The sequence below is a fragment of the Antedon mediterranea genome, chromosome 6, assembly GCF_964355755.1.
Source record: "Antedon mediterranea chromosome 6, ecAntMedi1.1, whole genome shotgun sequence".
Taxonomy (NCBI): domain Eukaryota; kingdom Metazoa; phylum Echinodermata; class Crinoidea; order Comatulida; family Antedonidae; genus Antedon; species Antedon mediterranea.
The window spans coordinates 29880085-30168442 of NC_092675.1; the positions used below are offsets into that span (position 1 = coordinate 29880085).

Here is a 288358-nt window from a genome sequence, read left to right on the forward strand (position 1 = left end):
AATAAAATATTTAAATTAGATTGATTGATTATAGACAGAAAAGTCGTACATTTGCTGTAATGTTGATGTGATAATCATGAATTCTGTGTAATATCTTTTTCTTATCTTTAAAAGTCTGACCAGTTAAAATATTGAATATAAATGAATAATTTCAGTATTCTGGATAAACAATTCTGTAGTAAACACAAAATGTAAATATATGGCGCCACTGCAATCAATAACTCGACTCTTTAAATCTCTTTTAGGAGACATAAACATAAGAAAACGTGTTTATCCCTAAGTAATTACATATTATGTATATTTAATTTACAGACTGTATATTTATATGTAATTAAGATAAATTAAACAAACAATATTTATTTTCCTATATTGGATTACCTTACCTTACAATGTCTTTTGATGACTGACAAAAAACAATTATTTTAAAACGTGCAACAATATCTTACATTGCTTTCAAGTCAAAAATCTTAATGGTATCACAATTTTCAAGATTGAACAGTAAATCATACAGTTTGGTTTTCATAAACTTGACCAACAAGTAATGGATTAATTCCCAGCCACCCCCCCACCCCCCCCCCCCTGATAAGAAAGTGCTTATTTTCAACAAGATCATGTGACACAAATAAAATTCCAACAAATATGAAACATAAGGGAAACTATAGACTGATAATTATTGGAATGTATGATAGACATTTTTTCCCGCACATGGCGTTTGTCTTTCTTTCCATTCAGATGGACCGTGTAGTCATACGTCACAGCTGAACAACTCTGATAACGACATTATTTGAGGAAGCTTGTATCTTGCGATAATAAATAAATTCACAAAACGTTATATCTATCAAAATTGCTGAAAGTATATGTAGGCCTATTGAAGAATGAAACGCGCTTTAATTTTACCATTTTTACTTATTTTTTAAAACTTTATTTCAACCATTTATCTAGAAACACTAAACAGAAATTACATGATTCCCCACGATAATTTTAATGCAAACAGCAAGAGCAAGCTTTCAGCCAACCATGCCTGCACCATGGTTGCTTTTGAAGCGTTACTACCGTAGTTATAGCCCTTTGCAAAACATACCAAAATTCCCATGTATGAAATTCCAAAAAACACCCCTAAGAAAAATAATGGTATCGCCTAAATTCGATTGGTACAAAAAGATTTCACAAAAACAATTCACAAATTCTTTTTCGTTTTTAAGGGCAAAAATCACACACCTGTTACCATGGCAACCGTTTGTTTTCAAAAATATTTTGGTTTTGTTATATATAAGTGTGATTAATTAGTATGAAGAAAATTAATTTTTTTGGCATTTGGCCACTTTTTAATGAAATAGTTCGATGTTTTTGTGGGTCAACCGCTCTTAAATATTCTAGGCTAATATATTATTATTAGTGATTGATTTAGAAATCACAATCATAGAGGATTATTGCCTAAGAAAACTGGCTCTATGTCATGAAAAAGCATATTAAGCCTCAGAAAGTATTACAAATATTTTATATTTAAAAAATCTAAATTTTGAAAGTACAACTTGATTAGTAGAATGTTTGTTATCGAAATCACTAATTTAGTTGAGCACATACTGAGCACATACTAAACTGACTTTTTTGGAGTTTGTTTATGGACATATGGAGATACATACAGTTAAAATAATGTATGATCCACCTGTAATACGACAAGATAACATACAATATAATATGTAATGATTGTTGCATATGGCATGTGTTGTAAGGAGTTTTATTAAATATTATAATTATAGTAGTACTTCAATGTGTGTTTGTGTTTCTGTACATCCATTACCAGTCAACAGACAACTCACAGATTAAAGAGAGCATGCAAAGTAATAACACTAATACAGGCAATTAAGAAAACAATTTCATATTATAGCTTCCATGTTTTACACACAAAATTAGCTTATTAAAAAAAGAAATTGATAATGATTTGTATATGACGTTTTTGATTGGTTCATAGTTGAGTGGGCGTGACTATTTATACGTTACGGTTGAATGATCACCGTAGTCAGCTGATAACTTTGTTTTGTTGTGTGTAGAGTGTGCATATGAGAGTGTGTCACATGTTTTATTTACACCCTGAACAAAAATTGCAATGGCGAATTGGTTTATGAAGACGATTTACTCTGTAATTTTAGCAATAAATTCTATTTTATATCCCGCATCTGTGTTTTCAACAGATACAGAGTATGGTATTGGTATCGGTATAGCCGACATTACGGGCCCTGCGGCTGAAGTTAATATGGTATGTCGAATTTAGTTGTTTAGACTTAGTATAGGCTCTAGCTAGCCTCTAGTAGGCCTAGCTCACACTCACAGTCACTCACTCTGGAGCAAGAGAGACCCAGCCAGGACTAGAGAGTACAGTGAGTGTATATAGTATAGATTAGTAGGCCTTCTTCTTAGATCTAGGTCTTTAGCCTAGTCTGATCTGAATTACACTACTGTAGCTAGGGTACAATTTTTGTTTTCAAAAATAATAAATCATTTTGGACGGAAAATCGAGTCATTCAACAAAGAGCTACCAAATCATTGTCAGAAATAAAACATTTGGCATATCCGTATAGATTGAAGTTTTTGGGTTTACCTACACTGGAGTACAGACGATTAAGAGCGGATATGATCCAAATCTTCAGAATTATAAATGGTCTTGACGTTATAGAATGCAGAAAGTTTTTTACATCTGTTGATTGTCATGGAACTAGAGGTCATGAATACAAGTTATATAAAAACAAGTTTAGGCTTAATTCCAGGAAGTTTTCCTTCAGTTGTAGAGTTGTGGACTCGTGGAATAGCTTACCATCTAATGTTGTAAAAGCTCCAAATTTAAATCTATTCAAGTCACTCCTCAATGATCATTGGAAGTCCCTTGACTGCAAGTTTACTTTTTCACATTTATAAACACTTTGGAACATTATGTGTACACCCGGAGCCCTATGTACCTATATTTTGGTCAAAAGAAGACAGGAAGGGTCATATAAGCTATATTAGCTTTCTAACCGACCCAAAACATCAAGCAAGTATTATATCTGAAGAAAGAACAATGATTAAAAAAGTCCAGTGGTGTTTTTTGAAATAAGGATTTTCAAGAATCAAATACATTTATTTATTTACTTATAAGTTGTTTAATTTGTATATAGATGGGTTATGCAATGCCTGAACAGAAGTCGAGTGGAATCCATCTACGCCAGTTCAGCCGTGCTTTTATCATTGAAGATAAGAACAGTTCAAATCGAACCGTGTTTGTGTCAATTGACGCATGTATGGGAGCTCAGAGTGTCACCTTAGAAGTGAGATCATTACCTTTAAAATACAATTTTGCTTCATACTTTAATAGTTTTCATTACTTATTTGGCCAAAATAATAAGTTTTATGTTCCTATGTCGCTCTCTGTATTTGTTTTAAAATTATAAATTTTTTTGTAGGTTGTAAAGAAGCTGAATGTTAAATTTGGCAACTTATACACAGAACAGAACTTGGTAATCAGTGGAATTCACACACATTCTGCTCCTGCTGGATTCCTTCAGTTTGTTCTTTTTCAAGTTACTTCTCTTGGCTTTGTCAATCAAACCTACACTGCACTTGTGGACGGTATAGTAGAGGTGTGTGCTATCTTAAGCTCTGTCTATACTATTAAACTAGTTTGACAAAACAAAACAAGTGTGATGTGCCCAAATATGGAGTGATATTCCCAAATATGGTAGTAATAATAACATCATTATGTCCATATAAGGATGGGCACATCACATTTTTATGTATTATGGTGTAAACCAAGCTTTACACCAGTTTTCTTCATTCACACTTATTCCGTTTCACGGTGCGAAGGATAGCACTGTTTTGTTAAACAATGGAAAATAGTATATAAAATTGAATGGCGCCATATTCCATTCTGTGAAACGGAACAGATATAAATGTAGCTTAATTCAGGCTCAGTTATTAATAAATAATAGTTTGTCTTATTACTTGCAATACAGATTTTTGCCAGAAGAATTTATTAATTTAAAATGACTAATTTATTATATTAACAAATATATTTACAAATGTTTTTGATGTTCAGAGTATAACAAGGGCCCATGAGAACATTGTTGACGGGAATGTTTACATGAATTCTGGTGAATTGCTTGAGAGTAACATAAACAGAAGTCCAAGTGCTTACGAAAATAACCCAGCTAAAGAACAAGCCAAGTAAGTTGTGCATTAATATGTACCTAAGGCTCGCCAATAACTATTTGTAATTTGTATTTTAAATATATAATGTATAAATAAAACGGAGCCTATTGCGTTTTTGCAATCTGAATTTTTAATAGTTTTTTAACAGTATTTTAACATATAAATAGTATTTTAACATATAAGTAGTATTTTAACATATAAATAGTATTTTAACATATAAATAGTATTTTAACATATAAATAGTATTTTAACATATAAATAGTATTTTAACATATAAATAGTAATTTAACATATAAATAGTATTTTAACATATAAATAGTAATTTAACATATAAATAGTATTTTAACATATAAATAGTATTTTAACATATAAATAGTGTTTTAACATATAAATAGTAATTTAACATATAAATAGTATTTTAACATATAAATAGTAATTTAACATATAAATAGTATTTTAACATATAAATAGTAATTTAACATATAAATAGTATTTTAACATATAAATAGTATTTTAACATATAAATAGTATTTTAACATTGCAATTCATGTATGTATTTTTCTTCTTCTTTATTGTCTTAATTATGCTAAGCAAAATGAATTTTCATTTTAAAGGAGACCAATAAAATTTCTTGAATCATTCGTTACTTTGTATTATATGCTATGTAAGAATTGCATGCAAGTGGCTTCATTAATTCATATATTCAATGTTCTGTTCCTCTATAGGTATAAATACAATGTTGATAAAACTATGGTAGTCTTGAAACTTGTGGACGCTGATGGTACAGACATTGGAATGATAAAGTAAGTTTGAATACATACCCCTGAGCCAGCAGGGCTATAGCCAGCATCCCAATTCCCCAGCACACAGCACTTTGCCTTGTCTGTTTTTAACTCTTGCTACAGCATTGGTCAGGCTTATAGTGCATTATGCAAAACAACTCAATGCGCTTAACAATAAAAATAAGATGCCAGAAAGAAAAGTACAAGTTAAAAAGGTATGATCAATAAAAATTTCAAATTTTGAATGTAAGACTAAATGATAAGAAGTTAATCATTTTTTCTTAAATTAATTTCATTTGGTATTTATTTAACTATTCATTCACATTATATTCATTTATTTTTTATTCTGTAATCGAATTTACATAGACACCATTACAGATACAAAGCGCTTAAACTAATATACATAATTGCATTATAAAACAATACAATAATAATAATACAAAAGTCAATGGACCACAAACTGGTAATATGTGTACATTATATTGGTATTACATTTTTATACTATTATTAATAACATTTTACTAAATAAGTGATAAATGTGGCAATGTTTTAGTTGGTTTGCAGTTCACTGTACAAGTATGAACAACACCAATGGACTAATAAGTGGAGATAACAAGGGATATGCGTCATTCTTAGCTGAACAACATTTTAACAAAGGAGTCGCTCCAGGCAAGGTAAACATTCACAAACTCTAAAATATTCATTACTGACCCTTTGAGCCTCAATAAATCGTATTGTAAGTATATTACCAATTTTTTATTTTGTTTTTTTTCTTTAAATTTGAAAGGGAAAATTTGTTGCAGCGTTTGCTCAGAGTAACCTTGGCGATGTGTCTCCCAATACTGATGGTGCCAAGTGTATAGATACTGGCAAACCATGTGAACGTAATAGTAGCACCTGTGATGGAAAGGTAATTAGCATAAAATAACAAGTGTTTGATTTCAATTCACAAACAAAATTAATAACTTTGCAGGAAATATGTAAATTAATTTGTAAATAAATAGGAGGAAATTTATGAATTGAATATTTATTTTATGTTTTATTCTTATTTTAGAATGATAATGAAAGGTGAATGAATAATGATATTAATTGTGTGTTTTTTTTACTTTTTAAAGGTGGAAAAGTGTATAGCAAGTGGGCCAGGTGTTGACATGTTTGATAGCACTAAAATTATAGGAACAAGTCAGTACAAAAAAGCAATGGTAAATCATTTAAATATCCTTTTTTTATCATTAATTTTATATTATCCGATTTTTATTTCCAAGACAATGTTTGTCATGTGAAGCATGTCCACCATTAAAATTAAAGCACTTTATTACTTGGGGGCCTGTTTGCTGGGTCATGTCCTGACCTGTGTGTCACCTTCCATTCAATTGGTTGTTACCCTTTAAGTGTATAAATTCAGGAACATTGCGGCGCGACCTGATAATTGTAAATGGGGTTAAAGTTTTCCCAAAGTGAATTACGATGTAAAGATATAAACAAAAGTATTAATGCTAATATTTTATTTATCATAACATTATTGTTTTATTTATCATAACTCTATCATTTTATGTAATGTAATATTCATTTGCAGGAATTATACACAAGTGCAACTATTAAATTGTCTGGACCTGTTCAATTCATTCATCAATTTTTGGATATGACAAATATGACTGTGAAATACAATGATACATACAAGGTAATTATCACTCAACTTTCTTTCTTTATTTCCATTCACAAAATCATAAACATACATAAATATCATTACAAAACAAAACAATGAAAAGAGGATAATCTCTGAAGCATAGCTTATTATACAATAAATAATCAAAAGAAGTCCTAAATGTAATCCATTCCTAGAAACACCTAGTTAATAAAAGGGTCATTAGAATTCTGTTTTAGAATTCCTAAATGCAATCCATTCCTTGATAATGTTAACAGATTGAGATGCGATAAAGAATAGCATAGCAAATTAAAGGTTCATTAGAATTCTGTTTTTAAAATCAAAATGAAATATGTCATTCTGAATAAGGTATTATATATTTCTTTTTTGTCCTTAAACAAAGAATCAATCTAGACTATTAATAAAATGTTGTTTTGATATGATTTTAGGGTAAAACGTGCAAGCCAGCTATGGGCTTCAGCTTTGCCGCAGGTACAACTGATGGTCCTGGTGCTTTTGATTTCACACAAGGTAAAGCCTTATCCACACTATCAAACTTTATGTGACAAAAAAATGTGATTTGCCCAAATATGGAAGTGATATGATATCATCCGTAATTTTACACAGAGGCACCTCATTTGAGAAACAATCTCTTATTTGCTAATTCATATTTAGTTTCTATGTTATATTTTATTTTAATGATTGTATAAATTGTAAATTATTCAGGTGACACAGAAGGCAATGCATTCTGGAATGCTATCCGAGATTTGATCAAGGAACCCTCAGATGAACTTGTGGAATGTCACAAACCAAAACCAATCCTACTTCCAACTGGAGAGGTAAGTTAAATAGGAGGCAAAACTAATTTCCTCTTAATAATTTGATAATAATTTAAAATTTTCAAGTTTTTTATATTTTAAATAATAATAATAATATTAAAATCTAGATTGATTTTCCGTATGCCTGGCAACCAACCATCGTGGATACTCAGCTTACTCGTCTCGGACAATTGTTTATTATCGCGGTACCAGGAGAATTTACGTAAGTTTGCCAATTATACGATTCAAAAACTGAATTACAGAATTTGCCTTGTTACTGGACATACAATGCTATATGTGGAGAACAGAGAATTTGGTAGGCATCAAATGATAAATTGTTTCATCTTTATTCGGCACTTCTCATACTGTAGACCTTCTTTTGTTATAACTTTACAAGTGTTTCTATATATCCGTTTGCAGGACAATGTGCGGTCGAAGATTGCGAGACAATGTGCTTCAGGTATGTACAATTTCGCACTATTTGGAAATGTATAATGCGTTTTTCTTCTCATGGTACTTACTAGTTTCTTGTGGTCATTGCAGGTTCTTGTAGCCAATGGACTAAAAGCAGATTCTACTAAGGTGCTTATTGCTGGACTTTCAAACACCTATAGTGATTATATAACCACTTTAGAAGAATACCAGGTGGGTACCTCATTAACATCTTATTTGCATATTTGTACTGTATTTAGTCAACTTAAATAATGTTTTTAATCCTCTGTTATTACAAAATGATTTCGGCTAATCATATTTTGTACGAATATCATTAGTATTTCATTCTTTTTAAAAATTAGAGTGTTATTGTTACAGGTACAGCGTTATGAAGGGGCATCAACCATCTTTGGACCCCACACATGCCAGGCATATATTAATCAGTTTAAAGCATTAGCTGAGGCTATGATTAAGGTACGTTTTTATAAGATACAATTTGCACCTTTTCATAATGTAATTAAGTTTATTTAAAAGAGAAATCATGAATCACTATATTTTTTAATAGTCTTCATTCTTCCTTTTTTTGCTTAGAATACCAAATTGCCAGCAGGACCAAAGCCTAAACTGTTACTTGATGATCAATTATCATTTGTAACTCCAGTCATTTATGATGGTAAGCCAATCGGCAAGGAGTTTGGAGATGTTTTAACGGATGTTGTTGCTGATTACAAGAGGGTAAGATTGGTTGATTTATTTTTATTTCAACAATATTTTACGAGGGTGGTCCATCCAGCCAAAGCTGATCTTTAAGGACACTCACAAAAATACAATATGACAAAGAGGAGGTGCATCCAGCCGAAGCTGATCATTAAGGACACTCACAAAAATACAATATGACAAGATAAACATGCAAAAATTCAAATTAGATTAAAATAAATTGAATTTATAAAGATAAAAAAAAAAAAATGCACATAATAAATAGAATCGAAAGGGAAATCAATTAAAACAATGAATGCAAATAAAATGCCCATCTCATAGAGAAAAGACAAAAATTGACAGAAATTGAAAACAGAAATTTACTTTTAAATGTTGTTTGTTGTATAACCAGGGAACATGTTTGTTTTACAACCACCTACAACTGGTTCATATACCTATCAAAACCAAGGAAGACTTGTAATAAGACTTTGTTTATGTAGAGCATCTTGTGTATATGTTTGTTTGAGGGTCCCTAATGATCAGCAATTGCTGGATGGATCACCCTCTTTAAATATGGTAAAAAAAAAAAAAAAAGATACTAAAAATGACAGCCATGTGGCCATAATTTTATAAGAACATGAAGAGTAAACCAAAATTAAGCATGTTTGTTATTATTTCTCTACCAACTTGTTTTCTTATATTGTTTTGTATCATCATTAAGTTCAGATATTGTTTCTATAGAATACGACAGTGTCTGCTACCTTCCAAGCTGGTAATCCAAGAAATAATCTGAAAGTAAGTTTTTTTTAATAGATTGGTTTTAGAAAATTTAGTATGTCCTGTTTAGTAGGTCCTGTAGAACAGTATAGTGTGTTTTATTCTCTTAATTCTCTTTAATTTGATAATACTAGTCTCACTTTCAGGAAATTTCATTTCTAAATTGCACAAACTGCCCTCTGACCAACAACATGACTTGGAAAATAATGTCAAATTGTTGTAGGTAAAATATTATATATTATCAACTGCCACTAAAATGTTGATAATACATTGTTTATATTACAGACTGGGGCTACGTTCTTATCAGTTGATTACCAAGATAATAGCGGGAAATGGATTCCAAGATATACAGATGCTGATTGGTCTACAAAGTATGAAATAATTACTAATTTATTCATTTTTTCATTCAACTTTGTTTTTACAAGAGTAGCTGTAACAGCTGAATATTTTTATTTAGTAGCACAAAGAATTTGCATGGCTTTAGTCATGTTACCAAGTGAAGTTAAGCTCTGTCTACACTATCAAACTAGTTTGACAAAAAAGTGTGATGTGCCCAAATATGGTAGTGATATGCTTAAATATGGTAGTGATGGTGACATCATCATATATATGGGCACATCACATTTTTTTGTCACATGAAGTTTGATAGTGTAGACAGAGAAGAGTTGTCAAAACAATATAGATTACCTGATAACTTAACCAATGTAAAAGTCCTACAAAGTAGGAAGCCTTTTGCCACTTTCCCCCTGACTGTCTATATTTTTATACTACTTTACAATCACTTTGATTTGTATTGCATAGAAATAAAGTTCATCAAAACAGACATGTAAATATTCAGAGAAAGTGTATGTTATTATTAATACATTAATGTTCATATTTAATGATAAACATTATTCAATTTGACAGGTTCATTTGGAAGCGGACATCAACGATTCTTGGTCAGAGTGAGGTGACCATTGAATGGACTATTCCAAGTGATGCTCCAATCGGAACGTATCGTTTGAAATACTATGGAGACCACAAACAAGCTGTCACAGAAACAGTACACTCATTTGAAGGCGTCTCCTCTTCTTTCAAAGTTCACTAATAATATCAATTTAGGGTAGTTTACTTGATTTATAAAATCAGTGACGTTTTGTTCCAATTAGCAAAGGAACCCATAAAATTGATATTTGATTTCAAGAGCTGTTACCTTGTAATTAAGTAAAGTAACAAAAAATAAGTATAAATGTTGTTAAAACTATAACCAAATATGAAACTTTATTATCCATTAATAAATAGAAGTTAAAAGTTTAAAAGTTAAATAATAAATGTAAAAAAGAATTTAAAAGAGATTATTTAATTCAGCTTTTTGTAATAACAGTACTAATTTAGATTGCTTTGTCACCAGTTAAAAACATTTATTTTGTTAAAATATCATATTTGATATGATTGATGTATTTGTATATGATAAAAGTATACACTGAGATAGTAAATATCTAGTAACAATAAAATACCATTTTGATGGAACAATTAAAGTGCTTAAAGAAATAATTATGTTCTATATGATTTTATTTGTGCTTTTATTTATTTTGCTCTCATGAGATACAAATATTTATTTATCGACATAAATAATTATTGACTTGGGCGTGTCTAGAAATATAAATAAATGCATTCATTTAGCACACTATTATTTTTCTTTTGTAAATACACATAATTCTGTTTACTTTATGTAACAAAAAAATCTGATGCCCATGTCATATCAGTACCATATTTTGGCATTTGACTACCCTATTTGGGAACATCACACTTTTTGTCAAACTAGTTTGATAGTGTACAGAGTTTTATTTCAAAACATATCAGATATTGTATAATAAGTAGTGGTTGCAAAAAATAGTACTAATATTTATAATATATGGAGAGGGCGCTTTTCAAGAAAGAAATTTGACCTTGTTCCCATCTTCATTTTCGAGTAGATCGCGAGTAGCGTGACGAAGAAGGAAATCCGATCCCTGTGTTTAGCAGCTAAGCAGCAAGCCTGCTTCGAGGAGGAGAGTTTCTGGAAGAAAGTGTACACGTTGACACTTTAGGCACGTAGGCCAGAGCTTAGCCACTGACAATTTGCTTGGTTTTAGCAGTCATAACGCTTTCTGCAAAGGTAAGTGTATGCTCTTCTAGGCTTAACTTAGGCGTAAGTACAGGTATTTAACATTACCGTTTATTAATATTATCGTTATTATGAATATGAGTGAGGTTCCGTATCGTAAAGACAGCATAACAAATATTATTTATTTGTGAAAGCTAGGTTATCAGTTATCGGTGTTTTGCTTAACTGACTTTTCATTGTCTGGCTGGTGTGTTAATCAAAACAAACCAGGACCAAGAACTTATATTACACATGTAGTAGACTGCAGTAGGCCTAAGTTTTAATATTTTTTAGCATTGATACACCTTTACTTTATCAGTAGACTTATTTAATTACAATTGTTAATGTTAGTGTCTACAGCCTACAGGATTTGGTATAATAGGCCCTAGCCCACGTTTTTGTTTGTAAGAGCAGATTTTGCTTGTAAACTAAAAAGGTCTAGTGCTATTATAATACATTGTCATTGTGAGTAATTATTGTAAGTTTTAACTTTGTTTGTAACGATCAGCTTTCAAGATTAAAATTTGTGCTTTCTATTTCAGAAGGACATTGTGAATTGATTGCATAATATCTACTGTACAGTATAAAGTAACTTTTAATTGTTAACTCACGACGTCTACCGGAAGCAATCAAGGGTTAATAAACAAACTAAATTTGAGGGTTGGTAAACAGTTTTTGAAATACTGTATGCTAAAAGGAAAAAAAATACTGTAAAAAAAATACAGTAGTACTCGTACAGTAGTTCATATTTCTCAGTAAAAATTAAACTTTTAAAAAGTTTATTTTTTCTAATCTGTATTCGTTTAATAACTACTGGTAAAGTAAATTACTTTTTATGAAAAAACTAAAAATGATACACATGGAAGGAATATATAGGAATGAATGAAATAGTATAATTGGCTCTTGTACTATTGGTATAATTGATTAAAGTACAAGATTTTGTACTTTACTCCATGGTTGAAGTAAATTGTTTCAATGTACCACTGATGCATTAACATGTCACATTCCCTGAAGACCCCAACAGACACTGTAACCTTTGAAAACCCAGTCAATTCCTGCATATTTAATAATTCTGGTTTTATCTGTATCCTTGATTGTCTGGTGGTTATTTTGTATAGACATCATTGACAAAAATATTGTAGAATTTAAACACTATGTTATACAGTAACTGATTAGCATACATGTGTAATTAATATTAAAACAAGTCAGTATGTATGTCTATATACGGATGTGATGAGGACGGATTATATACAATATTTGGAGTTAATATCTTGTAAGGAAATTGAGTCTGACAACTCTTATAACTGAAAAGTAAGCCAAAATCACACATCTTGAAAAATAAGGTAAAAGAAATAAATTAAAACCTCATGGTCCAATATGGTTAATATATACAGTACTTGCAAAACATTTTGAGAAGATCTGTATTTTTTCTGTTACCAAATGCACTACTGTATCTTATAAAATATGTACATTGGTATATGTGATGTGATATTAAATAGTTGTGAAGTTTTAGCAGTAACCTGCAAGTACAGATAATATCATTATATCTTTTGAACTATAATGATTTGGTGTCATAATGTCATATTTGCAATTGAGTGAATAGTTCCAACAGGTGTGCTCTAATAGTACTCTCAGTAGATCTTACAAATCTCCAAGGCTTTCCTTTGATGATGTATACTATACAGAGGGTCTCTCAACTTATAAAAAGAAAGCTTTATCAGATAAATGTTTTATTGAATTGCAAATTTCAATACATATTGTCAGGAAAAATTTCATTCAAACCTACATTATGCTTGTCTCTCTTTCCTTTTCTGCTAGTGGCCAGGCATTACAGTTTACTAGTATGACAGTAATAACTCAGGGATTCTTGCAATCCTCTATTTCAGGGCAGTATAGTAAGCAAAGAATACGGTATAAAGCCCAATATACTGTACACCGTTAAACTGGTTATTATCGGGATGATTTTTGTGATTTTTGTCCTGAAACGAAAGATCACTATTATGGAAAACTAAACATAGATATTTCTTATCTTCACAGAGTCACAATGAAGTGGATGTCCTTGTTGCTATGCATGGTGGCCGTTGCTACGGCGGATAAATTCACAGCACTTGTTGAGCTTGAAAATTCTATTTATATTGAAAATAATATGGTAAATCAATTAAATAGCTACATTCAGGCAGAAGAAAAGAAAATGGAGCATCTTAAAGAGTAAGTAAAATATTTATATCGTTACAAGAATGATATTAATGACCTACACTACAGTATTGTTTCCACCAAGAGCAACATGATTACGTAGCTATTGAGTGCAACTGTCATTCTGCACATTCTCATATGTTTCTGAGCATGTGCAAAATGACTTTGTTACTTAATGATAGGCTCATACCTTAGTGGCGCATCATGAAAACGAATGTACTTATATTGTTACATGACTGTACAACAATCATCTCAACTTTATTTAGGTCATCTTCGTAAATGATATAAAAAAGCTGTATCTCCCTGATAAAACAGCCAATCAACCATATCTTTCAATACAGTGTGCGATGTGGATTTAAATATATTATACAATTTTAGTTTAAAAGGATTTAAACTGGTTATTTCCTCGTAGGATAGACAGGCTTTTAGAATAAACACCTTGTTAGAGCAGTTAGTAAGTTTATTTTGCTTGTAGTAATGTAAAATAAATGTTTTGTTGAGTATCATTGGTGAGGTCATATAGCCATGAGGTTAGCCTCATGTAGTAAAGATCATATCCATGAGGCCTCTCTAGGGTTAGCCTCATGTAGTAATTGTTAAGAAAATAATTCATTTAAATGATGAATGATTGATAATCTGGAAAATACATACTACTTTACATGATATTCAATGAAATCAGAAATGGTTGGTTAAACAGGAGTGTTGAACGCCCTGCTGTGAAACATACTATGACTGTTGTATTCAATGCAACCTTGTCATACCTGACTCAGAAAACAAGTAGTTTGTGTTGAAACGCAATAACATTTACCAAAATACTGTATACTATACTGTACATTATATAAACAAATTGTATTATTTATTATTACAGTTTTTATTTATAATTCATAGATACTATTTTAATGTACAGTGATAATCTTAACCCTTTAAATAATCTCTTCCACTCAACAAAAATCATGCGGCTGATTTACTACAGTATAAGATATTAATAATATTAATATACGATTTATAAAAGGTTTTCCCTCCCATTTTGTAGCATCTGTACATTATGGCTAGCCAATTTTCATCAATCTTTCAAAATTTGGTTGTAGATTCAAAATTATGATTAAAAAAAATATCCTATCCCTGTTCCACTGCCAGGAATCATGGCATCCTATCTTGTCCCACTGAATCAAATTATTTCTACTGTAGCATTGGTTTTACATTTCCTTTATGAATCATGGCAAGGAAATACCTAAGGGCCTGTTTCTATAGAGCAGAGAATACGGTTTTGAATACCGTTCTTTTCAAGAACCGTTTTTTCTTGCCAGCAGAAATGGGTCCCCACAAAAAACCACAAAAAAGAACCGATCTTAAAAACGGTTTCAAAAACCCCAATTTATTGCGGTCTCGATCGCAAAGAACCGTTCTGAAACCGGTTTCCGCGGAGCAATTTTTAGCTGCAACATAATCGCGGTCTCAATTTGACCCCAAAAACTGAACTCTGCAGTCTGCTGCACTGGGATGATTGCGGTCAACTCGCAGTCAAACTCGCGCGATAGGACCTAGGCCTAAGTCATTTTTATTTCTCTAGATAGTGAGTATTTTATTTAACTAAAAAATGTTGACCGATGCTATTATGAGGTTCGTAAAAAATATGTGAAGGAAAGAAGATGAGGGGACTTGTCGGGAGTCGGAAGAAAGACTCGCGTATAATAGGCCTACATGTTTTTAAGAATATTGTAAAGCGTGTGAAAAATAGACAAGTTCAACTTGACAATATCAGAGGGTGCGACGTAGGCCTACCTATACTTTAACCAAGGACCACAATAACGTTTCAGGTAATAATTCCCCCTTCTATGATGAAATGGATGCTATTTCTTGGGGATCGCGCTATGCGAAAAAAAGTAAACATGACCTCGATCAAATCGCACTTCCGCCTAACGAACTGCATTGTGGTGTATATAATGACGTCATTCATAACGAACGCACATGGACGGAACCGGTTTTATTGGAGTAAAAATTGAGCTGCAACGCGATCTTTATTTATAAACAACAGCCGAAACCGGTTTCCAAAAAACCGTTCTTTTTTTATTTTTCAATAGAAACAGGCCCTAAATATACGGTAATTTAACATTTTGTTTGTGCCAAATTCCGGAGTATGAATCAATATTTTACATAATTAATTATCAAACGTCTTACTGACAAGCATATTGATCTGTGGAATTTCATAATTATAGAAAGTGTCAGAAAGTATAGACGTCCTTCCTTTTAAATTTATCAATGGTCCTACAGGAAATGCCAGTATGTTTCCTAGAAAGAATATTAAATCATAGTCTATGTATTGTTAAAGAAATATTTTATTTTTTATTTATTTTATTTCAACACACAGCGAGAAGCCAATTACAGCATGCCTTACATAAAACAACAAAGCAGAAATATAAAAATATAAAATATCATACAGTACAGAAAGTTAAAAAAGCGTACCAACAGAGTATGCAACAGAGCATGAACTTAATATCATTCGATAAGAATTTGTATTGGTATTAATTATTCAGTAGTAAATTTACACACAAAATGTGTAAAATTGTAGGAAACCAGTAGCCATTCAGTAACTTTTCCAACAGGAAATGGTCAGTTTAATTGACTAGACTACAAGGACGTATGAGTTGCTTTCCCATCTGGGTTGTCTGTAAAACCCTACAGTGCAATTTGGTGTACTGTACTCTAATTGATGGCCTATGCTTTAGGATAGTAGTTACCAAAATAATACAGGAACAAGGCTAACCAGGTCACGCCCTCAATCATCCTAGTTACTAAAATAATATGAATTGCTTTCCAGGTTGGCAAGTAAGTTAACCCGGGTGAGCCAAGAGGCAGTAGAAGACCCTGACCGATACCTCCATCATCCGGTCAACAGCTTCCTTCTCATCAAACGGTTTCACTATGATTGGCAGGAGGTGGAGAATTTCATTAGACTTGATGAGCCACGCACAGGTAAGGCTTGTTTACATATTGTATCAATTGATTTACATCTAAAAGCTATACACATGCACTACTATCATTACCTATGTTTTATGTACACTTATGCTGATCTAAATCATAAGTAAATCAGCGGTAATTGCTAGTATCACCTCCATGTCGTTAACCCTCTATGTTCAGCCAATAAAACAGAAATTAATTTGGATAAACCACAGTTTCACTCTGATAAACTGTAATGTAACTAAAAAATTTATGTAAGAATGTATACATAGTATACAGTACAGTAGCTTCATTTATTCATTTAAAATCTACAAAATTATTTCAACCTTTGTACAGACTAGGTGTACAATGTGTGTAATTGAATTATAATCTAGGTCATAGTTTAAACAGAGAAGAGTTGAATTAACTCTTCCCTGGTTTAAATAACAATTCCATGTGGTAGGGCTACAATCCCGGCTACAATACTTTGATTAATAAGTTTCTATTTTGATAGTCCATTTCACAGTAGCCTCCACTTTTGTTTTAGGTCAATTCGAGCCTACTTATCTTTGTTTTGTGTTTTTTTATAGATTACATAGCAAACATCTCATCATACAAAGATATTATACCATCAGCCGAAGATGTTGAGGGCGCTGCTGTGGCATTGCTGAGGTTGCAGGATACGTACAAATTGACGACATCTGCAATATCAAATGGAAGCATACAAGGCACATGGGACACAGAACCTCTTTCTGGTATGTGATCATTTGATATTATTAATGTTGGTTTGACTGATTTGATGAATAATGATTGACAGGTGATTCTGACTGACGGATGAAATGTTGAGCAATTGACTTAAGCTCTGTCTACACTATCATATGATAAAAAAAGAGTGATGTGCCTAAATATGGTAGTGATATGCTTAAATATGGTAGTGATATGACATCATCATGTCCATATATAGGCACATCATATTTTTTTTTCACAAAAATGTTGATAGTGTAGACAGAGCTTTACTTCTTGAGGTTTATTGATTAGCAATGATACTTAACATGTAGAGAAGAGACAAGAAACAGGAAAAGGACAATTTGAATGGAAGCTATCAGATTGCTTGTAAAAAGCCAAAATAACTAAACTTCTCATAAAACTCCTCTGAAAACTAAAACCTTCCCAAACGTCCTATTTCACTCTTACTATTTAAATTGCATGTAAATTAAATTAAATCCGACATTTTGGACCTGGCCAAGAGTCTCGCGTTTTCTTCTTTTTTTCATTGTTTTTGTAAAAAAGAAATTACAAAATTATTTGTTAAGCCAGCTTAACATTTTACCTCATTCATTATAGCTGCCGAGTGTTTTGAGATAGGCCGGGCTGCATACAACAAGGATGATCATTACCACAGTGTACTTTGGATGCAAGAGGCATATAAAAAGATGTTAAAAGAAGAGAGCACAGATACTAAGAAAATTGTTGTCTTGGACTATTTGGCTTATTCAACATATATGGTACTTTATCCTTTTATTTTGTATTTAAATATGCATAATGTTTGTTTAGTGAAAAATTAATTGGTAATGATTTTAATGTTTTTAAGACTTTTTTACAAATTATAATTATATCAAATTCCTAACAAGTATATTTTTACTTAAATTATAGCAAGGGAATAAAAATGCAGCTATGATGGTGACAGAAGAACTCCTTAAATTAGGTAAGAATCAGTTAATTTATTAACTTAGATATTCAAGTTATGTTGTAATGAGGATAAGCTACACTCATTAATATAGTGTATTAGAGTTGAGCTACATCACTCAAATTACAGGGTTATATCATATTATGATTTATTATAATATTTCTCGGAAACAAGAAGAAAATCTTGTAAGAAATAATTGTTAACTTTGATTTTATCTGAAAGAAATAAATGTTTATTTGATTTGATATAAATTGTCAAAAGTTTTTCTTGTGAAAATAAATTGCAATTGAAATACAACCAATGTTTAAACTTGGCCATTTTAAAAACCATATCTGTAACCTTTGACCTTGCAGATGACCAGCATGAACGTGCAAAAAGTAATAAAGAATATTTTGAGCATGAAATAGCAAAAGAGAAGAAAGAGAAAGAAGAGAAAAAAGAAGGAGATAACGAAGATAAAGAAGAAGAAACTGTGGAGGATGAGGACAATGACCTAATGAACATTGCTCCTGGTGATAGACCGTGGAGCGCCCTCAATGAACGTGATCGTTATGAAGCTTTGTGTCGTGGAGATGAAAGTGTAGTTAAGGTTTGTATTAAAGTGAAATTTTGTCTTTTAAAAAAAATGTTTACATTTTAAGTTAAAAATACATATTCATATGATGTGAATTTAATATTATGAAATGGTAATGCAGCTTGATTGTTACCTTGCTTTCCAAGTTCTTAGGTCCAAATCCATGCTGTGACACAATACCAAGTCTCATAATGTGACAGTTTAGCATGTGTTTAGTTTCTCATTCTTTAAGTGGCAAGTTTGTTTTTTATGTGTGCTGTAATATTTACATTGTTCAAATACACCAGACAAATACCAAACACGTTTATGTATATTTGTTATTAGGCTATCATCAATTTGTCTTTGTACACATGTAGTTTGTGAACTGAAACATATGGACACAAACCACCAATTTAATTACTTAATCAAATTATCTTTCATTATCTATTTGAATACATACTTACATGGTGTAGCCATTATTGCTGACTACAGACCTAAGTGGAAGAATAACTGTGACTTTTAGCTTGAATTGCACACAGGTGTGGACGACAATCTAAGGGTCACTTTGTGTTCTATAGCTGCCACTAAACGGCACCCATGTCACCCTCAGCTAAACCCAAGTTTCAATGGAAAGATTTCAAAACATGACCATTTTTTTTTCAAATGTTAGGTTAAAGGGAAACCATGGCAACTAAGATGTTTCTACAAGCATAACAACGCACCAAGATTATTACTTAGTCCAATCAAAACAGAAGTTGTTTTCAAAAATCCAACTCTATTGTATTACCATGATATAATGGATGACAGAGAAATTAAAGTTATCAAGTCATTAGCATTACCAAAGGTAAATAACTTAAATGAAATAACTTAACTGAAATAAATTAAATGAAATAACTTGCTATGTATTTTGTTTATTTAAACTCAATTCTATTTGAATATTAAATAAGTATCTTATGAATACAATTTCATGAATACAAAATACACAATTTGTTATAGTTGAACAGAGCCACAATTCAAAATCCTAAAACCGGTGTATTAGAATATGCTGAATACCGTATAAGTAAAAGTGCCTGGTTGAAAAGCCATGAACATGCTGTTGTGCAAAGTGTGAATAATCGTATACAAGATATTACAGGTTTAACAATGGAAACAGCTGAAGAATTACAGGTAGGAAGAACTTTAATATACATCATTATTATATTATACATCTGTGTAAGTTAAATGTGTTTAATTTTATTTCGATAATATACATAAAGAAAACACAGATAAGAATAAGTAAACTGCAATCCAGGGCCGTAGCCAGCAGTACGGTTGGTAAGGTTTCAACATGACCACTTATTCACAGAGGCCTTTGACAACCCAGTGGATTGAACAGAGATTTCACCATTTTCTTGCAAAAACTGGACCACTTTATTCCTTGTGGCTGATAGTATGTCCCATATATGACACCATGCTTCAGCAGTTCCACAGCAAATCTCAATAGATATACAGTAGTCCCATAAATTGGTCATGTGATAAAATCTATTTTATTGCGACGTCTTGCTATTAGGGCAAGCATCATAAGCCACAGAGACTTCATGGTTGAACAATTTGAAAAACATTGTATGAATAAATTATCTTTCCACTTTTCAATTACAGAACTATTTAAAAAAGTATTTCAGCTAAAAGATAACAAAACAAATACTATAATAAAATTATATTTATTCATTTCAATAAAAAATGTTATCAAGAGCTCATTTCATAGAGTGCTTATTTTTTTAGGTTGTCAATTACGGAATAGGAGGACAGTATGAACCTCATTTTGATTTTGCAAGGGTAAGTAGTAGGTAAATGCGGTTAAAATGGAACAGAATTTCATTAATTGGTACAATCATTTCAAGAAGTTGTATATGAATATATGTATTACTACATTGAAATAAGATAAAATTGTTTTTACCTTCAAGATGTTAAATTTTACATTTTTTTTACCAAAATGTGTGTAAAAAAGTAAAATTAGAACTTCTTCTTATTTAAAACGTTCAAAAGTTATTAATATTTATAGTAATAATTTCTGAATTTCTGTTTAATTTAAATTATAGCATACATCAGTACTGTATATTGTTTGAAATGTTTTTGTATGCAATTAATAATAACATACAGTAGTAGCTACATTTTAATATTAATAATATTGTATTGCATACAATTTATAATTGTTTATATATATAAACAGAGAATGTATCCTTTTTCAGGTCAAAGGTTAAGCTTGCTGCTTACATGACCCAAATTCAGTTCTATTCTTTTTATAATCCCCTCATTGTAAGCATGGAGAAATTAGTATTTCAATTAATATTAAAGTGTGCCTTCACATTTGTTGTTACTATAGGTAACTTATCTATGTTAACTGTAGCATGATTTGTGTTGTATCAGGGGAGAGTGAGCACTCTTCTCTTCGTTTTGTTGTCTTTTATTTTAGCCACAGCATGGTTTTATTTCGAGCATGATTGATAACACTGGTTTAATGATTGTTAGATTTAATTAAAAAGAATATTAATATAGTAATAAATAAAATCAGGGTTTTGCAGGTATATTTCTGTCTTCAACCTAATATTAGATAATTAATGCGATGTTAGGTATTTTTTTTACTGTATGCTTAATTAGTTTTGTGTAAAATTAAGGAAAAGGATGATCCACTAGAAACTATATGGTTAATTAGTTTTATGTCAATTGTTGAGGATCGTCAACTGGCACTAACAGGGAAAGTTTATATAATGGATGTAGGATGGTTGATTATATGCAATAGAATTCTTAAACTCAGGAAACCAGGCTTTCAAAGTTAATGAACTATATAAATATATTTTAGTATTATCAAGGAAGAGTAATATTTACTTTTCTCCAGGACTGTATTATAAAGAAATAAGAACATGTAATGTTTGATGTAATATTTGAGCTGATTTTTTTTACTAGAAAAATAGCAGATACTGTAATAGGGGAACCATTCCATTTAGAATTTATAACCCTGAATTAATTATTTAATTTTTCAACTCATAGTTTAATAGTGCGAGTACAGTAGTACTAGAGTACTACTGTAATATTATTAAACTTTAAAGTATGCACTATATGAATTTTAGGAGTAATTGCCATTATGGATTTATTTCATTTATTTTTTTTTTCTAAAAGAATGGTTTCATTAGAATTTAAAGCAAGTAGGTTTTGTGCAGGATTTTATAAACTCTTATTTATACTTTATTCATATCGTACGATATACTTAGACTTATTAACCACTTATAAGCATGTGCACTTATTTGGCTGAAGGAGATTAGATGTTACAGATGTTTTATTGTCTTGCAGAGACCAAATGTTTATAGCGATGGCAATAGATTAGCAACAATGCTATTTTATGTAAGTAACAAGGTGCGCCATTAGCTGGTAGGATTATTCAGTTATCATTGGTAGTCGGCACGACCCTTGTTACGCCCCTTGTCACGCCCATAATACTTGTATTTAGTACAGAAGCAATCGAATGTGTAGTGCTTCTGTTTTGTGTTTACCATTTTACAATTATTTTGTGTGCGTTTCCATGCCATACTACTTTTCTGTGCTTTTCCGTGCCATACCACTGCTAACTGAATTTTCCTCCAGCAACTTATTTCTTCATTTTATATAATTATAATTTTTTGTGTTCGTAGAAAGAAGAAGTGAACGCATTCAAAGAACTTGGTACTGGTAATAGAATTGCCACACTTCTTTTTTATGTGAGTATGGCAACAGAGAACAGTCGCAAGAACAAAAGCCACTGAGAAAAAAAGCCATTAGACGTTAAATTATTACAGAGAGAACTAGATAGTTTTGGACATTTGTTTATTACTTTTTTTATAATTTAATTATATTATTTAATTAAAGTTCTAGACATGAAAATTCAAAATATTGAAAATTGATGAATTATCATTTGATTGCTTTTGATTCCTGGTGGCTTTTAGTCTCGCGGCCTTTTGATTTCTACCTCACACTTTGCTGATCAACCAAGAAAGTCTTTCTTGTGTACACAAAAGTCACGCAGCTTTAACCATAATTATTTACTACTTTCTTGCAATGAATGGACCTTGAGCATGGTTCCCACTAGAATGCAACACAGCGATGTATCAACACAAAGTGCTGTATTGCATAATGACAAATGGGTACCAACAACAAAACAGTGTTGCAAGTATCACAGGTTTGATTTCAAGCAGGCGGGTGAAAATAAAGATGTTGGAAAGGCATTTTCTTACATTGCGTAGGTTGCGTTGTGTCGCTAGTGGCAACCAAGCTTCAAAGGCAACCAGGTTTAAACAAGTTTGCAGTCTTTTAAGAGGAAAAGCTAAAATGATTCAAGTGATTTTAAATATTAAAAACATGCAATGTATTGTATTCAAATTATACCAAGCACCATGTTTATTTATATACTTGCTACTTATAATGTTTCCTAATCATTTTAAATTCCTGGAATAGCATAGGCCAGCACATTGGGTAATTGTTTGATCTGACCACTGATGCAAGACCTTCTGTATTGTCTGTTCATGTTCATAATAGCTTGTACTCTAAGGGCCAGGATTTGTTTAACAGGGAATGCTATCATATTAATATTCTGGCAAAAATAAAGTAGTTCATAATTTTATTTTAGTTAGGGGAATACGCACATCTATCACTCTCCACCTAGCATTACCCACATGGATCCACTCCTGACTTGAATATTTTTTTTTCGTATTCAATATAACTTGAACTATTTTGTTTTAATTGCTACAACATGCCAGTGAATGCCAGATTATTTGTCACCAAGCAAAGTGTGTTGGTAAACATAAACAATTTTTAAAAAGTACAATTATGGTTGGTGTGATCAATAATTACATATTGCTACTGTTAAATACAGGGTCTCTAATATTAACAATGACATGCACATACTAAGTGTCCAGCTTGTTTAGGAGAGATGTCCAGTGTCACATCTCTACACACTAAAGCACACAAGTTCTTTTTATTAGCCTCATTCTAGTAATGGAACTTTATTTCTTTTGCTACCATTGGTGTTTTCTTACATTACTTATCAATTTAAACATTGAAACAAGTTAAATGTTATATTTACTCTACTCATGCACAATTTGTTTTTGCACTCCAGAAGTTATTTTATATTTTATAACACCATGATGTTGTTCATTATTTGCTCACAATTAGGTGGTTGTACATTGCATGTTTCAGGTTTTTGTAAAATGTTTCTGAATTTGTTTGAATAAGGTGATGTTGTGGTGCTTCACGTTTTAAGCTGTAAGCTCTGTCTCTACTATCAAACTAGTTTGACAAAAAAAGTGTGATGTCACTAAATATGGTAGTGATATGCTCAAATATGATAGTGATATGACATCATCATGTCCTTGGACACATCACATAAAGTTTGATAGTGTAGACAGAGCTTAACTCTGCAGCGTTTACTGATATCCTTTGACGTTCACAGGATAAAACAAATAATGAATGTTTATGAGTAGAATGGAGTCCCCTGGTTAAATAGACCAGTCCGTCTCATGAAAATAGTTTATCCATTCCACTCATAAAAATTCCTTGTAGATTAATGAATTGGTTCAAATTTAGGTAAATAATTTACATTGAAAGAAGATATTTTAATTACCTCTAACACAATTTCAACTAATGATTGATTGGTTTTATTTTTGTCTAAAGATTTTAATTATCTTATCTTCAATTTGAATTGCCCTTTGTTTTTTTAGATGAGTGATGTTGAAGCAGGAGGAGCAACAGTCTTTACTGAAGTTGGTGCCAGAATGATGCCAATTAAGGTATGAATAATTCCAAATAAGGTATGAATGATGCCAAATAAGGTATGAATGATGCCAAATAAGGTATGAATAATACCAAAAATATATGAATAATGCCAAATAAGGTATGAATGATGCCAAATAAGATATGAATAATGCCAAATAAGGTATGAATAATTCCAAATAAGATATGAATGATTCCAAATAAGGTATGAATGATGCCAAATAAGGTATGAATGATGCCAAATAAGGTATGAATGATGCCAAATAAGGTATGAATGATGCCAAATAAGGTATGAATGATGCCAAATAAGGTATGAATGATGCCAAATAAGGTATGAATGATGCCAAATAAGGTATGAATGATGCCAAATAAGGTATGAATGATGCCAAATAAGGTAGGAATGATGCCAATTAAGGTAAGAATGATGCCAAATAAGGTATGAATGATGCCAAATAAGGTATGAATGATGCCAAATAAGGTATGAATGATGCCAAATAAGGTATGAATGATGCCAAATAAGGTATGAATGATTCCAAATAAGGTATGAATGATGCCAAATAAGGTATGAATGATGCCAAATAAGGTATGAATGATGCCAAATAAGGTATGAATGATGCCAAATAAGGTATGAATGATGCCAAATAAGGTATGAATGATGCCAAATAAGGTAGGAATGATGCCAAATAAGGTAAGAATGATGCCAAATAAGGTATGAATGATGCCAAATAAGGTATGAATGATGCCAAATAAGGTATGAATGATGCCAAATAAGGTAGGAATGATGCCAAATAAGGTATGAATGATGCCAAATAAGGTATGAATGATGCCAAATAAGGTATGAATGATGCCAAATAAGGTAGGAATGATTCCAAATAAGGTAGGAATGATTCCAAATAAGGTATGAATGATGCCAAATAATGTATGAATGATGCCAAATAATGTATGAATAATGCCAAATAAGGTATGAACGATTCCAAATAAGGTATGAACGATTCCAAATAAGGTATGAACGATGCCAAATAAGGTAAGAACGATGCCAAATAATGTAAGAACGATGCCAAATAATGTAAGAACGATGCCAAATAAGGTATGAATAATGCCAAATAAGGTATGAATGATTCCAAATAAGATATGAATGATTCCAAATAAGGTATGAATGATTCCAAATAAGATATGAATGATTCCAAATAAGATATGAATGATTCCAAATAAGGTATGAATGATTCCAAATAAGGTATGAATGATGCCAAATAAGGTATGAATGATGCCAAATAAGGTATGAATGATTCCAAATAAGGTATGAATGATGCCAAAAAAGGTATGAATGATGCCAAATAAGGTATGAATGATGCCAAATAAGGTAAGAATGATGCCAAATAAGGTAAGAATGATGCCAAATAAGGTATGAATGATGCCAAATAAGGTATGAATGATGCCAAATAAGGTATGAATGATGCCAAATAAGGTAAGAATGATGCCAAATAAGGTATGAATGATGCCAAATGAGGTATGAATGATGCCAAATGAGGTATGAATGATGCCAAATGAGGTATGAATGATGCCAAATGAGGTATGAATGATGCCAAATGAGGTATGAATGATGCCAAATGAGGTATGAATGATGCCAAATGAGGTATGAATGATGCCAAATGAGGTATGAATGATGCCAAATGAGGTATGAATGATGCCAAATGAGGTATGAATGATGCCAAATGAGGTATGAATGATGCCAAATGAGGTATGAATGATGCCAAATGAGGTATGAATGATGCCAAATGAGGTATGAATGATGCCAAGTGAGGTATGAATGATGCCAAGTGAGGTATGAATGATGCCAAGTGAGGTATGAATGATGCCAAGTGAGGTATGAATGATGCCAAGTGAGGTATGAATGATGCCAAGTAAGGTATGAATGATGCCAAATAAGGTATGAATGATGCCAAATAAGGTATGAATGATGCCAAATAAGGTATGAATGATGCCAAATAAGGTATGAATGATGCCAAATAAGGTATGAATGATGCCAAATAAGGTATGAATGATGCCAAATAAGGTATGAATGATGCCAAATAAGGTATGAATGATGCCAAATAAGGTATGAATGATGCCAAATAAGGTATGAATGATGCCAAATAAGGTATGAATGATGCCAAATAAGGTATGAATGATGCCAAATAAGGTATGAATGATGCCAAATAAGGTATGAATGATGCCAAATAAGGTATGAATGATGCCAAATAAGGTATGAATGATGCCAAATAAGGTATGAATGATGCCAAATAAGGTATGAATGATGCCAAATAAGGTATGAATGATGCCAAATAAGGTATGAATGATGCCAAATAAGGTATGAATGATGCCAAATAAGGTATGAATGATGCCAAATAAGGTATGAATGATGCCAAATAAGGTATGAATGATGCCAATTGAGGTATGAATGATGCCAATTGAGGTATGAATGATGCCAATTGAGGTATGAATGATGCCAATTGAGGTATGAATGATGCCAATTGAGGTATGAATGATGCCAATTGAGGTATGAATGATGCCAATTGAGGTATGAATGATGCCAATTGAGGTATGAATGATGCCAAGTGAGGTATGAATGATGCCAAGTGAGGTATGAATGATGCCAAATGAGGTATGAATGATGCCAAATGAGGTATGAATGATGCCAAATGAGGTATGAATGATGCCAAATGAGGTATGAATGATGCCAAATGAGGTATGAATGATGCCAAATGAGGTATGAATGATGCCAAGTGAGGTATGAATGATGCCAAGTGAGGTATGAATGATGCCAAGTGAGGTATGAATGATGCCAAGTGAGGTATGAATGATGCCAAGTGAGGTATGAATGATGCCAAGTGAGGTATGAATGATGCCAAGTGAGGTATGAATGATGCCAAGTGAGGTATGAATGATGCCAAGTGAGGTATGAATGATGCCAAGTGAGGTATGAATGATGCCAAGTGAGGTATGAATGATGCCAAGTGAGGTATGAATGATGCCAAGTGAGGTATGAATGATGCCAATTGAGGTATGAATGATGCCAAGTGAGGTATGAATGATGCCAAGTGAGGTATGAATGATGCCAAATGAGGTATGAATGATGCCAAATGAGGTATGAATGATGCCAAATGAGGTATGAATGATGCCAAATGAGGTATGAATGATGCCAAATGAGGTATGAATGATGCCAAATGAGGTATGAATGATGCCAAATGAGGTATGAATGATGCCAAATGAGGTATGAATGATGCCAAATGAGGTATGAATGATGCCAAATGAGGTATGAATGATGCCAAATGAGGTATGAATGATGCCAAATGAGGTATGAATGATGCCAAATGAGGTATGAATGATGCCAAATGAGGTATGAATGATGCCAAATGAGGTATGAATGATGCCAAATAAGGTATGAATGATGCCAAATAAGGTATGAATGATGCCAAATAAGGTATGAATGATGCCAAATAAGGTATGAATGATGCCAAATAAGGTATGAATGATGCCAAATGAGGTATGAATGATGCCAAATGAGGTATGAATGATGCCAAATGAGGTATGAATGATGCCAAATGAGGTATGAATGATGCCAAATGAGGTATGAATGATGCCAAGTGAGGTATGAATGATGCCAAATAAGGTATGAATGATGCCAAATGATGTATGAATGATGCCAAATGAGGTATGAATGATGCCAAATGAGGTATGAATGATGCCAAGTGAGGTATGAATGATGCCAAGTGAGGTATGAATGATGCCAAGTGAGGTATGAATGATGCCAAGTGAGGTATGAATGATGCCAAGTGAGGTATGAATGATGCCAAATGAGGTATGAATGATGCCAAATGAGGTATGAATGATGCCAAATAAGGTATGAATGATGCCAAATAAGGTATGAATGATTCCAAATGAGGTATGAATGATTCCAAATGAGGTATGAATGATGCCAAGTGAGGTATGAATGATGCCAAGTGAGGTATGAATGATGCCAATTAAGGTAGGAATGATGCCAAATAAGGTAGGAATGATGCCAATTAAGGTAGGAATGATTCCAAATAAGGTATGAATGATTCCAAATAAGGTATGAATGATTCCAAATAAGGTATGAATGATTCCAAATAAGGTATGAATGATTCCAAATAAGGTATGAATGATTCCAAATAAGGTATGAATGATTCCAAATAAGGTATGAATGATTCCAAATAAGGTATGAATGATGCCAAATAAGGTATGAATGATGCCAAATAAGGTATGAATGATGCCAAATAAGGTATGAATGATGCCAAATAAGGTATGAATGATGCCAATTAAGGTATGAATGATGCCAATTAAGGTATGAATGATGCCAATTAAGGTGCATGAATGATGCCAATTAAGGTGCATGAATGATGCCAAATAAGGTGCATGAATGATGCCAAATAAGGTGCATGAATGATGCCAAATAAGGTGCATGAATGATGCCAAATAAGATATGAATGATGCCAAATAAGGTATGAATGATGCCAAATAAGGTATGAATGATGCCAAATAAGGTATGAATGATGCCAAATAAGGTATGAATGATGCCAAATAAGGTATGAATGATGCCAATTGAGGTATGAATGATGCCAAATGAGGTATGAATGATGCCAAGTGAGGTATGAATGATGCCAAATGAGGTATGAATGATGCCAAATGAGGTATGAATGATGCCAAATGAGGTATGAATGATGCCAAATGAGGTAAGAATGATGCCAAATGAGGTATGAATGATGCCAAATGAGGTATGAATGATGCCAAATGAGGTATGAATGATGCCAAATGAGGTATGAATGATGCCAAATGAGGTATGAATGATGCCAAATGAGGTATGAATGATGCCAAATGAGGTATGAATGATGCCAAATGAGGTATGAATGATTCCAAATGAGGTATGAATGATGCCAAATGAGGTATGAATGATGCCAAATGAGGTATGAATGATGCCAAATGAGGTATGAATGATGCCAAATGAGGTATGAATGATGCCAAATGAGGTATGAATGATGCCAAATGAGGTATGAATGATGCCAAATGAGGTAAGAATGATGCCAAATGAGGTAAGAATGATGCCAAATGAGGTATGAATGATGCCAAATGAGGTATGAATGATGCCAAATGAGGTATGAATGATGCCAAATGAGGTATGAATGATGCCAAATGAGGTATGAATGATGCCAAATGAGGTATGAATGATGCCAAATGAGGTATGAATGATGCCAAATGAGGTATGAATGATGCCAAATGAGGTATGAATGATGCCAAATGAGGTAAGAATGATGCCAAATGAGGTAAGAATGATGCCAAATGAGGTAAGAATGATGCCAAATGAGGTATGAATGATGCCAAATGAGGTATGAATGATGCCAAATGAGGTATGAATGATGCCAAATGAGGTATGAATGATGCCAAATGAGGTATGAATGATGCCAAATGAGGTATGAATGATGCCAAATGAGGTATGAATGATGCCAAATGAGGTATGAATGATGCCAAATGAGGTATGAATGATGCCAAATGAGGTATGAATGATGCCAAATGAGGTATGAATGATGCCAAATGAGGTATGAATGATGCCAAATGAGGTATGAATGATGCCAAGTAATGTATGAATGATGCCAAGTAATGTATGAATGATTCCAAATAATGTATGAATGATTCCAAATAATGTATGAATGATTCCAAATAAGGTATGAATGATGCCAAATAAGGTATGAATGATGCCAAATAAGGTATGAATGATGCCAAATAAGGTATGAATGATGCCAAATAAGGTATGAATGATGCCAAATAAGGTAGGAATGATGCCAAATAAGGTAGGAATGATGCCAATTAAGGTATGAGTAGTTTACATGCTCCTACGAAAACCTCCTAATATAATTATCCCTAAAAAGTGTGCAAATTGGGTGAGAATAAATTATAAATACAAGAAGCTTTAAATCTAAAAACTCAAGGTAATTTACTCAACTGTTTTAAAATGATGATATTGTTTGCTATCTTTCAGAAATCCGCAGCATTTTGGTACAATTTGTATAAGTCTGGAGAAGGTGATTTGTTAACAAGACATGCTGGATGTCCTGTACTGGCTGGCACTAAATGGGGTATGGTGTTATTGATTATATTATTACTTTTAATAATGGAGAATAATAATAATTACAGTATTAATATGACATTTTTAGTGTCATGTTATTGAAAACAAACCCTCATACTGTAATATGTTTACAAGCAGCATGTCTGGGAGACTGCCCTGAATAGCTTGTTTACTGCGTACTTCTTCCTAAAAAAGACATCTAGACATATTCTAATACTAATCGAGTTGTTAATTTTCTCTCGCAGAGAGTTCAAACTTAATTAAAACACTTCTCAACTTTGATCACTATGTATTTATTACAAGTCATACAGATGTATAACATTAGATAAAAATTAGTACTATATAATTTTTTTGCGATGCTTAATAAAATAAGTTTTGTTTTTGTTTTACAGTGAGCAACAAATGGATTCATGAATATGGACAAGAATTTTTACGACCGTGCAGTCTTTATCCCGATGAATAGGTCAAGCCAGTGGCAGTCATGTATTTATGTTAAAATTCTAAATTTATACAACGGTACTTTTGGACAAATTTATGCTAATTGTACAAAAGCTTAAAATATCTATTTCCTCTGCATTTCACAACCATATTTAATGTGTAGATAAATTTGGAATAGTTTAGATACAGTAGGTGAGAATCAGGTATATGTCCTTAGTGTGTAGCTAGCATCAGCCAGGCAATTTAACAACAGGGTGCTGAGCTCTGGAGATCAAAGGGTTTATCTGTGGTTGCAACATGATCAGGCCCACGTCCCTTAACAGTCACTGCGCGCCACGGAAAACATGTACGTAATACAGTACTGTTGGTATTTGTCGCAGCCAGACATAAGATCAAAGGACTGTTACAAGTTCCTATCTTGGCAAGGCGAGCTCAGTGTCCTGTTGTTAGATTGCCTTGGTATCAGTCACTTCAGTCAAACTATTGTCACAGTCATTGATTAGCAGGTTGTGATTGTTTTGATTTTGTGACATGCAATAATGGCTTTATGGTATATATAAATACAATTGTTCATCTTTTGTGAACAATCTTATGGGTTTAAAGCAAAATATAATGAGTTGTGCCATAATTGCCAATCAACAGTAATAAGTAGATTAGTTAAGAATTTTAAATATTATCCCCTTGCCCAGAAGCATATGTTGTCATAAATTGCCCTATCTATTTTTGTAGGTACTGTAGTTAAGGTTTTTATCGGTGCTATTCAGTTTTATCAATAAATAATGAACACAATATTCTGTTTCTAGTGTTTTATTTCTACTTTGCAAAGTACTCCAATACAAATGTATTGTCATTATATACAAACTGTAAACAAACAAAATTGTACAATATTTCTACAAATCTAGTAACAATTGTAGAAAATATATAATATTCACTGAATGTGTACAGTAGTCAGATAGCAAAGAAATAATAGTATCACTGTAGTAAAAGTTTGCAGTATGTATGTAGATATATATATGTTATTAATGAAAGAAAAGATATTCTCAAATTTGCCTTCTTACCACCACAAACCTTTTTTTTCCTAACATTTAGTTAATTTGCAGAATTAGAAATTAATAATTTAAGATTACATTTACACTTGTAGTACTACAGGTATTAAATATTTAAACAGTCATATCTCCCAGTGATGGAAAGGCAGAGGGCGCCATACTCCATAGCTGTTTAATTGGCATGTTCTATAAAAAAACATAATGTATGTATTATGTAGCGGTAGACGGTACCGGTCCATCATCACCTACAAATTGGTTTCGTAACCGCTTTTATCCTGCTGCCATTCGGGCACTGAATGCTGGTCAGTATACCGTACGAGAGTGATGTGACACTTTGTAATTGTTTTTGTTAGTTTTTCATTTATCTGTTTTTGTATATCTCAGAGCAAACATAATTTCTATGTTTATATGCAAATGACAATAAATGGAAGTAATTTTCCACTGATAAATGAATAAATGTGCCCAACATAGTCTTCTCAGATAAGGTCTATAAACCACACTAATTTGGGCTGATGTCCAGCTTTGGTCAAACAGACTTTGCCCTACTACCGATTCCGAGACGATTCGGCCCTGAGACGATTCGGCCCAAAACAAATGCTACAGATACAAGCATGGCAAACATATTTATTTTATACTCATAGAATTATATTACAACACAATCACAGCTAGTATCATAAAGAAGGACCATCAATTACAACTGCATCACATTGGTGTATTCTATAAACAATCCTCATATATAGACATTTGGCAAAGACTAGAACAATACGATGATAATCTGCAAACAAATACTGTACCAAAAAAACAAAAAATAATAGCTGGACTGACTGACACTTGCAATGCATTGTCAACAAACAAGTTACTGTTGCAAAACAATTTAATTTGAGCATTATAAATTGTCTATTACTAAAACTGACAAATAAAGCGTGGTTCCCACTAGCGATGCAATGCAGCAACGTATTGAGGCAAAGTGTATTGCGTAATCACAAGTGGGAACCGACGACGCAACAGTGCTGCAAACATCGCAGGTTTGATTTCACGCAGGCGGGGGCAAACACATTTTTTTGTAAGGGCATTTTCTTACGTTGCGTCGCTAGTCGGAACCAAGCTTTAGAAAGTGAATAACTGAAACCTAACTGTCAACATTTTCAGTTAACTTAATTATCATTTTCATCACTTTAACAGGATCTTTACTTAATTTTCTATGGTCAGGTAAAGATAAGTAATTGAGGTGCATGTTGCTACATTATACCAGATACCGTCAACGATCCCAATACCGGACACCACATTCAGAATGTGTTTTTAATGGTAAAAATGAATTTGGGACCTTTTGGACTTCGAGAAAAGTCTGGTTTTAGGAGAGTTTCCGGTTTTAAGAGAGTCCGGTACTGTGAGAGTTTACTGTACTACATCACTACTACTTATACTATTCATTTACATTTTTACATTTTGTTAGAATTGTTCATGAGTCGATTTTAATAAATACTTTGTTCCGTGAGAATATTTTAATTGCCTCTTCCACTTCTGCAATTTTGGTTTCAATTTCAGTTTTCATCGTCCTTGCTCGCAGCGTTTCTGCGTTCAACGGTACTTTGTGCAGCTGAAGTTGCAGCTCTTTTTCCTCTGTAAAGAAATGATTTACAACACTTGTTTTTAGCTTATTTGATTAGATAAAGGTCTTGTCTGTGAGAGTTAATAGGTAAGATATTCATGCTTAAACGTGTATTGTCCCCAAAAAACATGAAAATTTAATACTGTAAACTTTGAATATATATGTCATAAATATCAATAAGATCTTGAATAAGTTAAAACCTACTATCTTTGAGGATGTTAAGTGTCTTGATTCTCTCGTCCCTTGGCATCATCCTATGTCCTGGAGGCATCTCAGGATCTGGAATGCTACGCAGTCTTTCCATCTCATCTTCTTCCCACTGCCTTTGTCTTTCCCTCAAGCTTTAGCAATAAATAATATATGGAAATTCAATTGCAAAGATAGGAACAGTAAGTATTGTCATATTATGAGTTATTAGTAAACAATTTTTAAGGACATTAAGTACTATTATAGTAATCTTGTTGGGACAGTGATAACGGTAGTTTTCAATGGTCACAATAATTTCAGTCACTAGATATTTTAATTGAATACACTTTGTAACTATTATAATTTTTAAAACTTACTATTTTGGCACTTCTCCTTTACTGTATTTTTCCATGTCGTTGACCCTCTTTTCATTCAGTGCTGTCTGAGCGAGGGCAGAAGGCGGTCTCTGAGGTTGATGCTTACGGGCTAGTCTTGCATTGTGGGCTATGAAGTCAATATCTGATGACGACTATTGAGATTAAAAAAATGATCTTGAGGTAATAAAAAGGATTATAAATATTGTTATTAGATAGTAAACATATTTTACTTGGAAAAATTCCTCACTATTAGAATAATTAAATTGAATATACCAACAGAAATTCACATAGCATATATTTATTAGTGGTCCACCTAAGAATATGTAGATATACAAATACAAGGTGTAGGGCCATGAACCTAATAGTTAATAGTAATATAAATAAAAAAGAGCTGAGGTTCACATACACTTGATGTTCTAGGTCTTGGTCCTGGGCTAGGTGAGCGCCCTCTTTGTCTTGCTTCTCCTGTTCTTCGTTGTTGCGGACCTTGGCTAGTAGATCGACCTCTTGTATCTACCCCTTGTGATCTACGTCTCTGTGGATCTTGACTTGTTGATCGCCCCCTACCATCTGCAGTCTGTGGTCTTTGGTTCTGCGAAACCTTAATGGATGTTCGACCCCTGGCATCTGCGGTTTGTGGTCTTTGGTTCTGCAAAACATGAATGGATGATCGACCCCTACCATCTGCAGTTTGTGGCCTTTGATTTTGTGTAACATTCATAGATGATCGACCCCTGGCATTGGCTGCCTGTGGTCTTGGATTTTGTGCAACTTTCATAGACGAACGATCTCTGGTATCTCCTGCTTGTGGCCTTTGATTGTGCGTAACTTTCATATATGATCGACCTTTGACCTCTGTTTCTTGTTGCCTATTTTGATGATAATCGTTACTATGTGTATAGCCTCTATGGTCTTCATGTTCCTGTTTATACCGCGGTGCAGCATTTTGTGAACCATCTTGTTTATATCCTTTCACCTCTAAACGAACATTCTTACCCTGTACTGACACTTGTATTTCTGAACGCTGTGGCTCTGGATGTTGCATTCTAGGTGGCGCCGATCCTGCGCGGCTATACGAGCGTAAATAGTTTGCAGATGATGGTCTTGGTACTGGTGGTTCTTGCTAAAATAAAAATTAGAAAATGAAAGAAATTAACAACCTCAGAAATGTTACTTAGTTGCAAGCTGGAATTAATTTAGTAAAAAAAATCCCTCAATGGTGAATAAAGTTGGCCTAACCTTTGTTGTATTCAATAAAGATGATGATGAATAAACTATAAAGTATAAATATAATAATAATAGATAGATTTATATAGCGCAAATAAACAATGTCTCTATGCGCTCGACAACAAAGAGAAAGAGTGGAAAACAAAAGGAAGAGCACAAAAAGACAAAAACACCCAGCTAGCACCCAAACCGGAGTATGGGGATCAGTGTGTAAGTACCCCAGTTAGCATCGTTTAAGTCTAGATCTTTTCAGGGATCCGGTGCCTCTTAGTCTAGTCAGAAAACAGGCAAGAAAGGTGAACAAAAGCAAAAATTATAAATTTAATAATGAATTTATCAAAGTGGTTGATAGTACATTATAAGGCAATGTTATGCTGTTTCAAAGTGTCTTTTAAAAGAATATTGTAGGCAGTGTTGGGTAGCACTGTTTATTACAGAATGTTAAATTAAATTTGACTATCATACCTGTATATGTACAGCAACCTTTGATTGGATTTCTTTGTACTTCTCAGACTGTGGTAAAACCTTAACTGGTTGGTTTTTATTGATTATCTCCGCTGCCTTCTTTTTTCGGCTCATAGCCTGGATTTTTCTCATTCTTCTCACATTCTCCTGTGAAAAATTCTTTGGTTCTGGATCTAAATTAAATGATAAATAGTAAGATCAATGTATTGCAATTCTTTTATTCTGTCAAACAATCTGGCTCGAAAAATGTATACTTATTATGTATATAAAACATGAAAAATATGATAAATGAATAAAATAAAAACAATATTAATTAATCCAAAGTAATTTGATGCAAGATGATAAATACAATCAACTCTGTCAATACCAGAATCTGAAAAACCAGACAACTCTCCCAAAACCAGACTTTTCTTGATGTACAAAAGGTACAGAATTCTTACCATTATAAATACATTTGGAATACCAGACTTTCTAGAAAACCTGACATACAGTATTAGGCCAGCTCAAGGGTGTCCAGTATTAGGAGAGTAGACTGTACTACAATCACTAATCTGAAGTATGGTTGAGATAAAAATTGTGCTTCTTTTTTACAGTATACATTGGTTCTAGCAAAAAAACCTCATAACAATTAACATAACATAAATGGGTGTAGACATTACTGTAAACAGCAGATTGTCTTTTACCCAGCTAGCACTACTTACTTCTGACAACTGGTGCTCTGTACACAGGTTGTCCTTGAAGTTGTAGCAGCAATCCAACAGAGCCTTGAGCCCTTGTTGCAATGTCCTCAGCTTCAGGCCGTACACGTGGTACAGGTCGTGTGTCTATCATACTGCTGCTATTTTGACCACGGCTATTCTTCCCATGATAACCAGGGTCAACTGGTATGGGACTGGAAATCATGTTCTTTTAAACCTGCTTAATAAATTTAAACAATATAAATAAATGTTAAAATTATAAAATAGATTACTGAACTCGAAAATCATTAGAATTTCTTATTTCAAATTCAAGCAAGGCCAATTTCAAGGAGGAGCGGCATTTCAGTTCAGTAAGTCCAATGGATTACAAAAACACAGATAGACCTAGTCTAGGACAGACAGAGCTCCTACTACTAGACTAGCCTAGAGGCTAGCCTAGCTACCTAGCTTTTAGGCCTAGGCTAGCTAGTAGGCTAGGGGCCTAGCTAGGCCTAGCCCTACAACTACTTGCAATTAATCAAGACAAGTGCTACTTTCATAAATATATCATACATATCACATAACTCACCGAGGACTTATTAAGATAAAATCAGTGAATAGAGTACAAATCAGAGATGTCATAATACCAAATTAACATTTCTAAATTATACAACTCGTGAACGTTTTTCGGAATTTCAAAAGCAAAAAATGATGTTGTGTTTAAGGCAGGTATAGTATGTAGTTGTTTTTTGATAACAGAGAGCTATCACTTATGCCATCCTCGTATATAATTAATTTCGTACGGAAAATACATTTAATTGATAATATCAATAGGTAGAGTATCCTTCTTACAATTAATTATCAGTAATATATATAAATTTTTAAATGTTAGGGATATATTTTAAAATAACTATAAATAGATATATAATTAAACAAACTCAAGATGTTCTTTTCTGCCTGAAACCTAGGCCCTATAGGCCAAAGATCGTATAGCGCCACGTAGTGGCGCTATAGTATCTTTGCTATAGGCCTCCTCCTCCTCTGTGCTCTCACTTCGTTCGTTTTGCTACCTGATCCGTGCAGGCCTAGGCTAGACTGGATATTATGATTGCAAGCCAAAAAGGTAGATTAGAAGCATATTTTATTGATTACCCATCATCAGTGTCACCCTTAACAGATAGTTAAGCTATATTTGTAGGTCATAGCTTATTTCAGACAATATTTTAGCCTCCAAAAAGGGCAGATTAGGCCTAGGCCTAGGCTAGGCCTAGGCTAGCCTTTTATTTTAGGCTAGGGCCAGGCCTAGCCTATTATAGCCTATAGGCCTCGCTAGAAAGAGGCTAGGGCCTAGGCCTAGTTAGGCTAGCATCTCGCTACTCTAGCTAGTAGTTTAGGCCTAGGTAGGCCTACTAGTACTACTAGCTAGGCTAGGCCTATATAGCCTAGCTAGCTAGGCCTACTAGGGCTAGCCTAGTCTTGCTAGGCCTAGAAAGAAGTAGTAGGCTACTACTACTAGCTAGGCTAGGCTACTAGGCCCACCTGGTTAGGCCCTACTAGGGAACTGGTAGGCTAGCTAGCTAGGCCTACTTACTAGCTAATAAATAAGTCTAGGCCTAGGCTACCTAACTAGCTAGCTAGCTCTATGTATTCTAGTTAGGGCCTAGACTAGTTTATTAGGCCTTAGTTTAGGCTGATTAGGCCTGCCTAGTCCTAGTTAAATAAATAGGCATATAACCAGGCTCAGTCTAAACACTCTAGGCCTATCTATATGAGACCTGTGCTATTAATTATAGGACTAGACCTAGGGCCTTGCTAGCTAGCCAGCAGAATGGTCTAGAGAGGCATAGGCCTAGCTAGGGATAGGCTGGGGGGTCATAGACAGCCTATCTATATAAAATATTAGATAGGTAGGAGTATTAAGATTCATCAGTGTGTAAGTTGATTTCATTGCTAATGCCAAGGTACAGTATTATTTAGGCCTGTTTATTTTCAGGTTGAAAGCAATGGATAAAGAGAGATTCAATTCTACAACAAAAGAGACAAAAGTCAAACTCAAACTGATAATTAACAATGTTTCCAGTTAATTAATGTTAATTATTTTAATAGATTGTAGTGACCCTAACTACCTTACTGTTTGTGTATGGCTGTAATATTATATTAAATGTCATCACAATTAGTAAGGTTGTGAGGCTTCACAATTTCAAACAACTCTTCTTGTGTCTCTTCTTCATGTGGATGTATTAAAAAATACTGTGAGTATTGTACACTCTTTATATGAATATATCATCAATCACAATATCAAATATGATCAGTGTAGTCAAAATTTGATAACTTAGCATGAATCTTTTAATATCTACATCATCAATAATTAATATTAATATAAATCTACATCACAATGTTGGATATGATCTTTGTAGTCAAAATTTGATAACTGAGCACGCATCTTTTAATAACTACCTTATCAATAACTATTGATGACTTGTTTAAATTACATAGACTTTCATTAGGATTTAAGGTGTTGAAAGGTTACTGTCCCCATTCTTTCAATGAGTATATTAAAACTAGTGAAAGATGTCCGGGTAGGCTTTTACGTTGGAATTCGAAAGGCAATACTTTTCATAATTCTGTATTTGTTTCCTTTCCTAGACTATGGGAGCAAATACCAAATGACATAAAAGATTCACAAACAATTTCAATATTTAAGGCTGCTCTAACAAAACACTATATTTCATGTTATGTATAATTTATTTGTATTTTTCTTGTATATGGTTTTATCTTAACTGTTTGTATTGTATGGAGTGAGTGCAGAATCTGTTTGGGCTTTAGCCTATTCTCATTCCTGGTTATTTTTACATTGATGACCGAATAAATATTATTATTATTATTATTAATAATGTCCTATATCACAATGTAGGATATGATCAGTGTTAGTCATAATTTGATAACTGAGCACGCATCTTTTAATATCTACCTCATCAATAATTAATATTAATATCATATATCACATTGTTCGATATGATCAGTGAAGTCAGAATTTGATAACTGAGCACGCATCTTTTAATATATACCTTATCAATGACTATTAATAATATCCTATATCACAATGTTGGATATGATTAGTGTAGTCATAATTTGATAACTGAGCACGCATCTTTCAATATCTATTTCATCAATAATTATTATTAATAATTTATATCACATTGTTCGATGTGATCAGTGTAGTCATAATTTGATAACTGAGCACGCATCTTTTAATATCTACCTCATCAATAATTAATATTAATAATCTATATCACATTGTTCGATATGATCAGTGTAGTCATAATTTGATAACTGAGCATGCATCTTTTAATATCTACCTCATCAATAATTAATATTAATACTCTATATCGCATTGTTCAATATGATCAGTGTAGTCATAATATGATAACTGAGCATGCATCTTTTAATATCTACCTTATCAATGACTATTAATAATATCCTATATCACAATGTTGGATATGATTAGTGTAGTCATAATTTGATAACTGAGCACGCATCTTTCAATATCTATTTCATCAATAATTATTATTAATAATTTATATCACATTGCTGGATATGATCAGTGTAGTCATAATTTGATAACTGAGCACGCATCTTTCAATATCTATTTCATCAATAATTATTATTAATAATTTATATCACATTGTTGGATATGATCAGTGTAGTCATAATTTGATAACTGAGCATACATCTTTAAAAATCTACCTCATTAATAATTAATATTAATAATCTATCACACTGTTGGATATGATCTGTTTAGTTTTTTAATATCTACCTTTTCCAAAATAATATTCTATATCACAATGTTGGATATGATCAGTGTAATCATAGTTTGAACTACCTCAACAATAATTAATATTAATTGTCTATATACCAATATCAAATATCAGTGTAGGCCTAGTCATTTGATAACTGAGCATGCATCATTTTATATCTGCTTCAAATATTAATATTGTCCTAATATAATAAGTGGTTTGAAGGATTTTTGCAGATGGCCTTTTTTGCATTGTAAAGTTTACACTTTAAAATCTGTCAATTTATCCAAAAAAGTCAAACTTTGACCTATTTCAATAAAATCATTTCATAAGTTGTCTTCTTTTATAGTTTTAGTGATAATCAATATTAAGTGGTTTTTTACCCCAAAAAAGTCAAACCTAGAGCTATTTTAATAAAATGATTTCATAAATTGTCTTCTTTTATAGTTCTAGTAGTGATATAATCAATATTAAGTGGTTTGGATGATGTTTGTGGGGTGTTTTTTAAAAGTTTGCACAGTTTACATGGCAAAATGTGTCAATTTATTCCTAGAGCTATTTAAATAAAATGATTTCATAATCACCCCAAAAATGTCAAACCTACAACTATTTTAATAAAATGATTTCATAAATTGTCTTCTTTTATAGTTCTAGTAGTGGTATAATCAGTATTCAATTGTTTGAATGATGTTTGTGGGGTATTTTTTAAAGTTTGCATTAAGTTTACGCAGTTTACAGTACATGGTAAAATCTATCAATTATCCAAAATTGACATTTTTCACCCTAAAAAATCAAACCTAGAGCTATTTCAATAAAATGATTTCATAAATTGTCCTCTTTTATAGTTCTAATAATGATATAATCAATATTAAGTGGTTTGAATGATGTTTGTGGGTGTTTTTTTAAAGTTTGCATTAAGTTTACGCAGTTGAAATGGTGAAATCTATAAATTTATCCAAAATTGACATTTTTCACCCTAAAAAATCAAACTTAGAGCTATTTCTATTAAATTATTTCATAAATTGTCCTCTTTTATAGTTCTTGTAGTGCTATACTCAGTATTAAGTGGTTTGAATAATGTTTGTGGGGTGTTTTTTTTAAGTTTGCATTAAGTTTACGCAGTTTACATGGTAAAATCTGTAAATTTATCCAAAATTGACATTTTTGACCCAAAAAATTCAAACCTAGAGCTATTTCAATAAAATTATTTCATAAATTGTCCTCTTTTATAGTTCTTGTAGTGGTATAATCAATATTAAGTGGTTTAGATGATGTTTGTGGGGTGTTTTTTTTTAAGTTTGCACAGTTCACATGGTAAAATCTGTCAATTTATCCAAAATTGACGTTTTCACTCCAAAAAAGTCAAACCTAGAGCTATTTCAATAACATTATTTCATAAATTGTCTTCTTTTATAGTTCTAGTAGTGCTATAATCAGTATTCAATTGTTTGAATGATGTTTGTGGGGTATTTTTTAAAGTTTGCATCAAGTTTACGCAGTTTAAATGGTAAAATCTGTCAATTTATCCAAAAATTGATATTTTTCACCCTAAAAAATCAAACCTAGAGCTATTTCAATAAAATGATTTCATAAATTTTCCTCTTTTATAGTTCTTGTAGTGGTATAATCAATATTAAGTTGTTTGGATGATGTTTGTGGGTGTTTTTTTAAAGTTTGCATTACGTTTACACAGTTTAAATGGTAAAATCTGTAAATTTATCCAAAATTGACATTTTAAAACACGAACTAGGTTGTAAAAAGTGAAGGAAGTCATTATATTTTATTATTGTTTGGTCTACCCATAGTTATAGCAGGGAAGAGTTAAATTTAACTCTTCCCTGGTTATAGGTAATAAAGGATGCCTATCATAGTCAAATGGCAATAACTGATTAGCCGAGACCAATGACATTTAAAACAACTCCTACTTAAAATTCCCTACTTATACAGTACAGCAGCTTTTTGATTGGCTGCAAGTTTAGTTTTCTGTTCGTTCATCAGAAATGGTATACATAATTATTATTCAATAAGATTACTGGATTTCTTTAGTATTTCTGACACATTTCCAATCTTAATTGAATTATTAATGTAATGGAAATTTGTCATAGGCCTATTATAGCAACATATCATTTCTGGAAGAGTATTACGGTCTGTATAGATCGATGTTAAAACACACGTCCTCATTTATCAAATAATTCATTCACTGCACATTTATTCTGTTAAGAAGAACTGGGACCCTCAATAGAAGCCAAAGCATGTCTCATGATGGCCTCTACAATACATATCAAACATAAAAAGATATGGAATATTTTTATTTTTACAACGGCACACGTTCATCATAAACGATGCGTTCTTAAAAGTATAAATTTAAACAGCAAACGGATACAAATCAATAGGGTAATTAGGAACAAAAGAATAACACATTTTCAAAACCCATCGACTCGATCTCTTGTATACAGTAAATCTAACAAAATCACACTGATCATATCCAAAATTAAGTATTAATAATTATTATTGATTTGGTAGATAATAAAAGATGCGTTATATCAATTTATGAATACACAGATCATATCCAACAATGTGATATAGATTATTAATAATAATTTTTGATGAGGTAGATATTTAAAGATGCGTGCTCAGTTATCAAATTATGACTACATTGATCATATCCAACAATGTTATATATGATATTAATATAAATTATTAATGAGGTAGATATTAAAAAATACGTGCTCAGTTATCAAATTATGACTACACTGATCATATCCAACAATGTGATATATGATATTAATATTAATTAATGATGAGGTAGATATTGAAAGATACGTGATCAGTTATCAAATGACGACTACACTGATCATATCCAACAATGTGATATATGATATTAATATAAATTATTGATGACGTAGATATTAAAAGATGCGTGCTCAGTTATCAAATTCTGACTACACTGATCATATCCAACAATGTGATATATGATATTAATATAAATTATTAATGAGGTAGATATTAAAAGATGCGTGCTCAGTTATCAAATTCTGACTACACTGATCATATCCAACAATGTGATATATGATATTAATATAAATTATTAATGAGGTAGATATTGAAAGATGCGTGCTCAGTTATCAAATTCTGACTACACTGATCATATCCAACAATGTGATATATGATATTAATATAAATTATTATTGAGGTAGATATTAAAAGATACGTGCTCAGTTATCAAATTCTGACTACACTGATCATATCCAACAATGTGATATATGATATTAATATAAATTATTAATGAGGTAGATATTTAAAGATGCGTGCTCAGTTATCAAATTACGACTACACTGATCATATCCAACAATGTGTATGTAGATTATTAATGATGTGGTAGATATTAAAAGATACGTGCTCAGTTATCAAATTCTGACTACACTGATCATATCCAACAATGTGATATATGATATTAATATTAATTAATGATGTGGTAGATATTTAAAGATGCGTGCTCAGTTATCAAATTATGACTACACTGATCATATCCAACAATGTTATATATGATATTAATATAAATTATTATTGAGGTAGATATTGAAAGATGCGTGCTCAGTTATCAAATTCTGACTACACTGATCATATCCAACAATGTTATATATGATATTAATATAAATTATTATTGAGGTAGATATTGAAAGATGCGTGCTCAGTTATCAAATTCTGACTACACTGATCATATCCAACAATGTGATATATGATATTAATATAAATTATTATTGAGGTAGATATTGAAAGATGCGTGCTCAGTTATCAAATTATGACTACACTGATCATATCCAACAATGTGATATATGATATTAATATAAATTATTAATGAGGTAGATATTGAAAGATGCGTGCTCAGTTATCAAATTCTGACTACACTGATCATATCCAACAATGTGATATATGATATTAATATAAATTATTAATGAGGTAGATATTAAAAGATGCGTGCTCAGTTATCAAATTCTGACTACACTGATCATATCCAACAATGTGATATATGATATTAATATAAATTATTAATGAGGTAGATATTGAAAGATGCGTGCTCAGTTATCAAATTCTGACTACACTGATCATATCCAACAATGTGATATATGATATTAATATAAATTATTATTGAGGTAGATATTAAAAGATACGTGCTCAGTTATCAAATTCTGACTACACTGATCATATCCAACAATGTGATATATGATATTAATATAAATTATTAATGAGGTAGATATTGAAAGATGCGTGCTCAATTATCAAATTCTGACTACACTGATCATATCCAACAATGTGATATATGATATTAATATAAATTATTAATGAGGTAGATATTAAAAGATGCGTGCTCAGTTATCAAATTCTGACTACACTGATCATATCCAACAATGTGATATATGATATTAATATAAATTATTAATGAGGTAGATATTGAAAGATGCGTGCTCAGTTATCAAATTCTGACTACACTGATCATATCCAACAATGTGATATATGATATTAATATTAATTAATGATGTGGTAGATATTTAAAGATGCGTGCTCAGTTATCAAATTATGACTACACTGATCATATCCAACAATGTTATATATGATATTAATATAAATTATTATTGAGGTAGATATTGAAAGATGCGTGCTCAGTTATCAAATTCTGACTACACTGATCATATCCAACAATGTTATATATGATATTAATATAAATTATTATTGAGGTAGATATTGAAAGATGCGTGCTCAGTTATCAAATTCTGACTACACTGATCATATCCAACAATGTGATATATGATATTAATATAAATTATTATTGAGGTAGATATTGAAAGATGCGTGCTCAGTTATCAAATTATGACTACACTGATCATATCCAACAATGTGATATATGATATTAATATAAATTATTAATGAGGTAGATATTGAAAGATGCGTGCTCAGTTATCAAATGACGACTACACGGATCATATCCAACAATGTGATATATGATATTAATATAAATTATTAATGAGGTAGATATTGAAAGATGCGTGCTCAGTTATCAAATTCTGACTACACTGATCATATCCAACAATGTGATATATGATATTAATATAAATTATTAATGAGGTAGATATTAAAAGATGCGTGCTCAGTTATCAAATTCTGACTACACTGATCATATCCAACAATGTGATATATGATATTAATATAAATTATTAATGAGGTAGATATTGAAAGATGCGTGCTCAGTTATCAAATTCTGACTACACTGATCATATCCAACAATGTGATATATGATATTAATATAAATTATTAATGAGGTAGATATTGAAAGATGCGTGCTCAGTTATCAAATTCTGACTACACTGATCATATCCAACAATGTGATATATGATATTAATATTAATTAATGATGTGGTAGATATTTAAAGATGCGTGCTCAGTTATCAAATTATGACTACACTGATCATATCCAACAATGTTATATATGATATTAATATAAATTATTATTGAGGTAGATATTGAAAGATGCGTGCTCAGTTATCAAATTCTGATTACACTGATCATATCCAACAATGTTATATATGATATTAATATAAATTATTATTGAGGTAGATATTGAAAGATGCGTGCTCAGTTATCAAATTCTGACTACACTGATCATATCCAACAATGTGATATATGATATTAATATAAATTATTATTGAGGTAGATATTGAAAGATGCGTGCTCAGTTATCAAATTATGACTACACTGATCATATCCAACAATGTGATATATGATATTAATATAAATTATTAATGAGGTAGATATTGAAAGATGCGTGCTCAGTTATCAAATGACGACTACACGGATCATATCCAACAATGTGATATATGATATTAATATAAATTATTAATGAGGTAGATATTGAAAGATGCGTGCTCAGTTATCAAATTCTGACTACACTGATCATATCCAACAATGTGATATATGATATTAATATAAATTATTAATGAGGTAGATATTAAAAGATGCGTGCTCAGTTATCAAATTCTGACTACACTGATCATATCCAACAATGTGATATATGATATTAATATAAATTATTAATGAGGTAGATATTGAAAGATGCGTGCTCAGTTATCAAATTCTGACTACACTGATCATATCCAACAATGTGATATATGATATTAATATAAATTATTATTGAGGTAGATATTAAAAGATACGTGCTCAGTTATCAAATTCTGACTACACTGATCATATCCAACAATGTGATATATGATATTAATATAAATTATTAATGAGGTAGATATTGAAAGATGCGTGCTCAATTATCAAATTCTGACTACACTGATCATATCCAACAATGTGATATATGATATTAATATAAATTATTAATGAGGTAGATATTAAAAGATGCGTGCTCAGTTATCAAATTCTGACTACACTGATCATATCCAACAATGTGATATATGATATTAATATAAATTATTAATGAGGTAGATATTGAAAGATGCGTGCTCAGTTATCAAATTCTGACTACACTGATCATATCCAACAATGTGATATATGATATTAATATAAATTATTATTGAGGTAGATATTAAAAGATACGTGCTCAGTTATCAAATTCTGACTACACTGATCATATCCAACAATGTGATATATGATATTAATATAAATTATTAATGAGGTAGATATTTAAAGATGCGTGCTCAGTTATCAAATTACGACTACACTGATCATATCCAACAATGTGATATATGATATTAATATAAATTATTATTGAGGTAGATATTAAAAGATACGTGCTCAGTTATCAAATTCTGACTACACTGATCATATCCAACAATGTGATATATGATATTAATATAAATTATTAATGAGGTAGATATTTAAAGATGCGTGCTCAGTTATCAAATTACGACTACACTGATCATATCCAACAATGTGATATAGATTATTTATATTAATTTTGATGCGGTAGATATTTAAAGATGCGTGCTCAGTTATCAAATGACGACTACACTGATCATATCCAACAATGTGATATAGATTATTAATAATAATTATTGATGATGTAGATATTAAAAGATACGTGCTCAGTTATCAAATTATGACTACACTGATCATATCCAACAATGTGATATATGATATTAATATTAAAATTGATGACGTAGATTCTAAAAGATGCGTGCTCAGTTATCAAATTATGACTACACTCATCATATTCAACAACGTGATATAGATTATTAATAATAATTATTGATGAGGTAGATGTGAGATGCGTGCTCAGTTATCAAATTGTAACTACACTGATCATAATACTGTACACATAGTCCTTATGCAATTAGACATTGATTTAGTAGTACTACATATCATTTGTTAAATTAAGAATGTTGTTTCTGTGTTATTAAAAAACTTATTGAAATTTTTTAAAGTAAAAATATCAGTATTGATACCTATAAATTTGTATATCATAATAACATGCTTGATATTATAATAATGTGTTCTTTATTACAACTAAGAAACAATTATGTACGAGGATTATACACACTGATAGCTCTCAGTTATCAAAAAACGACTACACAATATAGCTCTTTAAGGTCAACAATATGACCCTATTATTATAGCTAGCAACCAATCAGATTCAAGAAGTTACTTTTCGTGATCATGCGCTGTGACATCGTTCTTAGCAACAGCAAAGATACGTCTAAACAAGACGAAAGTGATAAAATATCATTACAATGTACCAAAGTTAAAAAACTAAAATATGTAACACTTTTTAAATAATAGGTTTGTATGATTTATAATATTCGATTTTGTATTATAATGTGAAGATAATAATAAATAGTAAGTCTTTGAAAGGTCTAGTTTAGTAGGCTAGGCCATTCACAGTGCAGACACGGTGGTAGCAGAAGGGGTAGAAGAGCCACCAAGTGAGCAGGGAGGGAGTTTGCGGATTGAGTGTTGAGAGAGTGTAGTTATGCGGATGCTTGAAACAAACTAGGCCTACTACTAAAAGAATACTAGGCCTAGTAATCGTGTTAAATATAAGCCTAAAAGTAAGGCGTAGTAGGACTAGGCTAGACTAGGCCTAGGCCTAATAAATAGTAAATAAAAATGTTAAAAAACACAAAAATGAATTACTTAGTTAGGCCTAGCTTACTGAGAGTGAACATTGAAAAAAAGCTTTTTTTGGTTTTCAGATCTAAACATGTCACGTTCAACAATGTCAAAGTCCCGTTCGGACAAGAGTAAAGAAAAAGAAAAGGACCGTGGTGGTAGCACTTCAGTACCGGTACCAGCAGTCAACACTGACGTCATTCCAGGTCGCTTTACGGAAAATGATTGGTGTGTTTGTCTATTACTATATATTTGTTTTTAAATGCAACTATATATTCTCTACAATTCATTCACTTTATTTAAGGCATTCACATTATTTTAGGCATATATAGTTACTACATCATGTGCCAAATACAAAGGCATACATATTATTAGACACATAGAGACATAACTCGTCGTAAAAGAATACAAAAATTATCTTGGAAACATAATCTATTATTATAGATACATTTAAATACCTTAAAATAAATACTTTTGAAAACATACAATATATTGCAACATTTATTGCTTTCCCCATCATACATATCAATTCACATTATTGAAATATTTTATTGATATACTGATTGATAAAATTGTACTATTAATATAACAGTAGGAAATTCTTTATAATACAGTTTTTAAAAAAACACCACTTGATGCAGAAAAAGTATTTTTAATTATTACCATCAGACTTAAATATGTATTGTTTACTAAGCACTACTAAAAAATACTTACACATTATCTCTGAATTTTTGCTCGTTATTTTTTAGGCATGGGCTGGTTGATAATGAAAACAGTGAGGACTTTGTAGTGGATATTGTTGGTGATATTGTGGATTCTGCATTAAATGTTATATATGATAATTACATACAAAAACAACTGTTTCCTTATACAGTGTCACAGGCAAAGGAGGCCATTTTACAGGTCATTGAGGTCAGCTCAAACAATATTCATTATATTTTATATTATATGTGAATCATACTTCAGTATTATTTTAATGTTGTCATTAGTATTAATTTTATTCTATAGTAAAAGAACATACTGTAATGAATGGAGTTATACTGAAGAATAAGCCTTGTCTACACTATCAAACTTTATGTGGAAAAAATGAAAATGTGATGTGACCATATATGGACATGATGATGTCATATCACTACCATATTTGGGAATATCACTACCAGATTTGGGCACATCACACTTCTGTTGTTAAACTAGTTGAATAGTGTAGACAGAGCTTAATACTGGCAATCTCTTGTTACTGGTGACACACAGAGTATCCGATTCAGTATGCAGCTTTAGCTTTTCTTTCTTTATTCTGGATTGACAATCCTCTCTACTGACTGCTGTCTGGATCTCCTACTCCATCAAAAAATCTGTTTACTGTTTGTTAATGAATATATTCTCTTTTTTTTTACAGTGGCAATTTTTAGCAAGAGATGAAGGAGAAGATGATCCAGAGACAGATCCAACATGGTTGGAAGAAGATGGTAAGTGTTGCCCTAACATTTTATTTATTAAGGCTTGTTCTACTGCCAGAACCATGGAGTGATGTTATGGCTATAAGTACAGTTCTACTGTCTTAACCACTCAGCCACTCTACTTGCTTGAAAGGCACAGTAATCTATTACTCATTATATATTGGGATTTATCCAAACCTAAGCTATAAAATGTATTCTACAGTATCTCTAATCCCGTATTTTCTACAAGCAACTGATTCCTGTATTGTGATAATTTTGTTCTAGTTTAACAAATATTCAACTATATTTAAATTTAGAATAATTGACAATTGATTTGACAGATGATTTCGGCATATTGTTTATAGAATTTTATGCAATTCTATGTAATCATTATAATCTCTTGCTAATGAATTTTTTGTTTCAGAACCATTGCCATGCGCTCACGATGCATGGGCTCAGGGATCGGTACCAAGGCATCAACACCTCCCTCTTTCTCCAACAATATCCGAAGCAGATACAGAGTTAACGGTAGTCACACCATTATCACAACATGAGATTATGGACGATGATTTGGCTACTTTTAATGACACTGCTACACTTGACGAACAAGAAGAAATGGAGGGAAGCACTGAAATGGAGGGAAGCACTGAAAATAAAAAAGAGGAAAAGAAGAACAATAATATATCAACATCAGTATGTATTTCTTAATTCTATTTTTTCCTTCCCCTAGTAGAACATGGGAACCGATACCAAGTGACCAACAATTTTAATATTTAGAGGTATTCTATTCTAAGCAGTTTCATCATGTATTGAATTGAATTGAAATTTATATTTATACTGGGTAACCTCTTCAGTCAAAGACTGGTCTCCCAGAGGGCCCAGTTGGTGATCAGTGGCTGTGATGTACTAATACACCGGGGTAACCCCCTACTCGTCTCAAAAGATGTACTAGGTTCTTTAAAGTGCACACGTGTAGTGATATATGAGTACAGAATCTGTTTAAGCTTTAGCCATTCTCACTCATTCAAATTGTTATTAGCACCTGACCAAATTATTCAGTGGATATGAGCACTCACTTGCTAAACCCAGGAGCTTGAGGGGCCCAGATCATGAACAGCCCACTGCAACTACCCAGCGTTGGAGGGCCCCCTTAGGAGTGCTAAACCATGGGCCTCTGCCTTCTGCGTTACGCCACTGATACCATTATATAATGTTTGGTTTGTTCATTGTAATAGAACTTATATGTTGCTTATTTTTAATGTGTATTTTAGAAAGAGAAATTACCAATGAAAACAAAACCTAAATTTAAACCATACAAAGGGCGTTTAAAATCAGCTCCTCTAAAGAATGTGGAATCATTAGAAGATACAGAGAAAGCACTTGAGTTGGAAGAGAACCCCTCACCTCCACAACCTGACCAGAAGGATGTGATGCAGCACATGCCATCCTCTTGTCATTCCATTCTTAAGGTACTGCCATTATTCAATTCTTTGATTTTTTTCATCACACTGTTTTATAAATTTACACAGCGTATTTATCTCAGTAATTAATTATTTAGATTTTCTTAAAATAAAAATAAATAAAAAACTAAAGTTTATATTTGATTTAGGTTGAAATACTTTAAAGAAACCTTTGGAACCCAAAAAAGTCTGTTTCCCTTTAATAGGAGTGTCCCCTGAATAGAGGTTGGCTATATTGTTAAAACATGTACTGTGGTTTCACAGGAAAATGTCCGCCAAATAGGGATGTCCGAAACGACTTGTTCTACTATATTTAATTTCATTTAGTCAACTTAAAAATATTTACAAAATTGTGCTTTTCTAGTGCTTCACATAGTATCTACTGATATCATACAGTAGTTACACATTAGCCTAGGTAACATTTGAACGGAAATAATTAGTCAGCTGTTTCTTTTAATAAATGAGATGATTTGACACATCCTTCACCCACCTCCAACAAGGTCACTTGTATGTAATCTGTATAAATGATAATATTTAGTATTAATTACGTTTTTTGTTGCCATTAGGTGCAAGCTGGTCGACCTCCAGGCAGTAAAGATGTGACATATGATGACAAGGGCAATGTCATAGCAGTTATCAAGTTAGATCCAGAAAGGCTACCCACACACAGGTAAGTTGTTTATTTGATTTTATACCAAATGCTTTGCTCAGTATGTTTTCTGTTTCAGTATGGTGATAGTTATCTGTGCTGTATACAGTAAAACCTCTGTTAAGGAAACACATTTTGGCCAATCAAAGCTGTAGCTTGGTGGTTAATGTGCTTGCCTTCCAATTCCAAGGTCCAGGGTTCAATCCTGAACCTAGTACCAGGGTTGTGTAACTCACGACTCTTTCAAATCCACTCCCTTAGCCTCAAATGAGACGTAGCTTTAAAGCATGATAAATTATAAACAAAATTGTTTATCCATCCTGTAATTAGCTGTTGGATGCGTATGGAAAAAAAACCCCATAAAAACCATAATTTCCACTCATTTATTTTAAAATGTCCTCTTGTGGGATGTCTAAAAGAAGGGGTTTCTACGACAAGCTTTAGTTTGCTACATATTCTTATAGGTCTAATACTTTCTAATATTTTTTATTTCATTTGTTTTTATTCAGAGTGAAAACAAAGTACAAGATAATTGACCCGTCAGTTGAAGCAGCACATGCTAGACTTGTAGCAATGAGAACAGGAAGATTCCAAAGCACTAAACAGAAAGCCTCAACAAGTAACAAACAACTACCTGGACACTTTGAAAAAACAGTCACAGCTCATCACAACGGCATCAATTCAGGTATACTTCTATATCTATTCTTACCAAAAACCCGTTTTTTTGCAACCCAAGATTGGTGAATACGGTCACTTGTATACAGTTGAACCTTCATTTTACGTACGGTACGAGACCGAAAGGCGTACGTAAAACACAGGATTCGTAAAATCAAGGTTGACTTTAAATTGACCCCAAACACGTAGAGATCGTAGCTACTGTATAAAGGCTACCGTGTTTGCCTACTTTACTGTACAGCATGTAGGTGGTCACTAGCTAGGCCTGGCCAGGCTAGCAGGTCTAGCAAGATGTGAGGCCTAAGCCTAACTAAAAAAGTACAGTATATACAGGCTGTGCGATGTTTAAATAAAGTGTAAATTAAAATATCAATTTTCTTGTATTTTCCATCAATAAAAACAGTCACTGCTGTGGGGGAATGCACGTGTGTAGCTTGTCTCACACAGCAGAATTCCTCACACAGCCATTTTTATTATGCTTTGTTGTTGTTAAATTGCGCCCTCAATGTAAGAAAATGATGACGTCATTGGTAATTTTAAGCGTACGTAAAATCCAGGGAACGTAAAATCAGGGTACGTAAAACGAAGGTTCTACTGTAATATCCAGTGCTCAATGCTCACATTGCCGCCCATATTCAAATGAGCACCATCCATGTTTAGTTTGAAGTGCAAGCATGGCCAGGGAAGGCAAACAAGGCAAAAAAGGCAAACAAGGAGTTACAACATACTACATAATTATATTAAATAATAGAAAAAATCCCCTGAATCACGATTCGATTCGAACCCGGAATCTCCTACCTTACATGTAGACCACTGGAGCTATGATTCAAATTTAATGTATATTTATATACTTTGTTTATTTAATAGATGGTGGTAGAGTTGGTAAGGTAGCAGCAAGCAGTATGACAATTGCAAGTAATAACACTATAACAAGTCAATTAAAAGCAGCCTATGGAATCGCTACAAACCAATCACCGGTTACACCATTACCTCCTCCACTGGTAAATATCATAGTTTATTATTTTAACAAATATACAATAGAATAGAATGTTGATTTACTTTTACAAATATTAAATAAGATTATATTAAATTATCTTGTATTTACAGATTGAGTCAATGGAACTGTCACCAGGTGTCATTGTAAAAGAAGGCAACAGAATCAAGCGAGGTCCTAAACCTCAGATGCGCCATACCGACTTTGTGACCTCTGCCAAACTACGCTCTCTACGACCTCTAGCGAGTCATACTATTGACCCACAGCTAGCAGTGAATGATATACTAAATTCACAGTCACCTGTATTACGCCCTTTACATTCTACTGACCCTATTCCACCAATCACATCGCGCACAGCAGTACATTCAAATTAGCTGTCTTCCTAATTAGCATATCATTCAGCACACAGGTGCTTATTGTTCCCACACGTCACCTGTATAATTTTATGTTATGAATAAATTAGTCATTCTATTGTAAATTATTAGGATTTATCTGAGTTTAAATTCAGAAAACAAAAGGTTATTACCCCAAATATATAGAATAATTGGAATATAATTTATAAATTGTAATTTTATCAACACCGAATCATATAATTGTTATATATCTACTTTTCTACAGAATTCTTTATTTAAACTAGCAACACTGAATTTGCCACTCACTGTTTGTAGAAGATTGTGTTACAGTAGGCTGTCCATCTGAGGATCACGATACAGTAACGCATGTGATCCTCATATGGACTGGTTAGGGTAAGAGCCCATGTTACAGACATCACATGTGTTTAACATCTGATTCTGTATCACAGTATTTACCTATGATATTGAAACAGAAACAGTACCAAGAATCAGCTAATAAAACTTGGATAATTCTACTTTACTATAAAAAGATTCAATGTTAGTGTGTGGATATTACACCAAAGATCAGTTTGTATGACAGAAACGTTATAATTGACTGTGTGTGATACTTAGTTAACCATCAATTTTTTATAATTCAAAGTGTGTACCATCGTGGTGCACCGAGTAAAATAATCACAGTTTGTAAGATTCACAATGTAAAGCCCTGTCTACACTGTCAAACTATGAACAAACAAATGTGATGTGCCCATATACGGACATGATGATGTCATATCACTACCATATTTGAGTACATCACACTTTTTTGTCAAACTAGTTTGATAGTGTAGACAGAGATTTACAAACATAAAAGAGCAATGTGTTGGCAATTTGTTCCTCTGGAAAAAGTAGTTAATTTGTATAAACATGAGATGAACAAGCAGCATGCATGCTTCGGTATTTCATTGCACTTCTGTACAGCGTTAAATATATTGATTGTAAATAAAGTGTTCTTTTAGAATGGAATGACCTTACAATGATACCCAATTTCTTATTGGCTTATTTATATAATGAATATGAATGAAAAGAAAATCTAATCCTCAAGTTTAACCAATCGACGAATGTTGTTTTAAGGAAGTCAACTTGGCATTGTGGGATATACTGTACAGCTGTGTTTACAATCAAACTAGTTTGAAAAAAAAAGTGTGATGTGCCCAAATATGGTAGTGATATGACATCATCATGCCCATATATGGGCAAATCATATTTTGTCACATAAAGTTTGATAGTGTAGACAGAGCTTAACACATGTATTTATCACCTGTAAACAGACCAAGAGCAAATCATTGATAGAAATAGGATTTTCATCCTATGGGATACAGTACAAAGTTTTCAATGAAGAAGAATTGCAATTTGATGAATTATTATTGCTATATGTTCCTTGTACCACTGTGACCATCCTCACTATACAACAGAAACATCAGATTGCCAACTATGCCTTATTGCCGAAAAAAAAAAATGGAATTTTCAAAATATAAATGAATGCTTATGTGACGTAGTACATGAGTTATGTCAACAAACAAGACGGTGAAATTGCTAATGTGTACATACACCTTAAGATGATAATAATGCATTATTATATTAGATGAGTGAATGTGTATATAAGACAGCATTGATAATGTTGACATAGAATTTAGTTTTATTGAAATACCATTATATTAATTTCAGTGAATGACAGGTCTATAGGATGTATTACCAGGATCAATGAAAATAAATAGGTCCAGTGTACACATTTAAAGAACCTAGTACATCCTTCAAGACGAGTAGGGGGTTTACATCACAGCCAATGATCATAACTCGGCCCTCTGCGAGACCAGTCTTTGACTTAAGAGGTTACCCAGTACAAATAAATAACAACAAAAAAACCTCATTTGTTATTGAATGTGTTGATTTTATTGTTTCTAAAACTGTCATGCAATGAAAGACTGCCCTCAAACAACCTGACATTGTCTTCAGAAATTACAAATTAAATAATGTCAGAATACGACAATAGAATCTCGTTTGTTGGTACAATTTAAGTAAATAATTTACTACAGTATATACAATGTGTAATTAATTTATTAAGATGGTAATTGCTGTCAACTATTAAGCGCACGCATTTGTCGAGAAACGCTTACACGCAATTTAGCGTTCACAAGTTAGCACTTACATAATAAGTAAGCATACATTTAAGTCCTATTTACAATATCTATTAAACATTAAATATATAAGGAAACCAGGGGGGAGGGGGGGGGGGGACTACCGTCATTGTGAGGGTAACAATATTATTATTATTATCTATATAAATTTGGTACAATCCTAGCATGGAAAAATGTTCCACTCTGATTTTAGATTACAACATACATTAAAAATTATGTACACAGTATTTCAACAAATTGGTTGGTTCAAATATTAGTGTAAATTCATCTTAAAACATAATTAATATAAATAAATGAAGTACACTGAAGGATTACTGTACTGATGTAAAACAAGCAACTAAAAGATTCAAGTTGCATGTTCCCCTGCCAAACCTGTCTTGTTTAAAAGTAGGTGGGTTTATACCGGTCATACCAAATACATGATAGTAAAGTATACGTTCATTGTGCGCTGGAATGGTTCTGTTCATAAACTAACAGAGTGGAACATTTTTCCATGTCATCACTATTACAAAATAATAAAATGAATTAACCTAAAATCCTAAAGATTTAACTAAGAGATGCTAGAAATCAATTACATTAAATAATTTATTTATGGAATACCATGAATTGATGAGAAAATAAAATTTGAATTTTCAATTCTTAGACCTATTCATATCAAAAACATAAATTTAATCTTTCATGCTATATTTCATAATAGCATAAGTTTTATAAATGTCTTTCTAAATCTTTGTTTCTTGAAAAAGTAACCACATAATGACTGTTCATTTTTAGGATGCAACACACAACTAACTGTTGAGTCCAACAGTCATTCTGTGCATGCTCGTGGTGAATTTACACAGAGTGAATTTTCAACTCGACAGTTTGCATAGTCTAGTGGTACATCATGAAAATAACAGTTTGTTGTATGGTTATTTTGTCAAGACTCGTTTTATTGTTAATTCTAAAACAAATATTTACCATATCTGAATGATTTTGTTATCTCGTCACCCAATTTACCCATAGAAGGACCACTGAAAATAGTAGGCCTAAAGTCTGCGACACACTAGGACGATAACGATCAACAATAAATTGGATGAACATACATTTTTCTTACATAAAACTAAAGAAAAGAAAAGTTTTCATTCTAGAACTATGGATAGCATTTATGCTGTTTTTGATAAAATAAAATCGTTGTATTGTCACGATATTATTGTACTTAATACTAATCATGACGTCAATTGATTGGACTTGGCAGCATAGAAATATTAACCTAAAAAAAATGCACATTTATCGTCAATCATTATCGTCCTAGTGTAAATGGGGTTTAAGTTTGTATACAGTATTAAACTTTGTTTATTTTGTGTACAATTTCAAATAGATTCTACTTTTATAGTTCAGAATAGACTTCCTAAATTAGGCTTTTTAAAAATCCCCTCCCAATAATAAATAACTATCTTAATGACCATCATTCCAAACACTGCTCATTTTAATTTATAATCTCAAGATATTTTAGTAAAACATTGAAAAATATATATAGTTTATAGATCAATAAATATGAGTTCATAAAATTGGTCATTGATAGCATATTCATATATTAAATTTAGTAATTATATAATCTATCCAATAATCTATCCAATAATCTAATTCAATATCACACTTAAAACAAATAATTAAAACAGAAAAAAGAACTGGACTATTAAAACAGGGATCTATTATCACCGAAAAATAAAATTCAAAAACTTTGTTCATTAGATAATACGAACATAAACTGTAAATTATTACCTAATTTGGAACTGGAAATTCATAGCACATTTGTGTTAAGCTTTGTTCAACTATCTTAAATCCATTCTGTGTCTGCGGTCTTTATGTCTAGAAATCTTGATCATCTCATCCTGAGAGATCCATTGTAATGTGTCTGTGTCTGTGTCTGCGGTCTTTGTGTTAGAAAATCATGATCTCATCCTGAGAGATCCATTGTAATGTGTCTGTGTCTGCTGTCGTTGTGTTATAAGTCACGATCATCTCATCCTGAGAGATCCATTGTAGTGTGTCTGTGTCTGTTGTCTTTGTATTATAAAATCATGATCTCATCCTGAGAGATCCGTTGTAGTGTGTCTGGTGGCTAATATCTATGCCTAGAAATCACGATCCCATCCTGAGAGATCATCTGGTGGCAGTGGGTCTGTGTCTGGTGGGTAGTCATCAAAATTGGAAGAGTCATCTGGTGACGATATCTACACATTTATAGAAAATATACATATACTTGTTCAATATGAACCGCAATGATCTACTTTCAATAATTAAATACACATACACCATAGCTGTCTACACTATCAAACTATTTCAACAAAAAAGTGTGATGTACCAAATATGGTGGTGATATCCCCAAATGTGTTAGTGATATGACATCATCATGTCCTTATATGTGGGCACATCATATTTTTTTGTCACATAAATTTTGATAATGTAGACAGAGCTTTAAGTAGCAACAATAACAGTCAACTCTCCCAATACCAGACACCATTGGGCTAGCCTAATATTTCTGGTATTTCAAATGTGGCCTAATGGTAACAAAATTGGGACCTTTGGATCTCACGAAATGTATATGTATGTCAACTTTGACACTATAGGCCTATGTACTAGTAAATTTTAATACTAATTTCTGATTTATAACTGATTTGGTAAATAATGATATATAGTATTATAAAGTGTACTAAGAAACAGTAAAATTACCATTGGGATAATTGGAGGTGTTAGTGTTCTGTTTCTAAGTCCTGTCCAATTAAAACCATCAAACCACCTGAAAGAATAAAGAGTGTGAAAGATATGTAATATAAGTAGTCATGCTAATTATTTGAGAAGGAAATAATGATACAAAACACAAATATTTCATTTCTAAAACCAAAAAAAAAACAAAATGTCATTATAACATATTGTACTTCTCAAATTTTTACAACTGTTTGAACAAACTAAAAATAAGTGTTTTTATTAATATATTATCAAAAATTTAAAAATTGCTATTGTAAAATACTGTATTCTACCTAAAAATGCTATTGATATTAAAATTATGCTATTCTACTAAAAAATATTCAATTGCTACTGGTACTACTGTCTATTCTACCTACAAATTAAGCATTGCTATTGGTACTCTGGCTATTCTAGCTAAAAATTAGGCATTGCTATTGGTACTCTGTCTATTCTACCTAAAAATTAAGCATTGCTATTGGTACTCTGTCTATTCTACCTACAGATATTAATTAGGCATAATTGCTATTGGTACTCTGTCTATTCTACCTAAAAATTAAGTATTGCTATTGGTACTACACAACACACTTAGTTAGTCATGGTTGTGTTGCAGTGCATATAAAAACAATGATGAATTGCTATTAGTAACCCCTGGTCATGTTTCATAATAAACTATCAAAGTTTGTAGTTGATGAATGAGGACAAGTATAATCAACTGACAACAGTTGATATAAATGACATTAATAAAACAACACAATCCATAAATCATACAAACTAGTTACAATAATCTATCTTCTTGCTTTATATAAATCTACACAACTTGTGTATTTATATCTGCCACAAAAAGACCAGATGCAATGTGTATGGTGTTGTCTAGCCTTTAAGTAAGAACTTAAGGAAACCAGTTTTTTTTAGTAGGTATGAAGTTGCCAATAAAATTAGAGTCATGTATTTACTAATATAAACTACAGTAGTTAAATGTAAGCCAACTATCAAATGAACGAGTTGAAAAGGTTTTATAAAGCGGAAAAATGTATCTATCAGAATTTTAAAGACAATATTTTATAAATACAAAATGGATACAATTAGAAACATTTATAAATCAAATATGAAATTGTTAGAAATTAGAATAATTTTTATGAACCGTAATTTATAAGGAGATGGATATCTATGTTGTTTTTGTTTGCTTTTAATTGTATTATGTTTTCCTTTGTAATGTCTAATATTATATTTATTTATTATTATCATATTATCTTATATTTTTAGTGGTTTTTTTTTGTGTATCTTTATTGAGATCCAGCCACTGATACCCACAGCATTGTCATTTTTAGTGCTTATTTTATTTTTATCTCCATTGAGATCTATCCACTGATACCCACAGCATTGTCATTTTTAGTGCTTATTTTATTTTTATCTCCATTGAGATCCATCCACTGATACCCACAGCATTGTCATTTTTTCCCCCTTTGGATTTATTATAAATAGGGATTTATTTACACTAATGAGTAATATGCCACAAGTTCATAGAAGAAACTTGAAGAATGCATTAGGTAAAAAACATAAACTATGTTCAGTATCATTTACAGAACATAATCAAGAAACATTATGGAAATTATAAACAAACCAGTAACCATGACAACTATGATTCATATTCTTAACTTTTGTTTAATCTGGCCAACTTAAATTTCATGTGACCAAAACTTATGTTTCTTTTGACCAGCTTATTTTCTTTTGACACACTTCAACGCTATCTGACTTACTTGTGTTTCATAATATCTTTGAGACCATTTTTCTGATATCCAAGACGTTCGGATGGGTTATCTTTACAAAGCTTCTTAATGAGGTACGCAGCGTTTCGTGTAATCTTTCTAGGAAACTCGATCATGTCCATTCCTTTTAGTATAATGTTGTACGTTTTCATCGGATCTGCTCCAGTAAATGGTGGACTAGAAATAGATAGAAACATTGAAAATCAGCCATGCTAAGAAAATGTAATTGACATATCTGTAATGTTATGTCTTTGATAGTAAAATGATAAAGATGAGTTTCTATTATGGAAAATGAATGTCCCGGATAACTAGACCTCGGAATAATCTGCTTCGTATTTACACACCATCTTTATCATATATATTTCAGCTTATCCGTGAGCGGTCCTCACAATCTTCTGCTTTGATTAGTAATTTAATAATTGCATTGGTAATGTAATCACTCAACTTCAAAAGCTTAATTTGATAAACGACCATATCAGCATTCTTGAAAAGCCGCTCAATTTATTTATTTCTGATATTTCTTATAATAAAGTTGTCAACAAAACTATTCTTAAACATTATTAGGCAAATTAAAACATTGCTTTAATACAAATACTTTTAGTTCTATCAGCAGCTTCAACTTTTAACTAGTGAATGTTGTATCATCCTGCTTCTAATGAATACAAATTACTCTGAAACAATATTATGCATTAAATCAATCATGATAAGATGTCAATTTGGCCATAACACGATTAGCGAGTGTCAACACTGATATACTTCAATTGCACACAATTAACAACGTGTAATTAGTTACTTCACTAAATATGTCAACAGAAATAGCAAATATTATGCCTTGGTAAATGTATGGGTAGTTGAACTATAGCTTCCATTCTGGTCTAACGCAACATTCTACACGACTCATTAAGCATCTTTCATGTTTCTATTTATAACAAACACAAATTTGAGTGTGTTGTGATTGTCATGTAAAAGTTTATATTGATCTAATTTACTTCATTAATTTTTATCTTAAAATAATAAATGGCTTAAATTTCAATTTCATTCTTACAAATACCAAATATCTTACCTTCCTGTTAATAATTCAAACATAAGAATTCCCAGCGACCAATAGTCTGCGGAAAGGTCATGACCTTTGTTCAATATGATCTCTGGTGCTACGTACTCTGGTGTGCCGCAAAACGTCCATGTTTTGCGTCCTGTTCCAATCTTCTTAGCAAAACCAAAGTCTACCTAAAAAAGCAAAAAAAAAAAAAGCACAAAAATAAATTAATTAATACACAGAAAAAACAGAATTAAAAATTCCAATAGATGTTTGCTATACATTGTGTATGTATGTATGTATGCTTTAAAACTATGAAAATATTTACTTAATATTGTCAGTCATTTCAAATTTAAAAGCAGTAACACCTATCATACTTTATTCATCACCAATATTTTAGTTTTAAATTAAGTAAATTTATTTCCGTAAAAAAAAAAATGCTGTCATGTGTTCTGTATGTAAATAAACTATATTCAATTCAAATTTATTCACCTCTGTCTACACTATCAAACTTTATATGACAAAAAAAAAATGTGATGTGCCCATATATGGACATGATGATGTCTTATGGACACATCACTACCATATTTGGGCATATCACTACCATATTTGGGCATATATCACTACTATATTTGGGCATATCACTACCATATTTGGGCATATCATTACCATATTTGGGGACATCTTCGTCATTTTTTGTCAAATTAGTTTGATAGTGTGGACAGAGCTTAAGGAGAAACATATCAAAACTGTACAGTAAAATAAAAGATTATAGATTCACACGAAAAGAAAATCAAAATGGTTTTAACAAATTAAATAAAGGGTAAAATTCATTGTGAAAACAAAGCAACTTACTAATTTTCCATATCCCCTACTATCAAGAAGAATATTTTCAGGTTTGAGGTCACGATAAACGATGGCCTTTGAGTGGAGGTAGTTTAAGGCTTCAACGACACAAGCCGTGTAAAAACGAGTTGTAGCGTCATCAAAAGCAGTTCTAATTCAAATTGAAACATTAATTATGATCAATATATCAACATTAAATGGCAAACAAAGCTAACATACATAATACTCTCACGGATAAGCCTGTATTAAAGAAGACATTTCATAATGCTTCTACATAAACTTGTTTAAAAAGCTCAGAAAGAGACATGTTGTTTGACCATTGAATGACTTGTCTCTAAGTATGGTCCATAATTCACTTACTTATCTCTAAGTATGGTCCATAATTTACTTACTTGTCTCTAAGTATGGTCCATAATTCACCACCAAGACAAACTTCAAGTAACATATATAGATACTTCTTATCTTTAAAGGTACGATACAATCTGAAATAAAAACAATAATTTAAATCTGTATAAATTTGTCAATAACAAATGTTGAGAACATTTTTATACAAAACTGGAGTCAAACTTAAATGACCATTGACTTCAAAAAAACAAAATCTGGATAAATGATAATATTCTTAAACAAAAACTTGTGTAACATTTCAACATGAATTATTTATTTAATCTTGTACAGGTATGTAAATAAGTATGCATATATTATAAAAGTCGGATTTTTGCAATAAAGCTTCATTTGTTTCTGCAATAAAGCAGTAATTGTTACTAATACCTGACAGAATCACAGTCTGTCTATGCGATAATGTTGCCTCTAGTAATAAAAGGCGACATCAGTCAAACTTGCTAGTGAATAATAAAAGTGGTAGCGAACGTACATGACGTGATTGGACAGAATGTTGTGACAAAGAAGAATTTTAAACATTAACATTTATTTGAAAAGGGTAAACATGATGAACATTTGGGCCTGGTTTTAAACAATGACCTCTTCGTTGAGGATGAAAATAATAAATGAAGCTTGTCAAAAGGGTAACATTCTGATAAATGAGAAAGAAGATTAAACAATACACTCGCAAACTTGTAAGTCAAACAATATTACCGAGCAAATGTTGAGAACTCAAGAGAGATTTCATTGTAAGGAGGTCATTGAAATTGATGCTTTTCATCTTTATCTTTAATAAAGTATTGATATGTTCATTCATGTTTTATTAATCATTAATGATTTAAAGTTTTTTTACCATGTGAAGAATTTTTGTTTGTTTTATTTGGTACTCCAACAACCGGATAACATAAAGCTGAAATAGCTTATTTTTTTTATAAAAGCTACAAAAACATAGCATGAGAGGTCTGTTTGATGGCTCGTCTGCCAATACCCAGGTAACCAATAACATCCTCTTCTCATGGTAACTGTATCATTGTTGCTCATGTCCATTCAGCTTATTCTAAAGCTCTGTCTATACTATCAAACTTTATGTGACAAAAAAAATGTGATGTGCCCATAATATGGACATGATGATGTCTTATCACTACCATATTTGGGAATATCACTACCATATTTGGACACATCACACTTTTTTTGTCAAACTAGTTTAATATTGTAGACAGAGCTTGGTTCTCACAGGTCTCAACTATTGGACTACAATTTGGACAACAAATTAAAATGTCCTATAAGTGAATTACCGTACCTTACAATAAAGTCACATCTTGATTCTAACATTATCTTCTTCTCAGACATAATATGTTCTTGTTGCCTTGTTTCTACAATGTGTTTCTTCTTAAGTTGTTTGAGGGCGTATGTTTTATCGTGCCCTTTTATTGACACCTAGAACATGACAATAAAAAAATCATATAATATGCTTCAGCAATAGTAATGTGATTTTTATACATAGTTTTTTATTTTATTTGATTTGACTTTATTAGCTATCAGAGTTAAGCTCTGTCTACACTATCAAACTTTATGTGACAAAAAAATATAATGTGCCCATACATGGACCATATTTGAGCACATCACTACCATATTTGGGCACATCACACTTTTTTTTTTTTACTAGTTTGACAGTGTAGACAGATCTTTTACAAATGATATAAATAAATATATAAAAGATTTAAAATGTACCAAGAATCTAATTTACTGTACTGTAATTCAATTTTTTTTTAAATAAAAGTAAGAATTGATAATTTAATTTAGAAAATATAAAAACAAAACACGTAAAATGTAAATGTAATAAATTTTTGGTGAAAATGTCTTGATCTTACAAAATAGTAATTTAAATCTGGCAAGTCAAGTTTTTTTGCAGTTAAAACCAACAATTAAGCCGATTTTCCACTAGGTGAATTTGTTTGGGCGAATTGAAAGTGTCAGCTTATACGCATGCATAGAGAAGGATTTGAAAGGTGGAAACATGAATACACAGCCGACACTTTTAATTCGCCGCGAACAAATTCACCTTTTATAACTTAAGAAAGAAAAAGTCTAACATAATATTAGAATCTAAGCTGAATAATAAGATTTCTTTTGCCATTATTATTAATATTTTTATAAAATAATATTACTGTACTACAGAATTTAATTATAATATATGCCTGGAATTGCTATATAGAAGATTCAAGATAACTTTATTGTCAAAATATCATAATTAAAAATTTGTCTTCTTCAAGGCAACAATAGCAGTAAAAATAGCATTTAAAAATCAAGTAAAAAAGTAAAAATATACAATATGTTATGTTTAAATTCATTATACAGTATAGCACAGATAAACAGGGACATTATTCATGGACACTGCAGACAGTTATTGGTCACATCACATGTTGAACTTGCATAGAACACATGTCTTAAAGCTTGAACATTTGATAATCGTTAATAAACTTACCAATTCAACTCGTCCAAATCCGCCAACGCCAAGTGTGGTTAAGACGCTCAGCTCCTCTAGATGAAGACCTGCATATTCAGAATCAATGCTAAAAAAACAAACAAATAAGCAATAATAATATTGATTGTTTGATTGAATTTATTTGATGCTCAACATTAAAATAACAAACAGACAAAAGACAAAATAACGAGCATTAGGAACACCCATTAGGCCGGAAAAACCAGCCCATTTCCAATGGAGTCCAAATTGCACATAACAAACAAGAGAAAATACAACATTTATAAAAACTATATAATATATATACATTAAAATAAAGCCCAGTAAAACAGAAAAATTAAAAGAGAAAGCAAACAAGTAATGAGAAAAATTGCACGTTATCAAGACCATTATAGTTATCAAAATTATTCTAAATATAAAATATTGCGTTCAAAATGTTTTTTAATATGAGATTTGAAGGTAGTTAAGTTGGAAATTAATTTTAAGTTTGATGGAAGAGCGTAATTAGGTAAAAAACTTCTCCAAGAAAACCGCACAGCAACTGCGGTGGATTCCAGTCGTCAATAAAACATCAATAAACATAAATATTTTAAAAAAAATAAATTTATTGCTGTCTTTAACTCTCAATATCAAAATTGAACCAAATTTGTTTTACTATTTTTATATAATATCTACTTTTTGGAATGGTTTGAAGAAACAGGACAAGAAATATCTCCCCCAACCCACCCCTCCTCCAAATCCACATCTAAATCTCTGTATCCTTAAAATATCATAAAATAGCTTAAGTAATTATTTTACCATTGATTACAAACAGAAATGGTTATAAAATAAGCACAATAAATCAAAGATATTTTACAATAGCGAGATATATAAAGGTAATTGCTTTGGGAATATGGACTTTCAATGGACGAGATTACAACTTTTTACAAGAAGAAAAATTAATTACGTGATTCATAAAAAGAACTAAAATCGAGAATTGCTGTATTGTAACTATTTTCTGTAGAAGTGTCTACACTATCAAACTACAGTAGTTTGACAAAAAAAAGTGCAATGTGGTCAAATATGGTAGTGATATGCCCAAATATGGTATCATGTCCATATATGGGCACATCACATTTTTTTGTCACATAAAGTTTGATAGTGTAGACAGAGCTTTAGGCAACTTACAGTAAATAGATCATGCTGGGTACATTAGCAATACCACAAGAGAATGAGGATGAGGATGATGTCTGATGATGATGATGTCAGATGATGATGATGTCAGATGATGATGTCAGATGATGATGATGATGTCAGATGATGATGATGTCAGATGATGATGATGTCAGATGATGATGATGTCAGATGATAGGGATGATGTCTGATGATGATGATGTCTGATGATGATGATGTGAAATGATGACGATGATGATGTCAGATGATGATAATGATTTGTAACTAAAATTCGGTATGGATTGAATGCATGGCATCTCATCTCATGTTGTTTGAAATTAAATGAAACTGACATTTGCTATGAATATAGATGGGTGTCACGAAAGCTCAGACCACGAAAGCTCAGACCCCTAAGACCTAAGATCACGAAAGCTAAGACCCAACACCTAAGATTACAAATATTTATCTTTCGCACCTGCCTTGTATTTTAACTCCCAACATTTATTCTGAATACCACACCTTAGAATTGGCACTTTCATGAAAAAGAATCACATAAAAAGTAACAAATACATTTTTAAATTGATGATTTTACAGACGTTTTTCTCCCACACAAAATGACTAGCCTACTACAGTACAGTTGTAGGCCTACCCCATGTTCAATGTTTTTGTTTCTATGGAACGTCAAAAGAGCAAAAAATATATAGAGGGCTGAAAACTCTGTGGAGTCCATCTACAGTGTGGATGGAACAATGTAAAATTAAAATTGTAATGATAATAGTATAATCATGCAAGTACGAAGAAATAAATACTGGCAAATAAATTTTAATTTAAAAATCATGATAAGTTTTTTTGTTTCGTTTTCTTTCTGTTTTTATACTTGTACTATTATTGTTGCTCTTTTGGCGCTCCATAGAAACAAAAACATTGAGCATGGGGGAGCTCGAGGAGTTACATTGTCATTACAGTATACAAAGAAACACATCTGTAAAATCATCAATTTAAAGGATTTATTTATTTGTTATTATGTGTTTCTCCTTCTGAAAGTACTTATAAGTCCTAATTTTAAAGTGTGGTGTTCAGGATAAAGTTAGTCAACAAATTTGGAGTCAAAATACAAGAAAGGCAGGTGCGTAAGAAAAACATCCTCTGAAGCAACACAATGGAGTAAATATATACCAACAAACAACCCGTCAAGTTTGTTTGTTGTAAAGAAAAAATATACATTTACTCAACGGGCGAAAATAATGTGAGTTTATCTATGTTTTGCGGTAGTATTAAATTATATTTATGGTAATAAATGAAACCTACTGTGTTTAAAATTATGTATGGATAAACAAGTATTGTTTTTAAGCTGTAGTATATCTTAGTATTTGTAATCTTAGGTGTTGGGTCTTAGCTTTCGTGATCTTAGGTCTTAGGGGGTCTGAGCTTTCGTGGTCTGAGCTTTCGTGACACCCGAATATAGATAGATGAATCTTGACCTAAAATATAGATGCCATTCTTGAACATATACTATATACTATATACTATAACGAAATTAAGTTGGTAATCCTTTTGTGACCAAGTGACCTAGACTACACTTTTGAAGATGACTGCGATGGTTGTCTCTACCCAAGGACCATGAGGTCAATTCACAAGTGGAAGTATCCTAATTAAAGAGCGTTGTGTACTTACGCATTTTTGATTCCTTCGTCTGATTTTCTGTTTCTTACAGATTCAAGAGTTGTTGCTAGTTGATAGTAAGATCTGTAAATACAGTAAAGATGGTTCAAAACATGTGTGTTTGATCATAGAGGTCTCTATGGTTTGATATAAGATTGTTACAAATATTTTGAGTAAAAAATGTTGATATGATCGAATAATGTTAGTAAAATTTTTTTTTACAATTTTGATAAATAATAATTGCTGTAATAATATAATAATAAATAATGTTAACAACATATTTATACAAAATTTTAATGTCAATAAATAATTTTGGTTTTAGATAAAATAATGTTGATATTGTATTGACATTCTGACATAATAATCCTTTTGGCTGTAATAGGTTTTTAATAAATTATCTTATTTTGGAGGATCGTTCATTTCAATTCAAAATCGTTCACCAAAATACTTTTAAAAGAATGAAATAAGGTTGACTTACTCTCCATCTATTGCAAGACAAGTGGCTCCTCCTTTTCCTGCTAAAACATTGAATTTTCTTACAGATTCTCTGAAAGTATACAAAAACAATGTTTATAGAAATGTACGCTGTTTTCCATTTTGCAAAATAAATTGAAAAAAAATAACTACATTCATAAACCGTGACAATCATTTCTAATAAACAGATATATAAAGTAATGGTACAAAATAGAAAGAAATTAGACATGTTTGACACTCTAAAGCTTTGTCTACGCTATCAAACTAGTTTGACAAAAAAAAAGTGTGATGTGCCCAAATATGGAAGTGATATGACATCATTGTGTCCATATATTTTTTGTCACATAATGTTTGATAGTGTGTTTACCAGAAAGTCAAGTTATTTTCAATTTATCAGTTTTATAATGTAGACTTTATTTTATACTAATTATTCTACAGCAAGCAAATGTTAATAATGTTATTTTGTTTAATACAAATGATTAATTGATTAATACAAATGATTAATTGATTAATACAAATGATTATTGATTAATACAAAAATGATTATTGATTAATACAAAAATGATTATTGATTAATACAAATGATTATTGATTAATACAAATGATTATTGATTGATTATTAATATAATATTTGGTTAATTATAATTAATTACTAATAAAATTAATCTAGACATTTATTAAATCAATATTTCAATTGCAATTTGCCATTAAGATGAAATGAAATTCAAATTTCATGTTTCAGTCAAGTTGACCGACATCTGTCAAAGTGAATGATATATTAAAGAAAGCTGACCTCTTGAACGATGGCAGAATAATAACTTGCTTTATTATTAATATGGTTAATTTAGCAGCTATGGCAAAAAAATCAAAACGCTTTCTTATGACAAATGATTCGTCAATGTTGATATGTGTATATATTGATACATAGAAGCAAATGGCAGACTAATTAAAGTAACAGAGCCGGAATTCTCTCAACATAAATGAGGATTTTATTTTCTATCTGTATAAAAGGTTTTGTTAATACTTAACTGCGGTTTAGTGGTGGCATTTTTAGGTCATTTGCCCACAATAAACAGGATTTTTATACTACAAATTACCATTATTATGCAAACATTTTAAAACCTAAGAATATATTTAATCACCAAATCATTTTTTACATGTCAATATAGCTAGACGGTTGTAGAAAGCCATTGGCTCGTCTGCCAACGCTGCTGAAATATCATCCAATGTAAACATCTTGCAGCTAAATGACATGCATGGCAATTATCTGTAATCTTATCGTTGATAGGGGGTGTTTTTCTTGAATTTACTCAAACGATGGACTAGTGGTAGCCGAAGGGAGTCTGGTAATGCGGTTCGACAAGTAATAACGTTAAGCTTACCGACTCAAATTCTGCATTAGGGGATAAGGTGCAAGCAAGTAAATTGTCTTATTTACTAACGAATCACTACGTGCACGGTATTACTGTTTATATATAGACAAAGTATAATAGTTGTTTCAGGAAAACGACCTTAATACGTAGCATATAATTACAGCACTATATTTACTCTCTATTTGTATTTAAAGTCTAAGTATAGTTCAATTTGATCTTTATTTTGCAGATGCATTTTGGCCATCTGTACGATATCCAAGATATGTCTAAATACAATTAAAACTTCACAAATAAACATACAGCCACACATTGATACGATTTGTGTAAATTTGTGAAGCGTGTTATTATCTATTTGCAACTGCAGATGAACATAGTCTATTATTGATCATTATTATTACTTCTTCTTTCACAAGACTTCATTATGTATTAAGTATGCCACTATTATAAATCTTGTGCATGCTGTTGAACCTTGTCACATACAGGTATCAATTGCAAGTAGAAAGTTAAATACATACATGCATCGCCATGGACAAGTTATGTGCTGTACACTCAGCATATTACATACATATTATTCAGTATGGATATATGTACTTGTCTCTCTTGTTGCCTGTCCATGCTAATATTGTATTAAAAACCTCACACAATAGTTGACCATCATATATATATATACATATATACGAATTTGTAAAGCGCAAATTCCAGCAACAATTAGTGATCAAAGGCGCTGTGGACTTAGATGTTACATCTTTTCAACAACATTCTTCTCCCCTAAGGGTCACATCGTGTCATCGGCAGCCAACTACGGCGCCATTACATCTGTCCACGACAGCGTGTTTCTAGTACACCGAAGTAACCCCCTACTCGTCTCGAAAGACGTACTAGGTTCTTTAAAGTTAACATGAGTCAGATGTACACTGGATATGGTTAAGAATGTATAAATGCAAAGGCAAAATAAATATCACAGCTTTTGATGGCATGTTCACTCAAGCTCCTGTGAATTCTGTTCCGACGAGCTCTCATTTTGTAGCTTTAAAGTGCTGGAGAACAGAGCGGTGAAATTCTTTTTTTGCGTATTAAGCGTATTAGTGTTTAAAGAAAACCTTATTATTAATAGATAGATACTCAAAATATGAATTAAAATTGTGGATTTCATCAGAGGAAAATTGTTTAGTGCATTTTTGCAGGAGCTGGTTTCTTTATTCAATCAGCTATATATTCATCACTGGAATTAAGCTTGCTATCATCATACTATAAAGCTGTTTTTACAAGGTTCAGCTGCATAGCAATTACGTGCATGTATCCGTCTACCTTCTGCAAATTCAACTTTCAATTTTGAAAGAAACATAAAGCAAGGTTTAAGATACTATTAATCACATCTGTACTTACAGCTATGGATATTGTCATTCATCCAAGGTAGTATTAAATATATAAGGGCTAGTGTTGACCGAGAGCTCTGCTACTTTTCCTGGCTGTTTTACTTTGATCGTTTTGATTTAGCTTTTTGTTTCTTTTTTTTTGTATCTCTATTGAGATCCAGCTACTGATACCCACAGCATTGTCATTTTTTAATTGCTTTATTGGTTATCCGCACTTGGCGGATAACCCCTTGTTATTGTCAGGATCTTTTTTTTTTTTTTCTTTTTTTTTTTCTTTTTTTTCTATTTTCTTCTTTCTTTCCACGAATTTTGTTGCACGCATATCTCTAATTCTGGCCAACATAAGATTTTGTAACTTTGTCATAATATTGACCTGTAGCGGTAGATGTGCAGACGTTCGTTTTTTTACTTTAGAGTCGCGCAGCGTAAGTTACGCGCGATTTTATGAATTTCAATGATTGATCATAGATTAAAAACTAAAAGTCATTTTGTATTGAAACTTGGTGAAAATTTAAGTCATATCATGCGCAAACTTTCTATGGATTAAAAATGGCATGTTTCACATAAAGTTACGCGTGCACGCGAGTTTAAAATTTCAAAATGCGCAAAATCAATTTCTAATCAACTTTCTACGCGTTTCAGGTCATTTTGAGCATTTCAAAAATTCCCACGCGTGCGCAATTTTTTTACGCGCGCGTACGCACTTAGCGCAAAAACATCTTTTTTTTGCTTGATTTTTGTTTTTTCAGCATTTTCTAGTAAATTTACCAATTTTCAATCAATTTCGACTTCAAATCACGTCATACGAGCATGTAGAATTGAACAATTTGCGCGCGTTTTTGATGAAAAAGTTCAAAAATTCGTCAAAATTATGCCTTTTTTAAAACAGTCATAGATTGTAAACTACGAGGTGAACTTTTTTTAAATTACACATTCTGGAAGTTGATGAGTTGTAGATATCGAATCATGCATTGATATGGCTAACCGGACATTGTGACATCATCGTTTGGCCACTCGAATATGAAATATAGGATTTTTGTCTCTTTCGCATAGCTCGTCACATTATAATAGAGCGCATCTCAACTTATCCGTATTCCAATTTCCCCCATTTTGTTATATTGTCTAGACCAATCAATTATCTTTCGCATAATCTACCATTTTTTAAATTGTGATGACGTAATCATGTCGAAAAGCGTCAATAACTTTGGTCCCTTATTTTCACCTATTCTGCACTGTATGTAGTACGTATACAGACCGTATACCGTATATACTTTGACGTGACGCAAAATAGAGAGCGCACTAACATTTTTTCAATGGCATAATCGTTTTTCTGCGCGCAATATTCTAACGTATGGTGCACGTGGCTTTTGCGCTGCGGATAACCTAACTCGTCCGTAGTGACGAGTTCAAATCTAGTCTTATTTTGTATCTCTATTGAGATCCAGCCACTGCATTGTCATTATTTTCAGTAATTTGCCTTTGGATTTATATATATATATATCTGTATACAATTCTTGACGTTAAACCAGTAATAGACAACTGCAAATCTTCATCTGGAAATGACTAGACTATAGTGGTTGTTAGGAGTAGCTTTGCTAGATGTAGAGCAGAGCTCCTAATAGTAAACTCGGTCTGCGATTTGCCGAAGTTCTTACGGCTTTTCAGGTGAAATGAGTTGGTCATATGTAAGAAAGTGAGAACCCACAATCATCCCTATTCATGCAATTTTAATTTTTTCTGATCCATATATATATATATATATATATATATCTGTACTTACTTATTTTGAAAGTTTTCTTCTCCAATATTATCTCCCTTTACAATTTTTTTAATGAATTGAACTTCAGAATGGGCAGATAACCGACCTGTTACATCACACTGAAAAACAAGTCATACAACAATTAAACATGAATTAAAGGCATACAAATGCAGTACGGTACATTGTTATTACAAATACAGCTGTATTTAAATGTGAATTCTTCTTTAGAAACATTAATCAATTTATAAGATACTGTACTGAATGTGAGAATCACTTTAATGCTGAATTCTACAGATAATATGATGAATGTCATTCATCTTTTAAACTAGTTTTAACATTTTATTCTTGTACTGTATTTTTAATATTTTTATTTTATGCTTTTTAGAAATAAATAAATAAATATGTCCTTTAATAGATTTCTGTTATCAGTTTTAAAGAACATTTTATTATTGACATTCTTATAAATGGTACCTTATTATCATTCCAGCAGGGTTTTTTTTTTGTCACTTTTTTCTATAAAGTAATAGGCTGATAAACCAAGGTATTTTAACACAATCCTCATTTCAAGATATTAGAGTAGAAATTTATATTTGATTTGACACATGTCTATAAGTGTTGTGGTTAACAACACACACTGTAAATCACCTGGCAAGACGACACCTTCAATTGCACTATTCGCAAACTGCTAGTGTTACCTTCTAAAGCTCGGTCTACACTATCAAACTTTATGTGACAACAAAATGTGATGTGCCAATCCATGGACATGATGATGTCATATCACTACCTATATTTGGGCATATCACTACCTATATTTGGGCACATCACTACCATATATTATTACACTTTTTTGTCACATAAAGTTTGATAGTGTAGACAGAGCTTTAAAAAGTGTTTACTTGCAAAGAATACAGATTTTACAGTCTGAAGTTGAAGCAGACTAATTTAAACCACTTGCTAACTCGCTTTACATGGTCAAGAACCGCTAGACTACAGTTAATCAGTAATTCATTGTCTTTTCCGCCATTTTAATTCTAAAATTGTGCATATTAAAAATTATTTTAAATTAAGGCAAAAGATACATTTCAAAAAATATAAACAAATCAACAAATTAAACAAACACAACACAAGAAGAAAATATAAAATCATAGTGACTAGCTGCCAGGAAAGCACAACAGCAGCCTAAGCCACTGTCACCAATTAGGTGTGTACCTCGTCCAACCAATGATAATAAATAATATACTGTAAATAACATTCATGATGATTCAAGTTATATTAAGTCTATAGTTTATGTATTGTTAAATTAAATTATACATAAAATATACCGTACAGTAATTAATAATTTTATACCAACATATTTTAACATTTATATTGAAGGGTGTAATACATTTTGTTTTTAATAATTTGGTAATTCAAACATACATAGCATTGCACATTTTAATGAGTCTAATGTGTAGATTTCTGCTTTCCAAGTAGTGAATATTACTTAGTGTCCTAAATTGAGTGAAAACTAGCACAACTCAATTTAAACAGAAGGTGAGTATCTATGAAATGCACATTCGTTGTCGTCCAGAGAGAATTGAGCAATCAAAAAACATGACAAGTAAAAAATATATCAACATCCAGTCATTTAAATCGTCAAATGAGTTTCAAATCATCAACTAGTAAATTACAGAACATTGCCCTGTGTTCTACATCAGCTTATTTATATTTAGTTGTTTCTGTTAATCCATCTACAAATTCAGACCACGTCAGTCTTGACGTAACAGTATTGTTCCGGGTATAACAAACAATCTCTCAAATTTATTTAATTTAACCATTACAAAAAAACCTATAAAATGCTGGTTATTTTGTTACTATACAATACAACAAAACTGGATAGATTAAGTGAGATTCTATTTTCAGCAAGGAATTTTAACTTTTCCAAACAGTGCTAAACAAAATAATTAATTTAATCTCACTAAGCGTAGTATTATAAAGACCCTATAAATCTAAGTACACATTTCCAGACTTGGTTTAGTGTGTCTCTTAAAATAACAGCGACTTTTAACTGTATGTTCAACCAGAATTAATATAACACCAAACTTACAGATTATACTAATTAGTTGTGACACCTGTATTTAAAATATAAATAGTTCTTGCAATGTTTTATATTATATAATATAATATTATTAAGCTATGTTAATTCTATCATTTTATGTAAATTAGGTACTATAGCATGCTGATTAGGTACTATAGCATGCTGATTAGGTACTATAGCATGCTGATTAGATACTATAGCATGCTGATTTTATTTACTTAATGTGAATATACTCAATATGAAAAACCTCACAAAACAAAAGTTGCATAATTACATTATAACATAATATAATGAGATTGTACTGTAACATTAACATAATCTGCACTATTTTACATTTTTGTGCGTAAATTATGGCCTGCAATTACTAATTATACTATTGAAATAATTATAATTTCAATGATATATTAATATGTATCTTTACTATAGTATCACAAAATTAATTGGAATTAATTAAATAGTTTAAATAGATAATTAATAAACTGCAAGCTTTATATAAGATGTATTCAAAATACAGTAAGAGTACATAAACTGTGTGTTAACGTTGGGTGACAACAGCCTACAGATAAGAACATGAATACAAGCTTTCTCATCCAATTACAAATCTGAAAATTCATTAGTTGTCAAAATACATGTGGCATCAAATATAGAAAAGCATTTAATCCCTAGAGAGCTTACATTGACATTAACAAGTTGATGCAACACCAGAAAGCGGAATAGGGTGTGTAAAAAACTGAATGTTCCAGAAAGTGGAATAGGGTGTGTCAAAAACTGAATGTTCCAGAAAGTGGAATAGGGTGTGTCAAAAACTGAATGTTACAGAAAGCGGAATAGGGTGTGTCAAAAACTGACTGTTTATCAGTTAGATTGTTCTATTCTAAAGTAGTACTTTTATTTCACACCTACTTTTATTCATACAAAATATTTAATTATTTTTATTTAATTACAGAAAGTCGGTTGGTTCCATCTTAAATCAAATGTTGGCTAGACCGTGCACAAATGTAGCGCTAGGATTTTTCCGCAGAGTAGAGCAGTTTATAGACAGCGCACTCTACATACAGTACAAGGGGGTTTCTGTCGGCCTATTGCATTGAAATTGTAACAAAAATAAAAAGCTGACCATCTCACAATTCTTCAATTAAAATTTGTATGTGCGACAACACCAATTGACTGGATTTCACTTTAACAGTACCATCATACAGGTTGAGATATGGTTGGTATTCTACTAGGTATCAACCCTACCTTAGAAATTATTTTAAAAATTCTAATTAAATATAAAAGTCACAGTTATTAAACAGAATGATATTATTCTCTATAATTGGAAACTTATCATAAAGTGTGAAATCTTAGGCTATTATGCAAGGAAATTAAAAATGATTATTTATTTTTTACATTTTTAAGGCTCAGTCATGGATTACGTAGCTTATAAAATTACATATTGTATTTTAGAGTGTATAGTGTTAAGTGTATTAAATTAATTTTTATTTAAAGCAAGAGAGGATTTTAGTAAAAGACAAGATTTGACGTAGTAAATGAAAAGTGTAAAATAGTTAGAATCAATAGAACGACATTGAGGAGTGATGTCTGTGTGCTAACAGATGTGCCTGGAAGCAGAACATGATGGTACCCATGACAGAGGCGGCGGCGGCTCAGCAATGCATCATATTAAGTAATGTTAAATAATAAAAGTCAACAAACTACATGGTTAGAATTACTAAAATAAAGACATTAGCGACACATTATGTGTCAAAAATGTGGAAATAATCAAATTTATATTAGAGAAAAGCAATAAATTAGTCATCTGGGAATGAATTTAATCATTTAAAAAAGTGGCAGAAGAAACAAGTGCTTTAATGACATGATAACAAACATAGAAACATGTTTAACATTACGCATTAATGACAAATATAGAAACATGTTTAACATTACGCATTAATGACAAATGTAGAAACATGTTTAACATTACGCATTAATGACAAATGTAGAAACATGTTTAACATTACGCATTAATGACAAATGTAGAAACATGTTTAACATTACGCATTAATGACAAATATAGAAACATGTTTAACATTACGCATTAATGACAAATATAGAAACATGTTTAACATTATGCATTAATGACAAATATAGAAACATGTTTAACATGTCACTATTTGCATTAGTGACAAATATAGAAACATGTTTAACATTACGCATTAATGACAAATGTAGAAACATGTTTAACATTATGCATTAATGACACATGTAGAAACATGTTTAACATTACATATTAATGACAAATGTAGAAACATGTTTAACATTATGCATTAATGACAAATGTAGAAACATGTTTAACATTACGCATTAATGACAAACATAGAAACATGTTTAACATTATGCATTAATGACAAATGTAGAAACATGTTTAACATTACGCATTAATGACAAATATAGAAACATGTTTAACATTATGCATTAATGACACATGTAGAAACATGTTTAACATTACGCATTAATGACAAATGTAGAAACATGTTTAACATTATGCATTAATGACACATGTAGAAACATGTTTAACATTACATATTAATGACAAATGTAGAAACATGTTTAACATTATGCATTAATGACAAATGTAGAAACATGTTTAACATTATGCATTAATGACAAATGTAGAAACATGTTTAACATTACGCATTAATGACAAATATAGAAACATGTTTAACATTACGCATTAATGACAAATATAGAAACATGTTTAACATTACGCATTAATGACAAATGTAGAAACATGTTTAACATTACGCATTAATGACAAATAAAGAAACATGTTTAACATTATGCATTAATGACAAATATAGAAACATGTTTAACATTATGCATTAATGACAAATATAGAAACATGTTTAACATGTCACTATTTGCATTAGTGACAAATATAGAAACATGTTTAACATTACGCATTAATGACAAATGTAGAAACATGTTTAACATTATGCATTAATGACACATGTAGAAACATGTTTAACATTACATATTAATGACAAATGTAGAAACATGTTTAACATTATGCATTAATGACAAATGTAGAAACATGTTTAACATTACGCATTAATGACAAACATAGAAACATGTTTAACATTATGCATTAATGACAAATGTAGAAACATGTTTAACATTACGCATTAATGACAAATGTAGAAACATGTTTAACATTATGCATTAATGACAAATGTAGAAACATGTTTAACATTACGCATTAATGACAAACATAGAAACATGTTTAACATTACGCATTAATGACAAATGTAGAAACATGTTTAACATTACATATTAATGACAAATGTAGAAACATGTTTAACATTATGCATTAATGACAAATGTAGAAACATGTTTAACATTATGCATTAATGACAAATGTAGAAATGTTTAAAATTATGCATAATTATATATAAAATTATTTAAAACCTTTTGATGTCTAGTAAAAATACAGAGCGAGTTTTTTTTCTTCTTCATAATATTAATAATAAGTATTCAGTTTGGAATTTTAATTATCAATACAATCGGAATTTTAATTTGTTTTTAATTTATAAATATTTGGATTGATGCAGTGTTAAATATATTAATCTAAATTATACTGGATAGAAAAGGAAATTAATTTTAATATTGAATTGCCAATTACTTGCAGCACAATTCATTTTGAAATAGACAAAAATACTAAACACTCGTATGTTTGGTTCTGAATATCATACAAACCATATACTGATGATACTTAATGAGAGGGAGGCCAATTGAATGTGTAAATAATAAAACCCTTCATCAAAGCCACCCACACGCTATTGCAATGGTCTTTATTTTCAATTGGAAGTGATGCAGTAGCTATGACCTTTTTATCCTTTCTTCCTTCATGTCTGTAGAAAAGAGTACTAACTTATACCAAGTATAACATAGCCTTTTGGACGATCAAACATGTTAATTATGCTAAACGCACTGGCTGTTGAGTTCCCAAGAAACCTCAATTTAATAACGTGATAGACGAGAGTTAGCAAAGATAAGATGGGAATAGAGTAAACACATGACAGGTGTAAACTGAAATTATTAATATTAAAAGATAAAACTAGGAATTATATTATTAGTTTTGCTTTCCAAAAAAAGGGTTCTGGTATAAATCCGAAGCAAGGAATTGAGTTTAAATAAAAGCAATATGTACATCATTATTTTTCAATTCTTATGAAATGTTTTCCGATGAAAGCGATCCAACCAAAGAACTTATAACACAAGAATCTCCTGTTCTTCAATTTGCATTCAAAACACAGTATCGGAAGTACAGGGTTAAAAGGTCAAACTGGGCGACGCCATTTCACAGCATGGAGCAGCGCCCCCTCCAAACTAGGAAGTCAATTACTCTACCCCCCTAGAGTATTAGCAGATCCTCTCTATGATTTTGACTTTCTAATTTGATGCGGGCGCCCTACTCCTCAGTCAATTACTCTATCCCCCCTAGAGCATTAGCAGATCATCTCTATGATTTTGACTTTCTAATTTGATGCGGGCGCCCTACTCCATGGCTCACAATGGCGCCACCAATAGCTCTATTCTATCCCACAATGCCTTTCGAAATTGTTACGCGCTTCGGACGAACAGGAGATTCTTGTGTTATAAGTTCTTTGATCCAACCTTATTTCATTTTAACCCCAATATGTAATTCTTTACTAACTAACTTGCTTGGCCTTACTACTGTTGTACATATAATTACATTTATAGATGTTCTTTATATATTATGCTAAATAATCCAATTGTTTACTTTGCATTAACTCTTAAAATTGCTCTTAATTCCATAAGCAATTTTTAAGATAGACATCAGATTCTTAAAATATTTTCATCAAGCCATACAAGATTGAAACAACATGATCAAGGTACCTCAAGTCTATCATCGTACCACTTTTAAGATCCGACTGCAACCAGTTGTTAATTAATACAACTCGTTTTGAAGGCATTTACGGCTGTATAAAATACTTTAACAATAATAAACAAAATCTAGTTCTTAGATTGTAGAAAAGAATTGTTTGCTTTCAAGGTTTGCGCCGCAAATCTCATAAAAACCAAACCATGGAAACGACATTTTGATGTCCTATATTACCAAATTACTACTGGCTGTTTTGACGAGAATGTTGTGTTTGTGAATTTTGGAAATAGTCAACAAAAGATGTAAAGATATAGACTAATTAAGTCATTGTCATCATAAAATCTAACAAATTTTCCAATTTATTTCCTCCAAATTTAGATCTTGCTTACATGACAGTACGTTTTATTTTCTCGATGAGTGAAATATGTTTAGATGAGGAATGGTGAAAATGCCAAGACTTTAATGAAAGGGTTTTAGCATATTTCCTTTCAAAGACCTACATTTGCAAGCTACATATCCACTTCCTATAAGAATGTACTAATGTCAAATATCTATTCATACTCTTACATATTATTAATCACCTTAACTCTGAAAAACCAGAAATTAAATATGAGATATGATGGTGTTCGGCCTAAAGCTGAGTTGTTCATTAAACTAGACGACCTTACCAACTAAAATTAGTGGTTTATGAAATAAATCACATTACAAGCCTCAGGGACCACACTTGTTTTCAACAACCTGAAGAATTTGCAGCAATCAGATGTTGAAAAATGATGATAATGTGGCACCATGAATTGGTGAATAAAATGTACTGCACATATTCATTTCAGTTTTTTTCTTCTCAGAAAACATCCACTTTTTAGTTTAAATGTGAGTTTCTTTGATTGAATTTTAATAAACATTTATTATATAATATATATCATTATTATTATTATATATATTTATTTACTCAACAGTGAGTTAACGTTTTATTTGAGGCTTAGGGAGTAGAGAAGTTTCACATTCGTTAGTTACAACTCAGGCATTTAGGTCAGGATTGAACCTTTGGCCTTGTGATTTGAAGGCAAGCAACCCCCAGTTGCAATCCCAGTTTATTTAATTTTTTTAATTTTCTCCATCTAATGATGTGTTATTGTTTAATAACAATACATTGTCAAACTTACCTCTCCTTTGCTAATAATGTACATGGTATCCCCAAATTCACCTTGGCGTACGATATACTCCCCTTCATCAAAGTATACCTATAAAAAAAACACCACATTTTTCATCCAATAATACTACAAACAACAACAGAGTAATAAAAACTTCGTAAAACTATATAATACTGGGCAGACTGTAGACTTTATGTCAGGTTAGCTTTGAAGATCGTGGGCTGCTGTTATAATATTTTGCTTATTTCACAACAAATACATAAACATACTGATTATGTCAGTTGTCTATAAATTGAATGTTGTGAAAATAAACACAATACATAGAACAGTCCAGCCAAAAAAACATTTTGAAAGTTAAACATACCATCTTTATTTATTTTACAAGGCATTAATAATAGACAAGTTGGTTAACTTTTAGCCGATGAAAATTATGACGCCCAACATAATAATTGTACATATTTACATTGATTTAAGTTATTACACGTCTCAGTTAAATGTGATAATGGCATCGCTACTTTACACCGCAAATAGGAAGTGCTATTTCATCTATGGAAAAGGTTTAGTAATAAAATTCCTTCAAAGTGCACCCATAAAAGCTACTAATTGCTAAGAAAAATAGCAGACACGTTGCCATATTAATTTATCAACGACTATCAGAAGTCCGAAGATCATTATTACAATATGCATATTTTAAAATTTACACTGCAAATCTGGAATTGAATGAAGACACCCGGTGTCAGAAGCTACAAACATGACGGGATGGTAGATGGAAATAATCAAGCAGTAACTTAAAGTTCTGTCTACACTATCAAACTTTATATGACAAATAAATTTGATATCATATCACTACCATATTTTGGGCACACCACACTTTTTTTGTCAAACTAGTTTGATGGTGTAGACAGAGCTTTAGAAAAACAATAACATTATGTTGCGTAGATCCAATAAAATAACAATCATAAAAGAACAATATGGCATACTAGACAGAACAATATGGTAATCAAGAAAGTATGGCAGTAAACATAGAAGTATTTAAACATTGTAGTATTTGAATGAGATATACAATGCCAACAAATTAATCAAATTGTCTTTATTTTATACCAGATGTTACATTATTTATCAACAGCATAGCATAGTTCATTGACATTTCAAACATGTTATTAATGGTAATTCCTACCTCTTCTAAAATGTCTGCTATCTTGTTTAAAGATTCCTGTGGGAAGCTCTGGAAAGTGGCATTACTAAAATAAACAAATTATTTTATTTACATATATAAATTTAAAGTACACACATTATAATATAAATGGACTATTAAAAGTTTTTTTTTTTTGATAAACAAAATATTAGTTTGAAATAGTAGATGTTAAAGTATGAAGATTCATGAAAACAGAGAATTTCAAATTCTATTTCTATGAGAAAAGAAACAATATTGCGATTTCTGAAGCTACATTTCATAAACATCCCTTAAATTATTTTATTTATCTAAAAAAATTTTGTTTTAATAATTAGTTTTTGTAATCGAACAAGTATCTAAAAATTGTAACCACTTGTGATCATTTCATGAGAATTTTTGGTTATCCGCAACGAAGTTGCAGGATAACCTCTTGTGATTGTACGAAATCAACCTGTATGATTTTTGTGTAACGCTTTTCTCTAAAACTCGCAAACATAACATTTCGGTAACTATCTTAACATATTGACATTTACGTAACGTCGTCAAGCGAAGCTTTTCATGACGTTTACAATTGCGCAACGTGACTTACGCGCGATTTAACGATTTTGTCGTATTTAACATAGCTCGACAACCAAATAACATTTCAACTTGAAACTTTGCAAAAGTTTAATTTATATCATGCGCTAACTTTCTGTTGAAAAAAAATTGCGTGTTTTACACAAAGTTACGCGCGCACGCGCATTTAAAATTTCAAAATGCGCAAAATTAATTTATAATCAACTTTCTACGCGTTTCATGTCGTTTTAAGCATGTCAAAAATTCCCACGCGTGCGCACATTTTTACGTGTGCGGTGCGCACGTAGTATTGAAAACGTACTTTTTTCACGTGATTTATATTTTTCCAGCCTTTTCTAGTAATTTTACCAAATTTTAAACAATTTAGACTTAAAGATACGTCATACGAGCACGTCGAATTGGACAATTTGCGCGCGTTTTTTATGAAAAGGTTAAAAAATTCGTTTAAAATATGCCTTTTTTAAAACAGTCGTAATTTCTAAACTAGACGGTCAACTTTTTGTGGATGGCATATTCTGGAAGTAGATGAGTTGTAGATATCGGATCAGGTATTAATATGGCTAACCGGACATTGTGACGTCATCGTATGGCCACGCGAATATAAAATTTAGGATTTTTGTATCTTTCGTCATAGCTCATCACATTGAATAGAGCGCATCTCCACTTATCCGTTTTCCATTTTCACCCCGATTTTGATTTTGTCTAGGTCAATCAAGTATCTTTCGCATGAGTTAAAAATATTTTAATTTTTTTGACGTCATCATGCCTAAAAATTTTAATCACGTGTGGCATCAATTTCATCTTTACAGTAAATTTTAATCTGTTATAGCTCGTAAGAATAAAACTTGATAATCACGATTAAAACTTTTTCTGGAAGCTATTGGATTGTAGATACGAAATTATGTAAAAATGTTGCCAATCGGATGTTGTGACGTCATCATATGGCCAGTTAAATAAAAAAGGTCGTATTTTCATCTTTTGCGTCATAATTCATTACATTTAAAAGAGCGCGCATCAATATTTCACGTATTCAAATTTCTTCTACACGCTAATACGTTGTTGCTGAGATAATTTCCTTTCGGAATTGCTAACTTCGCGTTTCATTTTAAAACCGTCAACATGTTAAAAATTGTAATAAATAGCGGGTCCCGTAATTTCACCTATTCTACACTGTATGTGATATGGATACAGATTATACTGTGTATACTATATATGAATTTAAATAATAAAATTCAGCAATAACAACAGATCATATTCTTCAGTTCAGTTCATAATGCCAACGTGAACACTTCCTTTTGTCCTCAACCTATCCCCTTAATGTTAATGTTGCACCACTTGCGCGGCGGATAACCAAACTCGTCAAAGTGACGAGTTACATGTCTAGTATAAAGTTATAATTTTACGTTTTTTTATATTTATGTTTTGATTTGCATCTGTTATTAATGGAATTTAGATTGTTTAATAAAGTTGGATGGCTGATGGTTCATTGTTAAGGAACTTGACAGTAAAAAGCATCAGTTTTTGTAGAAAAGAAATTTAATTTTCAAAGAACTTTTACATAAAGAAGACTTGTTCCTACTGTAGGTTGTCGCAAATAGAAAACTCCCTTAAAATAGGTCAACAAAATAGAAGCAGGCATTTATGCCACAGATGCAGCTGACATCATCGTTTTATGCGGTAAAAGGATCTTGATATCTCATGCCCATTCATCGCCATTAATGAATACAAATATTCAAAGTTTTCAACTTAATTTGCAAAGAAAATAAAGGTTTCTATCACATTCAAATCCACTTTAAAATTGAAAATTTCATCTTTTATAAATAATAAAATATACGATTTGCTCATTTTTAAAATGCAATAAAACTTTGTTACAAAACATGCAACGATTTCAAAAAATAACAGATCTGGATTTTATTCTTGAAAACTCCGATTTGTAAATTAAACGTTTTTTAGACATTTTAGCAATTGCATTTTTTTTTCTTGGTGACAAATTTAATGCAGACTTTTTACTAGTTTTCTATATCATAAAAATTGCGCAGCGGGAATTGACTTGAATCACAGTCCAGCCACGAAGTCTTAACGACCAATTTGAAAATATAAAACATGTTATGACATTCGCAAAATGTAGCTTTAAAATGCAAAATGTAATTCAACGTATGAGGAGTGTGAAATATTATGAATTGATCATAGTAATGACAAAATGCAATGTTTGAATTTTGAAAATTACAACACACACACACACAGCAGAATGTAAAAGTTCAATTTGAAAACAATTGTTTTAGTTAAAATATTACAAAGTACAAACAATATGATGGTAGTTGAGAAAGAGGACACAACAATGAAGAATGGATGTAATGATGACAAAGATGATGATGATTATCATGAATATAACATAGATTATGATAATGGTGATTATGATAATGGTGATTATGACAATGACAAAATAGATTATGAGGATGCTGATTATGATGATGACAACATAGATTATGATGATGCTGATTATGATGACAACATAGATTATGATAACGACAACATAGATTATGATGAGGGTGATTATGACGATGACAACATAGATTATGATTATGGTGATTATGATGGTAATGATTATGATGTAGAAGGTTAATATCAAATTACGACAAAGCGATAGTATGGCGTTAATTATTAAATGGGAGAAAAAGTAAGAAATTATGAAGATGAATAATATTTTTATTTCGTAAAAGAACAAATATTAATTATTAATATCTAACAAAATAGTAGATCATTTTTGGAAATGTTTTCATATAAATCATACAACTGCAAAAATGTTTTAAAGAGAGAAAACAGAAAAATCAATATTAATGATTAAATTGTAACAACAGCACAAAAAGCATCAAATAGGTAGAAAGAGAAATAAATGCTCATCGCACTCTGCATTGTTATTGATGTTAATCACTTGTAGAAAGGTATTGATACCTACAAGGCTTTTTGAAAAGACTGAAAAAAAGATAGTTAACACATAATGGCTGACACTATAATTAACAAGGACAATCTTAAAGACACCCTAAGTTATTGGAAATCGCTCATTAGTGGTAGGTGGATAGACACCCTAGGTTATTGGTAATCACTCATTAGTGGTAGGTGGACTGGCCCATTACAGGTGACACAAATTAATGATGTACATTTCAAAAACTTTAATGTACAATACTATGTAATTGTCATCTGTTTTTTCATGAGTCCATTATAAATTATTTAGAAATCAATTTTCTACTATTTACAGCATTTTTACTACATACTTTTAATGATTTTCAATTTCTATTTAGAGACGATGGTTTTTTTTTTGTGTTTTTATGTTTTTTTGTCTTCAATCAAATCCATCTATTTCTTGCTATGTGGATGTTCAAATCTTTTGCCATCATGTAATGGATGTTTTTAACATTCTTAAATTCAGATAAAAGCTAGCATTTACAAATCAGCGTAAGTGGAAGAAAACATTGCTTCATTACAAAAAAAGTTCACAGAATTTGAAGTAGGGATGATTGTGAAGCAAGTATGAAAGGCCTACGTAAAGTCTACTTACCTTTTAAGAAGGCTTATATATTCCGCTTGCCGCACCATACTTGTCTTCATCATTATGGCCTGGAAACAAGGACGGTCAATAGCCCATAGTTTGGTAGTTGTTATTGCTAAAAATAAAGTTTATTTTTTAAATAGTAGAACTGTTTTTTGGGAAGGTAGAAAAAAAATCTTTGATTGTGCATTCATCTGGGTTGGCATTCATCAATATTTGCTTATATTTTAGCTTAAATTGAAATATTTAAGAAGTGCTTAACCAAATATTCTTAAGCTTATACTTATCAAACAGTCTTAGCAGAAAAACTTTAGAAGGTAGCAAATTATGTTGAAAAATCCTTGGTTACGCATGTGCATTAACTTTTTTCTCTTATCGTACAGTAACTTGTTTAAATACAGTTGTTTTTATTTCAGATGTTGATGATAATGTAACACATATTTATTCAAATATTTAATTATAATTCTCATAGTTTATCACACATACCATCAGGACAAACACTAGAATTTAAGGTTATGTTCAGATTCTGTACCTTGAGAACGAAAGACCAGTGTCATACGAGGTGGCTTCCACTAATCTTTACCTGGTTCAGACTTATGGAGTTGTACAGTACGCCGCATACACTACGAAAACATAACTCCGTAGGTCTGAACAGGCCCTAAGATACAATTGAGAAGGATAGATGTGAACATACCTTTGACGGTAGCAGTTCTTGTACAGTTGTACAGTATAGCTAATTCACCAAACACCTTGCCCCTGGTCATAGTGGTGAGGTATTTTCCTTCCTTGGTTACCTCAACCTTACCGTCTGTAAAAACAAATTAAATACAATATTACTGTTTAACAATTCATATCCGATTATAAACTTCCGCAACGCATCGATTTTATATCCATCGTTCAATCGTTTATCAATTTTCAAAATTCAAATAATATTTTAATAATTACACATGTGATTCTTAAATGCCAATAACATTCCATAATCTGATTTCTGATTTTCATCAATTTAAAATTACTTACAGATTGATATTGCCACAACTAATAATTATCATATGTATTTAATATTATCATGTTTTTTTTGTGGTATTTTTGTTAATAAAAATCACAATTGTGTTCGATGAAAAAATTACTAATACAAGTCCGAATGTACTACAGTATATGACTGTCAATGGCCTTCTATACCATTTTTAGAAAATTATACTCGGAGTATAATTGTGTCTAAATTAGCATCTAGGGGGTGGGATTATATTCAAGTATGTGATTATACAGTCATATACGGTATTATCAGTTTTTAACTGGAAACAGGGAAAATTCAGATAAAGTGTACTTTCTATATTGAATAGACATACGATACTTCACATACAATAATTTCAATTGAACATTTGAGATAATAAACACTTTAATTCTAATCTAATACGCCACAGTAATCACAATACAATTTAACATAAGATTTTAACCTTAAGAGAAATTGAAAAAAAAAAAATAAATAAAAAATCCAAGGATATTTAGAAAATCTATTTTTAAATATATCCTACAGACAAATAATTTGAATAAACTGATTCTTCCTTCTCCTCATCATTCCTGTGTCAATTATTTAAAATTGATTCAACATTAATAAAATTTGAATTGTTTAGAGAATCAATCCATACATGTCCAATTTCCATTTAAAAAATACTTAGAGTAAAAAGTAAATGACATAAAAAAATGGCTCTACCGATTTTCCATACAATGTTTAACGACCACTATTTAATTTTGTGCAAGTCTGAAAATCCAGAATCAAGTGTACAGTATAGCAAGTAAAGGGATTTCACTAGTGTGAATGATATCTGGTGAATTATATAACTATAATTCAGATAGATAGTTTATTAGAGTCCATGCTAAAAGCTAACCGGAGCTTGTCCCCAGATGACCGCAACAAAAGATAGATAAATGCCCTGCGACTAGAAAAGACGGTATATTGCCCTTGTAAATTAGTGCCCTCCAACACATAGAATTAGATAATGCCCAACCATTAAAGCTCTGTCTACACTATCAAACTAGTTTGAAAAAAAAAAGGCGTTATGTGTTATTCTTAACACACACAATATTGAACCATGATGCAGTAATAGTAAATGATTTAATCAATTTGAAATAGCTTAATTACTTTAATTAATTACAAAACATAATAATGAATAGTTTCATTAAATGTAAACAACAAATGCTGAATGAGAAGGATTTTGTTTATTTGTAAATTAGTTGGGGGATGATGATGGGCTTGAAAGGGAAAGTACCCTTAAATTCAAAGACATTGTATAATAATGACTGTAAACAATATTTAACTTTAATAAAATATTTGTACAATACAATATATTATTACATTTGTTATTGGAATTGTGCTCGAATATGGTAGCTATGTGCCCAAATATGGTAGTTATGTGCCCAAATATGGTAGTGATATGACATCAACATGTCCATATAGGCACATCACATTTTCTGCTGTTATTTACATAAAGCAAAAACAATGACGAATGACAGAACATCATGTCAACGTCATTTGCGTGACCAAGGCTACTGAAAATAGCCGAAATGTAGCAAGTAAGTCATTTACAACTGGTTTAACAAAAAAAGTTAACATTTATTTTCTAAATATCCATTTGAAACCAGATGAAATTTTTTGATAAAAAACAGTAAGTATTTACATTAAATGTTAAATGATTTCTTTCATACTTTATGCAACATTTGATAATTCATCTTTCTATGATGTATAATTCTCATAATGTTGTTTCTTTATTGCATTTTGTACTGGTATCTATATAATAGACAGCAGCACAATGTCATTTAATATTCTTAGTACAACAATACCTTGCATACAGTTAATACGTAAATAAAATTAAATGATCCACTCAGCAATTGCAGACACAATAAGTTGAACAATGTAAAGTGGTCAATTGTTCTGGTTTCTTTTCAAATTCTTAATTATGATTGAATAAATAAAATTAAAAATTATTGGTTTGCTAGTGCAAATAGAATACCATGGCAACAACATCAATTGCTTATAATGCATTTAAACATGTCTTTTTGTCAATGCATTTTCAACAAAAAGACTGACACTAAAACCAACAGTGTAGGCATATTGTTGGGTTACAATTGGTGAACACAAGCTCATCTTAGAACGTAGCAAACCAAGGATTCAACATCTTTCAGCTCCACTGTGATAATAAAGCTTACCTTCAAGTATGTACACCAAAGATCCCCCTTTCTGCCTTCCCACCCGTCACCATCTCTTTGATAATAAAGCTTACCTTCAAGTACGTACACCAAAGATCCCCCTTTCTGCCTTCCCACCCGTCACCATCTCTTTGATAATAAAGCTTACCTTCAAGTACGTACACCAAAGATCCAACATCCCCCTTTCTGCCTTCCCACCCGTCACCATCTCTTTGTTAATAAAGCTTACCTTCAAGTACGTACACCAAAGATCCCCCTTTCTGCCTTCCCACCCGTCACCATCTCTTTGATAATAAAGCTTACCTTCAAGTACGAACACCAACGATCCCCCTTTCTGCCTTCCCACCCGTCCCTATCTCTTTGATAAAGAAGCTTACCTTCAAGTACGTACACCAAACATCCCCCTTTCTGCCTTCCCACCCGTCACCATCTCTTTGATAATAAAGCTTACCTTCAAGTAAGTACACCAAAGATCCCCCTTTCTGCCTTCCCACCCGTCACCATCTCTTTGATAATAAAGCTTACCTTCAAGTATATACACCAAAGATCCCCCTTTCTGCCTTCCCACCCGTCACCATCTCTTTGTTAATAAAGCTTACCTTCAAGTAGGTACACCAAAGATCCCCCTTTCTGCCTTCCCACCCGTCACCATCTCTTTGATAATAAAGCTTACCTTCAAGTACGAACAACAAAGATCCCCCTTTCTGCCTTCCCACCCGTCCCTATCTCTTTGATAAAGAAGCTTACCTTCAAGTACGTACACCAAACATCCCCCTTTCTGCCTTCCCACCCGTCACCATCTCTTTGATAATAAAGCTTACCTTCAAGTACGTACACCAAAGATCCCCCTTTCTGCCTTCCCACCCGTCACCATCTCTTTGATAATAAAGCTTACCTTCAAGTATATACACCAAAGATCCCCCTTTCTGCCTTCCCACCCGCCCCCATCTCTTTGATAATAAAACTTACCTTCAAGTATGTACACCAAAGATCCAACATCCCCTTTCCGCCTTCCCACCCGTCACCATCTCTTTGATAATAAAGCTTACCTTCAAGTACGTACACCAAAGATCCCCCTTTCTGCCTTCCCACCCGCCCCTATCTCTTTGATAAAGAAGCTTACCTTCAAGTACGTACACCAAAGATCCCCCTTTCTGCCTTCCCACCCGCCCCTATCTCTTTGATAATAAAGCTTACCTTCAAGTACGTACACCAAACATCCCCCTTTCTGCCTTCCCACCCGCCCCTATCTCTTTGATAAAGAAGCTTACCTTCAAGTACGTACACCAAAGATCCCCCTTTCTGCCTTCCCACCCGCCCCTATCTCTTTGATAATAAAGCTTACCTTCAAGTACGTACACCAAACATCCCCCTTTCTGCCTTCCCACCCGCCCCCATCTCTTTGATAAAGAAGCTTACCTTCAAGTACGTACACCAAACATCCCCCTTTCTGCCTTCCCACCTGCCCCCATCTCTTTGATAATAAAGCTTACCTTCAAGTATGTACACCAAAGATCCAACATCCCCCTTTCCGCCTTCCCACCCGCCACCATCTCTTTGATAATAAAGCTTACCTTCAAGTATGTACACCAAAGATCCCCCTTTCTGCCTTCCCACCCGTCACCATCTCTTTGATAATAAAGCTTACCTTCAAGTATGTACACCAAAGATCCAACATCCCCCTTTCCGCCTTCCCACCTGCCCCCATCTCTTTGATAATAAAGCTTACCTTCAAGTACGTACACCAAAGATCCCCTTTCCGCCTTCCCACCCGTCACCATCTCTTTGATAATAAAGCTTACCTTCAAGTATGTACACCAAAGATCCAACATCCCCCTTTCCGCCTTCCCACCCGCCACCATCTCTTTGATAATAAAGCTTACCTTCAAGTATGTACACCAAAGATCCAACATCCCCCTTTCCGCCTTCCCACCCGCCCCCATCTCTTTGATAATAAAGCTTACCTTCAAGTATGTACACCAAAGATCCATCATCCCCCTTTCTGCCTTCCCACCCTCTCCCACCTCTTTGATAATAAAGCTTACCTTCAAGTACGTACACCAAAGATCCAACATCCCCCTTTCCGCCTTCCCACCCGCCCCCATCTCTTTGATAATAAAGCTTACCTTCAAGTATGTACACCAAAGATCCATCATCCCCCTTTCTGCCTTCCCACCCTCTCCCACCTCTTTGATAATAAAGCTTACCTTCAAGTACGTACACCAAAGATCCAACATCCCCCTCTTTGATAATAAAGCTGTCTTTGCTGTACTCTACTGGGTACATGCAGTCCACAATTTCTTGGATCTGCGACAACTCCAGATTCTTCATAAAATCGTTGTCTAAAATGGCAACCTTGATACATTCTTGAGCACTGTAAAAGAAAATACAATCATTGACAAAAATATATAAAAAAATTCATAGTTCATAATACGGGTAAGGGTAAAATTCCACATTCAAGATATCTAAAAAATACCTAAATTTCAAACATATATATAAATACAGTATTGCTTTTCAATAGTGAATAAACAAATCCAAATGATTTAACTTAAGTGTTATTTGTTGTTTTTTTGCTCTTAAATCCTGTCGGTAAACAGCTTATCCTTAATTAAGTCAACAGAACAGATTAAAGTAGAATGTGATTATGGGAGATTGTAGAATTCTATCATGTTGATTTGCAACGAGAAATCACAAATATTGCTGCAAAGAAACATTAAATTAAATCTATTGAATGCTTTGTCAGATCTTATAATCTGATAATGTTTCACTGAATGCAGTTTTTCTATCATCAAGTAATTATACTGGCTGGTAGTCTTCTACTCCACTTATACTAACACAGCACCAACCCAAGAAATGAATTATAATGTTTCCACACCTAAATTTCACCCTACATCTTTATCATTATTAAACATTATACATGAAAATACAAAGTTCTGTATGGTCAATTTATAAGAAATTATAAATAAAAAATGTTATTACAAATATTTATTCATTTCATTGTTTTTTATTATTTAGTGAATAAATAATAACTTCGAATACAAAAACTCTGATTTGAAAAATGTAATCACAAATTTAATTATGTACTCTAGTCTGACATAAGAGAAAACATAGAATATTAAAAGCCAAATACAAATTGTATTATTTTGTTTGGGTATATAATAATATTACTCAGGTATATTATTGTGATGTATAAATTAAGTTATTGATTTTAGTTTAATCTAATTTCCAATTGAATGTTAATATCTTTTTATGTTGCCGCCGCCGTCACCGCAACATGCTATTACAATTGACTGTGTTTTCAGGGACAAGCACTCTTCATTTATACAATAAAACAACATCATTTTGTGATTTGTAAAATACAGAACTTTACATATTTATTGAACTACAGTTGTGTATATGGGGTTGGGGGATAAGGGGTTGGAAGAGGAGGAGGGGTTGGAGGAGAGGAGTTTGGGGGAGGGGTTGGAGGAGGAGGGGTTGGAGGAGAGGAGTTTGGAGGAGAGGAGTTTGGAGGAGAGGAGTTTGGAGGGGGAACAGAGGTTGGGGAAGAGAGGTTGAGGGAGAGGAGGGGTTGGGGAGAGGAGGGGTTGGGGAGAGGAGGGGTTGGGGAAGAAGAGGGGTTGGGGAAGAAGAGGGGTTGGGGAAGAGAAGAGGTTGGGGAGAGGAAGGGTTGGTGAGAGGAGGGGTTGGTGAGAGGAAGGGTTGGTGAGAGGAAGGGTTGGTGAGAGGAAGGGTTGGTGAGAGGAAGGGTTGGAGGAGTTGGAAGACAGTTGAAGTCAAGTTGAATCCAAGAATTGTTAATTACTTTCTTACTGCTATTCTTGGACTGTTGGCTACGACATTGGCTTTTTAAATGTTATTAGTGTGAAGCCATACACATGCAGATTTTGAACTATTGGATTTGCAGCAGAGCTGATAATATGGCCCTGGGGCTGGACATCTCTGTGTTTTGTCTGCAACAGCTGACAGAAAATCCAACATAAGATCGTGTGTTTATCGCAATTACCTATCTCACTCTGCTAGGACGTATAAATGCTTTTAAAATAGAAGTGACAGGTTGAGACAGAAAGCACGACTAAATTTGAGTGGTTAGACACAACAAGTAAAAACCTCCAAGTATACAACTGATCCTATACTGTTATAATAAAAACAATTAACATTGTGTTAAGTTTGGAAAAAAGGTGCAATATAAATTAAAATTAAATAATTTTGGCCCTGAAGAATTAAACTGGTTTTTGAAACACCAATTTTTATAAATGATACTACTAAAAAAAACTGGTTTGAAAACTCCAATCTATTCCAGTCTCAATAGTCAAAATAAGAGTTAAAATATAAATAAAGGTTTTAAAAACAATGAAATTTAAAAATTAGAAACTGTACTTAAAGATAGCATGGATTTATTAAGCCACAGAGTGGTAACGCCATGTAATGAAATACAACAGCAGGCAGACGCTTGATTACAAGAGACTTTAGGCCGTTGACCATAACACGATCTTGTACGTTTCAACCAGATTAACGCAAGAATATACTTAAAATTCATCTTGTTACAAAACACAATTCAACACATTTTGTAAAGAGAATTCATTTATTTTATTCCTTTGTTGTGGACACAAACTGTTAAGTAAATTACATACTAATGTTGTAAATAGCATAGTAGGAAATAGCCACAGTACCATTAATTTATAGATATTTCTAGATGGTATATATGCTGAATAAGATCTACCCTGACCAGCATAAACAATAACAGTGTTTATTAAATACAAATACAAAATAAGCCATAATAGATTTTCTACTTTCTCTGTATCCAATGGATATTAAACAGACAAAATCATTTCTACTTTCACAGTCGTTGCATAGTTACATGTAGCACATTTCATTTTCCACTAGCCTATTTCTTCAACTTTAGCTGAAACAAATACACCCAATTAAATTACTCATTAAGGTTTTTGATATTTTAAGGTTTTTGTAACGACTTAATAAGTTGAAAATCATCAGGAAGACTTAAGCCTAATCAGATTTGAAGCGTGTACATTGAGACAACGTTGTTTGCGAACTACGTGCTTCAGAAAAAATACGTCAATTTCTAGACAAAATCAATAATGAAAACATTTTATAAATAGCTCTACAAATTATTAGACAATCTTGAACCAAAGAAAATGAAGAAAAACCAACTTTCAAGATGAATTAATTAATTTGTTGATAAACCATTGAATTACAGCAATTGATTGTTGGAAAAATGGAAGGGTGAATAGTTACTGATGTGGAGGTGAATAGTTAGATGAGGGGGTGAATAGTTAGATGAAAAAGTGTATTGATGAAGGAGGAGGGACATTGTATTAAGGCCTTAATAGCAAGTTAAAAACAGACAAAGCAAAGATGCTTTAAATATAATTATCATATAAAATACGATGAGCTGTGCTGGGGGATTGGGTGTTGAAAACAGAGCAGGCGAGCCATGCTGGCTACGGTCCTGGTATAAATGAATGGAAGGGTGGATGAATGAATGGAAGGATGGATGGATGGAGGTTTTTGTATGAATGAATGGAAGGGTGGATGGATGAATGAAGGAATGGACGTTTTAATTTTGAATGAATGAGTTGATAAGGAAGACCCATTGCTTCATGCTTCAACAATTAATAATTATGTGGATAGATAAAGCAGTAATTAAGAATGGAACAATATATAAATGACCAAATGAATTCAATGGTTGATGACAGAATGTGAGTATGGATGAATAGCTTTTGATAAATACCAGAACGCACGTTTCCAGTGTAGGTATCCTGCCTGAAGACTTAGCACGAGATTGGCAAAACATTCTATCACCATGGTTACACATGACGGACAAGTAAAATGGTAATTGTGATCCGGTGAGTGCAGTGGGATACCTCTCCTCGTATTACTCGCCAACGGCTGGGCATAATCACTTTTTTTGGTTAAATTACACTAAAAGCACACTCAAGCACATTATTTGTACAAACTTTGAACACAATACAGCAAGTCACTGACTTAAGCTCTGTCTACACTATCAAACAATATGTGACAAAAAAAATGTTATGTGCCAATATATGGACATGATGTCACATCACGACCATATTTGGGTATATCACTACCATATTTGGGCACATTTTTTTTTTCTCAAACTAGTTTGATAGTGTAGACAGAGCTTAAGAAAAAGTATAATACAGATAATACTATAAAATTGTGCTATACTCAACTAATTCTATCAACAGATACCCTTTAAATGTTAAATAATTGTTAAGTACCATTAGGATTTGATACAGTATTCATTGACTGTCAATAGTCATAATGAGATGTGCATATTGATTTTTAACAAATGATGTTTGCACTCATTTATATGTTGCAGCATGACTAGAAATCTAATTTTCTGCAATCAAAATAAATATTATCTTGTAGAACATCTAATTATCAGATTGAACTTGTTTCGTACTTTCTTTAAAAAATCTTGAACTACTGTAGCTTTGGATAGTGTCAGATAAATTTAGGGTCGGTTAAAAAACATCAATTCAAGGCACACCACTCTCATCATAATTTATAAACATGGTACAGTATGTGAATTATTTAGACCAAAAAGTCTTTAATTGACAACATTTTTCAGTTTTTCTCACATACAGTCAGAATACATAGATTTAAAATTTTAGAAATGTGTTTACAATCCACTTGATAAATTGAGTACAGGGTTACAGTAGGTCATCTTTACTCGTAATTGCCAAGAGGGATACCTTTGTTTCAGCTTAACTTGGACAAATGAACATTGTCCTTAGTTTTGCACGATGAATTTGGGGCATTCCATACCTGACCACCGAAATAAGTGGCGGCCAATAGACTGTGCCAGGCACATACAGTAGTAATAGTAGTAGGTCTACCAATAGTAGTTATATGCTATCTGGTATCGGATTTCATCCTATCCATTGTAACATCTCCAATTCAGAAGATAATTATTTAATTATATTAATTATTAGAAATTAGTAATTGTAGTAGGTTATAGCATAGACATTGTTTTTTGACTTACGATTTTGGTTTGGGATGGTATTTCAATGTTCCACCAAGTGCTAACTCCTCTATACTGGTACCTGATTCAGCTGAGATACCAAGACGTTTTTGTCGAGTTCGTTGATTTTGGATAACTTGTCTCGTTACTGGCCTAAGCACTGAACGATATTTATCTAATTCATTTCTTAAATGGCAAATAATTTCTTCTTTTTCATCAAGTTCTAATTCCAATTCATCGATTAAATCGTCTCTTTGCCTTAGTTCTTCTATTTTTTGCTGCAGTGCATACTGGAGGTCCCGTAAAGTCGCCATGCTTTATACCATCAATGAGTTTAAGTAAAAACTTTCCTATTAGTTCACGGCAGGTGGTAGAAACTAAACCGCATACGGATGGCTAATTGAGTGCATTCACTGTCAGCATCAACAATATCGTTTTCAGATAAGTATAAACGTAAACTACGATTTTTTAGATAAGATTTCGATCTTGGGGAAAGGCTTATCGCCTTACAGTGCAATGCATCGCCAAGCGACGTGAAGATTGCCGTCACGCGAAACTAGGACAGAAGAAAACATGTTCGTTAATTTGACCCAGCCTAAAAATTCCAAGATGATTTTGTAGATTTACACGGATGAGGAAGAACCCTACATAGAAACGGAAGAATACCTTACAAATTACTTTTCCAGGCAGAGTTGATAAAATTCCGGAATTACTGTATTGTGTACTCATCCATGACGATCTAAACATTGGTGGTCGCGGTGAGCTTCAGTACTTTCCATGGCCATGATTTGCATGCAGTGTACTCAACAGGATAAATTCAGCCCAGCATCTCTCAACTCATCGAAATAAATAATATTCCAAGCGGACATCTAATTATCCTCCAGGTTGGCTCTGTGCGTGGCTCCATAATAAACAATCCAATTAGTAAGCGTAAACATCATGTTCTAAATGATGGTTTTGCGAAATTATAAGAAAAGATACATGTTCACATGAAACCGCGGGAGACGAGCTCAAAGGATCGAAGCCGAGGAGAACTTTTGCTTACAATTATAGAGGGCGGATGTTCGGTATTGTTCATGCACAGACAACTGATAGTTTACTGCAGTCGAGAAAATCTTGGTAGTTCCGTTGCGAATTTCAAACTACGGTTTATAGTGAGAAATAAACCAACGTAAACCGATAAATAATTAATGTTTACTAGTATATTTACTGCAGAAGTTTAAATGTTATAATAAATATATGTGATTCTTCCGGGGATTCTTCTATCAATAATAAATGCTCAGGAAAAAATGAAACTGCAATTCTAATAATGTAAACTTTTTACGTTGGAGGATGGATTATATTCATTTTCAGCTCTTTAGGAGTAGGCCTAAATAAATGTAAAGCTTGCAGTTAAGTAGACCTACGTCGTTATTTGTTTTACTTAGTTTATAATAACAAGGGAAGACATGAATTAAGAAACAAACATACTTTATGTGTAAAAACCTCCGAGAGGTTTCAAACCTGGCTACGGATGTAACCTGTGTGATGATGCCTTGCATGTGCAAATTACAGTAAGTGTACATAGCGCCCTCATAACTATGATGTAATATATGATATACAATATATAAACACATCAGGCAAAGAACATTAATTCTAAACCGTATATAAATAACTGTACAGTATATTAATATAATGTGTCAATCTATTTGTTTATGCGATCGGAAATTATTATTGAAATGTTTGTTGCCATTACTAGTCCCCGTTTGTTATTTAAGCGGAGTTACCATACGATTTCTTTCGTTTGTATTTCGCAAACTCTCATCCCAACATCAATCCTCAGCCACTTGCCCTTGTCAAGAAGTTTCAATAATACGTGACTCTCAAACAAATGATATGTTTCTGTTTATTAATAATGTTCATAATGAGTGGACGATTTCACACGCAACTGCAAAAGGGTTGTCCCTTATCATCTCATATCTCTTTTGACGAGAGACGGTATCATTTACTATTAAGCGTGGTTCCCACTCTAGAACGCAACGCAGCGACGTATTGACGCAAAGTGTTGTATTGCGTGAAATCAAACGCCTGCGTGAAATCAAACCTGCGATTTTTGCAGCACTATTGCGTCGTCGGTTTCCACTTGTGATTAGGCAATACAGCACTTTGCGTCAATACGTCGCTGCGTTGTGTTCTAGTGGGAACCACGCTTTTAGGGATTTGTGACGATCGACTACGTAACCTATATGGATCAATCGATGTGTCGCCAGTCGCACTACCTGGACCTAAAAACCATCAAATACGGTGTTCAGAGGCGGGGATCGAGCGAGGAAACACGTTTCCATATTATGTCCACATGGGCACAATGAATAATTAAACGTAGTTTGGTCGTCGGAAATCGAAAGCTCTCTAAATGCGTTAACGAGAGACACCTCATCTCCCTTTGATACCGTATCTTATATTGACTAGAGACAGCTCCTCCTGGGTATCATCTCCTTTTGACGACAAGAGACGATGCGGCCTGTTATCTTCTTGACGCCGAGAGACGGTTCCCGATAACTTTATCTTATGTTGACGAGAGACAACTCTTCCTTCGTTCATTCCTTTTGACCACTAGGAACGGTGGCCTATTATGGTTGTTGCCCATTATCTTATCTTGACTTACGACGATAGTTCGAATCCGATAAATTACATTCAAAAGGATCTTATCAATAATTATTTCTAAAAAAACCTTGGTATCACCATAGAGATATTATAGTTCACTATAATATCTCTATGGTATCACAGACATCGTGAATTGCGCACGATGTAGGAACGGTTATGATGTCATAATGACGCGTGGGAAGAAAAACAAGAAAACAGGATAAATATCTATCAAGTGATGTTGACATAAAAAAGATAATAAAAGTCACGTTTAAAAGAATGACGAAGGCAATGAAAAGGTATTTTTAGAGAAAGAAAAGAGTATCTTTATGTCACGTGGGCGATAAGAGATAAGATGGATTAGAATTCGATGTTTTTATTCATTGCAATTTGACACGTTACACAATTCCTAAGTTAAATAAAAATCACTGTTTGCGTACGTCTATTAATTGGATTAGCTATTTACTAACAGGTTTACTTAGTCTAGCTTGTTTTAGATTTCTGATGGTATACCGCCCTCTATAATTAAGGGCGTGAAGATCCAATAGTACATTAGTCCTAATTTGATTTATTTTTCTCGCGCCTAAGATCTTGTAATCGATGGTATAAGGCGCCGTTTAAAAATCGAACACATTTATTGTATTGAGCGATGGGAACACACCTAAAGTGTGGCACGTTGATGCTCTCATAACTAGATTAGAGCTAAAGCAATTCAATTACAATGCAAATTCAAAGCAAAATCAATTTTACAGTTTAAACATATCGATGAAGAGTTCAGAAAGCATTCATTATCTTTATTAGTCGTGTCGAATATTTGCCAAAAAGTAACGAACCGAATCTAAGCTAGATCAACCTCTACTGAAGGCGACATTTTTAGTTCTTGCATGAGAAACCGACGACGTCCAGCCGCAATGCAATACCACAATTGACCGTACGTCTGGACATAAAAATGTGAGAGAACATAAAACACAGTTCACACCTGTGTGTTTCTGATTAAATCACGACAAGAAAAGGGCTTAATTAAATAACATTTCTTCTTTAGATTAGAATTATTTCAGGATTTATTATAACTCTCCTACAACATGTTTGTAATGGACACGGTGTTTATACACAGAGTGACGGGAATTTTGGTTCTTACGATTTTTACGAGTTCCTAAAAACATTAGTTTTTCTGTAATTTACAAATGTTGAGGAAAACGGTATTCAAAATATACCGAGGTCTATAAGAAACGGTTTTGAAAATATACCAGTTTTTAAAGAAAATCGATATTATGACCTGATGTGTAGACTCAATTCAAGTGAAAATGTTTTAGTCTCAACGATTATAGAGAACGTCTTGTATAATAAGTCAAAGATGCTCTCCAGGTGGAATGCCACGATTATAGACAACGTCTTGTATAAGTCAAAGATGCTCTCCAGGTGGAATGCCATCAGTACTACAGTATTGTTTATTTTTAATTAATTTGTATGTAATTTTACTATGGACCAGAGATTCCGAAATAAAAGATTGAATGAGTACAATGTTTAATTGGCAGCAAAAACAATAGGTCTACTAATACTAATCTGTATTGGAAAATGTCTCCTAAAACTTAGCAACGTAATGTATTATTATTCTGTAATGTATTCATTCATGTTAGCTAGCAGAGATGCCTTGATGGTTTGTGGGTCATAAGCACGAACTCAGCAACATATAAGCATTAAACATGTCGCAATAAATCGATTTGTGTTCGTTCGTCAACTTGTATACTTAGCGTGAGCTGAACGTCCCACAACCGAAGCATACTAACATCACGTGTATTCTCTCATATACAACATGAATTTAATAATTGTATGTACGTATTTGTTGCCTCGTCGGAGAAAATAATATTTAAGAGTAAGACAACTTGGATGAATGGCTGGTATACCAAAGCAGAAATCGCAAAACTTGAGATAATACACGCAGGAATCTTAAAAGCTGTCTACACTATCAAACGTGACAAAAAAATGTGATGTGCCCATGGAAACGATGATGTCATATCACTACCATATTTGGGATATCACTACCATATTTGGGCACATCAGACTTTTTTTGTCAACCTAATTTGATTGTGTAGATAGAGCTTTACGATTGTTCCAAAAAATGAATGAATGGACATTTTCTGACTTCGAAAAAGGTCCCTCATTTTCCACCGACTCTCACAAATTTATTAAACAGGTTAATTTTAAAAGAAAATACTACTCCTTCACATAAAGCAAACATTTTGTCTATAGTCACTGTAAGGTATAAAAAACACCTAAATAATTAAAATGGTGTAGGAGAAAATAACCCTGATGGCTTAGTGCAGTAAGTGGAAAGTGCTGCAAGTAAGTCTACTTTGATTCGGTCAACATTATGGATTTTTACAAAATTATTTTAATCCTATTTATATTTAGAGCTAAAGTTCTTTAAAAGCCCATACACAGTATACAGGTTCATACATATGATTTATCTTTAAAGCTCTGTCTTCACTATCAAACAAACAAAAATGCCCATATATGGACATGATGACGTCATATCACTACCACTTTTTTTGTCAAACTAGTTTGATAGTGTAGACAGAGCTTTAGTAATAGCAATTCTCTAAAACTAAGTAGTTTTATTTAACAATATGCTGTTTAACATTCCATGTCCATGTTATTATCAGTTATTTTTGTTCTGTAATCTTTGGAAATTAAATGAGACATCTATCTAGATTTTAGAATTGACAAATTGATACATAGTTATTGTTTCTCAATCAAAGAAAAATCTCAATATTTCTGTCACGTACAATGTAAAAAATATTAAACAAGAAGAGGATTTAAAGATGAAATAATGTATCAAATGTCTAAAATAAGCCATAAATCAGTGATAGAGTACTTCTTATTTGTATACAATCAATTAAAATATCTTCAATAAATCTATACATCATATTATATTACAATTATATAATAATTTTGATTCAAGCCTCTTAAAATATCATATACTTTTCACTTTTTATATTTAATAATGTTGCTTCATACTAATTTGCCAAATAATTAATATCTAAACCTCTGTCTATACTAGTTTGGCAAACAAGTGTGATGTACCCAAAGATGGTAGTGATATGATGTCATCATGTCCATATATGGGCACATTTTTCATATACAGTTTTCTAGTGTAGACAGAGCTTTAGGTGCAATAACTCTTTGTTATTTATTTAAATAGAAAGTCCCAATTTCACTTAATTCGTTCACTTTAATCATACACGCATATTAATTAGTTTATTTTCAACACCTATTTTTTGTGAAATGTATTTGTATATATTAAGTTGTACTGTCTTTTATGAAAACACACAGTATAGTGACCATGCATTTTTATATTTATTTCTTGCAAATAATATTGCATTTATTTAGGCCATACTCTGATATTGTGTTGCTTTCATACAGGCTGTTGCAAAATGGACTGTTGACGGCAATAAGAGTATACACCCCTGACAATAGTTAGCAATCTACTTTACATCATTCAGCCTTTTATCATTACTCCCAAGTCTATCATAAAATCTTTAAGCATCACTTAACATGTGAGAGGACTATTCCACGGATAACAATCATATTCATGTTGACTCCCATATGCCTGGTTGTAAACATACAGAATAATAGCATGCCATATCTTTTTTTGGTACACATTTTAAAAGCACTACGGCACTTACTCAGATGTTTTAACCTCTGCAGAAGTTCATTATAAACCGACTGCTTGACAGAACTACAGATTTATGACGACATCACGGCGGTATGCGTAAACTATAACACTGGTTAATAATGTTCTCTAAAACTCTAGTTCTACTTTTATCTAAATAAAACTCAATAATACATGAAAATAATAATATTCTTTTATAATAATAATACAATTGACAGTGTTTCATTTTATTATAATTAGCCCCAATATTAGTCAGATTTCTTTGATCTGATGGGTACATCTGACATACATATTTTAACTGCAATAACTTTCAGAATGTAACACTTTCAGGTTGAACAGAAAAAGCTAAACTGCAATGTAGACGGTAACATGTAACATAACTAAAACAGAACAGTTACTAATAAATTTAAAAAGTCTCATTATCTTAAATTCCTAATTAGAAATAATCAATTAAGATTTAAGACCAGGATTAAATTAACATTATGCTACTGTATGTTAGGATTGAATCTTGAATATTGAATTAGAAATAATCAATGTTTATTAGGTTTAAGATCAGTTGTAAGCTGTTTTGTATTCAGTATTCAGTATTTATTGGTACTCACTTTCGAATCAGTGGCACACACTATTCGGTGGTACGTCCATACAAATATAAACAACAACATATAAAAGGTAAATGATGATAAAACTTACATAATTAACTTACATTGAAAAAAACAAAAACAAAAACAAAAACAAATGTACAGTAGTAATTGCACACTTGAGTAGATACTTAAAAACAATTGTATAACGAGCAAATCAATAAATCGATGTAAATCGATGTACACACTGTACAGTATGGAATGAAAAACTGGCAAAGGACAACTAATTAGGAGAAAAATTCAACCATGGAATAACACAACCATTTTTGACACATTGTAATGTAAGTAATTCATTCATTCAGAGATAATAAATAAACAAAGTACAGTAAGGCGGCGTGTAAGCGTAGATCTTGAGGATGGTTCCAAGACAGACATCTTGTGGATGTGTATTGTGGGCTGTTTAAAAGAATCAACATTTTGTAATTGATTTCTTTTTGTTTGTTTTTTTTTTGAGAGGGGAAGGGTTGTGCAATTGGTGTTTTTTGTAGAGAAGTGGGGGTGTGGGGGTTAGTTATTATTATATTTCAATTTGAATATCTCAACCACCTGTGTTCATTTAAAGTTCAGATTCTTATCCGAATAACATTAGGAACACACTGGTACTTTTGAGAATAGTTGACATGACAACAACAAGTATTGAAATACCAGCAGAAGCACTTATTGCCAACACATTTTCATCATTACAAATGTCAGCATAAAGTTACTAGATGCAAGAACTAGAAATAGAATTGAAACGGCTGACTTATATGTCATTTCAGATTCCAATAAATCTATATTTATATCAGGTTAATTCATCTCCTTCTTGTAACTTCAATCTTAGATTCTATTTGTGTGCAGCCAGTGCCAGTGAAAGTTCAACGGTATTCAGAACGATGAATAATATATTCACAATTAATGCGGCAGAAATCCATTATCAATATTAGTACTAAACTTTCAACTAAAATTAAATTAATCAATAGTCATTGAACTCTAATGATCCTAAATAATTCTCAAGTTTAACCAATCTAATAAATTACACTTGGAGATATTAAAAATACTATCACAGTGACAATCATATTGTATAATTCATAAACTAAAATATGCAAATATTTTACTGCTTGGACACGAAAGGTCTAATATTAATAAACTTTGTGACGACTGATGTAGCAGCCTATCCGACCTATGACCTATGACCTATAACTATGTCACGTTAATTTGTTATGCACAAAGAAGTTAGGAAGTGCTTCTGCACACTATACCATCAACAACATAAAGATCTTTGGTGGTTTCTAGGTTCAAGCAATGGCCGGTGACACATTCATTGACATGACCTGTTCCGGGTCATCGCAATTTGAAAGCTATTATCTAACAACCCATCCAAAGTGACCTCAGGTCTAGGTCAAGAAGACACTAAAAAACATATCACCTGAAATCAGAGACTATCAAAGACCCCGCATGCGCACAAACCCTGCTTGATCGTTAAGCAGTATTCGAAAGAAGAAGAAGAAGGTCAGCTATGGACATCCTCAGAGTAAATGTTCCATTTTCGAGATTGGATGTCTTGAATAGGATCCCAATAATTGGAATGAATTGCTCATAAATAAAATAAATATATTACAATTATTATTATTTGTTTGAAAATATTTTCTTGTTCTTTAGTATAACTATTAATATCATATTGCTAATTAAAATATTAGATGTCTTGAATAGGATCCCAATAATTGGAATGAATTGCTCATAAATAAAATAAATATATTACAATTATTATTATTTGTTTGAAAATATTTTCTTGTTCTTTAGTATAACTATTAATATCATATTGCTAATTAAAATATTTTTTTAAATATGATTAAATTAGAATTGGTAAACGAATGAAATTATCTTGTACATAAACAGATCTACAAAACATGTTCACTTAAGCCTGTTTATTGATTGATGCTGAATCCAGCAAAGTAACAATCAACTCACAAGCAAAACTCTTCCCTACGGAGCCAGGTGCTCTTAAATTTCAATTCCCTTAGGAGATAGCAGCAGAGTGGCAACACGGTATTAATATATTTATTACTTGAGGAGATAATGAGTTTATCAATAGAATATGCTAAAAAATTTGGTGGATACAGTCTGTAAGGGGTTCTCTCTTACATTCATTAGATTACAAGATGAAATTGATTTGGTATTACTTACAATCTCGGTCCGACTCAAATTTCAGATTGAATCGAATTGAAATATAAAATAATTACAAAATGTTTTCATCAGAGAATTTCAAAGCAGCTCATTTACATAATTACCACAATTTTGTATTAATAATTGAAACATATTTTTATTTGTTGCAAATAGCTATAGGCTATTATCGCAAAATATGGCATAATACTTTTTAAATTATAATTACAGTAATAAATATTGATCCAGAAAGGTTTTTGTGGGATGATGGCGAGAAATACAGAGTAGGTCTGCATCAGGAGGGAGAGGTTGAAAAGGGGATGGGAGGTTGGAAAGGGGAAGATGGAAAGGGGAAGATGGAAGGGGAGGGGAGGTTGGAAAGGGGAGGGGAGGTTGGAAAGGGGAGGGGAGGTTGGAAAGGGGAGGGGAGGATGGAAAGGGAAGGGGAGGATGGAAAGGGGAGGGGAGGTGAAATGGGAAGACGAGGTTGGAAAGGGGAGGGGAGGCTGGAAAGGGGAGGGGAGGTGAAATGGGAAGACGAGGTTGGAAAGGGGAGGGGAGGCTGGAAAGGGGAGGGGAGGTGAAATGGGAAGACGAGGTTGGAAAGGGAAGGGGAGGTGAAATGGGAAGACGAGGTTGGAAATGGGGAGGGGAGGTTGGAAAGGGGAGGTTGGAATAGGGATGGCATCTTCCAAATTTGAGCGGCTGTTATCGTCATGCATTGAATCGGCCTTCATCAGACACCAAACAAAGTTATACAGTCTATCAAAAGGTCAACATAAATGTTAAATTGATTAGAATAATTTTGTAAATGAATGTCTTTAATTAATGTTTAATTAAAAACAGGATCACCAATGATGTAATAGTCACATAAACAGCAGTTTGATTTATCAGTAAAGCATTTTTTTTAACCTAGAATGAAATAATAGTGTTTTCAAATCTTCAGGAGGATACATCTCATTTTAGTGGACTTAAATCATATATTTAGACGAGTTTACCAACTGTCAGGCAGTACTTTGAAATCATAACACCTTTGGCAATTTATCAAGGCTAGTTATGAGCAGATTCTCATTTAAATTTTCACACTTGATACATCATAAATGTTCATGAGAACAACATCTTAAATCATGAATTCAGGTAAATACTTTAATGTACTCAGAATTTCGAAATTTGCGATAACATATATATATTTAATAAGACCAGTTAAGATAGGATAAAGTGATTAAATAGAAATTGTACCTTTGTTTTCTTTTATTTATTATTAGTTTATTTTTTTTTTTTTCCTTTTTCATATTTAATGTTATATCTTTGGGTGGGTCTTTCTGACTTATAAGTCTCATCCCACATGACTGAACTATTTTTATTTTATTTATATGCAATTTTATGTATTACCTAGGTTTAACATTGTCCTTGTGAACTGTATTCATCATGTATGTTTATTGTGGACATAAATTGAGATTGAAAAATATTAGTGACTTATGTTTAGTGCTTTAAAAAAACTGAACTGCATTGCACTGCTGTTGAGAGATAGGTGGTATGGTGAAATGGTCAGGACTAGCATGTGAAAGGACATGTGTTGAGACCTGCAATGGCATAATGTAGAGACCTGAGCCCCATGGTTTAGGAACACTAAGTGGCCCTCCAACTCTGAGGCATCGGGCGTTTTTAACTTTTTTTGACATATTTCAATGCCTGTTTTTTCCTTTAGGCACTGCTCAGTAGCCCATGGGTTTAGCCAGTGAGTGCTCATAGCCGTTAAGCCACTGAACACCTTTCTGTGTCATATTAATTGTATCTTTAGGCAATATAGATACAGTACATCACTCAGTTCCATAACTCAGTCTATACCAGAAACCAATGGCACAACCTATATGATCCACATCCATGCTTTAATGCTTAAAATAGCATTATACTGTAGTGCCCTTTATACAGTAATGTCCTAATTTATGCTACAATTAATCTCTTGCCTTAGAAGTCCAGAACTGGGCCCTCTGAACAGTACAGTCCTATACTGAGGAGGTCACCCAGTATTATTAAGAAGAATTATAGGTAGCTAAACAAACTAATGAATGATTAACAAAAACTGTTTTAGTAGTTATATAATCAAAGTAGATTAAAATATTGTAATGCTAAAGAGGATTTGCTGGTATAAACTCTGGTTGAACTGTGTATCATCGTCTTTAAATGGATAATCAACTTTGGAAGCTAATAAGCTGATCTCCTTTATGTCAACCAAATGCTGCTTTCATAAGAACAATTACTCGACAAAATTAAGCATTTACTTTCAAAATCGTAAGTACTGTAGGACATCTACTTTAAAATGTTTAGAGAGCTTTTGCTGTCGCAGATCAAACGTTCCAACCAATTTCAATTTGACAGTGTGCTACCCTTGTTTAAGAACCTATTAAGCTTTTAATTTATCTATATTAATCTAACAATTCCTATTTTGAAAGAGTCTTCTAATTTGTTCCTTGTGGTCGTGTTGAATGCACAGAACGAGGTATTTTTCAGCTGTTACCTAACACATTTTATAGTGCGCTTGTTACTTGTTTGGACATTGATTTATTTTATTATAGTTTAAATGTATTTAAAGGTAAAATATTTTAATCTCTGAAATGTTCCAATCTATATGTTATTGTTGCTAATATCAATATATTATTATAGTTTATTATGTTTAGATTCAACCTGTTAGTGGCATTTTCATCGCTGTTGGTTGTGAACTGAATAAAATTTAAATAAATAAATAAACTAAATTCTTGTTTAGAAAGAGTCTTCTTATAATAATGCCCTATTATTAGGTTAGCTAATTGACAAAACTTATAAGTGAACTTTAATTTTAACCAATTTCAAAATAGTGTGAATAGTGTGCTAATGAAATACAGAAAGAATAGGATTCAAACACATATAAATTGATAGATTCCCGAAGGTGACGTTCATAATCAGAATATTAGGTTAAGGGCCATCAGCATTTACATTCAGCCATGAACCTTACAAACTGAAAGCTTCACCTTTTCTTATTAAATACATAAATTATGTTGTATCTAATAATTTTATTCTAATCCTATCTGATGGGTTCCAATCTGTAATATTAAGATTTAAAATAACCAAATCAAATATATATTTGAGAGTTAAAAATTTTTTTTTTTATGTATAATGGGTTTAGAAAGGTTGCCCTTACTGTATATATGCATTAACTATTTATTCTTCAATGTTTCAGGGCTGAACTTGATTAGTTTTGATAATTAATGTTTGTATGTATAAATAATAAATAATCAGTTTACAAATTAGAGATACAAAATATATGTAAAAATATTAGAGAAAGTATAACAAAGTACTATTTGTGTAATTGGCAGTGACATACAGTACATTGTCATATTCCATAATTTAGTTTTCTTTGAAAACGCATTTTTGCATAGTCTCAATTGAAAATCAATCAGAATCAATTTAACTTTAGAACTGCATACACAATTGACAAAAACACACAACAAAAAAATGTTTTCACTCTGGATATAAATTTGTTGGCTAGTTAAGGCCACAATTAGTAATTTGTTCATATAATGAGAATACCAAAAAAGAAGATTAAAAAAAAACCATTCAGAATATCAAATAAAAAATAATACAAAAGAATACACAGGAGAAAACTAAATATAATCATTTGTTTCTTTCTCTTTACACTTTCGCTAACAATTAAGTATTTGCTTGCGATGATAAAGACTGTTTGTTACGTTATTAACGACCGTTCACAGCTAGCCTCACATAATGAAGATGCAGTAATCACCATTCAACAGTAAACGGAAATGTTCCATCTGAGAATTCACGATATCAATCAATCATTAGTACATATTTAAAATGATATTATACGTTGTTGTCATGTAGACCGACATGGCTACAGGCACAGTAGTACAGTAGGATAGTACGTATTGAATTCAAGTGAATTCTGTCATCATACAGTAGTCAATATTCAAATTCATCCCTTTTTTTTATGTACAATTCAATATAATAACTGATGTGTAGGCTTGGTTTGTTTTCTAGTCATATAATGCTTTTCGAGGTTAGTGTATATTAAAATTATCATTGATCTATCTAGGTATTGCTAGTTATGAAATAGTAGTATACACGTCAACGTTGCATCCCAGTGGCAGATCTAGGATTTTAAAGTAGGAGAGGAAGAGGAAGGAGAGAGGGAAGGAAGAAGAGGAAGGAAGTGGAGGGAGAGGGGAGGAAAAGAGGAAGCAGAAGAATGGGACAGGAGAGGGGAAGTGTGTTCAAGTGTTCAAACTTAATGTAATGTCCAACAGTATATTTTGTATTCTAATTTCAACATTTTTCATCCATTACAGATTTAATCAAGTGTAAACATTTATGAGTGCTTTGTTGATATTGTAATGTATACTATGGTAAAGAAACCTATTATAAATCCTAATGGGAATACAAATAATGTAATAAAGAAATTAATGTGATTTAAATATACAAAGCTGGAAGACAGACATTATGATGATACAATAATATGCTAAAAAGAACCCACAGCCTGATGAGTATTAGGTCCATGCAATATAAAGCTCTGTCTACAGTATCAAACTTTATATGACAAAATGTGATGTGCCCATAATAGACATGATGATGTCTTATCACTACCATATTTGGGCACATCACACCTTTTTTGTCAAACTAGTTTGATAGTGTAGACAGAGCTTTACAAATATTTTCAACCAAGAACTTTTATACTGTAAGATTTTCAACTTATTAAGCTCTATCAGATTCCTTCAGAGTTAGCAGAAAAAGTTTAACATTGATATTTTTATGAACTGAAATTATATATAGCTCAATATTTGTAACTTGAATCAAACAAATATTGCAATCCGAAAATAAATTAGCTAGACTAGAGACAGTTTGATATGTAAACCAAAAAGCAGGGCCTATATATTATACAGATGAAATGGTAGGCATTTCAATTGCTACTAAAGTTGTTCCAATCTGTAGTAGGAGGATGGTATTCACAAAGTACTTCATTAAAAATTATCTGAGATAAAAACATACACTTATTGATGCACAAACTACAAACAAACTCATTACAAAGTGTCTGAGATAAAAACACAAACTAAACATACGTGCTAACATATTGATGTAGAATTCAGCCTATATATTCATAAAACTGCATTAACACATCCTGTACAGTTAGTTTCAGCAAATTGTCAATTCTTTATATTATAAAAACAAACTTTAACTAAAACTTAGATGACAAAAGTTTGTCAAGTTCATTAAGGATGTTTTATCATAATATTGGTCACAAATTAAAATGGATCTCGATTCACTATTCATAATTATGTTTTTGGATTCATGTGGGAGCGTACCAACGTCATCATTTTCAGCTTACTTGACTGCGGGGACGGTAGGAAGGAGTTTAAATTACTTTTTCTTTTATACTAATTTGGCCTACAGTAAATTATTAACTAGAATACTGTTGACTTATCTCTTCTTGGTGTAGTTCATCGTTCGCATATCGTACTTCAACATAGGTACAGAATTCATTTTCGTTTCAATTATCTTGTTTGGTTATTATAGAAACTTTTTTTTATAGCAATTTTAATTACTGAAGACAATAATATGTTCTTTTTTTAGGCCGACAAAGCTTCTTCTTCAGTAAACACGTATCACCAAACAGCTAGACAAACTCTTTGCCCATTAATGATGGTAACAAAAGAGTTGATTACATGGATTTAGAGAATTAACAATCACCACGACGCTGTAATTAAGTTCAACAACATACCCTTTATAAATTAACTGGCAGAAATTTAAACACAGTGTTTCTTTAAAAGGTATCATATAACCTATAATGCAAATCAGAGGTTAAATGTCTCTACAGTTGAACAAAGAGGAACAGTAAAGCTTTACTTGTACTGTTTACTCCCTAATTTAAACCACTCTAGCATTCAGACTACAACGTTTGCATAGTAGCATCGTAAATACAGTGTATCAGTTTAATATCGGGTAATAATAGACCTTGCAACTACCCAAGCCTTTAATATAGAATTTTACACTGAGCTCAGCTGCAGAGAAGTCCATATTCACCCTCACACCAGAATGTGGGATACACTTTGAAGCTGGTCTGTGACAAATCCCTGGACTTGTATATGCCAAATAAGTTGAATAAGTCTATTATATACCATGGGTTTTATGTCAACCATTTTTCCCTGCTTTAAAAGGTTCAAAGAGAAAAAAAATAAGGGGAGGGGGAGGTTATGGATGGATATTTTATTAAGTAGATACCTTTTGGACACATCAAAGTCTCCCCTGAATAAGGATGTCCCATTGTTTTCCTATTTACATGGGTGTCCACTGAATAGGGGTGTCCTCTAACAGTGGTGCCCACTGAATAGGGGGCCTGCTGGGGTCTTCTAACACGGGTGTCCTTTGAATAGAGGTGTCTCCATTACAGGGGTCTCCCTGAACAATGGTGTCAAATAAAGGTGCTAAATGGGGATGCCCATAAAGGCGTTCTACTACAGAACGAATCTGGATATCTTCTCTATTGGTTTAACTTTTTATTTAAAACAAAAAAACAAATGGAAAGTACAGTGAAATTGAACAATGTGTACTTGTCACCGAGTTTACAACTGGTATGGCTTCACATCACAGTAACAATGCTACTACTGTACAGTATGTCATCATTCACAAGCAGATCATATCAGTAGTCATTTGTTTTTTACTACAATGGTTCCTGATGATAAAAGTATTATAATACTGTATACTGTATACATGAACAGTCTGCCCATATACCATCCACAGTACATGTAGTATATAGGCCTGCCACAAACTAAACATATGCAATTTACATTTTCATAACTTAAAAAGTAGAAATTATTAAGTATAGCGGTTTAAGATGACGCTATCGGTTGAAATACTCTCAGCTGTTGTCTTATCAAGCATAACTGCTGTATTACCGTTAGTTAGTCAACTTTCACGATCGGTTTGTATGTCCATATGGGGACATTAGTACAACAAGTATAAAATGCAAAGAATCCAAATCTCCAAACATACGTAAGAATCATGTATGAAATGCAACTTGTAAATGGTTGTAGATTAGACGTCTGTACTTCCTTCGTTGATCTTTTGAATCACCAGCAATGTTGAAATTCGTCTTAGAAATTGTATAAACATCGGAGAAGTCATGATTTGATTATTGATTGATGAGTCCCAATTAACTTCAACAAGTGAAAATATTAAGATGGTTTCTAAGGGTAGCCATACCATGACTAATCCAAAACTTGCTCGAACCATGGGGAGGGAGAGATGGGGAGGTATAGAGGCGGGGATACGAAGGAGAGACGGGAGAGGAGGGGGAAAGGAAGGAGAGACGGGGAGAGGGGGTAGGGACAGGGAGAGGAGGGCTTCCCAAACAAATGATTTACTATTCTGTCGGCATAGGCATATTAAATGATTGATGATCGATCAATGATTGATTAGTATGATTATAAAAACCGATCACTATTCTGATATGAATATGTTTTAGAATTTTTGTCGTGTCTCTTTCAATTAATTTAAAAACTTCTATTTTTATATCTAAATCTGTTTGATAAATTGGATTTGAAATTCAAATTATTAGTCAGAAACTAGAACAAAGTAACACTGATAATGTTCAGTCATTTACTACAACACTCTAGTCATCATTGCATTGAAAGCAAGTATCAGCATATTTAATTGCTGCTCATTTCATTAGCATTCTCCTAAAATATACAGTGCAATCCTGACAGCTATACAGATAAAACACCCTTTAGATGTTGGATTCAAATAGCCTAACAATTACCCATCAACACACAAGGGATTTCCGATCTGCTGACACTACACGTACTAACGAACGCAAAATACGTTACGTGATTGATGACCACTGTTCTTTTGCTTGTAAATTGAAACCATTTTATAGTATCGCAATCCATATTCATGATTCTTTTCAAGAGAGCACATAAAGAGAATACATTTATGAAGACTTAGTTTATTAATGAAAAACAACTTTACTTGCCAGTCAAAAAAATATAATTGATGAATCGACATAATGAATAAAGTGATGGCGGCGGGAAACTCAGAAACAGGTTTCATGATTTTCTTTAGAAATAGCGTGAAACATGGTTTTGGGATGTTTTTTGATTGAACATTTTTTTTAATAATTTTATCGACGACTTCATCTTTATCAGAATAATTTCGTATTTTCCAACCTAAAACAAATAAATATGCCAAATTATTTAAAAAATTGTAAAACATTTGATGCATAAATGTTTTTTAAACGTTTGATGCCTTTCTGAATTTAATTATATTAAATGTTTAAAAACATTTGTTTTTAGGATTATGTATACAACCTAATTAGTCAATATTGTACTAAATCTGAACTTTTAAGTTTACTGTACTTTTAAGTATTTTGATTTCTTTATTTGATTTATTCATTGGTCTTAGTTAACATGAAGCTTTGCAATGAATACATCTATTTTATATACAGTTCCATAGTATTTTAATTGTCTGCTGCAATATAGTGCAATACTACATGGCCACACTTGGGCTTCAAAAACTTTACAAAATAGGACTGGTGATCCAATGTTACACTAAGTTTTAGGTTTATACTATTTTTCCAATATCAATTTTGAAAAGCAATTTGGGGATTCAAAATAGGGGTTGGGAAAAAAAGTCAAAAAGTGATTTGGTTGAAAAACTTAACATTTTTACATTTTACAGTCTATGAGTGACCGAGAAATTTAAATTCAACAAGCAAAATGTAAAATGATCATGTAAAGTTAAAAAATGTTTTATTTACAAGTTTTGAAAAAATGTTCTTGAAAAAATGGCAGAAAGAAAGAAGAATAGTGAAACTTAAAGGAAAAAAAGATGTTCATTGACAATCACAAGGGTTATCCACCAAGTGAGGATAACCAAAAATAAAATTATATATATATAAAAAAAAATCCTTATTTATATTATCCTCCTTGTATGATAACTCAATAAATCAAATGATGGCCTCCTTAATGTAATCTGAATATATGCCTAATCTAAAAACATCACAGTTAGCATGTTAGACAAATACGTGAATGTTGCACATAAAACACAGACAAGGTAATAACATACTGCTCTCTGCTGACAAAATCTACTGTAATGCAACGATTTTACTGATTTTGTACTTGTTATCATAGCATTATCGGTATAGTAGTTGCAGTATTTATTAGAAAAGTAAAATTATCCCAAATCATACTTTAATTACAGTTAAAAATGTACAGATTTACTTTATATAAATATATTCTAGAAATTTGAAATTGGAAAGCTAAAATCATCAAAACAAGACTTTTTTTTAAATATTTAAATGTATAATTCAAATTACCTGTGGCAGGTTATTACAGTACATACAGGCTATAGAGTGTTGCCAAAGTGCGAGTCAACGAGGCACGCAATGCACGCATAATACACGCAATCCATGCAATGCATGCAATCCACGACGGTAATTCAACGGAAAAAATACCAACAGCGAGCGAGCCTTCGAATAATAATAAGCCTTCGTTTTCGTTAATATTTGTGTACAATTCATAAACATTTATGAATCACCTACCGTTAATGTAATTATGTTAACAATTTCCAATATCCAAATGCGACTTCGATGTTTACAGTTAGTTTTAGGTGGTGCCTGGTCACCGTCTAAGAAGCCTAGCTAGCTAGCCTAGCTAGGCCCTATATAGTATACTGTAGCCCGCCCGCTGGGGAGTAGAGACGGCTATTCGCTGTATGCCTAGTACGGTCTAGGCCTAGCAGCAGCTTCTATATCAACGCTGTCAATGGACGAAATACAGTAGATTACAGATATTTTAAATCTAAGTCTTGTGAAAGGTATTTTTTTCAACAAAATATCATCTAGGCCTAGTAGGAAGCCCTATATTGTATTAGGGGCTAGACTAGGCCTGGGCTGTGTGGTGGGCCGGGTGGCGGGGGACATTTTGAAAAAAAATAACTGCAAGCGAGCTAGACCAACAACAAGAAGGGAGCAGCAGGCAGGCTTGACTTTATTTTAGTAGTAATACTGGTAGGGTATGTTTAGAACAACATAACATAAAATAATGATTTTATTTTATAATTACGCCTCTCTAATGTTTCATATGAACATACTAGAATATATTAAATTATTTAATATGTTTTATGGTGCCTCGCACTTTTGGTACAATAGTGCAGTTACACTTCGTACTGACTCGCTTGAATTGTAATTAACATGGTCACGTGGGCCGTTGACTCCACTGACTCCAATGAATCCATGGCTTGCAGTTTGTCAATACCCCTATAGTGTTAGAATACTGAAAAACTGCATGAAAAATAACATGCATTCCAATACACACATAATCAGCTATAATTGATCTATTTTGGCAGTCGTCTAGACTTGGATATACCTGCCAAATGATTACAACCTGAACACTTTATTTTGTCCTGTTCTTAGGCCCCAAGCCATCCACGAATATACATCACAGAAACCACCTCTTTTCAAGGAGCACGTCAGTAGGCATAAACTCTGTAAGCCTACGAACATGTAAACGACTACAATATTAAATAAATTAATGTATTAACATTTTTAAAATTATGTAACAAATCTACTGTATTGAATGTAAAAAAACAAAAAAAAATGTAATGAAAATAATTAGGAATTTATTTTTTATTTTAAAACATAGTTTTGAAATAGTATATAAAAAAATAAATGTTGTTGTATGCATATTATGAATTTACAAAAAAAGTGTGATGCGCCCAAATATGGTAGTGATATACCCAAATACGGTAGTGATATGACATCATTATGTCCATATTTGGGCACATTTTTTTGACAAATAAAGTTTGATAGTGTAGACAGAGCTTTAGTAATATTTAGGCATCAAAACCATGTTAATTAGGTAGTAAAGTTATTAGTCTGTACCAGTACACAATCTCATGCGAGATGACTCAGAAATTACATTTTAAAAGTAGTAAAATCAGATCCGAGGATTGATAAAAGTGTTTAACTACCGCGTGTCGGCCGTCAAAAGCATTAAACTTAAGTACATGCATTTGGAGGTACGTACAACACTTGCTTACAAGCAACATTATAAAATGTAAAACCGCAAAACCAACCCGATTACGCAATAAGTACAGACACTTTGCTCATATGTTTTTCCTAATTTATGCTAACTCATGTACAATAGTTTTTGACGTATACTCACTGCTTGATCAGGCAAATGTTTCTGATTTATAGTACATAAATGCAACTTAATCCAATAATAACTAATTATAAAATTGTAATAACTATACAGTGTCTACTCTTCATCAAGCCAAAAAAAAACAAAAATTGTTAGAATCAATAGTTGAAACATGTTTTTTTTAAAACTCATTTTTCAATTTTGTTTATCTGACGTCATGTAATTAAATTTGTGCATAAAATAAAATATGCATCATAATAAATGTGTCGTCTAAAAAGAAACATCTATCAATATTAATATCTTGTATATTATTCTCTAAGGATTATCGTTATTACTTTGTTTATCTGTGCATTTGATTGCCAGTAAAATGCATTAACACCTAGGCTGTATACAATGCTCATTGGGTGTAAATTTGTTATCGCTATTAGTCACTACACATTTCAAATGTAATATCATCGTCGCAGGATTACAAAAGAAAGATCGGGAAGAGGAGACGAGCATTCATTATGGTTGGAACTAAAGTGTATAGTTGTAAACATGGAGTAACTCCATGTTGTAAATAAACACACTGAAAATGACCCTTAAGCTATGTGTGCACTGTCAAACTTTATGTGACAACAAATGTGATGTGCCCATATATGGACACGATGATGTTCACTACCATAATTGGGCATATCACTATCATATTTGGGCATATCACTACCATATTAGGGCATATCACTACCATATTTGGACAGTGTAGACAGAACATTAGACTGTCAATAAAGTAATGATTTATCCAAGTGCAATTTTATTTTTCAATTAATCAATTTTGTTTATGCCAAGCTGATCACCATCATAGATTTTAAATTAGATTGTCTACATCTCATTATTCTTATAGTTGGTAAGTTGACCAACATACAGCATCCAAATGGCCTAGTAAATAGACAATTTTATTAATTGTTACACTTCAAATTTATCTACTTCATTCTGTATTTTCAGAGCAACTTCTGTTTTACACTCAATGGTTGTTGTACAGTTGTGAACAACCGGGAAATATGTCGTTTCGTGAGCATGGGTTGTTGATTTGTTTTAGGCCAAATCATGATTGTATGTATTCAGTAGTATCTATAGTATCTCTACTTCTGTTCCATCTGTAATTGGACCTAATTTTTGTAGTGAATATAAGATAAGAATATATAACAACTGTGTTTCTCATAGAAAATATTGGATTTGATCCCATATATAGTTGAGGTTACTACTCTAATAAATTTGTATTCATTGTATAATTTGCTATCAGAATAAAATCAGTATTTCAACAACAATAGTTTCATTGATGGAGAAAAGCTCTTAAACCTTTAATGGGCAGAATCTGTTGACCTGCTTATAGCGCCTCTGAGACTCTGTCAATTGAAAAGGTTAAAAACAGAGAACAATACAAACAACTCTAAAAACACTATATACTCAAGACACTAATAAGAATTTCATTTCTTAGGGTAAGGCAGTTTGTTCCTAGTAAAACATATTTTCCCTCAGGTCTAAGGTTTTCTATAACCTTTATTATTAAATTTTGAAATTGGAGTTATAAACAGAACAGAGAATGAGCAATATGAAAAGTATCACTACAGACTTTTATCGCCAAACACTGTGCTAATGCATGTTATGTGATTTGTAGTAGGTCTACAATTACATTAAAAAAGAAGCTTAAACAGCTACCCAACTGTACACTGGTGAATCATTATTGTTACAGTTAATATGCTAATGTGGTTTCACACTGATGTGTTTCATAGCATGCCGGTTGGTAACAAATAATGTATGGCCAGGTAGTTTGGATCTGATCTCAAAACCTTAACATTCAACATTCAACATTTAGTTTTGACACAAATTCATAAATAGCAAGTGTGCATAATTTGACAAGGTTTATGAAATGTTTACATATTGATATTGTTTCCATGTCATAGTGTAGAATTTACCTCTGTACAGTACAACTTATACAATAAAATCTAGATTCAGGGACAATTAGTTGCTCATACAATACTATATAAGAAGAGGTTATAAGTCCCAACCTCCACTGGGTAAAGAACCATATATGTATCTTTCGGAAGAGTAGGGGGTTACCCGGTGTACTTTTCCATCTCCGCTTTTGTGGTTGAGGACAGGCGAATGAGCGACGTGCAGTGGCAGTGGTATGAAACAAAGTGACCTTTTGTGAAGAAGACAGTAATGTTGTATATGTGCTCAGTAGGCTGCGAGTTGCAGGTTATTCCCCACATTGACATTGTGCCCATCCCACATCACATCACATGGAAATTTGATAAACCCTTTCATTACAGCTCATTTAAAGTCAGAAGATAGTGGTTGTTCATTTTCTTTGAATCGTTGTATGATTTACAGTACTTGTTTATTGGTCTATAAAAGTTTAGCTTCTAAGCATTAGATTCATCTTCAGCCTTAAGGACAAATTATATATCCATATATATTGAATTGTGTTGAAATGCGCTTACAGCTTAATAATTGAAATGTGCCATGCAAGTAGTAGTGAAGCTGTAGCTTGGTGGTTAACGTGCTTGCCTTCCAATCCCAAGGTTTGTAGTTCAATCCTGACCTAGTGCCTAGTATCAAGGTTGTATTACTCACAACTCTTTCAACTCCACTCCCTAGCCTCAAATGAGACTAGTTTATAAGCACGATAAATTATAAAATAGTTTATCCATCCTGTAATTGGTGAGTTTGTGCTCGCTGTTGAATGCTTATGAAAAAAAAAAAATTAGAAACCTAGGAGGCTGCTACCAAACTTATTGTAAGCACCTTATTTTTCATTTTATTATTCATTTTGACTTCGAAAAATGGTTTGCTGAGAAAGTACAGTAGAAATAGCACAATTTAAGAAAGACTATTAGTACATAGTTATTAAATTTATGTGACCAGGTAATTCAATGCTGTGAAGTTAGTGGGAAGGATAGCTCTAAAAACAGTCCTACGAAGACTTGCGAATTTCACACTAATAAATTATAGAATTGTCACTTGCTACCATGGGATATGAATAAAAACTAAAAAAAACAACAAATGTTGTTTCAAACTGGAGATAAATTTGACCAAGAGGCAGATCCAGGATTGTTTAAAAAGGAGCAAGTGCTTGATTTATTTATTACCATCTTTAATGTGGGTGGGTAGCCTATCCAGTTCAAGTGAGGAAACTGATCATTAGAGCCCTAGATCAAACATACACATACAAACATTATAAAATATTCAGCACAAGTTAAGTATATAAAATAATATTAATATTCTGTAGTCTGAAAATACGTATCTATAGAGTAGTTTATTATTTCCTTTTAGCTGTTAAACAGGTACAGTTCATGTCCTGAGTATAACCAGCTGGATTTTCTTCTGTTTACAACATATAAATGATAAAGGCATGGAGAAAAATAGAGGAGAAATTATCCACCCATTATCCATGTAACATAATCATAACGAGTCATATGGCCGAGCGGTTAAGGCAGGGGCGCCGTTTACCGTACCTAAAGAGCCAACAACAACATCGGCAAGGGTTCGAGGCCGACTCGCTCCTAGTTCTGGTGGTGGAACAAGTCTTCTCGGATAAGGACTATAAACCGTAGGTCCAGTGTACACAGTTATAACCTGTGTGTACTTTAAAGAACCCAGTTCATTATTCGAAAAAGAGTAGGGGGTTACCCCGGTGAACTGGTTCACACAATAGCCCATGTATCAGGGGGATTACCACCTATCTGATAGGACAGTGATTAATTCACTATTGGTAATCCTTGGCCACATTGCCTAAAGACATAAAATAAAATAAATAAAATAACACTATCAAACTAGTTTGACAAAAAAAGTGTGATATGCTCAAATATGGTAGTAGTGATATTCCCAAATATGGTAGTGATATGACATCATCATGTCCATATATGGGCACATCACATTTTTGTGTCACATAAAGTTTGATAGTGTAGACAGAGCTATAGACCTTAACAAGCCCTAGAGCATGAAAACGTTTAATTTGTCCGTAAGGCTGACCATATTACTGAAACAAAACATTGAATGGATCAGCGAGTGGTCATTGAAGGGTGATAGTACAGTAATTAATTATGAATCTGATAACATATGAGTACTAAGCTAATTACCAGAGCCCATAATGTGCAAGTTAATGGTCGCTCTAGATGCTATTAGAAAGTGCCTGGCTTAGGTTGCTGGTCATCATGCAGCCTAATTAGTAATATTTGTATACGTCAAGATGGTTATACTGTATCATTGGTTTCTTTTTTTTATTCGGAAAATGAATTGACAGATTTCAATACCTACTGTACATATCTGTAAAAGACAATGACTGGGAACTACCAAAAAAGACGATAAGATAAGTAAGATGACATCGGGAACTGCCTATTGTACTGTACTACCAAATAAGACAAAACTGTTATAATTTTAATACTATGGTAGTTGTCTTACATTAACTGGGAACTACCTATTGTACTACCAAAAAAGGCAACACTCTATAGTACGTAAATTAAAAAATTAAAAAAAAGTTAATTGATGTCATAGTACTCTGTAGATATATAATTTTAAAATGATAAAAACAATAATGATATCCTAGATTTATTAAGCACCCATTAATGTTGTGAAACCTCTGAAATAAATCAGAACCAAATTTTAACTTTTCAAAAATGTAATTCATTTAAATCCTAGACAAATTACGATTGGATATTGAGCACTGTATACTGGTGGAATTAGAATCTACTAATACCATTGTTTTCTGTTCGTTTAATGTCATCAAAGTACTGTGTAAGCACTATTCACCATTTCAGATATAGCTAATAGCTATATCTGAAATGGTGAATAGTGCTAAAACATTCTACAATTTAAAATCAATATTTAAATTTAAGTCAAACAAGAATTAGTTTATTAAACTATGCTTAAAATATGCACATTTTCACTGTCTATAAGTGAAAAGCTTTAATTGCGAATATACTTGTCGCTTACTTAAATTTTCATTTTGAAAATGTGTTTATGCATTCTGAAACAGGGTGAAATTTTGTTGTGATTCTGACTTGTTCATTTTTTAACTTTTATTACATTAGCTCAAATTTTATGAATTTATAACATGAAAATGCATAGGCACAATTTATAATAAAATTTAATTTTTTTTTTTACATTGTCTTTTTTGGGCTCCTATTTTGCTTTTGAATGAAAATAGATTATAAATATGTTTGAATTGAAATCAAATCAATTAAATTTTAATTTTTTTCTCAAATCATAATATCAAATGTATTTTTGTGGAATTAATTGAATTAATCAACCATTAATTCCAGTAATACTATATTCTTCAAATCATCATCATCATCAGTGTCATTATCACTTTCATGTGATCTTGTAATCTTTAAAATCTGTTGTCAAATGTTTTTAATCAGTCATTATTATGTGATAATAATAATATAACCATCTATAGCATCATCATTTGCAATAGATAATTAAATCATTAAAACCTTCATTATCAAATCACAAAATTCATATCATATATTCACTAGGTATGATTTTCCAGACGTGATATCTGATACAAATCATAAAATTATAGATCCAAAATTAATTATGAAATTATTGAGAAAACCACTTGAATTTGACAGTTATGTGAGCGCAGCAGATGGTTGCTTACAGTGCACAAAGTACACAGCAAATTTACATTCTGTTATTATTATTGAGAATAGTGATGAGCAACCTGGATTTATGTGACCCAACAAAATTATCATTTTATATGATGGTCTTATAATAATAATAATATGCAAACTTATTTGCACTAGTATCGTCCCAACGGCTCCCACACACAGCATTTTTAGTCGTGTGCAACGCAACTGTACAGCTCACTGTACAGCTCATGGTCGGTTGGTCGGTCGGTAAAAATTAACTAGAGCACACGACTGCAGTCATGTATATGGCCTTGTTTATAATAATGCTTGTATTGTATGATTCTATTAAGTTGTATGGGTTTGATCAAGACATTTTAAAACAGGAGCGCTAATTTTTAGTCTGTCAAAAAGTGAAATCAAAAAGTAGTTCAAATTATCATTTTAAACAAGTGCTACTTTCCTGGATCCGCCCCTCGTTGCTATATCAACTTGTTTTTTGCTAACATGTGTCTTCATCTAAAGAATCCAATGGCTTAACATCTTTTCCGAAGGACAAGGCGTTTTGAACGATGACAAACTTACGGACACACTGTCTAGAACTTTTATGCTAATTTTCACAATATCCATAAATTGCACCGTCATTTTCATAAGATATTATTTAACCATAAGAATTTATTTTACTTTTTCTAAGAACCATTTATCAACTATGACAATATTACTGTATGCTGGTCCAGAGTTCACAATTCATCTATCATTGCTTTAATATTCTCAGGTAGTTTGTTAATAATTATAACTTTACTCAGAAAATTGTAGTGAAAATCAGTGGCGTATCCAGGATTTTGAAGTTGGGGGGGCCGGGAATTGCCAATTTGCCGACAAAATTGGTGTCATTATCTGTACATACAGTACACGACGTCTCTGATCAATATATGTTCTAGGATTACATAGATCATATTGTCCTATATGGGATAACGATGCAAAATTAAAACCAAACCAACATTATCTGTTAGTATGTTGTATTCATATTACAATAAAGAAAGAATTAGGAAAATCTGACTTGTAGTTTTCGAAATATAGGGTCTAAAACATCGCCGAAAATGATCGTTTTTAGCCACGAAAGAAGTAAAACAATTTGCGGCCGGCCTCAGTTGACAATTCTATTAACTACGACATTTTTGGTTAAAATAATTACATATATTTACGTTTTTTAGTAATTTATTTTATATATCACCATTGGAAATATCAATAAAACATGTTATTAAATGCTTATAAAATATATAAAGTTGTTTACTTAACAGAATTCGGACAAATTCATTGCTCTAACTTTGTGTAGTAACGATCAGAGAGATTCATGGTACACGCGCGAGAGAAAACATTCCGCTGCGGTTGATTCGCATCCACCAATCAAATCAGCTAGAATCCTAAATCATTCAACCGTTAGCAATGCCAATCGCGAGAAAGCTCAGCTTTGATTGGCTTACGATGACATCATATCACAAAATGGTGGTTTTGTAGTTGAGCCTCACGGAATATTCTGTTCCAAAAATGAAATACATGGATATTTCTTATGGTATATGTGCTTTTTCTTTAAAAATTTTGAATAATAAAGGCCTCATATCGAGAAAAAAAACCGGGTTTTTGGCACCTATAATAAATATATCTTAGACAAAAAAGCACATGGCATGTGGAACTATATAATCTCTTAGCGTAGGAAGACATACAAATCTCAGGTCATGAGAGGCTCAACTGCATGCAAAAACAAGGTTTTAGGGTAAGGTCAAAGACTTTTGAGTAAATAATCTACTGCGTACGGCCGTACGTACGTGCTACACATTTTTAACGTGTTTCGTTAGATGTAATGAAAATAAAAAATAGTTGATCTGAAGGGATCAATGATGATATGATATGTAAATAAACAAACACTCAAAAGAATTATGTTTACAGTTCAATTATTGTCAGAATAAATAGTTTATTTTTTTCCCCGGCACCTTTGTTTGCCGACGGACGCGATGATGTGCCGACGGAAACAAAATCAGGGGGGGGGCCCGGGCCCCCCCGGCCCCCCTACTGGATACGCCACTGGTGAAAATTCTGCTTTTTTATGGTGTACAAAATTATGTGAAAAGATATAGCATGTGGACAAAAACAGACATTCCAACTTTCTAAATGCTCAAAAGCGGGACATATCAAATTTGAAAGTGGGACATTCATTGAAATCTTGACACTGTAAAATAGTCATTACACAAACACGATAGCCCCCATAAAAATTCACCAATATTATGGTTACAAGAACTTACTATGCACATTGCACAGGGTCTTTCGAACATTTTTTGAATCCAATATAACTTTGAGAATGTTTTAAAAACTAATGATTTTTATTCCCGAACAGGGACATGACATGACAGTTAAAATATTTGTGGTCATTATACTGTAGCCCACAGTGCTGTAATACTGTAGCTAAAGATAGCAAACAAATTTCTTTAATTTTGAATTGTTTGATAAAGATGGTAAGTCTTCTAACATTCCATTTAATATCTAATATTTACAGGCCATTTATACGCAACAGAGATGTGTTTGCTCAGTTTTCTTTAAAGATTAAACTAAAACTAATGACATTAGCATTATAGATAACATTTCGGGGAAATCATTGCAAAACAATCATTTTCCAGGTAATTGTTGAGATCCGAAAGATAAAGACAGTAGGGAATCAAATGATATTATGTACAGTACATCTATTGTTAAATTGTTACTATACGTAACCTGTGTATTTGTATTATTCCAAACAGTACAGTATTTATTTTGCTCATTACCTTGAGTATTCCTCAATTACATAATACAACAGCTACTGTGCTGTAATCTTCTTGTTATTGTACATCCTTCAACCCTCACATCATCATCATCGTCTTTAAGCTATTCATTATGCCCACTCAATATCAATTCTTTGCTGATTTATATTTTAATCCTTTTTTTTTCTATTTTTTACCGACAAAAGTAGTTCTAGACGATTACATAAGTACAGTTTTAATTGACAAATTATCTGATTTTCACAGTTCAAAAATTAATAGATATATAATTAATAGCAATTTTTCTAGCTGTTTTACTTTATCGTTTGATTTAGCTTTTTGATTATTTATTTTATTTTTCCATTGAGATCCAGCAACTGGTATCCACAAAATTTTTCAGTAATTTACCTTTGGATTTATAATTAATAAATTAGATAGATTGTATACATATATAGACATAGGCCTAGCTAGAGTAAACATAATATAGATTCCCCAGTAGAATAACAAGTTTATGCGTCTAATTAATGCTAGTAATAACATTGACACGTCTATAGGTAGGGGTACTTAGGAGTAATCAGTTATTTTGTGTTTGTCATTAGAAATAGTGCCAAATTAAGTCCCATACCAAATCAGTTTTAATATAGAATGATTGTAAAAGGTGTGTAATAGCTGATGATAACAACAGTGCTTTTTTTTGTGCTCATTACTGTTCATGTGATAGAAATATGACAAGGTTGAAGAGGCATTAAACAGCAGCAGTAAAACGTCACATCTTTTAATTTATTACATTTGACATACATTATGGTGAGAAATAATAATGGGATTTAGGAATAGAAGATAAGCAACAACCAGACTGGTTTAAGTATTGCAGATTTGAACGCATCATTGAATCGGTTGCAATCATGCTTTTTACACAGGTCAAACATTCAACGTCTTTCCTATTTTGCTCTTCTTGTATTCACAAATCTCACTAATCATTGTCTGTACTATGACTTTAATTACTAACTTATTTCCCAGTTGCATCTCAATCTATTTTCACATTAATCATATTTTTTTCACATGAGACTATCAACCTTTACCTATATTCATTTCCTCCTATCACAGTTTAATATAATATCTAATACGAATCATTATGATCTAATACTAAACACCTGTGCCTTCAACAATCTGAATTAATGTATCCTTGTAACTACATACTTCGGTAATTTCCACTTTTCATTGATTTTCAAACTTACTTTTCAACCCCCAACTAAGGCTGTGTTTATACAACACCCTAAATTTGAACAAATTTTTAGCGTGTTGTACTGGAGGGGCCGAGGTCAACCCCCAAAAACATTTAAAAAAATTATACATTTAATATTAAATGTTACTGTGTTATACCATACAGTTTAGTTAACTGACCACAAACAATTTAACAACAGAGTTAAATTTCTAAGAATGGCCCACCTATAAGATATACCAAGAAGTAGATTCCACTTTTTTAGCAGACAATTTTACAAAAATTTCTAAACAACATACGTACTGTACGTGAAAATTAAATGAAAATATTGTAATTCCTAATGTCAAAGTGTTAGTTTAGAAAACATTTTATTATAACACTATTAAAGATTGGAATAATCTTCCATTAACATTAATAGTATAAAAATACAGTAGCTTCTAATAGGTGTGTTGATACTACAATTTAGCATCTTTTATTATATCTCTCCTTCCTCCTATCTGCCAATTACTGTATATAGGTACTGTACCTGTCACTCTTAACCTTTACCCCTATATCTGCAGGTGACCTTAGCGACCTTTTGACAATGTTAAACTTGATGGATTTGGGGTTGCAAGGTCACAGTACCCTGCTAATCCAATACACTATTGTAATACAGTATATAAACCATTATTACATATTTTGCAAAAGTATAATTTCATTTATAGGACTACTGTATTCTATTTTCCCACATTTGTTTCAAATAAATAATAATAAAATTATGACAATTGTCAGTATATACAGTATGTTAAAATTATGTTAATAGTTTACTGCTATTGCTAGTGGAAAAAAACACATCTAGCATGGAATGACATGTAGGGTAAACCTGTACAAAAAAATTGCTGCCTGTACTTTCTTAAAATTAAAAGTGACTTATTAATAAATATATTTTTAAAATTCAATATCCGGACTGTTTAAGGAATAACTTAATTTATCAATAAATTTACATTCCATTGCTATACTTTGCTGTTACATCATCTTAAAAATACAATGCTGACAAGATAATGGTAAATGGTGATAGACTTTACTCACTGCCGTAAGCAAGAGCAATTTAAATGACTAAGTTTTATTGCTTAAAGACACTGTGAAGCAAAGATGACAGTACTTACTATAAAGACATTTGATTTTAAACAACATTCGTACAGTGCCTCACCGATAAACTACTCGTTAAAATTCTGCATTTGTTAAAGTTGACATAATATTGTAGTCAGACAAATACACACACAATAAAAGCATAAATATTAAAGGCATCCATCTTAAAAGCCCTCAAGACGTTCAGATAGATATACTGCAGCATTATTGCAATTTATATTCTTATTGCAGATCACATAAATCTTAGCTTTCCTTTTGCCTTGTCGTCTACAAGTTAAATACTCTCATCCAGCCTACTTCAATATATTTACATTTTAGTCACTAGTTTATTTAAATTGTTCTTAAACCTGAATGAATACAAATCTAGTGATCATCAGCAATACAACTATTATCATTTAAAAATAGCCTAAAATAAATGTTATAAACGGTATACAGGGGTGAATTTATTTCATAAATGATAAAACGTCGGGTTGCAGAAAAATAAATATAGTCATTATTTTATTTTAAAAAGACATGGCTGTTAAATTTAAGGGTTGGGAGCGGGGGGTGCCTAAAGCCTGTCTAGCCCCCGCCTAAATCCGCACCTGGTAAAATAACTGTAATTTTCGTCCAGTTTTGTCAAATGCATTATCAGTGAAAAACACTCTTCGTTTCTGGCATCAAAAAGTAATTTAAAATCAAAATGTATAATGTAGACGTATTGCATTATTTTGGTACTGATTCAAATCTCAACTATTTCTCTGTAAATAACTTAAGCATGACTGCATTAGTTTAATACAAATGAAAGCTATTATTTTACAGACCAACAGGCTATGAAAAAATGTTAAGTAAATGAACAGAGTTACTTAGTATAGAACAAAAAGTGGGATTGGTAGTTGTGTTTACTACTACTGGTGTCTTTGAACTATAGGTTGTAAAGTACTTGTTTACTGGGTGTCTTTCAACTTTGCTTTAACAATAGATACTTTGTTTCTTTGGATCATTGATTCCATACAATTTGTCTTGCATTATAATTTGTTTCCAATTGCTTCAACAATAATGTACTCTATGATTCCCATCAGCTCCAACCACAAACTCAAAGAGTAATGATTTCCTTCAGATCAGCTTCGGCTGTATGGACCACCCTCCTTAGAAGATATTGAAATAAATAAACCCTATCATACCGTATACCCTATAATCAACTTGCAACTACCTTGTCCATCTACCTCTAATTCCTGACGCCTGAATCAGCTACTAAAATAGCTACTGTACGATATCACTGTGTCTCAAACCACTCCCTACAATTACAGTACCTGCCACATACTCACTGTAAGCTACATGGTATCTTTCCTACAGTAAGCTACGGCAAAACAAGTGAGAAGGGTGTGTGTGTATGTGTGGAGGGGGGGGGGGGGGTGGTGTTATTTTGGTCATCAATTGATGTACAATAACAGTACTTTAGTGAGAATAGGCAGAAGTCCAAATGTCCACCTCACCTCAATCCCATTAGGACACCCAAAGCAAGAAGGTCTAATCTGATCACATGCGACAGGCTAGTGATCTATAGCTTGCTACAGTAATTGGTCTTCTTGCGTTGATGTACTGTAGATCTTTGCATTGTGTCCTAGTGGGAACCAAGCTTTAACATTGCTGGTTTTGGCCCCTGAATCACATTAGGCCTACTGTATATATTTGTCCCATCATACCTATACCTAAGAATGTCAACTACAACTGTTGTTCTAAATATACAGTAGTAGAAAGCTTATTAATATTTTCAGTTATCAAAAAGTAAATAAAAAATTCCTTCTCATGTCTGATTTATGTGTTGAAATGTACCCAAGATAAATAATGTATATAATTAATAAAGAAGAATCAGTAACATTTCCAAAACAAATAAATACAATTTGAAAAGTATAAAACTGACATAAACAATGTCAATCTCACATTCTCAACAGATATGGAAACACCTGTAGTTTTTATACCTTTTAAAGTGCCGTCAAATCAATTTATGTTTATTGATCAATGTTCCATATTTATACTGATTTATATATTTTTCTATTTTTGTCTTGCGCAAGTGACTCCCTGTAGCATTTCTTAATAAGCCATCAATACAAAAACGAGTAATATGAAATTTTTTAGTTTTGTCAATGCCAGATATAATCTATATAAACAATCGTATTTCTATTTGATTACTAAAATGCATTCTCCTTATTGACCGATTAGCAACCTGCATAATTTATTTAAAATCAAAATTAAAGACCAATGACAAATTAAAGATTAAAACCTTTCTAAGAATGAATACCTGCTGGTTTTATAGTCAATTACCTATTCTACTGCAATTACTGATTCCATTATAGTTTGGAAATACGAAATTACATCACTTAAACAATAGGATAATAACACAGTGCTTGCTACACGTCATGCCGCGGTCAGCTAACATGGCAATAAGCTCTCAAAACAAGTCCACGGCACATATTATAAGTAGCCTATCCAGATTTAATCAATTTAATTTGACTTTATTTAAAGTATTACATAGATAAATATCTCTGGGTTGTACAATTGTAGGACTATTTAATTATATATTCACCCACCAAAAAAGGTAAACGAACGAGAATTAGAAAAGTATGCTTTGTTTATGAAATTGATAGCAAATACAGTATGATCTTTCAATGGAAATACTGAAAAAATATGTTTTATCGCAGTTCAATTCAATGAAGCATTGAGGCGTCTACAAAAGTATTTTTAGATAGTTTATTACATAGATAGTATCTACTGTAGTAAACGTTTATATATTACGAGTTTTAAATCATGAAAAAAGGTGTACAAATAAAAAATATACAGACAGTACAGGTAGATTCATTTTGATACACCAAATCGGCAATTAGATTTTATATTGTTTATATTGTGTATAGTACACAACGACGATGACGGACTAGACACGAAATAGTTGATTTACTGATAGTTGGACATGATGAGATAATAAAAAAAAGGAAAGAAAAAAGTGTGATAGAATGTAAAAACTTTAAAATATAATAATCATATTGAAAATAATTGGTGGTAAACTCTCCAACAATAAACACAGATAATCTAGCACACCCTCCTTACTATGTCGAAGGTAAAAAAAATTTGTCCTGTAGAAAGAACACCCGCTCCTGATAAATAAATTTATATTCTGAAAATGATTTGAATATAACAGTACCAGTAATAAATATTTGAAAATATAGTTAAATAAAATCATTATTGGCAAGGTGTTTGCAACAATAAGCTGCAGATTGAAATATACATTAAACCTACCATTACCTAGCATTATGCTAGATGGTTAAACCACACTTTTGGAATTTATGACATCATTTTTAAAACAATTGACAGTCACAACATTTCAAGGTCATTTACTGTAAAGCTATTATATATTTATTAGTTATAATGGAATATACTGTATGTACAAACCTTGAAACCTTCAAAACACTAAGTTTTTAGTACACATTCAGAAAAACAAGAAGCTTTCTATAATAAGGTGATGCGGGAAAAACCACACTACTGTAGTACACATTAAAAGAAAGAAAATAATTACAATTTTGCAATGTAGCTGAGTAAATGTTGTAGATAACAATTATTGGATGTACTGAAGGTGTTGCGCCATGAGCAAGCTTTTACCAATGATACAGTGTAGGGGTAGTAATCAAAAATAGGATTGAGTGGAGGAGTGAACTATGTTATGCATGCTCATACAACTATACAGTAATCAACTCAAAGAAGTCTATGATATCAGGCATGGACAACAGAGTAGTGTACACTATTGTCTTTTAGTCACTACAGTAATGTCAATTAAACATGAGTGTGTATCACTGTCAGAAATTTATAAAAAGTCTCTCCTCACACAAATATTTACAATCCCTATAACCTTGATATAATGTCAACCTCTTTACATGGCAAGAAAATATTTTAAAAATTATTGACTTACTGATTTAACTACATTTTTACTGCAGTATTTGTAGTAAACAGGATAAAAAGTGTGTAGTTACTGCAGTAACTGCAGTACAAACATTTTGACATGGTCCATAAGATAAAAATAAATATATGAATCATTGAAATAAAATAAATATTATAGAAAAAATGTGTGACGTTATACAATATGTACAGTAACATAAACCTCATGTTCTCAAATCCCAATTGGAGAAATCAATTGAAACGTGAAATTACTATTTTTTTATTAGCTGAATGTGTTTCTGACATTAATGTTTAGTGAAACATCTTGATTCAGTTTACATGGTGAATTCAATTTTTTTTTTAATATGATTGATTTAAAATAGAGGACATTTTTGGAAAATATTAACTTAACCTATTAATCTCTTGTACTCAATAAAAACAAAAAATAGGAACATGGTGGTAGTGGATTTGGTGGGGAGGGGGTGAATGGTGTAAATGTATTTAATTTATGTTCCATATTTCAAAATACCAGATCTGCCACTCAAAATTCAAAACAGGAAAGTGCTATACCATGGTGTTGCATACAATATTCTTCACTAATTGGGTATCTATTGAAATATTCAAAGTAGCCACTTCATTCAGTATGTTAATTGTCCTCATTAGAGGTAAATGAACAAAACTCATCTCCAATTAAGACAAACAACAGGTTGAAGGCCTTCTGGTGTAGGTCAAAGGTTGATTGTTTATTACAGTATGGACACAAGTGACCACCGCATCTTCAAAAGAGGTATTTTTAACTGATCAGGGTACAAAGGTCAAAACAAAGAACAGATACTGTTCATTGTACTATTTACAATTAGTTCTATTGTCCAATATTTAGGGTTAATGCACATTTGGTATTTCTGGTATTTTTAGTCATAAATGTACACTCATAATATCATGATCTATATTGAAAAATGTATTTTGTGTTCACCTGATTTAAAGATCAGCAAAAAACAGTAATATTTAATATTAAATCAATGACTAATATTATAGCAAATATATGATTATGTTTCTGTTATAATTAAGTAGACCCGTAATGTATTCATTTTTCGTAAAAATATCGTATCTTTAGATTTGGTTCGTCTCCTTGTGTGACATTGAATTTGTCTTTTGCGACGGATTAACGACAAAACGACTTTTTTGACATTTTTGGAGAAACTTTTAAATACAGAAGTTACAGTAGTAAAATAAACGGACTTACCTTTTTGATTTAGGATACTTCTTGAATTCTTTTTGTGTCGCTTCTTGAACGGATTGTAGTGATTGAGGTTCTGCTGAAATACCTAAGGCCCTTTTTTTAGTATAAACAGTAGAACGACCGATAGTTGGAAGCACAGATTGAAATTTATCTACGGTCGTACGTAATTCGGCCAATTCCACATCTTTCGCCTTAACCAAGTATTCCAGTTCTTCTATACGCCTATCTTTCTCCCGAAGTTCTTTCTTTAATTCATATAAACTACCCATGTTGTTAAATTGTTTTGTCTGTCCAAGACCAGCTCCTGAAACCAAATAAAAACGATTCAAAAGTTGGCCAGGGCGACGCAGATCTGCTGGGCGCTTCGAATGTTGTTTGATGCGACTCGCCGCAATACAAGCTCTCTGCTGCTGCCTGCCTGCGTACCCCCTGCAAGGCCACTAAGTTCACACTTTAACCGCTTTCGTATCGCTTCACGCTTCACTGGTTAGCATGCTCTTGTTTACTTAACTTCTTCTTCCGCATGAATCTGCATATCGTAATGTTTACAAACTCATGTGTGCGACAAAAAATGAGTATTTATGATTGGCACTCTTGTCAGTCAAAATACTAAATATATACCGCAGCACTAGTATTCAATCCGAAAGGTCATCGACTATTGAAAGCCATGGGTCGCTGGTTGGTTGATAGGCCTATAATGATAATGATACCACCACAAGAGATAATGATGTAGGCCTAACGTTCAAATTTATTACTTTGCGATTGCATCGTCTTCCTTACGAATAAATTGGTTTTTTTTAAATTGCGTGTCTTAATTAGAGATAACAATGAATCTCTCTGTAATGAACACCGTTCCCCTAAAATAATCATCAACCTCCACTCCTAAATAAACTAAACCTAATAATCTCTACAAAACGCACAATCGTGCGCGTCCAATATCGCGTGCGGCTAATTACCTACTGTCATTCATCACAGTACAATAAATTCATTTAGACGGGCGTAGATGGAGGCGTATAGACCCGTATATTTTAAGATATAAATCAGTCGGTGTTCCTATTTCCTAGAATATCCAATTATCCGTAGTAGGCCTAACGCAATCAAATAACTAAGTCACCTCATTACAAATTACAATTTGTCGTTAGCTAAGTTTCGTATAAATGATTGCCGTCACAAAAACACGGATTTGTCTACCGGGAAAAAACGGATGTTAAATTAGGCCTATAACTTCAGTAGGCCTACAGTATAAGCACACTAACACTATAGGCAAGTTATTTAATTAATTATTCGTTGATTTTCCAACTGTGATACTGTGATGGAGTCAATTGGGTAGTTATTGTTTAACCAATGATAAAACGACTATTAAGTATGGCACAGGGCGGTTTGTTGTACTGTAAATAGTCTGATGATACGAGGAGGCGGCGGGTATTTTTATCTATGGTTCAAATTTGAAGTAGAATATGAGATCAATAATTACTGACCCTCTGCCTCAATTTCTAGGCCCTAGATCTACAACTGATCTCTCTATAACAACAACATTCCCTGAGTCTCAATCTGCCTTTTAATTTTTATGAGTTTAATCGCGGTCTTTATACACTGGTAAGGAATTAGATGTGGTCCGAATGCATGATATTGACAGTGACGTGTGGAGATGAATGCGGTGACTGACTTATGAACTCTGCTGGTTTTCGTGAACACGAATAAGATTTCGATGATTCTGCTGTGATAGCACAAATGACATAGCGAATAAAATTTCGATGATTCTGTATGACATGGTGCTTCAAAATAGTGTAATACTACATTATATAGGACGTACTGTAGTAGTAGTAGTTTGACCAATCACAAGTTGAAGTGGAAACCGGGTTTTAACAAAAGTTTATGAATGTAATATTGGTAGAGGGCGCTATTACATTAAACCGCATACAACGGTACAAATTAAATCTACTGAGAGGCCTACTGACTACAATTTTTACACACATAGTACGGCTGTAACTTTAGCTAGAGGTATATACATAGACTCACGCCCCATGTTTCTGACAGCTACAGATATCGGTATCCGCTGTTTATTTGAATTAATGCTACATTACCCAATCATCATAAATGTGTCATATCAGAAAACATACAGATACAGATACAGATCAGGTCATACAAACCAATATAGTACAGTATGAAATTTGTCTTCTTGTTGCGAAAAAGAATACACTTAATTAATAGAAAACTTAGTTACAACGCATGCAAAATACAATACCTTTATCAACAATGTATATACTAATAATCTAAGTTTGTTTTTATTAAATACACTGACTGCTGAAGGTAGAAAGGAATTCCTAGACCGAGTTGTTTTAATACGCATCATTCTTAACTATAAACTCTCCATGCAAAGGATAGTTGTATTATACAGTACGAGCAATAATTGGTAAGGCAAAGTTCACTGGACGTGAATCTCTTAATAAATAAATACTTTAAAATTACAACTAAGAACATAGTAGGCCTAAAGCGACACGTTGCTATCCAGACCCCAGGTCCAATTTTGAGAACGTGCATGGTGACATTCTCAGTAGTCCAACTCAATCTTGAATTTTCCTCAACTTACCCGATTTTTTTTCGTCACAAATTACTGTATTTGGCGAATCCTTGTGGTTCCGGTGGGAAGGACTTGAATGGCGAACCACAGCCGATCCCATTGCTTCAACCCACAACTATCAATTCACGAAAACACATTCCTAAATTATTCAGAGAAAAAAATGATTGTGTTATCGTATCGTAAAGATGTTTATAATTAATATCGTTGTCATGAAAGCCAAAAGTTCGAAAAGAAAGGCCTAAAGCTATTGTCAGATTACAATATGAAATATTACTAACTGCATCTTAATTATTATAAAAAATGAATTATATTCGGGTACATATTATTTCATAGATTTCAAATTCAATAGCTAAGACAGTAATCAAAAGAAATTTTAGAATTATTTCATTTCACTAATAACAGCTTTCCAGTTTTGTTTAATCATCAATAAAGTATCAATAGGTTGAACAGTGCTTTGTACATAGTCCACAATACTCAATTAAGGCCTATGTTTGAAAAACCATTAAAGGTAGAATTAAATTGCACAGTTAGAAAATTATCTGTATTAGTCCCTTTAATAAAGTCTTAATTTAGCCTGTAGTGTATCCTGGGTAATTGCGAAACCGGACTCATAGAATGCTAATTATTACAAAAGTGAAAGCTAAAAAAAGATAGTACATGTCGTATCGTACATTTCAACATTGGTCTCAAATCAGGTTATATAAATTTATTATGCATTTTCCTTGATTCCCATAGCGCAACGCATGGGCGTACGTACGTGCAACGCGCAGTATAGTCACAAGCGGCGGAAAATTGACCAATAGGCTTAAGTGTGATCGGTCAAATTACTTACAATGTCCTGTCCTTGCTTTCCGTCCTAGTGAGAAAAACACCTTATTTAGGCAAAATACCGTATAATAATAGCAACAGGTACATAGACATCAAATTGGTGCATTCCGTTGCTATGTTGTTACCATTATAAACAATGTATCGTAAGTCTGTCAACGATGTACCAATAAGATAGCTACGGTAATGTGTCATAATTAAATAACTCTAGGCTAAACAAATAAGAAAGCTTACCCTTATAATTGGTTCAAAATGTTACCATAGAGAGGTCTTGGATAATTCAAATTAATATGCGAATTTATGACATATGACGACTAACAAGATTTTGTTTCTTTTGACAATTGCGATAATAAAATGGTTCCAAATACAATTTATAATTGCACTTTGGAGTGTCAGCGTGCAGCTGTGAATACCAAAGCAAGATACGTAGATCATAAAGTCCAGTTATTACAATGCAAACACGGATACAATCGGGATGGACGAGTGAGTTAAGACATTATTTACTTTACAGATGCCTACACATGCATTCGATATATACTAAATATATCTATTATATAAAGGGTTACTGTAGACAATAGAGTTATTTATGCGTCCATTGCATGATCGGTCATTGCACTTTAGGTACACATTGCGTCTTTGTAGGTAGACCTGGCGTGTTTTGTGGTACGTTTCGACAAACAATGCCAAATTTACCAATTCTATGTTGATTAACTACACGTAATTTTGTGCGTAGAAACACAAATAAGACCAGAGTTCGTGGTTTTGTGAGCAAAAAATACGAAGAGCAGTTTGTGATTTCAAGTGCGCAGAAAACACGAAGAGCTGAGCGGTTTGTGATTTCAAGTGCGCAGACAACACCGGGTTCATGATTTTGTGCGCAAACACGAGAGGTTCGTGATTTTGTACGTAGAACATGAAGAAATGTTCATGATTTTGTGGCAAGAGCTAAGAGTCGCGAATGCGCAGAAATCACGAAGTAGCCGACGTGGTATAATGCAAACTCACGAAAAGCGTAGTTTGGTACCGGGTTTGGTACTAAGTCAGAAATAAACGTGGGTAATTTGGTTCACGAAAATGACGAAGAAGGGTGCGTTATTATAGACAGACTAATGGATGGGTTACTCGGTGCACGAAACAGAATGTATTTTATCCGCGCAATTAAATGGGATGACAGGGTCGATGATTATTATTATTATGAGATTCAAAGATAAATTATATTAGTAAAGTAATATATAATAAACATGTTTTAAATAAATAATAATAATGCCTATTATTTATAGGTCTACTGGGTTAACCCAAGATGTCAAATTAAGAATTGATGCCGCTTCCTTGAGGTGTATATGGTAGCTAGAAACAGGATAAAGGGAAACGATATAAAAGTAAAGCCGGATAAATATGATATTAATAATGTTATTAACAAATTGTACTTGCATTCTTCTTTGAAGAAAGTAAGTTGAGTCCACTGTGAAGGATAGAGCGATAATTCACAATATCCGGCTTAGTCATATTTAGCTCAGAAGTGTTCACACTTTGACTACATTTACGAACAGTGCATGAGCAAGCCAGCTATAACTACAACTCGATCCTGTATGTTGTACACAATAAACGCGTTATAGGTCCTACTGCTGTTCTGGCGATGACCCTATAAAGATTCAATGTTAGCAGATGTCTCCACGGTAAGCTTACTCGTTTATTATAATGTTAAGGTGCGGTTCCATTGTTATTGTTTAAAAAAAAACCACAGATGAACAATTTCATTAAAAAAAATTTACATCGAAAGAAGAATAGCTAGCGATGATGATGTGTAAACAGTAATGACAAAATATAGAGCTCGAAAATGCCTTCATAGGTTAATCGAGACAACTTTATTGTTCGTGGTGGTAGGTAGGTAGGATGTTTCCTCACACCTAGATGTCAGGACAGATGTCAGAACTATATATAGTAACTGTTTCATAATCGGTTGGAAAGTAGGCCTTAAGCTTTGTCTACAATATCAAACTGTATGTGAAAATGTGATGTACCCATGGACATGATAATGTCATCACTACCATATTTGGGCATATCACTACCATATTTAGGCACATCACACTTTTTTATCAAACTGGTTTGACAGTGTAGACAGAGCTCAATACCCATACAAAACAGTGTAGGCTACAGAGTTGTAAATCCATGGTCTGGGGCACTTTTACTTAATTGTAAACTGTAATATTTTTTTTTTAAATTCTCAGTATCGATAACATGACAATGTGTATTGAAAATGTATTGTTTATTTAACGATCATAACGTCAATAAGGAAGTGTACCTAGCGAACCGAGGCAATATTGCCTTCACTCTAACTAACATGGATACCAGGTCGTCATCTAGTTTGTTTCCTAGTAGAAGATCTAATCCTAGACGAAGATCGACAATTCAAGAGCAGGGACTGATACGTGCCATTCTCAACAATGACAGTGAAGAAGTTCAACGATTAATCGACGAGGAAAAGGTTGAAATAGGCACATTAACAGAAGTAAGTTATTTTATTATTTTATAGGAACTTGTGGATTACAAGAATGTAATAGGCCCTAATCATAATTTTTCAAAATGAACAATATTACAAAAAATTCAACAATTATATTTAGTTACCGTTGCATAATGTATATAAGCCCAGTAATAAATGTTATAATCGTGTTATATTAATGTATTATGTTTAATAGGCCTAGAACCCCAAATGTAAGAAATGTCACAAGACATCCGTCAGGATGATCGTCACTTGTGATTGGTCAAATACGTTCCACTGCGTTCTTGCGCAATGCGATGCGTCAAGGAGTGAGATCTCTTTGCATATTACAAGATACAAGAAGCTTTATTTGTCTTCGTAAAGAAATGTTGGTTGAGAAAAGTATAAAACAGTAAAAATCTTTAAAAAGTTTAAAAGAGTATTGTTACGAATAAATATTATATTAATATATGATATTATGATGAGAAAAAAAAACAAAGAATCCAATTGATACAAAATCATTATGAGAGAAATTAACGTGTTGTTAGATTGTTCCTTGGTCGGGGATGCTGTTTGTTGAAAATTAAATTATTTTTGTTTTCAAAATAGCTTGGAAAAACATCTTTCCACCTTGCAGCTGCGAATGGTTACGGATCAATTTGTGAAATTCTAATCAAGGCCAATGCTGATGTTAATAGTACTGACATGGTGAGGATTAAATAATTAATATTATTGAATCACGAGCATACTGATATAATACTAAGTTATTAAATGAATAAAAACATCACTGGTTTCGATTACTGTAAAACAGTAATTTTAACTTACGTTTCAAGAGAGTTTCGTCAGGTTTACAATCAATGTACACTACATATACATATACATATACATATATACAAATCAATGATGTTGCGTAGCACTGTGTAAATTATATATAAATCATACTGTAAATTATAGAAACAGTGCTCATATTCGGAACATGATCTCATAATCGCGTCGAGCATAGCTCATTGGCGAAAGTTCCGTATTTTTTAGTTGTATGAAAAAATGTCTCTGGCTGGATTCGAACCTGCAACCTCCCGCTTACAGGGCGAGTATCATGCCACTAGACCACAGAGCCATGTATGGTATTATCACAGATTTTCACCCACCAGATACATTCTCTCATACAACAAACGCCCTCACAATCAGTGGAGGCTTAACAAGTCAGAATAATCCAGCCAGAGACATTTTTTCATACAACTAAAAAATACGGAACTTTCGCCAATGAGCTATGCTCGACGCGATTATGAGATCATGTTCCGAATATGAGCACTGTTTCTATAATTTACAGTATGATTTACATATATACATATACATATACATACATTAGGTCATAGACGCATATGCGCTTTTGTCCCTGTTTTCCAAATAAATGTAAGTTAAATAAAAAAAATGAAAATGAAAGAAATGAAAACAAAGATAGGCCTATATGTCTTTTATGAATTATGCGTTCTATTTGTAGAAAAAGTAATTTTTAGTTAACCTGAACAATGTCACAGTTTATAAAAGTACAGCACGTACAGATGGGGAACTAAACACAATACTGTTACGTACGCGTTAATAGGCCTAAACTATATCCTAAACTAATTCTAAAGGTGTGTCTATTTCTTCCTATATCCGGACTTTCAATGCCAACCATTATTTAAAAAAAATGTTAATACTATTTCTTTTGTTATACTCTCTGAACTAATATAACAATTATTGTTATACTGTACTTATAACTGGAGACTCAGTGGATTATTGATGTACTCTGATCTTTAAGCGTGGTTCCCACTAGCGACGCAACACAAGGACGTAACGCAACGCAAGTGAATTGACCAATCACAAGCGATGGCTTATTTGCTTGTGATTGCTAACTGTCTATAACTTCGCTTGTCATTGGTTAAAACGCTTGCGTTGCGTTTACGTCCTTGCGTTACGTTCTAGTGGGAACCAAGCTTTAGTGTTAAGCGTTATCTAAACAAGAAATATTTCTTACAAAAAGCATCGCTCATCTGACGATAAAGCATGGTTCCCACTAGAACGCAACGCAGCGACGTATTGAAGCAAAGTGATGTATTGCATAATCACAAGTGGGAACCGACGACGCAACATTGCTGCAAAAATCGCAGGTTTGATTTCACGTAGGCGGGGGGAAACACAATGGTTGGAAGGGCATTTTCATACGTTGCGTAGATTGCGTTACGTTGCGTCGCTTGGGAACCACGCAGGAACGGCGTGGAAATCTGTTTAATTTTTAAACAATAGGCTACTACACGAATTTATTTTTTGTAACGTAATTATTAAGCTTTAACAATTTAAAAAGTTTTATAACGTGGCCATTTAAATATTATATTAATTTGTAATCGTGTTAGCTTTGTAGGTGTTTATACTGCGATTGAGTTCAGTGAATGTATGGTATTTTATTGATTATTAAATGAATAAAACAATGTTTCTCAAGCAAGTCTACACTACCGGTACCTTTATGTGACAACAACAAATGTGATGTGCCCATATGGACATGATGATGTCATATCACTGCCATACTTGGATATTATCACTACCATATTTTGGCACATCACGATTTTTTTTGTCAAACTAGCTTGATAGTGTAGACAGAGCTTTAGATTCACGTGTGGCAATAGAAACCCTTATTAAAGTTATGCTCTAAGTTTGTTCGTTTTGATTTCACAATGCATCAAACTTGTTATTTATACAGATTAATTCAAAGTATTAAATAAAAGATGCAAAGCCTGCGGAAAAGACCAAATAAGCTCAATATAGAGCTTTAAGCCTGGTTTCACCAGTACAAAATTACGAAACCCACAGCCATTAAAAAATGTTCAGAAATAAAAATATGTGTGCTTATATTTCAGGAAGGAAGAAGTCCGCTCCACGAAGCTGCCAAAGAAAACAACTTAGAAATATGCAAGTTATTAATTGATCGCTCAGCTAACGTCGACCTCAAAGATAACGTAAGATTTCAAATACGTAAACTAATTTACATAATTCATGTATATAATTTATTAATTGTATCATATTATTGTTGTGAGTACTTCTAAAGCTTGGTTCCCACTAGAGACGCAAGTAACGCAACGTAACGAGGTGTTGACGCAAAGTTCTGTATTGCGTAATCACAAGTGGAAACCGACGACGCAATAATGCTACAAACATTGATTTCACACAGGCGGGGGAAAACACAATATTGGAAGGGTATTTTCTTACGTTGCGTAGGTTGCGTTAAGCGTGGTTCCCACTTGCGACGTATCGTAACGCAAACGACGCAACGTAAGAAAATGCCCTTCCAATAATTGTGTTTACCCCCGCCTGCGTGAAATCAAACAAGCGATTTTTACAGCACTGTTGCGTCGTCGGTTCCCACTGGTGATTACGAAATACATCACTTTGCGTCAATACGTCGTTGCGTTGCGTTCTAGTGGGAACCACGCTTACGTTGCCTCGCTCGTGGGAACCAAGCTTTAGGCATATACAGACAGGCAATAGCCTTTTTCAGGTTTTTAATTACATTTTGTCCTTAGGATCATTGAATCAAGGCCCACATTAATTTATAGCAAGCTCAGAATATAGCATCTACTACTACTGTTCTTTGTTATGTTTTGACTTTATTCCGACAGAAAGGTTTGACAGCTCTCAGCTTGGCAATTCTGCTTGGTCATTCCACCATCTGTGCGTTTCTTCTTGATAAAGGAGCTGATATTTCATCAAAAGATTGTGTAAGTATGAACAAGTTAATAAGATGATGGTACCAACGAAGCAACAGTAGGATGGTAATGGAGATGATGTGACGATATGATAAATTGGATAATTAACTGAACTTAACGTCCCTTTTGCAAAAAAAGGAGAGTTATCTCACAAGTTGTTTGTGCTAGCGGAACAAATATATCGAACAATTTGCTCGTTGATTTGAGAATAGACTAGGCCTACTAGGTACAGAAATGTAATGTAACTTTCAAATTAAATAAAATCAAATATACTCTATTCATCATCGTTAAACATATAAATAAATCAGAAAAATAGGTCGATAAAGAGATAAAAAGGAAACACGTAAAAACTCGGAATGAGCTTGATAAAAGTATTAAATAAATACAAATAAAAAATTATTTGTTATCTTATAGGATGGCAGGACACCGCTTCATTTAGCTGTCATTGTTAACAATTTCGACATTTGTTGTCGACTCGTTGAAAATAAAGCACCGATTAGAGAAAAGAATAAGGTAAAAAGAAATTACAAATACTCAACTATAAAAAAAGTCTATTAATGTATCAATTGATGTAATATTATTAATGTATTATTAATGTATCAATTGATATAATATTATTAATGTATTATTAATGTATCAATTGATATAATATTATTAATGTATTATTAATGTATCAATTGATATAATATTATTAATGTATTATTAATGTATCAATTGATATAATATTATTAATGTATTATTAATGTATCAATTGATGTAATGTTATTAATGTATTATTAATGTATCAATTGATATAATAGTATTAATGTATTATTAATGTATCAATTGATATAATGTTATTAATGTATTATTAATGTATCAATTGATATAATATTATTAATGTATTATTAATGTATCAATTGATGTAATATTATTAATGTATTATTAATGTATCAATTGATATAATATTATTAATGTATTATTAATGTATCAATTGATGTAATGTTATTAATGTATTATTAATGTATCAATTGATGTAATGTTATTAATGTATTATTAATGTATCAATTGATATAATATTATTAATGTATTATTAATGTATCAATTGATATAATATTATTAATGTATCAATTGATGTAATATTATTAATGTATTATTATGTATCAATTGATATAATATTATTAATGTATCAATTGATGTAATATTATTAATGTATTATTATGTATTATGTATTATTAATGTATCAATTGATATAATATTATTATCAAGTCAAGTCAAGTATCATTTATTGTCATTTGTTTTAAGAAAAAAAAACATAGAAATTCTGTTATATTATGATGATTCTTTTTTGTTATTAATTAGTATTTATTATATAACACCTAAATAAATTCCTGTCATTTGATTGGACGATTGTGGGTCACATGGCGTGTAATAGTACGCACTATTAAACGATCGTTTCCTTTCATCATTCACCTCGTGCCATTATTTGTACCATTACACTCATAAACATTCATTATTTGTATATTATTAGTAATTTGATTATTCATTCATTTCCTTTATAAATATTTAATATATACAAATAATACAAAAAAACAAAAATAGAAACAATTTCACAAGGAAATTAACAATATAAGCAACTTCCACAAAACCAACCTACAAAATCCTAAAATCATAGGTCTCTTATTATTGTGTTTTAGGAAGGTAACTCAGCAATTGACGAAGCCGAGTCGCTAAACCATCGAGCGGTTGCCGACTACTTAAAAAGTGAGGTAATAATAGTGAACGTATTTAATTATGAATGTGTATCTTTTATTAATAATAATAATATCTATCATGTAATATGATAAATGTTGTATAACATGGCTATTAATAACAAAATACAAAGTAAGTGAAAGGAGAAAACGAAAGATAATGGCAAGACGTCATCAATGATAAACAAAATAAATTAATAAGATAAAATAAACAATAGAAACTTCAGATTATCCTGAAGAATAAATGTATATTATTATTTTGATTTGAATATTATGCCTATTATAGGCTAATTTACAAGATCTTTTGAAGCTAGCAGAGGGTGGGCAACCATTAGATGTATTGAAGCTGAATGTTATCGGCCACCCGATGTCTGGTAAGACAACATTACTCAAAACACTAATACAGGTTTGTTGTAGCTTATATATTTTGATATTGCATCAAATCACAGCGACCGAAACATACACATCTTAAGTAATGTTCACACGGTCGTGGTCGGAGAAAACTCAGGGCTACGTATACGCTTGTACGAAATCCGAAAAGAGTTAAGCTTGGTTCCCACTAGGACGCAACGCAAGGACGTAGACGCAACGCAAGCGAGTTGACCAATGACAAGCGGCAGTTCAAATAATTAATCGTTTGTGATCGGTCAAGTTACTTATGTTGCCCTTACGTCATTGCGTTGCGTCCTAGTGGGAACCAAGCTTTAGTGTGAATGTGACGTTTTCTATATTAAACACCTGAACCAATATAAACAGATGGTGCTTCATCAACTGCTTTCTCTTGTAAATCGTTTCAGACATTAATTGCTCTAATTTAATACCTCTTTAACATTTTATAGAAACGTTGGTCACCCCATCGTCTTAACGAACGACCGAAACTTTCGCATGCATTAGATCACAGAGCAACACCAGGCGTGCGAATAACTAACGTATCCATTCCAAAGGCCGGGAAGTTTAGTGCAAGAGACTTTGCTGGACAGAGTGAATACCATATAACACATAGTGCATTTTTCGGCATTCGTAATTCCATTTTTCTAGTATTGTATGACATAACACTTGAACAGAGGGAACAGCAAAGACAGGTGAGAGTTGTGTTGATACTGTAAAAGAGTGGCATACTATAATCATGTTTGTATAAAACGCAAGCGAGTTGACCAATGACAAGTGACAGCTCGAATAATCCATCGCTTGTGATTGGTCAAATCACTTACTAAAGCTTGGTTCTCACTTGCGACGCAACGTAATGCAATCATCTACGCAACATACGAAAATGCCCTTCCAATCAATTGTGTTTGCCCCGCCTGCGTGAAATCAAACCTACGATTTTTACAGCAATGTTGCGTCGTCGGTTCCCACTTGTGATTACGCAATACATGACTTTGCGTCGATACGTCGCTGCGTTACGTTGCGTTGCGTTCTAGTGGGAACCACGCTTTACGTTTCCCTGCGTTGCGTCCTAGGGAACCGAGCTTAAACTACTCTGAAGGTTATATTAGAGTAAACACAGGAGAGAGCGCGTTGGTTTAAAGCAGTTGGATCCTCTAACATTATTTCTCAATTTCTCGTTGTCGATTCTTTGCGGTCAATATGCGTGCCACTGCTTCTTTCTAAGAATAGCTCTTTAAGAACTTTATTGGGTTTTCTTGTAATTTTAAAGTTAAGACATTGGTTGGCTATGATTAAAGCATGTCAGAGGGAGTCAGTGACGTCAGCATTCCACCCAGATGAAATCAACAGTGGGATCGTGATTGTAGCTACACACAAGGACAACTTAGATGGTGCAAATATTTCTTCAGGTATAATGGGACATTAAGATTATTGATAGACCTACGGTATTAGTTTATAATATAGGTAACTAAACATTTTAACACAATTTTTTTTCCGACTTACTATAGTGAATCGTAAGATCCTCGGTCATCAGTAACTCCATGAAAGAACTTTTACAAAATCACGTATCCGATCCTGCTAAATCATTTCCATAAGGAACTCCACCCCATTATACTATAGATTTACTATTATTGCAAACAGCAGAGCACTATATGATGTGTAATGGTTTAACTTAATACTTCCAATATTTATTTTTCTTTCCAGCAACTTCCATTGCCAGAAAGAATGTTGAGGAGATGAAAAAGGTGTTCTGCACTCTTAACATAACTAGTGACGTAATAGTGCTTAAAACTCACAAATCGTGGGATGAGCACATAAAACCATTACGTAATGCAATTGAAACTCTTGGCAAGGGTATACGAGTAAGTATAAATCCCGCGTGTTCTGTGTGTGTGTGTGTACTTTCGTTTTGTGTTTATTTTAATCATGGATTTTATAGGGTTTAACTCATACCATTATGATGTTATATAAAAGTTTTCTCTATTTTATTATAGGGAATAAAACGGGTACCAGTAATATGTCAGAGAATAACAAATCACCTTCCAGATTGGATCGACGAATTAGCTATGGCTCCATTGTTGAGTTTTACTGAGTTTGAAAAACGCGTCAATTCTATAACAAACGCTTTGGTAACGAAAGAACTGCTAAAAACTGCGGCTAGATTTATGACTGACACAGGAGAGGTAAGATTATATTTGTATATAGAAATACATTATAACTCAAAAAGTACATATAGATGCAATTACAAATGCCAATGCAATGAATTACTTTGCGCATGCTCAATTACTGTAGGTATATTCTCTTTCGCCCTTCTAACAAACTCTCTGATTTCGGCAGCTTATATATTTTTCACATTTTATACTTTTTCCTTCATCGTGTCTGATTTCTTATCGGCGCTAATTACTAATACATTTCATTATATGGTCTACATCTTTTCTGATATAAAAGAAGGCCTACATTTATCTATATTTTTGTATTTTTAATTTAGATATATTTTGCGGAGCTTCAGAGTGATGACGTGGAAGATCAAGTTGTCATCAATCCCGGCTGGCTGACGTCAGACTTGTTTGGAAGACTGTTTGCCAGTAGCCACCACACACTCTTCGATGGCGTGCAGAGAGTTCCAACTAAGGAACTCTTTACCTTCAAAGATATCAGTGAAATAGTTAGCAAAATCGCAAACCCAACGATAGTAATACAACTTCTTACGCATCTTAACTTAATTCACGAATATAGAGAGGACACTTACATCATTCCAAGTTTATTGCCTTTAGATCTCCCAACAGTAAAATGGGTGGAGGAGGAGAAATCAGTTTATTTTGGCAGACACATCAAATGTGTTGATGAATCAGATATGTTCACTCCGGGATTTTTCCCATACCTTCAAGTGACAATTCTAACGCGACTCAATGAGTTCGTAGCGCACAGCACACTTACGCGAAATACGATCAAAAGCGCTGTAGGTTACGTTGAAAGTATTGTGAAAATGTCCAGCGATCAAATGTCTTTATTTGTTGGTGTAAAAGTGGACGAAGTGAAACGTAAAGAAGAGTGCAATATAGTGTTGTCACAACTCATGAATGACGTAGATGATGCAAAGTATCAGGTGTCACAGGGAACTCAAACAGAGATCCGTGTAGTCAGTGTAGCGGACATGAAAAAAGAGTCTGACATCACAGACTGCCAAAGCTATTCAATAAATGACGTTATCAAAGCTGATGAGGGTAACGGCTTTGTCGTCAACTTAAAACGTAGTAAAAATGAACACGTAACTGAATTATTATGTCAAGGACACGACATGACTATCTTGAAAATAAAAGGTTATGAGAGTGACGTTAAATGGTTGAAAGTACCAGTTGTAAAGCAACTTAGAGTTTTCTTAGAACGCGAACGTGCTGCAGATCTGAATGATTACCGAACGTTTGCTGAGAGAATAGGTGTAATGAATGCAATAGATATTGAACATCTGTCTGAAGTGAACCTTTCTGGAAACGAAGGAAAGTTGCCCATGCTGTTAAGGAGATGGTCCGATCACCAAGAGAGTTGTAGTAGCATAGGTAGATTATGCGCCATATTGAAGGAGATGGATCGAAATGACGCACTAAATGCGGTTCATAAAATGATGAAGGAAGAAGGATTTGCTCCTGTCTAAACCATGTCAGCTGATTCTCGCGGTATCATGTCTAGCGACAATAAACATGCAGTAGTTTTTTGTCTGCTAACGGCAACAGTCCAAACGTAGCACGCTGTGGTTTGAATTGGAGCATACGCTCTATCCCATGTGGGATGACGCTTTCTGTCAGAAGACACGATACTTCATGCTGTATTGTCGCTAGACACATGATACCATTTTTGTAACGAGTAATTAAGTACAGTAATTCTCAAAAATGAAAATACATCGTCGAAACATTGAAATTGAATTTCTTCTGTCTTTTTATTTGATGGAGTTTTTTTTTTTTTTTTTAAACATTTTCTTAATTGCACACGTTTTTCCTACTACATGCATCATGAATTATATCGAATGGGGGAAAAACAATTTTAGATGGGGTTTCCTACTTTAAAACAACTCGACTTCGTATGCCTAAGGCCTAGCCCGGCGGCGGAATTAGTCTAAGCTTTGAAATTGGTCTAGAAATCGGCATCTTTGCAAATGTTCTGATCTTATTTCACTCTCCATTACCTCATACAAAAACCATCGGAGACAAACTATCTATTTGAAGCATGTTTATTCTGGGACGGTGCGGCCATACACACCAACTACCATAAACGTCCTTGTATTCATAACATAATATTACAATACAATATCTTGCATGAATCGGACATTTTGCTGCCAATGTAGCAACAATGATTAAATCTAAATTTAACAATGTGGCGTGTTGACCGCGAATGACTAACACTACTGTCTTTCCCACTACACCTGCACAACCATTGCATAACAACGCACGGCATACCAAACCGTTTTGTACACCTGCGATGAAAATAATACATTCAATTTCTTTTAAAATTGAGGGCGGCAAACATAAAATTTACGAGATCGAATACAGGTTGGAAAAAAAATTAATAAAAAAAAAAGATGTTAAATGTGCTCTCCCTGCTTCAGCACTAAGGCCCTGCCACAGCCTCTTGGGGTCGTTTCCAGCACATCACCAGATGCATTGATGTTGTCGCCTCATGATGTGTGGTGGAAAGGGGGACGTATAATCTGTGAACCCCAAACACAGTGGCCGCATGCCTTTAACTCTATTCCACCGACCAGCGTGGGAATCGAACCGACGGCATGCGTGTTGTGAACACGACGCTCATGCGACTGAGCTAACTGATCATTTTGGTTTTAACAAGGTTAATGTGATATATATGATGTAATGATGAATTACGTAATACACGTATAAATAGACTACTATCAGCTGTTCTTTCAAGAACTACTTTGTACCGTAACGGGTAATGCTCAGGTTTGAGTGCTCTCAGCTCTGGTAGATTGGGTTCGAACCTCTACGGATTTTTTTGGAATGGAAAATAATGAATATTCTTTTTCTTTTTTTTTAAAGAGAGATATTTTTATTTTTTTTGTTTACCTTTTTAAAAATTGGAAACAAAGTTGAATGGCATTATTTTCCATGACTGAGCTAACAGGTCATTTGGGTTTCCCTCATGATGACGGTCTGAATATGCAGATTTATGACGCCACGATAAATTACGTAATCGTGTATAAATATTCTATTGTCAGCTGTTCAGTCATGTACTACTTTGTGGAATAACGGATAATGATCTGTTTTGAGTACTCACAGATCCAGCAACCAGGGTTCAAATCTTTACGAATTTTTAATTTTTTCGTTTAAAAATGGAAAATAAACATTTTTTGAAATATTTCGAGTGTTCATTTATGAAATAGGTGAATTTTGACCATGGCCTTTTAAATTAATTTAAAAATGGCCTATTTATTATTAGTGCGTTGTGTTCTTATAAGCTGAACTTGATCATTTCCCTAAAGCTCTGTCTACACTATCACTAGTTTGAGAAAAAAAAAAGTATGATATGCCCATAAATGGGCTAGTCACTAGTGATATTCCCAAATATGGTAGTTATATGACATCATTATGTCCATATATGGGCACATCACATTTTTTATCTCATAAAGTTTGATAGTGTACCTAGTAAGCATAAAGACAGTGGTGCTAACCATGCAGGCTTTACTGAGATGTAAGTTTTACATAATGAAATAAACAATTGACGACACATTCTGTTACTAAAAAAATGCTGCAAGTGGTAACTGAATAACATTAATGTTATCAAAGTAGGCCAATAAGGGACGAGCCTGTCAACGCAGCAAACAACAAGCGGTGAATTAAAAAAGATGTATTTTAAAACTACTCGTATAAAAAAACCTGTACATTAAATCAAATTATTTTTAAAAACACTCTAGCAGTCTGAAAATAAAAACTACATTTCTACGGAACCAAATAATAAAGTTGCTATTGATTATGGGAATGATTTATATTGCTCCATCGAAATTATTTAATTAATTTCTGTGTAATAAGAGGTTTGCTGAATAATTTTGCCAAGTAAAGTAATTCTAAACTTCCCAACAGTCTTTGCGATGTTGACGTGGCTGTTAATACGCATGCGTACTGACCTGTACATGAGGGTAAACCTTACGTGGCATGAGAAATACGTTGACAGAAAACACGATTAAATCTGTGTTGTATCGTTATTGTCGTCGTTTTATTTGCCACATGGTTGCGGTAGGTATATGGATTGTTCATTTATAGAATCAAGGTAACCTACACATCATTTTTTACCACGTTTTGGTACAAATCGTTAAATAATAGACGGTATACGTGACGAGTGCCAGGCCGCCAGCCTAGAAAGAGGATTCAGCGGCAGCGGAACAACCTACGCTGGGTGAGAGTTTCCGGTGTCTAAATATTTTTGATTTCTTATATACGTGGATCATTTAATGTAAAATAATTTTTCAAGAATGAGCTCTGGGCCTTACATGAACCAAGGACCACCTGGTCCTGGTCAATATAATTATACCGCTCAAAATAACCAGCAGAATTCGTACTACAATAACGCCGGTCAATCAGTGGGACCACCACAGCAGAAAACAGTGGCTGGAACTCAACACGGAGGACCCGGGTTTTACCAACCGGGTTTGCAGCCTAGGATGAATGGACCCTCATCACAAGGACCACCACAGGGCCCAACTGGTCAACAATACGGCCAACCACCACCTCCTGGTCAACAACTAAATCAGAGTTCACCCTACGGAGGATATCAACAACCTTCAAGGTATGCAATGTAATGTCACAAACAAAATCTCTTTCCTTTAAATAATTAAAATTACGCTAAATTATACATAATCTATCATAACTAAATATAAATAATAATGACAATATGCCAGGCCATATCATTTTTTCAATGTAATGTATACTATAATTCAAAACCATATTTTGTTATACGAAAGGTTTTGGTAATTAATTCATATTTTTAATTCATCTTTTGACAGAGGGCCTCCACAACAAAACAGTCAACAACCACCACAGAGACTTCCTTACCAACCTACATCACAGACAAGCCTGCCGCCTTCATCAGGTGAAAACCAAATGACTACACAGATGGGTGGAATGAGTTTAGGTAGCAACCAACCAGGCATGGTATGATGATGTGATATTATTAGTTAACAATACAATAATATTTTACTTTCCAGCAACATAATTAAAGAAACAAGATAATAAATTTGTTTATTATCACAAAAAGGAGTAAACCTTAATAATGGAACAGTAAATAAAGAAAAAATGAATTCTGAATGTTTGGTCTACCAGATTTCAGAGGCTCTCTGTATAATAACAATCTATATTTTAGGTTCAGACATAAAGAAAAAACTATTTTTATATTTATATAAAATGTCATGCTTTTTATTTTGCAGATGGGTGGTCCCAGGATGCAGAATCCTGTGAGGCCCCAAGGGCCACCACCATCAAATATGGGCTACTCACAAGGACTGCCAACATCTAATACAGTAGGACCACCACCCTCCTCACAAGCACCAGGAAGCATACACAGAATGGGTATGGCAAACAGTAGGCCTCCACCAATGACAGGACAACCACCAACAAGTAATACACAGATGGGAATGTATAACAACCAGAGAACAAATGCTCCCATGGGCGCACCTCCTAACTCTATGATGGGTGCCCCTCCAAACTCTATGATGGGTGCCCCTCCAAACTCTATGATGGGTGCACCTCCCAACTCTATGGTGGGTGCACCTCCTACCTCTATGAGTGGCCCTCCAAATGCTATGATGGGTGCCCCTCCAAACTCTATGATGGGTGCCCCTCCCAACTCTATGATGGGTGCTCCTCCCAACTCTATGATGGGTGGAGCACCTGTGGGGCAACTTTATCAAGGTGGTCCTGCTACAGGTCAAACGCCTCCAATGTCACCTGTAGGTGGACCAGGAGCTAGGCCGCAATATGCTGGCATGCAGAACCCTGGAATGGGCCCTCCAATGGGACCTGGGATGCCACCAGGCCCTGGGATGCCACCAGGACCTGGGATGCCACCAGGACCTGGGATGCAACCAGGCCCTGGGATGCCACCAGGCCAAGGTATGGCGCAACAACCAGCACCAAGAAGGTTGGATCCTGATCAGATGCCAAGCCCAGTAAGTATTAACATTTTTTTAAGTTTGTAAACCCTAAATAGACCCATAAATAATTAGAGCATGGAGCACATTGTGATCTGAAATGTTTACGTTTGTTGCAAATATTAACCATACATTTTTATGTTATAGATTCAAGTAATAGAAGACGATAAAAAGAACCGAGGAAATGAGCAATTTATGACCAACTCCAGAGGTCTGGTTCCACCACTAGTAACTACACAATTCCAAGTTATAGATCAAGGTATGACATCCTATAAATTGAACACAATATATTCTCACACAACCCCTTCAGCAAGTCAACCATATATAGTCAACTATAGTAAACTTCGGCAAGGGTTCAAGCCTCACTCGCTCCATGGTTCTGGTGGTAGAACGAGTCTTCTCGGATAAGGACTATAAACCGTAGGTCCAGTGGCTCATCATCACATCTAGCTCATGTGCGCTTTAAAGAACCTAGTACATCTTTCGAGACGAGTAGGGGGTTACCCCGGTGTACTAGTATGCTCACAGCCACTGTCGCACTCATAAAGAGGGTCCCTTTATTGTCAGCATACGCTATTTAGGGTCACCCTCTATAAATAAGAAAATTGAATGACTTTTGAATGTTTGATGTTACAGGTAATGCTAGTCCAAGAATGATCAGGTCAACCATGTATAACTTACCATGTACTCAAGACATGATTAAACAGTCACAGCTTCCTATGGCCGTTGTGGCGTGTCCATTTTCGGAGCTACCAGAAGGCGAGGTCAGTTTTTATTGCCTATGTTTTTGCCAAGAGAAAGCATGAAAATCTATAATGATAAAGATAGAAAGAAGTAGAGAGATGGTTAAAACAATGTAGAATTTCATTAAACCCTATGAGGAAAAAAAAATTTTTAAATAAAATTGTAGAAAGAATGTTAAAATGTATCTAGAAATTAAAAGTGAACTGTTTATTTTAAAAACCATTTTTGTTTTGTAAAACCATGAAAACACTAAAGGTAACATTATAATCGCAATTATTTCATTGTTCTCTTTCAGTTTCCTCCACCATTGGTTGATCATGGACCAAATGGACCAATCAGATGCAATCGTTGTAAAGCCTACATGTGTCCGTTTATGCAATTTGTTGATGGTGGTCGTCGGTTTCAATGTAACTTTTGCAATTGTGTCACAGAAGGTACTATTCAATTATCACTTTCCAATTAGTAATAAATAATTTGTTGCCCAGTCATAGGTGGACAGCTTTTCTTCAGCCTAAACTGCCTACAATGATTCAAATCAACAATGATTCAAATCAACAATGATTCTGGCTACAATGCAAGATCTTGATTGGTCTCAGACTCAAAGTCATACATTATTTAACATTTTCTTTTTAACTAGTAATCTGTAGATCATTTATAGGTTTGTTTCTTTCTCAAGTATTACTTGCCTGTATAAAAAAAATATTTTCAGATTGTACTAGTATAACGTGCAATATGTGAGAGTAGGCCAGGTATTATACTTGCCAATTAACTTCATTCATTCATTGTCAAAACTGAAACACATTTTATTAATTACTTTTGAAATCGTAACACTTTTAATGTGCTTTTTTACACATTTTATGAATTATTGTAACTTTTAATGTACTTTTATTTGCACAGTACCTCCTGAGTATTTCCAACCGCTGGATCATATGAGAAAGCGAGTAGACATGTATGAAAGAGCGGAACTTTCGCTCGGTGCTTATGAATTTTTAGCTACAACAGATTATTGTAAAGTAAGTAACAAAAGTCTTTTATACTCTTTCTGATGTAGCTTTTTGAAAATACAATCTATTCTTTTGGCCTAGTTATTGCCATTGGTTGCAACATTAGTTCAACTAAAATAGAACAATCCTGTGGCCTTTTGGATTTGGCTCGCGTAATAGTTTTTAATTGTTATTGTCTATACTATACAATTCTTGAAAAAAAAAATGATTTCGAGTAATAAATTAAGAAGAATAAATTAACTCCATTGTTCCGTTTTTTAAAAGTTTTTTTTTTGTTCATTTTGCAGAACAATGAGTTTCCGAAACCACCTGCATTTATTTTTATGATTGATGTAACATATCAGAGTATAAAAACAGGAATGGTGGATCTCCTTTGTAAAGAGTTAAAAACGATTCTTGATCAGTTACCAAGGTAGGCAAATAATTCAACTAATATTCAATAATTAATGTACTATTGCACGCCATGTGACCCACAATTGTCCAATCAAATAACTGGAATTTATTTAGGTGTATAATATTCTATAATGTCTTGGTTATGCTGTATTCATTTTAAATAATGTTATTCATTCACAATTATTGTTGCTTTATGCAAATGGGCAGCAGCTGTACTTTTGCTAGAAAGTCAATATTTTAAATATGCATAAGGAATACCAGTGTTGAAAAACAATGATTAATCTGAAAATTAATTCATTTTTTGTTATTCTAATTAAACTAATACTATGGTAATTCAGAAATATTTCAAAATAAATTATTTAATTATTATACTGTAGATATAATGTTTTACAGTTTTCAATTGTTCTTTATTTTTTTATTTTTATTTATTTATTTTTTTTTTACACGTGTACACAAAGGATGTATATTAAGATCTGTGCTGTGCTTTTAGATATGTCCTTGAGTATAATACTTATTATGTGTCACATGACAGACTTTATTGGCCTATTTGTTACATGTCAATGATAATGATAGCAATAACAAACTGTATGAACTCATATTTCTTGGATTTCTTAAGTAAATCTTTTTAGAGAACCATCTTCAAATTTCACCTTTCTACTGTACCTTTTATTTCATTCTATTTTGCGAAACTGAACATTTTTCAGTGTTTATAAAAAAAAAGAAGAAATGTTGTCATTATTACATTCTCACTCCTGAGGACGATCAAAGCATATTGATTGAAACACCGAGAAACTCAACAGTTCTTTTCAGAACTAATATATGTGGTGTACCGCAAACTTATATCAACATTTATTATTATTAATTAATTTACTTTTCAGGGAACATGGGAATAAAGAATCGGCAATCCGTGTTGGTTTTGTAACATATAATAGTACGCTGCATTTTTATAACATCAACTCTGCTCTTGCTCAGCCTCAGATGTTAGTTGTGTCTGATGTTCATGATGTATTTATGCCTTTGTTAGATGGTTTTCTTGTCAAAGTTTCAGATTCTAGGGCAGTCATTGATAGGTAAGCTTACACCAAGTTAAATCAGTCAAATTAAATTTTATTCCCAAAAATGTTATGTAATGTATGATGTCATAAATAAATGCTCTATGCATTATGTATTTTATTGAAAACATCCCGCTTGTATGTGTTCTGGTAATTGGCTACCGAACTTGAGCTTAGACTGTCCTTTATCAGAGTTCTTTTAAAGGTCAACTCAGACAGCATCGTACGAGGATGCAGATGACATGTCTTGAACCATCGGTGCTGTAGTGCCTGAATTGAATCCTGACGAGACAAGTTGTCTTAAGATAGCGCCACGTCTAGTTTTTAGGTCGTCTGCAGAACTTTAAACATGTTTCAATTTCTCCTGACGTACGATGCTCTCTGAGTTGGCCTTAAAAGACCCTATGCCAGTTGGCATACAGTAATGTGTACTATCCTCTCACTGTCATTCCATTATAGTCTACTTGACCAAATCCCTGAGATGTTTGCAGATACAAGAGAAACAGAATCAATGCTAGGACCAGTTGTACAAGCAGGTTTAGAAGCCCTCAAGGTATTTAATTTGGAAACTATTTTAAATTATATGATACAATTAATTGTAATATATACAAATATTATAACTATTTTCTTAATCAAGTTTGATTTATTTAATATACATGTTATATTAAACTCCACACTATTAAACTAGTTTGACAACAAAAAATGTGGTAATATGACATCATCATGTCCTTTATGGACACATCACATAAAGTTTGATAGTGTAGACAGAGCTTTAGATATTTAGATGCTTTCCTTATGACTCATTATTTACACTAGTTCACCTTATCCAAAATGTTTGTAATATAGGCGGCAAATTGTGCAGGAAAGCTTTTTATATTTCACACATCTCTTCCAATTGCTGACGCCCCTGGAAAGTTGAAAAATAGAGATGATAGAAAACTACTGGGAACGGAAAAAGAAAAGGTATGAACAAATTATTAAATTTGCATGTTTACTTTCAATTTCTTGAATCTCTGTATTTTTTTTTTAGGACATATTAAAAACTAACTTACTAATGTATGCAAAACTCAATTTTTATTCTAGACATTGTTATCACCTCAGACCGGATTCTATACCAAACTTGGCCAAGACTGTGTGGCAGCTGGTTGCAGTGTAGATTTATTTTTATTTCCAAATGCTTACACGGACTTGGCAACCATTGGTCAAGTGTCCAGTCTGACGGGTGGCCAGTGCTATAAATACACATACTTCCAGGTAAGGGTTTTATTTTCTCGTCTCAAAATTACATACAAACGAACATTAAGATTGCCATGTTGTCTACAATGCCACAGAACAACACTACTGATGTTAGATTAACATAATACTGTATTTCGATTATTAATAAATATTGATTTAATACATTTTGAATAATTTTTCCAAATCATGAAAGTTACTTACGTTTGCTATTTATCAGGCTTCTGCTGAAGGCGAACGTTTCTTACAAGATCTCAACCGCAACGTAAAACGACCAATAGCTTTCGATGCTGTCATGCGTGTGCGGACAAGTACCGGTATTCGTGCAACAGACTTTCATGGTAATTTTTTTATGTCAAACACAGTTGATGTTGAGTTGGCATCAATTGATTGTGATAAAGCTGTTACCTTTGAGATCAAGCATGATGATAAATTGTCTGAGGAAAACGGCGCTTATATACAGGTAAACCTTTTAAATTTATGTAAAGTAATTAAGAATAAATTAAAAATTTAAATATTTGTTTTGTTTTCAACTTGATTTTTGTTTCACAATTAGACACAAATATTCTGATTGTGAAAAATTACAAAGAATACAAACTATCTTTAGACCTGTTGTCTATTTTTGTTCCTTAAATCCAGGACTGACAATAGCATTGACCATTGCTTTGCCTTGGTCTATTTATTCAAATTACTTAATTTAATTTTAGATTAATAATAATATATAAATGTACTATTACAGGTTGCAGTGTTATACACAAGTGTTAGTGGTCAACGTAGACTTCGAGTTCTCAATTTATCAATGAATTGTTGTTCACAAATGGCAGACATGTATCGCAGCTGTGAAACAGATACTATTATCAACTTCTTATCCAAACATGGTTTGTGTTTTCATTGTTTCTAAGTGCCATAGAATACACTTTCCTGTTGTAAACGTTTCTATTTATAATTTTATTTTACTGTTAATTGTGACAGTATTCTGAATCTCAAAGGGCTCTTTATTTAATGAGATTTTTCCAAATGAAACATTAAATGAGTTGTAATTAAATAGCAAAGGCAAAATAAAATTAAATTTTGTCTAGATTCAAGGACCCAAATTAACCATTATATATTAATAAAAATTGTGATTAATAACTCAAATTAAAAGTGTGTTTATATTTTACTTTCCAGCAATGAAAGCTTCATTAACATCAAATCCCAAAGCCATTCGAGAGGGATTAGTAAACCGTACCGCTCAGATACTGGCTTGCTATCGAAAGAACTGTGCTAACCAGTCATCTCAAGGACAGGTGGGTTTGTATGCAAATTAAGTGAATAAATTTAAATAAAAGGTTCTATTGGTTAAGTTATTTATTTGTGGAAATAAATTGAATTGAAAAAAATCAAATTTTCTATTTTAGATAGAAAATCAAATATGCTATTTATAAAAAAAAATCAAATGTGTGTTCAGAATTGTTGGGAAATAATATAAAAATCAATTTAAAAAGTCCTAATTAGATATTAATAATTGTATTTACAGCTAATACTACCGGAGTGTATGAAACTATTGCCATTATACTGCAACTGTATTATAAAGAGTGACGCATTACAGGGAAGCTCTGAGATTATGACAGATGATCGTAGCTGGTTAATGCAGGCTGTTATGTCAATGGATGTACCATCAAGTCATGTCTACTTCTATCCTAGATTGCTACCTTTGGTACGTACTTAGCAATCATGTATCTACTGCAGTTACAGCAGTATAAACTACCTTTTTTAAAACTCTTAATGCCCATTTACACTAGGAATATAAAGATCGACGATAAATAGATACATTTTTCATACATAAAGCAAAAGATTTTTTATCCTGGAACTATAGGATAACCATCTATGCTTTCTTTAATGAAAATAATGGTTTCACATCCAATCAATTGACGTCATGATTGATAAGAGCAATAATATTGTGACTATACACCAATTTTAATGTTTTTATTGATCATGACGTCATTTGATTGGATTAAAAAAAATATTATGCAATCTGAAAATAAAATTACAAACAAATGTAAGAGATCATGTTCAAATTGTTGTTTGCCACGGCAAAAATTATAACAAACTTCTATTTTAGAGTTTATAATTTGTGGAATTATTTCTTGTTTTAGCATGAACTAAACCCAGACTCCAATGTACTTCCGGTAGCAATCCGATGCTCAGCAGACCGTCTGAGTGACACCGGTGTATACCTACTTGAGAATGGACTGTCCCTATTTATATGGATTGGTCTGCATGTTCCGCAAGACTGGGTTCAACAAGTGTTTGGCGTAAACTCTGCTGCTCAAATTAACATTGAATCGCAGAAGTTGTTACAAATAGATAACAAAATTTCTAACCAGGTGCGATGTATTGTTGATGACGTGAGGAAGAAAAGACCAAGATACATGAAGGTACGTAGTGACAACCTACAAGCACAATTACACAACATTAACAATGTTAGTGAATTCTGGAAGTGTAAAGCTCTGTCTACACTATCAAAAAATTGTGATGTGTCCAAATATGGTAGTGATATGCTTAAATATGGTATTGATATGACATTATCATGTCCATATATGGGCACATCACATTGTTTTGTCACATAAAGTTTGATAGTGTAGACAGAGCTTAACAGTGTGTTTATGACAAATATTTCTTAAATTAAATAAATGTATGTATTAGATTTATTTTCTATTTTCCACATAAATATCAATACTGTTTTCTATTGCTTTTCACAGCTAACATTAGTTCGTCAACGAGATGCTCTGGAAGGCTGGTTCCGACATTTCTTAGTTGAAGATAAAGGGTCAAATGCAACGGCTTCTTACGTTGACTTCCTCTGCCATATGCACAAGGAGATACGCAATTTATTGACCTAAGACCTTTGACATATCATCATCTTCCCACAATCCAGTCTCTATTTTAGATATTTTGTTGGGAAATGTTAAATGGAAATATAACAAATATATTTTCAGATGTTTTAACTGCTTTATGTTCAACAATATGATGCTAATATTTAGAATTGTACAGCAAGATTTATAATATATCTACCTGATTATACCTATTGTATTGATACTATTCTGCACGTAGGTAAATTCCATGATACAGCATCACATGTGTGCCACATGAAAACTACTATAGGAACAATACCACTATTTACACCTTAACATTTTATGATAAAGCATTCACATGTGATGCATATCTGTCATGTATCATGGAATTTGCCATGATACTGAAGTAATTATTCCATTTGTCTAGATACAGTTCATAGAATCAGGATATATAACACCTATTATTTACGATTTATTGTTGATGGCCATGATTAAGGTTGTTTAACATCACTAAACACTAGTACCAATGTTGTTTAACATCACTAAACACTAGTACCAATGTTCAAGATTACATTCGTTACCATCTATCAGCGATTTCAATTTAATCACATTTTTTTCAAATTTTTGTGGAGTAAAAATTTGTTTTGGAAACTAAAAAAGGAAGCCTACCTTTATCATTATTTTGAATAGGTGGCTTATCATTCAAATTGTGGTGTTTTATCATTCCTACCAATGACTTTGTCTTTACCTATTCCATTGACAAACATAGCAATATCATAGCAAATTATGGAAGAGAACAGTGAAATACACCTTAACTAATATCAGCTCTTCAATTAATTGTACTTGATTCAATATCAACAATACAATCTCACTCAAAGTATAATTATTTTCTATTTAGTTTAGTTTATTTATTTTGAAATTAAAAAATGGAAACTGTACTGAAAATGTACTGTAAACATTTAAATTTACTATTTTTTATATTAATATTTAATATCGTAATTGGTGGAAAGTAAAATAGTTAATTTAGATTTTTATCCAAAAAAGTGTGTATTCCACATAAGGTAGGAACTAAAGGATCGGACACAGTACAAAAGTGCAAAAGTAAAATGAAGGCTAGGACCCCCCTGCCCCTGGGGGCTACTTAAGTAATATTACTACAATCAGATCTGATATCAATTAAAGTTAGAATTGCAAAAGACTCTAATTTACATACATTAATTGTATAGATCTATGTCCCTCATTGTGAGTTACTTAAACCATGGAGAAATATTATTATTATATAATATATAATAATTTCACTATGCTTAACACGTTCACTGCCAAGGCATTTTCCGTAATTTCTGTCCCAGTGCCAAGTCCCGTTTACATATTAAATTACAGTTTGAAAGTGTAACATCTGGTCACAGACTATCATGATGTCATTCAAAATACGATGGCGGGAAAAACCGTTGAGACGTATAAATACGTCACTGGCAATGGTCCAACAATTTTATTGACTTTGCCAGGAACGTAAATATACGTCGGGGATTTTCCGCGCTAAAATCGGTCAAACCTATCATCGAGAGATAAAAACAGTAAACCACACTGAATCATTTCATCCTTTATTATTTTTATTTACTATTAGCGCAATTTATGACATGTTTGAGATGATTATATTGAGTGTGAGGGCGCCATCGTATCAACCATATTCAATGCATGAGGGAATAAACACAAACAAACATATGACATTTATTTTTAGATTATCGTTTACGTACATCATTCATAAACTGCCATGCGATAATTCCTGTTCCAATCACCACTGCCAGCGATTCTACATACAATACAAAAGTGCTACGATTTTGACGTAGTATTACGTCTTGGCAAGTAGCGACACGCAATTTTTGACGTATAAATACGCCGTGGCAGTGAACGTGTTAAATCTTGTTTATTGTTTAAATAATGTTTCTTCTGTCTTTTCAAAAGTATTTAAAGTGAAGGGTAAATTAATTTAGATATCAAACCACTTTATAGACCGTATGTGAAATACTAAACAGAAATTCTACATCACTAAAACTACATAAAACTGATGCCAACGTTATTGAAAATTACGTTATTACCCTAAATTTAATTTCAACATTGTTTAAGTAGTGAATGTCAGTTTTGTTGTCACCCAACTGTATTTAATGTTAAATCAATTTTACAACGAAGGTAAGGTGAGCAAAATGCCAAAGTTATTACAGAGCTAAATATCTTATTTTTAAATGTAGAACTGATACTGAATAAGTATATAAATAAGTATAATAGTACTAATAACTGATAAGAGCATGACAATTCTATTGTAATGTGATTATTGCTTTTGAATTTGCATGTTTTCAGTGATTTTTGTTACTTAGTTCTAGCAGAGAATGTGTGTATATACAGTATATAAGTCAACCTAAACCTATTATAGATATTCTGTTTTTACTTAAAAAATATAAGAAATTATATGAAAAGCTTATTGAAAAATGTTATGGCTTGGCTAAATTATGAGACAATACCGTTTCAGGAATAATGATAAATACCGATTAAATTTGGAAAGAAAAACTATTTTTACTGCTTCTTGCCGTTCATCATTTTATCATGGCAATTTTTATCCATGCTTACAGTATCAATATTTTTGTAGAGCGGACAAAATAAGTACGAACTACTTTTTTGTCCACGGTACTACACTCTCTAAAGCTCTGTCTACACTATCAAACTTTATGTGATGTACATAATAGACATGATGACGTCATATCACTACCATATTTGGACAGACATTTTTTTTTTGTCAAATTTGATAGTGTAGACAACATAACTCTAGTTTCATTGATGTACTTTTAAATTAAAAGAATGCACATTCCACTGATGTGTCAGTTAGTGGACAGTGTAATACTGTGGTTTCCTGAATGGAGGTTAATTCATTTGGAATACAAATCAATTAAACACGCACATGATGCAAGTCATTAAAAAAAAAATACAAATCTTGATGAAACCAATTTTATAGACAGCGCCACCAATAGAGTAATTCATTATTGTTGCTAGGATGCGTAATAACAATCTGAGCGTGAAATAAGTTTTGTTTTGCTGCTGCTGTGTGGTGTTGTTGTTGTGAACAGATTGAAGGCCTATAAGATTAAGAATAAGATTACTAATAATACTGTGTATGCATTGAAAACTAGCTTTAAATATAGTAGGTCTATCTGGTGCACGTTAAAGTGAGTATACTTGTTTTGTAACGTTTATATAGGCCTATATCGCGCATAGTACAGTGATGTGCTCTCCGGCCAGTTTCAGACTGGTTTTGTTGTTGGGACCCACCAACAGCAAACGGGTTGGATTTTCCACATGTTAGTAATAAATTAGGCTTGCGCCTAGCCGGCCCATAGGCGGCTAGGCCTTGGCCCTAGTCTTGTTTATATTTTACATTTCATTTGGTATGAATAATACTAAAATATCGGCCCCTAAAATATATAAATTAAATTATTTAATTAAATCCTGTTTTCTTTAAATATAGGCTCCTGAGTCCTATTAATATTATTATACTCATTTTTATTTAGTTTTAACAACACCTTTGTTTTTCAGAGAAAGGCATCATGCCAATGAAGGACCAGGCAAGTTTAATTGAAGACCGAATAAGAACGGCTGTCCTGTCTAAAAGAGTTCGGGTTTCTGAGTTCTTTAAAGACTATGATAGGCTACGATCAGGATACGTAACACGTACGTTTATGCAGTAACATTTTGGCAAACAGTTTACTATGATATGATCATCCATTTTCTTTAACAGTCATCAATTTTCATTCATGTTGACTTATTTTTGGTTGCAGGAACAAGATTTACAAGATGTTTGGATCAAAGCTTTGGTATCATTTTAGCTCCTGAAGATGAGAATTGCTTACTCAGCAAGTATAACGACAAAAATGATGGAATGATAAATTATCATAGCTTTGCAAATAACATTGAACAAGGTACTGTTAACTAATTGCATCACCATTATGTTTCCATGAATAGTTTTATTTATTTATACAACTTTCAAACATAAAGATACAAAAAGATTCATAAAGTTAAAATTCTCAAACAGATAAAAATGTACAAAAATAAATAGAAACATTTTAAAATTCATTAAAAAGGAAAACATTATATAAAAGGACATATAGGTACCAAATATTGCTTATATATAATAAGTATATTATAATGAGCATTTTATCTATTTAATTTTCTTTTGTTATTCAATTCTTTTAGTTTTTAACCCTCAAGCTATGACTACTGATCCAAGGTACCAAACAGTTGAGCCTGATGAATAGTAAGTGCTTTTAACTAATTAATAATAAATTCTGCAACTGCTATTTCATCACTTTCTGAAAGATTATGTAAACAAAATGTTATATTATAGTGACAAAGTTGCGGTATTGTCTTGAAATTCATTTATAAAGGTGTCAACATTTTCTAAATTGTTTCTTCTTGGAATCGGAGATTTTCAAGTTTTCATCAAATCCAAATATGATGTTTTAATTAATGTAATGTCACATAAACAACTTATTTTACTATTTACAGCCTTGGTACTACGCGGTCAGTGCGCCCTCTCAGTCCAGCTTTTCAACACAAGATAAATCGCGTCTTGCAATCTCTGGCTCCGTACTATAAGTATCATGGGATTAATATTCGTACCAGTTTTGAGGATTTTGATAAGCACAACATAGGCCTTGTCACCGAGAGTCAAGTAAGTATTTATGATAGCATTATTGACACCTAACAAAGTGTGTTACCCAACCAGAATAGGGATGTACCCTCTGGAGGTTGGTTGTAATGTTTAAATACATATTTTACCTCATTCTTTTCATGAGTTCTAGTTTCCCATGACCTAGAGGATCGTAGATGAGATACAGTGCACAAAGTCCTTCCATATAGGTGAATTAGTAGTTGTACTCATCATGATACGATACACAGGCATATGCCATATATTCTAATTGTGCCTATCTCCTCTCTGGGCCTGGAGCAGGTAGTATTGGATTACAAGATACCAATATCAAAGCCTCCTGACCTGACGTGAGTGTGTCTCCTAAAAAAAATAAGTACAGTAGTATAATTTTATCAACATTATTTCTTATATTTAGTTCTACAGAAGCTTTCCACGTCCTCCAGGCTTGGAAGAGAGCAGCCTTGGGTTACTGGCACGACGATACCTTGACCCAGCCAAGCCTAGCATGTGTAACTACCTTAATCTGCATCATGACTTAGAGAAGGTTCAAGATCAAACTGAAGACACCTTGTTTGGTTCTGCTCCTCCTACTTCCTATAACATACCAAGAGAGGTAATAAAGAAAATACTTAAAGATGTCCCCTAAAATGATAATTTTTTTATCATATAAAAAACTGTAATTTAAAGCAAAAAATGGTCAAATTGGCTGCCAGCGTATGGGTTTTTGGTTGAATTTGACCATTTATGTTGTCATTTTATATGAGAAGGTATTTTATGAAAGGCATTAACTTTATTATTCAGGAGATGCAAGATGGAACCACACAACAGATCTTTAACAAAATCCAAGTTGCCGTGCATAAGAACGGTGTACGTACCACTGAATTTTTTAAAGACCACGACAAATTGCGTAGTGGAGTGATCACAGAGAACCAGTTCACGTGTGGTCTGATGTTGTGCATTGGTAAAGAAGCACACCTTACAAAAGGAGAAGTGCAACATCTTGTTAACTTCTATAAGACTGATGATGGAAGGGTTCGTTACAAGGATTTTTGTGATTTAATGGAAAATGGTGAGTTTTATTTTAAAGATGTACTGTCCCCTAAACGTGAAAATTAAGGATTTATGAAATCAAACTATTTCTAATAAAGTTATTCACTTCAGACAAAAATAGATATTTCACTTCAAATTTTACAATTTTTGTCAGACAGCTGTTGTTTTTTTTTTCCTAAAATGTCATATTTTGCTATAATTTTACTTTTTGTTATTAATTAAAATTCTGACTATTTATTTCAAAGCATTTAATGAACCACATCTTGAAAAGAAACCGGAATTTGAGGTCGTTCGTCCACCGCTAGGAGCCCTCTCTCGAACCTTGAACCCATTGTCTGAACGAGAAGAAGAACGTATACAAGTGGTGCTTAAGGCTTTGTCGGAAGATGTTAAGCAACGACGATTGATGATGATTCCATACTTTAAAGATTTTGACAGAGTAAGTGCTAAGATCAAACTTACTGACTAAAAGAATATTGAAAGCTCTGTCTACACTATCAAATTTTATGTGACAAAAAATGTGATGTACCCATATATGAACATGATGATGTCATATCATACCATATTTGGGAATATCACTACCATATTTGAGCACATCACACTTTTTTTGTCAAATTAGTTTGATAGTGTAGACAGAGCTTTACTGACTAAAAGAATATTAAGTAAAACAAATTCATTGAGTTTGTGGAAAATCTGGTTTTAGAGAGTTTACTGAAATTACCAAAAAATCAATAAATAAATCACACAAAGTTGTTACCACTTGTTAAATGTCACTTTCTAATATTGATGTTCTTTCTTTTCAGAGTAAAGCTTACACACGCAATGTTACTAAACAGCAGTTTGGCCGTATTCTTCATTTCCTATCATTGAATGTTGAACCGGAAGACTTGAATCTGTTGTGTAGAAAGTTTGAGGTTCCATTAAGTGGCGATATTAATTATCCTGCATTTGTTCAAAGTGTTGATAATGGTAAATTTATTTGTAATTCTTTTATAACATCATCTTTATTTATCGTTTCCGAAATGTATTTTTTTGTCTTGTTCTGTTGAAAAGTATTTTTTATTAGTTAACAATACAAATTGAGAATTATCTTTGATTCATTTGTCTACAACTCCACAAACACTTAAGCTAAACTTAATTAACACTTTTTTTTATAGATGTATAATATATTATATATAATACTACATAATATTAAAAACTTGTAACATGTGCACGACCCCAGGGAAAGAATAACCATGAGCTTATTTGGGCCTCAGTGAATTTATCGGATTGGGTAGAAGTAACTATTAGTTTGTTCTTATTGTTTAGAATTTATTGGTTTCACAATGGAATCAGGTGATAAGCAGAGAGTGGAGGATGCGAGTGTGCTGTACACTGACATACCTGTAGACTCTAGCAATGTTGACATAGAGCATCTCAAAGCATCCATACGGCATTTTGTACTTACTAACAGAATCAGGGTGAGAACAATGTCATCGGGTTCTGTGGATGACGGTTTTACTATTTTGGTGATAATGATATGGTGATGATGTGGTGATGATATGGTGATGATGTGGTGATGATATGGTGATGATGTGGTGATGATGTGATGATGATGTGGTGATGATATGGTGATGATGTGGTGATGATGTGGTGATGATATGGTGATGATGTGGTGATGATGTGGTGATGATGTGGTGATGATGTGGTGATGATGTGATGATGATATGGTGATGATATGGTGATGATGTGGTGATAATAATGTTGTGATGATAATGTTGTGATGATAATGTGGATGTATTCTTTACTAAAATTGGAATACTGAACATAGTAAAACTTCATTACTCCTTTCAGGCAATTTAATTTAATGTGGGAAAGATAGCTATGTTCAAATTTTCCATATTTTTTATATTTAGATAGTCTGCTTTTTTTGCCAGTTTTAGACAATTGATGGTGTACTGTATGTGGTGATGATCAAAATGTATTGATCAAGTTATAATAATATGTAAGAGCAAGGTGATCAACTTAATATTTTTTGTTTTGTTTGAAGGTTTGTGAATACTTTCAAGATTTTGATTCACTGCGTGGACATTCAATCCCTCGTAGCCAGTTCATCATGGGTTTGACTTCACTAGGAATGGAAGATATCACAAAACCTGAATGTAAAGCTCTCTGTGATCACTATGCTAACCCCAAAAAGACCGACCAGGTCCTCTGGAAGTTGTTTGAAAAAGATATTGAAACTGGTAAGAAGACTTTTAAATCATTTAAAAATGTTCAATCCTCAGAAAAAATGTGAAATCAGATCGGCTGAGGTGATTTGAGCCATTAAATTTTGTTCTTAGAAGTACATATTTTTGTTTACAGCTTTTACTCAAGTTCTTCCAAATTTGGAGAAAACGCCAACAAGCCATGTTCCTCCACATTCAGTTTACCTCATGAAGAAGCCTGGAACAATGGATTGGTCAACAGCTGATCTCGGACAAGTAAAACTTGTTGATGAAGCAATGGAAAGGATGCAACAACGAGCCAATCAACGTAGAGTTCTCACAAAACCGTGCTTCCAAGACTTTGACCCTCACAACCTTGGAATCGTTACCAACTCTCAGTTCCGCCAGTGTTTGACGTATCTTGGTCTGACGGCTTCCGAGTTTGAAATGTCTGCCTTGGAGAGCAAATATTCCAACAACATGGGATTTAATTATGTCAGATTCCTTGAGGACTTACAGCCTTCCCAAAAGCCTGAGCTGAAATACACAGAAAGATTAGAGGTACTTCGCAAGGTCAATTCCAATACAAGTTCACTCGAGCAAAATCCTTTGACGGACTTCGAAAGCATTATGACTAAAATTAAGACCAAGGTAAACTATTAACAATTTACTTAACCAATAAATAAGAATTGATTTTATAATTTAATTATATAATCATGGTTATTCAAAGAAATTCTGTATAACCATACCACACCAAGAATTTTAATTTTTTTAGTTACAAGACCAAGGTAGATTATTAAAAATTTACAAAACCAATAAATATTAAGAAATGATTTTCTAAAAATTGACTTCATATAATCATGGAGGTTTTACTAGTTTTATAGTTCCATGATATAATCATGGTTGTTCAAAAAAATCCTAATAATATTTGTTAGATGGTTCTTTTTTTTCCATTATATTTATTTAAGACAAGCGAAGATATGAGCACTGTAAATTCCATTATATTTGATAATAAAAGGAATCTGTATACCGTACCAGAACAAGAATGTTAATTAAGTTGCGTATCACAAATTTATCAAAAATATCAAATATCCTTTGTCTTATGTTTCAATGAAAGGTTTCTATCTTTGTACTTGTGCAGGTTAGTAAACAACGTATACGAGTTCTTGAATTCATGCGAGATTATGACAAGCTAAGAACAGGCAGAATGCTCAAGACTTTGTTTCAACGTGCTTTAGATCTAGCCAACCTTGGACTGCTGCCCACTGAAGTTGATGTCCTAGCAACTGTGTAAGTATATTGAAAATAAATATTCTCATGGTTCCATATTTAACAAAATGTTAAACTGGTATATATGAATATTTATTGTTTGATTCCAACAGTGGAGAGATTCACTATATGACAACAAATAATTCTTGGTCCTCTCTCCATGATGGTTGTCACATAATGCTTTGTATTTCTTTTTTTTTTATTGTATGTATATGTTTCAGGTTGTCTGAAAAAGTTGAATGAATGAATATTGGGAATTTGCCCTACAAATTAAATTTAATAATAACAAAACTGATTCTGTCATTATTTTGTAAAATTTCTAAAATATGTCCTTGTTTCTGGTACATCTTCTTGTAAAAATCACTTGGTTAAAAAAAATAATATTTCACTTGTCCTTACACAACTATTTTTCTTTTAAGTTATCAACTTTTAACATGGAATATGATAGTTATGAGTAATACATATTGTAAAGGTGAATTTTTACAATCTTTTTTTTTTCTATTTCTAGATATGAGTGTCCAACGAATCCTGATTGTGTACAGTACCTTTTGTTCTCCGATGAGATTGAAAGTATATTCACATTGAAGAATCTTGAAAAAGCACCAGAAGTGACACCAACACAGTTCATCCCACCGGTGGAAGTAGACCAAAACATCTTGTCACCCGAAGCTGAAGCAATGTTGATGCGAACTATGAGGAGATTGGCAGAAAAGGTGAGATGATGAGCACTTCTAAATGGAATAAATGTTGTGTTTAGATGGATAGAAATAACCAATTAGTTTAATTAAGTTAATCTCCAATGATGTTAAATATCCATATTTATCTTTTTATTTAATATGTTTTTATAGTTATGTAGTTAATGGTGGTATTCTTTGATATTTTTGTATAATAACAGAACTTTTCTTTTGTAATTTTAATGTATTTATTAAAGGAAATTGATAAATCCCTCTTCTTAATGTGTTTTAGAAGAAGTCAACAATTCTCTGCTAAAAGATGTTTCTATTTTTAAAAATTATATTTGGCCAACTATTGCGAGTGTAGTACTAGTACACTGTATTGTTGAAAATGAGTTGATTTGTTTATGTTTTAATAGCATGTGTATATTTGTTTATCTTTAAGGTTCGACAACGGCGTATTCAACTATTTCCATTGTTTGAAGACTATGACCGCGTTCACAATGGCACAGTTTCAGGATCTCAACTTATTCGTGTACTCAGTGAACTTGACTTAGGATCCTTAGTGAACAACAGCGAATTATGCAGCTTGTGCGAGAAATTTAACGTAAAAGTTGGCGGGAAACATGATGTTGATTATATCGCCTTCTGCAATATGATTTACCAGTTAGCCAAATTTGAAGTTGGGAAACCGTAATTGACTTTTTTCACATTGAAGGAATAACTAAGTTGTCAAACAATAAATTTGAATGGCTTTCATGTGTATGTACATTGAGTGGTAATGTTTTATTTTCAGGCGCTGTGTAAATAAAAAGATTTCATTAATTGATAAGTATAATATTTAAAAAGTTAGTTTAGAACTGTAATCACTAGATGAATATGGAAGATAGTGTTATAACTTCTGCAAACATGTTTCCATCAATTTGAGAGCAAGAAACAATTCAAGAAACAGAATCGATAAAATGAAGATGATTATACAAAATATTTTATTTTTTATACAAAATATATTTGATTTTGAAAGAATGAACAAATTAATGTAACACGCTGTGAGTAGCTAGTTTATTTCTAATGTGTAGAGGGCGCTTTAAATACTACTGTCTTTCTTCTTTGTCTTTCTTCCATTAATGAACGATTATTAAACATTAATCAAAATGCAAAATGCTTTCCACCAATAACAATGTATTGTTTTTATTTTATTGTAATTAAATGCATCTTAGACAGGTATTATAATTATATTCAGTCAAATATTTAGGAAAAAATATGTTCACATAATAATACTTAAATGAGGTATTTTTATACAACTAGAGACGAGGTAGAAGTGATGCCAACAGCAGGCCAGGAACTCTGCAAATTAGCTGCCGTAGGATAATTCAGAATATAATGAAGAACATAAAAAGCATTTATAAAATCAATTATAATCCTGATAAAAATTATATGATCTCTGATGATGATGATATATGATCTCTGATGATGAAGATGATGATTATATATATATGATCTCTGATATATGATCTCTGATGATGAAGATGATGATTATAATCTTGGTTTCATCTAAAGACAAAGGTTAAAAAGTATCTGATTTGAATGAGTTAATTATTGATGTAATTAAGCGGAATCAGTTAAACATACCTCCATGGTTAACCAAGGCCATAATTAACTTGGTTAAACCATAGAGATATTGTTCACTATAATATCTCTATGGTTAAACCACAGAAACTATCGGTTAATTTTTGCTACAGAAACGCTAGGTATATTTTTATTTATTAGTATCCATAAAAAATAAATAGTATGTATTTTTTAGATTCAATAAATCAAATCAATGTGCGGAGCAAAGTGTTATTCGTGCGCGCCAGCGGTTGGCTCAGCAGCCGCGCCGCCGATAGCTACAGTGTGTGCGCGCCGGCCTTTGTACGTTGCGAAGAAGTAACGGTATTCCCAACACTTATTGGCCCATTTTGTTTACATGTGTTTGGTGATTCTTCTGTATAAAACTAAATGTTTTGTGTGAATAAAGCAACAAAAAAATTATAATTATCCGGCTTGCCACAAGAGATTCAGTTTAAAGTGCACGGTAGGTAGACCTAGTCTAGGCTTATAATTAATTTGTATAAGGGCCTAAAACTGTATAGAAATTATTAATTTTTTGTGAAAGAAAAATGTGTTCAAGATATTATTGTTATTGTCCCGGTCATTTGATACTTTTCGTTCCAAAGAAAAGAAGGATAGGCCTAGGCTAAGCCTACGTGAATCTAGTCTTTAATTAAATAATAATTTACTTGGAAAACTAAACACTTTGGAAATAATGGCACGTATAGGCCTAGGCTACGCTTCTAGATACGAGAGGCGCGTCCACCAGAGTAATTCTTAAGTTTAACGGCCTATGCCTAGGGCCTATTTACATGCCATTTTAATGTAACATAATGAGTTATCCACTTTGACCAAAATCGAAGATTGGCTTCCATTCAATAATGGGTTTTTTTAATTGAATTTTAACCATGGTTATTTTATAAGTGAATTAGTGAAGTGAAGCCTAATTGATCAAATTCAATTTCGGTATATAGGCCTAGGATAGGCTAATAATTTATTCGGAAAACGCTTTTTGAACAGCGGCACACATAATAATGGTGCATCCTTAAAACAATTAAACATACAATATAAAAAAATATGAGTATAAAAAATAAAGGTAGACTAGATTAAAAGGATTATAATATTCTGATAAAACGGAAGTTCGATAAAACCAAGTTCAAAATAAACTGTAATACTAATACCAATTAAATGCAACCCACATACATAACCTTGGACACTAAATTAGCATATCAATTAGTGTATGAACAAAGGGATATACAGTAGGCCTACTTAGAATCTATGTTAATATATACACACTCTTGATACACAGTGTCTACCAGCAAAAAAAAATAAATAAGGAACAATAGGAACCCAACTTAGGGACATCAATATAAACAGGAAAGCATAGATTAGGTTAATTCAGCTGTAGAGAATTATTCGATGACTGTAAACAGAATTGATAAAAATACAGTATCTCCCTCTATGTCAAAGAATAGTTCTGTTTTGTTTGCGAACGGCGGCCAAAAAAGCAGGCAACCAAAATAATAATAAAACGACAATACAACGGTGTAGGATCGATCGGAGAAAGCGATGAATTTTAATTTAAATGACGATATTAAACTGGCGGCCGCCAACTAAAGCGTCCGCTTCGACCATGATTGACGAGCCTTTATCCAGGGAGATGTGTACCCTGCTTTATCTCTGTGGTAACATACCAACGTTGGAACAAAACCTCTTTGTCCAAATCTCCAGTAATCCTAGCAATAGCAGCCTTAAACAATACGACTTACCGTTCCCGCCAAAGTCATCATTAATTAATGAATAATATCAAATGATGACTTTGGCGGGAACGGTAAGTCGTATTGTTTAAGGCTGCTATTGCTAGGATTACTGGAGATTTGGACAGAGGTTTTGTTCCAACGTTGGTATGTTACCACAGAGATAAAGCAGGGTACACATCTCCCTGGATAAAGGCTCGTCAATCATGGTCGAAGCGGCCGCTTTAGTTGGCGGCCGCCAGTTTAATATCGTCATTTGTATTGAACGCCACGTGCGCTTTAATCTTTGATTGTCGTTGTCAACGCCATGGCCTATGGCGAGTTGAGTTACAGCTGCTGTATGTATGGTCAAATGGTCAAACCAATAAATATAAGCCAAATCATGTACTATCGAATCTTTATATTTCTATAATAATTAAGCTTGCCTGCCGATAAATCAATGTATATTTTTTATTTGTATTTTAATATTAACTAACTAAATATATTTACATATAGGCCTACTATCGAATCATTAATAATTTACGATTGCATCATAATCTACATCCATACTATTGAACCTTTATGTCTCATCATTTACGTACTATTTATTTGTTTACTTATATCTCTTGACCCGACGTTTCTTGAGCACTCTCCAATCGAATCTTTATACAGTATTGCATTAATAATTTACGTACGGTATTGCCGAATATTTATATCATTTACATCTATCGAATCTTCATACAGTATTGCAATAATAATTTACGTACGGTATTGCCGAATCTTTATATCTCATTTACATACTATCGAATCTTTTTACAGTATTGCAATAATAATTTACGTACGGTATTGCCGAATATTTATATCTCATTTACATATTATCGAATCCTTAATACAGTATTGCATTAATAATTTACGTACGGTATTGCTGAATCCTTATATCTCATAGAATCTTTTTACAGTATTGCAATAATAATTTACGTACGGTATTGCCGAATCTTTATATCTCATTTACATACATCGAATCTTTATACAGTATTGCATTAATAATTTACGTACAGTATTGCCGAATTTTTATATCTCATTTACATCGAATCTTTATACAGTATTGCAATAATAATTTACGTACGGTATTGTCGAATCTTTATATCTCATTTAGGCTACATCGAATCTTTATACAGTATTGCAATAATAATTTACGTACGGTATTGCCGAATCTTTATATCTCATTTACATCGAATCTTTATACAGTATTGCAATAATAATTTACGTACGGTATTGCCGAATCTTTATATCTCATTTACATCGAATCTTTATACAGTATTGCAATAATAAAGTTACGTACGGTAGGCCTATTGCCGAATTTTTATATCTCGTTTACACTGTACTATCGAATCTTGTTTTTATTGAATAGTAATAGGGTGTGTTATACATTTAAGTGTTATTCCATTGTAATACATTGTTTGTGTTTTCAATAAAGCAACGCCTGAAGACGAAAACGCGACCTTCTACAGCACTATTCCTGGCCGGCCGCCAGTCGAGTTATTAGCAGAAATTCGCGTAATTAATTACCGTACCGTACAGAGAGACACTTACAGTACTTGTCCCCCAGCCATTGTTGCTCGCTTCGCTCGCACCCCCCCCCCCCCATTATAAATGCTGCATATAACGGGCCTGCTTGCATCTTATTTTATTATTTAAAACGCATCAATATTTATATATCTGAAGGTATAAAATAATTTAGGATATTAAATAAATAAATTGAGGTCATCATGTTATTGTAATTAAATTATGTTTGCGAACACGTACTACTTACAGTAGTTACTTTACAATAACAAATATATATATTTTCATAGTCATAGTCATAGTCATATATACTTTATTGTCCATTTAAAAAACAGAAATGTGATTTGAAAACTGGCAAAATACAAAAATATAAAATACAATTTACAAAAACACACACAAAAAGTTAAGAGGCTAAAAATTGTTAAAATTAGATAAAAATTATCGGTTACATTTTACCTTTGTACTCTGGAGTTATATAAGTGTATAGCATTAGGTACAAACGAGCACCTAAACCGTTTTGTTTTGGTATTAAGTGCACGTAGTCTTATGCCAGAATTCATGAGAGCAAATTGTTTGTGAAGAGGATGTGTTTCATCATCAATGATACTTTTTACTTTTTTTAACACATTTTCTTTATACAAGGATTCAACATCAGGTAAGTGCTCTCCTACTAGTCTAATTGCTCTATTTCCTATTCGATTAAGTTTAATTTTATCTTTTTGCATTGTATTCCCATAAAAACAAACATTACAAAAAAGTATTACACTGAGAATTACAGAGTTATAAAACAATTTAAGTATAGTTTTGTCAATTTGTAGGTAGGCCTACTTCATTTTTCTTAAAATAAACATCCTTTGGTTGGCTTTGCATGTGGCTTTATTTACATTATTTATCCAATTTAGCTTATTGTCAATTAATTTTGATATACTTTATAGAAAAAATATATATATATTATTCTTAATAGTTGGCTTATTATATATTATTATACAATAAAAACACCACAATGTTTTTTATTGACTTTATTAAACATATATATCATTATTTAGAACAGTTAAATTAAGTATCATCGATTTGCCATTTCGTTTAAAAGAACGTATCACATTCAATCTGTAAAAAAAGAGAATATATTACATAATATTAATAATGTAGGTTGTTATTTACGTCCGAGGAAAAGAAAACCTGTCGATCGAAACAATGACAATCAAAAATTACAAAAGAATGACAATCAAAGCGCACACGGCGTTCCATACAAATTACCGTTATTGAACTAGCGGCCGCTTTGGTTGGCGGGAGGCCGCTTCGACCGTAAATCCGTTATCATACCAGGGAGGGAGTTGTAAACAACTCCCTGATCATACCTTCTTAATTAGTCAGCTCATCATAGCAGTTGGTGGGAAGGCCACGTCTGCCTTGTGCTCATGATACTGCTGTAGGTAGGAGGAGTACATCATCAGTCTACAGACCACTACAACAACCAATTTTGATGCAATACAAATACTACTGTAGTAGGGCCTATTTGTAAGTGTTTGTGATATGTTGCCTATTTATTTGAGTGAGGGATTTCATTATAATATTTTACCAGAGTAGTCATTTGGTAAGTTGGTTTTTTTGAAATCTATTTTATTAATTAATTATTATTTAATTTTTTTGTACTATAATCTATGGTTGTAACTTGGTGTAGGCCTAAAGTTGATTTAAGTAGTATTTTGTTTTCTAAGTAGGAATGTATTCCCATTGTTGTATTTTCTCTCCTTTTTTTTGGTTTCCCTGGACCATGAAGAAATAAGTAACTTAAATAAAGAAATAAACTTATTCTCCATGCTTGGATGCATGCACCTTCTCAAGTTAAAGTGCCACTGATAAAAAAAAAGTGCAGTGCCAATACATTCATTATACTTCAATTATATTATTATAATCAGCAAGGATTTGTGGCACACTAAAGCGAATCAGACATAAGTTGGAATTTTCAAAATTAAGATGTTCACAAATACTAAAACTACATAATTCAAGATTTAAAATACTGAAAAAAAATCTCTTGATACTATTTACTTCCAGAGAGAGATGTCACAGTCTAAAGTTTTGGTTGTTAAATTACAATCAGTTTTTTGAGTGTTTTTAACAGATAAATCACAAGTAAAAACAAAAAAACAGGGCGTTTTTATGTTTGCGCCTTGTTAAAGGGGTATACTAATTGTTGTTGTATTTCAATGAAACTTTGCACCTTTGTTCACTAACTAACTATTGTTCTATTATTATGCTCAATTTTTATTAAAAACAACCCATTGGAACATTTTCAATTTAAGCATAAAACATGATAGGTTTTATGAAAATCTTGCACATTTTCAAACCAACAGACAACACAAAATGTTAAAAATCCTGCATTTATTTGTCTAAAAATAGAAAAACATTAAGATAATGTAAATAAGTACCTGTTTCAACTATCATTTTCCGTAAAAAGTAAAAGTAATTTTTCAGCCTTTTATTGTTTTCTACACTTTCTATGTAACACTAACAGTAATGATTGTAAAACATGTTAACACACAGAATGGAAAAATCGCCATGGCAGGACCACTGATGACATTTTCTATTCCAAAGGTTAAAAGATCACCAGGTAAAGCAATTGCTATGTTAATTAATAGAGCAGATTAGGAATGGAGTAAATGTTGATGTGAAATTTGATTAAAATTACAGAAGACGGTTCTCTATGGTGAAGTAAAAAATCAAGATTTAGTTGGAGAAGGTGGTGTGAAGAATGCTGTTTCATCTTTAGCAAATGGCAATTTAAATACAATGAGTAACAAAACAATGCAATACAATCGATAATAGTTCTGTTATGTGCTTTAAGAAACAACGATATTTGTGGAATGTGTTATAACAGTTGTAAAGAATGGCAGAGGGGTAAAAATTAAACTTGCTTATGTTTTTTCTTAAGGAGGCTGTAAAAATTTAGGACTCTTCTAAACACTAATTTTAAGGTATTGATTTTTCAGGTTGCAGATCTGATGTTCCACCGACTTCCAGGAACTATAAAGAAACTCTACAGACAATTCAAAGTTCATTTTTGGATTCAAATTACAAATTCGAAAAAGATTGCCATATCAACTCTATTGAACAAGTTGTGAATAAGAAGTTTGAGAAAACTTTCCAACAGAAAAGACAAGAAGTGAGATCTGATCTAAACTGCGTTAATGTGGGCGAACGGTTTGCCTTTGCAATTGTCGACTGCGAAGAAAAAGTCAAAGAAGTGTGTCGGGATGGAATTAATAGCGGCCATGAAAAATTGACCTATGCGACCTTGGGAAAACAAACATGTGGTGTTCATTTGTGGCAGAATGCTGATGTTGTTCTACGATCAGTTTCCAAAATCCCTAGAACATTACACCTTATTGTATACAAGGTAATAAGAATTTTACTTTGACAGTAGGATACATTATTGGTGCATTTTTGTGGTACGGCAATATACCTGTCTAAAGTTTTCTAAAGTTTTTTAAAAACTTTTTTAGTAGACCCAGTTTAGTCCATTTTGTTTTACATTATTTCTTGATTTCCATTGTGTAAACATTACATATAATACTATAACATCAATGAGTTACAACAGCATTGGAATTTTAAGAAAAAAAATAACTTACTATGTAAGTTAAAAAAATGTTTTGCCAGGATTGAATGGAATTGTTAACAATAACTCATACAGTACTAGCACATAGAAAATAAAACATTGCAAGGTGCTGACTTGTTAACCTCTCCATTTTTAACCTGATTGATCAACATTTCTAATAATTGCTTTAGGTGATACGTGGCAGAGCAAAACTCATTTCTCCAAGTATTGATAGTGATGTTGAACCCACGCCTAACTTTGAATGCCATGTAAGCCGCGATTTTCCAAAAACTACAGCATCACTTGGCCAGTTAATTAATACCACACAGGTGAGTACAGAAAGCATCCGTTTATTACTGTATTATTAAATGTAAAATTTTTAGAATATTATTCTGCATTAATCGTATTTTATCTATTGTTTTTCTATCCTCCTTAGATTTTTATCTATGAATACGACGAGGAATGCCTACCGGTTAAGCGTCCCAGACATTGTTATCCTTATGCGGTTGTTACTTTCTCCAAACTAATACATTCGCAGAAGCACCAATTATTGCCATGCATTTCAGATGTTGAACAAGAGTCTATGCATTGGTCTTCAGATGATCTGATGTCCAGATATATGAATGACGAAGTGATTACTGATAACACAAAATTGAGTAAACCTTGTGAAAATAAATCACATAAAGTAGGCATTTTTCAATCAGAGCAGGATGCAATAGTGTTTAGATTAAAAGAGAAATTAGCAAAAAAAAAGATGGCTGTAGAATCAAGTTCTTGGAAAATGAAAAACAAATTACAGACAAACTCTTCATCCAGTTGTGACAGATTTAAAATCAAAGCAAAAACAAACCAAACTATTAAAGATGCCAATGATAATGACAGTAAACAATTATCTAAAGCAAAAAAGCAGAAATTGATTGCAGCAAACGAAGAAGATATGAATTCAGTAAAAGGAAATAGTTTGCTTTCAAAGAATAGTACAGATGATGTTCACAGAAAGTCGCATTTAACCCAAAAAATTGAAAGCAATGAAGCATGTAATATGTATTTGGAACACCACACCTCCACATGCCTCAACAAACATCATTTATCTAGTGAGAATAAGAAAGATTACTCAAAGATGAGAATTAAAGAAAATGCTGATAGAAGTGATTGCTTGCCGGAATCACAATCGATGATACCATTGTCCACCAGTTCCTCAGACATCACTGTCATTACATCTGGTGATAATCAAAGCTTGTCTCCAATGATAAAGAAATCATTTGTGCTAATTCGCTTCACACGAAAATGGCTGAAAAAATATGGCTGGGGAGTTCAGACTATGACTAAAAAATTACTTTGCAATTGCATCAGAGTTCTCAAGTGGATTGAAGTGATGGGAGTGAGTTATCGAGATAAAGGAATGAATCATTTTAACTTTGGCATCTTAGATGCCCGTGTGCTTCTTTACTACTTATCGTTGCATCGTGGTAATTTTGGTAGAAAGATTCAGTTGGTGAATGAGGACATTGATCAGAAAGAATTTAGACATATGATAGATGGTTTGTTACTGCTTTATAGATTTGAAAAAATGCCTGAAGATATGATTGTATTGGTTGAAAATTTAGTTGAAAATAGAAATTTGAGGGCTGAAACATCCAGGGTAGGGCTAAATGCTGATAAAAGCAAGAATACAGTGGTCCAAAACAGACAGAAGAGAGAAGACAACGCAGATGACGATACAGATTTAGAAGCAGTATCAGGTTACCTGGGGGATCAAGCCTGTTCTGGTACAAATATAGATGAAATTAATCTGAAGGAATCAAGTGAACCCAAACCCACATGCACTGATCCTCATCCTCATGCTTTCATCTCTGAAGATAAGATTGTAAAAATAATTCAAAATTTATCAAGTAGAAGAATTGAATGTAAACAGAATATCACTTTGAATATTTATAATGTTTGTTCTGATTGTGGTATGAAGAACAATCAGACCATTATCATTGAGTCAGATGACAATGAAAGTGATGATTTGAAAATGGAGATTAGTGAAAAACCTTTACAACCCATTGAAGACCATTTAGATACTGGGGCCATGGAAACTGAGATGGCAGAAGTTCCTTTACAAACCAAAAATATACATGTTCTTTCAACTGTTGCAGCCAGCGATTCTGATAATGAAGACCAATTAGAAGCCGAGTGTATGATCAAATTGAAGATGGCAGAAGTTCCTTTACAAACCAAAAATATGGATGTTCTTTCTAATGTTGCAGCCAGTGACTCTGGTATTGAAGACCATTTCGAGTCTGAGGCCATAATCAAATTGAAGATGGCAGAAGTTCCTTTACAAAGCAAAAATATGGCTGTTCTTTCAAAATTTGCAGCCAACGAGTCTGACATTGAAGACCATTTAGAGTCTGAGGCCTTAATCAAATTAAAGATGGCAGAAGTTCCTTTACAAACCAAAAATATGGCTGTTCTTTCAAATGTTGCAGCCAACGAGTCTGACATTGACGACCATTTAGAGTCTGAGGCCATGATCAAATTGAAGATGGCAGAAGTTCCTTTACAAACCAAAAATATGGATGTTCTTTCAAATGTTGCAACCAACGAGTCTGACATTGAAGACCATTTAGAGTCTGAGGCCATGATCAAATTGAAGATGGCAGAATTTCCTTTACAAACCAAAAATATGGCTATTCTTTCAAATGTTGCAGCCAATAAGTCTGTTATTGAAGACTATGTTCTTTCTGACATTGAAGACAATTTAGAATCTGAGGCAATGATCAAATTGAAGAAGGCAGAAGTTCCTTTACAAACCCAAAATATGGATGTTCTTTTAAATGTTGCAGCCAATGAGTCTGATAATGAAAACCATATTCTTTCAACTGTTGCAGCTAATGAGAATTGTATTAAAGACCATTCAGGAACTGAGGCCATAAAGATGGGAAAAAAGCCTTATCAAACCAAACATGTAGATGCAGGTCTTTCAGTTGAAGCCAACAAATCTGATATTGAAGACCATTTAGAATCCGAGGCCATGATCAAATTGAAGATGACAGAAGTTCCTTTACAAACCAAAAATATGGCTGTTCTTTCAAATGTTTCAGCCAATGAGTCTGCTATTGAAGACAATGTTCTTTCAAATGTTGCAGCCAATGAGTCTGACATTGAAGACCATTTAGAGTCTGAGGTCTTGATCAAATTAAAGATGGGAGAAGTTCCTATACAAACCAAAAATATGGATGTTCTTTCAAATGTTGCAGCCAATGAGTCTGATATTGAAGACCATGTTCTTTCAACTGTGGCAGCCAATGAGAATGGTATTGAAGACCATTCAGGAACTGAGGCCATGATTAAATTGAAGATGGCAGAAGTTCCTTTACAAACCAAAAATATGGATGTTATTTCAAATGTTGCAGCCAATGAGTCTGTTATTGAAGACCATGTTCTTTCAAATGTGGCAGCCAATGAGTTTGACATTGAAGACCAATTAGAAACTGAGTGTATGATTAAATTGAAGATGGCAGATGTTCCTCTGCAAACCAAAAATATGGATGTTCTTTCAACTATTGCAGCCAATAAGTCTGACATTGATAGGGCATGTTTTTCAAATGTTATAGAGAATGAAGAAAAACCTCCAAAAGATGTGAACAATATCGAAGATGCATTGGAAACTGTGATGGTAAACAGGGCTTTGCGAATGAAATGTGCAGTGAACCTTCTAAAACTTAAAGAGATTAATCTGGAAAATGGAGGTAATGATAAAGAACCCTCTCTCCTTCCTTCATCTTTGGCAAAAACAACTAGAAAATGTGCAAAGAACATTTCAAGACTTAAAGAAATTGATGTGGACAATGGAGTTAATGATAAAGAACCCTCTCTTCTTCCTTCATCTTTGGAAATAACAACTAGAAAATGTGCAAAGAACATCTCAAGACCTAAAGAAATTGATGTGGACAATGGAGTTAATGATAAAGAACACTCTCTTCTTCCTTCATCTTTGGCAAAAACAACTAGAAAATGTGCAAAGAACATTTCAAGACTTCCAGAAATTGATGTGGACAATGGAGTTAATGATAAAAAACCCTCTCTTCTTCCTTCATCTTTGGCAAAAACAATTGGAAAATGTACAGTGAACCTTTCAAGACTTGAGGATATTGATCTGGACAATAGAGTTCCTTCATCTTTGACAATAACAACTAGCAACCCTGACAAATGTAGTTCACAAGATTTAATTACAACCCCTGCCAAGGGAGTTAAGCTGAAGAATAGTACTGCTATTTTTGAAGAACATGCTTATGACAAGTTAAAGAAAACCTTTGTATCAAGAGATCATAAAGGTACTAATCGTACTAAGCAGACAATTAGTTCTAATGAAACCAATAGAGCAGATAACACCATGTCAGATAACATTTTTCAGGAGTCAAATAATACTTCCAGTGTTGCTCGTCGTTTTCTACTTAGTAATGGAGACAAACATTCAAATGATATCAAGATAGTAGGTTGCCGACAATTAAGTAAATACAATTGCACTACCCATTCTTCTAACATAAATAGTGGCCATAACGAGTCTGATTTTGAAAAAAGCAGGTTGATTATGGAGACGTTTTCAAAATATAACATCAATCGAAAACGCACAAGAAGTACAACTTCTATATCAAACTCTCCTCCGGTCAAGAGGTGCAGAGATGTGCCACCTAGAAGAAATTCAGAAAGATATGACACTTTGGATAGTACTCCGTATATGGCCTATCGCTCGCCACATGGAAGACGGTCAAGTGCTAACAACGTTAGGCCTATGTATCCAGAATATGTTGAGAATAATCGAAACATTAATCGGGCAGCAGACGACAGTCCGAGAGAAAGGGTAACAGACTCCAGAAGAAGTTATTGGTGGAATAATCTACTTGAATGAGTGAGACAAAGACGAAGAAATGATGAATACTCGCAAGCTATTTATTATAACCATAATAATTGTTAATGATTTATTATTATTCATTTGTGCTTTCTGGTTGTTTTACACTTTTATTGAAAACGATACCTAAAGATCATGCTAGTGTACTGTTGGTTGTTATTTTAAGTTTTGCATTGTAATTCTCTGCCTTTTTTTTGTTTTTCTTCTTTTTTTTAAACTTTCATTCACTAATTAGTAGAATCATTTGTTACTTTGGTATTCTAATTTGTTTTAATCATATTTGTATGATGTCAATGCTCCTCAGATCGTCAACATGCAAACAGTTGATGAGAACAACTAAATAAGTATAAGAATGACGTCATTAGCATTTAGCTTCAGGACTAATTATTTATTTTAATTTATTTTACTGTATTTCTAACAAAATCATAATCATAGTACATTTAATACTAAAGACTATAACGATCGTTGTATTTTAAATCTCCTTTCATCTTGAATTCTAACTAAACTTTTGTAAATTTAAAAAGTGTTATACAGTTAGGTATTAATTTGATAATTGTTTGATAATTAAGATTAACATCATTTAATGGTTTAATTTTTAAACAGTTGATAGGAAAAAGTATTTTATTTTAATATTAATGATTAAAATTATGTACAGTATAAACAAATATTGATTTGTGACACTGTATCTAAGATGTACTGTAGGCCTATTAGTAATCAGATGCAGCTTTTTGTAAAGCAATTTTTATTTTTATATTATAAATTCAGGTTAAATAATGTATACAATTTTCCATTTTCAATCACGTATATTAGCAATCAAACGTGTGTAAAAATGATGTGTACAGTATAGCAATTTTACCAAATCTTACATTATAACACATGTAGGTACACATTGTTAATGACTCTCTTATTTTGTACATACAGCAGTGTTTTTAAATTATTGAAGTTTTGTTGAAATAAATATTTAAATACAGTAGATGTTGATTGTGTATTACCCACATATGTATATGTGTGTGTATTCATATTTATTCAGTTTTTATATTTTTTTAATAACTTATTATATTTTTGTTTTATTTATTTTTTACTTTTTTTTACTTCGTGATGTTCTTGATTCACTTCAAAGGGGAGGTGACTTTGAATCAATGTAGCTTGATGTCTGGTTTCAAATGGCGCCAGTGTCACAGGATTTATTGACATATTAATAATTAAAACTTCACTCCCAAAGACTTTGTTTATATGTGGAGCAACTTGTGGTACACAGTACAAAAACGTCGTATGAATAAAATACGAATGACTAAACTTAATTTGACTTCTAGTCTATGACTCCATTTATAACATTTTCGATCTTTAGGCCTACCCCTCAGTATACCACGATTAAACGTTTACAATTTCTGTCTAACGCATACTGTTTTATACCGTTTAGTGTGTATGTATTATTTTTACAAGAGCAATACTTATACATCGTATATTTCTACGGTATACGTGTTTATATGCAGCAGCAGGTACAGTGTGTATAGTTCAGAGACCAAGTTTGATTCCGGGTGAATAAATAATTGCATACAAGGATACGTGGGTGTCGAAAGACACTTTGATATTCCAAATAAGGAAATCGTTACAACATATTCATGGTAAAGACGATGATGTCATTTTAATTTCATTTTAAAATATTTATGTGATGAGATCATAATCACCACGACAGGCCTATATAGGCTATGGTAGCTACTTTCATAGATAGTCCTACACATGGAGGTATAAAAGTATAACTCCATGGTCCTACACGTATAAAAACCCAGTTGTCTGAAAGCTTTCAATTTGTGAACGGCATGAAGTAAAGTAAGTTGATGTGTGTTACCACCCTCTTTTTAAGATCAAATAATTTTGTTCAGTTTCATGGTTAATTTTCCTTTTTGTATACGGACGTGCCATTATTGTTTTGCTTTGGGATATTTTGTTCGCGTTTTTTAGGATACCTGTCGCTTCAGCACGGGTATTGGTGATAATATCACTACATTTTTCATAAACACTCCTTTCCGAACTTTAAGGACAAGCTGGAGACGACGGTCACAGAGCCTATCAAGAGAAAATTGTTCTAGGGCTGCAGTGTACGAATAGTACCCCTTCCCGTAGTACAATTCTTAAAACCCTCTTCTAGACCGATTCGAGGTCACAGCCTAATTCGGAAGTCAGGGAGGAGTGCCAGGAAGGATAAGCATATTCAATTATGGGGCATATGAAAGATTTATAAATCTTGATTAACTGATCTTCTGGTGCACCAAATCTTGTAGGGACCGACACAATATTATACATGGCTTTGGCCTTGCTAACGATCTCACCAATGTGTGTATCCCACTTAAGGTTATCTTTGATAGTTAAACCTAAAAGCGTCAATTGCATAACAGTCTCAACTTGAACTCCATTATTAGTCAGTAAATTATAGTAACCAGAAGTTTTGCAAAAAGTTAATCTTCACTGATTTACACTTATTATAGCCTAGGGTTAAGGGCCATTTTATTTATTTTACACCATTCCTCTAAATTACTAAAGTACGATTGGATAGAGTCCAGACAGTTATTTTTTGAGATATCAGCGAATTAGGTAATTAAATCGTCGACAAATTTCCACCTTGTAATGCAATATAATGCCGATCGAGTCATTGACCATTACTCGAAAAAGGCTTGGGCCAGATTTCGTTCCTTGTGGACACCACAATGTACTAGAAATAATAGTATTCATACTCATAAGACTAGATCCTCCTTACCACTTACCAAATTAACATTAATGCAACTTAATATCCGTTATAGTGGCACCAAATTATTTAATGATTTCCCTGACGAAATTAAAAATGGCACCTTCAAAACAAATATTTCTTTTAAACTTAAACGAATTCTACTCCATAAATAACTAATAATAATAAATAACAAAATAAAATATATTTATTCTAGTTTTCAGTGCGCTTCCATAGTATTTTGATATTATTACATTGTCGTTGTTTTGCTTTACTTGTTTGTTTGTCTGTCCTGTCACTTTGTTTCTGTTTGTTCAAACTTCAATATGACCTTTAACTTGCTACCCGTCACGTTTTTTGAAGGGTGACCTTCAAAAGTTATTACTCCCTGGGTTTTGCCACTTGATTATTTATATTAAGTTGTTATTTTGTTTACAGAGAAAGAAATAAATGTTATTAGCCTAAGAATGAATGTTAATTCGATATGTCATGTAGACAGCAGAATGGAGAGAAGATAACCTTTTGTTGGAAATTAATTAAAACGGCGTAAGAAGCTCGGATTAATAAAAGATTAAATGACCATTTAGTCACGTTGCTCTTTTTATCATTTTCAATAAAATTTTACTACGAACTTATGAGGCCACCCAAGGTCGCACTAACATTTTTTTCAGTTATAATAAGTAGTTCCCTTTATTATTAACCAAAAATTCTAAAAGTGTACTCGTTGATAATTATATCATAGCAGTAAATTGGTATTGAATTAAGAATATTACTCTTATCTTGTTAAATACAATGTAATATCATGTTCTATACTTTGAATTGTTACTCTCACCATCGATAAAAAAAATAAACTGTGTTTCTAATAATATTACTTAATAAAATGATTGATAATTGAAATTAATTTCGTTGTTCCTTGGTCAAACTTTCACGGATCACTGATTTTGACCAAAAAGAAAGAGTCACTGATGACCAATGAGCTTGGCTTAATTACTGATGACTCAGCAAATTTGCATTAACAAAGAGGTACAAAACCTGAAAACTGTCTGCAATTGCGACACAAGGAAAAATAACTTGTGATGTGAATCTCTTTAGTTGTTGTCTCAGAGATAGAATATGAATCCGATATCGAGGAAGGCGCCAACCAAGGTCATGCGATATCAAAGGTCAGGGTAAAATTTCAAAAATGCTCCGACTTTTTACTCCATGCTGATCAGAGAGGTATTTACACCTCCCTGCTCCAATCAAGCTGAAACTAAGGTATAGTTTTCAAACTTGGTGGGTGCCACTCCCGGTGCCACTCGGTATAAGAAAAACGAGTTAATAGGTCGTCAAGGTCAAATCTCAAAATGATAGGGTGAGTATGAATCTGATCGCCACCAAAGGTCATGCGATGTCAGAGGTCAAGTAACTTTTCAAAATTGCTTCGATCAAGCTGGAACTCTTCATCATTAGTATTTCATTTATGGAACTGTCACACCAAAATCAGTCCGGGCCAAAATCGGTCCGGCGGACCAGTTTTGGCTGCCAAAATCAGTCCGGTGGACCATTTATGGCTACCAAAACCTGTCCGGCCGGACCAATTTTGGCCGCCAAAACTGGTCCGGCCGGACCAATTTTGGCCGCCAAAACTGGTCCGGCCTGGATAAAATCGGTCCGGGTAGTAGGACTGTTTTTTGCCGCCAAATATGGTCCGGTCTAACAAATATATGGTGTGCAAAATGAGTCATAATGTATATCATTAAAAAAAGGCCATGATTAGTCATTATATTGAAAACTACGGGGTTTTATTTGTTATTTTAATATTATAAATTAAGCCTGTTTTTTTATTATCATTATTAGTAGTAACTCATCAATAATTAGTAGGCCTACTAATTGTTAGGCTTTTTGTATACAATATGTATCTCTGTCTGTTTTTAATCCATTTTGTTCTTTTTTAACATCTTCGTTTCCCCATGATGTTAAAAACAATTTAATTTATTAATTTTTTATGGTTAATCAATCAATATATCAATTCAATACAATTATTATAAAACAATTATCCAATATTGATTAGGCTGAGGAAGGAAAAAGGCCTCAATCATAAATAAAATCTAGCTGGCAATTTTTATCAGCGTCTCATACCCGTTCGTGTGAGCGTGCAGGCCGAAATATGAGTGAACACCTAAGTCATGTTTTTAGATAAAATACATTTATTTATAGTATTTATCCGACAAGATAACTTACTAATATATATCATGGGATATTTTTCTAGCCATAAACAACTTAAAACAGCATCATAGGCCTAGTAATTCAATTAAAATCGACAGAAGAAAAGCCCGGACCGATTTTGGCAGTGGCGGACTGCTTTTGGCCACAATTTTAGAGCCAAAACTGGTCCGGCCGGACCGATTTTGGCCCCGGACCATATTTATCGTGACAGAGCCCTAGTTATTGTTTTATATCATAAATGTATTACCAATTACATTTTATAATAATCTATTTTATAAAATATAGTCCTAATAATTTAATTTCAATTAGGGCCTACACTTTTTTTTTTAACAATGTACTTAGGCCTATTGTATTTAGCCTACGTATGAACCACGATTTATGAACACCTGCCTCATTGTCTTGCTTTTGTTCTCTATATAGGCCTATTGTTATTATATTGCGGAAATGGGAAGTAGACCCTGACGGTTATCTAACCTTGAGGTCACGAGGTCATGGGAATGGTCAATGTTTATATAACTAAATCTTTTCATTTGATATTTTATTAGTATTTACTGTTGTTTTTTAAAATATTATTTTCAGTTTCTCAGTAGGCCTATTACTATTGTCAATTTATAGTTATTACTACTAATTTGGTTGTATATCTCAGTTATACCATGGAGTCCCATACCGACTACGACAGCGATCGTGTCGGTGGGTTAATTATTATTTTCTATTGTTTGTTGTATATAGGCTATATATATTTATTTTAAGAACGCATTGTGCATGAACGTGTTTCACCGTTGTAAAGGTGTAGCTTCAATACATATTATTATTATTATAGCCTCTCTTCTCCCAGAAGTGCTTTGGGGTTTGCGCATGACTAGTCCGAGTTTCTAAATATCCATTTTCCAACCATTTTACCCGCTTGATACAGTTTCTCAATGCGTCTCCGGCGTCCCCTGCTTCATAAGTTAACTTCCTAAAGGCGCAGCGCGGAAAAAATATTTACACATCAATAATATACTGTACATACAATTTAATTGAATATGATTAATACTAAAAATCAATCAATATAATTGTAATAATTATATCGAAGTCATTATTTTTTTTATTTGGGCAAATAACTTCATTAAAACTAAAACGTCTATTTAAAGATTTGCTTTATTTATATTTAGGGACAAAACAACAAACATTGATTACATTACGCAGGTACTTCTGCTTCTGTAATTAGATAATTTTGATTTAAATTGTTATTATTGATTTATTATTTATCGATGATCAAGAAAGAAATGAATTTCAAATACTGTAGTACAGTAATTAAATAAATAGGCATCTCCAATATTAACAATATTGACTTAGCGCCCTCTGTTGGGGAAAAACCCTTGTTTTGTACATCATCACCACGCCGCGCCTGATTTCTGTTGTGTGCGCGGACGACGGGGGAGAGAGAGGAAGGTGACTTCTTGTGTCTTGTTCCTGAGAAAACGGGGGTGTTTTTGGCAAGACATAGGCCTACAGTACGTACACGAGGAACAATTAGCTTGTTTAATCTTTCATTAAAGTGTGACAGTTTATCTTATAATCTGAACACAATGATGATGTTTGATTTTTAAAAGTAAGGATCATTCAATCTTCTTAGCCCACTTTTTGCCGCGGAAAGATTTAACATAAATAACATTCACACAAAAGGAGGCACCGTTATGATGTGACATGTCTGCAAGCAGAAACAATGGACGACGATCATAAGAAGAATAGAAGTTTCTAGATCGAGTAAATGAAGTAGTTTACAATACGTCTTCAGAAAACCACAAGAATGCAGCCAGTCACTGTGTTCGTTACAATTCACGAGGTTCACACACTACATACTACATTAGTCATTATAGAGAGGCCAATTCCTTCATACAATTATTCGAGCTGCAGAGTCACATGTCCAAAGAATTTTAATTAGTTTTTCAACAAGGTTAAATTCATACTGCATTATTTAGTAGCAGGTCAACTGTTTTATTCAAGAATTCAGCGCTTTGAAACCTTTGTCTCTTGCGCTTTATATGTTATTTATTATTTATTATTATTAATTCAGTCAGGGACTTTTCATACTCATATAGGGCCTCGGTGTTTTTGCTGCAAAAAAAATAATTGGTTATCAACCGTGTGAATAAATTAACCAAATTTCTTGGCAGCCACAATTTTCAGTAACCGGTTAAATGGAAGTCTGAAAATAATGGTTAAAAAAACCCAATCGATTCTGTGTTTAAGTAATTAGTGCTGTGTAACACAAAATAATGGTTTTGATTAACAGCAGTCAACTACACTGCAATAACGTGCAGAGCCCATTGCATTTTGGGTAATACCACTGATTTCCATTGACGACCACCCACTGATTTAAATGGTTATTTAGAAGCAAGAGGTGAAAGAAAAGACCCATATTAAAACATGCTACAGTATTACAAGGCTATAAAATAGAAGGAAATTGCCTGGAAATGGAAGTACTGTGATTCATATACAGAGAGTTAATATCCCATTTTGGCTCCGATGATTTATTCAAGTCGATTGAAGGTAAACCGTGTAAAATCAGCCGAAATGATTGTGCAGTTCAAAATGGATCACCGTGTTAATAGATTAAAACTTGGTTTTCAGTTTTAACCATGACAGTCACAAGTTGAGTATCAGTTAAGTCTTAAAGCGTCCACTAAGCAGTGATGTAGCCACAAGAAATAAAGTGGTCCGGTTTTCGCAAGAAAAGAGAACAATCTCTGTTCAAGCCACTGAGTTGTCAAAGACTTCTGTAAAAAAGTGATCAGACTGAAAGGTGTAGGATTGGTTATAGCATGAAAATTGTACTGTGAGAATAAGGAAGAACAAGAAAAATTCTCTCAAAAGCATCATAGTGGTAGTGATCAGTGTCAAGCATCAGTTCAGCCTTACTTTATTCCAGTGGTGGTGTCAAGAATTAGTGCAGTCTTATCATGTCAGATTGGGAGGGTCAAGCATCAGTTTAGTCTTAACACATAGACATAGAAGTGGTCTAACAAATCACAATGGCAGTTCTGAGCATAACTTCGGAACACATCAAGTTGGTGATGTCAAACATTAGTTCAGTCTTAACTTATCACAGTGGAAGTGTCAACATGAGTTCAGCCTTATCACATCACAGTGCAGGTGTCAGTTGAGCATCAGTTCAGTCTTTAAACATTACAATGACGGTGTTGTGCATCAGTCCACACATCATGGTGGTGTATGAAGCTTTAGCTCAGTATTATTGCATCACAGTGGTGTTATCAAGAATTAGTTCAGTCTTAAACTATGAGGGAAGTGTCAAGAATCATGGTGGCGTATCAAGCATTAGTTCAGTCTTTAAACATCACACTGGCGATGTTGAGCATCAGTCCATGCATCAAGGTGGTGGTGTCCAGAATTAGTTCAGTCTTAATGTATCATGAGGGAATTGTTGAACATCAGTTCAGTCCTAAACGCTGTTTTCCTGTCGATGTTAGTCGACGCTATCCATTGAAGTTTTAACGATTTACAGGAAAAGGACTAACGACGACACAAAACTTCGGCAATTTAAAGGAAACTACGTAATAATTAATGATCGTTGACAATCGCGAGAGTGGAATCCAGTTTTATTCTAGCGATATCGCAACGTTAAAACGCAAGAACTGACCAATCATCTTGGCGATACAGTACATCACATAATTGATGGAAAAATCCCGCTGACTACATTTATTTTTATTACATCGCAGCGCAGTCAAGGCTAGGCCTAGCGAAAGTGACTATAAAATGATTAAATGAGGAAAGTAGGCATGGTATTAGGTAGGTCTAAGTCTTCAGCCTACTCCAAAATGCTACTGAGAACAAAGAACCATCAGTATAGAGATAGTAAGAAGACAGGAGTTTCGAATCTAACGTTCAACGCTAGAAATCAAATGTTCATGCTATCGTTATTCTTTCAACTTGATCGTTTTCAAACGATCGTCGTTGAACTTTTAACGATCATTGATAATAACGTCAACAGGAAATCAGGCATAACATACCACGAGGGAAAAAGAATTTGTTCAATCTTACGTATCATGAGGGAAATGTCAAGCATCAGTTCAGCCTTTAAACATCACAATGGCGATGTTGAGCATCAGTCCATGCATCATGGTGGTGGTGTCAAGCATTCATTCAGTCTTAATGTATCATGAAGGAAATGTCGAACATCAGTTAAGCCCTAACATACCACGAGGGGAGTGTCAAGCATTAGTTCAGTTTTAGGAAAATTTCAAGCATCAGTTTAGCCTTTAAACATCACACGGCGATGTTGAGCATCAGTCCATGCATCATGGTGGTGGTATCGAGCATTAGTTGCATTAGTTCAGTCTTAATGTATCATGAGGGAAGCGTCAAGCATCAGTTCAGTCTTCAAACATTACAATGGCGATGTTGAACATCAGTCCATGCATCATGATGGTGGTATCAAGCATTTATTCAGTCTTAATGTATCATGAAGGAAATATCTAGCATCGGTTAGTCCTAACATATCATGAGGGAAATGTCTATATAGTGGAGGTCAAAAAGCATCAAGATAGAGGGGTTATAAATGCATGGTACATGCCCTGGAGAAAAATTTACCTGCCATCACAGCTGGTCAGGTGTTTGCTAGGACCTACGTCATCTGAATCTGAAATCCACCAAAACTATGTTAAGGAATCAATGATGAACAGAGGCGTAGGCTGGGTTGCTGTCAAGGTTGCAAAAATTGTAAAATTCAGGCCAAGAGGCCTAAAAAAGTGGACTTTTTTGGGGGGTGTAGCCGATAAATTACCATCATTACCTACTGTCACAAATCGAAAGCTCCACATTACAGCCAGCCTCACTGGTTTTCTCAGAGCATTATATCAGCAGTAAGGCAGTAAGAACATTCCTCGTTTTGCATATCCATGTTTCAAGCATTAGCAATCTATTCAATGTAAACAGAAATGAATATCATCATTTTTGGCCAATACCACACCTGACTAGACCTGGATGCATGAGGTTGAAATAATTGTGCTCTGTTTTACTTGACTGAACCTCCTACAGTACAAGAAGCACTTATTTTTCTGCCCATGTTGCCATCAGTATTCTAAAGCTTACTACACCAGATACCAAATACTGTAACAAGGATTATAAAAACAGATACCATTCGATTTACTGTGTTATATGTTTTTTGGTTTGATAATACTCATCCTCCATTGGGGAACACTGGAGTAACTCCAGACACGGCCGGGTTTTTTGGTGGAAATTTGGATTACAGTAGGCCCTCTACAGACACACATCAGCCAGAGGTGCAACGCTAACCCAGATCAGCACACGAAAAGTACTCTTTGCGAACACTATGTACCATGCTCTTATTTAGGGACCAACGGCTTTATGTCCCATCTGAACGGGGAAAAAGAGGCAATGAGTGTAAAGCATCTTGCCTAAAGGATACAATCAGTATGGTGTACAAAGTGACTTGAACCTATCACATGGTAGGCTATTGCGCCATCATTCTCTGGTCTATACTGTACATCATCTGATACTATATTGGCAGATGGTCTCCCATCCAAGAACACAACTGGACCAATGTAGCTTAACTTTAGTGATCTGACGAGAACCAGTGTTTCAACGCAGTATGGCCATATAAGCGATAATCTAGATTAGATGTGGTTACCGTCTTGTCTATAATCTAATCCCATTTGGTCCCGGGGTAGATCAACTATTTTAGATTTTGATTCCTTTTTTGTTTCTGTCGGCAAGCTAAATGAAAAGAAAAATTTAGATTTTCAGAATACAGTACCAGTTTATGTTCCCCAATGCAGTATCGGCTTACTTGCGTGATGCACTACTAGCGTGACCATGCTTGATACTGTGGTTGAATATTCAAGGCAGTATCAGCTTACTTGCGTGATGCACTACTAGCGTGACCATGCTTGATACTGTGGTTGAATATTCAAGGCAGTATCAGCTTACTTGCGTGATGCACTACTAGCGTGACCATGCTTGATACTGTGGTTGAATATTCAAGGCAGTATCAGCTTACTTGCGTGATGCACTACTAGCGTGACCATGCTTGATACTGTGGTTGAATATTCAAGGCAGTATCAGCTTACTTGCGTGATGCACTACTAGCGTGACCATGCTTGATACTGTGGTTGAATATTCAAGGCAGTATCAGCTTACTTGCGTGATGCACTACTAGCGTGACCATGCTTGATACTGTGGTTGAATATTCAAGGCAGTATCAGCTTACTTGCGTGATGCACTACTAGCGTGACCATGCTTGATACTGTGGTTGAATATTCAAGGCAGTATCAGCTTACTTGCGTGATGCACTACTAGCGTGACCATGCTTGATACTGTGGTTGAATATTCAAGGCAGTATCAGCTTACTTGCGTGATGCACTACTAGCGTGACCATGCTTGATACTGTGGTTGAATATTCAAGGCAGTATCAGCTTACTTGCGTGATGCACTACTAGCGTGACCATGCTTGATACTGTGGTTGAATATTCAAGGCAGTATCGGCTTACTTGCGTGATGCACTACTAGCGTGACCATGCTTGATACTGTGGTTGAATATTCAAGGCAGTATCAGCTTACTTGCGTGATGCACTACTAGCGTGACCATGCTTGATACTGTGGTTGAATATTCAAGGCAGTATCAGCTTACTTGCGTGATGCACTACTAGCGTGACCATGCTTGATACTGTGGTTGAATATTCAAGGCTTTAACAAAACCAATATGCCTACTGTGATATAATGTAATGTGTATTTGTAGAATTAGTTGGTTTGGCTTGAATTTATGATGATCATTGTTTTGGTTATTTTCATCATCCATTGTTTCTAGATTTGTGTGTAGTTTCATTAGATTACATGCTATTTAATTGTTTTTACAGGAATTTTGGGGTCACCATGTCACAACCAAAAAAGGTCTACTTGATTCCAAAATTACCTAATGAAGGTAAGATGTATTTTATGTTGCATCAAGATAACAGTAACATGACTGATCATGACATGTAAAGATTTGTTATGAAAAGTAAGGATAAAAGCATTTCGCCAGCCAAGGTTTGTTAGCATGCTCAACAATGGCTTATTGTCAGCAGAGACATAGGAACCTGAATAAAAAAGTTACAGTAATGTGGTTCAGTATAATGGCTACCCCTGCTACCCCCATGATTAATCACTCCTTTATTTTTTAGGCTGCAAGAATACAATTCAACCAGGAACTCGCACTTATCAAGAAATATTGCAGTCTATAAAAGATGCATATTTCGAATCAAGTTATGTGTTTGAAGATAACTGGACTATCTCATCTGTTGATCAAGTTATTAACCAGGATTTTGAGAAATTATATCAAGACAAACGGCAGGAATTAAGATCAGAACTAAAGAGCAGTGATGTTGGTGAACGATTTGCATTTGCAATTGTTGGCAGTGAAGAGAAGGCAAATGATGCATGCAAAAATGGAGTCTTCAGTGGTCATGAGATGTTGACCTCTATGACCTTAGGCAAACGAACTGATGGTGTTCATGTGTGGCTGTATTCAGACATACCTCTGAAATGGGCTACCAAAAATATTTTGAAAGCCTACCTAATTGTGTATAAGGTAATGCTTTACTGTAAAACCTAATTTCCACTTAGTAAAGGTGGCAGTGAAAAACTGAGTGATTACCTTAATACCATAATTGCTATGACATACTTTGGTAACCCATTGCAAATTTAAAGTTTCAGTGCTTGCATGTAGACAATAGATAACATTTGGTGCCTTTTTAAAGCAGATTTTTCAATGATACTTTTACAATTGTTTTAATGCAAACAAGCTTTCAGATGTTAATGCATGAATGATGAAATGGAAGATATTTTGAATTATAAATCTTCTCATCTGATTATTTATTGACAGGTAATGCGAGGACGAGCAAAATTGGTGAAACCAACCGTAAACAGTAATATCGATCCAACACCAAACTTTGAATGTCATGTAAGCCATGTAACAAAAACTGCAAACTTTGGCAAGTTGGTAAATTCCAGCCAGGTAATGATAACATTGGCTCTTGAAAAGATCTTTTAGGCTTTATGCAAAAACCATCTAATATCTCCACATTGGCACGCATAATGGCTGCATGAGTGTGTCTGACTGAATTTCACAATCATCAGCCTAATGTTGTTTTGTAAAGTAAAACATTGAACTTCCTAATTTAAAAAAAAGTTTTATTCTCATTTGTCCATATTGTAGATGTTCATTTATGAGTATGACGATGAGGCTTTACCCAGCAAGCATCCTAGGCATTGCTATCCGTATGCAGTAGTCAAATGCACAAGAATTCACAACGATGCACTTCCTTGGAGCAAAAAGAAAGTTGCTTCAGAAGAAGGAAAAAGTAAATTAGTACGTTTGATGGAAGTGGATACACTTCCACCAACAAAAGTTGTCAGGTCTAAAAGTAAAAAGAAAGTTACTTTCAAGGAATCTGTGAATACACTTCCATTGAAAAAGGTCTCTGGACCCAAAGGCAAAAAAAAAGTTGTTTTGAAAGAAGAGAAATGTACATCAATACTTAAGAAGGAGTCTGTGATCAAGGAGTCTGTGACTGGAGAGACCGTTACCGGGGAGTCTGTGACTGAGGAGTCTGTGACTGAACAACCAAATAAATTGGTGTCATTTATTGTTCTAGATGAGTATCATTGTGAAAACTGTAACTCAAATCAAACGTCCGATGAAGAAGAAACTAATTCCACAAATCAGATCAAATCAGATTCCAAGAAAACTGAAAATTGTCAACTGAAAAGAAATATAAATGAAAGAGGAAAGAAAAAGGCATATGCTGGAAAACTAGTCCGTAGAAAAAAACGTGATCGTTGGAGAAAAAATTACAAAAAGATTGGTAGATCGTTTATTAACGCACAGCCAAAGAAAGATTCCGATTTTGGACTTGCTGCTGAATATTCCAAATTATGTAATGAAAAGTTGTTACAAAATACAAAAAAGCAAGCTGTAAAAGAGAAGATGTTGCCTAGTCCAACAGAAGTAAAAAATGAACCTGTTGTTCACACTGGAATTAATGGTTTTAACCGGACTAATGAATTGATAATTCAAAATGGATCAAGTAATAATAGCAAAATACAGCATGTTTTCGAATACAACCATTCAGGAATTGCACATCCTGTATCTTCAAATGTTGATTATACTTCCAACAACCAATTAAAGACTGAATCTCCACAAGATGTTTTACCTGGATCTGCAGGAGTAAATCATCAGAATTGTAACACTTTTTCTCAATCAATTCCTACCTTGGTTATACCAGCAAGTCCACCTAATCAAATCAGTGATTTAGAAGATAAAACTGTTCCGCTGAACCAATCATTTGATTCCAACCAGAATGCAATGAGGCCAGCAGTTTCTTACAAAAATGGTGCCTATTCTCCATCCCAATCTATTTTAGATTATAGTGTTCAAGGGGATAACCAATCATTTGATTCCAACCAGAATGTGATGAGGCCAGCAGTTTCTTTCCAAAATGGTGCCTATTCTCCATCCCAATCTATTTTAGATTATAGTATTCAAGAGGATAATCGGGAAGTTATGGACATGGATGTTAGTAGTCCAGAACCAAATGTGCCAATTCGACGTGCTGACACATTTTTGCAAAACAGTGTTTCTAATACAGCTGGATGTATTAACAAATGTTTTAAAGACACAATTGCTGAATATAATGTTTATGAAGATGAGAATAAGCAATTACATGTGTCACCTGTGAAAAAGACAAAAAAAATAAATAATTTTCATGGAAAGACATTTTTAACTAAAGAAGATCATTTTGAAATACCTGTAGAGACACCAAATGGGTATACCAAACCTCCTGACCCTCGTCAGATGCTCTATCGCCCTCAGAAGGTGTCAGATTTGATTGTTCTACAGTGGTCGTCGAAAGTTTGTAATAACGAAGTTCCCAATGTATCCGAAAAGAAAACCAATTTTGATTGTCCAGACAAAAGAAAAGAAGTCAAAACATCAGATGTATCACCTAATTTGCAGTCAAACACAAGTTGTGTAAAGCTTGAATATGGTCAAGTTTCTGTAATTAAACACACCGCATTACAGACAATGTTGACAATGAATCAAGAAATATTAAAGAAATCGGATAAAAATCATCAGACATGTATTGAAAAAAAGAATGTATTGGCATCAACACAGATGAATGGTCATTTACAACTATCAACAACATTTACTGATGTTGTTAGAAAGCAAGAAGGGCTACAAGGTCATGACCCCAAACTGAAGAACAAGCAAATTGAAGCCTCAACACAGACAGATAATTCACAAAATGATTACCTACAAACTAAGTTTATTTATAAAGACGACCTCTTGCGTATTATAGTAAATTTAGAGGAAAGTACAATCTCTGCAAATTTCCTGTTTGAATTGTTTGAGCGCAATGGAATAGTTTGTTCTTCTACTAACATGATGTCAAATTTGTTAGAGAACGATCAAAATATGAAGGAGAGGAGGAAGACTAACGAATTAAAAGAGAATGAAGATTCAGTTGATTACAACTTATTGTCAACTGTATCGCATGACAATGATCCATGTCAAACTACACAATCTGAAGTTAATTATAAATGTGAAGATGTAGCTAATAAAAAGGAGATCATAACGGAAGAAGACCACCAAAATGACGATGCTGCTTGCTTTCACATTCCAACAACCGTAACAAAATGTTCAAATCCTTCTATACAGATAGATGTAGCAAAAACCATTGACCATTGTCCTGCAATAATAACGACCAGAAATGAAGATCCAGTGCAGAACTTGTGCAAAGGTGAAGTTTCTTACTTGGATGCTGGGAGTGAGGTCAATTCATTGGCCATGGATACTGACCTTTCCATAAATAATGCTAATCAGAAAGATAGAATGGACAAAAACCCATTTAAAAGATTCCCCGAAGACTTACAAGGAGTAAATCCAAATCTCATTGAACATCCTCATGAGGAAGAACATTTCGGTAAAAGAAGAAGAGGACGTGGAAAGCGACGACATTCTTCCAAAGACGGTGGTGTTATCAACAAAGATGATTTAAGACATCAGATTAATGAAGGTCGAAAGCACAGATTATCGGGTGACTCTTCAAAGTCTCCTGCTAAAAGCTCAAATATCAGTTCAGATAAAACTGATACTGATACTTTACACAATGTAGTAAAGCGCTTTAGAAGAGAGTCATCTAGTTACATGTGTAATAATAACGAGCATTTGCAAAATCATAGTCGCATTGGTACAAAAAGTTACGAAGATTACAGACACAGAGACCCATTTGAGAACCAAACATGGCATCATCAAAATAAGTATGATGATAGGTGGGTTGAACGATGGCCGCCAAGGTATTTGAATGGTACGTATGTGCAATATGAAGATTATTGGAAGTGGTATCATTACTATTCACAATGGCCCTGAAGACATGCATAGTTTTTGTTTTGTAATGTGATGAAAAAGAGGACTTAAAATTAGATTATTATTATTATAGACATATTTTCCATTTCTGTTCTTTGCGTTAACATTTTAAATTATGCAATACAAATCAGTTTTTAATTTTTATTGAAAATCTATGAAAACAACACTTTTTAATTTGTGATATGCATATTGGAAAATAAATGAATGTTGATAAATTGATTACACCGTTTTAAAAATGTAATCAATCCTTGAAAGTGTTTATAAAATTGAATTGCTTATGTATCAAATGTTACTGTTGGCTGGTGGTTCAAGCTTAGTTGTTAACCAGGATAAGTTGGTTCCTACCACCAACAAAGTTAGAGATAATTGTATTTCACATCATTATGAGATGTTAGTTCTCAACACCTCCTTTAGTGATTCTTATATGCCTACATTTTTATAATGGTGTAAATTACGCTAATACATCACACTGTTTTGCTTTCATTATTGTGTTTGTTTCAATTGAGTTTTAAAATTTTCATTTGATGTCCCACTAACCTCATGCTCCCTTCCCTCGCACCCCTCATTCTGACACACAAACAACTAACTTTAACTGTCAACACTGTGTATCCATAAGCATGTTAACCTTTCACACTCAAATTGTATATGAAACTTGTTAAGTCTGTTTTCCACCAGACGAATCCAGTCATGCGAATCCAGTTGTACAAATCTAATGTTTTTGCAAAGAACAAAATTGCGCTACCCTTTCCATATAAGAAAGCAGATAGCTGCGATTTGCATTGCATGAGTGCTCACAAAAACGTTGTAACTCATTTCTTGAGCTCTGATTGCTGGTGCAATTTTTTGTTTTTCAAAAGATAACATTATTCAAACTACTGTACTAATTTTGCTGAATAGCATAAAACACAAGGAACTGAAAATGGAATTGTTCACAGAAAAGAGATTTAGAAGATGGAAACTTGAATACTGATGCATACAAGCTTTTGAATTGCGTAAACAAATTTGCATAGTAGAGAACAGGCTTCAGGAGAATATGAAAAGGATCAAATTTGTTTGTGTGTTGTTTTGTTTGTGTATTGCTATTAATTAATGTATGTTTTTAATGTTTTCTTACTATTCTAACCATCTGACAACTTAATTTTTTTTTCTGTACACTATTTTTAGATGGCCGCTGTGCACAAAGAGGATATAGACAAAGAGGAGGCATTTGCCGGGATAATTACTAGCATCTAAGGGACATGTCAAAATTATTCTACTGCAGCTACTGCAGTAAATACTCTCAATACTTTAGTAAACTCTTTCTGTTTATTGCTGTTTATTGTGACTATCTCATAAGCTTCTACGGTGAAACTAATTAAAATCACACCAAGAATCGTACAAAAATGTACCGCAGTAACTGACTGCAGTAGAAAAATTTGCATGTGTTCCTCAATTAATAATTATCTGTTTTAAAAAGTAAACCAAGAAATGTGGCTGCAATAGTGCCAGTTAGGATCAACATTGATTGAGATTAAAATCAATCAAATGTTGTAAAATTTGGTTTACTTGTTACGATAGATAATTTTAATTAATACCGTATTGATTTTTAATTTACCATAAAAAAAAGTTGTTTGATGGTTTTATTGTTGGTTTGCCTGTCAAAGTACTTAAACAAGCACTTTTATTGTTTTAACATTTAAAATTGTTTTCATTTTACTAATTTTTTTGTTACTTAAATATTATGGTAATATTTAGTACATGACTTCCATTCTAAAGTACCTTGATTTTACAACCATTTTCATAGAATGTTACAAGAACTACATTTGTGTACTATTGCAGTAGTTAGCTTGGTACCTCATTACTAACCAACATTAATTGTGTTCCGTCGCTTGTGATTGGTCAAATGACTTGTGTTTGTGCAATAATTCTTTATGGTAACTTTAACATTTATAATGTTATACAATAGTTTTGTTTCTTGCCAATAGGTAGACAACAGCGGAGTGAAAGAATATTTCCAAACAGACTTTTCTTATTTATTATTACGGTATTACTATATATGATGAGTGAATTCCCAGGGACTGGTACAAAACTTAATGATAATTAGAGGGTGTTGTGTTCATAGAGAGAGAGTTGCATGAGCATGGCATTATATTCAGTCATATAGAAATGTAATTCACTGTTTATATTATACATATTTGATTGATGATTATTGTTTGATATCCAGAATGATATAAATTAGAAAATAGATAGATTTCTCAACTTGGAAATAATTATGATAAAGACGTAGATAACTTGTTATAAAACTATATAAAACATTTTGAGATTACGAATTTATTTTAAAGATTTAAGCTAATAATTATTCACATCAGAAGATGTTTATTTTAAAAAATCAATTAAACACAATTGGTGCATAATGATTGGTTGGTGCTTATAAATCTGGTATCTACACTGGTTCTCATAGAATGAGGGATTGAAAACAGCTACAAGGGTGTAATGTGGGGTGAGGAGTTGGCCATAGTTTTTTTGAGAACGGCAGAGGTTTCAGATTTCTATATCTTGTTTTGTTATTGAATATTGTGCATTGATTGTTACCAAGCTCTTATTAGTTTATATGTTTTTATAAGATAAATGTAATATACAGTTTATACATTGCAGAATAAATACAAATTGTTTTTATTATATTAAAATCATTTCTGTGGCATTTTTCTTTCGGCCTTTTGATGCACATTGCTTGACTTGCACTGTCTGATTACAAATGTTTACATCTGTGAGTCTCACTCCTGAGGATGATCAAAGTATATTGATTTAAACGTCGAGAAACTCAACATTCTTTTCGGACTACCACATCTGTTATTCCAGAAATGTAAGGTATCAAGACATTGGTTGTTGTATTGTTTATCCGTTGTCTGCATGTTATTTTACACAATATACTTTATCTGTCCAATTTTGCTTTGATAATAGTGAGGATCTTCATGATCTATGGTACCATAACCATATTATCATGGATCCTGAGCAGTCACAGGGTAACCAAATTGGTAAAATGTTTGACCCCAACAATGAGTCAACGCTTTTTAAAGATCTGGATTGTATCATGGAATCCAGAGGAGTCACAGGGCAACCAAATTGGTACAATTTTTAGCCCCAACAATGAGTCAAACAATTTTTAAAGACCTGGATGGCAACCAATTTGGTATAATTTTTAGGCACAAGTCAAAATACTATTTATCTGACAAATATATTCATTCATTCAATTTTTTATTTCAGAGCAACCAAATTGGTACAATGTTATAGCCCCAACCACGAGTAAACGCCTGTAAATTCTACCTGTTTTAAATATCTTGGATATTAGATCAAATCATCATCATCAGCTCTTGCAAACATATTTTAGTATTGCTAACAGTACACCATCATTGCACTCAAGTTATAGTGATTTAGTCCACTTTTGTGTTTCTGCATCATCTTGCCAAACTGTGCAGTATCTCATTTGAGTATAGTCACACATGGGTTGGTCACAATTATGCAGCTGTGCTTCCTAATTTTCCTTAAATGTTGTGTTCCACACATTACCTCTTATTTCTCATTTGCATTTTTATGTCTTGCAATAATTGTTAAATGATAAAAGAAAAGCATACACACCACAATCTATTTTACAATATTGCATTTTATTATTCACAAAGAAACTTGTAAATGTTACATATCATGAGTAACATTATAACGTTATCCACTCCCCCCACCCTAATGCTTTTTTTTTATAAGAGTATGACCCAACTCCTCTTGCAGTACATCAAAAACTGTTGATAACTAAACATTCAGTACAGAAAATTGGACATAAATGTATTTTCTCTCGTAATAGCTTTCCTTTACCAAATCATATACGTACTGAGTTAATAATACACTTCTGAAATATTATCTTAAAACGTTATAAATTGTAGCAAAATAGTATAATCACTTTCTATAATAATTATTTTACATCATCTTGACATAAAATATTACATTTTTTAAACACAACATAATACTTTTATGAAAAATGACAAATGTGATAATATATAATTACCTTTTGCACAATAAAGTATCAATAATTAGTGGAGTGCTAAATATGCATGTATTATGTGAATGTGCTCCTTACTTAAAATGAGTTAATTATGTGGAAGCTATTAACCGAATTAGTCATCTTAATGTTACTTACTGTTCACTTGTTTACTAGGTTTTGTTACAAAAATAAATCATTTTCAAGTGTGTTAATAGGACCGCACCTTGGGTTGTAGATTGGGGTAGGGGTTCCTTTTCAAGGAAAGGGAACAAAATTCTTTATCACATCAATTTTCTAAATTTTATGATGTACCTTAAGTAACCACTGTACAAGTCTGAATCTAAATAAAGGATAATGTCAAAATTATTATACTGCAGTTACTGCAGTAACTATGTTTTGTTTACTCTTAACCTATTAATATGCAATTATATAGCAAGTGCTTTACACATGTTTACTGCAGTTACGGTCTTTAATTGACATCAATTAACATTGAAAAAAAAGGTATACATCATTGCAGTAGTTTTATTTTTACTTCAACCATCTTTTAGGGTAATCCTTCAAGTTTAGCTCAATGGTCAATTGATATTCAGGGATCTCTTTTAAATAAAAGTAAATGTAGTTACTGAAGTAACTGCTCTAGAATAATTTTGACATGGTCCTTTAACATGAATATAAATTATTTATCATAAATGTTACAGCATCTTTACACAACTAAATACTGTAAGTGTATTAGTATAATTATAGTGAAAATGACTTATTTACCAATTTGCATACAGGTGTGCACCTTATGTCAAGACACTGTATATCTGTTTCAATGTACAAGAACTAAAGAACTTGTATTGTTTTATCAAAATATACTGTTTCGTTAAATTTACTTCTAATATTTTTTTTCTCCCTTTGGGCTTCTATAGTTGCACAACCCCAGTTTACATTTCTTATGTTGGAGGGAAAATATTCATTTTACTGTGTTCTTTCTAATCACTCATTCTCCTGTTGAATTCCTTTTACAATTAGCACCAATAAACGCATCATCCATGCTTCCATGTGAACTGTTTGACGGTGTTGTTTCCTCATCAAATAATGAACAAACACCAGAATCGTGTCTTAGCACAGACTTAAGTGGAGTTACGGTGGCCGACGGAGTGTCAACGATTTCCCAATCTCCGCTGCCATCCATTTTTCCAGATTGTTTCCTCTCGCGCCACGATATTAATCGATGCGTCAGTTCCCTGTTCTCGTTAGCAAAGAAAGCTTTGGCGTCATCTGGACTGTCACAGTTTTCCAGGCGATCATCTGTACTTTGCAACTTTTTTCTTAAAACAGGAGATGTAGGTAAAGATATTGACTTTCTACGATCTTTATTTTGGAATTGAAAATACTCTTCATCGAGGTCTAACTCATCAAACATTGCACTTAATTTTGGGGGTATATCCGCATCGATTCCTCGAGGGCTGCAAACTATTTTTGTTTGCCCTCCTTTTAGTTCAGGTGTATCGAAAGGATTACTACTATTTATGCTGAAAAGCTGAGGGCGCTCTGATTGCTTCCTTAATCTTGCTGAATTACTTCGAGTTAATGGGAAATTTCGTAAGTTATTTTTTACTGGAGCATCCAACTGACTGACAGATGTTCGTGCTCGTTTTTTCACCGCCATTTCATCTGAAAAAATATAATTGGAATTAGTGTACTGAATGAATTTCTACTTATTTTCTACTTTATTTTATACACATCCAATTACAGGATGGATAAACTATTTTATAATTTATCATGCTTATAAACTAAGTCTCATAGGGAGTGGAGTTGAAAGAGCCGTGAGTTACAACCCTGACACTAGGTCAGGATTGAACCCCGGACCTTTGGTTTGGAAGGCAAGCACGTTAACCATCATATCATCAGCAAGATGTTTTGTTTGTTGACGCCGCTGTCTCTACATACAAACAAGTGTGGAAAGATGAGAAGGGAATTGTCATGTTAGAATCAAGTCAAGATACAATCTAGACATTTTATACTTAAGATAAGTGAAGTGTCAGTTAAGATTGAAACTTAACCCAACATTTTTAAACGAAATACATAACAAACATTGATTGACAAATAATGAAACATAAAATAGCGCTCCAATACAGCAATATAAATCTCTATATAAGTTAACAAAAAACAATATGCAGCTGGAGGACAAACTACCCAATAATTACTTACTCCGATTTCGGAACCAAACAGAATTTTGGTTTGCTCTGTCTTCTCTTATTTTACGTAGCATTTTGTTTAGCATGCCTAAGATCTGTTCAAAACTTGGTCTCTTCTCAAATTCCATCTACAAATTAAAATCATATTATTTTTTGTTATAATCACAATTTGAAATATTGTGGTGTTTTGATCCAAATGTTATTGTTCATTCAGATGTTGTTCACTTCAAACCATCACCCCTCCAACCTCTAGTTTCTCCTCCGACCTCTAGTTTCCCATCGAACTCTAGTTTCCCCGCCGACCTCTAATTTCCCCTCCTACCTCTAGTTCCCCTCTGACATCTAATTTACCCTCCGACCTCTAATTTACCCTCCGACCTCTAATTTACCCTCCGACCTCTAGTTTACCCTTCCCATTGGTGGAAATGGTCACATTGTTGTCATCTCAAGCATATTAATGTTGAGATTCAAAAGTATGTATAGCATGGTGACTTACATTACAACATGTGAATGCTAATTGAAGAAAATCATGAGGACAATCATCAGAGGATAAACATTTAAAGCCTTCCTCATCAACAGCAAAATTCTAAAACAAAAAAATAATAACAATTCAAAAGAGAGAAAAGGGAAAGGTTAAACTTAAAAATCAGTGTAATTGGCAATTGATGAATGGATAAACACATTCTGAAATAAATGTTGCTTTGTCTACACTATCAAACTGACAAAAAAAGTATGATGTGCCCAAATATGGTAGTGATGTGTCCAAATATGATAGTGATATGACATCATCATGTCTATATATGGGCACATCACATAAAGATAGTGTAGTGTAGATAGAACTTTAGGTAAATAAAAAATGTACAAAGCAAACATTGTTTATTACTATTTATTTAATATTAATTATTAATAATGTAATAAATTGAATGTGTAATATTACCCCAAGCCTTGGCAACCAGTTAGGATCAGCTTGTATTCTAGCAATAACTTGACAAAGAATAATACCATAGGAAAAGATGTCAGCCTGCAGGAAATGAACACAATAAATATATTTATAACACAGCTCTGTCTCAATCAATATCATTCAAATAATACAGCATACACAATATCTATTTTTCCTTTTGTGAAAAACAATATTGATTTTATTTGAAAATAAATTTTTTTTTTTTTTTTTTTGGTTTTGAATGCAAGAAATTGTTATTTATTACAATAATGAACCTGTAATTGAAACCTATAATTTGAACCTGTCCCATTTTTCTTTCATTTCTTTATTTGAATTCAAAACAATATAACATTCATAAACTGTACAGGAATGAATTCAGGGTAGTACAACAAAGTAACCAATGGTCAAACTTGTTGCCATTGTGGCCCTTAATGGTTTCATGATCTGCAAGCTCCTGTTTTAACTAATCGATCAACTTTTTTTAGATTACTTATTGTGTAATTAACACACCTTTTCGTTGAAGAATTCATTCCGCAAACATTCTGGGGCCATCCAGTATGGAGAACCTGCTATTGATCTCTTTTCATTATTCCTGAAATAAATAAAAATTTAGAATAAAATTATCAATAATTCTGAAATGTTGATATCTTTACAAAATTGAATTAAATTGTGATTTATTTATTTAAATATTTGTAGCATTTATCATTTACTTCGTTGACATGTTAAAAGTATTTAAAAGGATGCTAATTTGTCATCGTGTGAATGATATATTATAGCAGATAACAAACTAAGTACATTATCCACTTTGCGCTAACACTCAACATTATGATGTGTTGTTGAAATCAATGCAATGTTAATGTTTGAGAAATAAAATATCTATTTTGCAAACAATGGACTACAAATAAATACAGCCATATATACTGTATATCAATCTCAAACAATATAGCAGAAATAGCTGGACAATGAGGAGAGACAATTTAATAATCATAAGACAACAATAATAACAACTCGATTTTAACTCGTCACTTTGATGTATCTTTGTGATTGAAAACAAATTTTCTGACATTTAAAAAAAAAGAAATAAATAATTTGTGAATATTGTTCACCATTTTGGTACAATGCAAAATAGTTGAGATACAGGTAGTCCGGGAACCTATCTATTTATTGGTTTGTAGGCACGTGCAAAGTTTTTCTCAAGAAACTTACTGTGGTATTGTGGTTGCCAGTCCAAAATCAGCAACAATTCCCTGCCATCTAGATCCTTCTTTACGCACCAATATATTCTACAAAAACATAAAAAGTGAAATATTACCAAAATGACAAGATAACATGAAGCATGCAGGTCTTCTACAGACCAGTGGCAGGTACAGTGCACCGCTTATCCATCTCTTTTTCTCTTATCCATCTCTTTTTCGCTTATCCATCTCTTTTTCTCTTATCCATCTCTTTTTTGCTTATCCATCTCTTTTTCTCTTATCCATCTCTTTTTTGCTTATCCATCTCTTTTTCTCTTATCCATCTCTTTTTCTCTTTTTCGCTTATCCATCTCTTTTTCTCTTTTTCTCTTATCCATCTCTTTTTCTCTTTTTCGCTTATCCATCTCTTTTTCTCTTTTTCGCTTATGCATCTCTTTTTCTCTTTTTCGCTTATCCATCTCTTTTTCTCTTTTTCTCTTATCCATCTCTTTTTCTCTTATCCATCTCTTTTTTGCTTATCCATCTCTTTTTCTCTTATCCATCTCTTTTTCTCTTTTTTGCTTATCCATCTCTTTTTCTCTTTTTCGCTTATCCATCTCTTTTTCTCTTTTTCTCTTATCCATCTCTTTTTCTCTTTTTCTCTTATCCATCTCTTTTTCTCTTTTTCGCTTATCCATCTCTTTTTCTCTTATCCATCTCTTTTTCTCTTATCCATCTCTTTTTCCAATAGTTTACCAAGTTCTTTATTGTGTACACTTGCATTGTATACTGTACATGGGACCAACGGCTTTACAACCAAATCAAAGGATGAGGAAATAAGAATAATAGCCTCTTTCCTAAAGGATACAATGACCCAGACCGGTCTCGAACATATTCTATATTCTTTTACCATTATGCCATATTGCTACAATTATATTTTTGCAATTTAGAAAAAAAACAACATGACTCCTCTGGTGCCAACAATTCTGTAAAATATCTAGGTTAGGGTTTAGCTGTAGATCCCCTGAGAGTGATATAGTAATGCATTGCTAAACCCACCTATTACATACACCAATGAAATACTTGCAAATTAAAGTCAAAACCTTTTTAAGTAACCAATAAATATTAACATTATGAGTTAAAACGTATATTAAAGCATTGTAATGTAAACTTACATGACCTTGCAGGTCGTTTCATTTTATATGTTTGTACTTGTATGAAATATGCTAATAATTGTACTAGTTCTGGATCGCCAGCCCGATCGCCAGTCATAGACATCAGCTATGATAGTATTGTGCAGTTAATCATGAAGATAATAATGAAGATGATATTAGAACAATGATTGAGGATGATGTTGCAAGGAGGTTATTCTTGTAGATGATAACAATGAATAGATAGTGATGATAATTTATGTACTGATAAGATTTAATGACAATGATGAGGGTAATAACGATTAAAATAAAATAGAGATAATGATTTATATACTGATAAGATTTAATGACAATGATGATGAGGATAATTAATCTGATAACATATTAATAAAGATGGTTGATATGATATTTAATAATTGTAAATATTCTGGTTAATATCCATAATATTGAATAAAATATTGATGACATAAACGGTGATAGTTAAAAATAAAACAAGATGAGAAAAATTCATTAAAATATTGATTTTGAAATTAGTGTAAAAACTAGAACATTTTGATTAACAATATTTAGGACATTGAAGCTTGACGCAAATGTAAGCTGCGAAATTAAACGTGATGATATTATTAATTAGAAAAGTAGAACATAATCTCAAAGATGCTTGTTGAATTACATTCCTAAATGAAATATCTACAACAAAAACTTCTGAAAGGTATTATTTACTTCAATTTATTAAGAATGTCAACTAGATTCTGCTGCTGCAGGGTTAGATGAGCAATAGCTTGTAGTCAGCTTTGTAATATTATACTTTGTCAGATATCTTTGAATTATTATTAAAGTAATATAATGTTCTTGTTAATATTATTTGTTTACTGGACAGAAATCCCTTAATCTACACTTTAATCCAAACAAAAAGGCTGATTTAAAAGATAATACAGTACATTGTGGGTGTTCAATATAACACAAATAAATCAAATTAAATCGCATTCATTGTTTGTTAATGTTAGTTTACGATTAATGGAAATGTTTTTGTTTACTAATGCAAAATAAAACTAAGCGAGTAAACAAATAGCGCAGACACACTTATACTTTTATAAATAAACAATCAAATAGGAAAGATATATTAATTTTCAATAATAATGTAAAAGACAATGATGCATAACACAGAAGCTTATACATGTATTTAGAGTTGTGGCTTGCTGGTTATGATGCTTGGCTATCATCCAATCTAATGGTCCTGGGTTCAAGCCCTGTCATTTTTTAAAAACAAACTCCACTCCCACCAAAGACTTTTAATAAAACTTTGTTTATCTAGAGCATCTTGTGTATGTTTGTCTTGTGAACAGGATTTACACCTTTAAAGAAGGATAATGAATGAATCCTTGGCACTTTGCCTTAAATATATATATATATAGTGTATAAAAATGTAATGAATACACCTCTTCCTGCCACGTCTTCTACCTCAACGTTAAATCCAATCCTCACTGAGCTGCAAGATACCTGTATATCCGCAATCCGATAAAAATAGTTTTAATTTTCCTTGAACTGGGATGGCATGATTGCGGTTAGCACTTGTCAACAAATGAAGATGTATTTTGGTAAAATTATAAAATCAAAAGATTTTTAATAAAAACTTAACTAAGAATGCAACTAAATGAAAAATAATTTTATTTCTTTCTTACTTATTCCAATGACCTCTAGTTGTAGATCAGAGTTTGTGAAAATAATAAAATAAAAAAATTCAATACCTAGGCAATAATGTTCCTAACAACCGTCTAATACTTAATAAATAACTACATATTACTTTATTTTCTATAGTGTGTACAGTAGTAGTTCATCCAGTAATGGCAAAATAATTTTCAGTTTTACTGTCTAAAAATAGTTTACTTCTGTACATACCAAAGTATTAACTATCTCATACATTCCAGACCTATAATGTTTTGATGCCTAAAGGGCAAATAATGTTTTATTAAATTCATTATAAAACATTATAAAGCCAATATTCAGAAGATGTAACAGTATCCATAGCAACAAGTACATACCATAGAAAATAGCTACTCTCGCATGGCAACTATAACAGGTTTTTCTTTTATCAAACAATTTTTTAGTCTGAGAAACTGTTGACATGTTGATTCTCATAGAAATGTTTTGAAATGTAATATTTGCAAATATTATAAAAAAGAATATGAAACAGTAAAGTATCAAGAAGATGCCATAAACAAGATAAAAACTAAATATACCACCTGCTAAAAATATAAATAAAATATGATTTATATTTAAAAATGGTATTATTCAATTCAGAGATCATGTATACTTCAGATAACATTTGTCTACTGATCTGATTAAACTAAAGGAGACAAAGTTGTTCTGTTCATAAACGTGTCAACTTGTTATACAGAAATACATTTAAAGAAAGCTTTTTTTTCAGTTGCTATAAGTACTTGGGTATTGATGTACCCCTTTCTCTACACAATTCTTGATTCACCTCATTACATTTTTTTATAGACTTTTTTGAAAAATGATAAAACCTGGTATTTAAAGTTTATTTTAAAGAATGCAATTAATTATAAGTATGCAAATGAATTCAGAATATGCAAATGAATTAAAAATATGCAATTGATTTATAAGTATGTACATTAATTAATAAATAATTCAAATGATTTATAACTATGCAAATGAATTAATAATATGCAAATGATTTAGAAGTATGCAAATGAATTAAAAATATGCAAATCATTTTAAGTATGTATTAATGAATTAATAATATGGAAATGATTTATAAGTATGCAAATGATTTATACATACGCAAGATGTAAAGGCCTTCCCATAGCAGTTAGATCCAGATTAATGTAAACTTTTGTAAAATTCATGCCATCAGTGAAATCTTGTAACAAATGTATGCAAATAAAGTGTGACATTTTTTAATATATGCAAATAGATTAAAATAATATTTAAATTACCATAGCTGTTAGGTCTCGATGAATGTAGCCTTTTGTATGTACATAGTTCATGCCATCAGCAACATCTCGTGATAGACTTATTCTTAACTCCCAAGATAATGTGATAACATTTTCATCTAGTAAAATATGTTGAAGATCTCCTCCATTCATGTACTGCAAGAAAGAAGTTTAAGTTTAATAATTACATTTGTGTAAAATAACAGATCATAACATTTAATTTAAGGAAAATGAAGTCACTTAATCAACTTGATCAATTTATTGATAATGTAAAGGCATGGTTTTTAATGGTAATTAAATTAGTGTAGAAAAATGAGAGCTGAGATGGAAATAGAAAAAAAAAAATATTTCATTAAAAATTACTAATTAGTGATTACAATAAAAACTACTGTACTACAGTACCAGTACTTTAACCAAGGGCTTAGATTAGTTTTCTTGAGACCTTGTTCTATAATAATGACCTTTCATTTGGACATTCACAAGCATCACTACATTCATTCTATAAATAAATCTATTTTCTCATTAGGAGGTTTACAGCATGTAGATAAAAAAAAGAGATTTTATTACAGATCAATACTCCCTCTACTATTGACTAAAGCTCTGTCTACATTATCAAACTAGTTTTACAAAAAAGTGTGATGTTCCCAAATATGGTAGTGATATACCCAATTATGATAGTGATATGACATCATCATGTCCATATATGGGCACATCACATTTTTTTGTCACATAAAGTTTGCTAGTATAGACAGTGCTTAATAATATGCTTTAAAATTGAGGAAAACATTGTGAACTGAAAATCCCAGAAAAAAATCCCTATAAAAACCAAAACAAACCAGTAAATACCAGCTCACTCACAGGAAAGCATCATGAATAGAATGATAAATTATTTCCCGCTTGCTGACACATTGGCCTTGAAAACTATCTAAAAATACTAAACAAATTGGCCAGCGATTTGTGAAATATACGGATGTCCATCAGCCAGATAGCTTTTATTTTACAATAATTTTAGCAGGATTAAACTTGAGAAATATGGTAGATGTGGGTAATCTGCATCAATCAGTTTTAATACCCTGATTAAAATCACTGACGTAAATTAAGGAATTAACACCAATATTAGTGCTTTTCTAGAAAAATAAAATTGGTATCATAATACTGGATAACATTTACTTGCATAAAGTTGCTAGATCATGTTGCTTGGTTTGATTTCACAGTCTAAATCTACATTTTGCAAAAGGACCAACATCTTGCCATGATTTAGTAACCTTTTGTATTTAGGATAAATTGTGTCCTGATTGGTTAAAATCTCACTACTGTATATAACATTATTATATACTACTATACTATACACTAATGTATATATGACCAATCAGGGAGAGTTTGACCACCACGATAATTTATATTTTAGATCATTTGTTCCAAAAACAATTCATATTTTTAATTTGAAATCTAAAAGAACTTTTAAAAATCTTTATCTTAATAGAATTGCTATCGTCTTACTGTATATTTTACAAGTACAGTTTACCTTTATCTATAGTTTTTCGATGAATTGAAAAGATCACATTATTTTGCAACTAACCTCCTCAATAAAAATAGCCTATAAAAAGTGTACAAAGTTCAAACACAAACCCATACATTTGTGTTTGTATGCATCCCTCAATATAACCAAATATGGAAAGGGAAGTGGATCGCCATTATTGCTCGTTCTGCAAATTTGTTCAACACTGTGCAACACCCAACGTTTACACAAATACAGATGTACTTTAGATAAATGATTATTAGATAGTAGTACTCAATATACTGTGGTTCTCATAGAGTAAATAATTAATAATACTAATATTTTGGGGATTACAATCTCAAGTAAAGCTAGCAGTTTTTGGGCAATCTGCATAAAGGTCCTTTCATACCTGTCCAGACTCACTGTACTGTACCAAGCAATCCGACACAAACAACCTGAACAGGGTCTGGACTGAAGCAGGTGTGAAAAGCCCATTATTCTATATTGGTCACAAATTAGAAGAAATACAGTAGAAAGTATATTGGAGGAGAAAACTTTAATATGAATTTAAATTTATAAAAAAATCAATTATTACTACTACTAATGTCCTACTAATCACATCCCCAATCTCCTTGTACATCAAAGGTCTGAGTTCTATTTGACAATTATAGGCATCAGGCATGCTTCTTGTGTTTTGTTTCTAAATTTAGTTTATCGTATCATTAACAGGTGATCAACAAACCTATTAATGATGTCCTTAATTACTATGGAGGTGATTGTTTGCTGGTAGTTGAATCATACTTAAAATAATATGAATAAATTAAATCATAATACATTACTCATCATACTTTTTGATTGTTCAGTTTGGCTAAAATGTAATGTCTGAATATTAAGAGAAATGGCTAATCAAACAGTTTGGAGGCTATTTCTTTCAATTTTTAGTGATGTCATCATGGTTTATAACAAGTTATTTCTATTGTATAATTCATAGTAAAAGTTTGGATGGCAGTAGAATTAATGGTTTATATGTATAATTTGGAAAAAAATTGATGTGAAGGTACAATTGAACAATTTAGTGGGAAAAGGTGCCATGCTTTGACATTTGTTAATATCATGTCACATGAGGTTTTTCCTAACTAACATCTTGATTTCCTGCACAAAGCCTTATAGTAAAAGTTTAAATGGTAACAGCAGTAATGGTATGTAGAATTTGGAAAAATGTATGTGAAGGTAAAATTGAAAAACCAATAAATATCAGCCTTTACTAAACATTGACAGTTGAATACCAACACTTTGTTGTTGTCTTTATATTAATTTATACTATCTAACAGAAATTCTCTTTGTGATTTTTACCATTTGCCAAGGATAAATTTAAATAATAAATAGTAGTAAAACTGAGGGATTTACATATTGGAGACTGCATTTAACAACTGAATATTCTATTTGTCAAGGACCAAGTACAGTAACTCTGATTTAAAATATAGTATTGTAATGTAAGATAACAATTTTGTAAAATGCATGTTGTCACATTTATATATCAAAAAATAGTCCGTTCAAAAAAGTGAAAAGGGTGTTTTCTCTCTCTATCCAACCGCATGCTCATACTACAATTATTTTCTACATGATATCATTATTGCAATTAGGACGACCTAAAAGACAGTACTATAGTACCCCTGACACTAGATCAAAATATAGGTTGAGTTTAGGTAGTATGGCAGGTAAGAAAAAGTAAATTTTAACATTGTATGATTTCCTATTTGTAAATTATCATATTATCTATGCTTTATGACCTTTTTTACACATTAATCATCTGAAATATGTAATTTAAAAATATAAATACAATTTTATGCATGAACAGAACTATAGTACAGTAATTTCAAATATCTCAATGAACTTATAATTTATAAGTTAACCCTAATGGTAAAATATATGTGTAATTAAAGAATAGATAAAAAGTATTATAATAATACTAAGCATCGTTCATTATATTATACAAAGTTTCTTTTTAAATTAGAAAAATGAAAACTCAAAATTACTACTGTACTGTACAATATGGAGCCTGAAATACACAAACCAGGAGTGTTAGTCGATGGTGTAAGCAGGCAAATACACAAACCAGGAGTGTTAGTCGATGGTGTAAGCAGGCAAATACACAAACCAGGAGTGTTAGTCGATGGTGTAAGCAGGCAAATACACAAACCAGGAGTGTTAGTCGATGGTGTAAGCAGGCAAATACATTTAAAAATGTTGTTTTTTATCAATTTTAACAATGAAAATGTGGTCACATGATAAATGTAAGTGTCCAGTAACTGGTAAATGAATGTCAAGAGGTAGTTAGAATGATAGATATAGACTCTTAAGAACTCTTAATAAGAGAATGAAGAGTGTCCAGGTGCCTTGTTGTCCAGGGGCTCATCCCATGTCTTCAACCCCATACCAATCATAGCATTCTATAGCCTACACAAGGACCTACTTCCGCTATTGTATCCTGCTACTAGCAAATAAACTTGGACAATTGCCAACAAAGCTTATAAATATTAAAAATAATTTGCTTTACTATATTTTAATATGTATAGATTAGTAGTAACTGTAGTATAGCAGTCAAAAGGCAGAATAGCCTGAAAATGACCATTAAATCACTCATTTTCCAATGCATGCACCAAGTAGTTTGCAACTAGTGATGACAAATAATACATTTTATTAGCTTTTTAGTAAAGTATGTTATTTAATCAATAAAATGAAAGTCTTATAAACTTTGTCCTCTTTCTCCTCCCACGACCCAATACGTGTGTATAGGGTACCTATTTATCAGGTTGCAGATTCATCACCAATTCATTATCTAGGCTAAGATGGTGCTGGCCCATTGGAGAGATAACCGCTAGTAGTCCCCTTTTACAACAGAACAGAAACAGCTTCACAAGATTCTATTTCCATCCAGGGTTACCTTCTATATCCCCGCCATAAGAAATTCTTAACCTCCTTGTCGAAGCAGCAGTATTGTTTTTTGGCATACACCCATAAACTTAGCTGGCGCCTAAACTAGATATCAATTTGTAGTTAAATTCATGGCCACATTTTCTAGGGACCAACAGTAGGAAATGACAAGCAAAACAACCAATACTGATAATGTTGAATATTGGTTATAATATTTATGTGAACGGATTACAAAAATCAAGTACCTGTACATACAAGTTCAATCAAATGTTTCTTTAAGTAATAATATGTAATGAATGTTTATGAGTTGGATGGGAGAATATTTTTATGAGTTGAAAGACTGACTGTTCTAAATGAGGTGGAGCCAAATTAAATAGAACGGTCAGCCTGGGCGTACTGTACAATAGGCTTACACTTTTTATGGGCCTAGGGGTACTGTAGACTTACACTTTTTATGGGCCTAGGGGTACTGTAGGCTTACACTTTTTATGGGCCTAGGGGTACTGTAGACTTTTTAAGCAGTAGGCAAGCTACTGTTGGATGGCGATTTGCCATCCTTCTTCAAGCACAATACTATTATTGTCTCCAATAATTGTAGCGCTGTATCCACTACTGAATCAAAATCAAACAAATTTCAAGCTACTTTAAGTAAAGCGCCTTTTTGGAGACGATACTGTTATCACTATCAGTATCAACAACGTACTGTTTTAGATTGATTAAACTATTATGAAATTTATCTTCAACATCCGGCCTACTGTTTGAAAAAAAAACTCACAATTAACTAATCACCATCATAATTAATAAATTTTCCTGTTCAGTAAAACTAATACTTGAATAACATAATATGCAATAGTTGAATGGCAAAGACACACTTGAGTGTGTTATGTAATCACTAATAATATTAATTGTTGTCCAAGGTTTGTTCAAATACAACTTCCAAGTTAAGCAGATCATCTATTAAACATTTTGCACAAGTTTTCAGGGTGATATTAAATATTGTTTCAATTGATGTCATAGCACAACTTTGAGATTATGTCACATCTTTGGTGAACCTTAGGCTCTGTCTACATTATCAAACTAGTTTGACAAAAAAGTGTGATGTGCCCAAACATGGTAGTGATGTGCCCCGGTATGTGATATGACATCATGTTCAAATATGGGCACATCACATTTTTTTTATAGTGTAGACGGAGCTTTAGTAGATTTTTGTACACATTTACATTTTACCTTAATAATATTCCTGGTACGGTAGTTTTTTAAACTCTTAGGAAAGTTTCTGTTGTAAAATGCAAAAATCATTCACATATCAAAACAATGTATTTGAAATTTAAATCACAGACCTTTTAGACTATGAACAGCCAAACTTGATTAACAACATTTTCTGCTAAACTCATTTCAGAAAAAAGTGTTGCAAAGTCAAAACAACATGTGTTTTATTCAAATATTTTAACATATTTTTATGTTAATCTCAAAGTTGTAGTATCCAGATGATTTTAGTACATTTTCAGCTCAATATTTTTAGAATCAATTTACTTTCCATAAAGCCTACTAGGTCTATATTGTCAGCAAAGCTAAGTGAGCTTAAAATAGGACATTGATGTACTTATTGCATTTACATTAGATCGACAGTAAAACCCCTCAAGTGCTGAAGGAGAAAGGAAGTGTATCCAAAATGAACAAACTCATATCTAGGACATCATTATAATCTTTCAAACATTGATGAGTGCATTTTACTTTATTAATTGGCAGCTTTTTCTGTGCTTTACTATCTGGAACATTTCATCAGTAGGCACTTATATGCATCACTATTTCTAACTTTGTCTAGTGCTCTTAAAGCCACAAATTTAAATATTACAGTTTTATGACTTTATTATAATAACTGTAGGATACCCATGCTCCCATGTTATTTTCAAACATAGTCATCTTATTTGCTCTATACTGTTATTATTTTTTCAGTTACAAAACTAGCATGTTAACACTAAATTGTGCTAGCTATAAAAAATAAATAAATATTGATTCTATACTATTTTTCAGCTATTTTAATTAGAAAAATGTTTTTGTGAATGTCTTCACCAACTTTATAAAATAATTTACATGTATTACATTATCATTAGAAAATAATATGAGTTATAAAAACAGTAAAATTATGTTATGGGACTCAATGGCCTCATAACTACCAGGATTCTCGGGTCATAGGTTGTGACCTATGTCTGCATTTTGTTATGGTTGCTAGGTAATATTGGAAGCCCACATGATGAAGTAGAAATGTTTTATATTCAACAATATCTTTATTTGTATTTTGAGGGAGTAATGAATCAGGGTTGTTTCACCCCAAGAAGACGTTTCAACCCACTTTTTTGCATTTGGGGACGGGGAGTTAATAGCGGGAGGGGGACATTTTGTCACAATTGCTATTGATAAACTAGTAGCAATCTCAAACTTGACATGTATACAGTATTACATGGACATTTGTCATAAATCTAGTAAATTTAGATTACTAACCTCAGTTAACGCATGTAGTTGTCCATTATGTACACACACTCCTTTGAATCTATAAATAACAACATTTTATTTAATCATAAATAACAATGTAGTATAAATGATAACAATCAGTCAAAGAAAAGAAGAAATTCCAGAAGCGCAATATAAAACTAGTTTGACAAAAAATGATGTGCCCAAATATGGTAGTGATATGAAATCATCATGTCCATACATAGGCACATCACATTATTTTTGTCACATAAAGTTTGATAGTGTAGACAGAGCTTTAAACTCATTCACCAGAGAGTTACTGTACATTGAAAGCATGTCATAGTAGAAATTTAAATAAATATTTAACAGTACTATTCAAACTGTATACTTTTTGTTGGTAGAGTACATACTGTAAATGCAGATGCATTCTATAATAACTATGTCAATGTGTCAAAGGTTAACCTATAAATAGATTTTTATCTACTACTATTCATATTTTCAAGGTCATTTATTACTTTCAATTTATATGATGAAATGAAATAATGAAATTTGCAAATTTTGGCTTATTTACATTGTAAATTTATATATAGCTGGAAGTCATAAAACATGAATAAGGTTTGTTATTCAACATGTTTGGTAAAGCTGCATATATTAATTATTATATTTAGGGCAACTTGTTTACATGAATCATGGAGGTATAAATTATACCTCCATGCATGGATGAAGCATATTTATCTTGTAATGCATTCAGTGTGAATACAAAATGTCTGTCATAACAAAAAAGTAAGGGCCTGTTCAGACTTTAGAATTTGCACATGTAAATGGTTGCGTTCGGAAATTAAATTGTTCTTCGGGTATAAATTTTGCAATAAACAACTGTATAAAAAACCGGACAAATTTGGTGGATTTTTCAATTACACTTTAAACTGCAAGCTTGTGTTGACAAGTTTACCTTACATTTGTAAAAAGATGCGCGGCCTAGCTTAGAGCTCTGAGCTGGCTTTATGTTCAAGGCACTACTTACTACTGTAGTAGCAAGCGACGCAATCGCTGCTTTGTTTTGACTGTATTCAGCAGCCACTGTTTGTGGGTGAAGAAGTAAATCATCCAAAAAGAAGCAAAATAAAACTTCTTGCTGGATTTAATATTGATAATTTGTTGTCAATTTGTAAAGTTGGTAACTAAAGGGAATCATACTATAGTTCGTCAAAGGTCTGAACACCGAACATGGGATATGGGAATAGCATCATAGTAACTTTTTTTTAGTCCATGTATGGTTACACGTATAATTGGGTCTATGTCCGTAGTTCAAACCCAAAATTTGAATTTTGTTACATACTGTTGCAAAGATAGTAAAAAGGGCAAATGTTTTAACTTGCCATTTAAAGTATGACCATTATAAACATCACATGGTTCCATTGAAATGAAAGTGACCACATACTGTATTTACATTCTAGTGTAAATTAATTTGAACATGACATATTTCTTTGTGTAAATGCTGCTTTGTTGTCCAATCATCTTGTTGTTTATACTATGTACTTTAAACCCAATCAGGACATTCTGACAGTAAATCCATATTCTTGGTTCTTTTTTGTATTTTGTCTCTTGGAAACTAGTACAGAACACTTACTGTTAAGCTCTGTCTACACATGGAGAAATCAGTTAGCTAACTGATTTCTCCATGGTCTACACTATCAAACTTTATGTAACAAAAAAATGTGATGTGCCCATATTGACGTGATGATGTCATATCACTACCATATTTAAGCATATCACTACCATATTTGGGCACATTTTTTTGTCAAACTAGTTTGATAGGTAGACAGAGATTTACAGATATTCAGTTTGGAAACAAATTCATTTTTAATCTACCTTATTTGACCCATTTAATGCCATATCGCCCTTCTTAAATATCAGACTACCAACTGATTTCTCAGATATTTTGTTTCCTGTTGGCATGTAAATTACAAGGATGCATAAGATTTAAAAGGAAAGATTGCAATAAATTATTATTCTAACAATTGGTGGCCAATCAGAAGCAGTATGACGTATCATTGAGTATCACTATCATTACGCCAGGAGCAGATGCAGATTTACTTGTATTATTTACTGAAAAGGTGTATGTTTGGTTTACATACTTGATGTATTGTGATAACAAAAATGAATTTAAACATTACTTTAAAATTGTTAAAGATATATTGTCTCACTGGAAAAAATAATGATTTGTAGAATATTCTACTTTAACATCAATAGTAACATTTATTTTAAACAGTTTATTTTGTCTTATAATGAATGAAATTATTATTTTTGTTCGTTTTAACTAACTTTATTAATTATGCACTATAATATCACCTATTCTATGTTCTTTATTATTTATGTTTAGACATCTTTGCATTCATCAAATTATTGTCATTGAAGAGTTTTGATTCACACAAACAAGGCGTTGGATTTGTTCATTCTTAAAAAATAGGATACATTTAATTAAAAAACAGTACAGTACTGTATGAAGGAAAACAGAATTCTGATATTTCATTCAAATGTTTTAAAATGTAGTAGTACACAGCCTTCACGTGTCACATAATTAAATTTTATTTCATGATATGCTGGCTAATGGGCATATATTTAATGTTTCCTTTAAATGCTTTTATGAGTTTGTCATGTGATTAGTTTGTCATGTTATGAGTTAAAATAGTATTCAGACATCAGTCATGTGGTAAATAGACTCTCGGCTGCTACTATGTCCTTTAAAACATTTAGGTAATTGTGCCACAGTATTTACCGGTATGTATTAAGAAGGGAATGTGAGGGGATAATAAAGAAAGGATAGAAAGAGAGAGGATAGAAAAAGAGGGGATAGAAAAAGAGGGGATAGAAAAAGAAAGGATAGAAAGGAAGGGGATAGAAAGAGAGGGGATAAAAAGAGAAAAGATAGAAAGAGAGGGGATAGAAAGAGAAAAGATAGAAAGAGAGAGAGAGAAAAAGAAAAGATAGAGAGGAAGGGGATAGAAAGAGAGGGGATAGAAAGAGAGGGGATAAAAAGTGAGGGGATAGAAACAGAAAAGATAGAAAGAAAGGGGATAGAAAAGAAGGGATAGAAAGAGAAATAATAGAAAGAGAAGGGGATAGAAAGAGAAATAATAGAAAGAGAAGGGGATAGAAAGAGAAAAGATAGAAAGAATGGGGATAGAAAAGAAGGGATAGAAAAGAAGGGATAGAAAGAGAAATAATAGAAAGAGAAGGGGATAGAAAGAGAAATAATAGAAAGAGAAGGGGATAGAAAGAGAAAAGATAGAAAGAATGGGGATAGAAAAGAAGGGATAGAAAAGAAGGGATAGAAAGAGAAATAATAGAAAAGAAGGGATAGAAAGAGAAATAATAGAAAGAGAAGGAATAGAAAGAGAAAAGAAACTGAAGAGAGGAAAGAATTAACTTTTAAATGTGAAGTAAAATAAAAACGATTTACCTGACAATGTTTTTGTGCGTTAATCTATTGAGTAGTTCAACTTCATGTATAACATTAGCTCTGTTGTCATAGCGTGTATTCATCTTGAGCACCATTACTTCTCCACTTATTCGATGCCAAACCTGTAAAATGAAGAAAATACGTCATACAGACTTCAATAACGTCATTCGAATGATAGTCCATTGCTCATGGTGCTGTTACTCATACAGCAAATTACATTGTCTTTATTAATATGCTTACAATTACATAAAGACACACCAAGACATTGTACAAAATGTGTATAGTACATGTTCAGTAATTGCAGTAAAGTACGTTTTGTAGTAAGTAGTCATTATTAATGAATGATTTTGTTCTGGCATTTTTAACGATCTATAATTCATGTAGCATCAGATGGTTGAACGTTGAAGAAAAAAGATTAGAGAAAAAGGTCTACGTATATCTGCCAGAATTGAAAAATATATACATACATACATTGTTGAAATTAAACGCCATTTATTTACCTATTTTCCTCTGTTTTTTTGTCAATTACTTTTGTTCTTACACGCAGATTATAAATTTAAGTATGAAAAGTGTATTCATATTTACTATACAGAGTTTACAACAATAATTTTGGATGACATTTTAAAGTTTATTTTCTAGCGACAGAAATAGGCAAAACATTTTAAACAGTTAAATTTTAAATTTATTTTTATTCTGTCTCAATTATAGTAAATACTTGTTGTATCTGATTTTTTGGCCATTTATTATTGTAATACTAGGCATATTACAGTATATTGTACTTTATTTATTTTTTTTGCAATTTTAAGAACACTATTTTTAAAGAAATGTTATAAATTGATAAGGATAGATGAACTTCTGATCTAAGTGAATTAAGGAAACGATTTATCATTTTAACCATACGCAAGAGTGGATCTAATGCTATAATCTTTCACACCAGTAGCTAAAAAAGCAAAAGATATTTATTTAAGATAATTGAGTAGAAGTATATAAAGAGGCTATTTGTCTGATAACAGTTCAAGAGATAGTTACAATACCAGACTGTTCACAAGCTATGTATTATTCCTTCTAGTTTTCACTGTTTTATTTATATAGACTAATGAACCATTTCGAGACAAGTTTAGTATTTTGGTGTTCTTTGTGTTATGTAAGCGCACGCTTTATTGTAATTAACATGGATGATTTGGCTCTACTGGAATCTGATCAGCTACAGTACACTATCAAATGTTTGTACTTGAATCTAACAGAAACAGATAGATTTGATCGGCTACAGTACACTATCAAATGTTTTTACTTGAATCTAACAGAAACAGATAGATTTGATCTGCTACAGTACACTATCAAATGTTTTCCTTGCATAAACAGAAACAGATTTGATCTAAAGGTCTGTTTCTGCTGCGAGCAAATAAACGATTAATAAACTTTGTGAATAAGTATCTAAGTATAAATAAGTATAAATATCCAAATGTCAACACTGGTTCTCATTTTGCTTGGATGTTGTAAACTGGTTGCTATTCAGCTGCATTGCAAAATAATGGTTAATTGTTTGACAGCCTGAGCACATTGCATGTTGTTAGGTAATGCTAATGTTTTATTGACGACCACCCACGGATATTAAACATTTTTTTTTAAATTCTATTATGAAATAAATGTTTGGTATGTAGCAGACAAGCCCTTACTGTACAGTACAAGTTGTCATACAAATATAATGTATACAGTATCTCAATAAAGAAAAAAAAACAATCAAAAACAGGTCATTTATAGAACAGTATTATTAATAATCCTCTGGTATAATCCCACCCCTCTAGAACACGAAATTGGGCCGGCATGGAATAATCCCCGGGAGAACCTTGGTTCAGGAAAAAAATTATTAGTATTCGTAAGCATTTCTTGTAAAAACTCATCTGAACTGACTAAAGATAGGCCTATATCCAGACCAAAAGTCAATACTGGGACTATAACCGGAGATATGCCTGTTTGTGAATGAAACACAGAAGTAAGGGATGGGATTAGACCCGAAGTGGGATTAGACCCGAAGTGGGATTAGACTCGAGGATATACAATACCAGTTTTATGTGTTACTATAATTACAGTATCATCATTATTACTTTCATTACCATGAAATCCTTATTTTATAAAATCTATTTTGTTAATAATAACAGCTTACTGGGGATTTGAAGAATACAATATAAAGGTAAAAATGAACTCAAGTTTATTGAACCAGTTAGATAAGCTGTCAGGTATTTCAAAATGAAATTGTGAGTAATATCTAAAACGGATTCATTGTTAGCCTATCGGACATTGGAAGCATTATAGATATTGTTTGAAACTTTATAGGAATGAACCAGGAAGGGGGATGTGTTTATTTCCTGTTTCTAACAATATTGACGTGTATAGCCTACGGTAATCATCACGATCTCTTTATATCTATTGTACACATTGTGTTGTTACTTCCAATATTAACTGATCTTTCAATTGATGTAGGCCTACTGGACAAGTAGTAAACCAACAAAACAGCAATTTGAAAAGGAAAATTCTAAAGTAGTAAAATCATCTTTTATTTCAAATAAAAAAAAACATATAAGGTATAAACCAACATCCCAGGTCACAGCTTGGAGGTCAGAGCATGAAAGGGTAAGCAAGACAACCAATACAAAACACTTAAAATAAGAAGGTACAAATAGTAGAAAACACATCCAAAAGCCATAACATTAATAATAGATTGCTATTAAAAAAAATTGCTTCCACACAGTTACATTTCTTCTGAAATACCAAATCATTTTTTTTGTTACCATATTCAGTAATTTTGCTCCCTGAAAAACTGGTGGTATTAGTACGCCATTCATATCATTTTTACTTTTATGTTGAACAATATTCATTTTGCAATATAGGGATTTTTACGAAAAATGGTCAAAGGCACATAGCGTAAAACAATTACTGATTGGGTGTCTTTGATAGTTGATTTGAGACCATTTTATTTGTCCTGTTGGCAATAAAATGAAGGTAATTCTATCAGTATTTACAAGTTATTTCCTAGCACAACATAAACGGGTCCAAAAGTCTTTCTATATGCGATTAAATTAGAGAAAAATGTCAAGGTCTACTACTAGTATACACCTTATATTAATATTAGTAATGCTGTTATCTTTATAGCCACTTTGCCAAGCAATCTTGTACCAAATGACTGATTTTTCACAGTCGACTTTTCATTTAACAGACTCTCTGAAAACCAGAAACTCTCCCAATACCAGAATTTTCTTGAGGACCAAAACGTCCCAAATTACTTTTCAAAAACACATTCCGAAAACCAAACATACAGTATTTGGCCAGCCGAAATGTGTCTGGTATTGGGAGAGTGGACTGTATACTGTACAGTGACACTGACCAGCAGCAACACTGCTGTGCGGAGGTTTAATTCACAGAGTCTGGTAAACATGGCAATGACATTGACATTAATCAATAATTATCAATCATATCATTCCACCTACTCATTGCAAGTCTACAGAATGTCTGCCATTATTACTACAGAAAATTATGCCTACTGTAATTACAGATGTACAGAAATGTAGATTTAAGAGGAAAATAAATTATGATTTGCTGTAAATTATGGGAAATTACAGTAAAACGTAATAATTATGGACGACACCATGAAAAGACTCGTTTCCAGGTTTTTTGTCCAGTGTGGAAGTGCCAAATGGTAGACCGTTGGCCTTTCGCTTTCATAATGTGCCAAACAGTCAGAAAATCTGCTCCAGTCCACATGCCCAAACTGACATGTGTAAAAAAAAAGATAATTGAACTTTTCTATATTCTTTGTTTTGCCTGGTTTTAACTTCACATATCAATATAACTGATTTTGATCAATGTTTATTTGGTATTATCTGATCTGATATTATTCAGGAAGTTATTAATTAAAATTAATTATGAAGTTTGTCAGGATGGAGTATCAGTTGTAAACCCATTGTATGTTGACCTTTTGACCTTTGTATGTTGACCTTTGTGTGTTGACCTTTGTGCTGACCTGTCAATCTGCCTGACTTTAAAATAAAAACATAATATTCAAAAGCAATAATCCTGTGGTTGAATTGGATTGGAAAATATGATAAATTAAATTCAAGTGTTTTATAAATCACAAGGAATTAAAGCAATCACTTTAAATAAATACGATGATTTAAATAGTGAGTCAATGGCCAAGTGGTTAGGTAAGAGATGTTTTATTCTGAAGACTCACTTTATGACAAACCCATTGGGCAGACAAGACATTCTATAGCCTAGCCTTATGGTTCTGGTGTTTCTTGGCAGGAGAAACTGGAAAATTTTCAATAAACCGGTCAAATCGCAGGGTGAAAATTCAACGAAAAATAACGGTTATGTGATTGACAAATGTAGTATCTCGGATGTTTGACTGCTTAATCTCATTGCATTTTGGATAATATTAACGTTTTTGACCACCCACAAATTTAAACGGCTATTGGCGTGTAGAAAATGTAGTCAGTCTAAAAATATAATTATTGAAATAAACGGTATATTTGGTGCTACAGCAGATGCAGGCCCTAAACATATATTGCCAAATATGTATTATTATGATGATTTTTGTGGTTAATGTATCCTTATTGGTGACATTAAAGTCTCCAAGGACATGTGGAGGTGCCATATCAAAGGGTACTTGGTGGAAATAAGCCAACATCTCACCCTCATCACAAACAAACAACTACTAACAATAGAACTTCAACAGAAAAACAGAAGCCACATCTATTAAACGGAACAGTTTGATAAGATAACAAGCTGATGATAGGCTGCTGAGAAAGAAAATGAAACAATAACTGAGAATATAACGAGGACATTCAAACGCTATAAACAATACAATGTTGTATTTAAACATCATTTAAATAAACAATGTGAAATTGAAACTACAGTTTAGTGAAGTATAACAAAGGAATTGAATAACAACATTCCTGACTTCTGTAAACTTTGTTTATAAATATAAAATAGAAACAATTGGTATAAAAAAAAAAGTTATTATTTTAAAATTTAAAAGTTAAGTGAAAACGTGATGTTTATGTTATTCCATAAATTTAGAAAGAACAAAGGGAAATGAAGTTGACTATGTATTTTTAGCTCACATAATGTAACTGTATTGGATCATCAATGTTAGAACTAGTCTGGCTTTATTACCAAGTATCAGTAAGGCCCCGTTTCTGCTGCCAAAAATATACCGTATATATACGGTATATTTTATTTACGGTATATTTTTTGGCAGCAGAAACGGGTCTCCTAAAAAATATACCGTATATATATACGGTATATATACGGTATATTTTATTTACAGTATATTTTTTGGCAGCAGAAATGGGTCTCCTAAAAAATATACCGTATATATATACGGTATATATACCGCATAAATATCCCCATCGGATATTATACGGTATATTCCAAAATATACCGTATATTTTGTACCCCGTTTCTGCTGCACTCAAAATATACCGTATATGTGACCCGGCCCATGACACGAGGTCAAAAACTAACAGAGCGTGACGCGTTTGTTTGCTTTTTCTGCTGCATTGACACACACGTGTATAAGCAAGCAACAGATCAAAATATCACTGTGGACTGAAGAAATAACTATTTTTGCAATTCAATTGTGGGGAGAAGTGAAGGTTGGGGGGAGACTACATGGTAAGAGAAGAGATACCGAGATTTACAAAAGTATCTCAAACAAAATAAAAGCAGAATTTGTGGTAGACTTAATAACGCCAAAGTTATCGGCAAACGCCGTCGTCTTCTTTGCATAAATCTAGTCAATGCCCATTCTACATTTCTAGATTGAAGTTGTGCGGTGTAAATTCGTTGCCACTTCTGCTCATTAAATTTAAAATAGAAAGCAATGCTACAACGTTTTGAGAAACCATCATTGCTTTGTTTTTGTCATGTAACCTCACTACACGAGACTCTAGGTCAATCCATACTTCCGTCTCACGAAATTCATTTTGGGTAATGAAAGCCAACTTTTTTACAGCCCACCCACGAAGTATGTGCAGCGGAAACGGTGCACGAATTTCATATACCATATATTTATACGGTATATTTATACGGTATATTTGGGTTGGCAGCAGAAACAGGGCCTAACTTTTTGCTTTAAACAAATTTAGGGGAAAACAACTTTTTGTTGTTATAGAGGCAAACAACCATGTATTTTAGTATTTTTAGGCAACTTTATATCATAAGATGGTAAGTATGCTATCTTTGGTAGTTTATTATCATTATTTATTTCTGTAAATGAAATACTGCAAAACATTCTGCAAAATAATTGAAGGTTGTGCAAGCTAGGCATGAAATGCACTAAAGGATTTTAAAGTACTCACCAGTAATTAGCTGTTGTTGAGTGTAGATTTCCAATCAAGGTTAAGAACAAAGATTTAATAGATTAGAAGATTAATTATATAGCATGGAACAGTACTCTGGTGCATATAATAACAATAATTCTAATGCACTGGCTGCAAAATGCAGAGTTTATTCAAATTAAGTAACCCGGGTATGGGACGATAAAATGAGGCATTACAGTCCAGTTTAAACAGTGTAAAAATATACTACTGTAGTTGGTACTACAGTAGTGTAGTGTAACTGTGCTTGTTGCAGCAATAATAATTATTTTAACAAATTGAATTTATTTTAATTTGTCGAACTGGTTGATTAATTTTTAATTTTATAATTTTATTTTATATTAACTGTACATTCATTGTATTTTATACAAATTATAAAGTTCATTCATAATGATTTAATAGTTATTACGGTTATTGAAGAATTTGTTTCAAAAATACAGCAGAATGGTTGATTGTTAAAATAGTGTGAGAAAAAAAATTGTATAATATTTATTCAGGAATTTGTGGAATTTATTTGTGGAATTAAATATTATTACTGTACATACGTCATCAACATAGTTTTATTAAATTTTAAAATCTAAATCACAAGCATACATTTGTATTGGTCGTCAGTCACTGTTCAGATTGTTCCCCTTCTTTATAATAATAATACAAACACACAATTCTATGAATATGTTTATTTATTAGCTGGCGGCTAAATGGCTGTCAAAAGCATGGAATGAAAGATGAGAAACCAATTTGCAATGTAAATAACTGCTCAACCGTGACGTTTTCTTACAATGAATGACAGTTTTTTTTAACCGCTCCCCCTTAGGTGGATATTTAAAGTGCAATAGATGGCCCCTTTTGATCTCTAACTAGCGTCAATGAAAGGCCAGACCCAACAAGTTTTTGAAGAGCTAACTAAAAATATGTACAAAGTCAAAATAATCACAAGATTCATAAAATATCGCTATCATTATAAAGATCCAAGAAGTAAAACACGAAGTTGACACAAACAAACATAGATTTGTATATATATATATATTTATTTTGTATATCTTTGTTAATTTTGTGTTTTTATAGTTTATTTTGTATTTACTGTTTGTATTGTTTGAGGGTCCCTAATGATCAGCTGATGCTGGATGGACCACCCTCATAAAATATTGTTGAAATAAAATAAAATAAATGTAAAACACATTTCAACATAAAACTGTGAGTGAGAAGGATGTTATATTCAGGTCTACTGTATGTACTAATGCATACTCTAACTTTATAAATTTGTACTAACTTTATAAAATGTGCAAACTTTAATGAACGTCTTCAAGTTTGAACTTCAAATATTATTTGACTTCAAACTGGTTAAATTTTTTGGCAAAGAATCCGTCAAATTGTTTACGACTACTAGGATCTCTCTTTGACCCGAAAAAGTATCGTTTATTGAAATGACATGACAAGAAATGGATTTCAACAGTAAATATAATTTAAATAGTGTCCCAGGACTACTAGTAGTAAATATGGGAAAAATACAGATGTGTTTGAATTAGTATAGTACATTAATAAGAGGAATTTAAATAGAAAATCTATTGAAAACAACAACTGTTTTTTTTCCAACAATATTTAAGAATGGTGGTCCATTCAGCCAAAGCTGATCATTGCATTGAATGACCTAATAAGTTTATAATCTGTACTTTTAGTCTAATTGTGCAGTGCTGATATAATCTGATTGACATTTTGTATTGCTGTCGTCCAAGTACCATTAGATCAATTCTCTTCTTGTAGTTGGCATTTACTATGACATGTCCATGAGCACTTTAACAAATTATAAATGAATCAACGAATTTCACTAAATGTAACTTAACTTAACTTAACTTATTGATAGTAGCAGCAGAACAGTAGCAGTAGTCTAGCGAAACTACTTCATCAAAATACTTTACTGCTAAGTACTATATAAAGTATTTAGAATGAATGTTTTACACTTTAAGTGCAAAAATAGAACATGTATATTCCTTCCACTCATTGTTTAATTAAAGTTTAAAGTATACTGTACAATTAAAGTTAAACTTAACTTTAAAAAAAATTATACCAAGGTTGGGATTTCATTAAAATAACTTTGCGATGAAAACAAATATTCACGAATCATATTAAATTGAATATTCTACAACTAAAAATTAATTTTATATATAAAAATATTCATTAATTCACAGACCTGTTATGTATGGATTAAGATGAATTAAGTTTTTAAAGAGACACGTTTTTGTGGCAGAAACTGTTTAGTTGATAATAAAACAGATTTAATCAAGTGTGGAAATCTACAGGCTAAAACTGTACACCAAAGATATCAATTATTGTGGTTAAGTTATTAAATTAAATTGAGATTACCCTTTAATTATGGTTATTGCCAAACACATGATTGTGTCCCAAAATGAACAAATAAAAAGAGGATCCAAACAACAATACAACAGGTACTGCACAGGTAAGCAGCACTTGGATCTATCAATCTATCTCAAGTTACAATTGCACATTCCAACACATCAGCAGCAAGTAAACACCTTTCTTCAAAATTTTCTAAACTTGGTCATGCAAATATTGCAGACCGCTTGAAAAGAAGCTTAAATAAATGAACATATGCTTGATGCTACCTTGTATACAGAATGAATTAAATTATAACTTATTAAGTTGCTCTTTTAAAGCAATCAATTTGATGCCTCATCCATCCAGTAGTCTACGGTTCAATTACTATTTTCTTTTAAAGTAAATTGTTAATGTTAATTTTTTTTTTTGGTACAAATTGTTTTTTTTTAAATTTATGCTAGATACAGTAGTTTCTAACACATATTTTTTGTGAGATGCAAGGTAGAATTTTGTAATAACATGTCATCAATATGATGATGACCAGAATCTATATCCTCTAAAATGTATGAAACAGATTGCAAAAAAAAAGTATTGTGGCTAAAGATACTGTGTGACAACCATATCCAACCTGCTGACTTCTAAAGTACACTTATGTATTTTTTTTAAACTACATTGGCAGAAAATTTCTTTAAGCGGGCGCTAGCTGTATGAGCCCTGCTTTGCATGTCTTTACTTAAAATTGAAACACAAAAAATGTTGTTTTTTTTCACAATTAGCTAAAAAAAATACTCAAATCGTAATTTACAAAAAATAATTTAAAACAACTTACTTTGGATACATCTGAGAAAAAGCCTTTAGCAATTGGCTCCAAGACAAAGTCATCCAAACGATTTAACTTGCTAAGTGCGGACACAACAGCTCCGTAACCTGGTGACAATGGCATCCGACCGGCAATACTGTTACGCTGTCTCGCAGGAGTTGCATTCCTATTCTTTTCTGTTGTTTTTCTTTGGACACAGCCATTAGGACTGGTTGATGGTGGGCTATCTGTTGTTGACTCATCAGATTCCATTGGTTGAAGCATCATCAGGCTACTGTATGCCTTGTATGCTATGTTTCAAGCTCTGACATCGTTATGCTAGAAAAAAGTGAACTTTTATAGAGTAAATGTACATATTAATTGTGAGTAAAATCATAGGTTTATTTTTTGAGGATTAGTAAGTGAATCTACTATATACTAATAGTAATACTCTACCATTATGCTACTGTTACTGCTGCGATTAGTTATGTAATTTGTCGGTGACGCAATGAAATGACGACACTTCAGTTCATTTTATGACCTGTACTGATGAGTAAATATAGACTGTAGAAATTGATAGTAGGCCTACTGTAGAAGTACCTAGCAGACAATACCTGATAACACTGCTTACTGGAACTTCCTATGTAAATTTCTGTAGCTATTGGGTGATGTTTAGTTAATACAATTGCATTGTATTGTTTTTATTTATCCTATTATTTTTTGGGTTGGTTTACTGATTTTGTTTTATTACCCTGTATAAATACAGCCTGTTGTAGTGCTGTTAAATTATTTAGATTTTTAAATTGCTATAAAAAAAAGAATAATTTTTTTAATAAAAAAAAATAAGTAAAAAAACTGTGATGATTCAACAGGGAGAGGAGCACAATAGTAGGCCTATTCTACTGTACAGCAGTACTTTTGGCTAAAAAAATGTCAAGTTATGTAAAAAACATATTTATTTATACAAACATAGATAAAAAATGTAATTGTCCATTCATAATGCACGAAGGTACAGTATCCATATGGCTTTCCTCTAGGCCTAGAATAGTAGTAGTAGTACTAGGCCTAGTAGTACTCAATTGGGCACCTGGCTGGTCTACTTAACCCTACCATTGGCCTAGTCTACCACACACACACACTAAATAAATGATTGGCGGCTAGAGCCTAGAGGCCTACTAGGCCTAGCTAGCCTTGCTAGGAGAGCATAAATAGGCCTAGCATGTTTTAAGCTACAACACTTAATCTACAAATACGTCTAGGACCCGGTCAATTAAATAGAAGTAGAAGTACCTGTTTCACCGACTTCTGATAAACAAATCGCATATGTAGTAGAATTGCCACAATTTCTAAGTTATAGGCCTAGGCTGCTTCCGCCAAAACCAACATATATGTCCACAGACACCGTGTTGATGTTGTTTTTGTGTATGTGCATTTTGGTTTGTGTAGATTATAGAGGGGGTTTCAACAATTTCAATTTTGGATAAGATAAGATAAGATAAATTTATTGAACGAACGCTTTTGTATCAGCGGCACACGTTTATAAGACGGTGCGTTCATTTACAAGGCAATGTAAAAACAAAAAGAAAAGTATCAAAAAATAACATTTAAGTCTTAACTAAGAAGCGAATTATACAAGTAAAATGAAATTAGTAAAAACAAGGTAATCTTACATATCGAACAATACTTAACCTATATAATGGAGTTAATGTTATTATCTATTTATTATCAGTATTATTAATATTTTCAAGTTTTAAGCGAATATATTATCATTATTATTACTAAAAATATATATATATATATATATATATATAATTGCTAATTGATTTATTATACTGTTATTATTAAAATAAATGCAACTTTTATATGATTATTTGTTCTTATTATATTTAATATTAATAGTTATTTGTAATTTAATTAAATGTGATACAATTTTTATTATATTATTTAGTCTTATTTTTAGTACTGTATTATTTATTTATTTTATTTAGATTTAGGTTACATTATATAATTTTAAAGAAAAAAAAAAAAAAAAAAAAAAAAAAAAAAAAAATATATATATATAAAAATATAATATATTATTGAATTAGATAAATGGTAGATAATATGGTGGGCGGTAAATATTTATATATTATATATTAAGTGTAGTCTTTCTATGTCTCCATGCAGCAGTTAAGTATTGTTTACAGTGATAGTCTACAATTTCACCGATTCTCTCAAATGGAAATTCTAAATAAAGGTCATCAAGTAAAATATGATGTTGGTATTCGATTGTACCACTTCTAAAATTCTCCCAGAATGTATCATAACCACAATACAATAAATCCATTTTTAGTAAGTTAAAATGGACATAATGGTCTTTTTAAAATAAATAATGATAATTATTCAGAGAAATAGTTTGGTCTGGTGGCACTTAGCTAATGATGAGTTTCCACATTTTAACTAAATTATGAGTTTAACCAAGACAAATATTTACTGACAATTTTTTATTTATGATTATGATTTTTAAACTGTTTTTTTTTACGCACTCTGCGGAGACAAAAGTGACCGCTCAATAATATTGAACTTTCTAATTTATGTTATTGTTAAATTCATAATATTAATAAATTTGCTGACAAGATTGGTCTCATAGCCTACTTTTCTTTGTGTGTTTTAGGCAATCCGTACAAATGAGCTAACCTTGATCCGGTTTGACAAATTGATTTAGCAATTTCTTTTGGAAGAATTTTATGAACCGTTGAAATCATATCTTTCTCCCTTTTCAGGAGTGGATGGTAATGTGTCATTGGTCTTCCTCTTGTTCTTGGTTGTTCAGTAGAGATTGGTATAAATTTGGAAACATTGTTGACCGATGCTTCACATAATAAATGTTCATACTCACTTCTATCCATGACTACTACTCCTGATCCTTTGTCTACATAATAAATGTTCATACTCACTTCTATCCATGACTACTACTCCTGATCCTTTGTCTTTGTAGTCATGGATAGAAGTGAGTATGAACATTTATTATGTGAAGCATCGGTCAACAATGTTTCCAAATTTATACCAATCTCTACTGAACAACCAAGAACAAGAGGAAGACCAATGACACATTACAAGGGGGACGTATAATTCTGTGAACCCCAAACACAGTGGTCGCATACCTTTAACTCTATTCCACCGACCAGCGTGGGAATCGAACCCAGGACATACATGTTGTCAACACGACGCTCAGGCGACTGAGCTAACTGGCCATTGTGGTTTTAACAAGGTTAATAGGATATTTATGAAGTAATGATGAATTACGTAATACACGTATAAATAGACTATTATCAGCTGTTACTACTGTGGCGTAACGGGTAATGCCCAGGTTTGGGTGCTCTCAGGTCTGTCAGATTGGGTTCGAAACCTCTATGGATATTTTTTTTTTTTTTGGAATTGAAAATAAATATTGTTTTTCTTTGATTTTGAAAGAGATATATTTTGAGGGTTATAAAACAAGTGGACCTTTTTTAAAATCCGAAACAAAGTTGCATGGCATTATTTTCCATTAAATAGACTGCCATAACCTCGAAAAGAAGCCCATGTGCTCCTTCCTTTATAGTACTTTTGGGTGGGTGGGCTTCTTTTCCCCAGTTCTTTTCGAGATTACTTTTGCAAACTAAAAGAGAAGAGCTGCTAGGTTCCCGCCCGGAAAATGTTTTATTAACATGATTTGAACAAAATAAAGATTAACATTATTTTGGAAAGCAGTACTGCGTTTATACTGAAAATGCAATCCAGTCAAAAGAAAGAATAACAGTGTGGCGTGTTGACCGCGTAACTAACATACCATCTTTCCCATAATACACCTGCACAAACTCATTTGCATAACAACGCACGGCATACCAAACTGTTTAAAATAGAGTTGCAAGGTCCCCGGAAATGACATCTATTATTTTTTCAAATAACATGTATAAGAATCTTCAGTACCCCACTATGCTTGGGGCTGAGCAAAAACAATTTTTAAAAAAGAGCTGCATAGCTTCCCGCCCAAAAACTTTACATGATTTTAAATTATATGAAACAAACTATATAAGAATCACACCAGGACAATAGAGCTTGTCCCCGGAAGTGCACCTTTTCATTGAAATATGAAATTAAAGTCTCCAGTACTAGCCCACCGTTGGGGCAGAGCTAAATAATGAAAATAGAGCCCAGAATTGCACTATACTTATAACTATACATAATCACCTATGATAATTTTAAAATTTCAACTATCCAGATGCGACAAAATTTTAGATGGGGTTTTCTACTTTAAAAATTCGACTTCGTATATCATGTCAATGCCGGCGGCGGAATTAGTTTAACTTCGAAATTGGTCTAGAAATCGGCATCGTTGCAAATGTTCTATATTTTGTCTTTTTTCACTCTCCATTAACCCCATACAAAAACCATCGGAGACAATTAACTATCTGTTTAAAACATGTTTATTATTATTACCAACTACCATAAACGTAATAACATTGTAATATTATTACAATACAATGAATTGGACATTTTGCTACCAATGTAGCAACCAGGGAGTTACAACTCCCTGGTAGCAACATTGATTAACAACATCAAAATTTAACTATCAGATCACCTTTCCCACTACACGATTGCATAACAACGCACGGCATTATGAATGTGAACACCGTGCACGGCGCCGGGTGGAAATACATTTGAATTTAGTGATTTGAAGATGCAGTTACACGGACAGAAGGGTGACTCAGACATGATATGATTGACGATGATTAAACACATTTAGAGATAAGAACGTGACACAACGAAACGAGAAGTTATTTGAAAATAGAGACACACCGAGAAATGTATTATACATTATGATTTATTCAACATTTTTGGCGTATACAAATAAATGGCAACTTAAAAAAATTCAAAGACTGTAAATTAATGTAGTGATAAATAATTTAAAACAATAATTGAGTAGCCAGATAAATCCACGCATCATAGTTCCATGCTTAGACTTATTAATATTATAAAGTATTAAAAAAAAATTGATTTACTATGGTCAATAAATATAGTATCTTTGTATTTTCGTTGCTCAATATAATCTTTATGTCGGTCGCACCGACCAGAACGTCTACAATATACACAGATATTCCAAAAAGTTTCGATTATACTAACAGTGACGATTTAGTTATGTGAGGTTCTCCAACAATTGATTATTCTCATTTATCTCAAATACTGGTTCGATTTATTGGTTTGATGGAGGTTCGATGCAAATAATTCGTTTCTACAAAAATAAAAAGTATTGGTTAAATTTGTGCACAAAATAAAATATTATCAGGGCGCCCTCATTTGTTGACTTTCCAGACGTCACACAGTTGTCATCTCAACGCGAAAATCAATCAAGCTTTAAGTTCGAGCTTATCTCTACCAAGAAGAAACCATTATTATAGATAAACTAAGATGGCGTAGTGGATTGTAATAATGATGTTGAACTGTCAACAATTCACAATGCGAACTCACATATCAGAGTACCACTCAGATTGAAGGTATTCCATCCCACCATGTAAGTAGGAGGACATTTTATTTCACTAATAAAATAACAGGGTGTTTCGACTAAGTCTAAAGGACCTAATTGAAAGCAAAGGAATTGTATAGTAGTGCTATTCTCCTGGCTATATCGCCGGCAGAGTATGGGACGCCACACAGGAAAAATTTTGCAAAATGTATCTATTTTAATTTATAATTTTCCGTAGTAGTCTTGATAAAAAAAATTCCTGTTGTAAATATTTTTTTTTTTTAAACATTTTGTGCATGTGCTGTGTGAGCGTGTGCAAGACGATAGTCGCATGTCAGAGGCGGAACCAGCATTATAGACTAGGCCTAGCTAGAGGGAGCTAAATTATATTTCAGAATATTTGAAGATATATTTTCTATAAAAATAAATGAATGACGTTTTCTTTTGTTTCATTTGTTTCAGATGACTGACAATATGTGATTATATATTCACAATGCAATTCCACAGGATCCATGGTAAAAGCATTGACCTTTCACAAGATGATACGTGTGTGAAACGAACGCAAAGCTTTAATTATGGCATCGTGTTTGGCAAAGTGCCAATCACAGTGGAAGAAAAGGTTACCGTTGAGATTACAGAAACAATTTCGGAATGGAGTGGCGGTTTGCGATACGGGTTCACAAACATTGATCCCGATACGCACGATGCGGAGAAACTTCCGCCATACGCTATCCCAAACCTCAGCAGGGAGCCTCAGTACTATTGCGTTGCTCTGAATGAAGCGGACGCCAAGACAGGGAATCGTTTGTCCTTTTACTTTACCAGTCAATGTACGTGTATATCTTTAGTTAATAATAAACCATCAACTGAGAAAAAAATGGACAAGATAGATGTTAGCAAACCTGTGTGGTTTGTGATGGATGTGTATGGCTGCACTAAAGGCATCAAGCTCGTTATGTCTGGTAATTCACTTATTTTCTTCTTTTTTGACCATATTTAATGAGGGTAATCCATCCAGCAATTGCTAATTATTAGAGTGGAGTTGTAATTTTGTCCTTAGAAAAAAATCATGACACGTGACAGAACTTGAACCCAGGCTACTCGGAGTGGTAGCCAAGCATCAAGCGTCACCACCAAGCCACAACCCCACTAAGAAAAGATAAACTGTTGCATCATGTTTGTATTTTTCCATTACCTTATGTATAAATCAATTTTCCTATTAAAACATTTTTAAAACATATCAATTATTAATAATAAATTAATCAAAATGTAACCAATCATTATTACATTGGTAATGTTTCAACCAGTGTACAATGATTTGAAAATGTTATTATTACTTTAATCCAAGTGAATTCAAGGGTCTGGAGGTAAGTTTTCAACCTGACCACTTTTTCACAGAGGCTTTTGACAACTCGGTGGTTTTTGAACAGAGATTGTTCCTTTATCTTACGAAAACCGCACCACCTTATTTCTCGTGGCTACACCACTGGTCTTTTGTTATTGCAAATCTGACATCTCAATTTTCTATAGATTCTGAAGCTGCTCCAATAGAGATTTTTGTCAGAGGGCGTGAAGCTATGGAGGCGTTTTTAGTCGCATCAAGAAAAGGAACTAAACCGGTGTACCGGACCCGTTTGATGTTGGTGGGCCAGGATCGAGTTGGGAAAACGAGCCTGAAAAGATCACTGACAGGTCGAAGGTATTTTAAATTTAAATTATTAAGTAAATGTTCCATTGTTTAAATATTTGTCCAATTTTCTAGTGAACTATTACAGTAAATCATCGTTGCTGTATATTTGTACTGTTTTTACTGAAACGGTATTGATACAGGAAATTACACATACTTCAGCAGCACCTGCCACACCTCAGATCATGTGACCAGCATGAAAAATCGAAATTACTTTATCGTTTTTCTTTATATTATAGCTTTTTACTTTTTTTGTTATCTATTGAGATAGTCATTAAGATCTAGCCATTTGTTCAGTAATTTGCCTTTGGATTATTATTAAATTCACAAATGTATAACAGTTACCACTAGATCTCATATTTCACACAACAAACTGCATGAACAATAAACTGTTGGTCTTGTTGAATATATCATTTAACAAATTTTTCTTTCCCTAACATTTACTCTTTTTATACAATTTAGATATTTAATAACTTGTCACACTTGATTGATTTAACACTTTTCTTTTTAGCATATTGATTCTTGTTAGTGTTTTGGATGTTTACCCACCGGCTATCTTAGTTCGTCTGTGATTATAGATTTGCGTATACTATATACAGTTATCTTTTGTTTCTTTATGACATCACAAAGCTTATACAAACAATACATTTTCTTTATGGATTTTAATTTCTATACATTGATTTGTTTTCAAATTAATTTGTACTTGACATACATTGTTAATTAATATTTAGGTTTTCATGCATCAAATCCAATTAACATTCCATATCTTCTATACACTGTATAACAATTTATTTATTTTGTTGCTATTAAACTAAAACAAAATTAAATTGTTTATAAGATCCTTGCCATTTCATTGGTTTATTTTGGTGCGATTCATAATTTTCTCCTATTCCAACGATTGAAGGTACTATTGCATGATATTTTGTATTCTGTAATATTTGTTGTGCAACTTGGTAGGTCTTAATATTTCATGACCGACTTGTACAGTAGTGTGTGCCGTCTATTAATCTACACTTTGCTTCGAGGCCATGATCTGAATGCCAAATTTATGCATGGCCTAGTTTTAGACATTCCATTCAAGATATAAATTAATATAAGGTATAAGATTAATTGATTAAAAATTTATGGATTTATATTGTTCTTGAATTAGATGTGTTTTGTTTGAATTTTTGGTAATATTTGAATATTTTTGTTTATTAAAAACCTCTCCCATTCAAATCAATATAACTTGGTTTTTTGTTTTCAGACATGACGCAAAAGAAGTGAGTACAGATGGAATTGACACTGCCGATATTTGTAAAATTACAAGTAAAGATTCTAAGCCATGGAAAGTGTATGCAGCAACTAACGAAGATGATCAAGAGACAAAAACATCATCAGGTAAGTTGATAATAATAATAATATTTGTACAGAAAAATTACTGATGAATAATTCTAGGAAAAATTGTGTGAAAATTATAATTTTATTATTATTCTGATTGCTTAAAAACTATTAATTTGATGTGTCTGAGTTTATGCATATATATGTCTATCCATCTATATGTCTATCCATCTATATGTCTATCCATCTACATGTCTATCCATCTATATGTCTATCCATCTACATGTCTATCCATCTACATGTCTATCCATCTACATGTCTATCCATCTATATGTCTATCCATCTACATGTCTATCCATCTACATGTCTATCCATCTACATGTCTATCCATCTACATGTCTATCCATCTACATGTCTATCCATCTACATGTCTATCCATCTATATGTCTATCCATCTATATGTCTATCCATCTACATGTCTATCCATCTACATGTCTATCCATCTATATGTCTATCCATCTATATGTCTATCCATCTATATGTCTATCCATCTATATGTCTATCCATCTATATGTCTATCCATCTATATGTCTATCCATCTATATGTCTATCCATCTATATGTCTATCCATCTATATGTCTATCCATCTATATGTCTATCCATCTATATGTCTATCCATCTACATGTCTATCCATCTACATGTCTATCCATCTACATGTCTATCCATCTACATGTCTATATGTCTACATTTCTACAGTATGTGTGTATGTGTATACATGCCTATGTGTCTAATGTCTTTAAGTCAATGTGTCTACATGTATATATGTTTACATGCCTATGTGTCTAATATCTTTAAGTCAATGTGTCTACATGTATATATGTTTACATGCCTATGTGTCTAATGTCTTTAAGTCAATGTGTCTACATGTATATATGTTTACATGCCTATGTGTCTGTCTTTAAGTCAATGTGTCTACATGTACAGTATATATGTTTACATGCCTATGTGTCTGTCTTTAAGTCAATGTGTCTACATGTATATATGTATACATGCCTATGTGTCTAATGTCTTTAAGTCAAAGTGTCTACATGTATATATGTTTACATGCCTATGTGTCTAATGTCTTTAAGTCAATGTGTCTACATGTGTATATGTTTACATGCCTATGTGTCTAATGTCTTTAAGTCAATGTGTCTACATGTATATATGTATACATGCCTATGTGTCTAATGTCTTTAAGTCAATGTGTCTACATGTATATATGTTTACATGCCTATGTGTCTAATATCTTTAAGTCAATGTGTCTACATGTATATATGTATACATGCCTATGTGTCTAATGTCTTTAAGTCAATGTGTCTACATGTATATATGTTTACATGCCTATGTGTCTGTCTATAAGTCAATGATGTGTTTATGTGTTCGCATGCGTCTGTCTATTCGTCTGTGATTACATAAATTATCTATATCAATGTAATAATAAGAATAAGGCAATTTTAAAAGCTCTTTGTTATTAAAATGTAATGATAACCTTCAATAGGATTGATTCATATTATACTAGTCTATTGTCGTGTTGAGCTAAGTTCCATTATGCTTAGGTTTAGCCATGTTTACTTCATTGTATATGCTAACAAAGTCCTACAGTATGTACCATGAATAAAATGATAATTAAGTTAATGGTTATGTAAGCTGTTTTTGGAACACTACAAACTGAAATTAAAGTATATTTCACATTTGTTTTAATTAATTATAACAGTGAATTTTTATTCATTTGTTTTTTACTGGAAATTAACTTATATATGTATAAATGCCCACAATATAATTTAACTGATTTACTTTAAAATTTTTAATTTAAAATTATAATGAATGCAATGTTTCAATGATATATTCTCCCCTAGCTTCATATCAGTGCAGTCAAATAAGGTGCTTTTTCCCCTGTTCACTACACTGGCTTTGTGTGTACAACAGATAAGGCAACAGGCCCTATCCATCCCGAGTTTCATATGCAGTTTATAGGCCTTATTTGATCGTTCTGCCACTAGAAAGTGTGATATGCCCAAATATACTTAGTGATATTGTCTTATGGTAGTGATATGACACCATCATGCCCATATATGGGCACATCACATTTTTTTGTCACTTAAAGTTTGATAGTACAGTGTAGATAGAGCTTTATGATGTTACTGTACACTGTCTTATCTGCTTTGCCACTCTTAAAATATAAATTGTAGTGATAGGAATTGAATGACTACATTCTTGAATAAAGATATTTAATATAATTAATGGTTATTGTTTAGATGTACCTTCAGCAGAGGATGAGTTTGCAAGAGCTATTGCTCATAATATCGTGCAAGAGTTGTGGAATAAACGATTACGGAAGAAAAATGATGACAACACACAGATGTCAAGTCAAGTCATAAACAAACAACCTAATCAAAACCAGGTTTGTCTTTTTACTTGTCTAGCAAATTCATTTGTCTCTTTACTGTTAACTTGAATATTTATTTTCTTACTTGCACATTAATGCACTACATTCACTTTTTCTCATACATTATTAATATTTTTACATTTTAAAAGAATTAATATTTGTGTCTATTTCGTGCCTAGCTTACCTGGATAAACCGATTAATGCCATATTTCTCCTCGAAGAGCGAGATATACTCGAAAAGTAGAAAATTCATTGAATGCCCCCCCTCTAAATGGTACAGTCCACAATTCACCATCATCATTTCTTTTTGAGAAAGGTTTGTGGACTGTACCATTTAGAGAGAGGGGTGTTCAATGAATTTTCTACTTTTCAGGTATATCTCGCTCTTCGAGGAGAAATATGGCATTTATCGGTTTATCCAAGTAAGCTAGCATTTATAGACTGCCAACACCATTTCTGGTTTGTGTAATTATTGTGTTATAAACACTATTTATAGCTTATTGACGGTAATCAACATAATTTCCGTTTTATTTCAAATTTTCGCAGTCACATACTGTAAATAGAAAAATATAATTTGTAAATATATACTGTACATGTATACATTGAACATTACTGTGCAAAACATGGGCTGGCCGTATTACTGTATGCAGCTGAGCTAATTTATTTATTAAATGTTGTAATAGTGGAATACTATTATTTATAGCTTTTTGTGGTTAAACATATTGACAGTAATAGTTGATGTCTTCATGTTTTGTGAAACTAATAAATAAAATAATACATTTAAAGGTTACATAACTGGTAGTAGTTAGCTATCAGTCAATAGCTAATCGAATATACATAAACTTTGACTTGATATTTACAGTAAAAGCAAAAGACATAAAACAAAATCAATATTCATATAGAATTATTTTTTTTTGCAAAGTGAGTTGCTAAAAATTTTGGCTTAATTTTCCGATTAAAAACTGGCAAATGGAAGACCAATCAAATTAATAGCTTAATTATATACGTTACCATAGCAATGGTAGTGGTATAATTTTAACCCTGAATTGTCTGTCATGTTTGTAAAGAACACTTGCAATTTACTCTGCATGCAGATGCATAATTTATTCGATAGAGATGCTGTGTGCGAATTGAGACTAAAAAGCACAATGTGAACTGAGCTAGGTGGGGTGGTGTCTATTTTTGTGATTAATTTATCTTTGTTGATATGATTTTTTTAACAGTAAGTTTCATCAAAATAGGATTACATAACCTACCAAATACAGTATAGACAAGCTGAGTTAAAAATTTTAATTGTATTAAGTCATGCTTAAATATTTTATATAATTCACTAGATATTATAGTGATGCCAATATGAACATTAATTTTTTTTAGTACATTTTCACACAAGGATAATATAAGATTCCGTTCTCGTGCTGATAAGCTCTCTGCACCACAGTGGTGTATGAATGAGTAGGTGAATTTTGACTGTCATATAATATGATTGAGAGATGTGATGTAGACATGACATGACATGACATGACATGACATGACATGTGATGTAGACATGATACAGTATTCCATGGTTTTTTATTGTGAATCACGTTTGGAGCAGATTGATGCAATAATTTCCTCTGCGATAAATTTAAAATACATGCAACATCAGTAATGAAGTAAAATGCTTCAAAAATATTGTCTGGTTTTATAATCAATTTGCATAATTTACATAAAAGTAAAATACAATACTGTACATGCAAATTTACCTAACTTTGCATTTGCATAAAGTTATTAAGATCCTCATAAATTATTTTATAGGCCTACGTATAAAAATTGATCATTTTTTAACATTGTTATTATTTTATTATTATAGCGGAATACAATACACTCACTGATAACAAAACAACTCTCAAATGTCAGCTGACATTTATAGAAACAAGATTTTGTTTTCTCGGTTTGCATTCTGTTATTTCTATTTTAGTATCTTTGTTGTTCGGTACAATATAGTAGCTTTGTGGGAGACATGTATTGATTTTCTTTTTGTTGAGTAAGAAATCCAAGCTAGACATTAGAAAGTAGTTACAGAGAGTTGTTGCTACATGGCAACTCAAGTGTAGGCTTTTTATATGATAATTAACAACAGTATAATATGCAAATTAAGAATGAATCAGGTATTAACTTTAGACTGTCATTAGAAGGTTTCACATTTCGGTGTAAAAGATTCTTATTTTATTATCACTGGACAGAATTTTAATAATTGTCCCTCAAGCTAACAAAAATAAACAATATAAAATCCAATGAATTTTCTTTACACAATTTACAAAACATTAATAAATACAATTTAATTTTCTTTCTCCACTTTGAGGCCTTTTATTGGAACATAGTTGTTTATTTATTTTCTTGGCAATTTTTATTTTATACTTATATTAATGTACATGAACGACACTGAAAGTGTTAATTCAATTAAAAAAACAGAAATACTGTAAATCAAATAAATTTAAAAAAAATATAAGCTAGGTGTGTTTAATCATACATTTTTAATAACCAACCATAGATCAAATAGGTTCTACAAATTGTCTATTTTTGTTTTTATTTCAGAACCAAACAAAGGAAGGTAAAGAAGAAAGCAAAATATCAACTATGGTAATTTTTATTTTATATGATACTGATTTATCTTGTTGACTACCAAATCTAGTTATGGTTTTTACCAGGCTACTGTGAGCTATGTCTTAAACTTTATTGGTAAAAAATGTAAGATAGTCAGATTACATTTTCAGTCTTCTCCTGTGAGTTCTGTTTTGTGAAACTCTTATTGGGTAACTTACTACACTATCAAACGTTGTGACAAAAAATGTGATCCATATATGGACATGATGATGTCATATCTCTACCATATTTTGTCAAACTAGTTTGGTAATGTAGACAGAGCTTTAAAGTGCTGGAGAATGGAACAGTGGCCGTTGTTCCTCTGCATCCTTTTGCATTTACCTTTTGGTTAATTATAGGATATTGTTTGGATTCTTATTTTTGTGTATAATAACTATTATTATTATTATTATTAACATCAAAATAATGTAATGCTGTAACTGTAAATGTTCTTTTTCTGGCAGGAGGAATCATTTACGGGTCAAGCTGATGCAAGGAACAAAACAAAATTAGTAATGAATGACATCACCGAGCAGGTGAAAGAAGCTGTTGGTCAAGAACTTGTTGATCGAGTCTTGACAATGGTGAGTGAGATGCTAAAAAAACTTGAGAGTGGTCAAGAGGTCATCGAAGTAAGCAAAACTGAGCAACAAGAAATAATGATGAGTATCTGGGATTTTGCTGGTCAAAGTGTCTATTACACAACTCATCAAGTATTTTTGACAACAAGAGCGATTTACATCATCGTTTTTAACTTGACCCATGACCTTAACAGCCAAGCTATCGTACAAGTTCGCCGTGGAGAAGGCCACAGTAATGTGAGTAGGTTTTAATGTCATTAGTATCATGTAGGTTGCTGTAGTGAGGTTTTTCATTTCCACTACTGTAGGTGAATGCATTGGTATGAATCTTAAGGATCAGATTATGCACATGTGTATTCATATCTCCTTCCAATTTTCTTTTTGCAACGAATTATAGTTCTTGGAATTTGATTCAACAAAATTAGTAATTAGTTTCTTACAGGTTTCACATTAGGTGCTTTACAGTATAAATCAAGAATATTATTATTATTATTATTATTATTATTATTATTATTTTTTGCAAAGCAAATTGTGCAATCAATCACAACTCAGGAAATGAATTATGATTAATTAATCATAAAAGGTCTGCAGGCATGTTAGGCTATTCATTCTTTGTGGTAGAAAATAATAGAGTAGCATGATTTTTCCTATGCAAAAACTTTGGTTTCGCACAAATTAATTTGTTAATGTTGCAATCTTTATGATTGTCTGCAAGTATTTTTATTTGATAAATATTCTTTACAATGTTAATCAATAAATTTGGGGTTTTTTCAGATTGAATGGAAAAAAAGTGAACTTACAAATATAGACTTCATCAATTTTTGGATAAACTCGATTCACACACACACGGCAGAATCTGGAGCTAGCGCGCCATATGACAACAATGATCCGTACAACACAACATCACTTTCACCTTCTGTGTTCTTAGTCGGAACACATCGAGCTAGTCTAAGTGACGACAAGGAGACCCAGTGGAAGATTGTTAGTAACTTTATTTTATCAAATTGTTTATAAAAAATAATATTTTAGTAAATTAAGTTCACTTAAGTTCAAAACAGGTACTCTAAAGCTCTATATCTACATTATCAAACTAATTTGAAAACAATTGTATGATGTGCCTAAATATGGCAGTGATATCCCCAAATATGGTAGTGATATGCTTAAATATGGGAGTGACATGACATCATCTTTGTCCGTATATGGGCACATCACATTTTTTTGTCGCATAAAGTTTGATAGTGTAGACAGAGCTTTAGACTTGCTATTTTAATTTGGTGACATCAAATGCACAAAAAAGAATATTTCGTTCACTACATTTTCAGGTAAAAGAGAAGTTTAAAGTTATTGCTGAAAGTTTTCGAGACAAGGTGTACAGAGGTCATTTTGTGGGTCAATTCTATGCTGTTGAGAATAATATTGATGACGAAGAAGATGAACAGGTAGAATATCAGTTACATTTATTATCTTATTGCTAATCATTGTTGTATTTACGACCTATCTGATGACAGTATTCATTTCATTAATGATGTTTAGGTATATTTTTTATCTAAATGACCTTTAAAGCCTCATTAGCAGGCCTTTTGTTAGTTGGTTCTTTTATTGTTATATGTCTATTTGCAAAAAGTAATAAACGCCATCAATGTTCATTTTATTGTTCCTCATAAAGTAAAAAAAAAAAGATCATAAGAAAAAACCTTGTTACAGTGTGTGGAATCTAAAGTAAGCCAAAAAAGGCTTTAAGGCTGAGTTTTCAAAAGACATCAAATTATTATATGTTTTGGTTTTTTATCATTATTTTATTTAATTTTTCTGTTGTCTTCATTATTTGAATGTGTGAAGAATAAAATTGTTCTGCAAATTATTGATATTTTGACTAAATATTTATTTTGTAGGTGAAGTTGCTACGGAAACACATAGTAAGCATAGCATCTAAAGAGCGTTACATGGGTGAACACATGCCGGTGTCGTGGCTGCAGTTTGAGCAACAAGTTGCAGAGATGATTGCCAGAGGGATTAACTTTATACCTATAGATCAGGTATTAAATAAATTAGATTAACTCCCAACTGATCAACCAATTTTACACCAATTGACAAACATATGGTAGTAATACCGTATGCCTAATTATGGTAGTGATATGATGTCATCGTGTCCATATATAGGCACATCACATTTTTTTGTCATATAAAGTTTGATAGTGTAGACAGAGCTTAAGTTGACCGCATGTGCCTATACAGATAGACACATTTTATCGAAAATTGTACTTCCAGTATAAGAATTGTTTTTATTTTATCATCTTTTTTATTAGGGAAAAGATATCTGCTCTAGATTTGGCATAGAAGAGGATCTACATTCCATGTTACACTTTTATCATGATCTTGGCGTTATCATCTATTACGGACAAAGTGGTGCAGTTGATGAATCATTGCGCAATACTATCATACTAAAGCCACAGTGGCTAATTGATGTTTTTAAGGGAGTTATCACAACTAAAGACATTGACGGACAAGTAAGACTAATAGCATTTTGTTTTTGTGTTGAAATAATACTATCAATATATATTTTCAAAATTTGTTTCATTCCTTTCAGTGGAACGAAAAGTATTGAACACTGGGGAGAAACAAACGCTGTAAACTATTGTTAAAGTCTCCAACTCTAGATAAACAAACAGTCTGTCACATGTCTACCATGTTTTAATTTACCCACCTAACTGACAACAAATAGTCTTACATCTTGTTACAATACATAAATCCTTCTGGATAATTGTTTGGTTTTATTAGAAAATTGATTAGGGAAGTTTGAAATAGATGAACAACATATTGTTGCATAATTTAGGTATTAAATTAAATTTAACTCCAAACTGATCAACCAATTTTACACCAATTGACAAACATAAGAAAATTTAAGATTACTTAGTTTTCTCTTTTTACACCAATTGGCAAACAATTAAGAATGATTAACGTTACTTATGTTTCGCTTTGTTGAGAATTCTTGATGACAACTCTGGTGGAGGTGAGAAATAAAAGAAACACCAACGCACACTCTTCTGTATAATTATCCTTCCTAAATCTCTGTCCACACTATCAAACCAGTTTGACAAGTGTGATTTGCCCCAATATGGTATATTGTTACAATACATAAATCCTTCTGGATAATTGTTTGGTTTTATTAGAAAATTGATTAGGGAAGTTTGAAATAGATGAACAACATATTGTTGCATAATTTAGTTTGATCACGTTACCACCTCTATTTGTTTTTTTTTTCAGTGGGAAAGGTTTGCTGAAGCATGGCACCGCTTAGACAAAGAAGGAATTCTGGAAGACTCACTTATCAACCACATGTGGTGTACGATAATTGCTCAGAAGCCAACCCTCATTGGCCTCATGAGCAAGTTTGATCTGCTCTGTGAGAGAATCAAGCCAAAGGTATGAGTTTGTACTTTTCACTGTGTTTAGCCCAGCTAGCATACACAAACATTGTTGTGTAATAAAGAACTATGAAGTAACCAAGTTTTATTTTTATTTTTGGTTACACATCTGATAAACATTATTGTGTTTTGTACATCAGTTTAAAAAGAAAGTCTTAAAGTGAACACAATAAAATGATAACAGTGTAAAGCACTTTCTTCTTGTTTTTTTTCTAGACACTGAAGTCAACTGATAAATGGGAGAAGAGTTACTTTGTGCCATCGCGGCTTAAGGACTCAGTGGATCCTAACGATGTCTATGAACCATCCAACAAGGACATTGTCTTCTACATCACCTTTGGGGGCTTCCTACCAGGTCAGTTCTAGTCAACAAATTCAATTGTCATGTTCTCATATTGAGTAGATTAGGATTTTAAAATAAATACGTTTACAGATTGTGAATGGCCAACAGCACTCTATCTCAACTACCCTACAAATGTTTATAATTTCACTTTACGCCATTCAAAAGCAGATACTATAGATACTTATATACATTCCTTTTATATTACTGTAAGTAAGATAATCTTTAAAAGTGCCTCGTAGATATTAACTAATATTTCTTTCTATAGATGGACTTTTCCAAAGAATCATGACACGAGCCGTTCGTTGGTCACAGGAGCAAGGAGGACATGAACCAAAGCTCTACTACAGACAGGCACGCTTCTATGTTGACGATGAGCATGATCTCATCCTCCAGATGGCGCCCTTCAGATATGCCTGCATAAAGGTATAGGTAGCATTTTAGTGTCCTTAACCAATATTAACATGACGTTATAAAATGTAAAAAGTGTTAACGCATTATTTTTATTATTTAGGTAATAGTATCAGAGGTTGAAATCTTAGATGATAGTGATGGCAGCACACATGCTGGTGAGTCTTCAGTAGAAGTGCTTAAGGTCCAAGAGCGACATCAGGTGGCATGCTCTAAGGTCCGCCACTTCCTTGAGTTCACCCTCTCTGAATTGCGACAACTGTGGATAAAACGAGTGAAATTCACTTTCTCTGTTGCGTGCCCGTGCAATAAGACATGTGAGCTTCATGGCAAGCCTGGATGCAAAGAGGAATCATGCCGCCATTTTTTGAGTCTTGATGAATGTCTGGCAACAAACATCATTACTTGTGACCATCGACGCATCAAGACTACCAAGTACAAGAGGTGGTTTCCAACTGACAAACCAGCTCCTTGTAAGTTGCTTCTTAATGATTTTTAGAAAATACAGTCAACTCTCTGGACACTTTTGGCTGAAACCTAATATGTCTGGTTTTCTGGAAATTCTGGTATTTGGAATGTGTTTTTAATGGTAAAAATTAATTTTTTTTTTTTTTTTTTTATTTTTTTATTTCATACTCATCCAACAGCGAGTAACCCGCCAATTACAGGATGGATAAACTATTTAAAATTTCACAAGACAAACATATACACAAGATGCTCTACATAAACAAAGACTTATTATTAAGTCTTTGGGAGTGGAGTTGTAAATTGTCATGAGAAAAAAACCCTGACATATGACAGGCCTTGAACCCAGGACCCTTAGATTGGTAGCCAAGCATCATAACCACCAAGCCACAGCTCCACTCCAATTTGAGACCTTTTAAGAAAAGTCTGGTTTTGGAAGAGTTTCCAGTTTCCAAAGTATTGGAAGAGTTGACTGTATATACAAATTGAGTGACTTGGCCAGGATCCAAAGACAATATTCAAATGCATCAATGTTATTTTACAATACAATTTCGTCTAAACAAAGGCATTGTCAGCAGTTTTCCATACAATTGAAAATTGTAATGTTTGAACTCTACTGTACTATGAAAACTGTCTATTGAATGTTCCCTATTTTTTATAGTGTCTGTACCAGCCCGAGCACCAATATCCAATGAGAAAGACAAAGAAGAGCAGCTTCCTGATTGGATCAAAGCAGCAGCAAAGCTTCTTAACGCTGGCCCAAGTGGTAGAGACTGGAAGGCGTTGGCAATCATGCTAGGTAATACATCATTGGGAGCAACCTTTAGAACCTCTTTCTAATTTAAACCTGTTATTAGTAACTACACGTTTGTGTACACAAACTACTGTATACTATAGGTTAAACTTTGCAATAATTTGTGAACACCTTTTATCTAAGAAAAGTGAAATTTTATCGTTTTATGTCACATTAGATGTTTTCGTTTTTGCAGTGTGTGGTGAAGGAAATGGTACCATGGCATTAACCAGCAAAGATCATTGATATTGGAACAATTTCCAAAATGTGTCTTGTAATATTTGTAACTTTTCTTGTGTTGTAGGCTACAAGCGTGTAAAGGTAGATAACTTCTCTGATGAGGTGAATCCAGCACAGGAGTTGATTCTAGACTGGATCTACAGTAGTGGGAACACTAACCTTTCTGTAGACATGATGTTGTCATACCTTGAACAGATGCAGAGAGAAGATGTCATTGAGGTCATCCACAAGGCAGAAGGTTTGACCTCTTTAATAAGACTTTTTTACATATAGAACTTAATAGTACGCCTAATAAGTTTATTATCGGTTCCTAACAATCATGCATTAATAGAACTACTAATGAAGAAAGGCGGACTTGAAGCAAATTTTACTATGAAGAACAGCCTCTGAGCCCATAAGTAGGCTACACACATACCAGCTAGCTTCTGGCAAAGTTGATACCACCTCTACATTGAATTCAGACATGTATCCTCAAAGAAAATTGCAATACTATGGTTGAAAATCTACCTTATATATTAACCAATCAGATGTTGTAAATTTAAACATGTGGTATATAGTATCTTGTATTCATCTTTCAGGGTCTAACGCACCACCACCCTCGGTATTCATCAGCTACAACTGGGGAATCCAGGATTCTGTTAAGCAGTTACGCGATCGGATTGAGAGGGCGGGCTTTAGTTGTTGGATGGATATCGGTCAAATGGGAGGTGGAGATAGCTTATATGCAAAGATTGATAGTGGTATGAGGAATGCCAAGGTATAATGAACTTTGTAATGTCCTGTACTTCTAAACTGAAAATGACAATAATGACATGATCTGTTTGCCCAATACAAATTTCAATATATTTTTATTTATTCAAAAAAGCCTCCAGAAATAGAGATATATTAATATTACAAAACAAAAGCAACACATTACTATACATTTAGAAAGCTTGCTATATAAATGGCACATTTATTTAACAGATTGTCTGTTTTATGCAGGTTATTCTGTGCTGCATCACACCAAAGTACATTACGTCTGAAGTTTGTAATCGTGAAGTCAGCCTAGCAGACCTTCTTAAGAAGCCTATTATCCCCATTATGTTTGATGCAGTGCCTTGGCCTCCACCTGGAGGCATGGGCCTAGCATTTGCTAGGCTCTTATATGTGCAAATGAAAGGTAGCAATTTGTTAACGCTTTTGTATATAATTCTAACATCAAACACTATTTATGACATCTCAACACTTCACTTTTTGTTGTGAACTGTGTATTGCTGAAAAAAGGGCACTTAAGATGCTAAAAGTTTTTAAAGCCACACTGCAGCCCTTCAAAATCTAGCACGCCCCAAATTTTGGCCGCTGCCCATAGTTTGCAGACCATTGTATTATACATATACATACTCTAATGCTCTGTCTACACTATCAAACTTTATGTGACAAAATATGTTGTGGCCATATATGGAGATGATGATGTCATATCAGTACTACTTGGGAATATAATATACCATATTTGGGCACATCACACTTTTTTTTGTCAAACTTGTTTGATAGTGTAGACAGAGCTTGAGAATTGAAATAAACACAATAGTGAAGGTTCAGTATTTCAACATTTATATTTCATTGTTATTGTTTATTTTAAATTTAATTGTTAATAATTGTCTGAAATGATTGTCTTAGGTGTTGGTGGTCATGGTGGATCTGGTGCGCAATCTGACCTTGAGCTTAAGTATCATGATGTCATCAACCGTATTAGAATACACTGTCAACCAAAACAAACCGACGGTATCGTGAATGTCAACAGCACAAAATCAAGTGATAAAACATTATCACATGATACAATATCAAGAAATAGAGGCGGGAGATCAGTGAGTAGCAGTGACCAGAGTCTGCAGAGGCAAGGCAGGTCAACTTCAGCGCAGCTACCGAGGTCAGGGGTTAGGAATTGTTTAGTATGTGCAATATTATAAGGTTTGGGAAACAAGTTTTGTAATTGAGTGATCTGGAGTTTTTTAATGCTGGAGGACTAAGTATGTATTTTAAAAAATATATTTTTCAAATTAATTAATTAAATTTCAGTATATCACCGGGCAGTTTAAAATGAATTTCTATGCCTATTATGTTTATATATTAGGTATAATATATAATATTTTTTATCTATGCATTCAATGATTTACTGTGAAGGATGTTTATAAAAATGTTGATGGAACTTCATTAACCATTTGGCGTATTAAATCGGCACTTTAACGTTGAGTATAGTTTTCCATTGAGTATTAAGTTATCAGAATATATTCAATTTTGTTAACTAACTTTTGGAATGAAAAGAGAACAGTAGATTTTCTGTTGAGAACTAGGTTTCTAAATTGTGTGATTAAATGGGAATAGGTTATTACTAAGTCCTCTAGCATTCATTTTATTAACTCAATGCAATCATGTTTTTATGCAAATATGAAGGAAGTTTGCAAGGCCATATTAGGTGCTGATTGATACAAATAACAATAGATTGTATAAAATATTGTTTGTAAAAAAAAAAAAATTTTTTGGTTGAATGAATATTTTGTTATCATGCAATCATGTGTATTTTAACATTCCTTTTCTATATATTCAAAATCATATTAATAATGGTAAGATTCAAACCAGGTAACTTTCAAAAATTATTAATATATAATATTATAGATTTCATTGCATTTTGTATACAGGAATTCTTTAAACTGTGAGAATCATTATTCTTTATTTTTATATACATATGTTTTTACTTGCATAACTAAACTCTTTTAAAGATAGATTGATTGTTGTTGGGCCAAGTTTCTAATGTCCACAAGAAATAATTATATATTTAGGCCAAACATCTGAATTTTAATTAAGTAGATCCACTTTATTGGGACACTTCTATTCAGTGGACACATTCCTATGAAACAAATGAATGGCAATATATTTTTTCAATACGGGACCATTGGTTGAAACTGAAGGCATCCATATTAAATTCCATTTCTACATTCCTCACTCAGGACAGTTCTTTTGATGATTTCCGACTAGAATTAAAATCAAATACCATTGTGCCCATTCCATGATGTATTGATTGATTATACAAACATTTGCAATACAAAAGAGCATTTATACAATATATTTTTGTTTCTTTAACCATTTTTACACAGCTGTATAGTATTGTAGCCTATTTTATGGAAACTTGTTATATTATATTTTCTATTATTTAAAATCTATAATTACATCTACTTTTCTTGTGCTTTCAACACATTTTCTAAATATATTTTCTTTTATAGGTTAATTTGTACTGTATATAGGCGAAAATACTACATATATAATTTTATTAAGGAAAACATGTGTACAGTAGTAGTGACAACAAAAGACATACATTTAACGTTTGTATATATAGTATATTATTTTAAGGATATGGTTTTAATTGATTCTTCTCCTTCATACTGAAGTGTATTCATTTTAAATGAATGGGTTTGTTTCATTTGCAATGCATTATTTATGTTCAATTTGTAACTTCCACCGATTTTATCCCAGAAAACCTTGATGATACAAATGTAATATTTATAAAGATAACTGATTTGAGAGAAATCCTTACTTGTATTTGGGTCTTGAAGTTTTGCCTACCTGTCATGGAGACTTCGTCAAGAAGACAGGTAGACGAAAATTCAAATACATTCAAGACAATACGGTACCATGGAGCTATGATACAATTATTAAAGTTATTGTTCCACTACATTAAAATTAATTATCTTTTCCACGTTAAATTGAAATCCGATGAAAATTTCCACAACTGAAGAAACATTTTACTATTTTCTTTATCATTTATGAAATTTATTTTCTAAAACATAGAATTAAGCCTCTTGTCTCGGTTTCAATTTTCAAAGAATTTCATTTTTTAAAATTTAAAAAAAAAATATTTTTTTTTGGTTTTCGAAAAGCACTAATAGTTGATCTATGATTATAGATTATTTAACTTCTTAGCATCAGTGCGTGCCAGTGTAAAATGACAACGATATGTACTTAAGTAAGATTAAGTTACTTACTTAAGTAAGATTTAACTTAAATTAGCGAGGCTAATTAATCTTGAGAATTTAAAAACAAATTCTTAGCTTTATCCGTCCGTATAATTATTCCGGCCTAAATGCGTGTTTTGTAGTCGTACTGTGCCTTGAGGAATACCACCGTTGTTGTACCTCTAATTACGTCATAAAATGCGTGGTATACGTGCTTAAATTATGATGACGTCACCGAGAGTATGTACTATTTAGTAATTTCCTTTGGTAAAGAGCCTACTCATGTTTATATAGATGTATCTAATTTATATTTAATGTTGTATTTTGTATGTTAAAATGTTAACATTCTGTAATAATGTTCTAAATTTAGGAAATACAAACACGATTGCGTTATTATTTACTAAAATACATTTTACAATCGAAATTCACTGCCACTAAAATGAAACATGACCAACAGAATTCTGTGTTTCTGCACACGTGACATACAACATGTGTGATGGTTCACATGGCGAAAATTAGTATGTGATAAAGTTTACGGTAAATCTACACGTAACGTGTAATTCCTTAAAAGAACTGCATACAGATTGTGTACCACAAACGTACATGTACGTCACCTGCTGATACGTAATTTACCAGCTCTGACATAGTCTAATAGAGCTAGTAATGCTTGATTCAATGATTTGGTTGAATGATTGATAATGGGACTACAGAATGTCCTCTAGTTATGATACTAGACTCTAGTACCATTGGTGCATACTGTTACGATGCTAGAGCAATACTATTGGAATCCACATGACATTAATGTTAAGCATGAGTATAGGCCTACGGATTTGAACGACTTTTGATATACATTCACAATGTGATTGCACGACCTGTGAAGGTGTACGTTTTGCCATATTGGTACAGTTATTGTTTGAAAATAAATACTTAAAAGTAAAAAAGTAAGAGTTTTTATTTTGTAATTTCACGTATGATGTAAATTCTAAATCAATTTATGTCACCGACGATTGACAACCATTTATGCATAAATAAATATTAAAGCCAATTTACACAGACGAGCGGTAACGGACGGTTTCCGCTTAGGAGATACAGAATCTGGCTTTGGACAAGCTACGCGGTTTCCGCTTTAAGCGTGCTTCCCACTAGCGACGCAACGCAAGAACGTAACGCAACGCAAGTGAATTGACCAATCACAAGCGATGGCTTATTCGCTTGTGATTGCTAACTGTCTATAACTTCGCTTGTCATTGGTTGGTTAAAACGCTTGCGTTGCGTTTACGTCCTTGCATTACGTTCTAGTGGGAACCAAGCTTTACCGTTACCGCTCGTTTGCGTAAATTTACGGCCAAGATGTCAAAGTGACTGAACTGCTAGCCAATAATAATTTACCACGAATATACACAGATATAACGTTTTCCGATACGATATACATTAAGATATAGCTGGCCTCTATAATATCAGATATCAGAGATAGGCTATAATAATCAGATATACTTTAAATCTACTCAAATAAAAATAAAAACCGTCATGGAAAATTGGAAGCCACACAATTTCAATTTATGAAGTTTATTTTATTTAAATTTCTTTTTAATTAAAATATCATTTTTTATAACAATATCGTTCTTTTCAGAAAAAAAGTGTTAATAAGATATGTTAACAAACGATGTTACATTTAAATTAGTTTTAATCACCCAATGCGAATATGTTAATAGAATTATGTATCGTTACTTTATGCTTAACGTTGCCACACTCTGACGGACTTGACCTGCATGGCTGCGTCCTCGCCATTGTTAGTATCAGGGTTCCAAGTTGGGTACCATTTGTCTTTAGCCAACCAGAAGTCCTTTGCTGCAGTCGGCGAGTTGTTGTTCCACGGTTTAGGATATGGAGAATTTATGTCCCAGTCGCTAAAGTATGCGGTGCCTCCAACAGCCACGTTCATGACGATGTAGAACTATAATAAACGCAATAATGAATATTAAAGATGTATTGTCCCCCAAAAACATGAAAAATGAAGATTAATTAAATCAGACTTTGAATACGTTATTGTGTAGTTTTAATCAAGTTAATCACTTCAATAGAAAAAAACCGGGAAAAAAAATCACGTTTTCACCTATAAAATGACAAAATAAATGGTAAAATTCAACCAAAAATCTATTGGCTGGCAGCCAATTTGACCATTTTTTGCTTTAAATTACACTTTTTCAGGTAAATACATTTTTTTTCGATCCATTTTTTTGTGAATAACTATTATGTTATATTAAAATGGAATATTTAACAATATTTTTTTTAATAATAATTTTTTCAGGGGTACAATACATCTTTAATTAAGCATTAAATAATATACATGCTTTGATTGAAACCGGTACTGTGACAATATTTAAGTTTACCTGTTGGTCGAATGGTACCAGTTTGCCTTTACTGTGTTGCCATGGATTGTCGATACCTGGAGCGTTCTGTGAAAATTCACCAAGATTCCAGAATCCCTCACTTCCTGGATCAACATCCAGAATCAACTCATCATCAACATAAAACCTGAAATAACAAATCTATCAAGTATTAGGCCTATACATTTTTAACGAGAAATATCGAACCGCCATTCACAATCAATGTCTTAATATTATTTTTACCACCGACGTCATCGTAATTGGCTTCATAATTGTCGTCTTTGTAATCCGTCATCGTAATTGTCGTCATTGTAACTGCCGTCATCGTAATTACCGCTGTCGTCAGTGACAAACTGCATTACTTTACTAAAACTAGTAATTTTGTGTAATAATCTTTGAACACAAGTATCAATTATAACCGAGAACGGGATTCACTACTTTTCTAATTGAGTCTCGTAATCATAGTTCGAATCTAGCCTTTCGAAATTGCATCTCAGTCATCATCTACATTGATATTATTTATCGTCCTCGGTTTTCTATCGCTCACCATACTGATACCATTGTTTTTGACATGCTCCGAAAATGCGTTCTGTCATTGTCGTATGCACGTCGTACATTGAACATCCATGTCGTCATCAGTTTGGTCGTTTGTACTAAAATCGTAATTTCCTTGTTGCTGGTGGCATCAGCCACCATATTGGATGGAGTATTGACTTACTGCATCTTGTCAGCTGTCCACTCCATGGCGTATTTATGGAAAGAATCTCCGAATGTACCGCTAGACAACCGTCTAAAATAGAATAGTTTCTTTGTCAACTATATTTAGATGTGAACAAAAGTCGTAGAATGAATTAAGAATGCTTGAATAGTTTGAAATATTAAGTAATTTCATGTTGGTTTCATTCTTACTTTGTAGCATGTGTTCTGGGATATCCATTCAATGGCCAGAAAGGACCCCAATGAAGCGTGGATCCCATCATTTGTACGCCGACATCGTTGCCATGGTAGTCTTTCAAATTCTTATTTCCTATTATTCAACAAAATTGATTTTGTTTGATTGTACATAAAAACACTGTTAATATATTTTGAAACGCAATATGACTGAAATAAGAAATAAATAAATGAGAAACAAATTTCATTGTTAAGATAATTACTGTAATGTTTTCAGATCCTTTCATTTTCTTAAGCTCTGTCGACACTATCAAACTTTATGTGACAACAAAAATGTGATGTGCCCATATATGGACATGATGATGTCGTATCACTAGCATATTATTTGGGCACATCACATTTTTTTGTCAAACTAGTGTGATAGTGTAAACAGAGCTTAAAAGTGAAATAATGTTATAGGTTATAAGATTATGCAATAACACTTTTTACTACCTCTTGATTCAATAAGATCAATCTCTCCAGATGCTGGCCAACCTCCGTAGGAATTGTGCTTTGGCAGCAACCAGATAGCTAAGAAGAATGTTAAAAGTTACAAATCAACTTTATTTAGAAATATGTTTTGATATTTGTCTAGGACTAGGCCTATGTGATAATCACCATCAATGTACAGTGCTAAATGTCGATTTGTCACTATTCCAGGTTGTAACACTTCCCAAAATCTACTTAGATTATGCCTAGGTATAATGAATGGGATGGGAGTCTTGAATAAGTGAACTGAATGTCTACAAATGTTAACACCTATTTTCTAAGGCAATACCAAAAAATAAACATTTCAGGAATTGAAGCAGTGGACCGTAACACACATTGTATTTTTAGAGGATAAAATAAATAACATTTTCAAGGACATACCTGGCCAAATCCAATCACCAGTTGGCATCTTCGCTTCAACTTCCAATCGGCCGTAAGTGAAGGAAAATGAATTTACAGTTCTAATTCTAGCAGATTGGATTGGGTTGATGTAGTTGGTGTCGCTACCGCCACGCTCACACCCATAGTAACTGTTTCCGGTACACTTATCAGCCGGTGATGCTCCTAATTATCATAAAGTAGAGACCTATATATTATAACGTCAAACTGTATGAACAGAAATATGTAAATTATCAGTTTATTGCGTCAATCTCCAATATGAATTAAGTAAGTAAGTAGTTCTACTTAATACTTATATATACTGGTATATAGTCTGGATTCCAGGCGGAGTTTTGTCTTAATATTAGTAAAAAGATAAATATTTTGGCACCTACGGCGTTTCATACGTATACTACAACTAAATAAAAAAAGTCAATACTTGGCAGTGCATAACCATGGCATAACTAAGTTTACTCAACTTACCCCAGAGGTTTAAAACGCCGGTGCTTAAAAATCCATCACCAAACATATCTTCCGTTAATGTCTAATAATGAAGAATAAATCGACAATGCTTGCAATCATTACGTCACAATAGTTAGGCCTATATTTATTACATTCGTTTGTGCATGCATGCATTTTCTGGATTTATTTCTTGTTTAATTTTCGAAATGTACTTTAATCCTACAAATCATAAAAGTGACGGAAGTAATTCAAAAACCGAAACGATGCATTTTATACGTAAAATATATATTCAAGTGTGTGTTCTAACTTACTGGCTTGATGAATAGTGTACCATCTCGCACGTAACTGTTTGTACGGTTGTTGTCATAGTATTGAAATTCCCAATTCTACAAAAAAAAAAAAAAACATTAAATAGTCGTATTCATTTTGAATAATCAACTTGTTGTTCCTCATTTTATATTCAATAATGAATAAATCGAAAGACTGATATTTATTGTAATCAATTGTTCCCCGAGCCTGATGACTCGGTGTTAGTATATTGAAAAGCAAAATACAGAAATGAAAAACTTATGAATAAATTTAAATATATTTATCTTAATTCATGGCATATTTAAGTGCAACTAAATTAAAATTTTAACCAAAAAAAAGAGGAATTACCCCTCCTCCACCTGCAGTAATTTCGTGTTCCCATGTATCCAGATCAAATGTTTTAAAATCGTCTTCAAAGATCAATGTTCCTAAATAAAAAAAATGCTTATATAAATCATAATTTATAAAAACAACAACAGAACAAGAAGAAGAAGAAAAAAACCTCGTCGATTCGCATTTTTGTGTTGTGATTTACATAAATTTGCATATTATTGGTTTGGAGACGCTTTAGTACTGCGTTACAGAGCGTGGATTTTAGTCACGCTCGAGATCAGGGGAGGCGGCTGCTTACCTTGTGCACGTACTAATTTGTTACTGAATAAATGAGTTGGTTTACTGTAGTTTAGTGTAGTGCATGTTGTTTTATTGTGGCTAATGTTTTTGGGACGTCACATCAAAAAAAAGAAACCTCATTTACACTGGCTGTTGTTGCCAATACACAGTGATACATCATTTAAATGATAGTATAGTCTTTGAAATAGAAAATTAACCAACAAATGCAACCTTTGTTTATTCAATAAAACAATAATACTAGATTGCAATAATTATCATTTTTACTTTACCCGGTGGTGCAACAGTACCAGGATTTGGTGCTGCCGTCTGAGGTGTGTTGTCTCCATCTCCGGGACTTGGTGCTGATGTAGTCTGAGGTTTAGGCGGATCACTTACTACAATTAAAAGAGAAGCCGGCTGTGAACATCATGCTACATGAAACATGATCTCTTTGCTATGCCAATACAATTGTTGACTGGAAAATCAGCTATCAGTTACTACTGCATCAGAATGTTTTAAAAGTTTCTATTTTTGTAGAAGTTTGATTTTTAGTTTATTAATCTTGATATTAATAAACGATCGCTGAATAAACATTAGGCGCATTTATTCTCTCTGATCCAGCTGTGTGTGAGTGATTAGTTAGGTGGAATTTAGGTCTGTCCCGGTGTGGTTACTTTTTATGATAATAGAATAACTATTTAACTGCTAATGATTCAATTTATAGTTATTAACGACTATAGTGATAACTTTTGTTTAGAATTTCGACAGTCGGTATAGTTTCAATTAATGCATTACATACTAGAGAGGTATAACTGGTCAGATTATTCTAAAATGAAAGTAGGCCTATACATAAACAAAGCAATATACCTGGTGGTGAAACCGTAGTGACGTCATCTCCATCACCAGGATTTGGCGCTGAAGTTGGAGGTGCCGGTCCAGACGTAACTGCTATAAGGGATAAAGCATTTATTACGATACATATTTTGATATAAAAAACGTTAAACTTCTTGGGCTTAGAAAATATAACATAAAAACTATTTTATCCCTATTCCACAACCGACACATACTCTAATCGAACATACAGGACAGTTGATCAAATCATGGAAACAAATATGGACTTGTTTGGAAACTACCAGGTGGTGAAACATTTGAGTTGTGTAAAAAATAATTAATAATAACCTTTTTTTAGGTTAACCATATTGTTGTGGAAGTGCACATGAAAATTTAAAAAGTATAAGTTTAATATTACCTTTCCAAGACAAATTGAGTTCTTGGTATCCAAATCCATTATAAAGTACATAAAGCCAGTAATTAACCACGTCTCCCTCCTTGATTACGACATTATTGTTTTCATGAACCCAATAACCATCTAGTTTAGGACAAGGTAAAAAACGAATAAAACATGATTACAAAAAACTCAAAAAAACACGCACAATTCAAATAATACGGTTATACAAAGGCATAAGTATAAAGTATGAACTTTATTATTCGTCAAGCGAATTACTGACGACACTAAACACTTTTCTTCATTTTTATACAAAACAACTAAAACATAGAGTTATTAATTAAGGACTTACTTGTGGGATAATTAACGTCAAAGTTCCAATCTCCTGCACTTACTCCTGGTAGTGGCTTGTTAACGCTGTAGTGTACAGCGAACAGATTTATACCTGCCTCATCTGACAATTAAACATAATTGTAATCATGGGGTTGTTTTCATTCTCACAGATTTACTCATCTTCATCTTTAAATCATTTTTAATATAGACCTATCACTACAGACAATATAGACCAAATATTTTTCAAGAGTATAAGTGTATATAGGAAATGGTTAAGGTATTGTTAAAGTGTTGTATATTGTACACATCATTGGGCAGTTTCTTGGTTTTGCAGGTTAAATGTATAAAGTACCTCTCTCCCTCTCATTCATTATTATATGCAGCAATGACCATACATGTCAGTAAAATATTTATTCAAAATGGAAAAAGAAAAACTCAAAATCAACATCAACAATGCTGAAATAAATTAAAGTTTAAACGATAAAAACAAAAAAGCTTATGAAAAGGGGAAAAAATGTACCATCTTTTAATGAAACTATGCACACAAAATACACACATACCTGGTATTGAAATCCTTAGCCCTTGTGAGGATAGCAATGACAATTGAGCGGGAGGAAGGGTGTAGGCTGAAACTGATGCCAGGACTAAGACCACTAAAGCAATTTGTCTCTCCATCCTCGAAGGTTTACCAGAGTCACTCAAACATATGGCTTATATAGTATTGTGTGCGTTGATATAGAGGCCTACAGTAGTATTATAATAACCCAAATTAGCATATGGATTTTCATAATTAATTTATTAGTAATATAATGATAAGCTATTTAAACAATGGAGTTCTTTGATATGATAATAATAATTATTTCGTCATCTGGAAACGTTTCCCAACATGTACAACAATAATTTGATATATGCGATATTCGGCTAAAATGACCATCAAAGTGAAAATGGACATTTATATGTTAACAATGACCGACGACAATGCAGTATTGTGTATTAAATTATTGATGGATGACAGTGGTATGCCTACTTTCCAATAACAACAACAGAAATGCTAAATATTGTAGTGTTGATTCTAACGTTGTTTTTCTAAAACATCCAAATGTAAATGTTGTTTCTCTAAAACATAGAAATGTATTTCTAAAACATCCAAATGTAAATGGTGTTTCTGAAACATCCAAATATAAATGCTGTTTTTAAAACATTAAAATGTCAATGTTGTTTCTAAAACATCCAAATTTAAAATGTTGTTTCTAAAGATGCAAATACAAATGTTGTTTCTAAAACATCCAAATGTAAATGTTATTTCTAAAACATCAAAATCTAAATGCTGTTTCTAAAACATTAAATGTAAATGTTGTTTCTAAAACATCCAAATTTAAATGCTATTACTAAACAATAAAATGTAAATGTTGTTTCTAAAACATCCGAATGTAAATGTTTCTAAAACATAAAATTTAAATGTTGTTTCTAAAACATGCAATAGGTGCATGCTATTCACGTGTTGGAATATTTGAAAGTATATAATGTCAACAAATACTAATTCAATAAAATATATCTTATCACTCTTGTTTGAGTACCAAGCAGCTTATCAGATTGTTAATTTAATTAAGAAAATCCATATGTTAATTTAGGTTATTATATAATATTTGTATATAGTTATTACTCTATCTATATTAATATAATAGCGCACTCCTATCATTAATTAATTATGATTAGTTTTATATGGTAATGATTTATTATCATTAACTCTAAACTATTATTATGTTTTGAGATCGGTGTAAAAATAGATTACTGTGTCTTATTCTCTAACTATCGCGTGATATCAGCAGTAAAAAATGTTAATTTAGGTTATTATATAATATTTATATAGTATAAATGATGTATCAAGTACACATTAACACTAAACGTATCACCCTTAATTGATATAATAGAAAAAACATCCATATGTCTGTACTACAATGTTATGTTTTGAGACGGAGCCTCTTATTGAAATCGGTGTTTAAGGACAACACGTGAAATGGTTGGCTGTGGCTCTAATTACCGCCGATACCAGAGCAGTCAAAAAGTACTTTTTCACACTCTCTGCATTCAAATTTACAGGCATATTATGGAGTAGTTATTTCTCATTAATTATAATCTTATATAAAGTAATGATCACTGGCCATGCGCACATACTGTATTGTACTAAACGTGTCGAGTTGGGTTGTGAGAATGGGGTGTATGAGGAAAACAAAAAAACAGAGGATGATGCAAAGTTTAAATAAACTTAGTTCTTAATACAGTGAGCATTCGGTTATACTGTATTAATAAAATAATGCAAGGGCGAATACTAAAAATGACACTTTATCGTTTTGATTTACCTTTTATTTTTCTTATTTCATTTATACCTTCATTGACATCCAGTCACTGAAGGTATAAATGAAATAAGAAAAATAAAAGGTAAATCAAAACGATAAAGTAAAGAAACTAGAACGAAATTACAGAGTGCAAGTAAGATCTGACATATGTGGTGTACCACAAACTAACTGAAAGTCAGTTTATGGTACACCCATAATTGGAGATAAGCAAGAATATATAACGTAGACATGAGCTCCCTGGTAATTGGGATAAAAGAAAGTAACAAAAGATGGTGAATAGGGGGTTGAGAGAGTAAAAAAAATGAAGATAGCTTAATATAAACAAGTAAAGATGTAAGATAATTGTATGTTGATAACAGTACTTTTGTTTCTAAAACATGCAACAGGTGCATGCTATCTACGTGATTGGTACATGCAGAACGACAGACAATAATTTTTTCATATGCCAAAGATAACATCATTACACAAAAAAATAAATACAAATAATCTCATGAAATTGCGGTCTTTTCTCAAATTGTGAAAGTTTTCAAACAATTATGCCAAAGATAATAAATTATCATTACACAAATAAGGAAATACAAATAATATTATGAAATTGCATTTTTTTTCTCAAATTGTGAAAGTTTTGATTTTTAAATGTCGGCCAAACACATTTATTGTAAACTGTGGCCTTTCCCATAAACTCGTATTTCGTATTAATATAATGCCTGTCCTCCTTTTTGATGTCCATGTTTGAAATGATTTCCTTTTCATGAATTTTAAATGGAAATTCTTTAGTTTATGAAATTCCTGATGATGATCAAATAAAGATAGACTTTCCTCTCGTTATTTAAACATAATCAGTGCATTTTATTGGTTCAACTAATTCCAAAGTTGCAATAAAATGATTCTTATGTTAAAAGTATACCGATTTTTGAAAAAACAAGGCCAACAGCCATAAGTCGCGTGCTAAAACGCATAGTGATACCGGACCGACAGACAGACCGACAGACCGACCGACCGACATTATGGTAAAAGACAGTAAAAAAAGTAGGCTGCTGTAAAATGATTAACTTTATCACCTTTACTGGGTTTGCTTGTTTGTTAAGTCATATCTACTTCTTTTAAGCCTTATAATCATAATTTTGGTTTAAAACATATGAATTGCAGTCCAAATTAAAGTAAATTAAGTAGCCTAAGTAAGTAAAACCGATCGATCAAATCGTAATACAACGTGTTTACGCTGCGATACCTTGTTCTAGCATTTCGAGGCATATTTTCTAAAAACTATTATATATTCAACGAATTTTATTGATTTTTTACTTGTAACATCACACGACAAGAGCATAACGATTGTTGATTATTTTATATATTGAGATTGGGGGCGTTCTAAATCATATAATAGAAGAACGACCACTTTGCAATCCATCATTCCACGGAATCGAATAAATGAAAAATTGGTCGAATGCTATAACTTGGTTTATTTCAAGACCTTTGGTTATTATATTAATTCTGTTTTTTTATATGAGAGGGTAATTGGAACATTCTTCCAGTGACGTCACATTATGTTGTTCAGTTCCAATCACGATATTAGCATGCGTCTATTGCATGTTTTTAAAAGTAGAACACATTTTCATCACAATTATACATTTTAAATCTTCTCCTAGTGTTTTTATTGTGTTTTTAAAATAGAATTTATTCTTATGAATTTAAAGAAAACAATTTTTTAACATGTTCTAACATTGTTTGATAAAATAAAAACTTTTGATTGAACAACCTGCACATATAATATATAACTTGAAGAGCGAACACTTGGCGATCCATCATTCCACGGAATGGAATTAAAGAATGAAAATTGGTCGAATGCTATTTTCTATTTAGGCTTGCTGTACTTGGTAATTTCAAACCTTTGATTATTATATTATTTGGAAATTCTTTAGTTTTAAAATGTTTATCATAATTTAACTGATTTCAGATGATCAAATAAAGATAGAAACGTTTAAACATGACTTTCCTCTCGTTATTTAAACATAATCAGTGCATATTATTGGTTCAACTGATTCAAAAGTTGCAATAAACTTATTCTTATGTTAAAAGTATACCTAACTTTTGAACAAAAATGAAATTATGGTAACTGACAGTAATAAAAGTAGGCTGGTGTAGTATAATGATTAAGTTTATCACCTTCACTGGGTTTGCTTGTTTGTTAAGTCATATCTACTTCCTAAGTCTTATAATCATAATCATATCCAAGTAAGTAAGTTGCCTAAGTAAGTAAAACCGATCGATCAACGTGTACGGTATATGTGTTTACGCTGTATGACACCTTTTGTAGCGCCGTTTGAGGCATATTTTCTAAAAACTAATATATATTCAACGAATTGCATTGATTTGTTTATGTGGTAACATCACAACGACAAGAGCATAACGATTGTTGATTATTTGATATATTGAGATAGGTGGCGTTCTAAATCATTTTCTAATAGCCATTTACATCATCATCACTGTCATCATCATTGTACACATCAACAGCATTTGTAGCATATTGGTTACATAATGATAACTGTAGATTAAACTTAGAAAAATATGCAATGTTATGTGTTGTGTTAGTTTTGTATGATATCATCAAACTAACATATGGGACATTCTTCCAGTGACGTCACATTATGTTGGTCCGTTCCAATCACGATATTAGCATGCATCTATTGCATGTTGTTAAAAACACTTTTTTATCAAAATTATATTTTAATTTTTTGTAGAATTTGTTTTTATGAATTTAAAGAAAACAATCTTTTAAAATTGTTCTAACATTGTTTGATAGAATAAAAACTTTTAATACCTACACACAATATAATATATAAACTAATTGAAGAGCGAACACTTGGCGATTCATCATTCCACGGAATCGAATGAATGAATATTTATACATATAACTTTATTCACAATCTCAGATTAATACAAAGTACATACAAAATTAATTTGTCGAATGCTATTTTTTATTTAGGCCTGCTGAATTTGTTTATTGCAAGGCCTTCGATTATTCAAGGGTTTTTGTGATGAAATTCTATTTTATTGAAATCACAAGATAAATCAATAATAGTATCTGTTTTGTTCAACATTGAAATTTTCTTTTTTTCACTACCGTATATATTTATATAAAGCAAATCAAATGGGTAATTGTACTATAGCTTTTCCAGTCGTGTCTAGTCCCTATCACATATTCTTGAAGATTGAAACACCTTTATGTATCAAAATCATCATTATAAATGAAATACTGTAACTTATATCAATTGTCTACATAAATCAATTAATACATAAATAAATAAAAAGATAGTTTTAAACGATGATCTATCACTCCGTAATTTACATTGTATAATTTTCTTCGTTTCTTCAGTCTTTCACATTCATATTCAATAGACCTAAATGTAGGGCTAAGTTGTTAAAGCAAAAAACCTCCCCAAAATATATAGCTTTATTAATTTTACGGGATTTCTATACTTTCAAGCAATATGGTAAACAACGGATTTTAAAACGGTGAAGATTAGGACACTAAACCTCAATAATAGATTATTATAATAACTGTATAAACAGATAATAAGTTATCATTTCAATATTTTGCATGTGGCTAATTTCCCATCAAATTCAACTGATAAATAAAATGTAATAAATTGTCTTTGTTTAGTGTTATATCTTAGAAGTAAACACGTGATAGAACACGCGGTACGCGCATGAGCCGTGGCTTATATAAGTGCTGGTGTAGACCAGCAGAATTGATCAAAACAGGCTGTGTTTTGCTAAGTACCTGAACTAATTCAAGATGCTGGCTAAGTTAGCAACTTTCATCTGTTTCCTAGCTGTTGTTACAGGTAATTGTACATTAATTTAATTTTCAGAAAAAAAAATTTAGAAACAATTTTGTTTTGCTAAATTATTAAATAAAATTTGTTTTGCTATGCATTAATTAACAATATTATGAATTGATTTTTGTTTTTAACATCTGTAGGGGAAACTTTAATTTTCGAAGACAATTTTGATACCTTTAACTTGGATGTTTGGGAACACGAAATTACAGCCGGGGGTGGTGGAGTAAGTTTGAACAATGTATTTGCTTTAAATATTTAGTTACGGAATCTTTTGGTATGGTAAATTGAGAATCATACAATATAAACCAATTGCTAATTATTTCTATCTTATACTAATATTCTAATTCTGTTTTATCATATTATTAACTTATTTAATCAGAAATCATTTTTTTTTTCTTTTAGAATTGGGAGTTTCAATACTATACCAACAATCGATCGAATAGTTACACAAAGGACGGCAAATTGTATATTAAACCGGTAAATATTGTTATCATTAATATCTTATTTTGATTAATGGAGTTTTTAAACAAAAAATACAAAATTAATGTAATAAGTTAGCTTTAAAGTTTTTTTACAGACTGCAGAATCGTTTTTGGCGGAAATGATTGATTTTGACAATGTTTCACAATGCCAATATTGGCTGTCACGATAATTTTTTAGAGACCATTTTTCCCTCCGAATATTCAAATGTAAACAAGCCATATCCCATCAGACTGGATTATTCCTACAATTTATTGTTTATAATTATGTGTACCTTTTAATTGAATTTCAGACACTGACTTCCGATAAGTATAACGAAGATTTTCTTTCAAGTGGGACTTTAGATCTTTGGGGTAAGTAAGCCTACATCGATTTAAGTGTAGCCTATTATTTCTATTAATTTAATTATCAAAGTATTGGAACACGGGAACGCCACCAATGGCAACATAACAAACTGTTCCGTCTTTTTTATTTTCTTCTTTCTTCCTATGCTGTATAGGTGCATCTCCTGCTGATTTGTGTACCGGAAACAACTACTATGGCTGTCAGCGTACAGGTAGCTCCGCCAACTACATCAACCCAATCCAATCAGCTCGTCTAAGAACTGTCAATTCATTTAGTTTCAAGTATGGAAAAGTTGAAATCAATGCTAAGTTGCCTACTGGTGATTGGTTATGGCCAGGTAAGTTTAAAGGCCAGTTTTTGTCCATCAGCTGTGTACGACGCTGACAAAAGCTTAACGTTCAAGTGCACGCGAAAGGAAACAGATGTGCTTAAATGAAAATAATTAACGTAGTAGTGTATTCTGGTTTTTTTTTTAGCAATTTGGTTGCTTCCAAAGCACAACTCCTATGGTGGATGGCCTGCGTCAGGAGAGATTGATATTATGGAGAGTAGAGGTTAGTAAAGAATACACTACGTAATAAGAGATTAGTAGTGTGATTACGGCCCGGATTACGGCAGAATTGCATCTTCTCCTAACGCATGTTTTATGTTAGTCGTTTTAAGTACAGATAGATCGATTATCCTTTAATTTAGACTGTCCGAATATTACGTCCTCTATTAAAGTGGGATTAGCACCTTTATTAACGTAGGGTTGGTACATCCATTAACTTAGGACTACAGGCACTCTTTCTTCTTTTCCGTTGTGAAGGTCTTAGCATATTTTGAAGTTAAATTAACACATTTATAAATTCCTAAACTTACATGTGATTAGTGTTAAAAGCATCAACAACGCACTTGTTACACTGACATAAGCTTCTTTTTTTTTCAGGAAACTTAAATTTAAAAGATGAAAACGGAAACGATGTAGGTGTCAATCAGATGGGTTCAACTCTTCACTGGGGTCCATTCTGGCCTTACAACGAATGGCCACGCACTCACGCAACAAAGTAAGTCTATACCTTTGTTATAATATGCTTTTGTCAGCATTAAACACATCTTTAAATAATGAACCAATGCAACAGAGACGTACTCTCATGAAACTAAATACTGTAGTTCGTTTAGCATTAGATCTGTTGACCAAGCGACATAAGTAGTTTCTATATTCTATTTCGAAATTGAATATTGTTTTGTGTTATGTTACTCTTTCTTTTGACATTTTATATTGAAACATTAATAAACTTCGATATTTGTATTTGTGTTCCTTTGTGTATAGGAATGATAAAACTTTCCGGGAAACGTTTCATACGTATGGCTTGGAATGGACAGAGCAAAGCATTAAGTATGTTATAATTTTAAGTATGTTCTAATTTTAAAACAATCAAGTACACAATCCGTAATAAGTCTACCTTTTGAATTGAAGAAATTATTAAGGATTTCTGTTCTATACTCATCAGTTATTCAATTAAAACAAAAATATAGGCCTAACTGGTTCTAAGAAAATGAAATTAAAAGATGATAAGAATTCAGTTACTACTAGTTCTTCTTTACCTGTACCGATTGAAACAAATTTAACATTTTATTTTAACAGATTGTACGTTGATAATGATCTTATATTGAATGTTGACCCTGGAGAAGGATTCTGGGAGTTTGGAGAATTTGCCAAACAAGCACCAAACATTGCAAACCCATGGGCAAACAGTGACAATAAAATGGCTCCCTTTGACCAAGAGGTAGGTCAACATTGCATGGTGTAAATAGCGTTTCAATTATTTGATGATGCGAATTAAAACCTTTTAACAACGTTGAAGAGACACGCCCTTGTTTGCGATAGTGTTTACAGTGAAGGCTGCAACGAAAAAATTGTGAAACAACCCTCTATATGCTGATTTGGTAAATGATAATCAATAATTATTATTGTTCATGAGATGCGTTTTCTTGTAATTACCAGCCGGACATACAATGTGGCTAACCACCTCATGAGAATGTATGTTGAGTCTGTTGTAGTTTCAAACATATAGTGCAATTTTATTCTATTTTCTAGTTCTATATCGTTATGAACGTAGCTGTTGGAGGCACAAATTATTTCAGTGACAGTTTTACGAACGGCGATTATCCCAAACCGTGGAACAACAACTCTCCGACTGCACCAAAGGACTTCTGGAATGCTAAAGACTCCTGGTACAAAACTTGGCACCCTACTGAAAACAATGGCGAGGGCGCAGCCATGCAGATCGATTACGTCAAAGTGTGGTCGCTTTAAAATGGCGCCAAAGATTGGCTGCGTTAGGCCTATAATAATAATAATTATATCAAAAACAATATATTCAAAAGATAAATATTTTACACTTAATTACCTATAATTGCAATATGTTATGCTGGGCATAGCAATACTATTCATTGATGTTTAATTGAAGTGAATAATAAAAATAAAAAAATAATTTTTTGATTTCTGAATTATTGTTTTTATTTTTTTGAATACTGTACTAAAATGCTTTACAATGTAAACACTCCTACGAAAACTCATAGTAATGTCATATCAGTATATTGACAGAAGCAGACCAGATACTAAACTCTAAATCTTTCAAAGCATATTTTATGAAGACGTCGTCCCGGATGTATGAAAAGAAATATCGCGTGCCGGATATCCACTTCTCTTTGAAGTACAGTAGAACACCTGTTTTACTTACTTTAGTTATAAAGTTTATAACAATAGCGTGTGCGACGCATGGTGGGAAGGGATTCCCATTATGCACTGTATGACGTTCCTCGCGAAATAAATCTATTTGCAATAAACCTTGTATTGTAGACAGCGAATTTATGAGCACATCAATATAACACACACTAAGTCTACTAATGGCGACTTTAATTATTAGAATGCTTTAAAAAAAAAAAAATTATATTTAACATGTCTCCAAATAAGACAAACAATTTATATTATGAAATAATGTTCATTAATAATTTTTCAGTTTCTTAAGCTCTGTCTACACTATCAAACTTTATGTGAAGTGCCCATATATGCCCATGATGATGTCATATCACTACTATATGTGGGCAAATCACTACAAACTAGTTTGATAGTGTAGACAGAGCCTTACAGTTTATAAACTAGAAACTCAAAAAGTTAATTATTAATTTAAATAGTACTATCAATTATATTCACTAAAGCAGTTTTGGCAGTTGTTTTAAGCGATTAACATCAAGTATGTTACTAACAGCTGCACTATCAGATTGGATACCTTGTGTACCCCTATGCTGTATACCTTGTTCTGCTTTGTTTGTAATAGTTTGAAGCGGTGTTCTTGGTGAGTTTACATTCCCAATATTCCATGAAATGTTCTTAGCATCTCTTAAATCTTTTTTCCTATTACCAAACACAAGTATAGGTTTAGGCGTGCCTGTGATTTCTTCTCCTTTAGTGTTATTGATTTGTGGAAATGGTTCAACCATACTCTCTTGTTGTCCAATAATTGAATAATCATCTTCGCTTGTTTCAACTCGCTTCCTCTTCTCAATTTTCTTTTCCTTCAGTTTCTTTTTTATCTTCTTTTTCCCTTTCTTATCTGTCTTATTATTAAGATTCATAGATGTGTCAAGTAGTCCATATTTTTCCATATATTTCTTGCTTGCAAATGACCAGTTGACCGCACCCGCAGAGCTGATATCAACTGCACTTTTCTCAGATAGCTTATTAAGCATTGTTGTCTTTGAAAGTTGGTTGTTAGAACTCTGGAATGCTTCAGATAAAGTAGTAAGTTGCTGATCACTTAGGTACTTCATGGCTATTGCGTTTGCTTCCATACTAAGATTGCTACTGTCCATTGAGTAGTCCACCATAGAAACATCAATGATCTTTGGAAAGACTGTTGATAAATACATGCTTTGTCTAAAATAAACAAAATTAGAGGATTTAGTGTCAGATAAATCTATATAGTATTGATTGATTGAAATATATATTTATACTGGGTAACCTCTTCAGTCAAAGACTGGTCTCCCAGAGGGTCCAGTTGGTGATCAGTGGCTGTGATGTACTAATACACCGGGATAATCCCCTACTCGTCTCGAAAGATGTACTAGGTTCTTTAAAATGCACACGAGCTAGATGTGTACACTGGACCTACAGTTTATAGTCCTTATCCGAGAAGACTCGTTCTACCACCAGAACCTTGGAGTGAGTGAGCCTCGAGCCCCTGCCGATGTTATGGTTACGTAATTACGGTTCCACTGTCTTAACCGCTCGGCCACTCACTCACTCACTCCTGTTTTGTCTATTGTCTACCTAAATAAAGATGTATTCACACCATTAGTTTCACTAACATTATCCAATTGTTAAAAAAAAACAACAAACAGTTGATTTCAAATTTGATTTCACTTATTAAAAAATACAAAATAAACGCTTAAATTCAACTCAAAACTGACTTTCAGAAAATTTTTGTTCACATACAGTTTTAGCAGGTAAATACATTTTATGTTAATTAACTTTCTGGAAATTAATTTTCTTAATATTCACCTGGTAATATAAAAAAATGAAAAAGAAGAGCAGTTAATAGTTTTAAGAACATACCCAGCAGAACCAAACATCATCTCATCGTCAGCCGCCGCCTCTTCTTCCGTATCACCATCCTCATCATTTGTATCATTTTCATCACTGTCACTATCTTCCTCCTTTAACTCTTTATCTTCCTGTATTGGTTTATTCTTTGTTGTGACTGTGTCTTCACTTCCTTTCAGCATCTGTTTGACTTTTCCCTGAAAAAAACCAACAATGTCAAAAAAGTAACAATACCAAGTGACATTTTAATAATTGTACTTTGTACTGCAGGCTCCTGGGTCAATTCAGTGACAATTTATAGCTTTGAATATTATTATTTTGTTTATTGTCATAAAAATAACTAAATTTAATTTAAAAATTAATACTATGTTTACTAAATGTGGTTGAACAATATTCAAACAATTGTCAAAAACACTCATAAAAGAACAAAACAATTAAGTATTTTACAATTATTGTATTGTATAAATACTATTTTGTGGTTTATATATAATTATAACCAATAACATATTTGTAAGACATACATTGTAATACCTTCAAAAACGGTATTATTGCAAAAAATTGATAATCTAAAACTTACCAGCAAGTTGTCGTAGAATTTAGCTTCATCTTTGTAAAGTAAACTATCTGCTTGATGTAATACGCTGCCCTCAACGAAGGCATCGGGTTTCCGCATGAGCATACTTGCACTTTCACCGAGTACAGGACTCACAATACTGTCATTAACAAATGCAGCGTCACTACAATAACAAATTTGCAAAAATAAATAATTCAGTACCATTTGTATGAGTCAAGTTGCATTAGACAGCTAGAACATAAACAGCAATAAAAGTACTTCTGATAAACTCTAAACCTCTGTCCACCATCAAACTTGATGTGACAACAAAATGTGATGTGCCCATATATGGACACGATGACATCATACCACTACCATATTTGGGCACATCACACTTTTTTGTCACATACAGTTTGATAGTGTAGACAGAGCTTTAAAAAAGTTTAAAAAGTTTACCTTTGGCTTTTTTTCTTTCTTACAACTGTTTTTTTTAAATTCAATATTGAATAACACTTTTAAAATAGTTTGTAAGGTCAATGCTAGTTAAAAGAGAATGTGTACCTTTTTGGAGATTTAACTTGTTCAACCGTACTGCTACAAAAACTCTGAAGATCAACAGCAACAACTGAAGATGCTAGACTTCTTGTGTCATTCTGAATCTGAGGATCAGGTAGAGTGTCATCCAGGTTTGTGGCAGTGCTTTCTCTTGCAGATAGATCCTCTTCATTACTTACAACATCTGATCGTGAGATCTGATGATCTCTTGCATGGTGTACAGGAGTAAAATTTTCTTTGTTTTTCTGACGGCTGGGAGAACTTTGTAAAGTGCTACTTCTTTCTTCATTCATCATCTGACATTCTGAAGTAAATGCCTTCTTAGATTCATCCAGATGATTTCCATTGCCTTCATTCGACCAGCAAAGGCTAGCCCCAGTGTTTACGGAAGTGGTACACATTTGTTTCTTGTTAGATGAAGAAGGTTTATCAGGATGCGATGTCTGCTGTTGTGGTGGTTGAACTGGTGTTGCTGGTGGTGTGAGCGCTGTTGGGATTTTAGAAGCTTGAGCTAATAATAAACTTTGAACCTGGTAACAATAACACAAAATGAATATAAATTTAACAAACCGATTTATAAATTGTTACCTTTTAGAATTGTTAAACATTTGAAATGATAAATACATATTTGTGAATTGCATTCTATAGTTTGTGCTGTCAATTATAATTTACTTACTTGAGCTTGAAGATCTTTGATTAGTTGTTCTTGTCTTTTCAACTGTTGAAGAGTGTGTTCATCAGGCCCAGGTCTGTAAGCTGCCTGATTGTCCAACTGTTGAAGAGTGTGTTCATCAGGCCCAGGTCTGTAAGCTGCCTGATTGTCCAACTGTTGAAGAGTGTGTTCATCAGGCCCAGGTCTGTAAGCTGCCTGATTGTCCAACTGTTGAATAGTGTGTCCAGGTCTACAAGCTCCATCATTTCCCATGCTCTGAATCGAGGAATAATTCCTAGCGTCACTTATCTGATCTGATGAAGGATTAGAATGTTGAACCTCTCTATGATGTTCTGACACTTGAGTATAGCCAAGTAAATGGCTGTCATGATGCATTCCAGAACTTGGAGTAGAAAGGTCAGTAGAATTTACTGTATGCATACCTGTACTGTATCCTCTATCTGTCACATTGTTTTCATTAATATAAATTTGGGTGCTTAAAGGTCTGTCATCAGAGCCATACTGCATTGTATTTTTAGATACAGTTGATTCAGCAGGATTCGTATGAAACATGCTTTCTTGATTTGAACTAGGACATTGGATCGCTGTAGGTGCACTCATTCTCCGATGTTCTGTAGAAGATGTCTTGTGAGAATTCTGCTCAGACATTCTCCTTGGATCTGGTCTACTATGTACATGATCATGCGATGTCATGAAAGGAGCACCGGTATACATGACAGGCAATTTATGGCACTGATGAACTGGATGTGACGATGTCCTTCCCAACATCATCCTACCTGATTTCATATCCATTATTACAGGATGATGTGGAGTTTCAGTGATTGGAATTTCTCTTCCAGAAGGTATCCTATGAGCACCGGTATTTTGCATACTTCTCCCATCCAAAAGAGGAGTTTCATCTGTGTTTGGTAACCCTTTTGGAACAGCTGGAACTGTAACTTGAGGACCACTATTGAGCATTATTACACCTCTTTTCACATCAATGCTTTTTGAGGACTGTTCTGGTGGAGTACCAAGAGGAGTGTGCATGTTTATCATTCCTCTTCCACACACCGGAGGTTGAGAGGTTGCAGTATTCTGCATAGTTCTTCCAGAAATTGGACGAGGAATATGTGGTTGACAATGCTGCCCACTTTGGTAGGAATGATGTCCATGGAAGACGGGACTTTGTAACTTTTGTTGTTGTAGTGGTTGATGTTGCTGCGTGTAAGAATGGGAATGGTTTAAACTTCCTGCAGAGGTAAATTGATTTAGCAGTGTTGGAGCAATATTTAGTCTCGCTTGATGTTGCTGTATTGGAGGATTATTTGGCAGAGATTGATTTAGTTGCATATGAGGAACACTTGGCATAGACTGATGTAGCTGTACTGGAGGAACACTTGGCATAGATTTATTTAGCCGTATTGAAGGATTATTTGGCATAGATTGATTTAGCTGTACTGGATGAACACTTGGCCTAACTTGATGCAGCTGTATTGGAGGATTATTTGGCATAGGTTGATGTAGCTGTATTGGAGGATTATTTGGCAAAGAATGATTTAGCTGCATATGAGGAACACTTGGCATAGACTGATGTAGCTGTATTGGAGGATTATTAGGCATAGGTTGATGCAGCTGTACTGGAGGATTATTTGGCATAGATTCATCAAAAAGTACAGATAAATCAGGAACTGAGGGCTTCATGCTTGCATTCTGTAATTACATAAAACAAAGATGTGGACAATAGTTTTCATCCTTGTTTTACTGCCATGAACATTTGATAAGGTATTTGGGGATAAGATAAACTTACCTGATGAAGCAGAGGCTTGGGACTTGGCAGTGGTTTTGGTTCCTCAATTTCACCTGTTGATAATGATCTGGCGGAGGATGATCTGGATAAAGAAGTCTTTCTAAAAACACATTTATATATATATTTATTTCTATTAAAAATTAAACGAAAAAACCCAAGTAAATGATTTTGACAATATATATATATATTCCTTCACTTGCACTGATGAAGTGCTAGTGTTGCCCGAAAGCTCTGCTAACTTTTCTGGCTGTTTACTTTATCGTTTTGATTTAGCTTTTCGCTTTTTATTTTTGTATCTCCATTGAGATCCAGCCACTGATACCCACAGCATTGTCATTTTTTTCAGTAATTTGCCTTTGGATTTATATATTATATATATATATAAACTTTATTTATTCACGAGACTGATGTACAGTACAACTTGTTCAATAAACATTATTTGTTTTTACAAACTTGTGATATTACAAAAATATGGTTTATAAAAGAAAACTAAAGTAACACTTATTACATCAATTATGACGAAGCTTTAAAGCGGTTGAAATACCTTTGTGGTTTGTACTTGTGCATACATTCCAGGAATGTGGCCTGCTGTGGTCCATCTTTAGCAGCACTCAGTTCTAGAAGTACTGGTGACTTCTTTGAATTCTATAACAAATTAAATTGCTACTTTTTATTGGAAGATTGCCAAAAGTTGCATTCGACTATTAGCAGTTGCATAGTACAACGGTAGACTAAGGGTCCCGGCAGCTAACACGAACCAATATCCCAACTCTTTCATTCCAAGAGGTATTGGCCTTTTCAAGAGAAGATATGTTCGTTAGTCATATTATTTTGTCTTTATTTAATTCTGTTTTTATATTTATTGAGAGAGAAAGCTATGAACACTGTAATTTCCAAATTTATGGATGAATAAAGCGATGTCTATGTCTAAAAGCATGAGAAATTATTATATGTACTTTAAAAAGAAATTGAAGCATGACAATTTAAATGGCAAGTTTATTTATTTAATCTTACCTTCATGCAGTGTAAATTTTCTTTACATTCATAAAGCAAAAATGAGACATCTTTTTCTAGAGGGCGACACTGATAGAAAAGTGGTTGTGATGAAGTTGGAGTGTAGAGAATGACAAGAAAGCATCCGGACTCGGAGAGTACTCTAAAAATAGATCAATAACAATGTTTAAACAAAAATTACATTGAGTATGTGCTACATGCAAACACTATGAGGAAACATGAAATATGAAAAAAGAAATTCTGTTAATTCTATAACTTTTATGTTATTCATCTCAGCAAAACTGTCATTTTAATAGGATTTGGAAGTCGGGCAGTATTGATAAAAAACATATAGAAATAGAATAGAGCTCAATATCCTATGAACAGAAGAACTACATTGCTAGGCTAAAGAACATTTACAAGATGTCTATGTCATACCTTTGTTGTATACTGTTATTGTGCATAAACCTAAGGCAGGCTGCCCAAGCATGTGGACTGTACACTGACAACAACCCACTCAGCCACCTAATATAATAATGTATAAATAGTGTATCAAGTCAGTAGAAAACACAGCAAAAACAAAACACACAAGTACAATTTGTACAATTTCATTTTATAATATCAAAGATATTGTTTTGATGCATTACATCACAGCTATTTTAGTTCTGAAAAGAGTTTTTGAGTCTCTCAATAACATTGGTATGAGTATACACTCTCTCAATATTGGGCACCCTTGGGCTGGTCTAATATGTCTGGTCCTGGTGTCTGTTTTTTTTTAATGGATTTGGGACCTTTTGGACCTCAAGGAAAGTCTAATTTTGAGAGAACTCACAGGAGTGTTGACTGATAATTAAATAATAAATAAATAATATATACAACTTACAGGCCTATGATTGGTAGAGTAGCGATCTTGGGATCCGATTCAATCAACAATAACAGCTTCCTGGTTTGATCCATGGTCATGTAACTAACAACAAATAAATATAAATAAGTTTAGATTATATTTCAGTTGTGCTGATAATATACATTAATAGTAAAAATCAAAAAACTGGAATTCTACATATTGAAAAAAAAAACCAGAAAGTTTAAAAGAACAGGATCAGAATTTGTGATTGATAGCTAAAAGTAAGCTTTAAACCATAGCCAGGCACACATGGACTGCCCCCAAAATGTTTGGCTTTCTTAATTACTGAATGCATATAGAATAGAAAAGAAAGAATTTGGGAAAAAAAGAAAAATCTGATTCAAGTTTTTGGTAGTTCCTGTTTGTTACTTACCCCATTTTATGTGTTTTCTGTATTTCGCTCAAACTCAACGGGCCAGACAGATTACGAGCTAGTGCTGTTGGAAGGATTGGCACAGGTGCTACTGCAATCAGTTCAAAGGCATTTTTAACAGTTACACAGCTTAACGTTATTGCTATGGTGACATGATCGTGATGGTCATAACATGTACAGTGCGCCCTCAATGGGAGTAACATGTCAATTGCAAGTTTCTCCTTACTGCAAATTAAATGCTCAATCAACTGGAAGAAAAGGTGGTTTAATATAAAAAATAAATCATATGTAAGTAGTCTTTTATAGATGAAATATTTTAGCCAATGAATAGACAATTTTCGAAAACCAAATAACGATTTATATGTTTACTTTATGGTACTAGTATATTTTCACTATACTGTATTTTCCACATTATCAGTAAATTTATAAAATTGGTTAATTGAATAAATTTCAATCAAATCCCACCTTTAATTTGCACTTTCAACATTAATTAATTTTGTGCTTTTTACATTTTCTGTTGATTGTTCAGTGCTTAGCTATATAAATTACACATTATCATTATTATTTAAAAATCTGCATTACCTTTGCACTGTGAGTTATGTCCTGTTGTGAGTGAGTAGGAAAATAGTCTGAGCTATTTTGGGCGATTGTAAGAGGTACAGCAAAGTCACCTGGAAGTAGTGTTGTAGGGACAAAGTCATTTCTACCAGGTAACTTGCTACCAGGATCAAACCTATCAATTATCAATGTTATGCCTTCATCATCTGTCGACGAAAATAGAATTAGTGGGAATGCATGTTGACTGGAAGCATTTGACAAGATATTGAGATATGAATGAAATCATTTATAATGATGACGATGGTGTGTTGGGATGTTCCCACAGGGCAGGATTCATGGAATGTACTATGTACTACACAGGGGTGTTTCATAAATTTGTTATATATTTTGTTCTGTAGCTCTCTTCTCGGATAGAATGGGTCAATGTCGGTTTATCCAGGTAAGCTAGGCATGAAGTAGACCACTCACACTCATTACAATTACTCCCAAGGAAGATCAAAGTAAATTGACCAAAATGTTGAGAAACTAACAGTTCTTTTCAGAACTAAATATATGTGGTGTACTGCAAATTTCATATCAACATATCAAGTACACTACTTTGTACACTACAATGAAAAAAGAGAAGGGAAATCAACAATTAGTTCTTTGTTTTTTAAAATTTTGTACATAGTTTAGTTTAAGTTTCATTGTAAATACGCCTATTAAAAAACTTTTATTTTACTTACTCTGGACGCAGCTTCATTTAAGAAGTGTGCCACTGTTTCAAAAGTGTAGCTTCCAAATAAATTGTTATATATAGTATTTGATTTGTTCAATTACATTACCTGAATTGTGTAAACAATGACCGATGAGAAAACAACGATACAACTTATTCTTGTTTTGAAGTGCATGTCGGTTAGCCAGCAACACAGCCCTTTCTGTCAGTTGTATTTGTGGATTTCTGAAATCAAAATAATCAGTTTTTTTCATCTTTTCATGACAATTGTACATCATTTGTTAAAATGAAACACTTGGTCTAGCAAACTTTCGTTTGTGCAAACTCTTGAGTTTTTCACTGTGTTTGCAAACAAAAGTATGCAAAACTAGGCAAATAGTAAGACATAAATAGTTAGCTACATGCTACTTACCTATGTTGTGCAAAATGTAATGGAATGGTTGAGCTTTGTGGTGTAGGATTCCTAGGAAAGAAAATTTATAACAACAGTCTATTTTTGTTAAAATTGGACTCAAAAAATTTTGGTAGTTTGGTGAATATTGTTCATCCTTCATCGGTATTTATTAAATAACAAGGCCAACAGCCATTAAGTCGCGTGCTACAATGCATAGTGATACCGGACCGACAGACAAACAGACCGACAGACAGACAGACAGACCGACAGACAGACGGACCGACCGACATAGTGAACTATACTGACCGAAATTACTGAACATGTTTAAAAATGTTGAAATGTTTAAAAACATTTATATTTTTTTAATTTACACGTGCGTAGCCTGTCACTTTTGACGTGCTCGTATAACGTAATTTCGAGTTGAAAAGTCAAGAAAACAGAAATCGGGCAAAAAGAGTGCGCAATAACATTTAACGCGCAGTGCGCGCGCAAAAATCTGCGCACTCATGGCAATTTTGTAAACGCTTAAAATTGCCTGAAACGTACTCTTATTTCATCGAAAATAAATTTTGAAAATTTTAAGCGCGCGTACGCATGCGTTACATGCGCTACGCACGTAATTGTATTGCCATATGATGATTTATGCCCTGAAATTTATGAGTACCAAATTTTATTTAATTGTGATTCATGGTTGTTAAGATATGATTACAAACGTGATTTCGTTAAATCGTGCGTAGACCGCGTAATTTTTTATTGCGCACCGTGAAAACATAACCACATCGATTCCTGGCCATAAGGAATATTCTGTGAAAAATTGACTTAGCTAGATTAAACTGATATCAAGATAAGGTCATAAAGCGATAAAACGCATAGTGATACCGGACCGACAGACAGACAGACAGACAGACAGACAGACCGACCGACATAGTGAACTATAGAGTCGCTTCCACGCGACTAAAAAGAACATAAAAGATAGAAAACATACTAAAAAAAATGTCTTCAATTTAAGGTAACTTACCACAGATATTTATTAGTAACTGGGAATGTGATATCCTTTTTAACAAGACCAGTTTTCAACTTGATAACAGGATTATTATTGGCAGACTTTTTTGGAAACATCTTTAACTAAAAAAAAAGTTTTGAATAGTCAAGATAGGCCCAGCCTCCGAGTCCTAGGCTAGATCAATTTATTTTATAACAAGTGATGGCTTATCTTCCTATTATATAGCTAGGCCTTAGGCTAATTAGGTAGTTTTTTTTAGGGTTATTCCATTATTAAAGTGGGGGTGTGTGGTTATGAATATTGTGTGCAGGTATGTCAATAGAAATGACATTGAGAGCCCTCTTCTGTCAGTTGACTGGTTCCCGGTCTACCGCCTTGTATTGTAATTGACTTAATCATGATCGAATTCCAACAACTTAAGAATATACAAAATGTTTACATAATTATATAACAATGTAGATCTATCTAATAATGTTTTTATTTTTTTGCAGATAAAGGAGGATCATCAATAAAATAAAATGATAAAAATTCCAGGCATTTAATATACGGTTTACTGATAAAATATAATGTACCAATGAAATAAACCTGGTGTTCTGAAACATATTTTAATAACTTTTGCCGGCCTAGCGCCTTTGTGTATCTAAATCTATATAAATAATTAAGTTAGTACAGTATTAACAAATAAAGGGTTAGGGTTATGTATAATAAAATGATAGAAATGAGGCATTATCTAATAATGTTTTTATTGATTTTTTTTTCTGATTTTTATAGTTTTAAAATTCAAGTACCGTTTTTATAGCGTTATGTATCCTGTAAATGCTAACCTAAAAAGGTTATCTGAATGTTTCTTTTTACGTTATAGAAATGTAATAAAATAACGGTTATAGTGAACCTAAACATTAACCAAACACTAACGTTAGAAAACCACTATGTGTTTGCTGGACTGCCACAATGGAACAATAGACCTAGGTATGTTAAACAAAGAAATCACGTCAAAGCAGGGTGGAGACGGAATTTTAAGACAAAGGCGTTCTATACAAATGCAAATCATTCATGTATACTTTTTACAAATTTTGTTTAGTTTCTTTATTAAAAGATTTTGATATGCTGTTATATATAAATATTCTAATACATAGAATAGCAAAATTATCATAATACATAGGATAGCAAAAAATAAACCAAACATAACAACAACAAAATTAAATTGACAATGTATTTTTATTTAGAAATTCATTTCAATAATATAAATATTTTTTATTAAATTACATCATTATTTACTTACAATTAATTAATTACTTAACTTACATTACAGTAACTGAATAAATGGTACATAAAATTACTAAATAATTGCACATAAAATGCAGGTTATAATAAAGACATAAGTATACATATAATGGTACAGGTTATAAATATTTAAATTACGTTTTTTAAATGTAATTATAATAATTAATGATGAGAACACTTACGGTTACGAGTAGACATGTACATTGGTACATTACAGTACGAGCAATCCTTGGCAGTTGGATAAAAACCCCTTCGTTGGAAAAAGTCCAGGTAGTCATCAAATCCATTAAACAAATGTGGTCCTATCTTCGGCAGCATGGTCCTTGGTTTAAATCGCAGTAAAATCAAATCGAGAACGCAGTAAAATATCGGAGTTGTAGACCTATAATATAGTTGAAAGTTTTTCGAAAACTGAGTGATTTGAAGACAACTGATCTTGGTTTATATACATGTGCCATATTTTAGTTTGTATACATAGCTCCATGTCGGCATGAGTGATATTGTTATATGCTTTATTATGTAATATTGTAAGCTTCAATGAGACACCTTTGTGCAGCAATAAAAAAAAGTAAAACTATGCTACAGCGGTTTTTGTTTCTTAACCTGATTACATATATTTTATTAATATTTATTCTTCCCAACCATTTTTTTTTAAACTCAAAATTTGAAACACTACCGTTTAGCTTTTTCATTCAAATTGAAGATTGAATTTAATGAAATTTTATGTACTGTACTGTTTAACAAATCAACATAACGGTACAATAGGTTATGATTATTTCAAACCAAAATAGCTAGGTTTTTAAGGACTGATTTATCTTTAAAAAACGCCTAGAAATAAAAGAGAGAGAGAGAGAGAATAGCAATTACGTGTTGGAATAATACAGTAGTAACGGTACAATATATAATCATTTTGGTAAAGAAAATCAAATACTAGGTTTTTTAAGGTCTGATTAAACCAAAGTGTGACGTCGTCTGGAAGCAGGAATTTAATATTCATAATTAGGTGATCATTTAGAATAAAATGATCACCTATTGTTATTGTATCAAATCTTTATTGGTTATCCGCAACGAAGTTGCTGATAACCTCTTGTGATTGTACGAAATCATCATCAACATCAACTTTTTATTTCTCTTCTTTCTTTCTGTATGATTTTTGTGCAACGCTTTTCTCTGAAACTTGCAAACATAACATTTTGTGAACTATGTTAACATTTTGACATTTGTGTAACGTCGTCAAGCGAAGCTTATATTAGTTCATATAAAAATTAAGCCTATTGGATGTTGTGACGTTACCGTATGGCCAGTTAAAAAGTATTTTTTTTCATCGCTTTCGTAAAAGTTATACAATTTTTAAATAGCGCGCACCGCCCTTCTACGTGCCAAATTTTCTTCCAATTGTTATATTTTATTACTCAATTCATTATCTTTCGATATTGTTATCTTCAAGTTTATTTTGACAACGTCATCATACCAAAAAATTAGAACATGATGTGGGTCCCGTAATTTCACCTATGCTACACTGTATATAGATATACACAGTACAGTATATACTGTACATATTGTATATGGCATATAATAGGCACAACTCAGCACTATAAGCATATAATAGGATGGCATACATCAACAATTTCCGATTGTATGTTAACGTAGGTGCATGTTTAAAAAATATGAATGTCAATAAAATGATAAAAATGATCACCTATAATTCGTCAAAGTGACGAATTAAATTCTAGTTACAAGTTGTAGGCCTACTTGGATATCAAACTGTCTATTTGGTCGTCTTGAGCCTCAAGAGAATAGCAACTATGTATGAGCTGTAATAAACAGTAAGTACAGTATAGAAATCATATATCGACTAGCATTAAAATTACAAGTGGGAGTCTGTAGTACAGTGAAAAATTTCATTTCAAAATTTTAGCAAAATTGCTAATCAAACTGATTTAGTCGAGAAACATAGTTTTGTATTGTATTTTTTGCTACACAATTTTCGAAATGTGTAGCAAGAGGTTGTTTTGTATAGCTTTTTGCTATGCCACACTGGCGAAATTATTCCTTGTAGTAGATAAAAGAGACGTTCAAAACAGATTAAAAAAGAAAATCATAGTACGGTTATTATTGTACAGTATATTAATTAAACAAGCTGAACATTTTATATAGTGATTTAATACGCAAATAATGTTTCCACATTTTTTTTACTGCAGAGTTTACGTGAATTTCTGTCAGCATTGATCATGTTGTATTCCACCACCAGATATGCATTTGTATAGAACGCCTTTGTCTTAAAATTCCGTCTCCACCCTGCTTTGACGTGATTTCTTTGTTTAACATACCTAGGTCTATTGTTCCATTGTGGCAGTCCAGCAAACACATAGTGGTTTTCTAACGTTAGTGTTTGGTTAATGTTTAGGTTCACTATAACCGTTATTTTATTACATTTCTATAACGTAAAAAGAAACATTCAGATAACGTTTTTAGGTTAGCATTTACAGGATACATAACGCTATAAAAACGGTATTTGAATTTTAAAACTAAAAAAATCAGAAAAAAAAATCAATAAAAACATTATTAGATAATGCCTCATTTCTATCATTTTATTATACATAACCCTAACCCTTTATTTGTTAATACTGTACTAACTTAATTATTTAGATAGATTTAGATACACATAGGCGCTAGGCCGGCAAAAGTTATTAAAATAATTATGTTTCAGAACACCAGGTTTATTTCATTGGTACATTATATTTTATCAGTAAACCGTATATTAAATGCCTGGAATTTTTATCATTTTATTTTATTGATGATCCTCCTTTATCTGCAAAAAAATAAAAACATTATTAGATAGATCTACATTGTTATATAATTATGTAAACATTTTGTATATTCTTAAGTTGTTGGAATTCGATCATGATTAAGTCAATTACAAGGCGGTAGACCGGGAACCAGTCAACTGACAGAAGAGGGCTCTCAATGTCATTTCTATTGACGTACCTGCACACAATATTCATAACCACACACCCCCACTTTAATAATGGAATAACCCTAAAAAAAACTCCGGATCCAAAACGGCAGTTGATCCAGGCTATTATTACAGCTCACCACTAGGCCTACTGACAAATTATATTAGGCCTGGGCCATGTACCCTCTCAATTAGACACGAGTAAGCCAGCTAGGCCTAGCCTAGGTAGGGCGCCTCTCTAGATCTCTACTGCTCTAGCCTCTGGCGGCCCAGAGTCTGGCCTAGTAGCCCTAGCTAGCTAATAATAGTAGGCCTATTTTTATTAGGCTGGGCCTAGCCTACCTAGGCACACAGAGCTTTTCTTCTAGTAGGCCTAGTATAGTAGTAGGTTATTTATTGGTACTACTTACAATCAATAATCTGTCTTAGGCCTATATTTTTTGGATCGAAAATCATTTTAAACATCAAACCTCCCGCTCATTTTTTTCTGAACCGACTGTTTTGTTTTTGGACGCACAAAAACATCCGCCCTCTGTCGTCCAATCACAAAACACACGACACACCGTACACACACAAATGCACGTACCACCTACGTCTCTCCTCCGATGCACCACGATATAGTTTGTGAAAAGAACTGTTGATTTGGCGCCAGTGGACCACGGCAATATAACAGAAATAAAGTCACTAAATGTTTATTTACCTCCGCCAAGGATTACTCAAAAAGTAATTACTTTATCAAAATGAATATACAATTCCATTAAAATTTGGGACCATTTGGGACCATGGTCCCAATTCTGGACCACTTTTTGAGTATACTTTTCAGACCTGCTAGTGTTAAAAG

At 32.6% G+C, this 288358-nt stretch overlaps 15 protein-coding genes across 24 annotated transcripts; 10 read left to right on the forward strand and 5 right to left on the reverse strand.

Annotated features, from left to right (window-relative positions):
• Positions 1-2097: 2097 nt before the first annotated feature.
• LOC140050956 (uncharacterized) lies at positions 2098-10950 on the forward strand. The gene is made up of 19 exons (XM_072095975.1): positions 2098-2257; positions 3153-3302; positions 3438-3614; positions 4070-4197; positions 4908-4985; positions 5518-5638; positions 5752-5874; positions 6080-6166; positions 6541-6645; positions 7059-7140; positions 7336-7448; positions 7556-7650; positions 7848-7887; positions 7971-8072; positions 8238-8333; positions 8451-8594; positions 9297-9350; positions 9618-9703; positions 10239-10950. Exons 1-19 carry the CDS (start codon positions 2108-2110, stop codon positions 10417-10419), a joined length of 2112 nt encoding a protein of 703 aa, XP_071952076.1. The 5' UTR covers positions 2098-2107; the 3' UTR covers positions 10420-10950.
• Positions 10951-11294: 344 nt separating this feature from the next.
• LOC140050943 (prolyl 4-hydroxylase subunit alpha-1-like) lies at positions 11295-31939 on the forward strand. 2 transcript variants are annotated; one of them, XM_072095954.1, is made up of 14 exons: positions 11295-11469; positions 13495-13665; positions 16469-16623; positions 17178-17342; positions 17932-18092; positions 18241-18292; positions 18628-18863; positions 19498-19671; positions 19824-19994; positions 20589-20642; positions 22155-22205; positions 24554-24622; positions 30637-30733; positions 31116-31939. In XM_072095954.1, exons 2-14 carry the CDS (start codon positions 13502-13504, stop codon positions 31184-31186), a joined length of 1620 nt encoding a protein of 539 aa, XP_071952055.1. In that variant the 5' UTR covers positions 11295-11469; positions 13495-13501; the 3' UTR covers positions 31187-31939. The 2 variants fall into 2 exon arrangements, with proteins under 2 accessions (XP_071952055.1, XP_071952054.1); XM_072095953.1 differs by lacking the exon at positions 22155-22205 and adding an exon at positions 22493-22558 and having other exon boundaries at positions 31116-31938.
• A 106-nt stretch (positions 31940-32045) lies between these two features.
• On the reverse strand, positions 32046-37465 carry LOC140050944 (uncharacterized). 2 transcript variants are annotated; one of them, XM_072095955.1, is made up of 7 exons: positions 37338-37465; positions 36773-36986; positions 36072-36244; positions 34786-35502; positions 34380-34531; positions 34021-34157; positions 32046-33827 (listed from the first exon to the last, which is right to left on the reverse strand). In XM_072095955.1, exons 2-7 carry the CDS (start codon positions 36972-36974, stop codon positions 33667-33669), a joined length of 1542 nt encoding a protein of 513 aa, XP_071952056.1. In that variant the 5' UTR covers positions 36975-36986; positions 37338-37465; the 3' UTR covers positions 32046-33666. The 2 variants fall into 2 exon arrangements, with proteins under 2 accessions (XP_071952056.1, XP_071952058.1); XM_072095957.1 differs by having other exon boundaries at positions 36773-36989; positions 37338-37438.
• Positions 37466-48215: 10750 nt separating this feature from the next.
• LOC140052183 (uncharacterized) lies at positions 48216-54349 on the forward strand. Of its 2 annotated transcripts, none has more exons than XM_072097622.1 (10): positions 48216-48324; positions 48738-48882; positions 49404-49566; positions 50051-50120; positions 50515-50783; positions 51362-51559; positions 52117-52220; positions 52709-52884; positions 53742-53875; positions 53982-54349. In XM_072097622.1, exons 2-10 carry the CDS (start codon positions 48746-48748, stop codon positions 54240-54242), a joined length of 1512 nt encoding a protein of 503 aa, XP_071953723.1. In that variant the 5' UTR covers positions 48216-48324; positions 48738-48745; the 3' UTR covers positions 54243-54349. The 2 variants fall into 2 exon arrangements, with proteins under 2 accessions (XP_071953723.1, XP_071953724.1); XM_072097623.1 differs by having other exon boundaries at positions 48216-48323; positions 48730-48882.
• A 1778-nt stretch (positions 54350-56127) lies between these two features.
• On the reverse strand, positions 56128-133640 carry LOC140052069 (cGMP-dependent protein kinase 1-like). Of its 5 annotated transcripts, none has more exons than XM_072097456.1 (17): positions 133199-133640; positions 92248-92414; positions 87531-87644; positions 86846-86951; positions 82717-82780; positions 81552-81629; positions 73448-73545; positions 68923-68991; positions 68457-68528; positions 65634-65721; positions 64449-64585; positions 63163-63252; positions 62780-62921; positions 61952-62115; positions 60880-61065; positions 59108-59174; positions 56128-58608 (listed from the first exon to the last, which is right to left on the reverse strand). In XM_072097456.1, exons 1-17 carry the CDS (start codon positions 133462-133464, stop codon positions 58510-58512), a joined length of 2007 nt encoding a protein of 668 aa, XP_071953557.1. In that variant the 5' UTR covers positions 133465-133640; the 3' UTR covers positions 56128-58509. The 5 variants fall into 5 exon arrangements, with proteins under 5 accessions (XP_071953557.1, XP_071953556.1, XP_071953558.1 ...); XM_072097455.1 differs by lacking the exon at positions 133199-133640 and adding an exon at positions 97071-98129; XM_072097457.1 differs by lacking the exons at positions 92248-92414; positions 133199-133640 and adding exons at positions 90189-90222; positions 92227-92236.
• A 4528-nt stretch (positions 133641-138168) lies between these two features.
• Positions 138169-148940, forward strand: LOC140051221 (death-associated protein kinase 1-like). The gene is made up of 13 exons (XM_072096355.1): positions 138169-138277; positions 138830-139110; positions 139690-139788; positions 141975-142073; positions 142734-142832; positions 143235-143333; positions 144497-144568; positions 144837-144956; positions 145390-145632; positions 146208-146346; positions 146642-146799; positions 146932-147120; positions 147426-148940. Exons 2-13 carry the CDS (start codon positions 138859-138861, stop codon positions 148587-148589), a joined length of 2733 nt encoding a protein of 910 aa, XP_071952456.1. The 5' UTR covers positions 138169-138277; positions 138830-138858; the 3' UTR covers positions 148590-148940.
• Positions 148941-151101: 2161 nt separating this feature from the next.
• On the forward strand, positions 151102-162911 carry LOC140051237 (protein transport protein Sec24C-like). The gene is made up of 18 exons (XM_072096376.1): positions 151102-151726; positions 151944-152091; positions 152364-153104; positions 153234-153345; positions 153723-153850; positions 154126-154264; positions 154728-154843; positions 155122-155246; positions 156106-156297; positions 156739-156832; positions 157126-157242; positions 157363-157533; positions 157733-157975; positions 158252-158390; positions 158680-158798; positions 159029-159208; positions 159648-159929; positions 160254-162911. The coding sequence occupies exons 1-18, from the start codon at positions 151413-151415 to the stop codon at positions 160392-160394; spliced, it is 3501 nt and encodes a 1166-aa protein (XP_071952477.1). The 5' UTR covers positions 151102-151412; the 3' UTR covers positions 160395-162911.
• A 529-nt stretch (positions 162912-163440) lies between these two features.
• LOC140052172 (uncharacterized) lies at positions 163441-172005 on the forward strand. Its single transcript, XM_072097608.1, has 15 exons — positions 163441-163561; positions 163929-164063; positions 164171-164311; positions 164586-164646; positions 164898-165063; positions 165458-165655; positions 165844-166111; positions 166338-166531; positions 166896-167061; positions 167401-167552; positions 168122-168317; positions 168439-168932; positions 169423-169571; positions 170059-170263; positions 170670-172005. Exons 2-15 carry the CDS (start codon positions 163940-163942, stop codon positions 170919-170921), a joined length of 2766 nt encoding a protein of 921 aa, XP_071953709.1. The 5' UTR covers positions 163441-163561; positions 163929-163939; the 3' UTR covers positions 170922-172005.
• Positions 172006-177627: 5622 nt separating this feature from the next.
• Positions 177628-183602, forward strand: LOC140052570 (uncharacterized). Its single transcript, XM_072098180.1, has 4 exons — positions 177628-177721; positions 178101-178507; positions 178897-179034; positions 179142-183602. The coding sequence occupies exons 1-4, from the start codon at positions 177628-177630 to the stop codon at positions 183600-183602; spliced, it is 5100 nt and encodes a 1699-aa protein (XP_071954281.1).
• Positions 183603-189965: 6363 nt separating this feature from the next.
• On the forward strand, positions 189966-202629 carry LOC140051705 (uncharacterized). 2 transcript variants are annotated; one of them, XM_072096996.1, is made up of 6 exons: positions 189966-190126; positions 195411-195475; positions 195714-196120; positions 196415-196546; positions 196748-199898; positions 201122-202629. In XM_072096996.1, exons 2-6 carry the CDS (start codon positions 195427-195429, stop codon positions 201181-201183), a joined length of 3801 nt encoding a protein of 1266 aa, XP_071953097.1. In that variant the 5' UTR covers positions 189966-190126; positions 195411-195426; the 3' UTR covers positions 201184-202629. The 2 variants fall into 2 exon arrangements, with proteins under 2 accessions (XP_071953097.1, XP_071953096.1); XM_072096995.1 differs by lacking the exon at positions 189966-190126 and adding an exon at positions 190987-191067 and having other exon boundaries at positions 196748-202629.
• A 956-nt stretch (positions 202630-203585) lies between these two features.
• On the reverse strand, positions 203586-233643 carry LOC140051318 (dual specificity testis-specific protein kinase 1-like). Of its 2 annotated transcripts, none has more exons than XM_072096489.1 (11): positions 233537-233643; positions 232277-232585; positions 222737-222858; positions 219304-219352; positions 212373-212525; positions 208296-208372; positions 207600-207681; positions 207087-207170; positions 206646-206735; positions 206163-206277; positions 203586-205625 (listed from the first exon to the last, which is right to left on the reverse strand). In XM_072096489.1, the coding sequence occupies exons 2-11, from the start codon at positions 232532-232534 to the stop codon at positions 204949-204951; spliced, it is 1707 nt and encodes a 568-aa protein (XP_071952590.1). In that variant the 5' UTR covers positions 232535-232585; positions 233537-233643; the 3' UTR covers positions 203586-204948. The 2 variants fall into 2 exon arrangements, with proteins under 2 accessions (XP_071952590.1, XP_071952591.1); XM_072096490.1 differs by having other exon boundaries at positions 232277-232600; positions 233537-233631.
• A 4034-nt stretch (positions 233644-237677) lies between these two features.
• Positions 237678-256959, forward strand: LOC140051559 (uncharacterized). The gene is made up of 20 exons (XM_072096812.1): positions 237678-237779; positions 238194-238693; positions 239262-239430; positions 240665-240798; positions 243037-243182; positions 245742-245786; positions 246254-246607; positions 247145-247351; positions 247693-247809; positions 248263-248406; positions 248677-248877; positions 249635-249793; positions 250012-250150; positions 250404-250561; positions 250650-251019; positions 251673-251810; positions 252109-252282; positions 252623-252801; positions 253026-253203; positions 253701-256959. Exons 2-20 carry the CDS (start codon positions 238225-238227, stop codon positions 253988-253990), a joined length of 3771 nt encoding a protein of 1256 aa, XP_071952913.1. The 5' UTR covers positions 237678-237779; positions 238194-238224; the 3' UTR covers positions 253991-256959.
• Positions 256960-257656: 697 nt separating this feature from the next.
• Positions 257657-263830, reverse strand: LOC140052571 (beta-1,3-glucan-binding protein-like). Its single transcript, XM_072098181.1, has 14 exons — positions 263716-263830; positions 263175-263276; positions 262847-262966; positions 262465-262545; positions 261888-261992; positions 261334-261413; positions 260988-261062; positions 260698-260758; positions 260218-260400; positions 259801-259878; positions 259327-259444; positions 259136-259207; positions 258421-258565; positions 257657-257984 (listed from the first exon to the last, which is right to left on the reverse strand). The coding sequence occupies exons 1-14, from the start codon at positions 263828-263830 to the stop codon at positions 257766-257768; spliced, it is 1554 nt and encodes a 517-aa protein (XP_071954282.1). The 3' UTR covers positions 257657-257765.
• Positions 263831-269308: 5478 nt separating this feature from the next.
• LOC140052572 (beta-1,3-glucan-binding protein-like) lies at positions 269309-272540 on the forward strand. The gene is made up of 10 exons (XM_072098182.1): positions 269309-269357; positions 269495-269577; positions 269757-269831; positions 270127-270187; positions 270334-270516; positions 270656-270733; positions 271108-271225; positions 271492-271557; positions 271807-271948; positions 272260-272540. Exons 1-10 carry the CDS (start codon positions 269309-269311, stop codon positions 272476-272478), a joined length of 1074 nt encoding a protein of 357 aa, XP_071954283.1. The 3' UTR covers positions 272479-272540.
• Positions 272541-272713: 173 nt separating this feature from the next.
• On the reverse strand, positions 272714-288024 carry LOC140052074 (uncharacterized). Its single transcript, XM_072097466.1, has 16 exons — positions 287928-288024; positions 283293-283399; positions 282293-282343; positions 281990-282105; positions 281190-281371; positions 280608-280855; positions 280214-280297; positions 279769-279855; positions 279352-279493; positions 278882-278982; positions 278338-278437; positions 276552-278240; positions 275882-276405; positions 275345-275504; positions 274780-274964; positions 272714-274101 (listed from the first exon to the last, which is right to left on the reverse strand). The coding sequence occupies exons 2-16, from the start codon at positions 283391-283393 to the stop codon at positions 273378-273380; spliced, it is 4494 nt and encodes a 1497-aa protein (XP_071953567.1). The 5' UTR covers positions 283394-283399; positions 287928-288024; the 3' UTR covers positions 272714-273377.
• Between the last annotated feature and the right edge of the window lie 334 nt (positions 288025-288358).

Bases quoted from the DNA above. Each gene is read 5' to 3' on its own strand.
- LOC140052572 (XM_072098182.1), top strand. From the start codon at position 269,309: ATGCTGGCTAAGTTAGCAACTTTCATCTGTTTCCTAGCTGTTGTTACA. The intron at 271,226-271,491 runs GTAAGTCTATAC...CTTTGTGTATAG, and splicing joins CCACGCACTCACGCAACAAA to GAATGATAAAACTTTCCGGG. The intron at 271,558-271,806 runs GTATGTTATAAT...TTATTTTAACAG, and splicing joins TGGACAGAGCAAAGCATTAA to ATTGTACGTTGATAATGATC.
- LOC140052571 (XM_072098181.1), bottom strand. From the start codon at position 263,830: ATGGAGAGACAAATTGCTTTAGTGGTCTTAGTCCTGGCATCAGTTTCA. The intron at 263,277-263,715 runs GTATGTGTGTAT...TTTAATTGTCAG, and splicing joins GCTAAGGATTTCAATACCAG to ATGAGGCAGGTATAAATCTG. The intron at 259,879-260,217 runs GTATGTCCTTGA...CATTCTTCTTAG, and splicing joins TGGTGATTGGATTTGGCCAG to CTATCTGGTTGCTGCCAAAG.
- LOC140051318 (XM_072096489.1), bottom strand. From the start codon at position 232,534: ATGATGCTTCAACCAATGGAATCTGATGAGTCAACAACAGATAGCCCA. The intron at 207,171-207,599 runs GTGTGTTAATTA...CATTTCCTGCAG, and splicing joins ATGAATTCTTCAACGAAAAG to GCTGACATCTTTTCCTATGG. The intron at 206,278-206,645 runs GTAAGTCACCAT...TTTAATTTGTAG, and splicing joins TAGCATTCACATGTTGTAAT to ATGGAATTTGAGAAGAGACC.
- LOC140052183 (XM_072097622.1), top strand. From the start codon at position 48,746: ATGTCACGTTCAACAATGTCAAAGTCCCGTTCGGACAAGAGTAAAGAA. The intron at 50,784-51,361 runs GTATGTATTTCT...TGTGTATTTTAG, and splicing joins ACAATAATATATCAACATCA to AAAGAGAAATTACCAATGAA. The intron at 53,876-53,981 runs GTAAATATCATA...TTGTATTTACAG, and splicing joins CACCATTACCTCCTCCACTG to ATTGAGTCAATGGAACTGTC.
- LOC140050956 (XM_072095975.1), top strand. From the start codon at position 2,108: ATGGCGAATTGGTTTATGAAGACGATTTACTCTGTAATTTTAGCAATA. The intron at 6,167-6,540 runs GTAAATCATTTA...ATTCATTTGCAG, and splicing joins GTCAGTACAAAAAAGCAATG to GAATTATACACAAGTGCAAC. The intron at 7,141-7,335 runs GTAAAGCCTTAT...TAAATTATTCAG, and splicing joins TGCTTTTGATTTCACACAAG to GTGACACAGAAGGCAATGCA.
- LOC140052570 (XM_072098180.1), top strand. From the start codon at position 177,628: ATGATTGTAAAACATGTTAACACACAGAATGGAAAAATCGCCATGGCA. The intron at 177,722-178,100 runs GTAAAGCAATTG...TTGATTTTTCAG, and splicing joins AAAGGTTAAAAGATCACCAG to GTTGCAGATCTGATGTTCCA. The intron at 178,508-178,896 runs GTAATAAGAATT...TAATTGCTTTAG, and splicing joins TACACCTTATTGTATACAAG to GTGATACGTGGCAGAGCAAA.
- LOC140050944 (XM_072095955.1), bottom strand. From the start codon at position 36,974: ATGATTTCCAGTCCCATACCAGTTGACCCTGGTTATCATGGGAAGAAT. The intron at 34,158-34,379 runs GTAAGTTTTAAA...TTATTGCTAAAG, and splicing joins AAAGGAGAAGTGCCAAAATA to CTTGAGGGAAAGACAAAGGC. The intron at 33,828-34,020 runs GTAGGTTTTAAC...ATTTCTTTACAG, and splicing joins ACTTAACATCCTCAAAGATA to AGGAAAAAGAGCTGCAACTT.
- LOC140052074 (XM_072097466.1), bottom strand. From the start codon at position 283,393: ATGTTTCCAAAAAAGTCTGCCAATAATAATCCTGTTATCAAGTTGAAA. The intron at 282,344-283,292 runs GTAAGTTACCTT...TTTCTTTCCTAG, and splicing joins GTTACTAATAAATATCTGTG to GAATCCTACACCACAAAGCT. The intron at 274,965-275,344 runs GTAAGTTTTAGA...GGTTTTTTTCAG, and splicing joins AATTCTACGACAACTTGCTG to GGAAAAGTCAAACAGATGCT.
- LOC140052172 (XM_072097608.1), top strand. From the start codon at position 163,940: ATGCCAATGAAGGACCAGGCAAGTTTAATTGAAGACCGAATAAGAACG. The intron at 165,656-165,843 runs GTAATAAAGAAA...TTTATTATTCAG, and splicing joins CCTATAACATACCAAGAGAG to GAGATGCAAGATGGAACCAC. The intron at 166,532-166,895 runs GTAAGTGCTAAG...CTTTCTTTTCAG, and splicing joins ACTTTAAAGATTTTGACAGA to AGTAAAGCTTACACACGCAA.
- LOC140050943 (XM_072095953.1), top strand. From the start codon at position 13,502: ATGAAGTGGATGTCCTTGTTGCTATGCATGGTGGCCGTTGCTACGGCG. The intron at 19,995-20,588 runs GTAGGAAGAACT...TTATTTTTTTAG, and splicing joins AAACAGCTGAAGAATTACAG to GTTGTCAATTACGGAATAGG. The intron at 20,643-22,492 runs GTAAGTAGTAGG...TTGTGTTCGTAG, and splicing joins CTCATTTTGATTTTGCAAGG to AAAGAAGAAGTGAACGCATT.
- LOC140052069 (XM_072097455.1), bottom strand. From the start codon at position 97,363: ATGGCGACTTTACGGGACCTCCAGTATGCACTGCAGCAAAAAATAGAA. The intron at 64,586-65,633 runs GTAAGTTTATTA...GTCATGTTCTAG, and splicing joins GATTTGGACGAGTTGAATTG to GTGTCAATAAAAGGGCACGA. The intron at 62,116-62,779 runs GTAAGTTGCTTT...TTGCTTTTTTAG, and splicing joins GTAGGGGATATGGAAAATTA to GTAGACTTTGGTTTTGCTAA.
- LOC140051559 (XM_072096812.1), top strand. From the start codon at position 238,225: ATGCAATTCCACAGGATCCATGGTAAAAGCATTGACCTTTCACAAGAT. The intron at 245,787-246,253 runs GTAATTTTTATT...TTTTTCTGGCAG, and splicing joins AAAGCAAAATATCAACTATG to GAGGAATCATTTACGGGTCA. The intron at 250,151-250,403 runs GTCAGTTCTAGT...TTCTTTCTATAG, and splicing joins CTTTGGGGGCTTCCTACCAG to ATGGACTTTTCCAAAGAATC.
- LOC140051221 (XM_072096355.1), top strand. From the start codon at position 138,859: ATGTATTGTTTATTTAACGATCATAACGTCAATAAGGAAGTGTACCTA. The intron at 144,957-145,389 runs GTTTGTTGTAGC...AACATTTTATAG, and splicing joins TACTCAAAACACTAATACAG to AAACGTTGGTCACCCCATCG. The intron at 147,121-147,425 runs GTAAGATTATAT...TTTTTAATTTAG, and splicing joins TTATGACTGACACAGGAGAG to ATATATTTTGCGGAGCTTCA.
- LOC140051237 (XM_072096376.1), top strand. From the start codon at position 151,413: ATGAGCTCTGGGCCTTACATGAACCAAGGACCACCTGGTCCTGGTCAA. The intron at 152,092-152,363 runs GTATGATGATGT...TTTATTTTGCAG, and splicing joins GTAGCAACCAACCAGGCATG to ATGGGTGGTCCCAGGATGCA. The intron at 157,243-157,362 runs GTATGAACAAAT...TTTTTATTCTAG, and splicing joins TGGGAACGGAAAAAGAAAAG to ACATTGTTATCACCTCAGAC.
- LOC140051705 (XM_072096996.1), top strand. From the start codon at position 195,427: ATGTCACAACCAAAAAAGGTCTACTTGATTCCAAAATTACCTAATGAA. The intron at 196,121-196,414 runs GTAATGCTTTAC...ATTTATTGACAG, and splicing joins CCTACCTAATTGTGTATAAG to GTAATGCGAGGACGAGCAAA. The intron at 199,899-201,121 runs GTACGTATGTGC...CACTATTTTTAG, and splicing joins GCCGCCAAGGTATTTGAATG to ATGGCCGCTGTGCACAAAGA.